This window comes from Salminus brasiliensis, chromosome 15 (assembly GCF_030463535.1).
Source record: "Salminus brasiliensis chromosome 15, fSalBra1.hap2, whole genome shotgun sequence".
Lineage (NCBI taxonomy): Eukaryota > Metazoa > Chordata > Actinopteri > Characiformes > Bryconidae > Salminus > Salminus brasiliensis.
The window spans coordinates 28,232,524-28,455,743 of NC_132892.1; the positions used below are offsets into that span (position 1 = coordinate 28,232,524).

At 42.3% G+C, this 223,220-nt stretch overlaps 3 protein-coding genes across 8 annotated transcripts; 1 reads left to right on the forward strand and 2 right to left on the reverse strand.

Annotated features, from left to right (window-relative positions):
- Nucleotides 1-1,612: 1,612 nt before the first annotated feature.
- ppp1r9alb (protein phosphatase 1 regulatory subunit 9A-like B) lies at nt 1,613-33,791 on the reverse strand. 5 transcript variants are annotated; one of them, XM_072657066.1, is made up of 21 exons: nt 33,595-33,791; nt 29,474-31,631; nt 22,283-22,415; nt 21,297-21,417; nt 20,563-20,667; nt 19,344-19,620; nt 18,475-18,627; nt 17,571-17,624; nt 17,218-17,447; nt 16,066-16,162; nt 14,376-14,511; nt 13,011-13,079; nt 12,922-12,950; nt 11,896-12,232; nt 11,494-11,551; nt 11,252-11,323; nt 10,252-10,465; nt 9,051-9,095; nt 8,035-8,151; nt 4,511-4,699; nt 1,613-3,747 (listed from the first exon to the last, which is right to left on the reverse strand). In XM_072657066.1, exons 2-21 carry the CDS (start codon nt 31,439-31,441, stop codon nt 3,589-3,591), a joined length of 4,563 nt encoding a protein of 1,520 aa, XP_072513167.1. In that variant the 5' UTR covers nt 31,442-31,631; nt 33,595-33,791; the 3' UTR covers nt 1,613-3,588. The 5 variants fall into 5 exon arrangements, with proteins under 5 accessions (XP_072513167.1, XP_072513164.1, XP_072513165.1 ...); XM_072657063.1 differs by having other exon boundaries at nt 12,922-13,079; nt 33,595-33,790; XM_072657064.1 differs by lacking the exon at nt 33,595-33,791 and adding an exon at nt 33,552-33,588 and having other exon boundaries at nt 12,922-13,079.
- Nucleotides 33,792-46,818: 13,027 nt separating this feature from the next.
- On the forward strand, nt 46,819-57,272 carry eef1a1b (eukaryotic translation elongation factor 1 alpha 1b). 2 transcript variants are annotated; one of them, XM_072656719.1, is made up of 8 exons: nt 46,819-46,917; nt 50,781-50,962; nt 51,734-51,913; nt 52,682-52,978; nt 53,570-53,720; nt 54,085-54,341; nt 54,522-54,756; nt 56,390-57,272. In XM_072656719.1, the coding sequence occupies exons 2-8, from the start codon at nt 50,819-50,821 to the stop codon at nt 56,512-56,514; spliced, it is 1,389 nt and encodes a 462-aa protein (XP_072512820.1). In that variant the 5' UTR covers nt 46,819-46,917; nt 50,781-50,818; the 3' UTR covers nt 56,515-57,272. The 2 variants fall into 2 exon arrangements, with proteins under 2 accessions (XP_072512820.1, XP_072512821.1); XM_072656720.1 differs by lacking the exon at nt 46,819-46,917 and adding an exon at nt 49,047-49,691.
- Nucleotides 57,273-58,868: 1,596 nt separating this feature from the next.
- Nucleotides 58,869-211,431, reverse strand: kcnq5b (potassium voltage-gated channel, KQT-like subfamily, member 5b). The gene is made up of 15 exons (XM_072656718.1): nt 210,752-211,431; nt 101,816-101,906; nt 96,104-96,230; nt 90,216-90,391; nt 88,314-88,439; nt 87,422-87,532; nt 86,223-86,318; nt 84,146-84,240; nt 81,039-81,065; nt 74,575-74,795; nt 65,310-65,418; nt 64,203-64,334; nt 61,843-61,969; nt 60,801-61,746; nt 58,869-58,967 (listed from the first exon to the last, which is right to left on the reverse strand). Exons 1-15 carry the CDS (start codon nt 211,075-211,077, stop codon nt 58,924-58,926), a joined length of 2,754 nt encoding a protein of 917 aa, XP_072512819.1. The 5' UTR covers nt 211,078-211,431; the 3' UTR covers nt 58,869-58,923.
- Between the last annotated feature and the right edge of the window lie 11,789 nt (nt 211,432-223,220).

Consider the following 223,220-nt stretch of genomic DNA (forward strand, 5'->3'; position numbering starts at 1 on the left):
GGAATCTACTCATATTTTTTTAGGTGGCTCAAAACATTGTAGGTTTGAATCTCAGCTTTGCTGCATTTGCAAAATAGAACATGGAAGCAATATGGTGCTTCTGTAGGCCTTATTTTAAAACCACAAAACAACCAAATCAGTTGAGTTGAGTAACCAAATCCAACATCTTCCAAACATCACACGCCAACTTCATGTTAATGTAAAATATCAGCGTGTAGTTGTGAAATGTGATGATCAAAACCCAGCGTCTGCTACCAGAGAAGCGTGATGTTAATCCAATGTTGGTTTTTGACGGATATGTGACTTAGATTTTCAACTAAAATTTTACGTCCGTCTAATGTTGGAGCTTGAGGTCAACCCAATGTTGGTATTTGGAAGATATGTAACTTTGATTTCCAACTAAAATTCAACATCTGGAAAACATTAGGTTTTGACATCACCTGTTTTCAACTAAAATTGAACGTTGTTATGTTTTTACTATATCCTTTCTTGAGTGTCTTGAATTTGTCATAGATATGTCAAGATATTTTAGGTGGCTCAAAACATCCTGGGTTTGAATCCCAGCTTTGCCGTATTTGCAAAATATGAACATGGAAGCAATATGGTGCTTCTGTAGGCCTTATTTTAAAACCGCAGACTTATCAAATACAGCGTTTGATTTGCTCACAGGGTGACAAAGTGAACACTGCACAGCTTTACATCCATCATCGTCAAACTGCTCTGATAGGCGCTGATCGAGCAACTGCTGCTGGAAGGCCAGGACGCTGAGTTAAAGTTGTTCATGGTTTTGGAGCTGTAGCCCCTCGCTAAGCTAGCCTTACTGACTAGCTGCTGAGCTCCAGACACACCACACTATACCAATCACTCTAGTCCTTGGGTGAGACTCCTAATGTTGTAGTCGGGGTTCACCCACCCCTTAAACAAGAAGGATGTTATTAGCAGATGATGCCATAAATGTGGATAAAGGCTGGAGAAATGTGAGCATGGATGGAATATGGTGCTTGGACCCCTTAAGATTACCACTAGATGTAGTTGGTAGTTGCATCACCACTGCCTTACAGATGCTGTACTGGCGTTTGATTTCTCTGCCCGGTCAAACACACCACACTACACCAATCACTCTAGTCATTGGGTGAGAAAGGGGCAGTGGTGGCAAAGGGGCAGCGGTTAGAGCACCCAGATATCGATAACAGGGTTGTGGGTTCGATTCCTGGGCTTGGCCCAGCTGCCACTGTTGGGCCCTTGAGCAAGGCCCTTTACCCTCTCTGCTCCCCGGGCGCTGGAGTTGGCTGCCCACCGGTCTGGGTGTGTGTGTACTCACTGCCCCTAGTTCACTAGTGTGTGTGAGTGTGTGTTCACTACCACAGATGGGTTAAATGCGGAGGACACATTTCGCTGTGCAGTGTACACTGTACAGTGACAAATACCTGCACCTTTAATGTTCTAGATATAGGAGGTGAAATTCTAAGGCGCTCTGACAAATGCCATGATGCCATGAAAATTGGTGGATGGCTGCTGAAAATACATAAAAATAAAAAATAAAGTAAAAATACAAATTTTCTACATATGAAAAAAGACAAAAAAGGCAGGGTTTGGTTTGTTAGACATTTTTATTCACATTTCTTACAGTCAAAGATCTCATTCATAAACACCAGTGATGAATTTCAATTATTGGCCTTTTCCAGCTTATAAAAAGTGTGGCAGAGTAATAATCAGACAGATGAAAGATTACAGTCCAGCATGTATTTGCTATAAAAGAAAAAAAAAGCCACCACGTTTTACTGTGTTCAGACTGCAGTCATAGTAATTCTATTTAAAATGACCCTTTTCTTACAACTGCGTTCTCAAAATGGTCCTATTTCCCTTTATCTGACATTTTCCAGCAGAACAGCAACACCACACAATGACCACACACTGGCCAACCATGAATGGAAGGACAATGTTACTGATTAGCATTGCCCGTAGCATCTTCTCTGATTAAACAACATAAACAAACGGAAGAAAACGTGTTAGGCAGTTCATGTAAAATACTATTTATTTATTTATTACACACTTAAAACTGACACCGGCTGCCGCTCACGGCAATAAAAGACATCAACGACCTCTCTTTCCCACCACAATTACATATACAGCGCTCGTTTATGAAAATATGTACACCTGGCAATAAAAAAATATTTAAAAAGTACAGTAGCGGAGGTGAAGCACACACTTATAAGTGCACACTTCATTCGTGCTTGCTTGGAAAATGCTAGCTTGTGCTTTATAGCGCATTCTCTCAGTACGGATAAAAGTGATCGTTGTGGTCAGCAGGAGCGTCTAGGCTAAAGTGCAGAGCGTGCACTAGCAGCGAGGTCAGGGCATGCTAACAAATGGATGAAAGTTAGTCAAGAGCTTGACCAAACATGCTAACATGGCCAACATTGAATGGAAGGAAAGCTAGCAGTTACCAGTTAGCATTGCTGCATTTGCCTTATGCTAAATAGTGGCTGCTATTCACTTTCATTCAGAGTCTGCAAAATTAATAGCTAGCTTTCTGACTGTGCTAAAAGTTTTCCTTTGGGACAGGGATGGAATGGAATTGGCAGTACATCCCCGAACAATCTGGGATTAGCTATTCCATGTTTATAGTTATAACTGGGAAATACAGATCCCAGATCAGCATTTTAACCCCAAAACAAATCCTAAACATCAGCTCTAATGAAAGATGAATGGACACATGTAGTGCTATATTGGTCAGTACACGTACACTGCTGCCCTCTAGTGTATAGAAATGGTAAGTGCTACTGGTAAGTCTGGTCTTAGCATTTTCATTGGGAAGAAGGTGGGGGGGGGGTCTCAAAAATCTAATAATCGGCTCGGTAATACATTAAGCTAGTCTTTTCATTGTAAAAATCAGTAGAATTGAATTTTCCAAACTCCACCCACTCAACGATCATGCTCTTTTGTAGCAACTGTTGCTAGACTGGACTAGTTTAGCACAAATCTCATTCAACCAAATGAGAAATGGTACAAACAAATGACCTTTGTGTGTGTTAGGCCTCCAGTAAAGTGAGCAAGCATTAGCATGTGGCTAATTTAGCATGTGGCCTAGTTTTAACGTTATATCTCAACACAGTCCAGCATGCTAGCCTAGCATTATTAACCGGAATCTCTGCAGCGCGTCAGTTTCTCATTAGGTTCAATGGGATTACTGCCAACGTCATGCAAGCCTGACCACCTAGCTACAGCAGCTTCGGAGGAACACATTTCTGTGAGCTGAGCACGGACAGGTCAATCAAACCAGACCCGAACCTTGAGTTCAGAGGCGCAAAACAAACACCCTAGAGTATAAAAAAAAAAAAAAAAAATACTACAAGCAAGCTCATTAAAACTGAAGAGAACGTGCCAGAAGAATCCATCTGAAGTGACTTCAAGGCAACGGTCAGTGTTTTTATTATGAAGTCCAGCTTAGCTGTTTTCACTCGTCCCGTCAACTCCGCAGATCTACGACCCATACGGATTCACTAACGACGGGGAATCTGCCCATCCTGCTGGAAAGATCCGTGTTGTTTCTGAGAATGCTGCGAGGTGTCCGTTGCCATGGCAACTTCAGCAGGCCGATTCAGGTTTGGCTGGCCTCCCGCCGCTCCGCTCCACCTCCTTCTCTTTCTTCGCTCGCTGCTTCTCCAGCTTCTCCTGTGCCTTCTTCATGTCTCGCAACTTCCTCTTTATAGTGGCACGGTCTCGGTGGCTTGAGACCCCCAGCTCCTAGTGAAGTGAAGTGATACACATGTAACTGCAATTAAAGCAACAGTCTGCAGGAAACAAAACCCCCTCACTGACCCCAAATGTAGCTGACCACCTGGTGTCTGAGGCCCGTTTCTTTAGTTGGACACTATTAACACGGGGGTAACGGTGCCCAAAAGTCACAGCTTAGCATGGCATGTTGCTAACAGGGGTCCCAAACTTTTTCATGGCCCACCCATACTTTTTTAAATTATATAATAAATGATAATAATAAAATAATAACCCTTTGTTCTGTATTCAGCACTAATCTGCAGAAGAACCCATTAATACAGTCCAGTAACATTTAGACGTAACAACACTCTCTCTACCACTGGACAATCATAATACTGTGAAGCTATAGAGAACCTGAGCTGGTCAGATGATTATTACGGTCAGTACTGGTTTCACTGGTGTCTTACTGGTTAATTACCAGTCACTGCAGACAAAAGGGAATTGATTGTGACCGCAGTTGAGAAGCAGGGAGTTCCCAGTGCAGCAAAGTTGTTTATCTGCTCCAGAGAGTCCTATTCTATTCTACTGGCACTACTTTTTGACAGGGACTAGACAAGCTGTGTGTGTGTGTGTGTGTGTGTGTGTGTGTGTGTGTGTGTGTGTGTGTGTGTATTTGCACGTGTCAGCAATAGGTGTAACTTAAAGCAGATGAATACCATGTATTAGAAGGGGTGTCCACAAACATTTGGACATACCGTGCCTTTACGAGGATGGACAAACTGATTTCAGTTACCTTGAGTTTACTACTGTCCAACTCCATAAGCCGCTTGCCATCCACGCCCTTTGCAGTGAACTCTGCTATGTATTGGTCCATGTTCATGCCCATCAACCAGTGACACACTTGTACGTTGGTCCACTCTGGAAGGGGGCGGTTTTGCCAGACATGTTGCTTCAAGACGGGAGCAGGTTCATCATCCAGCGTCTGAATAAGAACACAGCCATGAGGGCACCGTCACACACAGCAGGACACTCTGTATTACTATGGTATAGCTGTTAGTTGCTTAGCTGTTGCTAGGTGGTTGCTAATGTGTTGCTAGGCAGTTGCTAAGATGTTGCTATTGCATAGCTGTCGGTTGCTAAGGTGTTGCAATGGCATAGCTGTTGGTTACTAAGCCATTGCTAGGTGCTTGCTAAGTTGTTGCTATGGCATATCTGTTGCTTGCTAAGCCATTGCTAGGTGGTTGCTAAGTTGTTGCAATGGCATAGCTGTTGGTTGCTAAGCTTTTGCTAGGAGGTCACTAAGTTGTTGCTATGACATAGCTGTTGCTTGCTAAGCCATTGCTAGGCGCTTGCAAAGTTGTTGCTATGGCATAGCTGTTGGTTGCTAAGCTTTTGCTAGGTGGTCACTAAGGCGTTGCTATGGCACAGCTGTTGGTTGCCAAGTCATTGCTAGGTGGTCGCTAAGGTGTTGCTATGGCTTAGCTGTTGCTATGGCTTAGCTGTTGGTTGCTAAGCCATTGCTAGGTGGTCGCTAAGGTGTTGCAATGGCATAGCTGTTGGTTGCTAAGGTGTTGCTAGGTGCTTGCTAAGGTGCTTGCTAACAACTTAGCAAGCACCTAGCAACACCTTAGCTCATTGCTAAGATGTTGCAATGGCATAGCTGTTGGTTGCTAAGGTGTTGCTAGGTGCTTGCTAAGGTGCTTGCTAACAACTTAGCAATGAGCTAAGGTGTTGCTAGGTGCTTGCTAAGATGTTGCAATGGCATAGCTGTTGGTTGCTAAGGTGTTGCTAGGTGCTTGCTAAGGTGCTTGCTAACAACATAGCAATGAGCTAAGGTGTTGCTAGGTGCTTGCTAAGATGTTGCAATGGCATAGCTGTTGGTTGCTAAGGTGTTGCTAGGTTGTTGCTAAGTTGTGGCAATAGCATAGCTGTTGGTTGCTAAGGTGTTGCTATGACATGACACATTTTAAACTCAGGGTTTTAGTCTGCTTTAAGAAACAGCTCCCTCACACCCTCCAAAGCTCAACAACACTCACCTCTAATAACCCAGAGAGCGTGAATTATTAACCCCTGTTCAGGAGGAATAACCCGAGTCCTGCTAATAAACAAACCATAGAGGAGTAACTTTAAACCCAAGACCCTAAATCACAATCTCTGAACCTGAGACCAAGATATCTATGAACCCCAACCCTGAAGTCTGAGTGAGGAACCCTAGACTATGAATGCCACACCCTATATCGGAATCCCCAAACTCCAGACTAAGACACCAGATGATACGCCCTGACCAAGACCCCTAAAACCTGTGTCAAACCCCTAACCCTACATCATTTACAGCCTCCAAACCCCACATTAAAACCAGAGGTCTAATATGAATACTGCATCGTCAGTGCCAGGCTGACCTTTGCTGAACCTTCTCCAAAAGTCGACGCAATCCAGGTGTAATCAGCTTATCCTAAACATGAAGTAAACTGATAAACAGAGAGAGTAGAAGTTCTTATTGGAATCTTATTCAGGAGTCAGTTTTAAGAAGCGAGCAGCAGCAGATGTGTGGAGACGAGTCTGCAGACGAGCTTCAGTAAAAGCGTCTGAAAACAGAGACCTTCCAGTTCAGCTAAAAATCAGCTTCAGAAATGCTGAAATCATGTCACTGCAGTTCCACAAAAAACAGCTACTAGGACAGAGAAGAGTATATTCAGAAACCAGGCCAGAGAGAGAGAGAGAGAGAGAGAGAGAGAGAGAGAGCGAGAGAGCGAGAGAGCGAGAGAGCGAGTGAGAGAAAGGAGGTAGCTTTTACACACACTATCAGCATTTTGAATAACAGGTCAAAGGTGGTGGATGAATGGTGAAACGATCACTAACGTAAAGCTATTCGGCTTCAGATCACTCTGTAGATCCATCAGTGTGCAGAACCCTTTTAACCAGACATTCAAGCATCCAAATGGTTCTTGTCGTGCTCATGGTTCTATATAGAACCATTGCTTTTACTACAAAACTAAAATACACACTATACAAACCTGATCTCAGCAGTGTATAACCACTCACACACCCACACACACACAAACATGTAACCATTTAAGCTGTTTCTAACATGCTCTACAAGGCAGATTCTCAACCCCGTCAGGTGATCAGCACTGCAGAGCGCTGAGAGTCTGGATCCACACACTGCTCAAACACTCAGAATCACTCGGCATAATGATGACTTTCTAAACACGTCGCAAGACAATGCAGATTTAGACATTACAAAACAGATCTCAGCTGAATTCAGTATTTCTAATTAACATATTTCTAATATGTTAATAAGTTAAGTTATTCTACAGTTTGAATTATTGTGAACTTTCATACTTGAATAACTTCACATTTATCTGTAAATATTCAAGTTCTTTGAGATTGGTAAGAAAATCATCTTTTTTTATTTTATTATAATTTTTTTTTTAATTTAGTTTTATGTAGTGAAAAAATTTACTCAGCTGACATAATTTTGCTCGTTTCATGAAATAATTAAATAATGAAAAAAAAGTTTATTCAAGAAACATTCTAGAAATAAGAGAATTTATTTTTTTTCTAGAAACAACGCAGAGAATTTCGTTTTTTTGCAGAAAAAGCAAACTTTCTTTTTTTTCTAGAAACATAGAATTTACCTTTTTTTCTGAATACAACAGAGAATTTATTTTTAGATTGCTTTTTTCTAATATCATTTTTGTTGGAAAGTGAATTTTGCTTTTTTTTTTTAAATAAAATGTTTAAAGAAAAAAAAAAAAAAACGATTTAGCCTTTTTTTTTTTTGCAAAAGTAACAGTTGCTGCTTTGCTTTTGTAAAAGTAACAGTTGCTATTGCTGCTTTGCTTTTTTCCCTCTTAAAGCAAAGGGTTTTTTTTTTTTTTTTAAGAAAGAGTTTTTTTTTCTATGAATGACACTGATGAAGTGTTTTTTTTTTTTCTTTTTAAGTGATTTTTTAGTAATAATAACTTACCAGAAGAGAAGCAACCTCTTCATTACAAATGCTATTTAGGATCATATTAACTGCAAAGAAGCACATTTTAATATTTTTCTTTTGTAAAGTGAGAGTGTAGAGTTTTCTACATGTATTATATACAAAAATTCTATTTTTATAATCTTTTTGTAAAGTAGAATGTTTTCTACATGTATCCACAATCACACGGGTCAGTTATTCTGAACTTCTGAACAGTGGTGTGTGCTGTATTTACTGGGGCTGGACGGCAGTGAGGACCAGGTGGAGAGTCTTTTTTTGCAGGACATGCATTTCCACTACTGACTAAAGGTCATGCGGCAGAGACTGTGACCACTCCGGTCACTCACCTCGCAGGAGGAGAAGGTGAGGTTGAGGGAGCGCCCTCGAGCACGAGGGTCACTCAGTAAAGCTGCCAGCGCAGAGCGAGGGCTGCTGGCCGTCGACTCGTCGGTCGCAGATAAACTCTGCAGCGGGCCGAACAAACACGTACACACACACACACACACACACACACACACACACACACACATAATTTCCAGATGGGTTTATGCAAGCATTTGAATAAAGAAAAAGGTAAAAGGCTGTTGTAGTCCTAAATATCAGGAGCATGTATTTATTTATTTCCTAATTGTTTCCTAAATTGTCTAGTTCCACCCACCTAGCGTGGTCACCGCCCATACCTCTAAATCGGGAGGGTTACAGGTACAGCTAGTCTGTGCTATTGCCAAAACCTAAAAAGAGGCAGTGCATCACACTTGGAGGTGACCACCAACACTGCCAGTTAAGCTGTTAAGCTAACAGACATCCGCTAACAGACACCCACACTGGCTAGCATCCTGCTATACAATGGGAGGAGAAGGAGGCTCATCCTACCCACCCAGAGAGAGAGAGCGAGGGGCCAATTAACTTCTCTGGGGCTCAAGACCACAAGGGTTGAACTCACAAAGCTGATGATGGGTCCAGCGCTTTGACAGTTGAGCCACCCGGAAGCCCTATTAGCAGCATCCCAACAGCCTATGAAGTTACTAATCAGTGTTACGCAGTGTTATTAAACTCATAAGAAACACTACGGTTACAGATGAAGTAGACACATGCGCATGACAACAAATGGTAATGCTAACTGCATAATGCTAACTGGCCTCTGCTTTACTTGCCTGTACTAGCGTTCCTCTTTAGAAGTTGATGACGCTAGAGCTAGGACTGCAATGCTCACACAAAGTTGACCCCACGGTTCGTCAGCTATAGACTCTAAATGTACCACCTAGTAGAGTTTCCAGCGACTGGTGAATGGGACGGGTGTGTTAGTGAGCTACCGTCTACTGAAGGTAAAAATTCTACATCAACAGCAAATTCCATACTGTACCAAATCTAAGGAATGTGAGAGGCGAGAGGACCAGGACAGGTTGATCTGTTCCAAAGAAAAGTTCATGAGAGAAAGACACACACAGGAAGTGGTCTTGAATGGTGTCTTTTTTTTACACACACACACACACACACACACACACACACACACACACACACACACACACACACACACACACACACACACATACACATACACATACACATACACATACACATACACATACACATACACATACACATACACACACATACACATACACATACACATACACATACACATACACATACACACATACACATACACACATACACACATACACACATACACACATACACACATACATATATGACCAGTTTGCTTGATCCCCAGTTAAGCTACCAAAGAGACAGAGTTTAAGGGTGTGGTCACGCTTGTCTAGTCTACTCCCAGGACGGATTCTGGGCTTGTATGTGGGGAATGTGTTTTTTTTTATATAGGAGAAAGTCTTTGAACTCTGCATCCCACAATTCCACAGTTTCTTTTGACATCAAAGGGGTGGGATTGCTCCTAGCTTTAGTACAGCTTCATCATGGTTATGAACAGTGCTGAACTTTAAAAGGTGGGTGTTGGCAGGGCTGGGTTCGGCTGATGCGGCCTGGGGCTTGTGGGTTGAGGCTTGGGCCCTGGGTCCTAAAGGTGAAACCTAAGGCAAACCCTGGTGGGCTATAGCGTGGGGCGGGAAGGGAGTTGGAGGTTGTTCTGGAGAGCTACGCTAACCCTAGAGCTGACCAGGCCAGCTAGGAGAGTAAGGGGGGGGGGGGGGGGGGTGTCCCACGTGAACAAGGGATAGATGGAATTTATAGGATGTTAGATTAGGGGAGGAGGGGCTTCAGGCATGTTCCTCCTCCCAAAATGTAGGTCTGCATTACCAAAAACACGTAGTTACAGTAGTAGGGTACAGCGTAGGGTATAACTGGCCTTCAGGCTTTCTGACATTGGGCAACAAGCTGGAATGGACAAAAGGCTAAGAGTACAATGACCAAGTAAACATAAAGATGACGGGGGGGTCATAACGGGGTCATGGTGTAGTTTTCAGATTCTCTACAACGGGTCTTTCTTAAATGAGCCCCTAAGTTGTCCAGCATTTTAGAAGTACAGACTATAAGCCTTAATACAGTAAATCCTCAGTTAGGCATATAGCATATCTCTCTTTTCTCACCTTAATTCTTCGTTCCTGACGATCCTCTGGGTGTCCCTCTGAAGGAGTTTGAGGCAGGCTGTAGCTGGACACAGACTGCTCTTTGTCTCGCTCCCTCTCTCTTTCTCTCTCTCGGTCTCCAAACCAGGAGAAAGGCATGCAGGACGGGATGGAGGACACGGAGTCTGAGGGAGAGACGTTTCTGCTTGACTCGTCCACCAGATCCACAGAACCCCTGCGGTTCCAGAAAAGCAGTGTAGACTTCAATCATAGACATTATTACTTTACCTAGAAATGCTAGTGTTGGGGGGTAGGGGGTTATCATGAGGAATATTAGCATTATGGGGCTAAAAGTACAATGCATGTCCAAACGTTTGTGGACACTCTGTTATCAGTGAATGTAGCTGGATTAAGGTGCACCCACTGCTAAAACAGGGGTTCATATACAGACACATCTTGTATAACTTGCACAGAAAAAGTACTGCTAATTAAATGACATGCTATGGAGCAGCCTCACATGATCTTAAGGTCACCACGCCCAATGGCAAGCGTCATATGTCCTTTGGAGTGGTGGAGCTCCATCCGGTCCCTCTGGGACAAGCTATTCATTAATGAATGGTGGTTGGTGTGGCACAACAGATAACACCACTACCTGCCAGTGAGCTATCATACCATGTGTGAGACTGGGGTTCGATTCCCAGTCTGAATGACCCGTGTGCTGCACTACAGCAATAAGAGTCCTTGGGCAAGACTCCTAACACTACACTAGCTCTCCTCTGTAATATGAGTAACCTTGTAAGTCGCTCTGGATAAGAGCGTCAGCTAAATGCCATATATGTGTGCATGTTTTCAAAACTGTGTCAGCAATGGGTGCAACTTAAAGTAGTTAATTCAGTACATTGAAGTACATTTATTAGAAGGGGTGTCCACAAACATTTGGACATACTGTGTAGCATGTTCTACACACTATGTAATTGCCAAATTAAAGTGTTAAAAATGCGTTAAGAAGCTGCTTAATTACCTGCTCCCTAATGAGCTCTGTAGAGTGTCTTTCTCTTGTTTTCGGCCTTTCCCACCTGATCTCCGAAGACCTCTACACAACAGCAGCAGCAGCAAAGAGAGGGTTCAAATAAATAGCATATAAATGAGATACAGGGAGTGTGTATGTGTGTATATATATATATATATATATATATATATATATATATATATATATATATATATATATATATATATAGGCATACAGGAACAGTCAGGTCTTACCCAAAATCTGGAAATCTTCTTTTAGACCTTCTTGTTGTTGAACTGTCGCTCTCCTCATCTGTGAGAAATGGTTTGTATGTACGGTTAGTGGTTTCAATTAATGATTTATTCACTATTCATTAATGAATGGTGGTTGGTGTGGCACAACAGATAACACCACTACCTGCCAGTGAGCTCCCATACCATGTTGGAGACTGGGGTTCGATTCCCAATCTGAATAACCTGTGTGCTGCGCTACACCAATAAGAGTCCTTGGGCAAGACTCCTAACACTACACTAGCGCTCCTCTGTAATATGAGTAACCTTGTAAGTCGCTCTGGATAAGAGCGTCAGCTAAATGCCATATATGTGAATGGAAATGAATTAGTGAATTAACGAGTTAACAATAAATCAATCCCACACCTTTGCTCTTCCTGCTCTGGCTGCTCTCCTTCTTTTTGTACCTCCTGTTGCGGAGATTGTGCAGCAGGCTGGAGGAGGACTGGCTGGAGGTGGGAGAGTGAGGTGTGGAGGAGTCTTTAGGAGGAGAGAGGCTGGATCTGGTGCTGCCTCCGCCTTGAGGGGTGTGGCTCTGTAGGGAGGGAGAACTGGACATATCTCCTCCTTTCCCTTCTCCTCCTCCTTCACCAGACCTCAGTTGGCCCTCAGACTGTAGGGAAGGGACTGGTATGGAGAGGCTCTCTAGGTAGGAGTGTCTTCGGTTAGTTTCAGTACTGTTATCGCTAATACCTTCTTGGTCCTGTGAATGAATGAAAGAGTGAGGGAATGGACAGAAGAGGTTATTTCAATTCATAATGACAGAAACTGGATAGATTAGATTGGATATGTTCCGGAGACAGACATAAAACAGGACAGACAGGACAGAAAGAGATGAGACAGGACAGGAAAAGGACAGGACAGGAAAAGTGACAGAACAGAGATGTCAGAAAGAAACATAGATGAGACAGAAAAGACAGACGAACAGAACAAAGAGACATAGACCGGACAGAAAGAGAGAAGATAGACAGACAATAGACAAACAGAACAGAAAAAGACAGGGCAGACAGAAGACGGAAAGAGACGAGAAAGGACAGAACAGAGAGACAGGACAGAAAGATGTACAGATAAATAGGCATGACAGAAAGAGACAAGACAGAAACTGGATAGATTAGATAGGATATGTTCGGGAGACAGACAGATGGACAGACAGGACAGAAAGATGAGACAGGATCAAAAGAGACAGGACAGGACAGAGATGACAGAAAGAAAAAGGACAGACAAAGATGAGACGGAAAAGAAAGACGAACAGAACAAAGAGACAGAGGGCGGAAAGAGACGAGAAGGGACAGAACAGAGAGACAGGACAGAAAGAGACAAGACAGGATGGACAGACAGAGACAAACAGAGACAAGACAGGACAGACATGAGTGGACAGACGAACAGACAGACCTGTGGTCGAATGGAAGACTGTGTGCTCTTGGCTGACTCTCGGAGTTTGTTTCGAGACGGCCTCTTGCGCTGGACTCCCTGAGTCAGCCTGGCTTTGGCTCTGTACGCACTGCAGTCTAGACGATCCGTCTGTGGCACCGCCTCACCCAAATCTGCGTCTGAGAAGTGACACGCTAGAGTTATTCCAACAGTGAACGAGTCATTATGTCCAGCACTATCAGAGCAGCTGGTGGATCACAGAGGCTTCTTAATAATGTAAAGGATCAAGACTGAGAGGGGCAGGATCACTTGGCCATGCTGGGAAAAAAATCCAAAAGATCAGCAGCCAGCGGCAATTCCCAACTCTGGCCATGAAGGATCCCTTTGCCCTGCTCCAAACACACCCGATCCAGCTAAAAGGCTTAATTAGCAAACCCTTCCTCATTTAAATAGTGTTTTAGAGCAGGGGCTGGGATCCACTGAGGTAGAGCATCACCAAATCCTGCCAATACATCTGAATTTCAGCAGTTCTGCAAAGGATAGTGGGCTCGAATTCCTCCACAGCAAAGGGAAAGGCTGATTAACTTGGTAGCAGTTATTGCAGATAAAGATCACGCAACAAACATTCGGACATTCGAAGGGGGAAATAGCTTTAACAGCAGTGATTTGCATGTTGAATAACTTCAAGCAGGTGTCCCAATACTTTTGTCAATATAGAGTATTTCGAATAAAGCATTTATTGTTTTTCTGAAATCAAGGGAATGAAAAAAAGTTTCTCCTGCTTTTGTTGGAGTAACATTCTCTACTGTCCAGAGAAGAAGGCTTTCTACTAGGTTTTGGAGGAGCATTGCTGTGAGGATTTGATTGCATTTAGCAACCAGAGCATTATAGAGGTCAAAATGTTGGATGATCACCACCCCACCACCTCATCCTAAAATTATTAGATGGAGCACCAACCATCATTCCAGAGAACATACATCCACTGCTTCACAGCTCAATGCTGGGGGGCTTTATATACCCCTTTAGCCCACGCCTGGCATTAGGCAGCATGGTGCCAATAGGTTTGTGTTGATCTGCTCCAGATTCTCCCATTCTATTGGCAGTACTTCTCTACAGGGACTAGACAAGCTGATGCACATCTGCATCCGCAATGGGTGCAACTTAAAGTAGCTAAATGCATTCATTAAAAGGGGTGTCCACAAACATTTGGACCAATAGCGTGTGTCCAAGGTTACACGTTTGTCTGAAGATGCAATAAATCATGCTAATATCACTATGGTCATCAACCGGGGTCAGCTTTAACCCAATTAAGTAATTATGTGGGTCAGTGCAGGGCATAGGTGTGCTGACGGGTCAACGAAGGATTGGATCAGATCAGATCATTGTAATATCGTCACTGTCGCAAAAAAGTAGCATCTCCAAAATGTTGCAGGGTTGACAGTCAATGACAGCGGAAATATATAAGGTAATGGTACCGTAGAGGTGGTCATCTGAAGTCTGTCCGTTTCTGTCGGAGGATCCTGACGTGGGGCTGCTGTGCTGGCTCTCTCCTGCAGGGCTGCACGAATCCTCGGGATGGTCGGAACTCGCTCGACCCTCCAAAACTGCGATCTGATAAGCCATGAACAGACAAACATTCAGACGAGAAAGACTCCGAACGAGCGACTGCTGTTGAAAGGACAGGAAGCCGAATTTAAAGTTTCACCCTGTGGTTTTGGATCTGTAGGCCTCTCGCTAAGCTAGCTTTGCCCTAACTAGCTCACCTAACTACAGCTCCACCGAGTATCAGACAGCCCAGAGCAGCTGCTGTTGACTAAGTGTCTGAGAGAGTGAAGTCTAGCGACTGACGTTGGGAGGAACAGAAAGGTGAAACGAGAGTTCTGCTGTGTTTGGACTCGTGGCCGGCTATCTAGACTTAAATAAGTTTTAAATAAACACCACAACACAGGCCGTGTTCCAGCTACCCGAGGCTCAGATCACACAGGTTTAGAGGATAAAGCCTCAAATCTGAGAGTCCAGTGAAAGGTCTTAGGAGTTTGTGCCCGTTTTCAGGCGCCCTCCATGACCTCACCAATGAGGGAGCTCTCACAGCGCCCCCACCCTGCAGCTTTTTTTAAATGCACATTTGGGGATAGGCTTATTTAGCTGTGTACGGTGTTCTGATTTGACATCAGAATTTTGAAATATCGTCAACATTTTTACATTCCGTGGTCTATGGTTTTACCAGAGGCTTGGGTGGTATAACGGTAATACCGTAAGCGGTAATTCTTCTTGGATGGCGGCTCACCACCTCAAACTTAACCCCAGCAAGACGAGGCTGGCCTACAAAGCCAAGAACGAACCAGCCCCTCCATACTTGATGGCAATGGTCAAAAGCCGATCCGCACCAAGAGCCCTTCCAGCTTCAAATACGGCTCGGCTCGACCCGCCATCCCTTAAGATCCACGGAAGACAAGCGTCCAGGCTCTTTTCTGTCCTGCACCAAAGTGGTGGAACGAACTTCCCCTGGGTGTCCGAACAGCAGAGTCCAACGCTCACTGTCTTCAAACCCAGACTGAAGACCCTCCTCTTCTGAGAATACTTGGACGTATAGTAGAGTGGTCACCTTACTGACTTGTGTTTAGTAGAGTCTAAACTTAGAGGTATTCTGAATTATTAGTCTATTCAAACTAGCTCAGGTTTTTCTTGGGTAAACAGCAAAGCACTTTTGTAAGTCGCTCTGGATAAGATGTAAATGTAAACAGAGATATTTAAAAATGCTGACGATCTTTCAAAATTACGACATATCAGGTTACTGTTTTGTGTCCATCTTGTGAATGTAATAGAAGTGAATGTAAAAAGATTCAATCCCAAGTCATTTTAGGGCGTTTCTCTATTGGTCCATTCATCATGACATATTGATATAACTTAAGAACAGATTCACATTTGGTTGAAAAATGGCCAAAATAAAGCTAAAATGTTTCTAATATGTGCAAAGGAGCAGCCTAGTCTAAGCCTGTGTCTAAGCCTAGTGTAATTACCCCCAACATTAAATAAATAAATAAAAGCCAAATGGTTATTCTCATATTGAGAATCCTAAACTGCCTCTAAAATGACTCCTTATCATGCCTGACCTTATCCCCGGGACTTCAGTTTCCCATTTCCACCCTGTAATCCCAGATTTACCTGCTCATGTAGCTTCCTCACACTCCTCCTGTAATCTCTCTCCCTCTCCTCCAGCCGTCTCTTTAAATCCTCCTCCCTCTTCACAAACTCGGCCTCCCTGCAAACGGAAGGGGTAAAACACACACAGCCTCAAATCCACCACTCAATTCCATGCATTATTCAAAGAGCTTCCGCTCTTTTTCGGATTTCCGTTCCCCGCAGGCCTCTTCGGATCAAACAGGGAATGAAGTAAAACAAGAACAAACATGCACTGGACGTCCAGCAGTAGACAGACACCTGCTCGACCAGCGTTTCTTCTGAAATCAGGGGGATTAATAAAAAGTTGGTCCCCCCCCCTTCTTTTTTTTTTTTTTGTCTGAACAACCTCTACTAGCTTCACACTAGATGTTGGAACATCGCCGATTTGATGATATTCAAACTAAAAAAGCAGTAGTGAAGGTTTTTTTTTTGCTGAAGCTTGATGAAAAGATCTGGATCACAAATGTCACTCAATCCAGTCCCATCGGGACTGAGCTGGAGCTCCATCCCTCCAGAGAACACAGAGAACCTACTCATCCAGAGTTTCCTAGGAAATCAAGTGTATTAAGAGAGAGAAGTTTGCATCCCCACCCCTTACTGCAGTAGCAGCCTCTGTCCAAGTCTTTCCAGAAGATGTTGGAACATTGCTATGAGGATCGAACTGCATGCAGCCACATAAGCATTTATTAGGGCAAGTGCTGATGCTGGTTTCGGCAATAGGGCTGGCACTGCCAGCTCCTCCAGTGATCCACTCCACAGCCCAATGCTGGTGGGCTTCACAACCCTCTAGCTGATGTTTGGCATTCGGCAGGATGACCTTAGGCTCAACTGCAGCTGCTCCAGTGCGTCCCATTGTATTGGCAATACTCTACCGATACATGCAGAGTGTCCAGATACTTTTGGACATATGAATTCAAATTTCCAATTTTATAGTGCAACAACATGCCCTTCCTCCAGAGAACACATCCCTCTAGCTGATCTTTGGCTTTGGGCACGGTGACCTTAGGCTCAAGTGCAGCTGTTCCAGATATGCACTTCCAACTAGCTGCAGAAATAGGTGTCCAGATACTTTTGGACATATATAAGCAGACTCTTAGAATATTATAGAAGATCCTGAAGCCCACAGTGGCCTACCTGAGCTTGTGTTCTTGCAGTAAGGTGTTGGTTTTGTCGTATTTGAGCTGCAGGATCTCGTGCTGGCCCTGGGCTTCGTTGAGCCGCTGGTTGATGGCCTTACAGAGCGTCTGGGCGTCCAGCCAATATTTCTCCAGCTTCTCCACCCTCTCTCTGCTCTCGTCCACGCTCTTCTCCAGTGCTGCTCCTCGAGCCTCCCAGGCCAAGCGGTCTGCCTCACACACCCGCAGCTTGGGAATCAAACACACTGAGGCATTACTTTGGGCTCACACACATACACAGGCACAGTGAGACAGTGTGCGGAGGTGTGTGGAGGTGTGTGGAGGTGAAGGGCAGGAGAATTTGGGGCCTACCTTTTCCTTCATCAGCTTCAGTTCGGCTATAGTTGCACTGTGCTTCATTTGTAGCTGTAGGACACCAAAGCAAACGCCATTGTTTATAGAGAACAGTCATGTGTACCAGTGTACTGGAATACTGACATACCATAATATTACCTTTCAGTTTGGTGGTTTATGTGATCAATAACAGGCAATATATTCATGATAAATGGATAGATCAATAAATCCTGAGCAGTGGTAGTTCAGTGGTTAGAGCTCCGGGCTATTGATGACAGGGTTGTGGGTTCAATACCCGGGCTCAGCAAGCTGCCACTGTTGGGCCTTTGAGCTAGGCCCTTAATCCTTCCTGCTCCCCGGGCGCTAGAGTTGGATGTGTTTGTGTGTTCTTCGCTGTACGTAGTACGTAGTAATGGCAAGTCTACTTCAAATCTATGCTAGTTCAGAGCCCCCTAGTGGTCAGAACCCAGGTAACTTATGTTTATATAATACCCATAAAAAGTAGTATCCCTACACAAGTGCCTTGTTTTCGCGCTGTGTAAGGTTCCTAATTCATGCTATATTTGACCAGAGCTACACTACATGTCAAAATGTTTGCGGACACAAACACACAGCTTATATAGTCCCTGCATAGCAGCACTGCCAACACAAATACAGGACTCTCTGGAGCAGATAAACATGAACCTATTGTCCCCCAGCATTGAGCTGTGGAGCAGTGGAACTACTGTGTTCTCTGGAATGATGGTTGGTGCTCCATCCAATACTTTATGGGAGGAGCTGGGGATGATGAGGTGGGCTGGTTATCATCCAACTTCCTAACCTCACTCAAATTCTCACAGCAAAGCTTCTCCAAAATCTAGTAGAAAGCTTACTTATCTAGACTGTCCCAATACTTCTGGTTTCACCACGTTTGGAGCGATACCTCTTTGAATCTCTGGTCCAGCTCGCTGTTATTCAGGTCCTCCGGGAGAACGACGCCTTGACTTTTTAGGTGCTCAAAGACTTCCTGGGTCAGGTCAAAATTCAAGTCCTCATCCTTCATCTGCTCCTGCTCTGCTGTTCGAGTCGTTCCATCCTGCATTCCAGCAACAGAGAGGCAGCTCAGGACAAATCAGAAGCTTATCTACAGATCAGACCTGACTGACTAATTCATCATTGAACACACTCACTATAGCAATCCATAATTCACAACCTCCTGAACCTCTCAAACTAACTCCACTTCTCTTTTCCAGCAACAGTCCTCATATTTCATTTCTCGCTGACTTTCCTTACACTCTTCCCTGCTTCCAGCTCTCTGGGGCTCGGTCAGAAGCAGGGGGGGAACCTGAGCTGGGAGACGACCAGAAGACCATGAAGACATAACTACGCTGGAGGTGGACCATGCATGACCATAGATAGAACAGAATGCATGTTCTCCACACTAATGCACTGCAAAAACGACTGGAGACGACTTCTTTGAGTGACCCCACTGAAGAACCATTTTTGGATCCATAAAGAGCCATTTTTTTTGGTAAAATGTGTGTGAAGAACCTTTTAAAGCTTAAAATTCAACCTATTCAAAGGTTCTTCACGCTCACATCTCTTATACAAAATCTTTATTAACCCGAAAGTGGTTCTTGCATGGCATCACCCATTGAACCCTTTTGTGGCACCTCGATTGTCAGCTGCACTCTGATTGGCTATCGGCACTTCAGTGTGGTGTACACTGAACACCGGATTTCATCAGTCTGACAGAAAAAACCCCAACATATTTTGGTTCCAAACAAAGTCACTCCACCTAATCTGTCTCACCTCCTGCCAAGGGCTCTTCTTGTCCTCTTCTCCAGCCAGCGGCTCGTGGTCCTCCTCCTGCTCCAGACCTTCTCCGTGTGCATTCTGTGGCGTCTGCTCCTCAGCCTGAGCTTCCTGGGGCTGGAGGCTCTTCTCTTCATGCTCATCTTCCTGATTTTGAGGTATGTCGTCGTCACGGTGGGCCTGTTTTTCAGGGCTGCTGTCCTGCTCCAAAGTCTCGCTGATCAGTCGAGCCACTTCACTCTCCACCCCTGGCTTCTCCCGGCCGATCAGGAACCTGCACTCACACATACATCACGAGTGAGGAATTCAAAACAAGTGGTTTTTGAAGCTTAGTTTTCATGTATGGGTTCAAATATAGTTGGGTATTACTGTTCAGTCCTTGAGCAAGACCCTTCACCCTCTCTGGCTGCCCACCTCTGCGGGCACGTGTTCTCACTGTGTGTTAACTGCACAGATGGGATAAAAGTGGAAGCCAAATTCCATCTGTGTCCGTCAAACATGGTAAATGTGGTTGTCTGGTCTTGTCTTGTTGTTAGATTTGACCAAATAGTACTTCTGCTTCTTATACTAGAATATCCGTGGCTCTGATTCTGATATTTTTTGGCCATTTTGGGACCCAAACATGCACAGAGTGTTGGCCTTTAACATGCTTTAGCTCATTAATGCATCGATTCTGATAGGCTTCAATAGAGGACACACATAACAGTGTCACCCACCATTAAAACTTTATGAATAGGGCTTCATTATCTCGTATGGCACGTATACATTGCATGGGGTTGCATGGTTTCATGGACCTTCTTTATGAATATTAAGTTACACAACATCAGGAAACAGCCCTCGTCCACATGCTCCGCCAGTCAATTCATATCCTGAAGGGCTTTCTCTTCTCTTTATCTAACAGTACTGTGAAAATCAGACACTGCTCTAGTGAATCATTAACTGATCCTCAAGCAGCAGGGTGCAATATCTTTGAGCAAACACAAGCACACCCTATGATCTATGACCACTAGGACCGGACACTACAGTTAACCGCATAGGCTATGATAGAGCGCTGTTGCTTAACAGTGGACTGGACTGTTTGAAATGCTTCAGTTCATTACAATAAAGAAACCTCACCCACCCAGAATTCCATGTGGGTAAATGACTGACAGATTGGACATGTCTGACCCAGGCTGATTATGTGAGTGTTTGTTTGTGCATGTGTGTGTTTGCCTACTTCACAAGTCCTCTGGTGTTCTTCAGTACAGTAGCAGCGAACACCTGAGTGACTCCAACCAGACTGACTCCATCCACTTCCACGATCTGATCGTTTACTTTGATGCTGGGGAAGATACAAATAAAAACACAAGCAAAAACTTTCATTATTAATATTAGATTATTTAACCTGCTTGTAACGTGGCTCACTTTTCACTTCTAATATCTCTTTCTGTGGAATTTGGACCTAGACAGAACACATTCTGTGCCCAGACAACCGACCCAACACGCTGAATGCTGAATAACGTAAGTAGGTCAGGATTAAAGGAGTAGCTCACTCCAAAATAGTCAGCATTTAATGAAAGCTGGTCTATTGAAAGAGGCCTACTTTACATGTCTTTGATTTGATTAAAAGTCAAACTCAGTCAAGCAAAATAAACAGGAACAGACGGGTTTTGACTCTGGCATTCTTCAATGCCTTTTGTTTGATTTAACTTTGCCATCATAACGTCACGATCACACACAAAACTTGTACCTACATTTTTACTTTTTTTCTATTTTGATATAACGTGAATCTGGCAGTTATTCTTTACACTGTATCCATTGTGCATTTCATAATGAATGGACCAACAGAAATGGTGTAATTTTTTTTACCTTCTCATAAAGCCGCCGTTTTGGAGACACAAGGTTTTTACGTGACAGCAATGATAAGTGCCTTTAGCATTACTAAGTGCGGTAAGGTTTAAATGACCGTACCGGCCGTCGCGCTGGGCTGCTCCTTTTTCCGTGATGGTTTTGACAAAGATGCCAAGTTTTTCCAAGCCTTGGTCAGCCCCAACGCCCATTCCTATTATACTGATCCCCAGACCATCCTCTCCTGTCCGCAAAACAATAGACATACAAAAACGTAAATACACAAATACATGCTGGAACACTAAGGAAAACATACAGGAATTAAACAGTACATACAGTAAATCCACTGCAAATCCATGATTCATTCACCCATCTATCCATGCACTCATATTACCCATTCACCCATTCTTTCATCCATCCATGCACTCATATTACCCATTCACCCATTCATTCATCCATCCACACACTCATATTACACATTCATTCATCCATGCTTTAATTTATTTGCCCATCCTTCTACCCATCCATCCATCCATCCATCCATCTACTCATTCATGTATTAATTTATCCATCTACCCACTCATTCATTCATTCACATATTCATGCACTCCATTCATTTCTCCATAAATTCATCCACCCACTCACTTTTCTATTCACCCAGTTATGCATACACTCACACATTCACAGAACTGCCCACACATCAATCAATCCATCCATCCATCCATCAATCATTTATTAATTTACATACTTACCATTAATTCCTTCATGTACCTATTAATAAATGTATCCATTCATTCACTCACCAGTCAATAAATCCACCAAACATTAATTCAGGCACTCATTCATTTATTTAGCCCCTCCTTCACCTTATCCATTATAAATCTATTCATCCATTCATCCTTCCATCTAACTGGTATCTTAAGCCAGTCTCTTACAGGCCATCCAGACTAAGATAGAAATGCTGCTTACACCCTGCCTAAAGCCACAGTGGCACTTTATAACACTTCACTCTGAATGAAGAGGCCAAACTAACATGCAGCAACCAACCTTGCCCCATCAAACACCAGTAACACATCATCTCAACCAGCCTTTAATCATTTAAACATTACCTTTCTGAATTTCCACAGGGAAGACGTTCATCTTCTCCACCCTCTTCTCCAGCTCATACTCAGCCGAGGCAGACACCGGGTCCACCTCCTCATTCCTGCGATCGTACTCACTGTTAGAGTATGTACAGAACACCTGCAGACAGAACACACACACATACACACACATACACATACACACAGTTTTACTTTTGGTTTGACTCTTTGGGCAAGTGTGATAGCTGGGGATTAGTACTTGGTTTGGCGCTCTGGGCTAGTGTGATAGCTGGGGATAAGTGCACTGGTTTGGCGCTTTGGGCTAGTGTGATAGCTGGGGATTAGTACTTGGTTTGGGCGCTTTGGGCAAGTGTGATAGCTGGGGATAAGTGCATTGGTTTGGCGCCTTGGGCAAGTGTGATGGCTGGGGATTAGTACTTGGTTTGGGCGCTTTGGGCAAGTGTGATAGCTGGGGATAAGTGCATTGGTTTGGCGCCTTGGGCAAGTGTGATGGCTGGGGATTAGTACTTGGTTTGGCGCTTTGGGCAAGTGTAATAGCTGGGGATTAGTACATTAGATTAGTGCAATGACTTGTGACTATAGCTTGGAGCTAGTGTGTTACCTTTTGGTGTGGGATTAGAGCGCTAGCTTTGGGTTAGTGCTAGGTTGTGGATAATCATAGATTGAGGATAGCGTGTTAGCTTTCAGCTTAGGGCTAGCATGTTAGTTTGGGGCTCAGTCCTAGTGTTCTGGCTTTCAGCTTGGGGTTAGGGTCTTAGCTTGGTTTACAGGATATTATCTTTGGAGCTTGGGGCTTTTGTTAGGATGTGGGGGAAGTGTTAGGTCAGAGCTAGTATGTTAGCTGTCCATTTACTAGGAGTTACTGTGTTAGCTTGCGACTTGAGGGTAGTGTGTTAGCTGGGGACAACTGCATTAACCTAGGGCTAGCTTAAAGCTAGTGTGTTAGATAGTATGTTAGCTTAGGGCTTGGGGCAAGTGTGATAGCTGGGGATTAGTGTGTTAGTTTGGCATTCGGAGCAAGTGTGATCGATGGGGATTAGTGCATTAGCTTGGCGCTTGGGGCAAGTATGTTAGCTGGGGATTAGTGCGTTAGCTTGGCACTTGGGGCTATCTTGGAGCTAGTGTGTTATCGTTTGGTGTGGGGATATCTAGTGTTAGGTCGGGGCCAGTGTGTTAGCTTTCATCTTAGGGCTAACAGGTCATGGTGTTCTGGCTTTCAGCTTGGGTTTACTGCATTAGCTGGGGATATTGCCACAGTCCTAAAACTTAGGACTACTTGAAGTTCCCTAGCTACAACATCATAATCACGGTGGACCACGGTGTGTCCCCAGTGTCCTTTTTTTTGGACATTTTATATGGCGTTATGCTATTTAGAGAACAGATCTAAAGATTGGAATACAGCTATGCACTGGTTGAAGCTTGTTTAGTAGACTAAAGCTGTGTGTGTGTGTGTGTGTGTGTGTGTGTGTGTGTGTGTGTGTGTGTGTTTCCCTCAAGCAGGCAGGAGTCTTGGCCTGCACACATTAGCAGAAATAAACAAAAGAAACACACTGGCGGGAAATCTGTCAGTCTGACAAAACCACACCACTCTAAAGTGGCACGACCAGGCCGCTGCCATCTTTCTGCCTCGCTCTCCCTCAGTCTCTCTTTCTCACCCTCTCTCAGGGTCACTCCTGTTGTCATGGAGGAACCACACACCTTCGAACAATGTCTTTTTCCCCTTCAGCACTCAAACCTAAGCACAGAGACGTTCCTCTACATCTCTCTCTCGTTCTCCTTGGGGAATCCAAAGGACAGTTTATTCCTGGACACTAGCAGGATATTTCAAGCTCTACACTCTTTAACAAAACAAAGGAAGAACCATGTCTGTAACAGATGTGGGAGTGTGAAGACCCCTTTATGAAGGCCTAAAGGGGTCTTTAGCCGTTTAAAGCTTTTGCACAGCCACATATCTCCATTACAAACGTGGCTCATCATGGAAAGTCATGGAAGCAGAAGTGGTTCTTCTATGGAATCAAGGTGTATTAGCTGGGATATTGCCAAAGTCCTAAAACTAAGACTACTTGAACTCCTCCAGCCACAAGAACCATGTCTGTAATGGAGATGTGGGAGTGTGAAGAACGGCCTTTTGGAAAGGCCTAAAGGGGTCTTTAGCAGTGGTCATGGTCAGACATTTCTACACGGCTTATCATGGAAAAATCATGGGCCTAGATGTGGTTCTTGGGAAAGGTCTGGAAATATTGCCACAGTCCTACAACTTGAAGTCCAAAAGTACTCCAGCCACAACATCCGAAAGTTGTTCTTGGAACCATAGAACCCTGGTTCTTCTATGGAACCATTTGCAGCACCTTTATCGAACCGTGTGGGACTGTTAACCTCTTAACTCTGAGCGAGTAGCTAGAAGACTTAGCTAGAAGCACAAAACACTACAAGAATTAGCATGCTAATCATGCTAATCAGGTCACGCTAGACTCTGCGTAGATGCTTTTTTCTCTGAAGGAGCTGCAGGCTCTTAAACGTTCGGAGACGGCTTGCTAACAAGCATAGCAAACGCTGAGGTGGAGCTAGTCAAGGGTGTAATCCCTCGTACACACACACACACACACACACACACACACACACACACACACACACACAAACATACTAGCTCGGAAGGCAAGCAGCTTTAGCGTTAGCCTCCCCTACTTTTTTGTGGAAGACACGGTGTGAGGGAAAGTTTAGCCGGCTAATATTTTTATGCAAGTGTAGCGACCGTACCAAAAGAGCAAAAAGACTTGGAGAGTGAATGCTGGGGTCAGTGAGGCTAATAAACATCAGGTGTTTAGTGTATATAAACAGCAGGCATGAGGACACCAGACGAACAGGTTTAGTAGGACCAATTTAAAGACGTTCATCACAAGATTGCTGTTAGCTTGGTCAGCCATGACAATCGGTTCAACAGAACAAACTCAGGCAAGCTCTACGACACCGGCTGTACCAATCCCCTCGAAAATATCTAATATATATTTCTATTTCGTTCAATCGTGAATGCGCAATTAATCACATGGACAATTTCACACCATGGTTCACACAGTCAGGAGAGATGGCGTGTCAGGGGGATAGGATCTGTTGCTAATATTTGTTAGCAAGCTAACACGTGCTAGCTCAAGGAACTAGCTTGATAGCAGATAGCAGATAGCAAGCAAACAACAATATTATATTGGTGAACTTGCTGATATGTGATTCACATTTAATAAATAAAGTTAAATAGCGACGCTTTATCCAGATAAAAACGTCTCAGTAATGATCAGTAAATTATTTTCCATAACTTTGAATCTGGCATATAAGTATGACAGCCGCATAAAGATGGGCAATTAATCACGGGCGCGATTGGAACCAATTGAACAGTCAGGGGGTAGGATGTGTCTGGGGGGAGAGGATGCGTCACGTCACCGGAAATCCTAATTCAGCATCTGGAGATGAACAGGAAGAGCAAGGCCTGGAAAACAAATGTGATGGATGTTCCAGAAGAGCTACAGAAATCGCAAGGCCAGAGCGACAGTGGCAAGGAAAAATCCCTCAGATCGCGAGGAAAAGGAACCGAGACTCAAAAAGGTCTCTGGTCTGGTTTTGAGCCACCACTAAAAGAACATGCTTTACACGTGCATTTTTGGACAAGCTGAAAGATACTATATAAGGACAAGTAAAGAATCATGTGGACTGGGGCCGTAAAGTAGTATTAGAGCTACGTAATGTTATGCAGTTCTGGTGATCACCGTCCAGCCCACTTTACCAAAGTTACATAGTGCAGTTAGCAGCGCTACGAGCCTAGCGTAGCAACAATAGACACTACTCTTCCTATTACAAGTCGGTGGAGCATTACAATGAGTGTTGCTTTAAGTGCTTTGAACGTTTAGTGGCTACCACCACTGTGGACAGCTTTGATATTTTTGAAATATTTATGAAATTATCTTTTAAAAACACTCAGATTGGGGGATTAACAATAGCAGGACCACTGTGACACACACACCCACACACCCCTGCTACTTAGACTTGAGCAATACTGTCGCCTGGAATTCACGGCTAGACTTGGGCATTAAAAATGCCAAACTGTTGACACACTTAATACACTCACATGCTTACTACAGTGGATTTGCACAGTCCATTCTATTCTATCAGTCTAACAGGAGACAGACTGACCAACATTCAGGCCCTCTGTGTCCCTAGCCACACACACACACACACACACACACACACACACACACACACACACACACACACACACACACACACACACACACACACACACACACACACACACACACACACACACCGAGCCGGACAGAGCGGCTTTTCTTCCCCAAACAGGATCTGTCCCTTTCAAGTATTCCACTTTCTAGGAGGCCAGGATTCAGTCATGTGACCTTGGGCACAATACACTTCCTGTGTGATGCCAGAGATCAGAGAGCTGGAAAGCTGGACGGCTGCGTAAATGTACAAAGACGTACAATAAATGGACAAAAGTATTGGGACACCTGATCATTCATTTTGTCTCATGAAATCAAGCATATTCAAAAGTAGTAACTCTCTCTACTGTCCAGCGAAAGGCTTTCTACTAGATTTTGAATGTTGGGTTGATCACCAGTCCACCTCATTCCCAACTCCCCAACTCATCCTAAAAGTACCGGATTGAGCACCATCCATCATTCCAGAGGACGCAGCTCAATGCCTCTAGCCCACTCCTGGTGCTAGGCACGGTGCCAATAGGCTCATGTTTAGTTGCTCCAGGGAGTCTTATTGTATTGGCAATACTTCTGTACAGGGACTAGAGAGGCTCTGTGTGTGTGTGCACGCGCATTTGCACACGTGTGTCAGCAATGGGTGCAACTTAAAGTAGCTTAATGCATTCATTAGAAGGGTGTCCACAAATATATGGACATATAGTGTACATGCAAACACACTGAGGCCTAAACATCATTGTAATGTCTATGCGAACAGCTGGCGTGTATTGTCTACTGTGCTACCATGTTATGTGCTATGCTTAGACCAGTACTATCTCAATAGCCAATAGCTTTCCACCACAGTGTTAAGGGTTTTGTGAGGAAAGGAGATTCTACATTTAACAGCAGCAAACAATCAGACATTAAATACAGGCAATAGACTCTTCTCAATTCTCAGTTCTCGAACCATAGAACAAGGAATTCAGAAGGTCCACAACCGTGGAAAACATATTTATCAGGTTAATATCTCCCCTAATGATCCAATAAGCCTCTAACACAAGGGCATTAACGGAGACGGCATTACCGCCGAGTCAGGGCTACACAGAGTGCATGTAAGGTAACACAGAACTTGTAACCCCACGGTCGAGACGTTGGTGGACATTATACTTACACACTGATGCTAGGCCGGTTTTGCTATTTGGGACACTCTCATGACAAATGACAACATGACAAATACTGGGAACAGGATTGGGCCATTTGGGTGGGTGAAAATCCTAATACTTCACCACATCAAAAATACATAGCACAAGCTGAACCAGGAAAAAACAAACAAACAAACCAAAATTAATAAATTATATATATATATATATATATATATATATATATATATATATATATATATATATATATATATATATATATATATATAAATAAATAATCACTGTACTTTATTTAATTCAATTAAACAGGACTACAATTGTCATCATCATCTAAAAATGAAACAATATCTACAATCCACCAATATAACCATATTAGCACCACTAACTATTAGCATTAGCACCCCTGAAGGCGTCACAAAGACGTTAGCAGCAGATTCTCTAAACACTGTGACAGTTGTGAGGTGGGGCCTCCATGAATCCCATCAATGAGCCATAGGTGCCCATGACCCCGTTGCCCTTCCCTGGAGCACTTTTGATAGGTACTAACCACTGCATACCAGGAACAACCCTTGATGTTTGGGAGATGTTCTGACCCAGTCGGCTAGTCATCACAGTTTGGTTCTTGTCAAAGTGGCACAGATTCTTACGCTTGGCCATTTTCCTTCTTTTAACACCTTCATAAACTGACTGTTCACTCACTGCCTAATATGTACATCCCACCCCCTGACAGATGAAGCCACTGTAGATGAAGATCTGCTAGTTTTGCTAATATTATGGCTGATCAGTGTATGGCTGATGTGAAGAGCTACCACTGATCTACTAGATCTTTCTGTATGATGATAAAGACACCATTAGGCTCACATAGCATTTCAGTGTAGAAGTAGCTATGGTTCTGCTGTCTGATTTATAGCACCAGAAGATCTTGATGTTCTCCAGAGAATAGCATTAATAGGAGGGAGGCTAGATCAGTATGCCTGCCCAGACACCTTTAAAGAGTCTAGGTCCTCGGTGAGCCACACCTTGGCCTACATCTGACTAGAGCCTGACCTTTCCATGACATCAAACAGAACAGCAGGACCCTGATGGGACAATTTGTTACCAGTTGTGAAAGAGCAAGCAGGAGATTCCAACTCGAGCCACCTAACAACAGGTCGAAGAAGCTGTGTACACGCTAAAGAGCTGGGTACATGGAAATAAACCATCGCCCGAGGCTCTTTTTCTCCTCCCCGCCCTCCCTCTTTCTTTTTCTGTCCACATGATGGCTGTCAGAAGCAGAAAAAGGAAATTACATGCCTGAATTGATGCAAGCTCAGACAGGACTTTGGGTGCTTGCTCAATGATCTAGTATCAGATATTCTTACTCAAACAGCACCTTTGAATGCAAAATGAAGAATAGCAAGACTAGCCTCAAGTCCAGAGGGAGTACTGGACCATTGTCTACACCTATTTTATTGCTGCCACTGCACAACAGCTAAAAGCTACCTTAAATCTACCTTACAAACATTAGGGAAAACATGCAGGAAGTGAATATACTTATCCCGAAATTGGGCAGCAGAATACTTAAAGGCAAATTTCCCAACAATTGAGGGCTTCTGGGCCAACTAGTTCAGACAGGCAGCTCAGGTGACGGTGCAGATAGATCCAGCTTTGGATCAACGCTAGTAGGTTAACACCATGTGGTTCAAAACCCTCAAAATCCTAATTCTTTCCCCTTTTTCAAAACAGCAGTGAAATATATGGTATTCCAGCTCACGCATAACTGTTAACACCTCAAACAGAAGAAGGAAGAGAGTCTATTTGCACATGGGCAACGCAAAAAGAAGCAAAATTCACCATACCTTAATAGGAGCAGTGGAGAACCTGACTTTCCTCCTTGGGCTGGTGCCTTCCTCATCAGAGAGGCCTGGAAGCTCCTCATATTCCTGCAACTGGCCCTCTTCTTGGCCAGGGTGCTCTTCCTTGTGCTGGTATTCTAGATCCGGCTTACTCTCGCGGTCATCCACAAAAGCCGCATTCTCGATCCCACAAATCAAAGACCTCTTTGCGGCCAAGTCCCGACTGGCTTGCTGCTGGCTCTCTTCCGTGGCCATCTCTTCAATGTCTTGGTCATCCTCCTCATCCTCTAAAGCTTCCATAGCCTCCTCCACGAGCTCATCCTCCTGCTCTTCCTCATCATCTTTTTTCCTCGGGTCTTCCTCCATGGTGCTCTCCCCCACTTCCCTCACTTTCTGGTCACAAGCTTTCATCTCAGCCTGCCGGCTTGGTTCCTCCTGCACTTGCTCTTCCCTTTCTTCTACTACTACTACTTTCACCTTTTCGTCTTCCTCCTTTTCCTCCTCCTCCTCCTCCTCCTCCTCCTCTCCCTCCGCCTTCTGCATACTTTCCCCCTCAGCTGACTTTTCTTTGCTTTCCTGATCCTCAACCCCTACGTCTTGATTGGGTTCAGCCCCCTGCATCTTTTCCTCCTCCCTTAGCCGAAAGCTCCTCCCTGATTTCCTCTCCTGGAATGTGTCTTGGACTTCCCTTCCCTCAATCAGCTCCCTTTCTGAAAGGCGATTTGAGAAGTGGTGCTCGTTCTTGACCTCCTCAAAAACCTCATCCTCGATGCGGTCCTCCTCATTCGCCTCGCTCTCCGATGACTCGTTCTGGACCACCACCAGCTCAGCTCTGACCGTGGCCAGACCAGGAGCTCCAACTTTGCCTTCCTGTTCTCTGGGGGTACTGGATTCCGAAGACCCCTTGGTTCCATCCCTCGCTGGACTGCCAGAAGCACTGCCTTGAGACAAACGATGAGTCTTCTCACTTTTGAAAAGAATAGTTGGTTCTGTTGCGAGAATGGACACTGACTCTTCATCAGCATGGTCTGCATGGCCCACGCAAACTCCGTTCACAGGAACGACTGGGTGTTGGGAGTCACTGTGTGAAGATAAGCTGCTCAACTGATGTGGTGAACATGCGTCTGCCTGGCCTGAAGGGCTTTCGGGCCACAGCGAGTATGACGTAGGGGAACCGGCACTATCTGGGGATGAAGGTAGTTCGGAATGCTCGCTTGCTGGGGAGGACGGTGGCTGGGAGTGGCTGCTTGGACTTTGCGAACGTGTTGAGACGGACGGGCCGGACAGAGACTCGCTGTCGCTGTCCAACATGAAGCTTTCCAGCCTCCTGGATATGGGCCCTGCATTCTTCATCATGAGCCCAGGCTTACGAAGTGGTGTCTCACTCTCGCTCCTCCACCTTTCCCTGTCTTCCTTGGGACGTTCTATCTTCTGAGCTCGGTCTTTTGTCTCGGTCAGCTTCCTCACACACCTCCCTTCGTCCGAAACACTGCACACAGAAGCCCGGCTGATGGTTCTAAGTTGCGCAGGAGGTCTCTCTGTTGGGGACAGGTCTTTAAGACCACTCTCAAACAGCTTCCTGGTCACGGAGAACTTCTCAGCCAATGCTACCTTGTCAAATGAAATGTCCTCCGCCTTTCTCGCCGTGTCGGAGCTGGCCGATTCCATGCTGGAGACGCTGCTCATGCTGGACCTGTACAAGGTGGGGCCTCGCTGGAATTTGGCCGGTGCTGGTTTGGCGACGGCCGATCCCTCCTGCGGCTGTTGCCCATCCATTTGAAGGAAGATGTTCTTGATCTTGTTCACCCGGTTCCCTGATGGCCTCCCTCGTGTCTCACCGCCTCCATTGGAATAGGAGACAGATGGGCCCTCGAAGGAGCATTTGATGGAGTGAAAGTCTGATTTGTATGCATTTCTGTGAGGCGAGGCACTTCGCAGCACCCGGTCACTTTTAGGTTCACTTTTGATCATTTTCAGAGGGTAAATGAACTTGCAGAAATGGCCCGAGAGATTAAGAAGAAAAAGAGTTTAGCTAAAAATCACCCCAGAGTTTCCATGTGCCCTTCCCTGCTGTGTACAATACAGCCCTGAATCAAGCTGGTTTGTTTCCTAGCTGCAGGTGGTTCTCGGAGAATGCCACATCGCACTGAACTGGGTTTACCTAAAGAGAAGAAAAACAGCCGTGTATTATTACAGAGATAGCTTGACGCACTTAATCAGTTTGGTCTCACCTAACCTGTTTAAAGCTTTGCCTCATTACCTCTTTCATTTTCTAAATCCTATATCCAACAGATGTATCAGGGCACTCAAATGTCCAACAATTAACATCTTCTAATCCTGATGAAGATGTTGAAAAAAATTTTTTAAATAATAATCATAAGGATTAAACTCACATGACCACAGGCTTCCTAATGAGAAACAATGGTTACCATCAAAAATGACCAGTTTTCTATAGGACACTTTCCCCATTAGAAATACATCAAGAGGGTATAGAGCTATGGTTTTCAACCTGTGGGCCACACAGGGTTGCAAAGGTGGTAATAATAATAATAATTATTATTATTATACACAGACACTTAAAGAAATTAAAACAGTGTATTATTATTTTGGTAGATTTTTCTTACTATATTTATTAAAGAAATTATATGTAAAATGTCTCCTATTTGAAAAAAAAAAACATTATTAATTTTGCTAATTATTTTCTCCATTAATCCACTGATTGCTTGGTTTTCAAACCTCTGGGAGTTTTTAAAACTGGTGGGATTTTCAGTTTAATTAGATAATTTCCCCCAATACCAGTATTAAGCTATTTTCAGACCTTTTTATACCTCTGCAACCTTGGGCCACAGACGCTTTCCTGGTTGGTTGCGAAGGACGCAAGTGGGTCAAACCCAAAGCTCGGTTCCTGTGATCTGGAATCTGTCAACCCATTACAGCAGAACCCATCAGGAAAGGACAAATCCCCATCAGTGAGCATTTCACACAGTTTCTAAACCATTCGGAAACCAACAGAAATCTGTATTGGGTTCTAGGTTTTTTTTTCGGCAGGGGTGAGCCACCGGTCAGACCATTTAGGACCATTTGCATTGTGATATTAACTGACTATCAAATGTGGCTCAATCAATACTGCAACTTGTCAACTTTCAGATACTTCCAGACACTTCCAGACACTATCAGAGCTAGGACTAGGCCACATACGCTGTAGCTGGCCAAAATTTGAAAGTTCTCTATAGACTGAAGAACAGACGCTATTATCTCTATTTGCTATAGTATCATTCAGTATCATCAAGCATTGTGGTTCTTGGTATCAGTATCACAATTGTAGTTCTAGTATTGTAACAACCCTAACGTTGACCCATCGTATATGGCTGGCCAAGGTACAGGTCATTATATAGGTGTATAGCGACCTATATCTTGCTATAGCGATCACAGGCATAGACAGAGGTTCATTTAAGCCCAGTCTACTAGACATAGCAGTGCTGGACTCTGTCTTCAGATCCTGCTGTTCTGATTGGATAAACAAGTCAACTTTTCTTTTACTCAGATTTTATGCACATGATGGGGTGTTATTATAAATAGTGATACCTGATCTTATTGCCAGCTTCTTGCCAATCAATACACAGTCATGTCTATCTATCTATCTATCTATCTATATATCTATACAAACAAATACCATTACCAACCATTACACAGCACCAGGGACCAAAAGCATCCTTTAATGGTTTCAATGGTCAAACAGCTGCAGTACAACCCAGTCTAACAGTGAAGGTAGCAGGCTAGTAAAGTTTCTGTTGTACTAAGCAATGGCTCAGTACCTGCCTATTTATGGGTATCTGTCTTTCATGGGTATCCATTACACACCGTTTCCAAACCACCAGCAACCAGCAAAGGATCCCTTAATGGTCTCTATGGTCAAGCAACCATAGTAGTCGTGTAGTATGACCCAAGGTAGCAGCCTGGGAAAGTTTCTGCATTAGACCCACACCGACTGGGGTGAACTAGGACGCTGCCTCCGAGCTGTCCTCCCTCCAGTCTTTCAGCTCCAACGAGGTTGGACTACAAATCGGAGCTGGGAACTTACTTTGCAGCACTGACAGCAGCTCAGCCAGCAGATCCTAACTCACCGTCTCCGCGCAGCACAGCACCAGAACCAGGATCAGGACCAGAACCAGGACCAGAACCAGGACTGCCTACATTATCCACGTCCAAAACCAGCCGAGCACAAACTTGTCCCACCCTTCCCAGCCGTTGCCCTCACTTACTCTCTCTCTCTCTCTCTCTCTCGCTTACTCGCTCTCTCTCTCTCTCACTCCCTCTCTCACTCACTCACTCAAACCAACCTTATCCTCAGCTGCGCGCTCACGACCTCGTGCGCGTGCGCGTTAGGGAGCCTGCGCTGGAGCTCTTGGGAAAGCCGTGGGAAAAAAATTGCCTGTCCTGGACGCTGGAGTCCCTTCCACATATTTGAGGAATCGGGTCTCCAGTGAGAATCCAAAGCCTGGCGAGTGTAGCAGTGAGAAGAATGAGGTCCATCATTAGCTGTGTTTATTAATGCAAACTTTAATATTTCATACCAATAATGTCCCTGCTGAGAAAAATCCAGCCCAGGACCAGCTGCTTTCCGATTGGTCTAAGCTGGTCTTTCGTGGTCAAGGTGGTTGAAAAGCTGGTCATCCAGATGGATGCTTACACTATGCTGGTAGGTTAGCTGGTCAACCAGTTCTGTGATCCTAGTCAAGCTGGTCGACCAGTCTGGTCTTGCAGGTCAAGCGGGTCAACCAGTTCTGTGATCCTAGTCAAGCTGGTCGACCAGGCTGGTCTTGCTGGTCAACCAGTCTGGTCTTGCTGGTCAAGCGGGTCAACCAGTTCTGTGATCCTAGTCAAGCTGGTCGACCAGGCTGGTCTTGCTGGTCAACCAGTCTGGTCTTGCTGGTCAAGCGGGTCAACCAGCTCTGTGATCTTAGTCAAGCTCGTCGACCAGTCTGGTCTTGCTTGTCTACCAGTCGGGTGGTGCAGGTCAAGCGGGTCAACCAGCTCTGTGATCCTAGTCAAGCTGGTCGACCAGTCTGGTCTTGCTGGTCTACCAGTCAGGTGGTGCTGGTCAAGTGGGTCAACCAGCTCTGTGAAATTGCTGATCCCTGAGCCAATAAAATAGCCCTATAATGGACTGCCTTACCTGAGCCCTGGTTGATATTATGAGTACTGTCAAAACGTTCCAGACGATTGCCAAAGACCTTTCGGATGATTTAGCAGACTCTGGTGTGGTGGTGCACTTTTCTACTGTGCAGCGACACCGGCACAAATATTGCCTTCATGGACAAGTCATCAGAAGAACCAGCTTTCCAGGGTCCTCAACCAGCTTTCCAGTGTCCTCAATCAGCTCAATCAGCTTCCCAGTGTCCTCAAACAGTTTTCCAGTGTATTCAATCAGCTTTCCAGGCTCCTCAACCAGCTTTCCAGTGTCCTTAACCAGCTTTCCAGTGTCCTCAACCAGCTTTCCAGTGTCCTTAACCAGCTTTCCAGTGTCCTCAATCAGCTTTCCAGGCTCCTCAATCAGCTTTCCATTGTCCTCAACCAGCTTTCCAGTGTCCTTAACCAGCTTTCCAGTGTCCTCAACCAGCTTTCCAGGCTCCTCAACCAGCTTTTCAGTGTCCTCAATCAGCTTTCCAGGGTCCTCAACCAGCTTTCCAGTGTCCTCAACCAGCTTTCCAGTGACCTCAACCAGTTTTCCAGTGTCCTCAACCAGCTTTCTAGTGTCCTCAATCAGCTTTCCAGTGTCCTCAATCAGCTTTCCAGTGTCCTCAACTAGCTTTCCAGGAACCTCAAGTTCAAGTAGAACTTTTTTTTTAAATCTTCCAGCCTTCACTGTGAAGCCCACTCCTGCTTCTACTGAATCCTGGAAGCACACTGCATCAGAACGTTGGAACCACAAAGCAGTGTCCATGTGGAGGCCCCACATGGACACTGCTTTGTGGTTCCAACGTTCTGATGCAGTGTGCTTACAGGATTCAGTAGAAGCAGTGTGTTTGCAACTGTAGGGTGTTTGCTTTTGTTTATAAGGCAGACTGTGTCTCTGGGTGATCTATTTATACATCTATGAAGCCAGTCGACTGTCCAGTGGCACAAGATGCCCACTTTTGAGAACCGTAGTGTCTGAGGAGATCTGTGGATGGCTTGGAAAGCAATTAAAGCTGGTTGGTTATCTGGAAAACGATTAAGGCCCTAATTTAACGCCTGAAAATTGGCACTGCCAGGTGAAACAAGTCCAGAGTCTCAGCTTGCTTCCACTCGTCCAAAGCAGAACTGACATTCGGGAGCTTTTGTCTTTCCCACACACACATACACACACATTTAGGTCACCATCTGAGAGCCTCTGATGAGAGTAGAGCAGAGGGGAGGAGGCAAGAGGAGGAGAGGAACTTAGAGAAGACGTGTGTGTGTGTGTGTGTGTGTAAATATAGAAAAGAAGACAAGAAAATATCAGTTATTTAAATATATATATATAGATACACTATCTGGACAAAAGTATTGGGACACCTGCTCATTGATTGTTTCTTCTGAAATCAAGAGTTGAAATTCATGAGTTTCTCATGCTTTTGTTGGAGTAACTGTCTCTACTGTCCAAGGAAGAAGGATTTCTACTAGAATTTGGAGGAGCATTGCTGTGAGGATTTGATTGCATTTAGCGGCAAGAAAGTTAGTGAGGTCAGGATGTTGGATGATCATCACCCCACCACGTCCCCAACTCCCCAAATATCCCAAACGTCCCCAATCCCAAGTATCCAGAGAACACAGATCCACTATGCAATTAGTAGAACATGTGCTTATTTATCTAACATTGCTAACAAACACCAGGCTTAGATTGTCACCAATCTCATCTCATCTCTAAATACAATCCCAAAAACATGTCTCGAAACAGTCAAACCTCATCCAGATCTTCATTTGTTTTCCCCAGAAGAATAAGGTCTATTCATGCCATTATCCTACATTCACTTTTTGTGATTGGTGACAGTCCAAGTCCAGTGTTTGTTAGCAACATTAGCCTAGCATCTCTTGTTCTTAACTAAAGAAACACACTTCAAATATCCAGCATGTCTTGGCTGATCGACAGCTTCTGCTATTAGTGGTAAATTATATAAATTTGATTGTGCTCTGAACTATTCCTTTAAAGTAGCTTATAGACTTTACACTATTCGTCCAAATATTTGTGGACACCCTTTCTAATAAATGCAATCAGCTGCTTTTAAGTTGCACCCACTGCTGACACAGATGTGCAGCAAATGCACACTCACACACAGCTTGTCTTGTCTAGTCCCTGTATAGAAGTACAGCCAATAGAATAGGACTACCTAGAGCAGATAAGCATGAACCTATTGGCACCATGCTGCCTAATGTCAGATGTGGGCTAGAAAGGGTATAAAGCCCCCCAGCATTGAGCTGTGGAGCAGTGGAAGAACTGTGTTCTCTGGAAAGACGATGATGATGATGATGATGGTGCTCCATCCAATACTTTTGGGATGAGTTGATAAGTTGGGGATAAGGTAAGGTGGTGATCATCCAACATCCTGACCTCACTAACACTCTTGTCAGTGATGGCAATCCAATCCTCACAGCAATGCTCCTCCAAAATCTAGCAGAAAGCCTTCTTCCCTGGACAGTAGAGACAGTTACTCCAACATAAGCAGGATAAACTATTTTTAAAGCCTTGATTTTTTTGATGGCCCAATATTTTTGTCCATTTAGTGTATGTATAGTATATAGCCAAGAAATCTGTAGCTGTGAAACAGGCTCATGGCTTGTAGAACACCTTGTGTATATACTGTATGCATGTGTGTGTGAGAGAGAGACAGAGACAGATGGCATCTTACAGCCTCTACATATTGAGAGTAGATTATCTCTGCTGATCCCCTGTACACTGTGTCAGTCAGCTGCAGCAGACATTTACAATTACAACTATCAGTATAAAGCATATATATGAGCACATGAGTACGAGGAGTCTTTTATGGTAATCTGAAAGCAGTTTTCCAGTTCCCGGTGCATTATTGAACCGGTAACCAGTTCTAAGGTCGATGTAAACACACAACACATATTCACATTCTGGGAATGAAGATCAGCTTAAGCTAACATCCACTAACTGCTTAACTGCATGGGTCTGTTAAGTCCATACATGGAACAATGAGGTGCAAAAACACCTGCTTTGAATTTGCATTGCAATCTGATGGCACACACACCCTTCCATTTGCATTCATATAGTCTCTAAATACAGGTCAAACCAGGTGTGGTCATAATACACTGATATGACTGTGTATATAAGCTCCCCGGACACAAACTAGTCACCCTGCATGCTTAAGGTGGCAGGGGACGGCATACCATGGACATATGGAGCAGAGTGGCATGCCAGAGGCCTTTGCTCACTTCTGTAGACTGGGATTTCTGCCACAGCTGGTAGACCCGTATGACCGTATGCTTCCATACACCCGGTTCTAAGTATTTTCCCAGTCTGTATATGAAGATCAGCATAAGCTGATATGCAGTAACTGCTTAACTGAATGAGAGTGCAAACCTGTATGTTGTTCCTATTTGAAAATGCCAGCTGCCCTTTACATTGTGTAAAACATGGTCAATAGAAGCGTCCAAAACGGCAACTTTACAGGCAAAGAAAACTTCTTAGCTTTTAATGGAAGTCAATGTAAAAAGCTATTAATCCAGGCCATTTTAGAGCATTTAAAGAGCCCTTCCAGCTTCAAGTACGGCTTGGCTCGACCCGCCATCCCTCAAAATCCACGGAAGACAAGCATCCAGCCTTTTTTCTGTCCTGCACCGAAGTGGTGGAACGAACTTCCCTTGGGTGTCCAAACGGCAGAGTCGCTTGCTGTCTTCAAACACGGACTGAAGACCCTACTCTTCAGAGAGTACTTGGACGAATAGTAGAGTGGTCTCCTTATTGTCTTGTGTTTAGTAGAGTCTAAACTTAGAGTATCTTTGAATTATTAGTCTGTTCAAACCAGCTGAGGTCCACACTGATATACAGTATATTTAGTCTTAACCGCACTGTTGACTGCACTACTTTCATTGTAGTTAAGACAATGGTTTTGTTACATAAAACTAGATGAACATTGCAAGTCGAGCTCAGGTAAAAAAAATATAAAAATACATTTTATTATTAAATTATAATAAAAAACTGTCCATCATAACTTTATGAAGGTAACTGCAGCATAGACTTTTAAAATAAAGATGATACAAAGGGTTCTTTGAGGGATTCAATAGAAGAAACCCCTTTTGGTTCCCTATAGGAACATTTTCATGAAATTTTTACTTACTCTAATGGATCTTCGCACTCGATAAAAATTGGACCAACCAACTTAAATGATGGAGTGTCTGATTACAGAGCATTATATATATCACTTAGTTTAATTAAACGTTTTCCTAACTCACATCTTTAACTTCTGCATCTCAGTTTATTCCACAATACATACTGAGTTGAGCGTCAAAATCATTAGTAAATGTGCAGCTGAAACTGATTAAATGCTGTGTAAGATGTTTAGTCTGTGGCTCCGCCCCCTCAATCTGTTCACTGTTTATTCCCATCTACAGGTTAGAACTACCCCTATCACATGACTTCCCCAGACTGGGAGGCTTTTATCAGTGGAGCTCTGAGACCTTGCTGAGATTTCAACATATGACCTCCTCACACTTGATAAGCAGCAGTTAGACTGTAGGGCCGGTCTAGAGCTGTGAAATCTTCACACTCCCACAATGGTTCCTTATGGAATCAAAAGTGGTTCTTCTGAAGAACCCTCTGTAGCACTTTTATTTTGAAGATTGCAATTAGAAGAGCCCACATAAAAGAACCAGTTTCTGAACCTTAAAGAACCATTTAGATGCAATGCTTCCTTTAAAAAGTTCATCTGGTAGTAGATAGAACCACATGTTTGATATGATTTGCTGAAGAACTCTTGAGGAACCTTTATCTTTATGAGTGCAGTCAATCTGCTGCAGGTCGCCTCTGCCCTTTTCCACTGACCTACAATCAACCACATCATCCACTTCTCAACCATTCTAACACAAACAGCCAAACACTGACCTCAGATCAGGATTTAAGAAAGGTGCTAACATCAGATAGATGTGTGCTGTTGGTGCTAATACCTTAGGTCTTAGATCCTATGTTTACCATTGGCTCCAGTATCACCAGGGTGCCTAAACTGTTCATAGGAACACAAAGTAGGCTTTCCAAAAAAGCAGTCACTTTTGGGTTACGTAAGCGCGAGACACATTCCACATTAAAAATAGAACCACAGCAGAAAATCAAAGCACATTAGAGAAGCCGCAGCAAAAGAAGGTACGCAAATGCGCCTCTTACCATGCCTCAGAACTGTCTGCTGGGAGGAAGGTAAGGCTTATGAGTGTTAGCCTGCGCTGAGGTTGCCTAAGTTCACTGTATTGCTACCACTAAATCCTATTGCAGTGAGTAACGGCGTCTCCCTCGTTATTCACTGGTGGGAAAGCTATGGTATGGTAATACATTACTGACGTCCTTTCTTCTTGGCCTGGGTTTGTTTCATGGCCTGAATTTGGTGCTGTTTTCCCCAGGTGGCCTCCGGACCTAGATTTATAAAAATATCCCCCAATCAAAGAGGCAGCGAGAGAGAGAGAGAGAGAGAGAGAGAGAGAGAGAGAGAGAGAGCATATATTTAGTAGCAGCTGATCTTTTCATACTGATAAAGTGCTATAAGGTTTTACATTAAGGTGTCTAATTAAGTACTAATATCATTTTGGCGCCCGAATACCTTTGCAGTTTCTCACTTTTCAGCCTACTTTTAATATAGCAGTTGTCCTTTACATTCTGTCTAAATTTCAAGATGAATGGTCCAATAGAAAAGCTCCAAAATGACTAAAAATGTAAAGTTGGACCAACTTAAATGATATAGTGTCTAATTTCAGAGCATTTTCACATCTTTAACTTCTGCATCTCAGTTTATTCCACAATACATACTGAGTTGAGCCTCAAAATCATTAGTAAAGGTGCAGCTGAAACAATTTAAATACTGTGTAAGATGTTTGGTCTTTGGCTCCGCCCCTCAATCTGTTTATTCATTGTTTATTCTAATCTACAGGTTAGAACTACCCCTATCACATGACATCCCCAGACTGGGAGGCTTTTAACAGTGGAGCTCTGAGACCTTGCTAAGATTTCAACATATGACCTCCTCACACTTGATGAGCAGCAGTTAGACTGTAGGGCCGGTCTAGAGCTGTGAAATTACACTCCAAAAAAACACAGTTCTGAGTGAATTTACCTTCCTGTTCTTTCTTGGACACAGAAATGTAGAGGGTTTTATGGGTGGAGGGGGGGGGCAACTGTCTAACTGCCTACTTGTAAAGAGATCATCAACACCACAGCCCTCCATGGTCAGGTATCTGAGAATAGGAAGTCTGTTCATCATGTAATAGGGGTAGTTCTAACATGCATATGGGAATAAGCAGTAAACAGATTGAGGGGGAGGAGCCACAGACTAAACATCTTACACAGTATTTAAGTATTTAAGTGAGTTAGGAGAAGTTTAGACTGAACTAAGTTGAGTTCACTTAAAAAACACTCTGTAATCAGATACTGTAGCATTAAGTTAAGACCTCACTTTACATGTTCCTGCCATGTTCTTGATACAACATTCATTCTCAGTGTCCAGGAAACTGATCAACTCTGCAGGCCTCACTAAACCAGGGTCCCGTAGTCTGATCATGAGGTCTGTGGACCAAACTCACACCCAGGCAATCCCTCATGAATGTCTTTACATAGCAGCATTCCTTGACAAGTGGTTGCTGTTGAAAGCCAGCAAGCCGCAGGCCTCTGATGGAACTGGTGGAACTGCTTTTAATGACAGTTAACCCAAAAAAATGAGGAAAGACTGAGAAACAACAGAAATGCTCATGTGAGAATCCTCAAAGTCCTTATTCAGTGAACTCATTACAGGCCTCTAACTAAGTTTAGTCCGATGCCACAGAATGTGTTCTGTTTATAGAGATAGGATTGTATACAGATATAGTTAAAGTGACCTGAAAATGATCTGGATTCCATGTACTTGTCATTCCTTTGTTCACAATCAAATTTGGACTTTTGTTAAAAGTCATTCGACATGTGACTTTTATTATATCATTTGAAATTAAATGACTAAATGACAACTGTTAGACTGCTGTAGTCAGACCTCGGTTGTCATGTTGTCATTTTGTAGTCCAGCTGTATGTTTTTCTGTATGTCAGAGATGAATGGGATTCCAGGAAACTGCTGCGTGATACAATACAATTTTGATTAGATTATTTATCATTTGCCGTGGCAAAACTGTGAGCCTTTTGTTTCCAACCAAAACTTATTAAAACACAAGAGGCACAGCAGTTAAGTGAAATTTAGCCAGTGCATTTAACCTATCCATGGCAGTAACACACACACATACACACACACAGTAATGTACAGGGGCAGCTGTGGCCTACACGTTAAAGAAGACAGGCTTGGGACCTGAAGGTTGCTGGTTCTATCCTCTAAACCAGCAGGGATTGGAGGGTTGAGGAGAGGCATTTTAGGCTTGAAGCTTACCATTTCAAGTGGGGTTTATTTGGGGGTTAGAGAACAGGGGCTTGGAACCAGAAGATAGTGCTAGTGCTAGTTCAGTCCCATAGACCAGAAGACATTGTGGTTTTTGGGGGTTAGGAAAAAGAGAGCTTGGGACAAAGATGGTTGCTGGTTCAATCCCTAAACCAGCAGGAATTGTGGTTATTGGGGGTTGGGAAAAGGGAGCTTGGGACAATAAGGTGGCTGGTTCAGTCCCATAAAACAGCAGAATTTGGGGTTGTTGGGGGTTAGGGAAAAGGAGCTCGGGACAAGAAGGTTGCTGGTTCAATCCCTAAACCAGCAGGAATTGTGGTTATTGGGGGTTAGGGAAAGGAAGCTTGGGACAATAAGGTGGCTGGTTCAGTCCTATAAAACAGCAGAATTTGGGGTTGTTGGGGGTTAGGGAAAAGGAGCTTGGGACAAGAAGGTTGCTGGTTCAATTCCACAAACCAACAGGATTGGGGTTATTAGGTATTTTAGGCTAGAAGATTACCAATTTAATCCCTTGATCAGCAGGGATTGGGGTTTATTTGGGGGTTAGAGAACATAGGTTTGGGACCAGAAGGTCGCCGGTTAAATCTCCTGGAGCAACAGGGATTAAGGGGTAATGAAGTGGGGTTTGGAACCAGAAGGTTGCTGGTTCAGTAGCTTGGACTCCTTAGAGAAGAGAGCGCATCCCCTAAACCAGCAGGATTGGGGTTAGTGGAGGGATGAGAAGAGAAACATTAGACCAGAAGGTTGCCAATTCAGTTCAGTTCTTTGGACCACCAGAAATTGTGGGCTCCTTCCCTGCCCCAAACTCCCGTTTTTCCTGTCTGCCAGTCCATCAAACCAGCAACCTTCTGGTCCCATGCCTACTTCTCTACCCTTCCTACAACAGCTGCAGTTGTTAAATACAAAATCAATTCCAGTTTGTAAAAATGGCAGACATTTACAGACACTGAAGATCCTCTCTGAAGGCCTAGAAGGCCCTGAGGGTTCCCCTCTGATCATTTCTAAACTGGGACACTCTGGCAAAAGCCTCAATCCCCAGTTAAAATCCACTACATCCAGAACAGGTGGCCGATTTGAAACGTGTCCTTAGCTTCACAGCAGAATCGCACAGAATCCTGATGTCACCATTGAACTCTGCGGCTGGATTTGTGGAGACTACGACTTTTTAAGTGCGGTGGGAAGTTCTCCTGGCAGGGTGTTCTCAGACAGATGGTGATCTATTTTCTCCCCGTATTCACCCGTTTCCCACGCGCTTTGGGTCACAGTGATACAGATTTAATCACGAGGACCTCCTTTAATGCAAAGTGTGGATAACAAAGAGCCTCCCACAGCCAGACTAATTTAGGATCTTGTGTAAACAGCTTCCATATTGATCTGTGAAGAGCTGCATTGCCTCTAATGTTCATGTTCTGGCTAAACTGAAGCAAGAACCACAGATTGGACTTGTATAAATGGGCTCATTCTAAAGGTTTGGATGGGAATCCTATTAAATTTCCACACAGTTCTGTCCACAAATGTTCAATAATCTATGGATGAGATACACTTATTAGGCAAAAATATTGGGACACCTACACATTATACTTACAGAAGCTTTTCTGACATCCCATAGGCATTAATATGGAGTTGGTCTCCCTTTGCTTTTTGGAGGTTTGGAGCTCTGCAGTTATTTAGTCAGCAGGGCATTAGAGGCTTTTCTGCTCTATGCTCTGAGCTCAGCACTCGGCCCTTTATGTGGTCTAACACCATCGGTGGCTGAGCTGCTCTCTGTGGTTCCTAAATGCCATTGTTCAATAATACCACTCACAGCTGATGGAGGAAGATCTAGGTGGGAGGAAATTTCACCAGCTGACTTGTTGTTGTTGAAGCGGTGTCTCCTATGCATGGCTCAAGGGGCTCAATTTTGTGGCAATGGGACTGAACGAAACACCTGAATTCAATGATTAAGAGATGTGTCCCAATACTTTTGTTCACATAACAGCATGAGCTGTGTCTAAACATGTTGACACAAGATTGGCACTGGAATGTAAAGGTGTTTGTGAACCTTCGCTTGGACACGCTCACATTGCTCCATGCTCTTCCTCTCCACTGATTTCTCCCCTTCTGTCTTCTGGACTTGGGCTACTTAAAAGGCCTGGTCACCCACCACCTCAGCTCGCACAGCAGCGCCTGAACAAGTGCTAGTTTTCCATCTCGGAGAGTCTACTTGACTCTGTAAGGACTTGCTGGCTGGTACCGTAGAATTCCTTTAGCCAGCCGTGTTTCTGTTTATCGTCTCAGGCCGTCTGAGTCACTTCGGAGATATTCAGCAAAGCTCTGCAGAAGCATTGAGCTACAGTACTGTGCAGACCTTTGAGGCACCTAATCACGTGATTTACAAGCATTTCTCTCAGTAATACGAGTGTTTTACTGTAGAAACTGCAGATCCCATCAGAACAGATAAAGCAGGTGAACATAAATCCAGTAAAATAAACAAGGGCTTCTCCTTCTGAAGAAAGTAGTGAGATCTTGTCAGTGAGCTAGTCTGAAGAACAGAGCTCGGTTCCTCCAGGTTTCTCCTGGACTCCCCCCCCCCCACCCCCCAAGTCCAGCCAGCACAGCGTGGAGGATGTGTTCAACTCCATCAGCAGCAGAAGCAGCTCACCTGATTTACCATCATTAAGCCCTGATTTACCACCAAACCAGGTGTTGATCTGAGGAGAACTCTAAATAACACTAGACTCCATGAGGAGAACTTTGGAGATGTTCTAAGGATGAACACAGTGATGGAGAACCACGGCCGTCTGCAGTGTTTTACTGAGGAAAAAAACATGTACTGCCCAGAATAGAGTGGACCAATAGAAACTGACCAATAGAAACTGACCAATAGAAAAGGTTTTCCCTCCTCTGCCCAGATGGGTCGCATATTTAACCCCTCCAGATCCCAGGCCAACATGGAACCCAGTTGGGCTACCCATGCAGGCCCCACCTGGGAGTTTTGTGTTTCCTCCTATCTCCCAAAAACACACATGGTGGGTAAACCTGGTCATGCTAAACTGATCCCTAGGTGTGAGAGTAAATAGGTGTGTAAGGTACCCTGAGACTGACTGGTCCTCTGTCATTATTTACCTTATGCCCAATGATTCCAGGGAGGCTCTGAACCCACAACATATAATTGTCTTCATATGCAGCTCCAGAACATAACAGAGGAACCGCTGGGTGAACATGATTGACCGCAGATGAGTGTACTTAAATTGACCTTCTAGATGACCTAGTTCGTCTCACTTTTACTTCTTGACCAGTTAAATTTTTTATTTCAATGTATTTCACTTCTATTTGCATGCATAAATTGTTCTAATTGTTCTTATTAGTGTGGTGTTTATTGTCATTTTTATTTTATATATATATTATTTATTATTAATTTTTATTATTGGTACTTTTTTAATAGTTGCTTTAAAATTATTATTATTTTTATGTTAAGAAATGCTTCAGTGTTTTTATCTTATTTCAATATAATACTTTTTTTATGGTTATATTATTGTGTATATGTATTATTTAATGTTTAAGTTTAATTGGTTTAATTTAAATAATATTTTTATGTAAATATATTGGTGTTTTTATAATATTTCAACATTATTATAATTTTTAATGCTTGTATTATTTTGTATATGTTTTTTTAATAGTTGCTTTATTTATACTTTTTATGTTAAGAAATGCTTCAGCGTTTTTATCTTATTTCAATATTATAATTTTTTAATGGTTATATTATTGTGTATATGTATTATTTTGTGCAATAGTTGCTTATGTAAAAATATTTTTATTTAAAATCCTGTGTTTTTTATATTATGTATTTTATATAACATTATTTATTATTTTTATGCTTGTATTATTGTGTATATATATTTTTTAAATAGTTGCTTTAAAATTATTATTATTTTTATGTTAAGAAATGCTTAAGTGTTTTTTATCTTATTTCAATATTATAATTATTTCATGGTTATATTATTGTGTATATGTATTATTTTAAGTAATAGTTGCTTTTAAATTCTTTATATTTTTATGTAAAAAATGGTCCTGTGTTTTTTTTATATTATTTCAACATTATTTATTATTTTTTATTCTTGTATTATTGTGTATATGTTTTTTAATAGTTGCTTTAAAATTATTATTATTTTCATGTTAAGAAATGGTTCCGTGTTTTTATCTTATTTTAATATTATAATTTTATTGGATTTATTTATACCAATGTTATGGTTGTATTATTGTGTATATGTATTATTTTATTTAATAGTTGCTTTAAAATTTGTATTATTTTTATGTAAAAAAAATTGTCCTGTGTTTTTTTATAGTTATTTTTTTATGTTAAAAATGGTTTGGTGTGTTTTACTCAGCTATATCAAAAAATAGGATCCTTCATCTATATATTAGAGTCTAAATAAAGGTAAAATAATAATTTAAAAAATGATGTAGATGTAATTTAAGTGAGGAGGGGGGCAGCTTTTCCCTAAGGCCCCACTACCACACTAAACAGCATGCTAGAAGTAGTGCACTAGCGCTAGACGCTTTATTTAGGGTATAAAAGCGTGGGGTTTGGGACACAGCCCTCGATTATGCGGATAGAAAGTTCAGGGCTGAAGGGTGAAGCCTGCAGGAGGGCAGACAGAGCTCAAGGAGAGGGGCTTGGCGGAAAGACAGAATGGGGGCCTGGCTGTTATGTAACACCGCCACCTGCTGGAGCTCTCGGGTACAGCAGATACTGTCGCTCGGCGCCGATTGGCTGCTCTGGCGACATCAGCGGCATCCAAGCCAACAGTATCCGAGACAACTGCACCGCGCTCCGGCTGCCACAGGCCTCCCAGCGCCGCTCCTCAAGGTTAGACACTAGCCAGATTAAAAAGAAGCGTTAATGGCCGTCGTCTTTATGCGCCAGTGTTGTGATTCTCTCCGGGTGTGTGTGTGTGTGTGTGTGTTTATGGGGGTAACGGATGCTGTGTGATGATGCTTTGACGCTGGTTGTAATTTTTAAGATATATTAATATAATAAAGAGAACATGGCGCCACAGGCGGGGGTTGACTGACCGCTCTGCTCCGCGTCGTTATTTCGGCTGGTGTTTGTGAGCGAGCCGCGCGCTGCGGTTTTCATGCCCTCCGTCACGCGATGCGCTTCATGCGTGAGCGAGCCGCGCGTTGCATAAGCGCGCAGCCTGGAGCCTGAAGGACGCGGGTTGTCATGGGTGACGGCGCGCGGGTCCAGCCCAGCGGGTTTGGGTTTTAGGGTCAAAAATGGCTGAAAATGAGGCGTTAGACGATTTATCAGACCGGGGTTTGCCGCAGAGGGCAGGGGGCCGGCGCGGCTGTGTTTTGATGCCCAGACTACGCTGTTTACTGTTTTACTGAGCGACTGAGTGAGATGAGGTTCAGTGCCTGAGCACGACGGTTGGCTGACGGTTGTTCGACGGTTGGCTGACGGTTGGCTGACGGTTGGTCAGTGGGTTGTTGATGGTTGGCTGACGGTTGTTCGACGGTTGGCTGATGGTTGGTCGATCCACACCACGCACATGAAATGACACATACAAGTACATACGGTTGGTCAGCGGTTGGTTGATGGTTGACGGATGGTTGTTCGACGGTTGATTAGCAGTAAGCTGACGGTTGGTTAGCAGTTGTTCAACGGTTGGCAGGTGGTGGTTCGACGGTTGGCTGGTGGTGGTTCGACGGTTGGCAGGTGGTGGTTCGACGGTTGGCTGGTGGTGGTTCGACGGTTGGCAGGTGGTGGTTCGACGGTTGGCTGGTGGTGGTTCGACGGTTGGCTGGTGGTGGTTCGACGGTTGGCTGGTGGTGGTTCGACGGTTGGCTGGTGGTGGTTCGACGGTTGGCTGGCAGTTGGTCAGTGGTTGTTCGGTGGTTGGCTGGTGGTGGTTTGACGGTTGGCTGGCGGTTGGTCAGTGGTTGGCTGACAGTTCGCCAGTTGGCTGGCGTTTGGTCAGCGGTTGGCTGACGGTTGGTCAGCGGTTGGCTGACAGTCGACAGTTGGCTGACAGTTGTTCGACAGTTGGCTGACGGTTGGTCAGCGGTTGGCTGGCGGTTGTTCGACAGTTGGCTGACGGTTGGTCAGCGGTTGGCTGACAGTCGACAGTTGGCTCACAGTTGTTCGACAGTTGGCTGACGGTTGGTCAGCGGTCGGCTGGCGGTTGTTCGACAGTTGGCTGACGGTTGGTCAGCGGTTGGCTGACAGTCGACAGTTGGCTCACAGTTGTTCGACAGTTGGCTGACGGTTGGTCAGCGGTTGGCTGGTGGTGGTTCGACGGTTGGCAGGTGGTGGTTCGACGGTTGGCTGGTGGTGGTTCGACGGTTGGCTGGTGGTGGTTCGACGGTTGGCTGGCAGTTGGTCAGTGGTTGTTCGGTGGTTGGCTGGTGGTGGTTTGACGGTTGGCTGGCGGTTGGTCAGTGGTTGGCTGACAGTTCGCCAGTTGGCTGGCGTTTGGTCAGCGGTTGGCTGACGGTTGGTCAGCGGTTGGCTGACAGTCGACAGTTGGCTGACAGTTGTTCGACAGTTGGCTGACGGTTGGTCAGCGGTTGGCTGGCGGTTGTTCGACAGTTGGCTGACGGTTGGTCAGCGGTTGGCTGACAGTCGACAGTTGGCTCACAGTTGTTCGACAGTTGGCTGGCGGTTGGTCAGCGGTTGGCTGACGGTTGGTCAGCGGTTGGCTGACAGTCGACAGTTGGCTGACAGTTGTTCGACAGTTGGCTGACGGTTGGTCAGCGGTTGGCTGGCGGTTGTTCGACAGTTGGCTGACGGTTGGTCAGCGGTTGGCTGACAGTCGACAGTTGGCTCACAGTTGTTCGACAGTTGGCTGACGGTTGGTCAGCGGTTGGCTGGCGGTTGTTCGACAGTTGGCTGACGGTTGGTCAGCGGTTGGCTGACAGTCGACAGTTGGCTCACAGTTGTTCGACAGTTGGCTGGCGGTTGGTCAGCGGTTGGCTGACGGTTGGTCAGCGGTTGGCTGGCAGTCGACAGTTGGCTCACAGTTGTTCGACAGTTGGCTGACGGTTGGTCAGCGGTTGGCTGGTGGTTGTTTGACAGTTGATGACAGTCAATGATTCACTGCCGGTTGTTTGGTTAGTTGGTTGTTGTTTGACTGTTGGTTGGCGGTCAGTCGACGGTTCATTGCCAGTTGTTTGGTTGGTTGACTGTTGCTTGAAAGTTGTTTGACTGTTGTTTGACGTTGGTTGGCGGTTTACTGATGTTTTTTTGGTTGGTTGACTGTTGTTTGACGGTTGGTTGGCGGTTCACTGATGTTTTTTTTGGTTGGTTGACTGTTGTTTGACGGTTGGTTGGCGGTTCACTGATGTTTTTTTGGTTGGTTGACTGTTGTTTGACGTTTTTTTGACAGTTGGGTAACGGTTGGCCACTGGTTGTTCAGTTGGTCCACTGTTGCTTGACAGTTGTTTGACGGTCCGTCGACGGTTCACTGCCAGTTGTTTGGTTCGTTGACTGTTGTTTGACAGTTGGTTGACGGTTGGCCACTGGTTGTTGGTAGACTGTAGTTTGACAGTTCTGTGGTTATTCAGTGGTTGGTTGCTGTTTCAGTGGTTGGCTGACGTTGGTCTGCAGTCGTTTGACACTTGTTCTGATTTTGGTTGACGGTGAGTCAACAGTTTTTCAATATTGTCCCCAATATTGGTCACTTCTGTGTAGTGCACATTTCCGCTATAGATGCGCAAGATTACAGCGTTGTTGGCGATGTTTAAATATTGTTTTCAGATGTATATCTTTTTATAGTTGCTTTAAAGTTTGGTGTTTTTGCTCAGCTATATTAAAACATTAGGATCCTTCCTCTATATATTCTTTACTTTATACGTTTCTAGAGTCATATTTTTGGAATGCCTACCCTACCCTAAATAGAAAAATACAATCATCAAAAGAAGGCCCCATCCATCAGTGTAGGAACCATGCTGAAGTAGAAAAAAGTTTATAAATTGCTTTAAATGATCTAAATATTTCATAATATATTTATTTATCATTTTAATTAATATTTCTTAACAGTTCTTAATGGATTTTAAGCCAGCTTAAGTATTTTTGCCAACTTAGCATATATATATATATATATATATATATATATATATATATATATGTGTGTGTGTGTGTGTGTGTATACTGTATATATACCCTTATATATATATATATATATATATATATATATATATATATATATATATATATGTGAAGTAAAGTACTATATATATAGATATATATATATATATATATATATATATATATATATATATATATATAGATATATATATATATATATAGTAAAAGTAAAATATATGTATTTGGTATATTTTGAAATGTGTTTTAATTATCATTAAAAATACCATAGAAAAATGGTAATTAAAATGGTTAATTAACATGATATAAATATACAGGTTCACACCAATACAACTGCTGTCTTTAATTCACTTGGTTTTGGGTGTAAATTGTATGACATTCATGTGCATCTATTTCACACATTTATATATTTTTTTAGTTCACCTGTCCTAGGGAAATCGTAGCCTATATTAAAAAATATTATAATGGTAAAATATAACTATATAACTCTGCTGTATGTAAGAATTAGCCTCCCAAGATATTGCCTGGCCTTTAACAACACACTCCTTTTCTTTATTCGCCAGCGTCCAGCACCTGAATAAGTGATGTGTGTAGTTAATTATTCAGTTTGTTCCCCGCTGTAGGTTTCATTACCCTGCTGTAATCCAGGAAACCCAAAGCCATGGGAAAGGAGAAACTGCATATCAACATAGTGGTCATTGGCCACGTGGACTCCGGGAAGTCCACCACCACTGGTCACCTCATCTACAAGTGTGGTGGAATCGACAAGAGGACCATCGAGAAGTTTGAGAAGGAGGCTGCTGAGGTGAGATAGTTGAGAACAGAATAATGGCAGTAAGCCAACAGTACACGAAAAGGTCAGCAGTTAAGATAATAGAAATGTTCTTCCTGGTGCTGTTTTCACCTCATATTCAGATTATGATGTTATGGCAGGTAGACAAATAATTAATTGACGGTAAAAACAGAAACATATATATTTTTATGAATGTTTTCAGAGAATTGCCCACAAAGTCAATGTACAAATCTTCACACTTATATGTTATTGAATTAATATTTGAAAATGGTCAAATGAAGGGCAGCTCAAATATTTGTATATATATACAATTTTAATGATAAAATATTATGTTAATATTACTTATATGTTATAATTATTTAATGAATAATTACATATAATATGTGTATTACATACATATTATATAAATACAAGTTATATAATACAATATTAAATATTAATACTCTACATAGAATTGAGAATTTCCCCACTGTGGGACTAATAAAGAATTATCTTATCTTATATATATAAGAAATCCCCATTCCTTAAATAATAAACATTAAATATTTTGCTATTTCCAAAAAAAAAGTTGTCATCTAGCTCTTATGCTAAAACTGCTAGCATCCATTCAGTTTATTCCATTCCTATGGCCACATTAACTCTGAAAGTAAGGATAATATAATATAACTGACTTTTACTGAAAAGCTAACATAGCTAACAATGGCTGAACACTGTACAGGTTATTATCCTTCCATTGCTTCACAACCTCAACTTAAGCTCATTAACTTTATTTATTTACCTCAGATGGGAAAAGGGTCCTTTAAGTACGCATGGGTTCTGGATAAGCTGAAAGCTGAGCGAGAGAGGGGCATCACCATCGACATCTCCCTCTGGAAGTTCGAGACCAGCAAGTACTACGTCACCATCATTGACGCACCTGGACACAGAGACTTCATCAAGAACATGATCACTGGCACCTCCCAGGTCCATGAGGTCTTATTACATCATTCTGAGCATATCATGCCATGTGACTTCCTTCCATTCTGTGATAATTATGACAATCAGTGTGATACACTATATGGACAAAAGTATTGGGACACCTGCTCATTCAGTGTTTCTTCCAAAATTAAGGGCATTAGAAAGGGTTTGTTCTACTTTTGTTGGAGTAACTGTCTGAGGAGCACTGCTGGAAGGATTTGATGGTATTAAGTGACAAAAGCAGAGTTAATGAGGTCAGGATGTTGGGTAAACACCACTCCACCTCTTCCAAATGGAGCACCATCCATCATAGAGAACACCGTTCCACTGCTCCACAGCTCTAGCCCATGTCTGGCATTAAACAGCATGGTGCCAGTAGGTTCATGTTTATCTGCTCCAGAGAGTCCTATTCTATTGGCACTCGACAGGCTGTGTGTGTGCATTTGCATCTGCATCTGTGTCAGCAATGGGTGCAACTTAAAGGAGCTGAATGCATTAGTTACAAGGGATGTCCACAAACATTTGGACAGATAGTGTACATGCATATACTGATGTCCTGAAAGAGCCGGAATAAGCAGCTGATTTCATTCATGATCGTTGGGACTGTTGTTTTTGATGCTAATATTTAGCTGTTATGCTAATAGCATGATTTTTCCTGTTCTCTGTGTTAGCACAGCTAAACTGCACCATGCTAATCATGGCACCCAAGTTCTATCACCTTCCTTCAGTGCACATTTACTCACACAGCTTCTCCCGTTGTTTCTGTGAGCTCAGGCAGACTGTGCCGTGCTAATCGTGGCTGCAGGCGTCGGTGAGTTCGAGGCTGGAATCTCAAAGAACGGCCAGACTCGGGAACACGCACTGCTGGCTTACACCTTAGGTGTCAAGCAGCTGATCGTGGGCGTCAACAAGATGGACTCCACGGAACCCAACTACAGCCAGAAGCGCTACGAGGAGATTGTGAAGGAAGTCAGCACCTACATTAAGAAGATCGGCTACAACCCCGAGACCGTGGCCTTCGTGCCCATCTCAGGCTGGAACGGGGATAACATGCTAGAGGCTAGCCCAAACGTGGGTGTAGTGCTCATCTTCATAATCCTGATCATGTGAATTATAAGAGGATGTAAATGATTGATTCTTCAACTGTGATCTATTGCTATTAGATATGCCAATCAGCCATAACATTAGTACCACCATTAGTTCTAATATTGAGTAGGTCCCCCTTCTGCCGCCACAACAAATCTGACTTCTCAGGCCTCTGAAGGTGTCCTGTGGTATCTTCCACCAAGATGTTAGCAGCAGATCCTTTCAGTTGTCCTGTAAGTTGTGAGGTGGGGTCTCCAAGGATCACACCAATAAGTCTCAGGTACCCGTGACCCTGGAACACATTTGGTAGGTACTGATAACTGCTGCATACCAGAAAAACCCACTACAAGTACTGCATGATGTTTCTGGAGATGTTCTGGCCCAGTCGTCTAGCCATCACAGTTTGGTTCTTGTCAAATTTGCCAAATATTCTTATGCTTGCCCATTTTTCCTGCTTATTCAATTGACTTGTCTAGTGCTAATGTGGCTGATTGATACTCTGTGAAATGTCTTCAGCGCTTGATAGCTGATCTTTTGTGGGCCATAAGGACATACATGCGTTTTGATTTCCCACAGATGACCTGGTTTAAGGGCTGGAAGATAAATCGTAAGGATGGAAGTGTCTCCGGGACCACTCTGTTGGAAGCTCTCGATGCCATTCAGCCTCCAACTCGACCCACTGACAAACCACTCCGCCTACCACTGCAGGATGTTTACAAGATCGGAGGTGAGGAGATGGACAGACAGACAGATAGGCAGCAGATTGCAGAGTTGATCACTGTGAGGAACTTCAGGGGCATCAGTCAGAAGGAACTGCTAGTGCTATATCAAGTGATGACATTTTAGCAGTTTGTTCTGTTTATATAAAAAAATACAAGGTGAAAAAAACAAAAGTATTGGGATACCTGCTCATTTATTTGTTCTTCTGAAATCAATGGTAATAAAAACAGAGTTGATCTTGCTTTTGCTGGAGTCCCTACTGTCCAAAGACTTTCTAGGCTGTCTACTAGATTCTGATCCAGGATGTTGGGATCGTCACCACCTCACCTACTCTCAGCAAACCTCAAAGCATTTTATTCTCTCGTACTCAGGTATCGGAACAGTCCCAGTTGGCCGTGTTGAGACTGGCATTCTTAAACCTGGCCTGGTTGTGACTTTCGCCCCTGTCAACGTGACCACTGAGGTGAAATCGGTGGAGATGCATCACGAGGCCCTGTCCGAGGCGTTGCCCGGCGACAACGTGGGATTCAACGTGAAAAATGTCTCCGTTAAGGATATCCGCCGTGGAAACGTTGCAGGAGACAGCAAGAATGACCCCCCTCAGGAGGCTGCAAACTTCACTGCACAGGTGAGGAGCATGTTCAGTATTTGAAGATTGGAATCAGGGCTGTTGCTCTCAGTTAGATCAGGATCGAGAAAATCGATGTGTTATTTTGAGGATTAATCGAATCACACGTCCTGGAGATATCTTGAATTAAAGCCAACAGTCCATCTTCTTCTGTCCAAATGTTTATGCATCTGCGTGCAGGTCATCATCCTGAACCACCCTGGCCAGATCAGTGCTGGCTATGCTCCTGTGCTGGACTGCCACACAGCCCACATCGCCTGCAAGTTCGCCGAGCTGAAGGAGAAGATTGACCGCCGCTCTGGGAAGAAGCTAGAGGACAACCCTAAATCCCTGAAGTCTGGTGATGCTGCCATTGTGGACATGATCCCAGGCAAGCCCATGTGTGTGGAGAGCTTCTCTGAGTACCCTCCTCTCGGTAAGTACCATGTCTTCTGGGGGGTGGTCTTTTTTTTTTTTTACATGATCTTTAAAAAAAATATTTTATTAAACAGAATTTAACAGTCTGTCTTTGTAATTTATGTAAATCAGCTTTGTTCGTATTGGCTGGCCTGCACTGAACCTCATTCAAACGGCAGTCCAGGCTGGGATACTTCATAAAGCTTCTGTGAGAATCGGTGGAGATAATCTGCTGTAGATGGAATAGATATAGAGTATATGTAAATTAGTTTATTTTTGTGACATCACAAAGGTTTTCCACACGTGGAAAATTCAGGAAAATTCAGTTTTTCATATTATGGGATGTTTAAAGAAGTAGGCCTTGTTTGCCGAAACATTTACGTTAAATTTGGTTCATTTGATTCCTCACTGACTCCGAATGCAGTCGATTTGGCTAAGAAGTATTTAGGAGTCTCAAGTGTTCTTTAATTTACAACCACATATGCTAGGCTAATGTTGCTAACAAACACTGGACTGCACTCTGTAATTACACACCCAAAGTTAGTGTCAGATATCGGTAGATTGGTAGAGTGTTAGTGTCAGATATCGGTAGATTGGTAGAGTGTTAGTGTCAGATATCGGTAGACTGGTAGAGTGTTAGTGTCAGATATCGGTAGACTGGTAGAGTGTTAGTGTCAGATATCGGTAGACTGGTAGAGTGTTAGCATCAGATATCGGTAGACTGGTAGAGTGTTAGCGTCAGATATCGGTAGATTGGTAGAGTGTTAGTGTCAGATATCGGTAGACTGGTAGAGTGTTAGTGTCAGATATCGGTAGACTGGTAGAGTGTTAGTGTCAGATATCGGTAGACTGGTAGAGTGTTAGCATCAGATATCGGTAGACTGGTAGAGTGTTAGCGTCAGATATCGGTAGATTGGTAGAGTGTTAGCATCAGATATCGGTAGACTGGTAGAGTGTTAGTGTCAGATATCGGTAGATTGGTAGAGTGTTAGCATCAGATATCGGTAGATTGGTAGAGTGTTAGCTTAGCAGATATTGGTAGACTGGTAGAGTGTTAGCATCAGATATCGGTAGATTGGTAGAGTGTTAGCTTAGCAGATATTGGTAGACTGGTAGAGTGTTCTTAATACAATCCTGATATATTGCGCTGTTTAGGAAAAGCCTTGTATCTCCACAATGTCACATTGGCAGAAGGAAAGAATGTTTATCCAGTTTTCCTCCCCAATTTTAGATAGCCAATTAGTCAATCCACCGTTAGTACTCTCCCCCTGTTACATGCTCCTTACAATAGAAGGGTGAGGACTGATACATGCCTTCTCCGACACAGTGCCTATCCGACGTCACTGGGCAATCAGCACACTTGGCTAGCAAATGCCCGTGCTGGCCAGGAATGTGGGGAGAGAGAGAGAGAGAGAGAGAAAGAGAGAGAGAGACATCTACCCACCCTGAGAGTACAAGGCCAATTGTGCTCTCTTAGGCTCTGGCTGCTGATGGCAGGCAGCATGACCTGGAATTCAAAACAGCGATCCTTCATTAATAATAACGACTGCCCTCATCATTGATCAGTTATTGCTATTTGTATTAGTAATGCTACATTATGTATGACTGAAAAATGTCATCTGAAATGCTGTTGGTCCTCTTGTTCCTCTAAGGGCGCTTTGCGGTGCGCGACATGCGTCAGACGGTGGCGGTGGGCGTCATTAAAGGCGTGGAGAAAAAGACGCCCACCTCGGGAAAGATCACCAAGTCCGCCCAGAAGGCCCAGAAGAACAAATGAATGTTGTGCAGGGCTGCGACCTCTCAAGCCAGCCACAGCAGAATCCACGTCGTCCATCTGCTCCTTAGCTCCGTAGTCAAAGCCTGGCTAATTATCACAATGCACCGCAAGAGTAGACGGAGGAAAAACAAAAAAAAAAGCCCAATACACTTCTGCTCTGACAATGAAGATACTAACTAATATACTGTACCATTGTATTTATGTCTGACCATTTGTAGTTTCCAGTTCTTACAGTCTTACTTCTTGTTGTTATTGTATCTGTGTGTGTGTGTGTGCGTGTGTGTGTATTCTTTACCGAATGGATATCAGCACCTTACACTAGCGTTTAGAGGTAGGGGAAGAAACCAGAGCCTTTTCTTCCCGTCTTCTCTGCTTAATGTGCAATAGTCTGAGCCTCTCCCAGAGTCCAATCCGCCATGTAGCCATCACTGCTAACGTAACTTAGCTTGCAACAGCGAACCAGACCTCTCTGCTTGTTGTCGTAGATGTGAGTTTTTTACGTTGGTCTGTATTGAACTGACGTGTCGTGGCGTAGCTTTCAGAACCACTGAACTTTGGTGTCCTCTTCTGGCTGCATGCATGAAGCTAAGCTAACTAGCGCACTTTACCGAGACTCAGTACCTGTCCCCTCTTAGCACTTTCTGTGAGCATGAGCTAAATACTTTGCACTCGCACTCATGTACCTTAACATATGCACATAATGCTCATGTAACATGTGGCTTCCGAACGAACAATAAAGACGATCTTATCTCTCTCTCTTTTTTGCTTCCTTTTGGCTGTTTTTTTTCACATGGGCGATACAGTAAAAGATATTGTATATATATTGTATATAATATTTTATCACAGTATTTAAATACATTTTTCTTCACAATACGTGATATTTGTTTTGTATTTAATTGCACTACAACTGCAAATCTACCAGTAGTGCTATTCAAAGACTATCCTATACGTAATACAGTGATTTCAAAAATGTAAATATTCAAAATCTGATGAACTTCGGCCAATTAAACAGGACCTACACGCCTTTATTATGAGATGTGCAGTGGACAAGACCAGAAAAACACATTCACAAACAGTGCTGGACACTAATGATCAAACACACACAGTGACCATGACCACACATCTGCCCAAAGCAGAGAGGGTGAGGAGCCTTGCTCAAGGGCCGAGCTTTCCAAGCCTGGGTATTGAACCCACAACCCCATCAAGAATAGCCCAGTGCGCTAACCACTGCCCCAAGAAACAGTCTACACTCTAGTCTAGACTATGGAGATGCAGGGGATTGAACCCTGGACCTCATACAGGCCAAGCATTCTCTCTTCCACTGAGCTACATCCCAACTCTAAGCACACGAATTTCGTGCATCACGCTGACAGGATTTGTCGCACTTGGATAAAATAGTCATGTTGGCCACAAACAGCTTAGCTTTTTTGTCAGTGTTTAATATAAATTGGCCAAATTATCTACAACTAAGCTACAGAAATTAGCATTATAGCATTTGCTGTAGGTTTTATGACTGGGTTTCACATTCATGGCCTAACCCAGCCGCCATGTTCACCACTGTGTTGATGTATTGCGTTGGTGTAGACACATTTTTTAGTGTAGCATCTTGCTAATCGGCAACTAGCAACACTTTTATTTAGTGTTAGCAACATTAGCGCTTCTTAGCGAAGCTCTGGAATACTGGCAAGCCCATTGGCACCAGTGTTGGATAATGGGTTTGCTCCAGGCTGTGGGTTAGGGTTAAGAAAACTTGGACCCCCACCTAAAGAAGGTTTACCTGGATAAGAGACCTTGAAATATACAGTAAACCAGACTAATACGCAGTTCTACTCAGTTTTTAATCGAGTAAGGCTCAGATTACACTATATGTCCAAATGTTTGTGGACACCCCTTCGGCTACTTTAAGTTGCACCAGTTGCCGACACAGCTTGTCTAGTCCCTGTAGAGAAGTACGGCCAATAGAATAGGACTCTCTGGAGCAGAGATAAACACATGAACCTATTGACACCATGCTGCCGAATCTCAGGTGTGGGCTAGCGGGCTAGGGTGTATAGCCCCCCAGCCTTTTGAGCTGTGGAGCAGTGGAACTAACTGTGTTCTTTGGGATGATGGATGGTGCTCCATCCAGTACTTTCGGGATGAGTTAGAAAGTTGGGGATGATAAGGTGAGGTGGTGATCATCCAACATCCCGACCTCGTAGAGACAGTTATTCCAACAAAAGCAGGATAAACGTTGAATGTGCAGGTGTCGTGTAGGCTTGTCTTGGGTCTTGGGTGAAGAAAAAACTTGGAACTCCACCTTAGAAAGACCTGACTGGAGGAGAGAGCTTGAAATAAAGCCAACCAGACAAAAATGCAGTTCTATGCTCTACTCAGTATTTAATTGGCTTTATCAAAACTGTACAATGTTCAGCAGCAAAGGCGTCCATCAACGTGTCCGGCACTTGTTGTATCTGAAGAAAAATGAACAATGATGATGCAATGTAACAGCTGGAAGTGTATAAAAAAAAACACAACAACATTTCTCTTGGTTCTTCAGTTGACAAAAGTCATGGGTCTTATTACAGACAGCTGAACTCCTGAACACCATAAAATGCGAAGCATTGCGAATTCTATTATTCAGCCAACGAGTGGCTGTAATCGTTATTGGACCATGATCCTCTTTGTATCTCTCCCTTTTTTTCATCCACCCTCTCCTAGTGACTTCCTTTTGTTACCGTTCCTTCATCTGAAACAGTAGATCTACCTCTTTTCCAAATCTATATTATATATAATACTTCAAGCATCCTTCCTCCTTTAACACTGGTTTGTCTGGGGGTCAGGACACTGGTGTGCTAATACAGTCATTAAATGATGTACTGGTTTGTGTTAAAAACATGCAATGCTCATGCAGATCTGTTCTCACCTCCTTTTCTCCTGTTTCTTAATGAGCTTGAGCTTTCCTTTCTTTCCCTATTCACCTACCAGTGCTACCAGTGCGGTTCAGCTGGAGAAAGAACGATGCATGCAGTGATGTGTCCTCCTGTATGGTCGTCTGTATGAAATGCTTTCTTTTCTTTCCGTTAAATTAGTCACTACTAAACAGTTATAAAATGATTAAAAAATAATAATTAAAAACTAAAACTACATACCCCCCCACCCCAACCCATCCCGCTAACCCACCCTCTTTCAGCCCCCGTGACCCTTTTTCCAAAATAAAACACTTCGAAGTAAGACAGAGCTTTTTAGATCAAGCTTTGCGTCATTCAATAAAAGGAGTAGTTCAACCCAACGTGCCAACATGGCAGCGAATGAATGCTGGTAACCGCCAATTACTGCGATGCCACACTGAAGAAAGGTACTGATTAGGAAAGGTACTAGATTAAGTGGTGTATCATCATTTCCACATGGAATCATCAAATCCAGCAGATAATATCAACCCAGTCACTGCTACAGAAGCTAGTCATTAAAGTGTGTTGACGCAGAGATGCTGGCTGAACATTTTAGGCCTTGTTTGGAACTAATAAAAAATTTTATTTAATAAATTATTTTTATTTATTTATTTATTTATATTTATTTATTTATTAAGTTGGCCGATGTCCCAAACAAGGATTATGCCTAGCCCTGGACTTTGCAGAATTTTGAATGGAGATTCTCTATTTAAACAAAATTCTAAAAAGAAAATATTGGAAAACGGTCCAGCTAGAACTGTTGTCTGCTGGTATCTGGGTATATAAAGCCAACTGAGACAAGACATATTATTAATATTTAGACATAAATTAATATTTACTTATTTATTTATTTAAATTATATTTATTTTATTATTATTTATTTATTTTTTATTATTTTTTTAAAAGAAAATGTGTGTTTTGGGAAACCCCAGGTTTTGATTTAAATGGATAAAAAATGGCACTGTACGCTTTCTGGACGTTCTAGATACTTGACTACACTGACTGTAAAAATTAGCAGAGTCTAGCCAGAGCCAGGACTCTTCGCTGATGAAAGAGACACTGTAAATCTGCTGCCTACAGGGTCAAAAATATATTACTATCTGTTACAAACATGGCCTGTCTTTTACAAGCTTTAGTCATTTTCATGTGGGAATGATGTAAAAATCTCAATCCAGTAAGTTCAGTACACCGCTGTTTTTTTTTTTAGTGTAGCATAGTGCTAATCGCCAGCTAGTCACATTCATTCACTCTGAGCAACATTAGCACTTCTGACCAAACTATTCACTTAAGAGTCAAGAGACAAGAGTTCATCAAGTCGTTTTAGTCAAACATGTGGCATACTGAAAGGCTCTGTACCACCAGTGTTGGGCAGGTTCAGGGTTTCTCCGGCTGTTGTGGTCCTCAGAAGCTCAGAGGAGAACATAACGTCGGCTGCAGGCTGGGAAAGGAAACCGAAGCCAGAGCGAGTCTGAACTGAGTTCTCCAGGTCACTGTCGGCGATGAAAAGGTCAGCTTCGCCCCAGCCGCCTCCAGAGTCCTGGCTGCTGCTGGCCGAAATACTCCCGCGCCCATCCACTTCTGGAGCCTCCATGAGGTCCTGGACAGAAAGGGACTTCTCCAGTTCTTGGCCCCCGTTGCCTGTAGACAGTGCAGCCAGTGGATACATCTCCATCTCCAGACTCATGTGTCTCCTCCAAGAACCATCCTCCTTGACACTGGGCCTGCTCTTCTGCTGAGGTCCAGCTAAATATGAAGGAGGGTAATCATTAGGTGGGCTGGACTGAGGTGGGCTCGAGCTGTTGTTGTTCCGGCCTGACTGGGGAGCCAGTAGGGGCAGCTGAAGTCTGGTAGATGCTGTAGACAGTGGTGGTGGAGGGAGGAGGCCAATGTTGGAAAAATGCATCCCGCTGGAGTGGATGTTATTAGGTGTGAGGATTGGAGGTGAGCTGCCCCCAACAGGCAGACCCTCTGGGGTGGGAGTTGTCAGTGGCTGGAGTGGGGATGGGCTAAACGGCGGAGCTGAGGTCGGGTTGGATACACCAGGAGGAGATCCAGACGAGTTGTTGAGGTTGAGATTGAGCTCGTTGGGGGCCAAGATGAGGTGGAGGCCCCGGTGAAGATTGGAGCTGCTTGAGCGACTGAACTGCGAGTCCTTGCTGAAGGCTGAGTTCTGGTAGTCTGATGTCTGCTCCAGCTCGAACAGTGGCAGCGAGGAAAGATTGATGGCTGAGGGGGAACCCTTCCGCAGGACCTGCCGGTAGATGTCCAGCAAGGAGTCCAGCTTGGATTCAATAGACTGGACCTAGACAGGGGACATGAACAGGATGAACTTGCACAGCTTGTGTATAGGCAAAACTAGGACTGATGACAACTCCAATGCGTGACAGTACACACTCACCTGCCTCTCAACTTTACACACCCTACCCAGCATGCTAACATCTTCCAGCAAATCTCCTTCAGACAGAATCTTCTCCCTCAGCTTCTTATCCACAGGAACTTGACCCTTCCCCAGGATCTGATCCACCCTGAGACAGAAACGGTACTCAAATTACAGGAGGTAATGACAATGACCCATGCAAGCAAATCAATATGTTGAAGGATCAGTGAAAGTTAGCCATTTCGCAACCTTCAGTCATAACCACAAGGTGGCACTGGCCCCTTGGCTGTTAATGTCCTTCACCAGTTGAATCCAAAGGATTTCACACAGGAGATATGCAGTATATATAACATCCAGTACTGTAGGAAAAATATGGTTATATATTATAACACTTATTTGGGTGGCATACTTTAGATGTCATGTAGATACTTTTTTACATTTATATTTAACTGACACTAAATGCTGACCTAAGCCTAACTTAACCTAAATGTAACCCTTAACCTGGTCCTAATCCCAACCCAAACATGGTTAAGTTTTACCAGATTTGTTTAAACGTCTGAGATCATTTACAGGGAGCTAAAGTGTACTATGCAAATTAAGTGGGACCAAAATAATGCATTGTTAATATTATTATTCAGCAATTATACAAATAATACAAACTGACCAAACTATTTTGAAGTTATATAACCAACAAAACACCAACAATGTCTTTTTCAGAGGTTCCTCCACACCAAAAACATTGCTCATCCACATACTTTTCTCAAAGCCTGAGCACTGAGTACAGTGTATTATCCATCAGAACAGTAAGTGACAAGGAGAAACACTGCCTCCAGCCATCTGCACATGACATGACGACACAACATTGGACTCTACTGAGGATAAACACTGAAAAATCAAAATGTTAATGTCCCCAGTCATGTGCATGTAAAAAGCATGTGTATAAATTTACCGTACAGATGAATACAGTTCAGCTTATCTGTTCTAGTCAGCCATCATGTAAAATATGGATGAACAACTAGTTTTCACATGGGGAGATAACTGTAGCTGACCACCCAAAAGAGAGCTGATTGGCTGTGTGAATAAAATGCTGCAAGCAGTACAGTAGATTCTGATTGGTTGTGTTGTTGTGTGTAACATAAGACTTAGGATTGGCTACATGCCTGAAATAGGAGGCATGAACACTGAACTGGGAGATGTTATTGTGGAGTAGTTCTGGTATTATGGTGTTTTTAAACGCTGGGCTGAAGGATTCTGCCTAATGTCCCTGGCTGGTCGAAGTGGTGACCACATCATCCACAGACCAGTTGGTCCAACATGCAAACTTCAGGGGTCCAACAGAGGGGTCATGATGTTCATCAGCTGTGTTAGTACCAATAGTCTCAATAGATTTCATGGCCACAGAGGTCAGAGCAATGTGTCGGTAGTGATGTTTGCTTTTTTATGGGTACTTCACACAGCTCCAGTGTTTTGTTGAAGGTCTACTGGAAGAAAGGTGCAAGCTGGTCAGTGCAGACGTTTGTTCAGACAGGAGGATGAAGCACCATCTGAGCCTGGTATCTTTCTCACTTTCTGTCACTTTCCGACAGAGTTGACGCACATCCTGTTCACAGATCTTGAGGGCAGGGTAGGTTGCAGTTGGCTGGGTGTCGGTCAGAGTTGGGGCTGAGGTGCTAAGGTTTGGGCAATGCTGGGCATGTGAAACCCATTGTATGGGGAGAGAAACAATAGGGACAAAAGTATTGGGACACCTGCTTAGTTATTGTTTCTTTAAGGGTATTAAAATGAGTGTATCCTGCTTTTGTTGGAGTAACTGTCTCAGGGAAGGCATAGCTCAACACTGGAGCATTTATATGTTCCGCGTCTGGCATTAGGCATTGTCCACATCTTTACAGTACTGACCATAAGGCTTGGCTTTTGCCAGAAGGTTGGTAGGTTGAAGATGAATAAGGCAGTGATTAGAGAGCTTGATAGAGATAAAGGCCAGGGAATTGGAGAGCGGTGTCTGGGATGGACTAGCAGAGTCAGGTCTCAGAGAAGCACATTTGTCCTGTTTAGTAGTGGCACTTCGTCCATTTTTGTTTCCGTGTGAGTGGAGGTTTGCCATGTGGATGCCGGACATCCAAGCATCCATCCATCCATTAATCTTCTTATCCGCTTCTTCCTGGTCAGGGTCGCAGCAGGTCCGGAACCCACACGGAATCATTGGGCACGAGGCAGAAACACCCACTGGACAGTGCGCCAGTCCATCACAGGGTATGGATGCTGGACAGCGGAATTTTACTTTTGGCAAATATTTATGCCTTTAATGTCTATCAGCTTATGTCTAATAACCCATATGTGTGTAATAGGTGGATCCATGTTGCTGCTAAACCTATCAGTACCTGGTCTGTAGGCTCTTAATCCGACAGAGCATGTCCAAATGTCCGGCTGAATACTGCTCGATCACGTCTTTCACGTCATACGGACGCAGCGTCTCCTTGAACTTCTTCTTTGCCACGTGGAACTTCATGATTCTGCAATATGAAGCATGTGGCATGCAAATCAGTAAAGACGCTAGGATTGTAAATCAATGATGAACGTATGAAAATGTCCATGAAGCCTAGGCTTTTTCAGATTAGAAGAACCAGAGAAAGATGTTGCTAAGCTGCAGTAGGACTTAAGATGAAACATGAGGCTGAAAAGGTGGTAGAGAAAGGGACATCATGCTATGCTTTCATATTTGGTCAGTAGGGGGCAGTAAAGATCAATCAATTACCTCAAAGAAGAAGAAACAAAAGGAGCTGAGGAAAATTGGAAACTGCTATAAAACTTTTTGGAACTTGTTCATTTAAAGTCGAGTCAAACTGTAAATCACGGTTATGGTAATCCAACCACTGCAAGTCTGCGACCCTGGGAAAACTATATGGACAAAAGTATTGGGACACCTGCTTGTGAGTTTATCCTGCTTTTGTTGGAGTAACTGTCTCCACTGTCCAGGAAAGAAGGCCTTCTACCAGATTTTGGAGGAACATTGCTGTGAGATTTTGATTGCATCCAGAGACAAGAGCTTTAGTGAGGTCAGAATGTTGAATGATCACCACCTCATGACATCCTCAACTACCCAACTCATCCCAAAAGTACTGGATGGAGCACCATCCATCATTCCAGAGAGCACAGTTCCTCCACTGCTCCACAGCTCAATGCTGGGGGGCTTTGCACCCCTGTAGCCCACATCTGGCATTAGACAGCATGGTGTCTATAGGGTCCTGCTGTTCTATTGGCAGACAAGCTGTGTCTGTCTGTCCATTTGCAATGGGTGCAACCCAAAGTAGCTGAATGCATTCATTACAAGGGGTGTCCATGCAAAATATGTCTAAAAAGTACATAGAACTAAAGGCCTCAATATAATAGTAGCTTTGCGATATGACCAGCCTTTAGCAGCCATTCTAGGGATTAAATCAAAAGCCTGGGAGTTAATGAATGGTGTAAGAGGCTGAAGTGTTGTTTACCTTACTGCTCGGATGACTGTCTTTACTGCTGGCAACAGATCCTCAGCAGAAATCTCACAGTGACAGCCTTTGTCATCGAACCCCTCCTCTGCTCCCATATTAGACTCACCTACACACACACACACACACATACACACACATCAGATTGTGGAGTCAGACATGATTAACCTTTCAATATTTCGCTCATAACAGTGAGGTTTCTTTACAGTCAAAAGCTGTCTGTCTTTTAAAAGAGTGACAGAAAAGCTGGAAAGACCAAAGAACTGGTGGTGTATTCCCGCAGGTGCAGACACCCCCCTCCATCAGTGAACATCCAGGGTATGAACATCGAGAGTGTGGACTCTTATAAATACCTGGGTGTTCATCTGAACAACAAACTGGACTGGTCAGTCAACACTGCTGCACTCTACAAGAAAGGCCAGAGCAGACTCTACCTGCTGAGGAGATTGAGGTCCTTTGGAGTGCAGGGAGCGCTCCTGAGGACGTTCTTCGACACAGTGGTCGCATCTGCCATCTTTTATGGAGTGGTCTGCTGGGGCAGTAGCATCTCGACGGCAGATAAGAAGAGACTGGACAAACTCATAAAGAGAATCGGCTCTGTCCTGGGGTGCTTCTTAGACCCAGTGCAGGTGGTGGGAGACAGGAGGATGACAGCCAAGCTGGCATCCATGCTGGAGAACAGCTCCCACCCCATGCATGAGACTCTGGCAGCACTGGGCAGCTCCTTTAGCGACAGGCTGCTTCACCCCAAGTGTGTGAAGGAGCGGTATCGCAGGTCCTTCCTTCCTGCTGCCGTCAGACTGCACAACCAGCACTGCTCCCAGCGGACCACATACACACACACTTAACTACACACACATGTTCATGTTCAGGGAATACTATGTGCAATACCCCCCCCCCCCCCCCCCCCATGTGCAATTAAGAGTCTTTTGCTGTAAAAAGTATTGTTATTGCTCTTTTAATTCTTATTTATTTTGTGTATATAGTGTAAATTATTTATCCAAATTTTTTTCTTGCTATCCCTTTCTGCTGTTACACTGGGAATTTCCCCACTGCGGGACTAATAAAGGACTATCTTATCTTATCTTATCTTAAAAGGAAAATTAAACTGAGAAAATCAGATAAAAGTAACGGAGGAGACACATGATGTCTGATGATACGAACTGCAATGAAAAAGCTGTTAAACAATTGAGAAACACAGATTTAAGAAGTTACAGAAGTTAAATGGTAAGTCTATGTTAAGCCTAAATGCTAATGTTGCTGTCAGGAAATGGAGCAGAATAGCCACCCATGACGTACAGTCACTCTCTACTACTAACGTCTGACCAAAAAAGCTAATATTGCTATCATTCAGCAAAAACTAATAAGCACTCTCTGCAGCTCCAAGGTAGAAGAGAAGGTAACAGGCCTTGCTCAAGGGCCCAACAGTGGCAGCACAGCAAACCTGGGTATCGAACCCACAACCCTGTCATCAACAGCTCGGTGATCTAACCACTGAGCCAGTACTCAGCTATCATAAACCAAAGCGAATACGTCTTATGAATTTCTATTAAGGTCTGAGCAAATTGACTAAGGTTGCTGTCTGTGAACAGTAGGGGTGTACGAAAATATCGATATATTGAGGTATTACGATATTATGTCTCAATTCTCAAAAACAAAGTATTGATTATTAATGAATAGTTTAGATATAAAGACTGGTGGCAGACAGTGGTTCATTTAGTGCTGTGTTTAAACCCACACACAACCACAAAATATAAAAACTCCCTATTTTCAGATCCAGTCCGGAGGTATTATCCCTGCTTCGTTAACATCATGACAGTGATTATCCAAAAACAATCATCATTTCATCATCATCACCAAACCAACCACATCAAAATGTCAAATGTCTATTAGAACACAAAGAACCACACGTGAGCTATGCTTAACACATCTACTACAAAAGTCCATTCTGATGAACTAAATACAATCTTAAAAGGTACCCCAGTGCACCATGGGACCACTACTGTGCCATAATACAGTTTTACAGTTTATGTCAGTTAAAGTCATCTACATGTAAACTTTGACCTTAAGAAGTTTCCCACCTCTCAACCTCTCCATTTGAGCAAGTAGCTGAAGTCGGAGCTGGATCTGAAAATATAAAAACTCCCTACAGAAGTGGACTAGATTTGATTGGCAGATAAAACTCGGGAATAGACTGATTGGACAGGTAGAGGAATAAAATGCCCAAAAAATTGTGCGAATAAATTAAAAAATGCCCGAAAACGGGTGGGAAAATGGAAATGCCCGAAAATGGGTGGGAAAAAAATGCCATCAAAATAGAAAACGAAACATTCGGGCAGTCTAGCACTCAAACTTACTTCTCCGTCATGATGTCAGTCCTAAATGATTGTCTGGCAGTATTGCATCCACCCAATCAGACATTAAACTCATTCTCTGCTACAGGGGCTACGCATGATTTTAAAGTGCTGTACTTTGCTTTGATTGGATAAAAACTCTGAACGTTTCTTTTAATCTTAATTTTATACTTATGATGGTGTGTTGTTTTTTTACTATGACAGGTTTGCTAAAATTTCAACAATTCATAACCTTGCTTACAGTATCACAAGATATTGCAATATATTAAATCATAACCCTGGTATCATGATACGCATCAGTTCACCACATTCTCACCAATACACAGCCCTAGCGAATAGCCACTCACATGGTTTAGTCATCAGACATTTACATTTAAGGCATTTAGCAGTGTTGTCTACCTTACTGCTCGGATAACTGTCTTTACTGCTGGCAACAGATCCTCAGCAGAAATCTCAATTTTTCTTTTGTAATAAATCTACTTTATTACCACAGATTTTTACGTCAGGGCCGCACTACAGTGATGCGGGGGGATAGTAAGGCCAATTGCACTCTCTCGAGGCCCCGGCTGGCAATGGCTAGCAGTGTGATCGGGATACGAACCAGCGTTGTGACAGTGCCTTAGTCCGCTGGACCACCCGGGGCCCCAGTGACAGCCTTGGTCATTGAAACCCTCCTCTGCTATGTGTCAGTTCGCCACTTTCTTGCCAATACACAACCCTAGCGAATAGCCACTCATATTGTTTAGCAAACAATGTTGCTAATAGGACATTTACATTAAAGGGATTTAGCAGACGCTCTTATCCAGAAAATAGCATTAGCCTAGCTAGTTTGTAAAGCTTAGATACTACTAAACACAAAATTCAGCATGGAAACCACAATACTCAATACTACACTTCACCCAAGTGCTCTTGGAGAGTAAAGAGTTCATTTGAAGACAGCGACTTGAAGACTCTGCCGTTCAGACACCTAGAGGAAGCTTGTTCCACCACTTCGGTGCCAGGACAGAAAAAAGTCTGGATGCTTGTCTTCCATGTTTTTTAAAGTCAAGTCAAGTCAAATTTCTTTGTATAGCTTTTTACAACGGTTGTCGTCACAAAGCAGCTTTACATAATTAGTAATTAGTAAAAAACAGAAACAAAAAAGAAATAACGTAAGAAGACATGAAGGATCCAAGACCCCCAGTGAGCAGCCAACGGCGACAGTGGCAAGGAAAAACTCCCTCAGAGCTGGAGGAAGAAACCTTGGGAGGAACCAAGACTCACAAGGGGGACTCGACCCGTCCTCCTCTGATTAGAACTATTTATTAATTATTAATAAAAATTACCAAACCAGATACAGCAGATAGTTAATAGTGGTGATGTTAATAGTGGCAGATAGTTCATTTAGAGAGTCCATTTAGGTTTTAACATGGTCATTAGTAGTAGTAGTGGTAGGAGGGTGTGCCGCTGGTCTGGTATAGGTGGTGTTGGTGGGTCTGACGCAGATGGAGGGGACCTCAGTGGGCAATCTTCCAGGAGGTCGGGCTGGGTGGCCATTTACTCAGCTTTTTTAAAGCTGTTAAAAAAAGCACAAGAGAAATGCATGTAGGTGACGGTGTCGGTGCTCATGTGAGCTTGCTGATTTTGAAAGTGCTAACGGTTCACCTTCATCAGCTTTGGGTTACGAGGACAAACCGGGGCACTGTAACACTGCCAGCAGGTGAAGCAACCAGTCAAACACTTTTCCTCCTTACCTAAAGTTCATCTCTTCATCAGATTAGAGCCAGATTTCATAGTAGGTCATGAGAGGACGGCGGAGGATTGTGTGTGAAATCCACAATATCAAGACTTAGCCATCACGACAAAATACTATTAAAAAAAAACAGGCTGGACTGTGGATTTAGAAATCAATAGTAATCATAAGTCCCAGAGAGGCTAGAGGTACACAGCTTAAACGGTACTGCTCGGAAGACCGCAGACCACAGGAACCAATTTCTTGTTTCATAAGCCTTAGTGCAAGTGCTCAACAAGTTCAAGCCTGGAGTTTCTTCTGGTCAAGCTGCACTGGAGCAGTAATTGACCCATCTATGCTCCATTCACAAATACAATGCCGGCGATGCCAAATGCTCCCATTATATCCAATAAAGCTGTTTATACCAGCCACCAGTTTGGGAGGGACTTGTGATGTACTGTTTTGGACCAAGGAATCTTAAGTCTTGGCCTGTAGCTGGTCTGCTCCCGGTCTTAACTTGGTAGGACGGCCTCCTCTGGCCATGTTGGCAGGTGTTTTAAATGTTCTCCACTTGTAAATGATGTAGTGGACAGTGAAACGGCTAATTTCTGATTGTTGTGAGATCTTTTTAACCCCCTTCCCTCCCCAGACTCATCTGCATCTACAGCCTTCTTTCTGAAGGCCTCAGAGTAGGAATAGGCGGTATCCACTGTATGCATGCCATTATATATAGTCAAATAACTCCCACTTATGAGTGATGAGACGATAATGACGCCTTTCTGTGTTAAGGGGTTAGCTAGCTCGGCTACAGCTCCATCGAGTATCTGCCAGCTCAGTGCAGCTGCTGTTGACTAAGTGCTGAGCTACCCACACAAGTGTTGACCATAAGAACTGGTTTCTGAGAGAGCAAAGTCGAGGGACTGGTGTTGGGAGGAAATGAGAGACCGGTTCTGCTGTGTTTGGACTCGTAACCGGCTATACAGGCTACAAATAGGTTAGCTAGCAGGCTAAACTCCAGCTAACTGAAGATTAAATCACACAGGTTTAGAGGATAAAGCTTCATATCTGAGAGCATGAAGTCAAGTGAATGGTCTTCGGAGTGTTTCCACTGTTTCCAGGCTCATTTAATAGTCATCCTGGTTTGCTAGCTCTGTCTTTTAGTCAACTCAGCACCATCCCTCCAATCTTAAGGTTTTCAAGGGGTGTCCTAATCTTTTACACTGTAGCTAGAACACTTTCCTCATTTGGAGCTGAAGTCTCAAGGTGATGTTTCCAATGCTGACCCCCTAAAAGATTTCTAACGTGCTGCAAAACATTTCAACATGGGCAACAGGGCAGCAGTTTTGCCAACATTCTGTAAACTAGGTCCAAAGGAAGCACTTTAGGGCAGAGCATGGAGAAATCTACTCATTCCACAGAAATGTGAGAAGAATCCCTGGGCCTGTATTACTCTGAGAAGAGCAACACAACATAGACAGAAACACACAGAGACGGGGGAATGTGACCCTTCTTCATTAAGACCATTGTTTTGTCTCGTTGGCTGCCGGCTAGCCCTAGGCAGGGTTGGGTATGGTGGGATTGGGAATTTGTTGGAAACAGAGGGCTGGGGCTTGGAAATAGGTTACAGACAGGGTGTAGGTTTGTGTAAGAGTGAATACATGCGTATGTGTGTGTATATATAGTGTGTGTATATGTATATATATGTTTTTGTACATTTTCTGGACAAGAACTGGTCTCAACTTTGTAGGAAAACCAGACCTATAAGGAAAACCAGTGTCAGCAAACACAAAATGTCTACTAAGGTAAAAACAGAGTTAGGTTGATATATAGGTTATATATATATAATTTTATATACACACATATATACTATATATCGTCGCTGTCCAACGAAAGCCATGCATCTCCAAAACAGTAACTTTACAGGAGAAGGAAAGAACCTTCTTAACTGTCAATGGAAGTCAATGTAGAAAATTTTATTCCAACTCAATTTGGAGCATTTATTTATTGGTCCATCCATCCAGAAATACTGACACAGTGTACAGAGCAGAACAGGGTTCAAAGAATGGAGAGAACTAAAAACGGCCAAAAATGGAGATACATGCTTTTCATTGGACAGCAGTGATATACTGATTCTACTTAAATATCATCACTGTCACCTTCTGTACTGTAAAGTCAGTGTTAAAAGATGGTATTTCATTTTATTAATTTTGGAGCATTTCTGTTGGTCCAACCATGAAATGTTGACACAATAAAAAGAACATGCATGGCAGCGGCAATATAATAGATATGGGCCATTCGTATTATCCCATGTCCTGACACCTAAAAACCAGTATGTGTGTGTATGTCGGACAAAACTACTTTATTACCAGAGACACCAGAGAGTGTCAACCCACACAGTGATGACCCTACAGGGCACAAATACACTGTGACTCTTCACAACAGCGAGAGGAGTGGGATAATAAACAAGCTGACATCAAGAGGTCATTTAGAAGGGCAAGGCCACACCAGTTTCATCACCATGGGCCACGAAATGCTTCTGATTTAGTCATTTGTATTTTTCAGAATCATTATTAGCACTATTTACATTATTTTTTGGTATTTGGTTATGAAACGTATGTTATAAACAGTATTTTCTTTTAATAACTTATTGAAAATCATAAAATTGCCGAACTGTTCCCCTGTTTTTTCAATGTGGGACTGCCAATTAACCCCTTCAAAAGCCTAGTGGGTCAAAAGTGCTATTACAAACATCTGTTGCCAAAGAATAAGTTGAAGAATTAACCCAGCTGTTTGTAGCAATGCTGTCAACACTAGGAGGGTAAGGACTTAACACATGTCTCCTCCGATACACACAAAGCCAGCCGACACGCGAGGAGGAGGAAAGTGCTGGGTCCCCATCTCCACCACACCAGCTAACAGATGCCTGTGTCAGCCAACATCCCTTTAAGAGTGATGAGGGGAGAGAGCGCCATCTCACCACCCGGAGAGAGCAGGGCTGACTGTGCTCTCTCTGACTCCGGCTGCTGATGGCAAAGCGGCATGGGTCGGGATAGTGGTAGCAAATTAAACCTCTGAGCCACTCGGAGCCCCAAGAAGCTACTTCTAACAGTATTATTCACTCCCAACTGTTGTGGACCTGCTGGTGACCTGACAAATGATGGTTCTCTATGGTGCCGGTACAGCAACTACCTTGCCGACCAGACAATCGTGTCCCATAAAGTGAACTCTGAACTTTTTGACAAAGTAAGACTAACGTCTCATTTCTGACGTGTGGTACAGTTTATATATTAAAATTGTTTCGTGTCCAGAGTGCAAAGTTTTGGTGCTTCTGAGGCAACAATCCCTAACAATTAGCCAATATTGTGAGAATTACAAGCGAATGCACATCTGTACTGCTTGTCTATACAATCACCCAACATAATAAACACCAAGAATAATTGCATAATTGGCCATAATTGCGATTGGAAAAATAAACGTTTCATCTTTGCCCTGAAAATATGAACAATTACTAGCCAGTTGTGCTGCCTTGCCAGAACAATCAACAAGCTTGACCCAAATATGACTGATGATATTTGTTATATTTAAAATTACATTTGATTAAATATCTTCATATGTCAACTACAGTATATTAACCCTCTGTAGTTTTGAAGGCCAACAGCCACCTACTTGGTACCTCTAGGCCGGCTAGTTGAGAACCATTTCCGAAGGTTAGCTTTTTCCGTTGTTATTAGCTCTGATGACAGACCTCGAATGGAAGTGTGTGACTACAGACCCTCAGCAGCACACCATTGGAAACCAATCAGGACCACATGACCCTAAGTACACACAGCTAGCATCAAAAACCATCATCAGCATCATCTATTACTGAATGTCTGGTGTTCTATTACAGATGCTGCCATATGGTTTTCCAGAGCAATGGTCTGTCTACTTATATAGAGGCCATTCACACTATTATGCAGGTAATCCACAGTGATGATGGCCCAAAGAGCTGCTTATGAAGATGCAATCTGGAAATCTGCTAGCATACAATGTGGACTACTTGCAGATTTAACCACACAGGGAGCTGAAAGTGAGCATTATCTCTTCACAATGACTAGTCATTGAGTGAATCCCTCTCTTATGACTGTAGACCGGGGCAGATGGACCGGCAGCAGTTATGCAGGGTTGACTTTAATAAAACCTGCACTTAAAGCAATGGTTCGGTGAAAAATCCAATTGACGCAATTTTCCACTCATCTCAGAAGCTGCCGTGCTATGTTGGCCTCACAGCTCTAGCTAAGAACTAAAGAAGCAAAATCTGGACACCAAACCTGTCTTGGGTGCTTGGTCACATCAGAGGTAAGTAGACAGATGCACTGCAACTCTGATCCGAGGGCTGCTGGTTCACTTGCCATCAGCAGCCGGAGTCTGAGAGAGCACAACTGGCCTTGCTCTTACAGGGGTAAGTTGGTGGCACTTCCTTCCCACATCACTTTTAATGTGATGTTGGTCAGCATCACTGGCCAACGTAGCTGGGGAGCTGTGCTTTCCTTAGAGTGCTGGCTGCCTAGCAATGCTGCATCAGCGGTGGTTCGGAAAAAAGAGGTGGTGGCTGGCTTCAAATGTGCTAGTCTTTGCTCTGCTAGTGTTGGGGGCATTGCTAGTGATAGGCAGAGTTCATATAAATGGGGATTGGGTAATTGGCCTTCCAAATTGGTCAGAAAATAGGCTAGTATTTCCACAAATTTGACAATTTTGCAGGTGGCAGGTTTTCTGAAACCATGCCAAACATCAAGTGCCTTCATACCTGCAACTGATTTAGTAATATTTCTTAAATGAAGCACACAGGTTTGTAGTTTAGCACTGGAGCTACGAGGCTAGTGTAGCTATCAGGTTATGGAATTTTATACCCCATTAGTTAGCATCATGCAAACTGCATGTCCCACATCGGCACACAGTTGCTATGGTAATCTCTCATGGACTTGTTTACAAAGTATATGGTCGCTGACACTGGGTGGAAAACTGTTATCTATGGACATGGACCCAAATATGTTACACCACTAAAAACAGTGGAAGCCTGAATCTCCAAGCCTGATTAGCCTTGTAGCTCCAGTGCACTGCAAATGGCTTGGCTGAATCACTACATTCCTTTACAAGACCTCGAAGAAAAGCAAGTGGGTGTGGTCACAAATATTCAACAGTGAATCAGGAGATGGCTCACCGTCGGTGGTGGAGCGGGATTGGCTCTTGAGGCGGAGGGATGGTCTGAAGCGGGTGCGGTCGTTGAAGCTCCAGCTCTTTTGGACCTTGGCTGGACTGGAGCCTTCAGTGTTGATCTCGGCACCTGGAGAGCGGCGGTCAGTCACTGACGTCTGTCTGCTCTTAATGCTCTGACCCCGTGGACTGGCCATCCTCACCCGGTCCTTGAAACTCAGCTTTTGACTGAGAGACAAGAGAGAGAGAGAGAGAAAGTGAGAGCGATTGGACTGATGGGAATGTACTTTGACTGGAGAACGGCTAGTTTAGCATATCTGTCACTACTATATGTCCAAATGTTTGTGGACACCCCTTCTTATTAATGTGCTCAGCTACTTTAAGTTGCACCCGTTGCTGACACACACACAAAGCTTGTCTAGTCCCTGTAGAAAAGCACTGCCAATAGAACAGGACCCTCTGGAGCAGATCAACATGAACCTATTGGTTCCATGCTGCCTAATGCCAGGTGTGGGGTATAGGGGTGTGAAGCCCCCCAGCATGGAGCTGTGGAGCAGTGGAATAACTGTGTTCTCTGGAATGATGGCTGGTGCTCCATCCAGTACTTTTGGGATGAGCTGCGGAGTTGGGGATGAGGTGGGGTGATAATCATCCAACTTAATGACCTCTCCAAAGCTTTTGTCGCTGAATGCAAACCATTTCTCACAGCAATGCTCCAACATCTAGTAGAAAGCAGGATACACTCCATGATTTCAGGAGAAACAATGACCTAGCAGGTGTCCCAATACTTTAGTTCAGGGAAATCTCCATTTCTAAAAAAAATCCGGGTACATGTGGACATAGCCTCAATCAACCAGTTAACGAAATTCAACTGGCAAATGGGGACAATTTCACCAGCCACACCCAGGCATGCTTACTGCCAGACCTGCTGAATCTAAACATCACTTAAACAGAACTTATACGTCTACGATAATATCAGATATTATCGAGTATGTCACTCACTTTGCGAGACCCTGTGAGACCCTGTAGCCTGATAGGATTGACTACTGCGCATGTGCCCACATTCACCGCAATGCAAGCTAGTGCTCTGCCTAGGAATGACTGGAGTTAAAAATGAGAGAACAAACTGAGCTAGGAGACAAAACACAAGCACCAACATCCTGCCAGTCTGCGGAGTTAGATTTAGCTGCTAGAACTGACTCGTCCTCATGAGCTTGGAGGTGGTTTTGCTTTGAAAACAGAAAGGTTTCTCACAAAACTGAAATCGGTTGCAAGTGAAGACAGCAGCTTGACAACGAACTTATTTCACCATCCACAAACTAACCTTCTTGCTGAATATGACGATTATGAAAAACGTCGGAAGTCCGCTGCGCACTACAAGCTGAAACCAGCCAAGGACTTGTTGGACCGTAATCTGTGACCATTGATTTTTTTTCTTAACACATGTCTCCTCCGATACACACAAAGCCAGCCGACACGCAAAAAGGAGGAAAAGGGCTGGGTCCCCATCTCCACCACACCAGCTAACAGATGCCTGTGTCAGCCAACATCCCTTTAAGAGTGATGAGGGGAGAGAGCGCCATCTCGCCACCTGGAGAAAGCAGGGCCGACTGTGCTCTCTCTGACTCCGGCTGCTGATGGCAAAGCTGCATGGGTCGGGATTTGAACTCGCCACCCCCCAGGTCATAGTGATAGTGAACCTGCTGGTGAGTCCAGCCAAGGACTTGTTGGACCATAATCTGTGACCATCAAATTCAGTGAGCTCAGCAGGTAGTTTCGGAGATTTCTACTTGTGTGCAGTCACATATTCTGACAGAGAGACATTATCATGTGCCACATTATCAAAATGTGCCCCCGCCAGACAGTGTGACCCCTGTATTCTTCTATAAGAAACAGTGCAGTCGTGTAACTTACAGTTTAAGTGAAACAGATCTTGAATTTGTTCAGATGTTTAAACATACATAAAGTAAAATGATAAAACTTAAAACCTGAAAATGACAATAAATAACCTGAAATATGAAAACAATGTAACATAGAGTACATTTTAAATTAGAATTTCATGTGGAAAAATGATAATTGTGCACTGTTGAACAGTGCAAATGAACACTTGCACTGTTGTTTTTGTATTAACTTCACCTGAATGCTTCAGTTTTAAGTATATATAAGCTAGCATGATGCCAGACTTTTACAAACACATTTAGATGAAAAGTATGGTCTAATTATTAGAAAAATATAGAGAAATATAATTTTGGTATAATATAATATTGAAATATTGAGATATCATTTTTAGTCAATATCGCACACCCCTACTACCTTCTAAATAAATTAAAATACACAAATCAAACACATAAATACAAGTCATTGAAATCTACCAGTCTGGAAAGGGTTACATTGTTAAGGCTCTGGGACTCCAGCAAACCACAGTAAGAGCAATTATCACCAAATGCAGCAAACTTGGAACCATGGTGAAGCTTCCCAGGAGAGTGGCTGAGCTACCAAAATTTCTAATCTGACTCGAATCCCAGACCTTAAACGAGCACTTCATGCTCAAAAACCCTCCAATGTAGGCGAATTTAAACAAATCCAGCAAAGAAGAGTGAGCCACAATCCCTTCACAGCAATGCCAAAGACTCGTCGCCAACGTTTGATGGCATGCCAAGGGTGGCACAACAAGTTACTAGGTTTAGGGGGGCAATTACTTTTTTACACATGGCTTTGAATAATGTGGAGTCATATTTCTGCTGTGTTTTCTATTTAAACTTTGCTGAAACGCTTCACCTAACACCTCACCTCACTTACCTTATCAGGGCAAATTCACTCAGGTTTGGAATTCCATAATTATGTTTGTATTGAAAATATGAGCTGATTGTTTTATGAAGATACAGCTGAATAAAAGTCAATAAAATAGTTTTGAGCACATTCTGCAGACATGCCGAGCAAACTGCAGATGCACACACACACACACACATCTTCCATTGTCATATGCCTCAAGGAGGACCATCAGACACCATCTTGCCTCAGAGCGTGAGCATATGCTGCATTCATACGGGGTCAAAATGGAATTATCCCGAAAATGAGATTCAGACGGGGATGTTTCAGCTGAATGACCTCCATTTCAGCAAATTGAACCTGGCAATGATGTGGTAATATTGTTGGAACTGTAATGACTGCCTGTTATCTACACTGTTATCTTCCTCGTGAAACAGCCCTGCCTCGAATACGGCTTGAGAACTCCTGGGTGATATGAAGGTTTTTAAAGCAAACAGTACTCCATTACTTGGAGATGCCAGTTAACATTAGCATTATGCAAAAGACCATGCTTAGCAGTTCACATAAGCTTCCGTCTACTGTTAATCAGCCCTGACGTTCTCCTCATAGGCCGAGGAGATGAACATGCCAAAAAAAAAGTTCTAAGGCCACATATATATCTCTAGCGGACATAAACGAAATGAATGGACCAATAGAAATGCCTCGATAGAGTGGGACCCTCTGAAGCAGATAAACATGAACCTGTTGGCACTGAAGAGCAAAGTGCAGAAAAGTCTCCAACAGTCTCCAAATAACTGCAGAGCTCCAGACCTGCTGCTGTTAGAGCTGCAAAGGGAAGCTGCAACTCTACATTAATGCAGATGGGTTCAGAATAGGATGTCATAAAGGTGTCCTGTAGGTGTAATGTGTAGGTGTCCCAATACTTTTGTCCGTATATCGTATCTCAGGCAAATTCAAAGTCCAAACCTCTGCCAGAAAATAAAATCTTGGATTTTTTAACTGTGGCTGGATCGCTGCCAGTCTTTTCACTCCACTTTACATATCTTCATTAACCAACTGACTTTGGTTAATGTCAAGTCACAAACCTTTAGGAGACTCACTTGGACTCGTGGAGTTGACAGCTCCTGGATTCTAGGATTTTTAAGTTCATGCCAGATCAGAAATAAGCTTCTCAAAGTAAAGCTTCTGGTCTAAAGTCTGAACATCTGAGGTCTGAAGTCTGTACCTCCTTAGACCTAGTTTCCTGTGGAACCAATGCTTTCAACTATGGCCTTCAAGCTTTACTTGGAGTGACGAGGAACATGCAGAAACGCAGACGGTCACCATTAATGTGGGAATCCATGGAAATTTGACTTCCAACTTTAACCCACCCATGTAGTGAACAGACACATACACACTAGTGAGCAAACACACACAGTAGACAATGAGCACACATGCCCCGAGAGGTGGGCAGCCTCGGCTGTGGCGCCTAGAGAATAGAGAAGGTTGAGGGCCCAGCAATGGCAGCTTGATGAACATGGCTTTGAAAAACCCTATCGTCATCAATAACCCAGCGCTCCACTGACCCACCACTGCCCCGTATGCCAAGGTAGTTAGCCCGTTATCTCCAACCATGGTACCACATCACCTCAGCTGCTTTTCAGATGAAGAAGGTGAAGGCCAACTGAATTTGTGAGCACCGGCCATTTAGAAAGCTCCCAGCGCTTCAGTGATTCATTGGCTGCTCTCTCGTCTCAACAGCACCTCACATAACTATGCTAATTCCACGAGCGCTGTACGGTTACGGCCCTGATGAACAGTGAGTCACCGCGGGAACAAATGGCGACTCGTCAGGTGCAATAAAGGCTTCAGAAGCCACATTACCTTGATGAAGGACCCTCGACCTCAACACCTCGTCTGCATCTTTGATAAGGCCATTCACACAATGAGCCAACAGAGATAAATAGGTGGATCGGGTCCTTTCACGCCTGCGAACAGTCCTCCCCGGATAATTTCCCCAAATTACTTTGTTTGTTTGGCTCGGCTACTAGCTATTTTCCAATTGGCCAAAAGCTATTACTTTCTCTCATGTTCTATTAAGAACCACACGCTTGATGATGAAGGGAAATCAGGCAGCTGCCTCTGGGAGATGAATTTCAGATGTTTTCTAGTAGCATCTATTAGCGTAATAACAGTTGTGTAACAGTGCGCCAGTGTCACTCTCAGGTTCGGCATCCCTTGTTTTCTCCCTCTGACTAAAAGCAGCATCTCCATGGGAGCGGACAGTATTTCAGCAGAAGCGAGGCGGAGGCGCCAAACGCTGCGTATTAAAATCCGGCAATTATTTTTCCATCACACGCACAGGTGCAGTCCGTCTAATCCTGCCACACACATCTGTGTCCAGAGAACAGAATATGAATTCCAAATTATGCAAGAAATATATTCTCTATAAAAGACTATCCCACCACCTAGTGGTGACGTGGTGCATTGCGTTTTACCACAGAATAGGCAGAGCACATTTTTTACATTTACATTTACAGCATCTGGCAGATGCTCCTTTCCAGAACAACAAGTGTTACCCTGTGGGTGTGTTCGGGGTCACTTGCGTTGTCGTGTTGGTCCAAGAAATTAGATTAGTTATGAGCCTCTCTTCCATGTTTTCACACTGAACAGGAAAAAAATGCAGGTAGGAGCAACAGGTTCACAGAAGCAGAAGCTGGGGACCTCGGACCCCTTGTGTCTCTGATTGGTTTTTAGGGACATCTTCAGACACAGTTTACCTGGACACGTTCCCCAGTAAAATGTTGCTGTGCCCCCATACAATCACACCAGTTTTATCCTGGAGTGGAAATTCACTACTGGCACTACATTTCCCACTACAGTCTTTCCCAAAGCTCTCAGCCAGTATGAGTCTGTATACATAGTTTGGATATTTAAAAAATGCATGAGACAAGGTTATAATAGCTCATAGCTGTATTTCTTTTGGGTTATAGCCACTTATAACATTATAACTGACCAAACATACATATTAGACCACTGAAGCAAAGGGTTGGTTATCTAGCTAACATGAACCGATGATGCAAAGACAGAACTACGGTTTCACATGTAGTTTAATGCCGCAAATGAAATATCTCATGCATGTGTGACAGTACTATTACTTATATAAAATAATAATACTAAAATACTAATATATTACTAATACATAATATAATACAAAATAATAATAACATATTAACATAATAATAATTCCAGAGAACACCGTTCTACTGCTCCACAGCTCAAAGCTGGGGGGCTTTATTCCCTTCTAGCCAACACGCCTGCCATTAGGTATGGTCTGTGACATGTAATATTACTAACATAATAATAACAATAATAACTAGTAATATAATTACAAACTTTTTAATTGACTTATTATGATTGATAATAGCAATAATAATAATTAGTAATATTACTAAGCAAGCAAATTACAAATAGTCTTGAAACGCCCCTGATTGGTCCTGAAGCATTTGTTGGAGCCAATCGCTGGAGAACTTCAAAGCATCACAAGTCATTTGCATAAAGGTGAGAAAATCTCAACCTGATCTCAAACAAAAGTCTTAATGTCAACCTGGTCGCTTGTCGCTCAGGTACAGTCTCCTTGGGGAATCGAACCCCAGTCTGCCACACAGAGGGCAACTGATTTACCCGCTATTCAAATGAATAGAAATAAACGTAGCTACTAACCTTGTGGACGTCTCAGCTTGGTCCTTCCTTTAGGAGAGGCATGAAGAGAAAAGGACACGAGTATTAGATGCTGAATACATTAAACACGAACATGACGGATCAAGACAAGGCAACCATCTGTTAGCAAGACATGCACATTAGCCAATAAGATGCATAACGTACTGGACTGCAAGCAAAGACATAATACAGGCCTAACAATGGGACATACACCATGTGGACAAAAGTATTGGGACACCTGCTCATTCGTTTTTTTTTTTTTTCAAAAATCAAGGGTATTAAAAAAGAACTCAAAAGTTACTTTTCTTGCTTCTCCTGTTGTCATTACAGAGATACAGGTTTTTTGTATGACACCTGCCATATATGTTTTTTTTAACTCTCTCTATAGCGAGGGAATTCTCCAGGACAGCTGACAGTGGGCTATTATCGGAAATCAGAGCCGGGACAATACTGGACCTTGGCACAGCTTTGAAATGACCAGATTTCTATCAGGCAAGTATAAAAAGAGAGAATTTGTCTTTTACTACTATAGAAAGGAAGAAATCAAAGCTAAGGTCTAAAAATAAAGAGCAGCAGGTGTGAGAGTGTGAAATGGAGAGATAGAGAGAGCTGGAGAGTGACTGGCAGATAAAGACATAAAGACAAAGAGAAATGCAGGGAGAGCAAAAGAATGGGGGTCCCCATACACAGATTAACCCTTCAGTTATCTTTAAATCAGGCTAAAGCAAAGGATTTCTGGCTTTTATAGATCATCAGAATCAGAATCTCTGTATTTCTTAATTTTACTTGGAGATTTTACTTGTGTGGCACAAGCATGACATGTGAACCCAAGGGAGAAAAGTACACTAAATAATAATTGTAATTCTGTGCTTGTACAGGTATGAATATTACATATCCATATGTAACCTGAGTAGACTTCTAATATTCTATTCTATTACATACAGAAAGGTACAGATGATATAAACATTTACAGAAACATCTTTACTGAACATCTGTACAGCTGAGTGTGGAAGTGTAGATTAAAGAGCGCAAGTGGCTGAATGTACATGGATAATTAGTTCCCTGGACAGTGACGTCTGTCCATTGAGGTAAGGAGATTTTCTAAGGGAAACTACAGCTCTGGAATATTCATTTAAAGAGCCTCAATCATAAATAGCTGCATTTTTCAACATAATAATAATACAATTGGATCAGGTAATTAAAAGTTGGCAAAGGTTTACTCAGTTACACTTAAAGGCTGTGGTCAAAATGAAATGCCTACTCCCTTGGTTAAAATACAAATGTATTCGGACACTTCCTCATCATCAACATGCATCAGCACCGGCCGCATAAACAAACACATGAGTGTCTGCGCTGTGTTTACAGCTGAATTCTGAATGAACTGATAAATATGACTGTCATGTTGCTGAGCAACCTAAACCTAATGTTAACAAACGTCTGTTGCTTGTCCACATTCAACTCATGTAGTGAGCTACACTATGCACTAAAAATGACCAGTGCATTGTGGGAGATTGTAGTGTGCTTATAATCACACTTAAATTCCACTTTACAATTCAGACACTCTGTCAAAGATGGCCGACATTGTCAATAGTGCCCTAACGTGAACAGGCTCCATATCAGTTACACTCATACAAGTCATACCTGGTAGCTACTCATCTAAAACAGCCCATTTTAAACCCACTGTTTCTGTGATTTCATTACCTATGCATTTATATACATACATCCATCTCGAGCTTCAATCTACCTATTTATGCTGAATTTATATGGAGTGTTTTTAGGCAAAATATAGAAAAAGCCAATCAGAACAGAGGGCATTTACATATATAATATGTCTTAAAGGCACAGTCACAAAAAAGGAAAAGGGATTAAAACAAATTAACATTTAAAAACAATTCAATTTCTACATTATTACAATAATTTGTTTAAATCTATGAGGATAAAATGGGCATGTATAACAAATATTATGGCTCGCTTTGGTTCATAAACCAACGCAAATAGCATAAGTGGACTCCAGGGGACAAGCTAAAATATGAGACAAAGGTATAATATGGGCCCTTTAGGCAATGTCGAGGCAAAAAGAAGTGTCTATTTGTCATCTGTAAAAGAGTTAAAATGCGTCGGGGGACTGGAATAGGGGAAAGCTGTATACGAAATCTGAATAGGAACAACACAGAGTGGAGCAGCTAGAAGTAGCCGCATAAACAAACACATGAGTGTCTGCGCTGTGTTTACAGCTGAATTCTGAATGAACTGATAAATATGACTGTCATGTTGCTGAGCAACCTAAACCTAATGTTAACAAACGTCTGTTGCTTGTCCACATTCAACTCATGTAGTGAGCTACACTATGCACTAAAAATGACCAGTGCATTGTGGGAGATTGTAGTGTGCTTATAATCACACTTAAATTCCACTTTACAATTCAGACACTCTGTCAAAGATGGCCGACATTGTCAATAGTGCCCTAACGTGAACAGGCTCCATATCAGTTACACTCATACAAGTCATACCTGGTAGCTACTCATCTAAAACAGCCCATTTTAAACCCACTGTTTCTGTGATTTCATTACCTATGCATTTATATACATACATCCATCTCGAGCTTCAATCTACCTATTTATGCTGAATTTATATGGAGTGTTTTTAGGCAAAATATAGAAAAAGCCAATCAGAACAGAGGGCATTTACATATATAATATGTCTTAAAGGCACAGTCACAAAAAAGGAAAAGGGATTAAAACAAATTAACATTTAAAAACAATTCAATTTCTACATTATTACAATAATTTGTTTAAATCTATGAGGATAAAATGGGCATGTATAACAAATATTATGGCTCGCTTTGGTTCATAAACCAACGCAAATAGCATAAGTGGACTCCAGGGGACAAGCTAAAATATGAGACAAAGGTATAATATGGGCCCTTTAGGCAATGTCGAGGCAAAAAGAAGTGTCTATTTGTCATCTGTAAAAGAGTTAAAATGCGTCGGGGGACTGGAATAGGGGAAAGCTGTATACGAAATCTGAATAGGAACAACACAGAGTGGAGCAGCTAGAAGTAGCAGTAGTAGTAATAGTAGTAGAGCAGCTGCCAGAGAATTTATACCTACTTTGTTGGACTGCAGGTATGCAACGCCTTCAAATGAGGCTTCCAGGTAGCAATGGAAACCGAGTTTTCATCAGCCGCATAGCTACGCCAAACACACTGCATGCCAAAAAAACACACACACACAGGGACAAGAGACGGAAAGAGGGACGAAAGGGGGGCGGGAGTAAAACAGAATAAGGACGAGGTCAAAGTAATGGGTAAGGTAGGGGAAAATAAACAAACAAATAAAAAACATAAACAAAAAGAAACAAAACAAATGCAGATTAGTGGAAAACATGGTTAGATGTCCGTACATCTCAGCAGGCCTCTATACATGCCTTGACACAGGTAGAACCTTTTCATAGAGCTGCCAGGTGGCCTCGAGGTCAGGGCGGCTACTGTCGGTGGAGTAATAACGCCACGCTGCCTGATATAAGAGCATTGGGAGCGTGGAGACTTGGGTGAATATCATACATACACACACACACACACACACACACTTATACACACACACACTTATACACACACACAAACACTGCAAAAAGATGTAATGTATTGAATTTACTTGATTTAAATGTGTCCAGAGTGGGTGTGTTCAATTCCATCAGCAGCTCACCTGATTTACCATCATTAAGCACTGATTTACCAAACCAGGTGCTGGATGATCACTATCATACTAGACTCCATGAGGAGAGATGTTTTAATGAAGACTTTGTTGATGCTAATTTTAGTGTTTTACTAAGTAATGAAGTGTTTATTTAATTAATGATAATATATTAATATTAAATATATTAATGTGTATATATATATATATATATATATATATATATATATATATATATATATATATATATATATATATAATAAATGATGTGCTTTAGTATCCCATTTCTTAATTGCGTGTCTAAAGCCCCTGACTGACTAGCCAACTGTTGGCCATTGGAATGGCGTTAGGCAAAGGGTGGGTGTTAGTGGCTCACTGTTGCCCATCGTCTGTGCATTGCGTCCCTCACCGTCGTTCGTTTGGCTGACTGAACATGTTGAATTGGCGTCAGCAGTCAGCCATGTGTGAAACCAACCACACATTTTAATTCAGGGTTTAACGTACAGGCATTTTATAATCATACACACCAAGAACCAAGCTAATGTGGCTGACTTTCACTTTCACAATTTGAACAAGACAAGATACCAGCTAACAGGATCACTCCACAAACGGCAGTGACTAGCTGTAGGGAGGCTCCTTAAATGCTCCCAGTCCCAGGTGCAACACATGAACACGCAATGAACACAAATGAGCCGGAAGTCCTTATTTGGGCCTGTGGGCGGCGACACAGGATCGCCCCAGGGGAGGGTGCGATAATGAGGGCCTGACAACAACTACATAATCTTTACTTTTTACATTTTACTTTACAGTACTAGAGAATGTTATTACGTATGTACCTCTGGCCATTACTGTGTTGACATCTGAATCCAGTAAACTAAGCACATCACCTTTTTCAGTGCACAACAACCTTCATACATACACAGACATGTTCCTGACACACATTTACACTCTCCACATGCTCCAAACACACACACGTCTTATACGCTCAACAATTTTATGCAGAAGTATATGCACCCCGGTCAAATGAAGTGTTGTTGATTTTCGTGAAGTGTTAATAAATTCTCATCCTCTACAGAAACACACTTCTGGACAGTTACTGTTTATTTACCGAATTTAACATATTGCAAAAAAATACATGAAATGTAGTGTGTGCAAAAGTAATGGCACATTAAATATGTGCTGTATGTTGTCTGTAAAGGATTTGTTTACTTATTCTCACTTGGAAAATCATAAAATGTCATTTGAACAGAGGAGGACAAACATTTGCATGAGAGCATATACCCTGGTATGAACCCTGGTATAATATCATCTCCTATTAAGCTAGAGCTACTATAACTATGTAAATAATATTTTATGTATATAATCCAATAAAATTGAAATGAAAAAAGTCATATCATTTGGCATGATGTCACTGTCTCCACTTATACACTGCTTACATTTCTCTGTATTTACATTATTAAGGGGTCATGGCCTCCTGTAGGGCAGGTAATATTACCTGTATAAGGCAGGCTGCAGGATTCCTCCTCTTCTCAAAGTGCTTCTGCCTGTGCTGCTCCTGAACCTTCAGAGCAAAGCCTGAACCCAAAATACCCTGCAAAGACAAGAGGGAGCGGAGATCAGCTTCTGTAGGTCAGTAGGGAGGTCAAGGTTTCCGAATAGGCAGATGAGAATCAGATACTTAGAGACTGCCAGGCTAGTTTGAGCATTTCTGCAGAGAATGGTCAGACTGGCTGGAGCTCACAGAAAGGCTACAGTAACTCAAATAACCCCTTTGTACAATTGTACTGTACAATTGGAGAGCAGAAAATCATCTCAGAATGCACAACACCACCTCCAACCTCGAGATGGATGGGCTTCAACAACAGATGGGTCAACAGGCTCCACTTCTTTCAGCCAAGAACAGAAAGCTGAGGCCGCAGTGGCTCAGTACAGGCTCACCAGAACTGGACAGGAGAAGACTAAAGAAGTAGACTGGTCTGATGTTCCAAGGATGGTAAGGCTAAAGTTTGGCTCCAACAGCATGAATCCATGGACCCATCCTGCCTTGTGTCGACAGTCCAGGCTGGTGGAGGTGGTGGAATGGTGTGGGGGAATGTGTTCTTGGCACACTTTAGGCCTGTTAACGCCAATCAATCATTGAATCATTGAATCTCACAGACCATTTCAGTGCTGTTGCTGATCATGTGACCACATCTCTTCATGACCACAATTTACCTGATAATCTTCTAAAGGCTACTTCCAGCATGATGCAGCATGCCACAAAACAGAAAACTGGTTTCATGAATCCCAAAACATCTCAATCCCAAAAACGTCTTTGAAAAGTGGAAGAACAAGAGCTCTGCAGCATGAAAGAGGCTCCGAACAATCTGCAGCAATCACCAGAACCTCAAAGGAACTTTTTCAACATCTTTTGGAATCCATGCCATGAAAAACTGGGGCTGTTTTGAGAGAAAAAGGAGGCCCAACCAGTTTCAGGGTAGTGAACACTTATGGGAAGCCAAAGAAAACAAGATGAAATGCATGAAATCCCTGATGAACACATGTAAAGCAACATATTTGAATAGTAAAAACTTAAAAATATAGGTCAACTCGATGTTATTTTCAGCACCCAAATATTGGGATCAGTCACACATCAGTCAAGCTCTAGTACTGAGTAACCCCTGACCCCAAGGCAGACGGTGTTGTGGTACTCACCGCAGGCAGAGCAAAGAAGGAGATGCCGAGGAGAGCGAAGCCGGCAGACAGCATACGTCCAGTCCATGTCTTAGGAGTCTTATCTCCATAGCCTATAGTGGTCAGAGTAATCTGTGCGACAACAGAGGAGAGAGGTGTAGGTGTAGGGGACAGATGTGTAGGGGTAGGTTGTCAAGCAGGCATTCAAAAGTAGTGATCGCATCACATATATATATATATATATATATATAATTCTGCCTAAAATAACTAGTTTTGGGTCCTATTTATGACATAATTATATATTATAAATATATATATATATAGCTATATAATATATAATATTCAATCGTTAAGATGAAAAACTATAAATATATATACATATATATATATATTAAAATAAATAAATAAATAATTCTGCCTAAAATAACTAGTTTCTACAGATCCCATCTGTCTTTGTATATTCTGTATTTTGTGTATAATTTTTATATAACTTTATTTTAATATGTTTAGTATGTATATAGTTTTGTCCTCCTGTAGAGCATCAACCTGAGCCTCACCACAAGCATTTCAATGCATAAATGTCCTGACATGTTGTGCAAATGACAAATAAACCTGAAACTTAAACTTGAAACTAGTTTTGGGTTATAGTTATGACATATTTATATATATATATATATATATATATATATATATATATATATATATATATATAATTTTTAGACTGTCTCATCTCCAGTTACTTGTCTGTCACTCTGTCTTGTATAAAGGTGTGTTAAAAAGGTGATGTGTTAAAAATTAGTTTATGGGGTTTCCTTATGATACTGACCAGTCTGTCAGTTCTCACTTCTATGCAGTATATGACCTGTACTACTCTAAATAAAGACTGTGGATGGGGAGAATGATGGAAACTCACCGTGCCCCACCAGAGTGCATCAGCGTAGGTGGAAAACTCTTTATTGAACTCCTTCTCCACAAGGTAGACCAGGAAGGAGGAGAAGATGAGCACCAGAAAGCCAATGTACCAAGCAGTCACCAGCTCCTACACAACACAAGATCAGAGATTTGAGTCAACCTGAAATCAGAGCATAGCACTGAGCACGATTCATCATGTCAAAACATTTCAAAGACAAAATTTTAGTTTTCTTGACCTAAACCTTCCTCTACACTCTTAGAAATAAGGGTGCAACTAAGAATTATCTGAGTGATGTCATAGAAGATGTTACATTGGTAAAGAACCTTTACATTGAATTCATTAAACCTTTAACCTCTTAAACTCCATGAAACCAATGGTGGTCCTGCCCCCCCCACCCCATTATGTTATACCTTAGGAACAACTCAGCCAGTGTGCACTGCTCTGCATGTGGCTACACATTAGCAATCCTTAGGTTTGATAAAAGTCACAGAGCAAAAAAGGGGTTAAAAGGTTCTTCACAAATACAATATATGGACAAAAGTATTGGGACACCTGCCCATTCATTGTTTCTTCCCAAAATCAAGGGCATTAAAAAGAACTGATCCTGCTTTTCTTCATCCATCTCTACTGTGCAGGGAGGATAGCCTTGTACTAGATTTTGGAAGAGCATTGCTGTAAGGATTTGATTGTATTCAGCAGCAAGAGCAGCGTTAGTGATCACCACCCCACCCGAGAAACAAAATTGGCTATTTTTGGCTAGGTTTTTTTCATCAGAAGGGTTTTTCTACACTAGCTGAAAGGATCCATTTTATATATTTTGTCTATTTTAGCCTTGTTTTAAAAGCCAAACCAGGAACAGGGGCTTCAAATTAGCTCTGACTAGAAGCTCTATATCTGCTGTACCTGGTGCATATCTGGTGTGACAATGATGAGCCATATTAAACCTGTCAAATAAATGAAAAGAAACAAAATAAACACAAAATGTTACTGTGCGTCTGCACTCTGCTGGGCACTATGCCACCAAAGGACAAGTCCCCTAATTCATCTGAAAAGCCAGACTGGCTGATACGACCAGTGAAGATTACACCTTAATCTGAAAACAGTGTGGACGTAAGCAATCCAACCCAGCTAATAACAGAGATTAGTGCATTGTCCTAGAATGGCATCGCACATGCCTGAGGACAAAAGAAAAGCCTTCGAAATGTGAGGTGAAATGAACTGCATCCACAACAGCTCAATGACTGACCTGACTGACCACTGACATTGGTACCTCTGGGCACCTCTGGTCAAAAATAAAATTACTGTGAATAGTTAGGTGAGTAAAGATGACCTGATTTCCATAAGGTATGAAGTTAAAGACTTTTAAACAGGATTCGTTTTTTAATATCACTAGAAATGCCACCAACAGTCTTCTGACACATGTGAAGCCGGCCAACCTTCTCTTTTTAAACTCCTGCTGATGTAGCATGGCTAGGTAGCCAGAACCCCAGCTCAGACACAACAGCTAACATATGCCAGTGCTGACCAGCATCACACTAGGAGTGATGTGGAGAGTAAGTGCCATCAAGGCCAGTTGTGCTCTATTCGACACCGGCTGCCGATGGCAAGCAGCATAACCCGGATTTCGGACCAGCGATCCTCGGATCATAGTGGCAGCTCATTAAACACTAGACTACTTTTTATATTTCCATCTTTTACACTTTCATGCACTGTAAGCCTTCTGTGCTGAACCGTGTCCAAGTGGAAACGCCACCAAACCAGTTGCCCCCCATGCTCAGAACCGTTTGGCCCTGCAGTGGAAAAGAGGCCTATATGTTCTTGTGATTTTACAAAGGCTAGGCTTTGGGTAAAAGTGGACCAAATCCCACTATCCCACATATAGAACCACATATCCCAGCTTACCTTGCTGTGTGCGTACACTACGGATCCCAGCAGCTTCCAGGTGCCTCCGCGGCGGTCCATGCGCACCATGCGCAGGATCTGCAGGAAGCGGAGGCTTCTTAGTGCTGAGGTGGCAAAGATGTTGCCTTGGCTTCCGGCCGAAACTACGGCGACCGACGCTATCAGCACTATGATGTCTGGTGGAGAGATGGACAGTAGGTGAGACAAGATGGAGAGAGGGGAGAAGAGCAGATGTTATAAAATTAGAAATGATGCAGCAACATGCCTCGACTCGTCTGAGAAGGCTTTACATTAGATGTTGGAACATGCTGTGAGGGTTTGACTGCAATCAGCCACAAGATGACTAGTTATAAGTTCTAGTGGTGATGTTGGATGATTAGGTCTGGAACTCCAGCTCACCTCAAAGGTACTGGATGGAACTCTATAGCTAGGGGCTTCATACCCTTCAAGCTGATGCTTGGCAATGCTTTTCTATGGGGATTCTACAAGCTGTGTGGCCACCTGAATACCTGTGTGAGCAACTGGTGCAGCTTCCTTCACCAACACAGGACATTACACACATTGTTGACTCCTGGAAGACAAGATTCCCCACTGACATTGTTATTGAAAGATGAGACTGAGAACATAGTAATGGGGATAATCAGGAAGGCAACATCTACAGAGAGAAAGAGAGGCCAAAGGAAGTTCACACGAAAACCACATCCACTAAAGAAGCTGCACCAAACCCTCAAAAAACACAAACGGCTCCAAGCCTCGAGCCGAGGAATAATATTAGCTTTCTCTCTGTTTCTCTGTTTTTCCCCCTCCTCACATTCCATCCATCTCAAACTCCTCAGGAGAACGTCCCGCTGCTCCGATACCCTCATGTTCCTTGCTGTTTCGTGTCGTAAGTGCTGAAACCAAAGTGTTAGCGGTGTGTTTTTGGATCTTCGGGGAGTCTGGAGGAACCTGCAGACTTAGCAGAGCGTTCTCATCCTCATGAATCATAAACTAGTCGACCAGCACAGCAGAACGTGAACGCAGGGGCTTTGTGAAAAATGCATGAAGCCTTCAATAAAATAAAGGCCTGTGGGCTTGCACTACACGTACCTGTCGATCCTGCCATGAGAAAGCAACGCGAAAAAGGACAGCGGTGGAAAATGCTGACTCTTAGCAACCATCCAAAATATTCAGAATATTCGGAAATAGGGGCAAATACACCGTACTGAAGGTCCTTCATATTAGGATCTATTATAATTTAGAACAAAGTACACTGCATGTCCAAATGTCTGTGGACACCCCTTCTAATGAACGCATTCAGATGTGCAAATGCACACATTCAGCTTGACAAGTCTATTCCATGTAGAGAAGCACTGCTAATAGAATAGGACTCTCTGGAGCAGATAAACATGAACCTATTGGCAACATGCCTCATGTCAGGTGTGGGCTAGAGGAGTATAAAGCCCCCCCAGCATTGAGCTGTGGAGCAGTGGAAGAACTGTGTTCTCTGGAACGATGGATGGTGCTCCATTCAATAGTTTTGTGTGGATGAGCTATGGAGTTGGGGATGGTGAAGTGGGGTGGTGATCATCCAACATTCCTGACCTCACTAACGCTCTTTTTGCTGAATGCAATCAAATCCTCACAAAAAGCAGGATAGACTCCCTTAATACCCTTGATTTTGTCCCAATACTTTTGACCATACTTTCAAATGGGTGTTTAGAAACTAGTCTTTTCTCCATGTAAGAGCTTAACACTACCGTCACCATGTTTGACTGTTGGTATGATGTTTTTATTGTTGGTAAGATGTTCCACTTTTGATGCACAGAACATTATTCAGAGGTCTTGAGGTTTCTCGTGGTTAACAGCGCTTTCCAGCTTGCAGATCCCCCTTGGATACCATTTTCTGCCAAGTCTCGTAGTAATGGTGAAATCATGAGCGCTAAGGTGAGTGATGCCTGCTGTTCTCTCGATGTTCTTCTAGGTTCCTTTTGTGACTTTCTGGGTCACCAAATGAGTCGTCGCTGTGCTCCAGAAGGAACGTTCTACCGCTGTTCCAATTTCTCTCCATCTGGACATGATGGCTCTTGTGGCGGTATGTTACAGTCGCGCGACCTTAGAAATGGCCATGTATCTCTTTTCAGAGGGGGCAACTACTTTTTCACAGGACTTCATGTCCTCTAGAGTACACTCTCTAGAATCAGTGTAGTAAGCTCATACTTTTGTTTTCAGGTTATAACAAAGTCTGATCCATCATGCTGGCGAAACACACACACATTCTCACACACACGCGCACACAGTCACTCTTATTAATGACATCCATTACTTTGACAATTTCCCATTCAAAACAATGAGGCCAGGAATAAGTGCTGACAAAATCCCCGCAGCCACAAAGGAACACACACAGACAAAACACACACACACACACAACAAAGACAAAACACACACACACATAGACAAAACACACACACACAGGGTGATACATTTCAACTCTAATGAGCTCTTCTCTTGTCTCACATGGTGGGAAAGGGAATAAAATCCTAAGGAGGTCAAGGCTCTGGACTGGTTGCCAGATTGTAGAAAATGACACCCGCAGGGAATGAAGCTGAGACTGTCTTGCTCCAAACCAACAAAGTCATCACAGTTACAATAAGGGCTATCACAGTTACCAATAAACCACCAATTATCTATAGGGCCATTGTTTATACTGGTCATTGATTAATATACTGATCACTTGAACAAGTCATTGAGTAATCTATAGTTTTAAAAATGGAAAAAATAAGGTTAATACTCAACTGTCTAAAGCACCTCCAATGAGGTAAGAGCTACCTGCTACCATGATGACATTTTAGGATTGCTGGAGACTGGATTTTTATATAAATTTTGGTTCTGCCAATTAACCAACCCGTTCATAGCTCCCCCTAGCACTAGCAATGCTCCCGACACTAGGAGGCGAAGGGCTTAACATGTCTTCTCCAATACATTCAATGCTGGCCACCGTCTCTATCCAAACTGCCACCAATGTGGCATCAATAGGCATCCAACATGCTTGGAGGAAAGCACCGGGTCCCCAGCTCAACCACACCGGCTAACCGGCGCTTGTGCTGGTCAACATTAATTGCCAATTGTGCTCTTTCGGACTTTGCCACTGATGGCAAAGCGGCATGGCTCTGGGCCTCGAACTCGCGACTCCCTGGTCATAGTGGTAGAGCATTAGACCACTAGAGCCACATTGTTGGAGAACTGCTGATTTCTAAGTGTTCTTCCCAGACTCATCTGCATCTACAACCTTCTTTCTGGAGGCCTCAGAGAGCTCTCAGGATCTGGTCAGGCGTATGTGTCTCTACAGTTGTGTTTGTTTAGTCCTATTACCTCCATATCTCAGTAATGTTCAAAGACAGGTGAAATATGTTAAAAGACAAAGGTTTGCATGGGGTGTCTGATTGTGTAATATGTATGTATGTGTGTGTGTGTGTGTGTGTCCATCAGAATCATATTTTAAAATAAGCACTATTATCAGGAACTGCAAACCAATCACCACTTGTTAGCTAAGGTCCTGTTTCATTTATGTTTTTATAATTGATTAATTAAGTTTAATTAAGTAATCATGAAAAGAAGCCAGCCCTCACCCTCCCAGAGCTGGTGCCATTGTGTGATTGAGCTTGTGTCTCAGATAGTGGGTGTGGAATGGTAATGATGAAAATGGAGAGAAGACTGTGTGTGTGTTGGGGTGGTGGGGGCAATGTAATTCATTGTGTGAGTCACTAGGCTGTTAATTATTTTATTATGTAACCCTCTCAGCACTTTAATAAAGCAAAACTGCAGGTAATCAGGATTTTATACATTACTGGACAAAATAACCTGATGATCATTGGCTTGTGTTGCGCTGGGGGTCTGCAGAACACATAAAGTAGAGACGAATCCTTTATGTTTGGCAGGAACAAAGTTCAACCCAGCTCGTAATTAGGTTTCTACCCAGTCTACAGCTTTCAAGTGGACCAGAGATGGGTTTTCCTGACCGCTTCTTGGATGAAAAGGACACGCACAAACCTACCTGTGTTAGATGTTGATGGGAGAATCTAGAATCCTCTCCTCATTTACTCCAGTTCATCTGATTTAACAACAGCGACAGTGCGTGTGTCAGTGTGGTCTGAAGGGGTGGTCTGGAAACCCCTTCTAATGAAGGCATTCAGCTACTTTTGAGTTGCACCCATTGCTGACACATATGTGCAACTCACAGTTTGTCTAGTCCCAGTAGAGAAGTACTGCCAGTAGAATAGGACTCTCTAGAGCAGATAAACATGAACCTGTTGGCACTATGCTGCCTAATGCCAGGCGTGGGCTAGAGAGGGGTGTAAAGCCCCCCAGCGTTGAGCTGTGGAGCAGTGGAAGAACTGTGTTCTCTGGAATGATGGTTGGTGCTCCATACAATACTTGTGGGACGAGTTGGGGATGATGAGGTGGGGCGGTGATCGTCCAACATCCGGACCAATCAAGAGATCAATCAAATCCTCACAGCAATGCTTCTCCAAAATCTAGTAGAAAACCGTCTTCCCTTCTACAGTAGAGACAGTTACTCCAACAAAAGCAGGATCAACTCTTTTGTAATAGAAGAAAATATAAATGAGCAGGTGTCCCAATACTTTTTAATTTTCATATAATGTACATTTGCGGCTACACTTTTCCTGCTTCCAACACATCAGCTTTAGACATGTAAACATCTTAAACCAAGTGGTTTGATAGTCAGAAACCATCCTGAATTACTTTAGGTAGCCGTTACATTGAGCACATTCTGTGGAGTCCCACAGGGTTCTGTTGTAGGGTTTAAGAAACTGGTACTGGAAACTGTGGCGGTACTGTAGCTCTGATATCCGGAAAGAGGTACAGGAACATCAGAGTAAGAAACTCTAGGTTCATGGTCTCACCAGCAGCACCAATCTCAACCTGAACACACACACACACACACACACACACACACACACACACACGCACACACTCTAGCTTAGGGGCTGGTTGCCCTTTGGCACTTTAACTGAAACTCCTTCTTTGTACATAAGCTGTGTACTGGTCTCTCCAGCTGAACACCAAGCTGCTATACATATTACTGCACTGTACGCCTTGTTTACATGTGTGATGCTGCTGCAATACCAGACGGGTTTAGCTCTTTGTACTTATTGTCCCCCCTGTCCCCCTCTGTCTCGCGTAATGTCCATGCACCCTAATGCATTGTATCATGTCCTACCTATCCTGCACCAGAGACTTATTTGAACAGTCTCAAACAAGTTAACCAGCATGCAGAAACCAACTGGTCAGCACATAAACTGGTATAAAAGGTTGCCACCAAACTAAATGTAAACAACAGCTGGATGTCATGACGCTGGCAGGTTGCCAGTCTGAAGCAGAGTTCTGGTGCCGGATCATTGCGAGTAAAGTAAGGAGCTTAGTGCCAGGCTGAGGATTAGACTGTGATGAAAAGAGGAAGCAGGGAAGGCACGAGTTGAAACATGACCACCACCAAACACACAAACATTTACACAGTCCGTATGCCTTACTGCCTCGCCGCTGTCACACAAAACCTGTATCTCCATTTTTGACATTTCCCACTTTTTGACATATAATGTGAATCTGGCAGCCGTTCTTCACATTGTTCCACTGATCCACAGCCCAAAATCAGGGGGCTTTAGGCCCTTCTAGCCCATGCCTGACATTAACGTTTATCTGCTTCAGAGAGTCCTATTCTAATGGCAGTTAATCAATGTTTTTAGCAACATGAACCTCATTTGGTTGTGGATAAGTGCGCTATGCTAGACCTTCGCTGGCTTTTAACAGAAGCAATCCACAAAGCTGGAAATAAGGAAATGAAGAAATGTTAGTGGCAGGAAAATAATGAACACCAAGCTTTAGCTCACCTATGATACAGAAGGGCTTTCGTGCGAAGCGCAGTCGTCCCTGCCATCCTCTGTATCTGCAGCAGCAGCCCGCGGACCAGATCCGGACTATAAACTCCAGCCCGAACACCACGATCATCACAAACTCCTGATGGAGGACACAAGAAACAGGTCAGGGTCAGAAAAATCAGCCATGTCACTCCACTGCTGCATTCTCTTCACTGGCTTCCTGTAGCTGCTGCCCTCATCAGATTCAAAACCCTGACACTGGCCTACAAAGCCAAGACTGGACCAGCCCCTCCGTACCTGATAGCAAAGGTCAAAAGCCGATCTGCACCAAGAGCCCTTCCAGCTTCAAGTACGGCTCGGCTCGACCCGCCATCCCTCAAAATCCACGGAAGACGAGTGTCCAGGCTTTTTTCTGTCTGGGCACCAAAGTGGTGGAACGAACTTCCCCTGGGTGTCCAAACAGCAGAGTCCAATGCTCGCTGTCTTCAAACCCAGACTGAAGACCCTCCTCTTCCAAGAACACTTGGGCGAATAACAGAGTGGTCTCCTTACTGACTTGTGTTTAGTAGAGTCTAAACTTAGAGGATCTTTAAATTATTAGTCTATTCAAACTAGCTGAGGTTTTTCTTGGGTAAATAGAGCATCTTCTAAATGCCTTAAATGTAAATGTAGTTCTGATGTTCACAGATTTTCCTCCTGCCTCACCAACATGAACCCTCTTACACCCGGCGGCTTCTATTACCTTCTATTACTTCAACTGCCGGAGAATAGCCCCACCAATTTACAGACAGACGTCCCTTTAGTTACTGAGTAATACACATTAGTGTGTAATAAGCCTGGGAGCGTTAAGGGGTTAACAAGCCTGTTTACCACCCTGTTATTTTACCTCACTTTTTTTTCCATTTAAGGATAGTCTGGTTTACACTAGATTAGTCAGGAGGTGATGAGCTGCTCTCCAGTATCAACAACACCATATTCAACACCGTAAAGTCGCTGACGTGTTTTACCGTGCCGCCAGCTTTGACTAGGGCTTTCACTTAGGGTTGGGCGGTACCCACTTCTCTCATGCGGTCATACCCCCTCAAAATATCACTGCGGTACACATATAGCTGCTACCTTTTTTAACTGCTCTACTTTTCCTATTTATGTCTTATTCAATATTGCTCTTTAGGTGTAACTGGGACCTTGAGATCACAATTTCACTCCACCCCACAGACCACATGTGATGCGAATGACAATAGTCCTGTATTCCTTATCCTGTAATACTGGGAATAAGGGGTAACGTAAGTTGCATCAGTAGAGCAGAAGGTTCTACGTTGACGTGGCTTCAGTAAAATCTCACCTTGCGTTATTTTAAAACCGCAAACTTCAGTGTTCTCACAGGCTCCCAGACTAAGTGAACACTGCGCAGTTTACGATCCATCATTTAATAAAAGTTAAACTGTCAGCCTGATGACAAAACCATTGAATGATAAGGTCATGAGACTGAAAGGTTTCCTAAAGCTACACTGTTTCGATACGTCTCACGTGTTTTTCCCGCATTTTGGTGCTCACTTAGGGAAGTCCCTAGGGTGCTGATCTGAGCTTATCACGTTTTGCCCCAAAATGCTTCTAAATGAGAGTCCGAAATACTGTATCGTGTTTTGTGACACAAGACAACACATGGCATCACACCACACCACACCCCAACTCTAAAAGAGATGCAAACAGATGAAACACAATTTCTTTATTGTTATTGCCGTATTATTTAGCAAATCATGGCATTTGTGAAGTGGCAGGATTTTGAAAAAGACCCAGATCTGCTGTTTGGGATCATTTCGGGATCATTTTGGGATCATCTGGGTGTTTCATTTCACCATCATGAAAACCCAATTCTTTCAGTTGTTTTTAAGCTTGTTGTTTCGATCACGTATCGGCCACCAGAGGTCACTGTGGCGCAATGATTTTTCCCGAACGATTTACTTTGATTTACTTAGTCTCACGTATGGCATCGCTAATAAATATCGTGAATCTCCTCAGGACTCCTCAGGCTCTCCTCAGGACTTTTACGTTGAAGTGTAGTTCATGTCATATTTCACAGACTTTTAGTTTGATGTTATTGTTTTGTGTTACGGATTTTAAGTTGATATCCATGTTCATGTTTCACGTCACAATTCAGTTGGTTTTACGTGTGTTTGATTTCTCTTCTTTGTTCTGTTGATTCGGTTCACCTGAGGCTGTGGTATTTAAGGAGCTAGCGCGAGAACACCCTTTTTTTGTTTACTCTGAGCCATCCGGGTGCGTTGGCGTCTGATTGTAGTTCACGGTCAAGTTTCAGGTTCGAGAAACCACAAAGACGTCAGAGCGACTTCCTCGTTCTTCTAGGTCAAGTTTATCGTACTGTTCATGGGCGTGCCACGGTTCAGGTCTGTTCTGGTTTCTACTTCTGGGTTCTGCAGCTGATCTCTCAGCTCCTGTCTCCCACGTCACGTAAATTCCGTATTGCTGACAAGCGCAGTTTAGTTGTCCCTCGTTTCCCCAGGCTCTGCCTGTTGGTGTTTGTTTTCGTTTTTGCCTCCCCTTCACGTCCCCCATTCAAGCCTAGCTCATGAAGTCCCAACAGCCTTAGGTGTGTTTGTTATTATGCCCATGTTCCTCTGTCATGTTTGTGTTTTGGTTATTCGTTTGGCCCCTGTACTTTGCTGCCTTTTCATTTACGTTAACCCCCTGGTTTTGTTAATAGATACTCTTGCATTGTACCGTCCCTGCGAGTGTTCATCCCTCCTTGTCAGACCTAGCCAGTCATGACAACCACCAAGCATTTTGAACTTCCGCTGCTAACGCCCACCCCCAACTTTCCCTAGTGGGAGGGGTTCATGTACATCTTGAGGGTGTAAATATAATCAGAGTCAGGACTGTGATGTAACAGTTTTGGGGTTTGGGAATTCTCCTGTTTTCCAGCTCTATTTTTGGTTCTGCGGGATCCTTCTTTCGAGGTCAGTCCCATATACCAAACTCTCATTAATCAACCATGCAAAGGAAAATACAGTCTGACATTCTAGGGTCTCTTTAAATCGTCAGGCAAAATTTCATTTCAGGGGAAATTGATGTCACTGGTGCTTCCAACACACTCACTCTGCTGAGATGACCGGAAAGCTTCTGTGAATGAAAACAGTTTGAACGCCTTTGTGTAAATAAGCCTCTCATGCTATTATGATATAAAGTCTTACTGTCTGTCAGGGAATGCAGGTGGGTCAGGGTTTCAGACGCTAATCTGATTACAGGGCCACCAGTAAGCTGTGATTTCATTAGCAGAGCTGTAGCGGCACTTAGAAGAACAAAAATCCACTTACAGCAACAGGATTCATTGTCTCATAATCCTGACCCCGGAGGTTCGCTGTTGTTGATCCGGTGCTAATTGATATGTTAACCCTAATAGCCAGCGCTGAGTAAGGCATGCTGTAATGCAATATTTATTATTTCTCATTCATTATACAGGCACGGTTTAGACAAAAGTATTGGGACACCAGCTCATTGATTGTTTCTTCTGAAATCAAGGGTATCAAAAAGAGCTTATCTTGTTTTTTTTACTTATCTTGCTTTCCTACTAGATTTTAGAAGAGCATTGCTGTGAGAATTTGATTGCATTCATTGACAAGAGTTAGCATCAGTAAGGCCAGGATGTTGGACGACCACCACCCCAACTCATCCCCAACTCCCCAAATCTAATTCCTAATGCTAAATTTGGAGTTTTCTGTTCCCCTTTGACAGGGGTGACCAAACATTTGCATGACACCGTATTCATAAAGATCAGTTAGGCTATGCTAACAGCGACACCAAAAACAATGCCAATAATGAACCACTTACTCTGCTGAAGCGCTACGACATAAAAACCATGCTAATGACTGTAATTTTCCATGTTGCAGCCAGGCACAGTCATGTTGTGCATCAACTGCGTTAGTAATCACATCATGCGGGTCAGTATGGCGACCGCAGGCAGGACATTATGCAGCGGGCCGCCAGAAACAGGCGACTCGAGCAACTGAATAGCCCTCAAAGAGAAAGAGCCTTTGATCCTCTGCTGCTTTTAGCAGCACCAGCTACCAGCTTTCATCATCGCTTTAATCAAATAAGTGCAGGTGGTGATGTCACTATGGCCCATCACTGGTTTCCAGGTTTCCTTTCGGAGCATAATGCAAAGATCATCTGGACCTGGTTGGATCACCTGGGATTGGAATGGACAGACAAGGTTTATTACATGATATGTTTGGTGTTTGAAGTTTCTTCTTCTGAAACTTCTTTAGGTTTGAACTATAGGTAAAGGGGCTCTTCAATAAAAGGATATTCATAGATATCGGAATCATATCGATATCTCCAATATGGCTACAAGTAGATGCAGTTATGGTCAGAACCATGGTCAAGAACATGACTGCACTGAACGGCCATATTGGGCTTTCAGTGAACTGTTCATGTTGTGGTGATGGATGGTCACTCATTTGGTAAAGGTGAACCAGGGGCAGTGTGCACACACCCCCAGAGCAGTGGGCAGCCAACTCCAGTACCCAGGGTGAAGGGCCTTGCTCAAGGGCCCAAGAGTGGCAGCTTGCCGAGCCCGGGTATAGAACCCACAACCCTGTCATCAACAGCCCAGAGCTCTAACCGCTGAGCCACCACTGCCCCTTATTTGTGGTATAAATTATACATACAAGGTCATAAATAGGCATACACCCACTTCGATTATTAATGTAATGGGTTAAAAAGCTCCTAAAGGCCTTTTAGTTTGCCAATGCCAAGACCTCTCAACTTCCAGTTAGTGATCATGCTTGGCTACAGCTGGTAGTTTCTCTGTGGATTGACCCATTGACAGTACAACAGGAAAGTCCAAGGGGCTCAGTGCAGATCTGAGAAGCATGATTGTAGATATACACAAGTCAGGAATGTCTTTTGGAGCCATTTCTAAACAACAAGGTTATTGGGAGCCACTTTGATGGTTCCGAGTTCCGGAAGAAGTCCTAAACAACCCAAGAACCCCCAAAGCACAGAGCTGAGACAGTAAAATTGTAAAATTGGCTCTTACGTCACCATGGACTGAGAGACTGCCGTCCAAGAAAGACCTACCATCTACCAGTTCTTCAGTATAACCTCCAACCATCAACTAGATACTTGGACACGGTTGGGTGGTCCAATAGGACAAAGTACCCATTTACCCCCATTATCATATTAAGCCTTCTGGTAGTCCTGACCTCTAAGTCCTGACCTCAGCCCTATCCAAATGTATGTGGACACCCCTTTTAATAATGCATTCAGCTACTTTAAGTTGCACCCATTGCTGACACAGATGTGCAAATACACACACACAGCTTGGCTAGCCCCTTGTCTAGAGAACTGCTGGCAAAAGAATAAGAATTTCCAGGAGCAGACACTGTGCCCTAATGCCCGGCGTGGGCATTGAGCTGTGGAGCAGTGGAACTACAGTCTCTGGAATGATGGTTGTGATCCAGTGATTTTGAGATACTTGTGTTTGGGAGTTGGGGGTGAGGTGGGGTGGTGATCATCATACAACATCCTGATCTCACAAAAACACTTGTCAAAAAAACAGTTACTCCAAAAAAAGCAAGACAAACTCTTTTTGAATATGCATGATTTCTGGAGAAACAGGTGAATGAATCAGCAGGTGTCCCAATACTTTTGTCTTTTTAGTGTAGCCTTAACCTTGCAATATTCCTCACTTTTAGCCAAGCTTACCAGTATGAAGAGGGCACGGGATGCCATGTCTGTGTGATATGGAATGGTGGAGAAGACGGAGAGCACCAAGCAACCGAACACCAGCACAAACCTGTTCGAAATACACAAAAGAAAAGATTTCAGTCAGGTTCCAGCTTGCAGCATTTTTGTCCTAAAATTACTGTCAATAAAACAAATGACCAAATCATGCCATTAATGCAAGAAAGAGCAATTCGAGAGAAAGTTAATTAGCTTCAGTCTAGTTTGAATCAAGGCCGCATTTCTGCCGCGAAATAAAATCAACGAATCAATCAATAGGACAAAACATCAAAACACAAAGTCACATAATGACTGTATTTAGCCCTTCCCCAATGAGTCCAGCTGATCCTTAACTGCCTGTAAGTGGCCCGAATTATTTCCCCATGCCTCACATTCCCGGCATCGCTAACATCACGCAAAATCTCTTCACAAACTCCGGGCCGCAAATTGTCCTTCGGATCAGGAGTAGAGCTCCGTCCAAGTGTTTCGACCTCTGAGCACCGCAAGCTTCATTTTCCTTCACATTAATATGAAATACGGCGTGGAGGAAACCGCTGTTCGCCTGAAATATGAGGTTCCAGATTTAAATTACTGACCCCTGCATGACGGCTGGAAGTGGGACATCTGTGAGTGATCAACTCTGGGCTTTACTTTACTTCGCTTTAACCAGACACTGAAGAAAGTGCTGCACTGAACTGGAAATAGTAAATCAATGCTATGTCTTCTATTAATTCACTTCTATTCTATGTTTCTGTTTAATTTTTTTAAACAAGGCAAGTTAACACATCTTTTTTTCAGTGTAAGTCAATAAATCAGTTTAATATATATATATATATATATATATATATATATATATATATATACTATAATATATAATATAATATAATATTATATATATATATATTTTTTTTTTGTCAAGTATTGAACTTGATTTCTGCTCTAAGCTTGTATTAAGTTCTGTTAATGATGCACAAAATCCAGCCAGTCAAACTAGGCCACATTCAATTTGTGTAAGTCTAGAGTTATTAGTCATGTGGGTATCACTTTACTCAATCCATTAGAGGTGCGTAGGTTCAACTAATATTCAGCTGAATATCTACTAAATGCTACAGAACTCTAAGTTAAAAGTTAATGGTCGTCTATCAAATATAACCCTACACCCTAACCTTTACCCTACCCTTGAATCAACCCTTAATCCTAAACCTAACCTAAACCTTTACATAAACCTTAAATCTAACCCTAAACCTAATGCTAAAAGCGTAAGGTTAAGAGAAAGGTTAAGGGTAGGGTTAAGGTTAAGGTCAGGGTTGGATGTAGGGTTAAATTCATTAGACAACCCTATTCAGTTCAGTTACATTTAAAGTGATACCACACTATTTTTGTTTTCAGTAAAAGAAATAATAATAGAAATACAACACTAAGAATAATATTTAACTTGTCATTAATAATAATAAATTGTAAATTCTAATAATAATTAAATAACATTACTTTATTGATGAATGTGTTTTTTTATGACAGAATTTCATGTTTTCAATGTTTTAGTCAGTTTTCTATTTCATGTAGTATTCCTATTTCTCACAGATCTATGAAATTATTAAAACAATTAGGCAATATTTGGGAATAACTGGCTTCTGGCTAAAATCTGTTTCAAAAGACCACCACTATTTCACCTTATATATTTTCTCCAAAACGTTTTAGACATTTATTTTTCTTTATTTATTTTTCATAGGGAAGTTTTGAGATAGATAATACCTAATACTTAAATATTAAAAAGAAAATATTGCATATTTACTCAGAAATCACAAAAAAACTAAAATATTGTGAGTCAAAAACATTTTTTCAGTCATTTTTTGTCGGTGGATCAATTATCCACAGAATCTCCAACAGAGGGATTCAACAACTAGGTGGGGATAGGCTACATTGTACAACATCATATGATGTGCAAGAGGATGGCCTATTGTGCAGATCTACTCATAGAAGACCTTTGTGTTTAATCGAATGAAGTGAGGCTTACTGTATTAGCCTAAAGGTTAAGTAATTGTGGTTTGAATTACATTAATCTGTAAAATGCTTGTGTAAAAAAAAAACAGCATATTTCTGAATATCCTATTGTAACTCCTAATTACGGTCAAAGGTCACATGGCAGCATGCTCTCAATGGAATCCACTCCCAATTGTAGCCAACAAAGACCTGCCTAGTTCACACAACCCTAAACAGGCCTATTTTTTTGTGATGCAGTGAAGCTGATTAGCCAGATGGCCTTCCCTATAAGGGTTCTAGAGTAGCAGGCTTTTCTTCCCTGTCCATACAGAGCTGGCCTTTAGCGTAATTGGAAAGAAAATTATGTCCAGTTTTGAGTTGGAGGTCAGGTGTTATTATGAAACACGCAGCAAAGTAACAGCAGATAAAGGTGGGTTGTAAATGAAGGACAGAAAATAAAGACAAATCTGGGATACGTTGTAATATGGTTAAGTATTCAGCAGTCAATGGGAAGTTCCTTCAGCACCCAAATGCACTCTAATAGAAGCCAACGGGAAACAGCTTCAACACCTCAGATAAAAAATGAAAGTCAATAGGCAGTTCCTTCAGCACCCAAACACATTCAGAATAGAAGTCAATGGGAAGTAGAATAGCGCAACAGATAACACCACTATCTGCCAGCTATTACACCATGTGGGGTTCGATTCCCGGTCTGACTGTGCTGCGCTACACCAATAAGAGTCTTTGGGTAAGACTCCTAACCCTACATTGTCCCACCTCTGTAATGTAAGTCGCTCTGGACAAGAGTGTCAGCTAAATGCCATGAATGTAAATGTAAGCTCATTTACAATGGAAGTCAAAGTGCAGTTTTTGCTTCATCACCCAAACACATTTATAATGGAAGCCAATGGGCAGTTAAGCATGGGGGTGGGAGTCTCATGGTTTGAGCTGCTTAACCTTTATTGGACAGTCTGTTATTACAGTATTGTACAGTATTACAGAAGTTGCTGATAATCAATAGCTACATAATAAGTCTGCTGTTCAGTGGTTAACAAGCCACACCGCTGCAAACCGCCCAAAAAATCTAGAGCCGAAAATGAAAGCCAGTGCCGGCAGAACTGAACTGCCGTCTAGAAGGTGAGCGCTTTGGAAGAGTGTTCGGCACATCCAGACGGAGTGTGTGTCTCTAGCCTACACACACTACGAGAGCACCTTTACCAGTGTCTTTGTTCTCCTGCCTCTTGTCAGCTCTATTACACCACTATTTCAGCGCAGTGCCTCAGGCTGCAAACACCTTTATCAGAGGAAAAAAATGAAAATATGGAGGCAAAAAAGGAGACGAGCATGGGAACAGGGCACCAGAGCAGCTCCATTCCTGTGTCATCCATCAGCTGTGGCTAATTACTCCATTATGGCCCACACTTCCTCTACACCCACTCACGCCCTGTCCTGGTGGGTGACACTTTAGTGGTTCATGAAGTGTCACAGCCTTTGACGCTGGAAGAACCTCTTAACCTTTAAAACGTGGCCCACATCATAAACAAATACAAGCACAGTCACATAAACACACACACACACACACACACAGTACGAGCAGTGAATTGAAGAGGCATTTTTTTACATTATCAAACTGATTTGTTGTGAGAATGCCAAGGACGAGTGACTAACACATACACTGTCTCTCTCTGTCCCTCTCCACTTCACTGTCTGCATATGTAAAGTACATATAGGCACACTATATGTCCAAATGTTTGTGGACACCCCTTCTAATGAGTGTATGCATGACTTGAAACACTGCTGACACGGAGTGTGCAAATACACACACAGCTTGACTAGTCACTGTAGAAAAGTACTGCCAACAGAATAGAACTCTCTGAAGCAGGTAAACCTGACCCTATTGGCACCATACTGCCTAATGCCATGTGTGGGCTAGTAGAGGAGTATAAAGCCCCCCAGCATTGAGCTGTGGAGCAGTGAAAGAACTGTGTTCTCTGGAATAATGGTGGTGCTCCATCCAATGCTGTTGAGATACTTGAGTTGGGGGGTTGGGGATGGTGAGGTGGGGTGGCAATCATCTAACATCCTGACCTTACTAAAGCTGTAGTCCCTGAATGCAATCAAATCCTCACTGCAATGCTTCTCCAAAATCTAGTAGAAAGCCTTTTCTCCTAGACAATAGAGACAGTTACTCCAATACAAGCAATGAAAGAGCTGGTGTCCAAATACTTTTGTCCATATAGTGTTTCCTTGTCAAAAACCTCAAAGGACCTCCAAGAAAGGTTTCCTTAAAGGGGAAACTGCAAGACCTCCCATGTTTCAAGAACATGAACTTGGGTCTTTACTATCAACACAGACGTATGGAAGTGTGACATGACAAACCCATTGTAAAGAGGATTACAACAATACAGGAACCTCAGCACCACTGTTAGTCTCAAAATGAGTAGTGGACCAGTAAAATGTATTCCAAGGTTGCAGCAAATAATATTATAAGGAGTCCCAAAAGATACCCAGGTTTTTACTGCATTGGGCAATGAGTCCACCATCAAACAATCACTAAACAAGAACCAAGAACGGTGCATTGCAGGATAGCCACTACTCTCCAAAATGTACACTGTTGCCCATGTGGAAGGAGTCAGACAGACACTTCTCAGAGTCTTCTCACACAGTAAAAACATTGTCCCAACTGGTGGTAAACATGGGGGTGGGAGTACCATGGTATTATGGTAGCCAGCTAATTCACCAAATTGTAGCTCCCCCTGTGCTCTTTTGTACTCCGGCTGCTGATGGCAAAGCGGCATGGCCCAGGATTCAAATTTGCGCCCCCTGAGCCATAGTAGCAGGGCATTAGACTGAGCTACTCAGAGCCCCCAGTTAAAGTAGTCTGAAGGTATAACTGCATAATAAGCCTGGAGGTTACGGTTTGAGCTAGTTTTCTGCATCTGGTTCAGGGCAGCTTACCAGTATTGATGAACCCTATGAATTCCATCTAATCTGCAGGTTGAACGTCAGGGTGTCTGTCTGTGAACTGAAGCTTAGTCGTAAGGGGGCCATGCAGCAAGACAACAACCCTAAGCATACCGGCCATTAAGTCTACAAAGAAATAGTTAAAGTTAAATACAATATAAAGTCCTAATCATAACAGAAATAACAGAAATCTTGTAGACCTAAAAAGAGCAGTCCTTGCAGCTTACATGTCAGACGTAGGTCACAGTAGCCAGACTTGCCTATGTTTCTGTATAGTGTGATGACCTAGCCTATTAATAGCCTAGCTGTACAGCACTGTGTGATGGTAATAGACCGTATATATATGGGGAGCGCTTCCACTGCCTATGTGTCATCAGCTCAAATGCTGTTAAGTATAGAGGCAGACAGAGTAATCAAGTGAGGAGAAATTGCTGCTATTTTCTCTTCATACACCGAAGCTCATCAGGGAGTCAGGCTGTGTGCTGTGTTCCAGCATTAGGCAGTGGCACATCCAATTCCACGTATTCCACAGCAGCAGCTATGTGTACAGCTACAGGTGACCTGTCCGTGGTCCTGAACCCAAAATAAGAATTCTACATGAATTCATTATGTTGCTGCTCACTGAGAATGCAGCATGCCTATTAAAGCATCCTAAAAAAACACTGGTGAATCAGTACAGTGGTCAGGCATTATTTTGACCAAAAGCTTTATGTCTGCTGGATTGATTCATCAAGACAACCACAGATCAGAGAACCACACTCATCTGACAGACTGATCAGACAAGATGCACTGCAAACATGTACATTCTTAAATGTAGTTTACATATCTAGTATAATTAGGCAGATGTTGTCAGAATCCTATAAATCGTATTTCTAGACTTGTTTAACTTGCTTTTGGACCAAAGGTCTACATGGCTAATCATAAGTAATGCAAAAATACTTTTAATAACTGCTCATCATGAAATGATTATCATTTGTCAATAAAATAGCCATTTGTCTAGTTAAACTAACATAAAAAAAATGGCAGTATCAAGGGTAGAGTAGAATGTCTACAGAATATCTGCACTCTAGAATGTCTATATTTTACAGTAGAGTATCTATATTGTACAGTAGAATGTCCACATAATTTCTGCATTTATAATGTCTATATTTTACAGTAAAATGTCTACAGAATATCTGCACTCTAGAATGTCTATATTTTACTGTAGAATATCTATATATTTACAATAGTATTCCACAGAATTTCTGCATTTTAGAATGTCTATATTTTACAGTAGAATTTCCATATTTCACAGTACAATGTATATAAAATGTCTGCATTCTGGAATGTTAACAGTTTACACTAGAATATCTATATTTTACAGTAAAATGTCTGTATTTTATAGTAGAATGTGTATAGAATGTCTGTATTCTATAATGTCTATATTTCACATTAGAATGTCTGTATTTTACAGTAGAATGTCTATAGCATATCAGCATTCTATAATGTCTATATTTCACATTAGAATGTCTGTATTTTACAGTAGAATGTCTATAGAATATCTGCATTCTAGAATGTCTGTATTTTATAGTAGAATGTATACTGAATGTCTGCATTCTAGAATGTCTATATTTTACAGTAGAATGTCAGGAACTGAAGCTTAACTGTAAGTGGGTCATGCAGCAGGACAATGACTCCAAGCACACAAGAAAGTTCACAAAGAACTGGTAATGGCAAATACCTTAATCCAATAGAAATATTGTGGAAGGACCTATAAAGAGCAGTTTGAGCAAGGAAGCTCTCCAACATCACTGAGATGAAACACTTTTTAAATATACTATACATTTTTGCCAGTTTTCCATTGTTTCCGTTGCTTAAAACCATAAAAAAAAATATTTATTGAATTTATCAAATAGAAGAACTGGCCATGAACTGTGTCTGGGTTTTCTATGAAAACCAGATATCGGACATTATGGTAGGACTTTGGCCCTTTCTGTGTATTTCTGGTTCTATAAAGGTGGTTTACTCTACTGTGCTATGCTGTATATCCAAGCATAAAGCAATGCTAAGCTGAGGGAGTCGTGACGCAGCACTGACCAGAGGCTTGTAGGCAGAGTACATGTCATCTTTTAGCAATCCTCAACACCTCTGTGCACACAAGAGTGCAGGCCTAAACTCTAAACTCTGAGCAGCCATATATGAGCCTAAGGTCACTGTGCCTAAAACGTCAGCAGAGGGGTAACTCTCTGTTAAATGGGCACAGTCCTGACTTTTTACAATTTTACTTTATTAAAAATCTATTTATTAGGGTTAAGATGTTAGCAAAGTCATTAAAAGCGATTCTTGGGAACAACTGTTCTAGATAAACTTAGAGTCAGAACTGTTCAGTGGCGGTGAATAGAAACAGATGTCTTAACCATTTAAGGCCTTGTGATATATTGTATTCTGAAAGTTTTACCATATGATGTATATTTTAAAAGCCAATACAGTACAGTTCGGTACATGTAAGGTCACATATGACCTATAAAACATGCTTAGTGTCACGTTTGTGTGGCATGCAGGGATGAGGAGGACATAAGTGCAGGGTAATGTTTTTTAATACAGACAGCCAAGCATAAAACAAAAGCAGAAAATAACCAAAGAGAGATACTAGAACAAAAGATCTGAAACAAACTGGAGACCAAACATGAAAGCAGTGAGACCCACAAAAAAACATGCACTTACAAACACAATAACCAACAAGAACCACAGGAAATAAAGGTACTACATATACACCAGAACAAACAGGGAACAGCTGAAAAGAGTTTAAAAAAAGGGCAGGGCTACAATGGAGAACACATAGGGAGACAAATGACAAGGTGGGACAAAGTTGGCGACTAGGGAGGAGTGAAAGACAAAACACAAACAAACCTACTCCAAGAAGGTTCTGAGGACAGATGAATCCAAAAGCGTTATGTTTAGCGAAACATAAGAACCTCATCCCAACTGTTAAGCATGGTGGTGGCAGTATCAAAGTTTGAGGCTGCTTTGCTGCATCAGGTCCAAGATAATGTGCCATTATTGGTGGATCTATGAATTCTGGATTCTACAGTACAATGTCAGGAATGTCAGTATGCGGGTCATGCAGCAGGACAATGACTCTAGGCCCACACGTAAGTCCACAAATTACTGGTAATGGCATAGCCAAAGACCTTAACTTAAAAATGCTGTGGAAGGACCTGAAAAGAGTAGTTTGATTAAGATGTTTCACACCAAACCAGTCTGATAGACTTTCTTTACATCTTCAAACTACTCTTTTCAGGTCCTTCCACAGCATTTTTAAGGTAAGGCCTACTTCTAGAGTTGGAATTCTTTACATTGGGGATAAATTTAACTAGATTTCTGAACCTTTAAGTTCCTCTTATGGCTCATTGTCTGATGCATTGAATTATGACAGTTTTGACATACAAATTTGAAGCATACTTTTAAAAGCACAATCTAGACATTGAGGTACATGTAATGCAAACTAGCATCCAACTTTTTTCAAGATTACATATGAACAATTCAGAAGATACACGTAGGTTTACAAGTTTTGGATAGTAAATAGAAAGGATATATTTGCTGTGTTGCAGACAGTACAACCAAAAGAGAGAGAGTGAGTAAAGCACACCGGGATGCCAGCGGTTATTAAAACAAGAGCTACAACTGTTTGCAAATAAAACTCTCTCGGTTATCCTCACTGTTCAACATGAGGATTCATTTCCAAGCAACTACTTCAGCAAATAGAGCCAAGACCATTACACCATAATAAATCCATCAAAGGACCCAATGACACCTCGTAGTTATCCCCCCTCTACACCCAAACACAGTCATTCTTAATGTCTAACCCAGGAGTCGGCTGCCGGAATGACAGGAAGAGCCTTTTTGTCCCCTTTCAGATCAGATTATATTTCCGAGTTCCAGGATTCCAGCAGCTATGCGCAAGTCTCCTTGGCCAAAGAACGCTGCAGCTCCTTGCTCAACCTCTAGATGGAACCATGTGCTGGATCCACTCCGTCAGTCTAGCTTTTTATTTATTTTTAACGTGAGCAGATTAAAGACTTTTAACACCACTGGTCAGATACCCTTCTCCAGCTCAGTACAGTGAGTATCAGAACACAGCAGAGCTACCCACAGCGCTGTTCTTTATAGACATTACAGAAACCCTACAGAACATGATGTGTTACCATTGGTCGATTGGTCCATCTCTATTATTCTGATTGTTTGATATCAAAACAATGGAAAATAGCCAGGGGCCAGGCTCAGCTAAAACTTACAAGTATATTGTATATTATAAGTAAAATTATGATAATAATGGCAGACGTCTAAAGACTGGACCATTACAGGTCGTAATTGGTAAGTGGTGGGTGATCTTCACTTTGGCCACCTGTGTTGGAACGGCCATGCCCCCTGACTCTGTTGCCATACCAACAGATTTGCAGGCATGTAATTGGTGCTTTGCTCAGTGGCAGATGCCCACTGTGCTGTGGGTGATTTTTTTTCCTGCTGGGGAAGGCAATTCCCTCACCTTCCCCTTCCAGAACTGGAGTGTGAACCTCAAAATGTTCGGCCCCAAATATCACCCTTCTTCACTTTGATACTATATCAATTACACTGCATGAACTATTGACTTTTACACCACATACTAATAAGAAGTAACGGCCCTAAAAGTGGTTCTTTGAGGGATGCCATCAAAGGTTCTTCACAGGAATATGAAGATTCTCTTCTACAGCAACAAAGCTTTTGAAAGCTTTGATATGAAAGCAAATGAACTGAGAGAAAAACAAGTCGGGCCTAATTTCAGCCCTGAAGCTCCACCACCTGTGTTCCAACATCTGTCAAGTTAGGACGTACAACTTCGCACCCTCTGTCTCCCCGTCTCCTCCCATCTTCAGTTTTTTCGCACCTCGTGGTGGGGCTTTTGCTTCATGCACCTATCTAGAAGCCGCTACGACCTCCAGCCCAAAACGTCCTCTGTGTTCGCCTTAAGAATTGAGCTGTGGAGAAGTGGAACTGTGTTCTCTGGAATGATGGTGGTGGTTTACCCAGTACTTTTGGGATAGGTTGGGAAGATGGGGGTGAGGTCGGGTGGTAATCCAACATGCCACATCCTGACTTCTCTAACGTTGCTCTTGTCCCTGAATGCAATCAAATCCTCACAGCAATGCTCCTCCAAAATCTAGTGGAAAGCCTTCTTCCCTGGACAGTAGAGACAGTTACTCCAACAAAAGCAGGATCAACTCTTTTTAATGGCCTTGATATCAGAAGAAACAATGAATGAGCAGGTGTCCCAATACTTTAGTCCATAGAAATGTAAGCCTTTTAAATTGAGTACAGGCCACAAATTGTTCATAGCAGTTGCAGAAAGGGGGGAGGGTTCCTTTAAAAGCCCAAAACAAGTGCAGACCTACTGTACACGCTGGAGTCCAGGCGGTGCACGTGTGCCTCAGGGTTCTGGCAAAGCCCCCAGACAGCACTGACAGTAGTCCTCAGTGTGTGCGTGTGTGTATGTATGTGACTGTGCGGCTGCCAGAAACACTGCCACTGCTAACTTTCCGTTCTGCCACAGGCACTCTGAAGTGCTCTGCCAAGAGACATCTGGGCTTTCTGTGCCCACTGAGTTGTGAGGTGATGTGATTCTGTGATGACTTTCACTGGACTGAATTCAAATAAGAGGAAAAGCATGTCGGGCTAGTCTCGGGTGCTAATTCCACCTGGCTAACAGGCTGGACTCCCACCTGATTTGACGAACGCCAGGCTGCAAATGGAAGAGAAAGATGAATATGAGAGGGGGGGGTGGTAGATCAGCCTTAACATTAAGACTACCTGTCTAATATTGTGTAGACCCCCCCTCGCCCCATCAAAACAACTCTTACCCACCAAGCACAGCTTTCACAAGGCCTCTGGAGGCTTCCTGTGACATCTGGCACCAGTATTTCTGAGGTGGGACCTCTATGAGCCTCATGCGAACTCATGTCAAGACCTGCCTGTTGTTTTGGGGATGCTCTGACCCTGTCGTCAAGCATTTCTCTTACTACCAATGTTTGTGGACACCCCTTCTAATGAATGCACTCAGCTACTTGCACCCATTGCTGACACAGATGTGCAAATACACACACACACACACTCACACAGCTTCTATAGTCCTTATAGAGAAGTACTGCCAATAGAATAGGACTCTCTGGAGCAGATAAACATACCTATTAGCACCATGCTGCCTAATGCCAGGTGTGGGCTAAAGGGGTATAAAGCCCCCCAGCGTTGAGCTGTGGAACAGTAGAAGAACTGTGTTCTCTGGAATGATGGATGAAGGTGCTTCATCCAATACTTTTGGGATGAGTTGGGGAGTTGAGAATGATGATCATCCAACATCCTGACCTCACTAACGCCTCTCCTGTCACTGAATGCAATCAAATCCTCACAGCAATGCTCCTCCAAAATCAAGTAGAAAGCTTTTCTTCTCTGGACAGTAGAGACAGTTACTCCAACAAAAGCAGAGGAAACTCTTTAACACCCTTGGTTTCAGAAGACGCGATGACCAAGCGGGTGTCCCAATACTTTTGTCCATGCTGCATGAGTATGTCAAGTGGCAGGAGACAGCTTCTCGAATGGCAAAGATACAGAATTCTAGTTTGATTCAGACTTGACTGTAAAGTATTGCCATGCATGTCAAGTATGAGCACCTACCATTACCAGAGAAACACACACACACACACACACACACACACATACACACACAGACACCCACACAGAGCAGCAGAAGCACTAAGTGAGTGGTGTGGTAGATAATTATCTCTGTGTGTGCCACACTGTGTGGAGAGGGCTCGACCCAATTAAATAGTCACAGCCCGTTTAGCACCATGCCAACCCAGGATACACTCGCCCCCGGCCAGCGCTGAGCAAGCGGGTTGTGCATGTATGTGTGTGTGTGTGTTGTTCAAAAATAGTGCAGATGTGCTGATTCAGGTGTGTTTCGCTACAAAAGAAGTATAAAGTAAAAAGTATAAAGTATACAGCCCAATGGCCGGACTGACGAACTGATGAACTACCCAGTGATCCTATACGCCATATGCTAAGTCAAACGAACAGGAAGTGGTTGGCACCAATTAGCACAGTGTTGCAGCATTAGCTCCACTGTCGAGCTTGTTTCTTTAACTGACCCGAGAAAGTGACTGGCCTTGGCCTCGAAATCCTAAAAGAGGCCAGGACCAGAGTCAGGTACAGAAATGCTGCCATTGCTATTGTCAACTATAAAAATAAGAACAGTAGAGCTTGCTGTATTGTGATTATTGTCCACATCCCACTGCTGTATTAAAGGTTTCTATAGATACACACAATTTACTATATTATATATTCAGTGCATTGTGTGTTTTTTCTTTGCAGCAACGATTCCAATTAAGCCTGAGATTTCAAGATTCACTGAATCATTTCCAGAATGAATTGTAATCAAATCCAAAACTAAAATTCAAAACCAAACTGTGCTGTAAATTCAGATTTCATGATCAGCTGAATCATTTCTGAAATATGAAATAGCATTGTGGTGAAACCTAAGATCTGATGATGCACTGAATCTTTTCTGAATAGAATCCTAATCAAACTGAATCACTTTAAGGTGAAACATTAGGATTTCACAATTGACTCAATCATTTCTAAAACATATTAGTAAAATAAAATAATCAAATGAAAACACATTGTGGTGAAACCTAAGATTTGATGATGCAATGAATCGTTTCTGAACAGAATCCTAATCAAATTGAATCGCATTAAGCTGAAACCTTATGATTTCAGGATGAACTGAATCATTTCTGAACATACTCAAATTAAAACAAATTGTGGATGGTGTAACCTGAGATTTCACAATTGACTGAATTATTTCTGAATTAAATAAATAAATAAAATAAAATAATCAAATAAAATCACATTGTGGTGAGATCTAAGATTTGATGATGCACTGAATCTTTTCTGAATAGAATCCTAATCAAACTGAATTCGCATTAAGCTGAAACCTTACGATTTCATGATGAACTGAATCATTTCTGAACATACTCAAATTAAAACAAATTGTGGTGTAACCTGAGATTTCACAATTGACTGAATTATTTCTGAATTAAATAAATAAATAAAATAAAATAATCAAATAAAATCACATTGTGGTGAGACCTAAGATTTGATGATGCAATGAATCGTTTCTGAACAGAATCCTAATCAAATTGAATCGCATTAAGCTGAAACCTTATGATTTCAGGATGAACTAAATAATTTCTGAACATACTCAAATTAAAACAAACTGTGGATGGTGTAACCTGAGATTTCATGATTGACTGAATCATTTAAAAAAATACAAATAAAAAAATAAAATAATCAAATGAAATCGCATTGTAGTGAAACCTGAGATTTCACAATGCACTGGATCATCAAACAGAATCAAACTCAGGTGAAATGACACCTCATGACAGACTAAATCATTTTTAAAAGGAAATATAATCAAATGAAATCAAATTGTGGAAAAACTGAGATTTCGTGAAAGAGTCATTTCTGAAAAGAACTAGAATCAAATTGAATCGGCTTGGGCAGCACTTAAGATTTAATGATGCGCTGATTCATTTCTGAAAAGAGTCATCAGCGAATTGAATTGTTTTGTGGAATTTTGTGAAAATTTGAGACTTCAAGAGTCATTTCTAAAAAACAACTGAATCATTTTTAAAAGAGTTATGACCAACTCAAACTCATCTGTGGGGAAATATTTGAGAGATTATGTGATTCACTGAATAATTTCCTGAGGAATCACACAATCAAACTGAATCATTTTGAGGTCAGAGGTTTTACGTGCTTGGTGTTTATGCAACAATTTTCCAATTTCGTTTTTGTTCTTTTGCCTCTGTATTGTGTAAGTGGCCCAGTAAGCCCTCGCCCCCTCTCTCTCTCTTCCCCAAGTCCAATTCCCTTACGTGACAAACCATAATTAAAGAAAAGCAGATGGACGGCCTGCGTCACCCTCCTAATGATATTTCTCAGCAACTGAGAGAAATGGAGAAGAACGAAAGAGGGAAGGAACGAAGGAGAGCGATAGAGATAGAAAAACAGCTGGAGGTCTGCTGGCTTCCAGAAGCAAATCCAAAATAGTTTCAGTAAGCAAGAGTGCATGGCTTCTCAATACTGTCAGATTAAAGCGCAGGTGACTAGAGGGGAGGAAGACACAGCTATGGAAGAAGAAGAAGAAGGAGGAGAAGAAGAAGTTCTGGTGAGATGTATTTTGGGATGAAATCCGCAGCAGGCCCACCACATATCCACCGATTTCACATAGACACACACTAGGGGTGCACCATACAATCCAAATAACCAACTGTGATGATTATTGCTAGTGAGATTAGTGAGAAAAGCACTTGTCAAAGCTTGATTAGCATTATTTTGATCATGTGACTATCCTTGATTCATCAACATGTCCGCAGAAACCCATTCTGTTGAGTTGGCTCAGTTCCTGGACTTCTTGGCTGTTGCTCATGCCTCTCACTTCGGAGCTTCTGTGGTTTATTTTAGACCAAAAGATCCTGAAAAGAGATGGATACAGTCTAACAGCCTTCAGCTTCTTATCTGCTAGATGTTGCCTAATGTTCTACTGAAGTTCTCTAAGCATCTGTAGGTATCAGGTTCCAAATCTACTAACTGTTCTGTAGAAACGAAGCCAAAACTGTCCGCCATCTTGGCAAATTTACAACCAGAGTCTGCACAGTAGACCAGAGGCGGAGCCAGACTCGCCTAATCATTTGGTAGACCCGCCCACTTCTCCTAGTCCAAGCCCCAGATTCCCAAGACTGGCCAAGATTCCCAGTTTGTCCGGCAAGTGGACGCTTCAACAGTAAAAGCCCAGCTCATGTACTCCGGTCTTTTCCAGCCAAAGCTGTCAATCACTTGTGTAGCCCCGCCTTCTTACGATAGGGCAAGGTAAGGGTTAAAAATTGATTTCTGGGGGAAAACTTAAAATGGGCCAATATCAGCACAGGGAAAACTAACTGCTGGAATCTGGAGACATTGGAGATGGAAAGACAGTTTTGAGGAGGAAGATGAGATGGACAATGGGCTGTTCAGTCATTGAAACATATAGGAATGGGTGGAGCTACACATCATACTGCTCCCAGCCAGCAGAGGCGCTAGACTAGACTGTGGTTGCTTTACTGAGATTTGTTGAGAACGCTCTGGAAACCTGGCAGACCTGGAAGCCCCCATTAAGGAGCTGTTAGCATGCTAACGTTAGATAACATCAACCAAAAACACTGAAGGAAAAAAATATATCTGTTATCAGTGCTGTACACCCAGTCACAGCAAAACAGTGCACAACTGTCATGGCTGGACCTTCATGTGGAGCTTCACTAAGGTTGGAGCTAACCGAGCAACTTGCAGGCAGCTAACGTAGCTACCATAAACAGTAAAAATGCTAAAGTGAGCCCAATTATGCTCTGCCATCATATATTTACCTCAGTTTAGTACCACACACTGAGTGTTAGCATAAAACTATGACTATAACAGTAATGGATGGTAGCATATTACGTGTTCAGCTCAGAGGAGCTAACTTAGCAAACAGCACGCTAGCTAACTCGATTACCACAAACAATACAACACAAAAGTGAGCATTTAATTCTATCAGATAATTACATACTCGCTACAGTACAGTGTTGTAGTGTAAAACTACACACATGACAGCCGTGATTGGGGTAGTAGGTGAGTTGTTTTTCAGCCTTTTAGCTGAGAAGCTAATATAGCCTTTAGCAAGATGGCTAACTCGTCTACAGTTCAATCAGAGAAACATGAAAATGCAATCTTCTGACTGAATCTGTGTGCATTTCCCGTCTTTCAGACTCTGCTTTTTTATTTTGAGTTTATTTAGGGCCAGTGGAAGAAGGAAATATCATCCTGGGACACGGTTAGCATTAGCATGTCCTCAGTTATGGGTCTTCAGAGGTAGGCAGTCCCTTCAGAAAGCTGCGCAACCAGAGCAGGTTGACCCTGGCTCAAAGTTTTGCCCACAAAATATATCCGTGTCAGTTGACCAGCTTAGCTCTTGACCAGCATAGGGTATGTTTTTGTTTGCAGTCGATGGTTTAGATGGCCTACAAGCATGATCAACCAGTATAACCAGCAAGACTGTGCTGGTCAACCAGCATGTCCAGCATGACTACAATTAAATGCAGCACACACTATGCTGGTCAAAAGCTTGTTTACCAGACCAGCTTAGACCAATCGGAATCCAGCTCCCGGTAAAAGCTGGTCTTGAGCTGGGGTTTACGGCAGTCTTCAGCCTCCAGCCTTCATCCTTACATGAGTGTGAGGGGTCAGTGTAATGAGGAGAGTGTGTGAGAGTGTCTGGACACCTCATCACGCCCTGACCCGCTCTCATTAATACTGCTTTGCGGAGCGAGGAGCGATCGATTCGGCGTGGTTCAGGAGGATGGGGATAAACACCTCTGATGGATGGGCTGATCATAAATGGGGCGCCGAGCTACAGGGTCGGAACCTTCCGGACCTAGGAAGGAGGTGTGGACGGACGAGCGGTCAAAGGTTTGAAACCGCAGTGTGCTGCTGCCTTCGCGAGAAATCAGCGTTGGTTAGCCCTATTAAAAATCAGCCGTGGAAATGTCACCCTGTGTTTAGACGTTTAGATGTTTAGATCGCCGCTGCTTCTTGCTTCTTAGAGTTGGAGCCATGCAGTTGTTCCCTTATAAAACTAAAGACTCATTTATTTAATACTAATTTAAGGATTTATCAATAAACAATGATATTGACAGGTGGTTTCCTGAGGGTTCTATACAGAGCTTTGGATGCTTAAATTGAGAGAGTTGGATGCTTACATGGTTCTTTACTTGGCTAAAGTGTAAAGTGAACTCTTGTATAGCACTAAACAGGGTTCCAAGATAGTTACTAGTCAAGGAACCTTTATAGAACCTAGCACTATATAGAATATAAAATGTGGCTAAATACAAATCTATAGGGCCTAAAATCAAACCAGTTCCACTGATCCTGAGTGGCACAACCGTCTAAGCGCTGGCTCTATCATCTGGAAATCCCTAGTGATGCCACAGCCATCTTTGTCTGGAAGTCCAAGAGAGCATAACTGGCCTCACTCTCGTGGGATTGGGTAGGATCAGCATTGTGCTAATCAGTGTGGGCATCTCTTAGCTTATGCACCAGACTTGGCACTTAGCTCATTTCCCCATGTGCATTTAAGACAGTCACAGGAAGGGGGCGCTTTAGGCACTGATTATTGATGTCAAGCTCTAAAAACAGGTGGGAAAAAATATGATGTGTATCTGTGGCTAAACTAGCTGAGCGAAGACATTCCTAGCGAGTGGGCTACTGGTCCTTTTAACAGCTGTCACTCGATCTAAATCATTCTGGTCTAAATGTTTATAAGACTATGTGACATCCTGCTAACTATGCTAATGCTAACCAGCGTCTCTCTTCTTCTTCTACAGATAAATCAACCTTTAAAGCAGCAGTATGTGAGAATTGGTATTGAGAATTGGCACCTAGGCTCCCCCTACAACTGTACTGCTGCTGTTAATACAAATCACGCTTGTAGCGCCCCCTCATGGACAGCTGTATACGTGCATTTGTTGAAGCTGAGCATCTAGAGTATGTAGAGTAATACTACAGGATTTTACACTAATATGACTTGGGCTGTACAGCGCTACACAGCAGTTCTGGCAAGAGGTCTCCAGAACGGAGGCCGATTCCAGCAAAATTCCTTAGTGCAGTAGTAGCATTTCAGCCTGGAGTGGGAATGACAGAGATGCCATTGTCCCTATAACAGCCAGTGGAGCTTCAACATGGTTCTGAAGCTGATCATTTAAGGTAGAATTGCTACATACGTTTGCCACATCTTTAACATCCGCCAAACAGCACATCAGGCTGCAGATTTCTCAGGACAAAGCACAGCGGAAAAGTTGTGGAGGTAAATCACCAAGCCCACTCACTCCCTTTTTCCTGCTCTTTGCAACTAGTGTATAAGAAAATCCTATGTAATTATTTGCATTACAAGTTATACCTATGTCGCGCAGTCTTGAAGAAATGACTTCAGTCTACGTCATGGCGCTAGAAAATGCCCTGTACCTGGTTAGCCTGAAAACACTGTAATACCAGTATCCAGGCAACTGTGACGCATTGGACAGGGAGGAAGGGGAAGATAGTTAGTTATAAGGTGTAGAGTACGAGCGCCCGGGTGCAGAAAACACAACAACTAAAGCAGCGGGTTCGGCACAGAGACGTGCAGAGTGTGCGTCATACGAGCCTTCAGAGAGGAGAAAGGTCACGGTAAGACGTTCGAGGTTACCTGGGGGCTATGTGGACTTCTGCACTCGTCTGAGATGTGAACCTGTGAGTGTAGGGTTTTTTTTCAGCGTGCCTGAATAACTAAAAACGTCTTTTGTAAGATCATTCACACATATACTGTATGCTTTCTCTGTGTGTGTGTGTGTGTGTGTGTGGAAAGAGTCTCAAAGATTCCATTACACTATCATGCAGGACACTGTGTGTCAAAATAATGGACGTCACACTAATGTTAAACTTATGTTACAGGACCCTGATTCTACTATTAGACTAACATCACACTAACATTATACTAACATTATACTAACATTACACTAACATCACACTAACATTATACTAACATCACACTAACATCACACTAACATTATACTAACATCACACTAACATTATACTAAAATTATACTAACATTACACTAACATCACACTAACATTATACTAACATCACACTAACATCACACTAACATTATACTAACATCACACTAACATTATACTAACATCACACTAACGTCACACTAACACAAGACTAACATCACACTAACATTATACTAACATCACACTAACATCACACTAACATTATACTAACATCACACTAACATTACACTAACATCACACTAACATTACACTAACACCAGACTAACATCACACTAACACCAGACTAACATCACACTAACATTACACTAACATCACACTAACACCAGACTAATATCACAATAACATCACACTAACACCAGACTAACAACACACTAACATTATACTAACTTCACACTAACACCAGACTAACATCACAATAACATTACACTAACACCAGACTAACATCACACTAACATTATACTAATATCACACTAACATTACACTAACACCAGACTAACATCACACTAACATTATACTAACATTACACTAACACCAGACTAACATCACACTAACATTATACTAACACCAGACTAACATCACACTAACATTATACTAACATCACACTAACATTACACTAACACCAGACAAATTTTACTAACAATACACTAACATCACAGTAACATTTTACTAACAATACACTAACATCAGGCTAACACCAGGCTAACATCACACTAACATTATACTAACAACACACTAACACCAGACTAACATCACACTAACACCAGACTAACATCGCACTAACATTATACTAAAAATACACAAACATTATACTAACACCAGACTAACATCACGCTAACATTATACTAACATCACACTAACATTACACTAACATCACACTAACATTATACTAACAATACACTAACACCAGACTAACATCACACTAACACCAGACTAATATCACAATAACATCACACTAACACCAGACTAACATCACACTAACATTATACTAACAATACACTAACACCAGACTAACATCACACTAACATTATACTAACACCAGACTAACATCACACTAACATTATACTAACATCACACTAACATTACACTAACACCAGACTAACATCACACTAACATTATACTAACAATACACTAACACCAGACTAAAATTACACTAACATCACACTAGCATCACACTAACATCAGACTAACATTTCACTAATATTACCCTAACATTAAATTAACATTAGACTAACATCACATTAACATTACACTAATATTACACTACACAACACCACACCTGTGCACACCGCACAGTGCTAGCTAGCATGTAGCTACATTCAACTCGTTTCTTTGGACTTTTCTAAAGAACTATTGTAAGAAAGCTCTTGTGAGAACACGGGTGAATGAGGCCCAGGGCTGTAATTCAGAGCATCCTGTGACACTCGGTATTAAAATATACACTACAAAACATCATGCTGAGTAGGGAGCCTTTTTGTTTACCACAGGGTAAAACAGCTGTACTTTCTGAAAGTCCCATTCTTGTCCATCATGCAGACAATCCAGCTCAGACCCAGAGCTTCTAAGACGGCCAGCCTGCAGCATGACTGCTCTATGTCAGACTAATGTTAAATACATGCTACCTGCGGCTTCATGCAGCTCCGCCATCAATATAACATTCCTGTACTGCTACACTCTTCAAAACAGCACAGGGGAGAAGAAGCTCTCCGAAATAATCTCAAAGCATGGCATCTCTCCAGGAGGTGGGCTAGATAACATCTCCCAGTGTTTTAAGATTTCATTCTAATCAATTATTGAATTACAGAGCGAAGCCTGGATGCTCCTGGGTGGGATTCATTTCATGGAACATTTCATTTTACAGACGCTGATTTGTGCTTCAGTATTACAGAGGCCTACAATCTCTTGTTCAGCTCTAAAACCTGGAATTCTTTCAAGTGAAGAAATGAAAGGAGTCCTGTTTAAATCTCCTATCTCCTCTGTTCTTCTCCACGCTTGCTGCAGGTGAGTCTTTGGCATGAAATGGCTAATAGCCCATTCATCACTTCTTCACTCACTCACTCCCTCTTTCTCTCTCGCTTGCTCTCTCTCTAAATTTGGCTGATCATGAAGGATGGACCTGGAGGAACAAGCCTTAAACAAAAGGCCGCCTCAGCCTCAATTAATCACAGATGGAGGCAGAGAAATCAACTTTCAATTGAAAAAGATCCATGACTCTGCCTTATCTTCCTCCTGCTTGACTGATATTGAAGGATCTTTGGAGGATTTCTTAAGCCGTCATCATCTTTCTCCCTTTCTCGCGTTCTCTCTCAGTGGACCAAATCAGAACGGGTTTGTTTGGCGGTTGTTCTGGGTGACTTTTCATTTGGGAATATTAACCAAAGTGTAGCACAACACTGAGGTTGATGGTGAATCCTGTTGTCTTATGCCAAACAATGCCAAACACACTGCAGTATGTAATGGATTAGGTTTAGGCCTTTTCTCATTTTCCAGTCTTCCAGTAAACTAGGCCTGTAAACATGACCAGACCCAGCCAACATGCCCATGTAGGGTAGCCTGTATGGGTAGCCCAACTGGGAACCAGAAAGGTTTGTCCTTGGGTTTCATGTTGGCCAAAAGTATGGATACCCACCAGGGTCAGTGATGGGACCAGAAGGGGTTAAGCATGGCCCATTTGTGTTGTATACAGTACACAAGGGGCCTTAATGAAATCCATGTGAGATTAAGGTGTACTCTAACAAATAGGCTCATTTAGGAAGCCCACCTGGGTCCCAATGACAACATATGTACAAACCTACTCAGAGCCCATGCCCATCTAGAAGCCTTCTAGCCTAAATGCTGATTTAACTTGCTAAATATATTAAAGCTCATTATACATCAAAAGCCAAACACACACGGCTTGTCTAGGCCCCATAGAGAGGTACTGCCAATAGAATAGGACTCTCTGGAGCAGATCAACATGAACCTAATGCCAGGCGTGGGCTAGAGGGGTATTAAGCCCCCCAATATTGAGCTGTGGAGCAGCAGTGGAAGAACTGTGTTCTCTGAAATGAAGGTAGTGCTCTATCCAATACTTCGGGAGTTGGGGTGGTGACTTTGGGAGGTGGAGTGGGGATCATCTAACATCCTGACGTTACTAACACGCTTGTCGCTGAATGCAATCATATCCTTACAGCAAAGCTCCTCTAAAATCTAGTAGAAAGCCTTTATCTCTTTTAATGGCCTTGCTTTTGGAAGAAACTATAATAAGCAGGTGTCCCAATACTTTTGTCCGTGTAGTGTTAGTAATAAGTGATAAGTCCTGTGCTACACAGTTCTGTTACTCATAAGTGACAAAGCTATCATGCAGCAAGTGCTAGCAGAGGAGCTCCCCCAGCACCACTATTTCCAGTGGTTGTGCACACAGTGTTGGTAAATTTACAATCATCAGGAAAGCTTGCGTCAGCACACACTGCTGTCTTTCTCCGGACTGGGGGAAGACACACGGAAATAAGCTTACAGTAGACAACCGTGTCCACAGGGTCAAACATAGGTCATACATAGACATGTGTCAGAGACTACAAATCCAGTAGAGTGACATCCTCCAGCGACCTCCACGTCAGCCCAAATAGAAGAGTTCTGCTGTAGAAGCAAACTGTGGAGTGTACATGACCTTCAGCCATTGTAGAACATTACAGAGCTGCATGATACAGCAGGGGAAGGGTCCTTTAAGGGCTCTTAAAGAAAGGCTAAAGGTTTGCTGTATGTCAACAAATATTTGGGGTCAGGGAAAAGGGTTTAATTTGCATTAATGACTGTATTTATTTAAGCCTCTCCTTAGGTGGACTGAATGTGTTAAAGTAGGCTTAAGCCAAAAAGAACAAATTGCAAGAACGGCTACTGTAGCCACTATTCCCTAATCTCCCCCTTCCCATTTCAGCTCCTTGCTTAGTTGCTGGGAACTGATTACAAGTGTAGTTCCCTGAAGACTCTCCAAAGTTTATGTATTTATTGGCCTTGCGGATGAGCACTTCTGAAGGTCAGGATACTGTCTGGACACAAGGTGTGGGAACATGGATATTATGTATACTGCATTAGTCTGATCTTGCAAACAGTCCGTACAAACTGCTAGGTTACTATTATGTGAGATTTTATGCAAAGTCACATGAAGAACGCCATAAAAAATAAACTTTTAGTAGAAACAGTTACCGAAACCAATAAAGCAAAGATATTCAACTTTTCCTGAATAAATCCTAAAGACTTCCTTAGCAAAACTAAATGGAATTATTACATACCAACTGCTGAACCAATTCCTCTAATTTCCTTACATATCAAAACATCTTCAACTTTTCTGTGGAAATTCAATTCCAATTTTATTTTCAGTTTTTATTCAACTTCCTGAATAGTTTATCAACTTTCCACTAAACATTTTATCAAGTCCTTGCATATCACAAGCTGTTTTACTTTTCAGAGAAAGTTCCTACCAACCTCCCCAATAGGATTTCTATTAATTTAAGTGTTTTAATGTCTCCAAAATTCCCACCATTTTACATGCCAAAATCCATTTAATCTTTTCTGAATAATTACAACCGATTCCTTACATACCAAAAGTTCTTCAAACTGTCCAGGAAACTTCCAACCAATTCAGTACATATCAAAATGTCTTTCATCTTCCCAGGAAAATTCCCACCAATTCCTTACATATCAAAAGTTCTTTCATCTTTCCAGGACAATTCCAACCAATTCCTTACATACCAAAAGTTCTTTCATCTTTCCAGGAAAATTCCAACCAATTCCTTACATATCAAAAGTTTTTCTATTTTTCCAAGTAAATTACCAATTTATTACATACAAGGTTCTTCTGCCTTTTAAAAACATTACATCCAATTCATTACTAATCAAACGTTCTTCAGCCTTTCCAGGAAAATTGCAACCAATTTACTGCATATCAAAAGTTATCCAATGTCTTCAAGACCATTTCTACGAATTTATTACATTTAGTTTTCTAAGAAAAATTAAGATAAACATTTCTTATTAAATGTCTATTAATCCTGTGCACACCATAAGATTTGTACAGTTTTATTAAGATTTCTCACAAGTTCTTAAAAATTCCTGTCCATTTATTACATCAAAAGTCATTGAAGTTTTTCAAACAATTACCATAAATCATTATTTCCTAATGTTTTAACAGATGTGTATTATAGTGCTGCCATGCTGTAAAAAAAAAAAAGACCAGGGTAGCATGAGAAGAGCTTCATGAGAAACAAACAAATGATGCTTTTGGACAGGGAGTGTTTGTATTTATCCTCGTGGTCCTGTTCCAAGGACTGTTTACTATGGCTTTGTACGAATAAAATAGATTTAAGAAACGCTGCCCACACACGTACACTCTGAAGCTCCTGAGGCACTGTGAGGCAGAGGCAGTGTGCAGTAACAACTCTGTCTGCATGGCTAAGCAGGCCGGGATTTGTACAAGAGGTGTAGACACGCCAAGGTCTCGGTAAAGTATAAAGACACAGTGAGTCTGAAAGAATGAAAAATGAAAAAATTGACTGTAAAACATGAAGCAACCTGAGAACTTTGAGAAAGAACTTTGTACAAAGCCTCTAAAAGTTTGTGGGTGGGTGAATGTGTACCTGTCAGTTTGAACATTACATTGGCTAAGAGCAATCTGACAGAAATCACCATAATCACGTCAGCTTGTGCTATTCATTTTTTATACATGCAACTTCTTTTTGACATTTTCTTTTATTTTACTGACAGTCCAAGTAAAAACAGTCACTGCCATCGCCATCCCCGCTATAGAACGCCCTTCTGAATACATATTTATATGCATATAATGTACATATATGTAAATACAATTCTGCTGCTGAGGTATATATAGCATGTATAAAATGTCACAGGGGAACTCTTTAGCCCCTGAGCTAATTAAGCTAGCTGTAAAAGTGAAAGATGGATGGCCTTTGGCTTGGTGATGGATGACCACCTATGTATATAATTTCATAAAGGGGCTGTATCTATAATGCAGTAACATCGTCTCAATCTTGGCCAGACTTGGCCTGTTTTTAGCACACTGCGCCAGATCCTGACTCTGGACCACACTTTCACTGAAATCTGGGCAAAGGCTACAGATTAAAGCCACAAATACTTAATTCCAGTAACGACAAAATATTACTATCACTATCACTATCCCTTACAGAAGTGGGTTCGATTCCCGGGCTCGGCAAGCTGCCACTGTTGGGTTCTTGAGCAGCCAACTCCAGCACCCTCTCTGCTCCCCGGGCGCTGGAGTTGGCTGCCCACCGCTCTGGGTGTGTGTGTACTCACTGCCCCTAGTTCACTTGTGTGTGTTCACTACCACAGATGGGCTAAATGCAGATGATACATTCCCATACTCTACAGTACTTTCCCCACTGCCATATTCCATTCAGTTCTGTGATCTGCAGTTACACTTAGTTTAGTTACAACACTGATGGTACAGAGCTCTGTGAGTGTCTATGTGAAACAGAATACAGGGTCCATGGCCTCTCTCTCTTTCTCTCACACACACACATCTTTTTGTATGAGCCTTTAATTCACTGAGAGCACTGGCAGCGGGTTAGAGGGTCGATAGGCCTCCGGCACTTCTGATCGATGCTGAAACACATTGCACTGTGGCCGAGATGCTGCTCAGAACCTCAAGAGAACCATCTAATTGGAGCCTCTCCGAACGTATTCACAGATGACACATACAGGAACATCAGCCAATAAAGAATAAAGCCCTGCTGTTTAAGAAAAGGCATGAAGATTGGAATTTGAAGGCGTGAAAAGCTCTGAATGGCCTTCAGGTTCAATTTCACAATACTTTCTGAATACAGAATCAGTCCTCCTGACACTGTATACTGCATTCCTGCTAATGCTCTAGGTCTTACCAGCCTGATATGGCTTTTTTTTTGGTTTGGACGGTCATGTGTTTTTTTCACTTAACTACTGGATATCATGAATACAGAGCAAGAAAAAATACAATTCATGACTAAAAGCCCACTGCAGTGTATTAATATCCGGGTATACCAGTACAGATCACCAAACATGAGCTGCCTAAAGCAATGAGTCGGCTTGACTTCAGAGGACAACAAACCGCAAAGTCACACTGACAAGTTTCTAGCTCCCATCTTCTCTACGGTAGAGCCGGCAGAATTTACTTGACTACAGATGATTAATATCAGCATTTCAGTTCTTCTTCAGTGATAGCACGCTAGATCACTTGGCTAAGTGGGCCAAAGCGGCCAAAGATCGCATGATTACGTCAGTGTCAAGGGACACTGTAAGGCTCTGCCACTCAAATGAAGAAATCTAGTCTAGATTGTGGTCTAAAAGCAGAGGGCAGTCCAATTATACAACAGATGCTTTTGAGCCAAATGTGGCCCAAGTAGGGCACTTATGGGTCAGTTATGGCGCTGGCAAGTGTATTATGTGTCAAAACTGGTCCAGCGTTCAAAAACTGCAAGTGTAACTAGTATGTGACTTTGATTTGGATGAAAGATTGGCCCAGATACAGTTTTACAAGCCAATTTACCACCCTGTTATTTGTTAGACCGGACTTGTGTTCTTGGGATGAATGCTCTTTCTTGACAAGTAACCTTGCAAGAACACCAAGAAGGACCAAGGACATCAATTGAGCTGTGCTGTGTACTTGCTATTGTGCAATACAGTGAGCCCAGCTGTTACTCACTATTATTTATTAAATAATATATATGGTCGATAATAAAAATAATACATATGGTCGCCTTATTGTATTGTGTTTAGCAATGTCTAAGCTTGGAGGTATCTTTTGTATTAGTCTATTCTAACTAGCTGAGGTTTTCTTGGGTAAATAGCAAAGCACTTTGTAAGTTGCTCTGGATAAGAGCGTCTGCTAAATGCCGTAAATGTAAATGTAAATGTAAATTAAATAAACTACAATTACACAACTTTACTACCTGTTTCTCACCTCAGTCTTTGAAAGCAAGACCTGGTGCAGCGTTTCCTCTTCTTCTTCTTCAGCTTTTGGGCTAATGGAGGTTGGCAGGCCGACGTGAGGTGCATGACCGCACCTACTCAGCAGCACTGATTCTTAAAATAAGAGAACTTTAAAAATGATAATTTATTAAATATCAAAAATTGCGGGTCTGACCAACGTCTTCTGCCATCTTGACAGCTCTGAATTCTTAATGAATGCTGGCTATTTCTGTTTCTTCTTGTCTTTAAGGCAATGACTAGAGAACGGAAGAACACACAAGAACAAAAATAAAAAAACAACATGTTCATTTTTCTGTTTTGGTGGTTTCATAAAAAATGGGTGAGTTCATTATTTACTGACCTCTTTATGTCACCATGACGTCTCACAATAATCGCCTAAAAAAATTGCTATTATTATTGTTTTTTATGATTCCAGAGTCTTAACGGACAATGTTTCTGTCCTTCCTGGGTTCTCTCACTGTCCAGTCGACACATAGCGTGTGGTTAACTGCTACCAATGAGACTGTAGTAGAATCAGGCAAGGGTTTCGCTTTTAGCTTTTTCGAACTTCCACATTCTTCCAAAGTAACCTCGCATTAGCCTAGAAAGGCTGGCGTAAATATAATGACAGTCAAGACTGTGATGTAAGGCATCTTCTTTGTATGTATGTATGTATATATATATATATATATATATATATATATATATATATATATATGTGCATGTGTAAATTATATTTGTATATTATTTATCTATTTATGTATATATTAGTATATTAGGGGTATCTTGATAGAAATTGCTAAAGAATGTATATGTTGGTCATCTCTGTCTCGAATGAGTCATTCTCTGTATCTTGCCAACCCAATAAACAGAATTGTTAAAAATGTGATGTAACAGTTTTGGGGTTTTGTGACTGACTTGTTTTCCAGCTCTGTTCTGGTTCTGCTGGATGTTCTTTTGAAGGAGGAACAACAGTGTTCGAGGTTCATGGTTGGTCAACTCCATGGTCCAGGCCCATATGAACCTACCCTGTGAAATATTTGTACAGCATTTCTATTTTGGGCCAAAACTGGCCAAAACTGTGGCTGTGCTTTCCAACACCCAGAATCATACAAGTCATTGGCAGTATTCTATGATGGTATGCGGGCCGATTAAAGCACAAGAGCTGGGTCTTGACTAGTTTGCCAATTGGGAAGTTAAACTGCTGTATTCCCTTCTTCTGTACTGCATGGCACTGCATGATAGTGTCATTACCGTGACACAAAAAAACCATATATCTCTAAAATGCCAGCTCCCTATGCTCCCTAAACATCCTTTACCCTTTGAAACTGTGCTGCAAGTGAGTATGGTCCATTTCTGTTGGTGCATTCATCAAGACATATGAACAAATGGTGTTATGAAGTTTTCATTTGACAGTGCAGATACACACACTGTACAGTATCTGCAGTCTCTGCAGTCAGAACTCTCTCTATCTCATCCCACTCCTTTGACAATGCCCTATTATATCCGGCCCAGTCAATCTGGGTAACAGTGGAAAAATACCAGAAGAAAACTAATACTTGAACATTTATCTTTCACTGAGAAGTTGTGAGAAAACGGCCAAGTTATTAGGAAAGTTCTTCATGGAAAAAATGTCTACGTGTGGTCAAGGCAGCTTAAAGAAAATACACGGGGCCGTGCTTCTTATTTTGCTTTATCTAGCCAGTGAAAGACGAGGAGCTGAGAGAATGAACCACTGGTAGAACAGAAACAATAAAGTCATGGCTGATTAAGTCTGTGGAAGCACCAGTAGATCCTATGATGGTTGTTGTGCATACCATTCCACCAAAGATCATCATGGGGACGTTCTTGACGTGATGAAGCAGGGCGTATTGCATTACGGCTACCAAACCAAGTCAGGCTGTTGTATAATAAGGCCCAACTGAGACCAACAGGGCCTGACCCGTTTGTTCAAACCTTCTTCCAGAAACCTTCCAGACAACAAATCTCTCTCTTTGGGTGGGTAGTTCCAGTTTTTCAGAAGAACTTTGGAGCTCAGTTGAGGTAAATGAAATAGTTTTATCAACATATTTACTACATATTACAGCAGATCACAGAACGTTAAAATAACGTGCACTATTTAGACAAAAGTATTGGGACACCAGCTCAATCAACAAGAGCTGATCCTGCTTTTGTTGGAGTAACTGTCTCTACTGTCCAGGGAAAATGGCTTTCTACTAGATTCTGGAGGAGCATTGCTGTGAGGTATTGACTGCATTCAGCAACAGGAGCAGTGCTAGTGAGGTCAGGATGTTGAATTGTCACCACTCCACCTCATCCCCAATTGCCCAGCTCATTCCACAAGTATTGGACGGAGCACCAACCATCGTTCCTAAGTACACGGCTCCACTGCTCCACAGCTCAATGCTGGGGCCTTTACAGCCCTCTAGTCCACACCTCCCTTTCTGGCTCATCTATGTATGACGCCTTGAGAAGCTAGTGGCTGAAACTTTAGCATTAGCTTTGTCTAGAAAGTTCCACTAGCCTAATCATATTAATCTTAATAATTGGTTGATTATTCTTTTCCTGACAGCATCAAAAATGACAGCTCCTGAAGTTCCCTCTAGGCACAGATCCTGGATCGGCACGCCGCACCCAAATATTCTGAAGAAGTTAAAAAAAGCTAAGTGTGAGGTATCGATGCCTCAAAGCATCAAGGCTATTTGAGTGGAAAGAAGACGGACGATTGTGTATTTTGGGAGCGACAGATAGAGCTGGTAGGGCTGTTTGATGGACGAGTGTTGATCTTAGCGCTGCTGTTTGAGCTCAAATCCGGCAGCAGCACAGTGGAGGCAGCAGGCGTCCACAATTGTTTTTGGTAATGACCGGTGGAGCTGCGGAAAATGGCCAGACGTGGAGGAAAGAACTTCCAGCTAGAGAAACAAAACACAGCATGATGGGTTTCACACCCTGAAATGAAATTTTAGCGCTAATCGCAGCCCAATGATTCACTCTTGACAGCTGCGAGAGAGAATACTGCAGGATACTGACTGCCTGGGCTTCACAGACGGTTTCAAAACAGCATCCGCATCTACTGACGACAGTTGTCTTAAGCGCAGCAATGGCAGTGGCTTATTTCTCGCACTGCTTTGTGGCCCACATGAGGATTCAAGTGTTATTAGAGATGTCACTGCTGTTTTGTTATAGAAACAATTTACATTACATTGATATTGTAATTATATAATTATGTACATGGTTAGAGTCATAATAAATGATATGTACTTTCAATTATTTATTTATTGATTTGTTTTAGTTAATCGCCAGTTAATCACTCCATCATGGACCAGCATAACACCAAACACTGAACACTTCAAATTTTCTAATGTTATTACTAACTTCTATTACCAAAGAATACCCCCACCAGTTTCAGTTTCATCAGAAGTCCCTGTAGTGACTGAGTAATACACCTTAGTGTGTAATGAGCCTTTCTGTGTTAAGGGGTCAATGCCCAGTACTGGTCTTCAGCCAAAAATAAACCAGCATAATTGTTGGTGGTTTCATTTGAATTTAGTTGGATAATAATAATAAAAAAAATGAAATCTGCTGGAAAATGTCAGAACAGTATCTAATACCAACGTTAATTTGATGTACAATAGTGCTGAGCTCTGACGTTGATATTTTGTATTTCGTAGGTTTTAAGTTGTGCTGTTAAGTAGCCAAAATTCAACGTCTATTAATTAAGAACATGTAGTTATGAGCTATGGTGACCAAAACCCAACATCTGCTGAACTTTATAATGTGGTTTTTATCTAACGTTGTTAGATGTTGACAGAATGCTGGTTTTAAGTCACAATGTTAACCAAAATAACCAAAAATGCAACGTCTGTCTAACGTCAGGGCTGGATGACAACCCCCTGTTGGTTTTTGACAGGTATGTGGTTTTGATTCCCAACCGAAATGAAACATCTGTAAAACTTGGGCTTTTGACATCAAATTCCAACCATTACCACTAGCTCTTCTTCTGCTCACCAATGCAAACACAGCAGTCTGAAGTTGTACCTTCAACTAAATTTCTCAGCTTGGTTTAAAGAATACGAGGGAGACAAAAACGAATGCACAGTACCAGTCAAAAGCCGGTTGAATGTATGCTGATCATCATCCTACAAACATTTGATTCTGGGATTCCTGGGTGGCCATATTTTTTGTTAAAAAAAATGTGGAGGAACCTCTTAAAGTGTTTTGAGGAACCTTCAAGAAAAGTTTTTTTTTTTTTAAGAAAAAGGACCCTAAGAGATTCTGTATTTATTTATAGAGTATTTATTTATAGAGTTTTTAGTTTATAGAGTGTTTATTTATAGAGTATTTATTTTATAGAGCGTTTATTTATAGTATTTATTTTATAGAGCATTTATTTATAGAGTATTTATTTTATAGAGCATTTATTTTATAGTGTTTATTTATAGAGTATTTATTTTATAGAGTATTTATTCATAGAGTATTTATTTTATAGAGTATTTATTTTATAAAGTATTTATTTATAGAGTATTTATTTTATAGAGTGTTTATTTATAGAGTATTTATTTTATAGAATATTTATTTATAGAGTATTTATTTTATAGAGTATTTATTCTTACACAAACGGTTAAACTGTAACAACTGCAATTTCCCTCCTGGGATCAATAAAGTATTTCTGATTCTGACAATATTAATATTATAATGATGATTATAATGATGCTCACCTGTTACAGAAGCTCCCGTTCATGTTTTTCGTTTTTCTCTTTAACTTTAACAATATTTCATTCTGATTTCACTCTGATTCTGAATATTTAATTTAATAACTAATATTCCTGTGTTATGTTTCCAGTTTATATGAAATTTTACACTGTGGGTAGAAGGCCTAAGTAGATTTAGCAATGGCAAGAAAGCCGTGCATTAAAAAGTGTCTTTAAGTGGCAATGGTGAGGAGAAGCAGCTGAAGGAGTGAACAGAGAGGGATGGAAAGATGATATAAATCTTGAGGTGAAAATTTTGAAGCACGTAGGGACTTGGGCTAGAAGCCCACCGGCTGGAGTGAGAGAAAAAAGACATATATCTTCCATTAGTGGCTGTGTGACACAGACACACACACACACACACACACACACACAACTTACTTACTCACATCTTTAGTTAATTTACTAATCAGATCATAATGGGAAAAAGGCAGTCGTAACTCATTCACAGGGCTGCGTATCAGCACTGGAAAAAGAAGCAGAGCACTGCTGTTTGCCAGAAGAAACACATGAGCCTCCCAGGCGAGGGAACCGAGGCGATAACGTGTGAGAATAAACGTCTGAAGCTCCATCAGCGATAGTCCATGACTTCAGACTTCACTTTAATAAGCATGAGATCACTTCAACTGGCTGTCATACACATGACTGTATACTCAAAGGAATACTCAGACATTAGCAGCATTCGCTTTGCTGCTACCCTATTTGGACAAATGTATTGAGACACCCGCCCATTCATTCTTTCTTCTGAAATCAAGGCAATTAAAAAGAGCTGATCCTGCTTTTGTTGGAGTAACTGTCTCTACTGTCCAGGGAAGAAGGATTTCTGCTGGATTTTGGAGCAGCATTGCTGTGAGGATCTGCTTGCATTCAGTGACAAGGGCGTTAGTGTGGTCAGGATGATGGATGATCACCACCTTACCTTATCCCCAAACTCCCCAACTCAAGTATCCCAAAGGTTTGGTCCTGCCGGTTGCCCAGGGGGTAGGAACCGCCTCTGCCATCCACGTAACCCAGGATGGGCAGGTGTCAGATGTTACAGACCCGGGCCGACGACAGGGCCTTCGCCAAAGACTATCAAGGTGATTTATCTGGAGTCTTTCTGGTAGAACACAGTTCCTCCACTGCTCAATGCTGGGGGGCATTACACCCCTCTAGCCCACACCTGGGTAGATGGAGTTGAGTGTGTGTGTGTGTGCGTGTGGATACATCCTGATATAAGCAATGTGTGTGCTATGACTTCCAGCTCACATAGTGAGAGTGGGAGAGAGCTAGAAAGACCAACAGATCTGATATATATATATATATAGCAATACACTGATCAGCCAAAACATTAAAACCACTTGAAGGTATCCTGTGGTATCTGGCATCAAGACACTAGCAGCAGATCCTTTAAGTCCTGCAAGTTGTGAGGTGAGGTGAGGCCTCCATGACCATCAATGAGCCATCAATGGGTCCAAGTCTCGGTCACTGGTTCTTGGGGCTTGTTGCCCCTCCATAGAGCACTTTTGGTAGGTACTGACCGCCGCATACCACCAATACCCCACAAGACCTGGCTGATGTTTTGGAGATGCTCTGACCTAGTTGTCTAGAACTGACTGCTCACCTGCTGCCTAATATGTAGATCCCACCCCTTGACAGGTCCCATTGTGGTGGTGAGGTCAATGTTATTTGACCTCATCACCTGGCAGTGGTTTTAATGTTATGACCTGTATTTCGTTGTATGTTTCGTCAGAAATTCTAGAAATCTGTTCCACAACTGGTGTACATGAAGCCCGGAGCTCTGAAAAGCCTGAGCTACTGTGTAATGATGACTGGCTTCATAGCTGTAATCTCTCAGTTCATGACAGGTGACACATGCACACTCACCCACACACACATGGAACCCCCCACCAACATGTACACACACACACCTGTCCAGGCTACAGTGGATTGAGTCTTAGAGGAAATTTCTCTGCTTCTCTTGCGGAGGTGGAGAATGCGGTCATGAAGGCAAAAGCTGTGATCCGTCATGCTGTGAATATTAATAGGACACGTCTGACAGCAAAACTAATTCAAATGTATATGGCCTGAAGGGAGACCTGCTGAATAACTGAGCTGTGTGTGTGTGTGTGCATGCATGCATGCATGTGTGTGTATGTGCGTTAGGGCTGACAATGTATTGTGTGTTGCGCTGTGTGGAAACATGGTCAGTATGGTCAGTATTGGCCAACTGATTAGTCTACTAGCTTTTTTAATGGCAAGTCCAGTTCAGTCGTTGGAAGGGCAAGGGGAGGGGTTGCTTTTTAGCCACTCTAGGCTAAAGGCTAACACTAGCCGGCCTCGGCTAACTGCCAAACTGAAGCTGAATCCTCATCAGATGGGAAAGCACCAGCTTTTTTTTCTGGTACGACTTAAGAAAGCCAAATCTGGGGGAGCAAGTGGGGGCAAGGCTAAAAGCTAACCGGCTATACTAAGTTATAATATTTGGCTCCTGTGAACCATTGCAGTGCCATAAAGCAGCCAATAAAAGCAAAATAACAGGGTGGTAAATAGGCTCGTTAACAGACAAAAGTATTGGGACACCTGCTTGTTTATTGTTTGTTCTGCAATCAAGGGTATTAAAAGACTTGATTTCCACAGTCCAGGGAATAAGGATTTCTACTAGATTTTGGAGGAGCATTGCTGTGAGGATTTGATTGCATTCAGCGACAAGAGCACTAATTAGGACAGCACCACCCAACCTCATCCCCAATTCATCCCAAAAGTATTGGATGGAGCATCACCATCATTCCAGAGAACACAGTTCTTCCACTGCTTCACAGCTCCATGCTGGGGGGCTTTTTACCCCTCTAACCCACGCCTGGCATTAGGCAGCATGGTGCCAACAGGTTCAAGTTTATCTGCTCCAGAGAGTCCTATTGTTTTGCCAGTACAAGCTGTGTGTATGTGTCTAAATCATTAAATGCATTCATTAGATGGGGTGTCCGCAAACATTTGGACATACAGTGTATTTACTATGTCTACATCACAGAACAGCTTAAACTACTCAATAAATGCTTCTCTGGCAGCTTTAAGTACTGATGATATCCACGATATGCTCAGGAAAGCCCCAAATTGCAGTCAGATATAAAAAGCGGAGCCAGCCAGCGTTAGACGGAGGTTCTTAGGGGTTAAGTACAGTAACATGCTCAGTTTGCCAAGTCTTGCTCTTTATTCTCCACACTGAGTGCTTCTGATAGAGAAAAGGCTGAACCATCACTGCAGGCGGCCCTCATTGCTCTCCTTATGGCCTTCGCTTTTCACACCCAAACACAAAACAACTCAATTATTTTCTGTCCCGTCGACACTGCACTGAAGCTGCTCTCCAAGTTAAAAGCACACACACACACACACACACACACACACACACACACACACACACTCATTCCTGAGTTTGGCTGTTTTGATGAACTGATGTGAAATGGTAGGACTTGTTTACTTTTTGGTTCTAATGGGAAAATTGATGCTCAGATACAAATACCTATCTGCTCATCCACTATGTGTGTGTGTGTGTGTGTGTGTGTGTGTGTGTGTGTGGGTGTGGGTGTGTGTGCGCATGTTTTAGTTACCTGTTGAGCACCTAAGCATACTTAAGTCTTTGCCACCATTGAGAAACGATATATATATATATATATATATACGCACAAACGCACACACACACACACAAATATAGTCTGTCGGTACGTTGTTGCCAAAATGTACATGATAGGATGTTCCTATGGAATCCTAGGTGGTTGCTGTGGTGTTGTTTAGTGATTGCTATGATGTTGCTAGGAGGTTGCTCTCTATAGTGATGCCAGGTGGTTGCTATGGAATTGTTTAGTGGTTGCTATGGTGCTGCCAGAAGATTCCTATGGTATCCCATCCCATCCCAGGTGGTTGCTATGGTGTTGCAAACATGGTTCTAGGGAGTTGCTATGGTCCCATGTGGTGCTTTATTGTTGCCAAGTGTTTGCTAGGTGTTTACTATAGTGTTGTTAAGCAGTGGCTATGGCCTCCCAAGTGGTTGCTGTGGCATCAAGTGGTAGCTATGGTATTCCAGGCGGTGTTGTTTGGCAGTTGCTGTGATATCTCTTGTGGTTGCTATGGTGTCTCTAAGCTAAGTGGTCTCTATGCAGTTGCTATGAAATCACAGCTGGTTGCTATGGTGTTTCAGTTGTTTGATCAGGTGTCGCCACGTGGTTACTATGGTAGTGTTACTGGAGTATTTGTCATCATCTTTTGCCCCCCATTCCTTTGCCATATAATTACATAGTTATCCTTATCCTGGAAAATGGAGGTATTTTCAAGCAAACTGAGACCCCTACAGCAGTTTAGCTCCACCCATTCATGCTGGCAAAACAAAAGTGACAGCTGGAGCCTGCTGGTCTGCACAATGCAGGGCAGGCAACCATATATCACAACAACAACATCTTAGGAATGAAGAGATGATGATGTAATTATGTAATTATGACTGTTATTGATACATAAACCCACATAAACATCATCAGTGGAGCATAAAAATGTAAGATATGGGCCCTGAAAGAGCTGCAGTTCTTGTACAAAACCATCTGTCGAAACTGATTCAGATGAGCGTGTACTCGTCAGCTCGAGCAGAGCAGCACCATTCCTAAGCACCATGAAACTTTAACTCCTACCCTTTCTTCAGCTGTGCTGTTCTGACTGGACTCATCAAAGTGTCTGCGTAACTAGAACATCTAAGTTGTAAAGTCCTCATGTTTTTGAGAAATCACCTCAGTCCTTCCAGACAGGAATGCATTATTTACATGCATATAGAAGATTGAGACTGTTTTCACTGATGAGTAGAGGAATGTAGGGAACTGACTGGAACCACGGCTCAGGCCTGCCATGAACTAAACGCAGTGGAACACCAGCACCACTGTCTCCAGGCAAGAGAGTTTTACACTGCCATGCACTGAGAAGTCAACAGTGTGAAACTGTTTATGCTAGGTGGTTGCTATGGTGTTGCTTTGTGGTTGCCATGATATTCCAGGTGGTTTTTGTGATGTTGCTAGCTGGTTGCCACAGTGTTGCTAGAAGGTTGCTATGGTGTTGATACATGGTTGCAATTTTATTCCAGGTGGTTTCTGTGATGTGGCTAGCTGGTTGCTATGGTATCTCCGGTGGTTGGTATGGTGTTGTTAAGTGGTTGTTATCATATCCTATGTGATTCCCATGATGTAGCTAAATGGCTGCTATGGTATCCTAGGTGGTTGCTACAGTATTTCTCACTATTTGCTATGGTGTTGCTACATGGTTGCCATGGTATTCCAGGTAGTTTCTGTGGAGTTGTTAAGTGGTTGTTATCATATCCCATGTGATTCCCATGGTGTAGCTAAGTGGCTGCTATGGTATCCCAGGTGATTGCTATAGTGTTGCTTAATATTTGTTATGGTGTTGCTACATGGTTGGCATGGAATTCAAGGTGGTTTCTGTGGTGTGGCTAGCTGGCTGCTATGGTATCTCTGGTTGGTATGGTGTTGTTAAGTGGTTGTTATCATATCCTATGTGATTTCCAAGTGTAGCTAAATTGCTATTATGGTCTCCTAGGTGGTTGCTACAGTGTTGCTCACTATTTGCTATGGTGTTGCTACATGGTTGCAATGGTATTTTAGGTGGTTTCTGTGGTGTGGCTAACTGGTTGGCATAGCATCCAAGGTGTTGCTCTGTGGTTGGCATGGTATTCCGAGTGGTTTATATGGTGTTACAAAGTAAAGATGCAGGTTGCTACGATGTTGCTTAGTGGTTGCTAAGGTGCTTTGGCTTGCCATGAATCAGAGGCTTCTAGAACACCAGCATCACTGTTTACAGTCAAGTGAGTTTTGCATTAGGCTCGACTGAGAGGCAGCCGTCCAAGAACGACCTCTCCCCAAAAACACACCGTTTTCTGATACACTCGTACCAGCTCCACACACCACCAACCCACTGCCGTTTCAGTGTCAATCCCGTGCTGAGAGCGATCCACCACCCAAATAATATCTGTCAGTAAGTATAGCTCTAACGCTCAGAAACTGACCAATGATGAAACTGCTGCTCGTCAACAGTCCTATACTCTGCAGCTGTGAGTAAGGCAAGTGTTCCTAATAAAGTGGCCAGCTAACACTGCACCTGTAAATAATGAGGAGATGCAGAGGAGAGGTCTGCAGGCATTTCTGCTTGACGGAACAACAGGCAGCGAAAGCACTGGTATTATACCGGGCAAAGAAGTTTGGTTGCCATGGAGATTCATTTAGCTGCTAGAGGCCCTGACAACCTCTCTCTTTCTTTCTCTATATCTCAAACACACACACACACATACACACACACACATACACACATACACACACTGATTGCAAAAGAGACATTCCGGATTTGCAATTTTGTGCTTCTGCTGGAGTGTTATTCATTTACTTTAGTGCTGCTTTTGCTGCTAATAGACAGACAGAGCTGTACCTGCAGCTTACATTACTCTACACGAAGAAAGCCTTTCATGGCTGCTGAAACAACGTTAATTGCAGTGTCTGCCATCTACATTTGTTACAGTTACAGAGGGAATCAACCACACATCCACTCTTGCTTGAGGTGTATTTTGTCTATAACTACTGTATGGTGTGGCCTTATGGAGTCCTGACTTTCTCTTGATACAAAAACTCTTGTGATCACATGGTTGGGGGTTCAATACCCAGGTCTGATTTGCTAAGTTGCCACAGTTGGGCCCTTGTGCAAGGCCATTAACCCTTAGATTAATGATAAGGCACAGCACTGTTTTTAACACATGGTTGTAGGTTCAATACCCAGGTCTGATTTGCTAAGTTGCCACAGTTGGGCCCTTGTGCAAGGCCATTAACCCTTAGATTAATGATAAGGCACAGCACTGTTTTTTTATCACATGGTTGTAGGTTCAATACCCAGGTCTGATTTGCTAAGTTGCCACAGTTGGGCCCTTGTGCAAGGCCGTTAACCCTTAGATTAATGATAAGGCACAGCACTGTTTTTTTATCACATGGTTGTAGGTTCAATACCCAGGTCTGATTTGCTAAGTTGCCACAGTTGGGCCCTTGTGCAAGGCCATTAACCCTTAGATTAATGATAAGGCACAGCACTGTTTTTTTATCACATGGTTGTAGGTTCAATACCCAGGTCTGATTTGCTAAGTTGCCACAGTTGGGCCCTTGTGCAAGGCCATTAACCCTTAGATTAATGATAAGGCACAGCGCTGTTTTTTTATCACATGGTTGTAGGTTTAATACCCAGGTCTGATTTGCTAAGTTGCCACAGTTGGACCCTTGTGCAAGGCCCTAAACCCTTATGTTAATGATAAGGCACAACGCTGTTTTTTTATCACATGGTTGCAGGTTCAATACCCAGGCCAGATCAACTAAGTTGCCACTGCTGGGCCCTTGTGCAAGGTCATTAACCCCTAGATTAATGATAAGGCACAACACTGTTTTTTTGATTACAGGGTTGTGGGTTCGATACCCAGTTCTGGTCTGCTAAGCTGCCACAGTTAGGCCATTGTGCAAGGTCCCTAATCCTTATGTTAATGCTGGGGTACAACACTGGGTATGTGATCATATGGTTGTGGGTTGGATACCCAGTTTTGGTCTGCTAACCTATCACTGCTGAGTCTATATGCAAGGCCCCTAACCCCTTGGATTCGCCAGGTCTATAGCCAGGTCTGCAGTGACTTCTCTTCACAGGCTGGCGAAATCACCTCACTGAACCGCTGAACCTCGCTGAATGGTGTAGTGTGTGCTCGACATAACAGCACCACCTAAACAAGCGGATGAAAGTGAGAGGGACAAGATCTCTAAACTTAACCCTCCTCTTCACACACACACACACACACACACACACACACACTCAACCACTTTCACTTCCTCTTTTTCTCCACTTCTCACATTCTCCTCTTCTGACTTTTCTTCCCTGATAAACACACACACACACACACACACACACACTCTCACTCATGGGCTATCTCAATCTTTCTATCTATGTGTTCTACTGTCTATCTCTCTATGTCCCTATCTCTCTCTCTCTCTCTCTCTCTCTATATATATATATATATATATATATATATATATCTTTCTATATGTCTCTTTCTCTCTATGACTCTCTCTCTATCTCTCTCTGTCTATCTCTGTATGTCTCTCTCTCTCTCTGTCTCTCTCTTTCTCCTTGTCTTTAATTATATATCTACAGTATATCTTTTTTCTTGTCTCTCCCTGTCTGTCTCTGCTTCTCTCCATGTCCCCAACTGTCTCTCTCCCTGTCTCCTACTCCCCTCCTTGTCTCCCAGTGTCTCTCTCCCTCTCTGTTTTTCTTTTCTTTTTCTTGCTTTATCTTTCTCTTGCAATGTCTTTGTCTCTCTCTCTCTCTCTCTCTCTCTCTCTCTCTCTCTCTCTCTCTCTCTCTCTCATTCTTTTTCTCTCTCTTACTAAAAGTTTCTCTCACGCTCTCCCCTGAGTGACCACTGTAAGTGTGTGGTGAGTACAAAGCTTCCCTGAAACACCACCTGTTCAAACCCTCAAAGCTTCTATGGCATGAGCTGTGTGTGTGTGTGTGTGTGTGTGTGTGTGTGTGTGTGTGTGTGTGTGTGTGTGTGTTTGTGTGTGTGGTTGTTTGCATCACCTCTGTATTTCTAAAAAGAGCACACACACGTTTGTGCATGCCATTTCCTCGTGCATGTGAGATATGTTTATGACTTGAATGAATGAATCATTGAGTATCAAGTGATTTCCGTTTCTTGCTGTGGGAGAGTGTGTGAGTGTGTGAGTGTGTGTGCTATCTCTAATCCCCGGTGCTTGAGGGGTATTATGTGCTCAGGGTGGACAGGGTTCAAAAACGGATGCTCTTTGGCACCTGTTTAGCTCTGGCTGTGCTAATTCAGAGAGCCACAGAGAGTGCAAACGACAAGCCATGAGGGACATGCACCTCTGACCTACTTGACAATGGTCAATATATTAGAAACACCTCTATTTACCTATGCTCTTTGTCTACTTTATTAGAAACAGCTCAATATACTTTCAAAAACTGGCCACTTTATTAGAAACACCTCAATGTACTTCCACTCACTGGCCACTTTATTAGAAACACCTCCATGTACATCCATTCACTGGCCACTTTATTAGAAACAGCTCAATATACTTTCAAAAACTGGCCACTTTATTAGAAACACCTGCATGTACTTCCACTCACTGGCCACTTTATTAGAAACACCTCCATGTACTTCCACTCACTGGCCACTTTATTAGAAACACCTCCATGTACATCCATTCACTGGCCACTTTATTAGAAACACCTCAATGTACTTCCACTCACTGGCCACTTTATTAGAAACACCTCCATGTACTTCCACTCACAGGCCACTTTATTAGAAACACCTCCATGTACTTCCACTCACTGGCCACTTTATTAGAAACACCTCCATGTACTTCCACTCACTGGCCACTTTATTAAAAACACCATCAATGTACTTCCACTTACTGACCACTTTATTAGAAACACCTCCATGTACTTCCACTCACTGGCCACTTTATTAGAAACACCATCAATATACTTCCACTCACTGACCACTTTATTAGAAACACCTCAATGTACTTCCACTTACTGACCACTTTATTAGAAACACCTCCAGGTACTTCCACTCACTGGCCACTTTATTAGAAACACCTCCATGTACTTCCACTCACTGGCCACTTTATTAGAAACACCATCAATATACTTCCACTCACAGGCCACTTTATTAGAAACACCTCCATGTACTTCCATTCACTGACCACTTTATTAGAAACACCTCAATGTACTTCCACTTACTGACCACTTTATTAGAAACACCTCCATGTACTTCCATTCACTGACCACAGCTTTTCCTGTGCCGGAGTCTGCGGAAAGGGAGCTCACACTGAACTAGCTAACACATATCAATGCTAGGCTAAAAGCTAACGCTAGCCGATCGGCTGTTACCATCTGTTTTCTCCATCACCCCTCAAAAACAAACTGGAGCTAACCTGGTCAGAAGATAAATCAGAAGATAAAACACTGGCTTATTTTTTTTTTTAACTGGTGAGACTCGAGAAAAGCAACCCTGGGGAAGCGAGTGAGGACAAGGCTAAAAGCTAGCCAATGCTAGGCTATGCTAAATGGCTCCCAAAAGCTTGTATTGCCACAATCCAGTCAATAAAAGCAGAGGTCTTTTACTGACTGGTTCTTGGAGACCACCTGTTGCCCTGTTTACCACCCTGTTATTTTACCTTATTTTGAAATAATTTTTAGCTAACCATGGTCACACATTTAATATTTCACTTAATTTTTAAATATTATATAAAAAGTGCCTTGTTTGGTTCCTTTACAGATTAATGTCTTAGAACAGGTTTTATTTCATGGCATTTATAAAAAACAACATCCAAAGAAGTGATTAGATTTAGCATGATTAGCATGATTAGCATGATTAGCATGAGTGTGACTGTTTTGAGAGATCAGGCTGGGTGAGTTTATTCAGGAATAAGGACGCAAGTTCACAATGTATTGGCACTCCTTCATAACGGCAGCGGCTCAACAGAGGAAACCATTACGTTCACTGTCGGCACCGTACTTCACGCTCTGAGGAGAGCGTATTTAACCCATATCATCGAGGGCCGCTGCGCTCCCCTTTGCAACTCGCTGGCATTTCGCTCCTTAAATACCAGCCATCAATTCCTCCGCTGGTTCAGTCTGACGTCCAAACGTATTTCCGCCACAGCGGGAGCGAGGCAGGCAGTTCATTTTTACGACACTAACGTTGTTAGGCAGTTCACAGGAGGCTCCAGTAATTCAAAAGCAATTGCTGACTGTTAACAACAGCTAAGTGTGAGTTTGAGTACAGGAGAGTGTGTGGGAGGGAAACGTCCAAATGCTGGTTTTAATCGCTGTCGAATGAAAAGTCTTCTCATTTCAAACCCCTTGAAACCCTTATTTTTGAAACCACCAGCTGCCCATTACTGACAGTTTACCAGCTGCCCCTGTGTGGACACTTCATGGTGTACGGACCCTAACCGAAGCGGTCCAGTAGAAGGTCCATCGCAGATGTTTTTCTCTTTTGCTACACTCAACTGGTTCGTTGAGCCATGCCATAGAAGAACCACTTTTGGTGTTCCTGAAAGAACCTTTAAAAGGTCTAAAAACCTTGGGGTACCTTGGGTCACCACTCATGCTCCTTACATCCATACATCATGTGCCGGTGAGGAGGCAGCACACCCCCTTTATGGTGGTCTCCAAGAACCAGTCAGTAAAAGACCTCTGCTTTTATTGACTGGATTGTGGCAATACAAGCTTTCGGGAACCATTTAGCATAGCCTAGCATTGGCTAGCTTTTAGCCTTGTCCTCACTCGCTTCCCCAGGGTTGCTTTTCTCGAGTCTCACTGGTTTAAAAAAAATAAGCCAGTGTTTTATCTTCTGATTTATCCTCTGACCAGTTTAGCTCCAGTTTGTTTTTGAGGGGTGATGGAGAAAACAGATGGTAACAGCCGATCGGCTAGCGTTAGCTTTTAGCCTAGCATTGATATGTGTTAGCTAGTTCAGTGTGAGCTCCCTTTCCGCGGACTCCGTCACAGGAAAAGCTGTGGTCAGTGAATGGAAGTACATGGAGGTGTTTCTAATAAAGTGGCCAGTCAGTGGAAGTACATGGAGGTGTTTCTAATAAAGTGGTCAGTAAGTGGAAGTACATTGAGGTGTTTCTAATAAAGTGGCCTGTGAGTGGAAGTACATGGAGGTGTTTCTAATAAAGTGGTCAGTAAGTGGAAGTACATTGAGGTGTTTCTAATAAAGTGGCCAGTGAGTGGAAGTACATGGAGGTGTTTCTAACAAAGTGGCCAGTCAGTGGAAGTACATGGAGGTGTTTCTAATAAAGTGGCCTGTGAGTGGAAGTACATGGAGGTGTTTCTAACAAAGTGGCCAGTCAGTGGAAGTACATGGAGGTGTTTCTAATAAAGTGGCCAGTGAATGGATGTACATGGAGGTGTTTCTAATAAAGTGGTCAGTAAGTGGAAGTACATTGAGGTGTTTCTAATAAAGTGGCCAGTGAGTGGAAGTACATGGAGGTGTTTCTAACAAAGTGGCCTGTGAGTGGAAGTACCTGGAGGTGTTTCTAATAAAGTGGCCTGTGAGTGGAAGTACATTGAGGTGTTTCTAATAAAGTGGCCTGTGAGTGGAAGTACATGGAGGTGTTTCTAATAAAGTGGTCAGTAAGTGGAAGTACATTGAGGTGTTTCTAATAAAGTGGCCAGTGAGTGGAAGTACATGGAGGTGTTTCTAATAAAGTGGCCTGTGAGTGGAAGTACATGGAGGAGTTTCTAATAAAGTGGCCAGTGAGTGGAAGTACATTGAGGTGTTTCTAATAAAGTGGCCTGTGAGTGGAAGTACCTGGAGGTGTTTCTAATAAAGTGGTCAGTGAGTGGAAGTACATTGATGGTGTTTCTAATAAAGTGGCCAGTAAGTGGAAGTACATTGATTGTGTTTCTAATAAAGTGGCCAGTGAGTGGAAGTACATTGAGGTGTTTCTAATAAAGTGGCCAGTGAATGGACTTATATATATATACACACACACACACACATATATATATATATATATATATATATCCTATAACCCTATATATAACCTATATATATAGGTATACAAGAGAGTCCTATTGTATTGGCAGTGCTTGTCTCTAGGACTAGACAAGCTGTATGTGTGTGTGTGTGCATTTGCACATCTATGTCAGCAATGGGTGAGACTTAAAGTAGATGAATGCACTCATTAGAAGAGGTGTCCACAAAACATTTTTGGACATATAGTATGTAAGTAGGGTGAATTAGCCTAATATGGGACATTATTGCTTTGGGGGTGCTTCCTTTTTGAACCACACTCCACCCTATTCTAAAGGCTGGACATCATAGAGACGTCATGTGATAAAGCTAAAGTGTCTCACATTAGGGCAATTCACCCTTCCTTTTACGTTAAATGACTTTTCTGAGCCGATAAGGAGCATTTTGCTGCTCCTCAAGTTGTGCAACATAGCGACGGCATCTTGCCCTGACCATACAGACACCATACTGGCCAGTGGTTGACCTCAGTGTTTACATTAGAACTGAAGCTGTCATGGTTGTCTCCTTTCTCTGAAGGCTCTCAGACATTCAGTGTATAATGCTTATTCCAGCTCTGTAAGACTGCATGTGTGTGTGAGTGGCCCAAACCATGGCATATTTTCAGAGCAAGGGTCCATAATGACTTTGGAAAACAAACCCCCCCTCCCCCCTCCCCCTCTTCACCCCCCTTCACTTTTTCCATTAATAAAATTCCTCAACCAGGAATAAAGCAGGAGAGAAGAGGCAGGGACGTTTTTCCACGTCTGCAAAAGCGCTTTGCTCTTTTTCCTTCATGGTTTTAGCCCTGGTGTGATTGGCAGAGCTATTAGGAGCCATGTGTTTGTGTGTTTCCTTTCTGCTTCCATTTCTTTGCACTTTTTTTTAATGAAAAGATATAAAAAGAAACATTAACCGCTGCAGTGAAGAAAAGCAAAGAGGCTCGGAGCAGCAGAAAGGGCCTTCAGGTTCACTCACTGTGACATCTGCCGGTTTATGGAAATTTCCAATGTAAGGAATAGCCTATATAGTTCAAGACCTCCCCTTTAATATGACATTTTATTATTTACATGAATAATAAACAGCGTCGGTTCATTTTAAAAACAATAAAAGTGGCGTGAGCTGGTGTGGAATGTCTTCCAACTTTCCACAACGTTCTAAAACTCTTAGATCTGCTACATCAATCAGCACAGCGTTTGCCATTCCCATGCTAACATCATTTCCATTCTGCCGTTTCCATAGCAACACCAGTAAAACAACTGTAGCCTCTGTACAGGTGAACAGAAGTCCATTGACCAACCCCTTAATAAAGGGGCCCTAGAATGGAAAACCATAGCTGAATAAAGGGAGTTCAGTACGTGGAACTGGCGAACTGTGAACCTTAAACACTGCTGTTCATCCTTCAAAAGGAAAATCCAGCAGAACTAAAACAGAGCTGTGGAAACGGGCCAATTCCGAAACCCCAAAACTGTTACATCACAGTCTTGACTTGTATTATACACCCCCAAAATGTACATAAGCCACCTCCCACTAGAGAAAGCTCTAGTCAAAGCTGGGGAAAATCTAGGGTGAATTCAGAAGAATATGGGGTTGCTGATACTGGAGAGCAGCTCATCACCTCCAGACTAGCTATGGGAATACGGGTTGCTATGGGGACCAGGCCTCGTGATCGTAGCTTTTCCTGTGCCGGTTTAAATTCGGTACAAGACGAAGCGAAAGCCAAGGGAAAGCAGACAGGGACCCATACTAGGCTAAGAGCTAACGCTAGATGCTAGCTTTTACCATCTCCTCTCTCCATCGTCCACTCCCTCGAAAATGAACTGGACTGCCTCAGCTGACCCAAACTGGAACTGAACACACTGGTGAGACTCTAGAAAACCAAACCCAGGCACGTGAGTCGAGTCGGGGCAAAGCTAAAAGCTAAGCTAACCGGCTACAATTTCTTCAGCTTGCTAACAGCACATATCGCACTGAGAGACACACAGAGAGGACTACTATGCTATAATATGTGGGTTCTGTGAGTAAACCAGCCAATAACAGCAGAGCGAGGCAAAATAACAGGGTGGTAAACAGTTACTATTTATACCCCAAACAACAGGTTAAATACTCAATACATTTATTCTGTGCTTCCTATAAAGTTTCACATTAATATCATCAACTTTATCATGGATATTTATGAGCCTCAATCACATTTCAAAACACATACAGTCGCTGGCCACTTTATTAGAAACACTTTACCGCTCTGCTAGATACAGTAAGTGCACAATTACACCCTGTAGCCCATATCTGTCATGCACAATTTGTCTGCCACCCACTACCCCATCATCATTGGTCAGTTTCTGGCCACAGGACTGCTGCTGACTGCTTCGCAACACAGCACTAGTGCACTAGCATGCCAGTGCTGCTGTGTCATCAGGCACGGTGGTGTTGCTGGGGGTTTCACCCAAAAATATCCACACTGAAAAAAAAAATTCTTGATGATGAAATTGTGTGAAATGTGATTTCATCAACACAGATTAATTATTCAAATGAGAATACATTTACAACATACAACAGTGGCTCTCCGGTCAGAACCTGACCATTGATGAAGGACTAAAGGATGGCTTAACTTAACTTGCCTGTAACTGGACACCATCAGGTCAGCACTACAGGCCGGGGGTTTAAATAAATGGGCAGTTCATGTAAGCTACGTTGCTTTAAACCCACTAAAAGCTGAACGAGGAAAAGAGAGAGAGGGCAAGAGTGGACGAGAGGCACGGTTTTGAGCTGTCTATTGCTCTTGAGAGTATTTTGAATGCTAACCCAGAATGATAGCTTTCCCAAACAATGCTAAAGGGGCTAACAACAAATAAAAGCCAATGCTAAGCTCCAGAGCCAGTGGCAAAGGCAGGATTTCTGAGTTAGCTAGATAACTTAAGCCCGGATCATCGGAGAACAAGCAAGGAACCTTCGAGGAACATTCCAGGAACCTTCCAGGAACAATCCTGTCTACTGAAGTATCATTCAGGGCTAACTTTAGCTTGTTGGCTTGCTTGCTTGTTAGCTAGCCAGCCACTGGGTTGTTGGCTAACTCTGCTAATGTCAGCCTCTTATTTGTAGCTAAGCTCAGTAACACCCAACCAACCACATGGCGTGCCACAGTAACCACTTGGCAACACACTAGCAACAACCTGAGATACCATAGCTACCAACTACCTGGGATAACATAGCAAATGCCTAGCAAAAACAGTTTTGCCCTAGTGACCACATAGCAACATTTTCAACCACCACGCTATACACAATACGCTAGCGACAACCTGAGACACCATAACAACTATTTGGGATAACTTAGCAAATGCCTAGCAACCACTTAGCAAGACCCTAGTGACCACTGTGCAGCTTCACAGCAACTACCAAGCAAAACCCTAGCAACCACATAGCAATACCATAGTATCTACCTAGTATCTGACCACATAGCAACATTTTTAACCACTACGCTATAAACAATATGCTAGCGACAATCTGAGACACCATAGCAACTACCTGGGATAGCATAGCAACCATCTAGCAACATCACCACTTTGAACACCTTAGTATCTACGTAGCAAAAACACTGTAGTGACCAGTCACAGCTTTTTGAATGAAGTGCAATACAGAGCAACCAATCACAACGGAGCTCATTTACATATATTCTTAAAGGCACAGTAATGAAAATGGCCAGTTTATTGGACAGTAGGTCCTGTACAATTATAGCGTGACCGGTTTCGGTGCATAAACCTGGACAAAATACAATAAGAGGAAATATATGGACCCCTTAAAGTCGACTGACTGAACAACAGCATTGTTTTGGCTGAGGATGTGTATGTGTGTGTGTGTGTGTGTGTGTGTGTGTGTGTGTGTGTGTGCATGATGAATTAAGACAATGATAATGAAAGTAGTGACAGATTTAATAAAACGCGAAGCCCTGCAGTCCTCATCCAAGACAATCTAGACTGAGCATCAGACGTTTTAATCAGACACTCGGGAATTAATCAACCTGTACAGCAATTCCTCACTCTGTCAGTCGTGAACCCTGACCCCCTCTTTATTAACGGTGATGCAACTGTGCTGGCTGTTGGTACTGCGCGTACGCAGATAACTGTGCTGGGGAGTGTGGGACAAAGCAGGCCTTCATTAACCTCCTTATGAAGTCACAACACCTCTCAGCATCTGCAGACACCTGCTCTTCCAGGGTTTCTTCTTCCAAAATCAAGGGTATTAATAGGCAGTGTGCTGCAGTAATAGCCTCAGCTCATCTGACGAGGCTTTACACTAGATGTTGAGGATCTGCACTGGGTAACCGTGTCAGATCAGACCTATTTTTAGAACTGCCTGGCAAAGACAGAACATCACATGAAACAACATGTAAAACACGACCCTGATTGGTCCAAGATGCACTTGCCCAATGCCCCAAGAAGTGTACTAGAGGGGTATAAAGCCCCCCAGCATTGAGCTGTAGAGCAGTGGAGGAACTGCGTTCTCAGGAATGATGGTGGTGCTCCATCCAGTACTTGAATTGGGGAGCTTGAGTGGGGGAAGGTTGACCTCACTAACGCTCTTTTCGCTGGATGCAATCAACTGCAATCCTCACAGCAATGCTGCTCCAAATAGAAAGCCTTTTTTCCTGGATAGTAGAGACAGTTACTCCACTAAAGCAGGATCAGCGCTTAATGAACTTTTAATACCTTTCATTTAATATGAAACGATGAATGAGCAGGTGTCCCAATACTTTTTGTCCATGACGCCACTAAGCGAATGGCTTGACATTAGCCAGGCTCTATGCAATTCAGTTGCACAGAAGGAGTTTAAGGTATCTTTAAGCACACTGGAGGGCTGGCAGTCGGAGATGATTGTGGCAGCGTGGGCTGGAAGCTCCGTGAGAATAGAAGGAGGGAGAGAGAGAGAGAGACCCGCGGGTTACACAACTGAGCAAATTACCAACAACTCACACAAATGCTGAGCCACCTCGAGGATGACATTTCGGTATCTGCTTTGTGCGGAGTTTTGAAAGGGCAGAGGAGGGAGAGGGAGAGAAAGAGAGATAGAGAGAGAGCAAAAGAGCAGGACAGAGCAACAGAATGAGAGATACATGCAGGAATGAAAGGGAATGAGTGAGAGAGAGAGGGGGGGGGGGGTAAAGGAAGCAACAGGCCGCTTTGGCTATTTGCGTCATTAAGGCATATTTAGTAGCTCCACGGGCAATAGGACAGTGAAGAGACACACAGCTCCCAGATCAGACCAGGATAGTAGAGGGTTTGTACTTCAGAGTGCACGTAGCATCCAGTAAACAATCGTGGGAAAATTAGGACATCAAAATTTGCAGATTTTTCCCTGTCAATTAAAAAAAAACCCAAATTATTACATTTTATTTCAGATTTTTACTCATTTTTGCTCCCCAATCTCTCTTCCCTTCCCCCATCACATGCAACGCTCCTGACACTAGTGATGGTGAGACCCCTCCGACACATGCCCAGCCAGCCACACGTCATGTGACGTCACCAGGCAACCAACGCATCTGGAGGAAAGCACCATACCCGGCCAGCAGATGCCAGTGACGGCCAGCCCCGCACTAAAGTGATGTGACCCTAGAGAGAGCAGGGCCAATTGTGCTCTCTTTCGGGGGCCTCGACTGCTATGAACGGGATTCGAACCAACAATCCTCTGATCATAGTGACAGCACCTTAGTACGCTGGACCACCCGGGACCCCACTGCTTTCCAACACACTCTGAGGAAAGCACCAGGTCCACCAGCTAACAGTCGCCTGTGCTGACCAACATGGCTTAAGAGTGATAAGGGGAGAGAGAGAGTGAGTGCCATCTACCCACAATTGTGCTCTCCCTGGCTCTGGCCGCTGATGGCAAAGCCGGCATGGCTTGAGATTCGAACTAGCCACCCTCCCAGGCCGTAGACTGCCGAGCCAATCAGAACATATTACGATCACACATCTGGAGATCTGACAGGACAGCTTCAGAGGTCATGTGGTGGAGGTCCTGCCCAGACAGTTCAGGGCTGTTTTGGCGGCACGAGGAGGACCTACGCAATCTTAGACAGCTGATGCGTCCTGTCTGGTGGGCATTTAGGGTGACGGATGCTTCGGTCAGTCTATTAGCACGTCACTTAGCCATTCACAATCCCAATCTACGGATCTGCTGTGGAAAAGGGAAGGAAGGAGCCAAGGAAATGAGGGTCATTAGAGAGCAATGATGCAGACAGGGAGGCCTTTCCTGTCAGGTGCTAGACGGGTATATATACGTTGCTGGTTGCTGCGTTCATCGCTGCTGTGGGGGTGCCAGGGGTGTAGTGGTAGAAGTGGTAAAAGAGGTGGGAAAAGTGGGAAAGGGCCTAAACTCCTGGTGAATGAGGTAGATTTGATGTGAAACAGAAGTATATCAAGAGAGAGCAGATATGCAGTGGAAAATCGAGTACAAATTCCCATATGGTCTATGAGCCCAATCACATGCACACACACACACACACACACACACATATAAACTAACGGAAGCTTGGAAGATGAAGAATTTCCGTCCTTCTCTCTGTCTGTTCGCCCAGCCAACAGTAGCACTGTAGGAGTGTAGTAACAGCTTCAAGACCGTCAGCAACTCGTCTCAGAGAGAGAGAGAGAGAGGGAGGAAGATGATAAAACACACTATAACTGTCCAGCAGAAGACCCATGTGGGTTGTCATGTGGAATTTTACACAGGCTCCAGAAGCACTCCCTGCTACTGGACTCCAATAACTGCCACATTCAGAACTACATAAAGTCTCCGTCTTAGATTATACACTGATTAGATATTTCTAGAGAATCTCCACCACATAAATATATAGAGACAAAAGTATTGGGACACCTGCTCATTAATTGCTTTTTTCTAAAATCAAGGGTATTAGGCAGGTTTACCCTGCTTTAGTTGGAGTAACCGTCTCTACAGTCCAGAGAAGAAGAATGCTTTCCACTAGATTTTGGAGGAGCACTACTGTGAGGATTTGACAGGATGTTGGAGTCAGGAGTCAGGTCAGGATGTTGGATTTTGGTTCACCACCGCACCTCATCATCCCCAACTCCTCAACTGTTCCCAAAAGTACTGGATGGAGCACCACCCATCATTCAAGAGAACACAGTTCTTCCACTGCTCCACAGCGCAATGCTGGGGGGCTATATACCTCTATAGCCCCTGTCGGGCATTAGGCATGGTGCCAAGAGGTTCATGCTTATCTGATCCAGAGAGTCCTATTGTTTTGGCAGTACCTTACGACAGAGACATGACAAATGTGTTTGTGTGTTGTCAGGAATGGGCTCAACTTGAAGGAGCAGGATTATATGAGGGCTTATAAAGGGCTGAGTGGGAGGAGACTGGGGAGGGGACCGTCTCTCAAAATGAAGTTATGGCATATCTGCACTATGTGTTAAAGATGAAGTGACTGGTTCAGAAGGGGGAAGGCTTTAAATGACCACTTGTGCATTAAAGTGGTCATTTAAAGTGGCAAAGATATACTGAAACACCCACCGGCTGAATGCTTATTAGAACCACCCAGGCCTTTTAACGCCTAAACCTTTCTTCTCTACGCATCACTCTCATATCCACTGACCCTCTTCTGAGTGTATGAGACATTCAGACAGAGCTGCATAGTAAAGTGAAAGCTTGGCCATCTATCATGCAGGAAGAGGATCGCAACAACTCTATTTTTGGTTTTCTGGTTTTCTGTCTGCGGTGCTCTCCTCAGTGTTCTCCATGCCGAGGAGGACGTGGAGTTTATGCAGAAGTTTCTTCAGCAAGATCTGACTGACAGCACCCATGTAAGGAGGAACAGTACAGATCACTGTGTTATCTATACAAAAGTAATAACAATAATAATAATAACAATAACAATAATAATAATAATAATGAAGATTTAACTACTACTATTACTACAACTCCAAAAAAGAAATAATAATAACAATGATGATGATTATAACGACAATAATAATATAACCACTACTACTACTACAAAACATTATAATAATGACGATGATGATGATGATGATGATAATAATAATATAACCGCTATTACTAAAAATATAAAAAAAGTATATATATAATACATATTTTATATATAATATAACATATATAAAAAATATATATCAACTACTACTACAACCACACCATTTTTTCAATAACAACAACAATAATATTAATAATAATAATAATGGTGATTATGATGACAATAACAATAATAATGATGCTGATGATGGTAATGATGATAATAATAATATGATATAATTGCCACTACTACTACAAAAATAAAATAATAATAATAAAATATAACTACTACCACTACAATGACTACTACTACTAATAATAATTATAATAAAAATTATGTAACCTCTACTACTACTACTACTAATAATATATATATATATATTAGAAGTAGTTTTTAGAAAGTTTTACAAAAGGACCAAAATAAAAAGTTTATTAAAACACTAGCTGCGACTGTTTTGACTGATTCCACGGCTGTGTTAAAAAAGAGCCCAAATTCCTGCACTTTGCTAAAGTGGCGATCTGTAAACAGCCGCTGTTTGTAACGGATTCGTGCCCACATCACAAACATGATCACTGTGCAATTAATAGAGCAGCTCTAATGGGCTTCATACCCAGTGTTCCACCTGCAGTCAGACTCAAGAGCCATTGCAAGAAAATCACTCAGCTTTTCGGGGGCAGGCTAGTGTGTGTGTGTATGAGTGTGTGTGAGAGTGTGAGTGTCTCATCTCTGGCAATTCTATTGCACAAGCTAATATTGCAGCTAATGAGAGCCATTACTGAGGCCGGAAATAGCTGAGAAGGCGGGAGACCTGTGTCCACAGCGCGACTGCAGCTAATATAAATATATGAAGTGTGCTCCGGTCACCTCACCTTCACTCATTACAGCACTTTCTGCACAGACAGAGAGAGAGAGACAGAGAGACAGAGACAGAGAGACAGAGATTCAATGTGCAAGTAAAGCCCCAAATTTTCACTAAGAGTGAGAGATCATAAGAGAAATAGGAAGAGACATATAGGGAAAGAGAGACTGTTGACTGTCGACTTTGGCTATGGAAAGCGAACATTTTGGATTGTTAAAAGTGGGTATTTTTATAGTCAGACATTAGTAACTATTGTTAAAAGTGGGTATTTTTACAGTTAGACATTAGTAACTATTGTTAAAAGTGGGTATTTTTACAGTTAGACATTAGTAACTATTGTTAAAAGTGGGTATTTTTACAGTTAGACAGTAACTATTGTTAAAAGTGGGTATTTTTACAGTTAGACAGTAACTATTGTTAAAAGTGGGTATTTTTACAGTTAGACATTAGCAACTATTGTTAAAAATGGCCATTTTTACAGTTAGACATTAGTAACTATTGTTAAAAGTGGGTATTTTTACAGTTAGACAGTAACTATTGTTAAAAGTGGGTATTTTTACAGTTAGACATTAGTAACTATTGTTAAAAGTGGGCATTTTTACAGTTAGACAGTAACTATTGTTAAAAGTGGGTATTTTTACAGTTAGACATTAGTAACTATTGTTAAAAGTGGGCATTTTTACAGTTAGACATTAGTAACTAGTGGGCATACTGTTGAGAGTGGGTTTTTTGCTATAGCTAAAAGTCAGCAAATACAATGAAAAATAAGCATTTAATCACTAAAAGTCAGCAAGTAATGTTAAAAACTAGCATTTATTTAATTACAATCAGCTAATATCAATAAAAGCATGCATCATCATCAAAGTCAGCCCAAATCATTAAAATTAAGCATTTGTTAAAAGTCAGTTTATATTGTTAAAAGTTAGCATTTATATAGTCAGAAACATAGTTTATAGGTAACAATAGGAAACAATATTGTTTCCTTTATTGTTTAAAGGAAACAATATTGTTTCCTATTGTTACCTATAAACTATTGCGTTTATAGGTAAAAGTGTTTTTATCTTATTTTTAGCAGCAAATATGATTTCAAATAAGGACTTATTGTTAAAACTGAACATCTTTTGTATTAAGTGAGCAAACAGAACTAAAACTAAGAACTGTACTGTTAAAAGCCAAAAATATAAAAGCACATTTCATTACAAGTAAGCATTTTATCATTAAAACCAGTAAGCATTTTTATTGTCAGCAAATATCATTAAAAGGAGCAATTGTCATGGTTAAAAGTCGGTGCATATTATTATTAGTATTGTGTCATTAAAAGTATTACATTGTTAAAATTATTTTAGTATTGTATCTTCACTGGGCAGTGGTGGCTCAGCAGTTAGAGAAGGATATCGATAACAGGGTTGTGGGTTCGATTCCCGGGCTCAGCAAGCTGCCACTGTTGGGCCCTTGAGCAAGGCCCTTTACCCTCTCTGCTCCCCGGGCGCTGGAGTTGGCTGCCCACCGCTCTGGGTGTGTGTGTGTGTGTGTGTACTCACTGCCCCTAACACATGTGTGTGTGTGAGTGTGTGTTCACTACCAGATGGGTTAAATGCGGAGGACACATTTCGCTGTACAGTGACAAATACGTGCACCTTTACCTTTTAAAAGCCTGCAAATATCATTAAATGTAAGCGTCTGTATCATTAAAAGTTAGTAAATACTGCATTATTAGCAAGTATCATTTAAAGTAAGCATATTACAGTAAAAGTCATATTGATGAAAAAGAAGTTGCTGGGAAATGAAAAAACGTAAAAAGCAACTGCCAGATTCACATTGTGTCAAAAAGTAAGAAACACAGCATTGGAGATATAAGGTTTTGCATGACAGCAACGGTACACAGATTTGTCCTGATTTGCACATTGCGGCGTTCTACAGCATCGGTACTGTAAAACCTGACACCCCACTAATGATTATATGGCGCCCTGCGCAGATCTAGTGGGAGACAGGTTCTTTCACAATCTGCTTGTAAAAGATTGGACGGCTTCTTTGCCCGGCTGAGGACGCAGCGGCTTTTCAGCCTTATTAAATAAATAAACCCTCAGCATGCCATTGCCACGGGACTGGGTGAATCAATGCTGTACAGAGAGAAAGAGCGTGGGAGCAATGCCTGGAGACAGACAGAAAGAGCAAGGAATGCATCCAGCCTGAATAACACCTTTGTGTGGTCAGGTCGGAGATGTCAGGTCGGAGATGTAAATAGGAGCCGGTTTTAGGCCGATTTTACCACACGGTCATCCGGTGTACCGCTATTATTACACCCCTTAAAAAACGCTGAATGTGACATTTACCTGCCGAACGCACTTATTTTACAAAGCCTAACAGCAAACACAGCCTGCAGGAGCACTTGTAGCCCAGATAGCAGCAAGTGCTGTTTGTTTCCCAGATCCCACGCCAACCCTTCACCAAACTGAACGACGGATTTGCACAAATTATTCAAATCTGAGGCGTGTTTCCCAAACGCGCTAACATTCAGAACTCCATAAGGTGGATGAAAGTCATATGAATGCCCTCCGGCTCAGTCGTGCACTGCTTGAATATCAATGCTAGCTGAGATTAGCATGAATGATAAATCATACATGTTGCTTGCCTTTATTTACTGTTTGTTTACTTTGTTTTGTGTATTTAATCATATTTAATTACATTTTAGTGTAATTTGAGTACAATTGTAGTGTGTAAACAGTTGTTTACTTCTGTAATGCTAAGCTAGTTAAGCCTAGCATAACATCTACTGGTTCATGCTCCATGTTATGACACTTTGAATGTTACACTGTGTTTAATAACAATAATTAATGAAATCAAATTTACTTCAATTAATCTGGGGTTTTGTCTAGGAGTGTTTTTAAACGCTCTGGTCCAGTTAGCCCATGGTGCTATGCTAGTTGAGATTAGCATAACATATTAGTATTCATAAAAAAATAAGATTACTTCTAAAATTTCACAAACGTGAATCAAATGAAATTTAACACATTTTTATTGACATTTTTTCCAACTTTCCGACAAAAATCTGAATCCAGGCTACTGGACACTTCAGAGCTAGCATAATTAGCAACTTGTGTATGGAGAGCAGATGTGGCTAATCCTTTAAAAACATCTATGGGCACCATATAGACGTTTAACCATCTTTAAAGTATAAAAAGTCAGTTAGCATGTTAGCATAGCTAGTAGCAGCGCTGAACTAAAATCATAATCTGCGATGATTTATCTTTTATTCTTTTTTACAGTGGGTTCAGACGTGGCACATCTGATTTGAGATCAGTTTTAAAGAGCAGCTCCCGCCACAGCACAGCTAAAACCTCCAAACTAGCCTAATTAGCTGCTTTGTTGTTTTTTATTTACTGTTTGTTTACTTTGTTTTGTGTATTTAAGCACATAATTTAGCTGAATTCAATTGAATTTGAGTACAATTGTAGTGTCAGTTGTTTACTTCTGTAATGCTAAGCTAGTTAAGCCTAGCATAACATCTACTGGTTCATGCTCCATGTTATGACACTTTGAATGTTACACTGTGTTTAATAACAATAATTAATGAAATCAAATTTACTTCAATTAATCTGGGGTTTTGTCTAGGAGTGTTTTTAAACGCTCTGGTCCTTTTAGCCCATGGTGCTATGCTAGTTGAGATTAGCATAACATATTAGTATTCATAAAAAAATAAGATTACTTCTAAAATTTCACAAACGTGAATCAAATGAAATGTAACACATTTTTATCCAACTTTCCAATAGCAACTTGTGTATGGAGAGCAGATGTGGCTAATCCTTTAAAAACATCTATGGGCACCATATAGACGTTTAACCATCTTTAAAGTATAAAAAGTCAGTTAGCATGTTAGCATAGCTAGCAGCAGCGCTGAACTAAATTCATAATCTGAGATAATTTATCTTTTATTCTTTTTTACAGTGGGTTCAGACGTGGCACATCTGATTTGAGATCAGTTTTAAAGAGCAGCTCCCGCCACAGCACAGCTAAAACCTCCAAACTAGCCTAATTAGCTGCTTAAAAAAAAACGTAAAAGGCTAGTTTTCATCGTTATTTTTCTCCACCCGTTGTTTTTTCTCTTTTTACAGTGGAAAACAAGTGCTACTGGGATCAGACGCGGTGTGTAAACTTTTATGGACACTTTTCAAAGTATCTGAGTCGGAAAGTTACAGCCTGTCAGAAACAATTTTCCATTTCGAATGGGGCAAGTGGGGGGCAAGTGGGGGCAAGTGTGCGAGAATGCGCGAGAATGTGCGTGAAAGTGTGTGAAAGTGCGAAGCAATGGTCAAAAAATGTCTGTGTTCATGCTTTTAGCTTGCTGCGAGACGCCACAATATGGGACAGAGAGAGAGAGAGGCAAGTCTGGCCCAGAGTAACACTTAGGGCACTTCACTAATTAGACACTGAACATTTTCAGTACGCCAATTAATACTGAATATGTCACATTAGCCATTCTCTAATTGTCTCAGACAACCGTTTTCGGACTAAACCCGCTAATACAGTAATCATGCCTCCTAGCTCTAGAGCGGACCCGAGCTATTTCAGAACTTTTTTAAATGAAGTCTTCTTTTATTTAAATGAAACATTTAAGCTGTAATTATTTCCGTTTCTTTTGCGGACAGTTGTATTGAGTCAGGGTCAGTCCTCCCTCCCTCCCTCCCTCCCTCCCTCCTCTTAACAGCCGTCGTACGTTTCTACATTTCACCCCGAACCCATCATTACCACTCGTCAGTGTCCGCTTGTCGGTTTTCGAACTTAAATGGCTCGTTTCCCTCAAAAGCTGTTTGTATCCGCTCTGGTGAAATGAGGGCAGAGTGGAGGAGACTGACAGGCCCAGCAGTGAAGGTGACTGGCTGGCAGCAAAATCAGCAGGTAGAGCGGGGTGAGAGAGAGCAGAGTGGCAGAAATAGCAGTTCAAACTCCAAAACCTTACATAATGAAAAAACAGCAGATCTGTGGATACATACAGCAGTATATCAGAATTATACTGAGCACACATATTTATTCTGCATCATAACAGAATATTTTGTTAATAATTTATACTTAAATATATATATTAAAAAAAAACTGTTTTACTTTTATATGTATATATCAATCTATTTATCAATCTATCCCAAAATATAAATATATATACATATATACACTCCGGTTTAAGGTACAGCATGGTGAAAACATCCAGCTTTCTTATTTATTACTTATTTTATTTTATTAAAGGGAGGCATTTTACATCTACTTGTTTTAACTACAGTAAATATTTAATTTTTTCCTTTAAGGGTGAATGTATAATAATAACAATAATAATAATACGAAGAAGAAGAAAAATAATTACAGCAAGAAAAAGAGAAGGACCTTTCTGAGACGGTTATCATACCGTTGCAACCTAATATACAGTATATATATAACCTAATAGTGATATATATCTTCTGTTATCTTATGAGCCGTGGCAATAAATTTATATCTAATCTATATTAATTTAATCTAATGTAATCTAATCTAGCTCCATGTTATCTACAGTATATATAGAGAAGTTTCCTTGTAAAACACCATGCCATTTTCATCCTTTTTTGATGTTTGGTTTTTCAGTGGGGAAATGTTATTTCGGTGCTGTAAAATGATCAGGACAGATTTTTATGGAAAATTTACTGGAGAAAACAGGAATCAGCAATCAGGAAAATTAGGTAATTTGGAAAGAATGTAAATTTCCATCATGACAAAAGAGGGGAAATGTGATATGCCTTGGGGTCCAAAATTTAATTCCTAGTAAAAAAAAGCCTAGATTTTGGATTCCTCTGTAATTTAATGCAATGTCATTTTTTTATGTGACAGTTGTGAGGAACACATATTAGAAAAGTAGAATGTAGTAGAACATATATATATGTAATATTATGTTAAATTGCAAATAAACAATGTGTGTGTTATTTGTTTATTCATCTGGGGTGCCAAAACATTACCATAAATGTATTTTGTAAAAAAAAAAAAAAGTGACATGGGAAGTTGTCCCTTTTGTAATAAAAAAAGAAAATATATAGTATGTTTCCTCTGAATTGACGAAGACAGAAAAGGACGGTGGGAGTGAGAGATGGAAATAGAGAGTGAGAGAGAGAGAGAGAGAGAGAGAGAGAGAGAGAGAGAGAGAGAGAGATGTACTTGAATGAAGAGAGCGGATATAGGCCTACCATATGTGACCTATCCCCAGTAGCACAGCTGATAGAGTTAATTTCCTGTGATAATCTGAATTAAACCCATCCGGGATGCGATAATCCTTTTAAAAGGTCACCCACACCACGCTCCCGCAGGAGCTTCACACACACCTCAATGACATCTGTTAAACTTCCCTATCATTGCTTAGTCTTAGGTCTCTTATGTATCCAGATATTTTTGACTGAAAAGGGAGATTTTTGAAAACGCACTTCCGGATGAAGGTTTCAAAGGTCATCATAACTTACACATGACAACTAAAGGCTTTCAGGGACAGTGGTGTCATCAAGGCTACATAAACACACCTTGTGGTAGATTTTATGTTTTATGTTAAGTTTGTGTGAGAGATCAGATTGACAGAAGCTGTCTGAGGCCCTATTTTGCGCTGTATTTAGATCTGTTTTGGCTGTTACGCTTGCTTGTTGAGGAATCCTACACCAAACTGGGCTTTAGTATGATACAAGCGGCCATAAACACAACATAGCCTTTATAGCTGATCTGAACTGTAAAGTCCTGAATTCTTTACCAATTCTGCAACAAAAAATAAATTACATTAAAATAAGAAAACCTGTTAAACAACCACAGGTTACAAGATTTTTCTAATGCAGGCTAGCTGAAGTACTTCTCCATCCAAAATGTGTTTACAATATCTACAACAAAACAATTTTAATATATTAAATTGTGTCCAATCATGTACAGGACCGTGGTTTGACTATCATATTTTTTTCCTGTGCAAAGATTAGCAAAGAAACTTTAGCAAATCTGCTAGCGAGACCAGCTAGTGTTTTGCTATCTTTGACAGCTTAAGGATTTACTCCAATCTGGAACAGTTGTTCTGAGGTGAAATTCCTTTCTTTTAGAGTCTAAAGACACAAATAAAGTCAATCTAGGACTGGTTTTGGCATTTCTATAATAAATTCAATATTCTTACATGCCCCGGATTAACATTCATAAACAAACGGATATATTAACACCCATGACTTATAGCTCATACATAAAATTTGTGTATGATAATTATTTTACTACATAATTAAAAGTTTGCACTTATCAGCAAAGAAACAGAATTTTAGAGATAAATATACAGATGTCTAATTTGAGTCCACGCTGCATTTTCTGTCCTCCTTTTCCCCCATTTTTATTAGTTACTGTTTTTCCACCTCAAAAAACAGTCATCAATCAGGCTTTAAATTGGCTTATTTTAACTCATAAACCCATAATCCTTCAGCTGGGCATTCTGACAGCGTTTCAAAATCCTAAATGAGCGCCAGCTTGTTTGAGGTACTGCGCACTTGTCCATACTCAGTTTTTTTAGAGAATCAGTAGCTTATTGGTTCCACCTCATTAAAATATAATTACACAGGCGGGCCGCTCTCGAAGAATTTGGATTGTTTTCAGCAAATTCTTGATTAAAGTCATGTTTGCTAATTTTCCTCAATACGAGCCGACGCATTTGGGTGTGAATCCGAAGAACTTGTTTACGCAGAAGTCTGATCATGGTTTGACTGCTTACAAACAGAGAGGCAGGATCCCCTCCCCCAACACACCCACACCATTGCTACACAGTACACTGTTTGTTGATGGTTACCTCTTCACTGGTCTTTACTGGCAGTTGACCAAATCAGACTGTAAACACACAGGTGTGCGGTATTTATGGCTGGACAGCTCACAGCCGGCCCGCAGGTGAGCATTATAGCTTATTTAATGCAGCGGTAAAAATAAACTAAATTCCAGCCAGACCCAGTAGGGGGCGTTAGTGCTTTCAGGAGTACAACAATATAAAAAAAAAAATCCTGCAGGTCAAGCTTTAGTCATGTTACTGCTTCAGTGAGCTGGAAAGTCAAGTAAAGTAACAAAGTACAAATACTTCGTTACTTTACTGAAGTAATTATTTATTTTTCAGCCGTCGTTTTACTTCTACTCCTTGTGTTTTCACTCAATTATCTGGACTTTCTACTCCTAACATTTTTAAAATAGCCTCATTACTGTCATGGCGTGCTAGGCCAGACACAGAGGGATGAACACTCGCAGAGATGGAGTCAAAGCAAGCAGATTTATGAACAAAATGAGACAAACAAAAGGGGGCAAGTGAGGCAAAAAAGCAGCAAACCATGAACAACAGTGATCAACAAAAACATGAGGGCGAACAAGAGGGCGAACCAAAAACGAACCTGGGAACTGGGGGTGGAGCTGGGGGACCAGCTACTGAGCAAGAACGGCTAGGCCGACCAAACCTGACCAAACCAAGCGTGCTGCCGTGAGCAAGGGTCGCCTAGCTGAGACGTGGGTTGCCAGTAAATTCTGGCCGTGAGCGAGCGAGCCTCGCTGATGACTTGATTGGCAGGGTGACCTGCTCCTGAACAGGAACTTCGAGCAGAAGCTGGCCTCAACACACTTCTATAGTACGGGGAACCTCTCATGAAATCTCGAGGTCCCAAACGAATGCCGGTGTCGAGGCTCCTAAAATACCCCCAATCCCAGGTGAAACTCATGAACATGAATCGAGACACTGAATCAAACACATAAACACAAACGAACATGAAGCATGAACCAATGATACACATGAAAAGAACCAAACACATGAACCAAACTAGGCAGAAGTCCTTACTTCTGACAGTTACTCCTATTTCATTTCCGCTTGTTTTCATTCCGGCTCAACTTAAAAAATCCAGATGAATCACGCCATTCAGAAAGTGTGACTTTGATCGTGATTGGATGAGAAGTATAAACATACACCATTCTGACTCCCTATTGGTTTAAAAGAGATCCTGACACCTGCACACTTCCCATCACTCTTCAGCGAGCTCACAGCAGACGTCTGTAGTCTAGTATGAAGACTGTGTCCGTGGCAGAGACTCAAGAGACCTGCAGTGAAACGTCCCGACTGAGCCCCACATTTACATTCCAATAAAGCTGACTGATCACACGCCTCTGAAGTTTGACTTTCTGCAGCATCACAAAACTTCTAGACAACGACTCCTCATATTTTCCTCCATGAAGCTCATGTTAATGCTCAGTAAAGCACAGAGATGCTCCTTTAATAGAGCTGATATTACTGAAATGCTTCATTTTCAATGGGCAGATCTGCAGCTGAAACAGGAGCCTAGTGCAGCCCAACATTACAGTCATTATGGGGGTGGGGGGTAGTGCACTATAGACCCCTGTGGTGCGGCCTAAGCTTTTGGCATTTGGCTTCAAGTCTTTTAAACCCTAGTATCTCCACTCACTTCTACCTGAGTAATGAATCAATACTTTTCACACACACTTTGGTCTTGCTCAAGAGCCCAACAGTGGCAGCTTAGCAGAGCAGGGTATTGAACCCACAACCTTGTGAACGATATCCTAGCACTCTAACCACTGAGACAGCACTGCCACCTTTTAGCTGCACCCTCTGAAAATGTAGACAATGCAGTGACGTTTCAGCTGGTGCAGAAAAAGCTAGGCCCTTTTCCCCTACGTCACGCACCGAAAGGTCAATAATTGCCATATTAGTCCAGAAACAGTGCTGTTATCTGCTGCACGCAGGACCCAGCGGCTGTATGACTTTTCTCAGCCGTGGCTTCAATATGCTTCAGAAATTCATTCATTCTCTGCAAGCGCTGCTGTGTCCAGAAACATCACCCTCCATTACCCCCCCAGACATTTCCCCAAAGGCGAGATCAAATGGAGAGGTCTGCCCTTTAGGCCGATCTAGGCTCAGTGTGTTGTGAGTTGTTTGTTAATAGGGAGTGCGGGAATGGCGCATTTAAGACTGTTCCCAGGACAGAATGCTGTGTGCATTGTGGGTAATAACAGGGGGGCTCTGTAATAAGCGCTAATGTAGATCCGTGACTAATGGGGTTTTAAAGTGAGCGAGAGAGATAGAGAGATGATCAGGTTGGCAGATAGTACTGCTACCAGTTACAATACACACATACCCACACAAAAACCAAAAACGTCAGCGAGATACACTCATACACTCACACATAAAGTATTGGGACACCTGCTTATTCATTCTTTCTTCTGAAATCAAGGCTATCAACAAATAGCTAGAATTTGGAGGGGCATTGCTGTGAGGATTTGATTGCATTTAGTGACAAAAGCATTAATGAAGTCAGGATGTTGGGATGACCACCAGCCTACCTCACCATCCCCAACTCTAAAACACGACAAGTATCCCAAAAGTATTGTATGGAGCACCATCATCATCATGCATGGTGCCAACTGGTTTGTGTTTATCTGCTCCAGAGAGTCCTATTCTATTGGCAGTACTTCTCTCTACAGGGACTCCACAGTCATGTGTGTGTGTGTGCATTTGCACATCTATGTCAGCAATAGGTGCAACTTAAAAGTAACATTTGGACATATAGTGCAGTTCTCGCATGTGTGCACACATACAAGTCACTAGCCGGGCTTCCATGACTCGCCTCTGAGCGGTGCTTCTAGCTTTAGCCTTTTTTAGCCTCGCTTCCTAAATGTCCCAAAGTGGGTGCTGTGTTTAGCCTTGAAAAGATTCCTCTAGTGGGCGGAGTTTATGCACATTTTATTGCCATAAATACAACGAGTCAAAACTGTGATGTAACAGTCTTGGGGATTTGGAATTAGCCCGTTTCCCACCTCTGTTTTACTCATGTGGGTTCTGCACGCAGGTTGCTGGATACAACAGTGTTTGAGGTTGTACTGAATTCTCATTATTCAACAACTCTGAAGGACAGCTGCTCTGCGATTGGGGAACGAATAAGAATGATTAAGGCTTCTCAGAGACTTTCTGAGGCCGTAAGACCTCTTAAGGCCCCAGCGCTTTTGGAAAGCTCAGTCATGTTCTGGAAGCAGCCAACATGGATGACTTTCATCTCTCCTCTCTCAGTGACGGTGTTGTGTTCGATCCTTCACCACTAAAGCTTTTCTTATGTTCTGCAGGCAAATCCGCCGGCTGCTGAATAGGCACGAAAAGCCAACTAGGCCTACACGGAGGTAGCAGAAACGCTGACTGGTGTCCACGCGCCCTAATCTGGTTAACCGCCTGCTCTCCGTTCGCCTGATATTTCCTTGCCTCTTCATATTTTTCCCCACCAGCAGCTGCGTCACGCCGCATTAAGCCGAGCACCTCGGTAAACACAATGTCTGCCTTCAGAAACGAAGAGTGGACATGTCAGCTTTTTACACGGCTAATGCGGTTTCAATGACTCCGGTGACATCCTCTGCTTTAGCGCAACAAAACATCAAGGAATAAAAAGCGCCTCTGGGAAAATGTAACGCGTTCAACGAGAATTTCTGCTGACAAAATATATATAGAGGTTTTGGGGGAATTATCCAAACACAGGCTTTCCCACGCATGCAGGCGGTTCTCTCAAGTACACTGATAGCCACCTGAGTATACAGCTCCTTTTTTCACAATATACAAGATTACGTAAAGGATTACGAATAAACAGGGGCACATACCCAGCAGCTACTGCATGTCATGTTTGACGTCAAAAAAGACGTTGGACAGACGCTGAATTTTGTTTGTCCCACATCCGTTAAAAATCAACATTGGGTTGAACTCAAGCTCCAATGTTACTTACATTGACCTACACTGCTAGAAGTATAAGTTCCTTGAGGAACTTTGGGAGGTTCTAGCGAAAGTTCTACCAGGGCGACTTTAATGCAGCATCACTGTCCTTTAGCCAATCACTAGCCACGCCCTCCCCACCGCCACCAGTTTGGTCCAGATGAATCTCTGAGGAGTCCCGATGGTGCAAGACCTGGGCTGACGATGGGGCTTACGCCCAAGACAATCAACAGTTCAAACTTGTTCCATATTAGTATTTGTCAAGATGAATTTTCTGATTTACTGTCCTCCTTTCTACAGAGTCTTCTCTTAGAACTGTACAGGAACCTCAAGGTGCTTTGAGGGACCTTGAAGAAAAAGAATCCTTAACGCATCCACCACAGTTTCAGACTGAAGAACCCCTAAAAGTTCCTCAAGGAACTTATACTTTTAACAAAGTAGAATGCTGACTCAGCTTAAACCCAACAACACACCAAAATCTAACAATGCTAGAATTTCATGCTATGTGGACATCATGGACATCATGAAGTTCAGCAGATGTTGGGTTTTGGTCACCATACCTTACAAGTAAATGGTATTCAACGTCCATAAGACATTGGCATGCAACGTTTGTTAGACAGTAGATTTTCGTTACTTAACATCCCAACTTAAAACCCATCAAATGTCAACGTCAGCTGTCGTCACTATTCAGCGTGAAATTGACGTTGGCATTGGACGTTCTCCTGACATTGTGGTCCTGCTGGAGTTTTCACCACTAGCTTTGTGCCTCCAATCACTTGATACCACAGCTAGCTTGTGCAATGTCGTTGGACAGCTGAACAGGCTTGGAGGAGAATGGGAACTGTTAACAAACACTCATATATGTGGTCCTAGATCAGATGCGTATCCGATGCCTGGGCATGCAACATGAATATCAGATTGGATTTCATGCGTCTGTTTGTCTGTATGCATTTGGTTGACCTAGCAACAGTTGCACATTTGCTAGCCATACACACATATATATATATATATATATATGTGGCCAATGATTGCAGACATATCCTCTGTCACAACGTCTCTGAAACTTTTCAACTGTTCAGTTAAAGGAAGAACTTCAGTGCATAATAATGTTGAAACAAACCAGAACTTTCTCATAAAAATTGACTTACTTACTTAGTGAGTCAGCATTGTGTCATGTGCTCACTGAAAGGGCACTTTTGGATAAATACTGCCTTTCTTTAAGGGAGTATTCATCCAAAAATGATGATCAGGACGGTGGGACTTCAAGAGATGTTCTGTGCTTCTGTTGTGCAAAAAGATCTTTCACACCACAATCTGAGGACAAGCATGACCAGACCTTTAGTGTTCACACTCTTCAAACCTCTTCTGTCTAACTGTGCAAGAAGCAGCTAAACACGAACATGAACATGTCGACATGCAGTTCTTATGGAGAAACCCGGACAAAGAAAAAGCCCTCTGGAGGAAGGTTTAACGCTCAGATGTGCAAGGGGTGCAGGTGAGGCATTCAACCCTAAGAACACTGAACCAACTGTTAAGCATGGTGGTGGTAGCATCATGCTGCAGGGCTGGACACATCATGCTGCACAATGTGGATGGGACAATGAAGAAGGAGGACCACCTTAGAGCTCTTCACCATAACCTAACATCAGCTAGATGGGTATAACTTGGAATCAACTGGGTGTTCCAACAGGAGAAATGGATAAGCTATAGGAGTGGCTTTCCCAAAATGTTGATCTCAGTGCCTGAAGCAGTTAATATAAAAAAAAACATATTTGTTACATGTATTCACTATATGTCCAACTGTTTGTGGACACCCCTTCTAACGAATGCATTCATTTACTTCAAGTTGCACCCATTGCTGACACAGATGTGCAAATGCACACAAACACACACAGCTTGTCTAGTTCCTGTAGAGAAGTGCTGCCAATAGAATAAGACTCTCTAGAGTTTAAAAACATGAACCTATTAGCACCATGCTACCTAATGCCAGGAGTGGGCTAGAGGGGTATAAAGGCCCCCCAGCATTGAGCTGTGGAGCAGTGGAGCTAACTGTGTTCTCTGGAATGATGAGTTGGGGAGTTGGGGATGATGAGGTAAGTTGGTGATCATTCAACATCCTGAACTCACTAAAGCTGTTGTTGCTAAATGCAATCAAATCCTCACAGCAATACTCCTCTAAAATCTAGTAGAAAGCCTTCTTTCCTGGACAGTAGAGACAGTTACTCCAACAAAAGCAGGATCAGCTCTTTTTAAAACCCTTGATTTCAGAAAAAGCAATGATTGAGCAGGCGTCCCAATACTTTTTTTTCCATTTAGTTATTACTTAGCATGTCATTTAGCAGCCAAACATTCTTGAATTTGGCTTTTCCTGATGTATATGTATAGGTTCTCTCTTACTATTTAATATATTGTACTTTTCAGGTTTATTTATCTATTTATTATATATTTAGTTCTGTTTTACACACTAAAATATGTAAATAAAATTTATTATATCTAATTGTTAGCCTATAAAGACAGGCCTACTGCTTCTTAAAGGTTCTAGTTAAAAAAGAAGTCAATTCTTTTTGCAGAAATAATGTATAACATATGAATAGAAATATTTTGTCGTTGTCCAATGAAAAAACATGTATCTCCAAAATGGTGATACATGGCAAAAAAGTCAACTTTGAATTGAAGTCAATGTGAAATAAAAATGTATTCCAAGTAATTTTGAGCATTTCTATTGGTCCGTCCATCCTGAATTATTTACAGAGTGTACAGAAGCAGCAACAGGGTTCAAACAATGGAGAAAACTAAAAGCAGAGATACATGGTTTTCATTGGACATATGTGAATAAATTAAAATATGGTGATGAACCGTGAAACTGCCAAAATAATAGAAAATACAGTGATGCATATTTTTGCTCATACCGCCCAGCCCTAGCCTCCAGCTCTGTGGCTCAGCAGTTAGCTCTCCTGGCTATTGATGACAGAGAAGTGGGTTCGATACCTTGAGCAAGGCCCTTTACCCTCTCAGCTCCCTGGGTGCTGAAGCAAAGGCTACACAACATCCTCCCCCCTGGGTCACTGTCCTGTCCAGAAACTGTCATAAGTGTTTTCTGCAATCTGTTAGGATCTAAAGGGTTAAACACAACAGCTGGATTTCGTCTTTCTCCGAGTTTGCTCCAGACACTGGCCTGATACTCCGTCGTTCTATTGTTCTTTCAAATTCTTCTCCCGAACTTTCTACGTCTTAGACTCTTTGGACTCCTCTGCTCTTTCATGTCTGATCCAGACCACGTCCCCCAAAGGCAACTCCATGAGTGCTGACTCAGCAGGGTTTGCTGCAGAGCGAGGGTCCATATCATCAAAAAAAACTACATTTCCCTTCTCTTCTTGATGTGAAGGAGCCTGAAACAGCAAGCACACATTAATAAAATGTGCTGTTTACTCACTCCAGTTATCTACAGTCTGATTGTGGAACCTGGATGGCTTGCATCACACGTGGTCCTATGATTGTTAATTCTAGAGGTAAAAGTTGTTGAATTTGTATGAAAGGTCAGTAAAGGTCAGGCTTTATGTCTGTAGGTGCAATTATAATCACCCCCGCAATCACCCGGAAGGATCTGACGTTTCTGATTGACCTTACTGTCTTTCTCCTCCTGCTGATGCTGCTGAAGTTCTACCACGCAAATGGTCGAGATGCTCAGCATTGGGCCCTTGGGCTTGTGTACAGCAGCTCCAGGCAATCCCATTCCACCCTGTGGGTTTGTGGCAAAGCAGCTGAATTGACTCGTTAGTAGAAGGAGTGTCTGGATACGTTTGGAGATCTTTCAAGAACCCTGATCTTTCACACTCATACATCTCTATGAAACATGGATCTTAGAGGAACCAAAAGTGCTTCTTCTACGGCATTGCTCAAAGAACCCCTTTTCTAACCTGTAGCACACCAACGCATCCACACCAGGCCTTCAAACGCCTTCAAAGCACCCAGGCAAAACAAATACATTTTCATAGCTGGTCACATGTGGATAATGAGTTTGGCCGGTCATAACAGAGTGAGATGTGTGTGTATGTGTGTGTGCTGCTGCCATTCTAATAGAATCCTGAGCTGCAAGGCTAATTTCATTGCTCTGAATGGACAGCAATCTAAAGAGCATCTGTGAACAACTGAAAGACAAATCAGGTTTGTGACAGTGGACGATTGTAGGGTAACCTTTTGGAAGTCTCTTGGAGGAGCTGTTTTGCTATACTATTCAAAAAAATCTATTCAATAACATACGATATGATACATAATTCAAAAGAAATGTTACATTCTACATCATCAGGTTGACTTATGAACTTAGACTCTTAAAAATAAAGGTGCTACACAGGCATCTTGAGCCTTAGAAGGACCAGAACGTTTGGCTCCAGTAGGAACCATACTTGTAAAATAGATTTGTGAGCATAAAAAAAACATTTCCGAAGGAAATTTCTTTAAGGAACCATCACTTGATGTAAAGGATCTTGATGTGAAGAAGTATCCCGCTCACATTCCTTCACATTGAATGTGTGGCTCCCTCAGAAACTCTCACAGTGCATCCAACAATAAGGGTAGCATAGAGCTTCTTTTATACAGTGATAGAATTGATTTGCTGGGTGAGGTGTTTTCAGCTGGTGTATACACTGATTAAAACAGTTTATTAAACAATATTCTGACCAGGGCATGAACTCCACAAGACCTCTGAAGGTGTCCTGTGATTTCTGGCTTAAAAAACACGGATTAGTCACGGATTTTTGTCCTTCCTTGTAAGCACTTTTGTAGGTGCTGACCACTGCATACCAGAAACATGACCCAGTCGTCTAGAACATCCCATCCAATGGCTCAGATTCTAACGCTTGCCCATCTTTCCTGCTTTTAACACTTTCATCACCTTAAAGAAATGACTGTTCACTTGCTGCCTAACATGTGGATTTCACCCCTAGAGAGGTGCCATTATTGTTATTCACATCACTTGTCAGCGGTTTTAATGTTATGGCTGATTGGATTATTTAGGCCTGTGATAACTAGCTTGGTGATGCATGTCTGATATGATATTGTCATTACTTTTGTAGACAGTTTTTTCCTTAGTTACATATTTAAGCAATTAAATTGAATTCTGGCCTATTAAATCTTGAATTTGGGTTCTTTAACATGTTGAATACTGGCCCTTTAATATGTTGAATTCAGGCTCACTGAAATGTTGAATTTAGTTTCTTTAAAATGTAGAATAGTGGCCTTTTAAAATGTTGAATCTGGGTCCTTTAAATTGTTTAATACTGTCCCTTTGACATTTTGAATACCGGTCCTTTAAAATGTTAAATACTGTTCCTTTAAAATGTTGAATACTGTCCCTTTAAAATGTTGAATACTGTTCCTTTAAAATGTTGAATACTGTCCCTTTAAAATGTTGAATACTGGTCCTTTAAATTGTTAAATACTGTCCCTTTAAAATGTTGAATCTGGGTCCTTTAAATTGTTTAATACTGTCCCTTTAACATGTTGAATACTGGTCCTTTAAAATGTTGAATACTGTTCCTTTAAAATGTTGAATACTGTCCCTTCAAAATTTAGAATACTGGCCCTTTAAAATGTTGAATACTGGTCCTTTAAAATGTCAAAATGGACCCATTACAACATGGAATTCGGGCCCAATCCAACACCAATCCAGTAAAAGAATTCTAGATTTCTATTCCTCTTCATTGCCCATTATTCCAGAACCAGGTGAAGCTTGTTATATGCTTATTACCTGGCTCAAGTTTGTTTACAGCCAGAGCAAAACACCCAGACGGACAGATCGGGGGTCCTTGAGGACGCTTCCATAACCAGGGTTTTCCAAACGTGGCGTTAACCAATAGCAAGAATTGCTCCAAACAAGCCTGAAATAAGAAACCGTTTGAGTCGAGCAAAACAAAACCACTTTACCCACCGGACCACACAGACGCACACACACCGCCGGACTGCGCTGGGCCAAAACTACATGACCACAGTGACTGATCGGAAACATGTTGACAAAGCACAGACTCAGCAAGGCCTGTGTGGACAGACCCCCAGCCAGTGTAACTGAATACGCCCCCCCAAAGAAGTGATTAAATCTTCAGCCGAGTTACTGATACACTGATTCAATACTTTCTAAAAGAGGCTCAACATTTTAAAGAGCCTGTATTCTATATTTGAAATGAGGTGTGTTCTGCTAAAAAGGGCCAGTATACAACATGTCAAAGAAACTGAATTGAACATTTGAATAGACCTGAATTCATCATATTTAAGGGCCAATATTTAACATTCTAAAGGACCTGAATTCAAGATTGAAGATTTTAATGGCCCAGAATTCCATGTTGTAATAGGTCCATTTTGCTACGGTTTGTGGAGCTTGGAGACGCAATTAAGCGAATATTTATTAGGAAAAAAAAAACAAAAAAAAACAAAGCAACCAAAGAAACACAAACTAGACAACAGAAACATTGAATTAACAGCCAAGCACACAAACCACGAACTGACAAGACCAGACCAGGAACTCTATACAAACTACCAGGCTACTTATACAAACAGACCAACAAACAACACCTGAGACTAACAAGAGGGCGGGTGGGACGCACAGGTAGGAGCACTAACAACAAGGCGGGGTTGGGCGGACCAGAAAAGGAAAACACAAGGGCAAGACAAAGACACCTGTCACACCTGTATTCGCCATACCAGTATTTTACATTTTAAAGGACCAGTATTCAACATTTTTAAAGGACCAGTATTCAACAATTTAAAGGGCCAGTATTCTACATTTTAAGGATCAGTTTTCAACATTTTAAAGGTCCAGTATTCAACATTTTAAGGATCAGTTTTCAACATTTTAAAGGTCCAGTATTCAACATTTTAAGGATCAGTTTTCAACATTTTAAAGGGCCAGTATTCAACATTTTAAAGGGCCAGTACTCAAAATTTTAAAGCAGCAATACGAGAAAACTTGGCCTTTTCATTTCATTGCTGTATTGTAATCACACACTACATTAAACTCTTACTTAAAAGACGAAGTGCCAGTGACGCTAAAGGCGCTAGTGTTCCTTGACAAAAGTAAAGTATACAGCTAAAACATAGCTGGAATTAGCTGGTCGATCCGTAGTGTGTTTACGACATAATGAGAATCTACTCCCCTTCTGCTCGGGCTTGCAGGACAACCGGAGTGTCCAAAAGTATCTTAATAACTTCTGAACACCCTGAACACCACGAATAGAGAATCCCATTGCATTCCTCCAATTGTCATTACTGTCAGGAGTTCATGATTGCTCACACACCAGTTTGTGACACTGCATTTAACCTCTGTCCTCTTCAAGTACTGCTGTTCATTTGCTCTCCCAGTGTGTCCTCAAACAAACACTCAGTCGGAACTGAGTAACTTCCCTAAGAGACAGCCTGTCCGTTTGACAGAGCTTAGCATGAAAGAAACTGAACACGGTCACGCTAATTAAACCCCTCCGACTGAACTGACTTGGGAGAAAGAGAGGAAAAGAGAGAGAGAGAGAGAGAGAGAGAGAGGGGGGGGGGTGTTTATAAGAATATGAATGTATTGTAATTGCTGTATTGACGTCAGATCCTGAAAACTTAATGAACTCATTCACAGAGGAGCTGTTTTATCCCGGGCAGCCTGGAAAAGCTTTACACACCCTGCCACAAGCGAGGGTAGCATTCAATGAGTAATTATTACGTTCATCACGACTCATGAAGGTCATCCAGAAGTATTATCTTTGTTTTATTTCTGAATATCTGTGTTGATGGAAGCCACAGCCCTGGTTTACAGTCATACTGACCTGCTGTCTCTTCATATCTAATATCCTGTACACGTCACATAGACTAAGGGTGGCACCATACCACTTCTTCATGGCCAACACCAATACTGCGACCCTGACCATGGCAGCTTGTTTCTCTCTCTTAACTCTTAGAGCCCTTAGATCAATTTTGCGTGATTTTTTATTTTTTTAGCAATTTCAAAGACTTTATAAGAGATCGTCCTACATGCCATGTTATCGTCAGGAGATTAAGCCAAAGCTACTTGAATCTGAGATGTCTGTAGGGTTTCTGTAAGTTACACTGATCCTCAAGATCAGTCAACAAGCCAATGTCAAGAATGTCAAGAATCCCAGCATGTAGACCCAGACCATAGGCTTTTAGATTTTCAACATTAGTAATCAGTCAGTGAGATGTCCCGGGGGTCGCGTTTGAATCCCGAGCCATGCCATCAGCAGCCGGAGTCTGAGAGAGCACAACTGGCCGACACAGGCGTCTGTTAGCTGATGCGCTGCTGTCCTCCAAGTTTGGTGGCTGGCTTTACATGTATCAAAGGAGAGCACTGCAAGTGCTAGGGGGAGCTACGAACGGGTGGGTTAACTGGGAGGACCAAACTGGAAGTAAAAAGGGAACAAAAAATGTTGTTGGTCTGGATTTTTTTTCTGCTTTAACTTTTCATTTGGGATTTCATTGCATTAGTGAGGTCAGGATGTTGGATGATCATCACCTCACCATCCCCAACTCCCCAACTCACCCGAAAAGTACTGGATGGAGCACTATCCATCATTCCAGAGAATATAGTTAGCTCCACTGCTCCACAGCCCAATGCTGGGGGGCTTTACACCCCTCTAGCCCACACCTGGCATTAGGCAGCATGGAGCTAATAGGTTCATGTTAACTGCTCCAGAGAGTCCTATTCTATTGGCAGTACTTCTCTACTGGGACTAGACAAGCTGTGTGTGTTTGTGTGCATTTGCACATCTGTGTCAGCAATAGGTGCAGCTATGGGCGCATTCATTAGAAAGGGTGGAGCAAGATCAGTGCCGATCCAGGCGTATTTTAATGGATCGGGTATCGGCTACTTTAATCCTAGTCCTGTTTAATCCCAGTCATGTCCTGAGTCTTGTTTACATCTGTGGAGGAACCTCGTAAGGTGCTTTGAGAAATCTTTAAGGAACCTTTTTCTTCTAAAACCTTTTTATGAAGGTTCCTCATAGCATCTTAGAAGGTTCCTTAAGGATCTTATACTTTTTTCAGTGTGGTGCACTGTTCCACTGTGCAGCAACTCCTAGAAGAGTCATCAGATAAACACCTTTCCTGTATCCTAGCCAGCAAACTCAGTGTCAGGGGTTTTCTTTAGAGGATCATCCGACAAGCCTGGTGCATTTTGGGGAAAAAAGGCCTGAGGACTGATGATGTTGAAACCGAACTTTTTGGCCATAATGAGGAAAGGTAAGCTTGGAGGAAATGAGGTGCAGAATTTCATGAAAAGAAGACGTTTCCAACTGTGAATGGGACTTTACACTGAATGCATGACAGGCTGTAATCAGTAGACCCGTGTCTGAACATTCTGGGTTTTTTTTAGCGTCTCAAGCATTTCGCTGACTCGTGGTAAGGGTGATGGTGAGAGTGTCTCGGAACATCTGACGGATGCTGAATGAGGCGCTCTCGCAGGGTAGAGTGGACTTTATGTAAAGTGAATGAATATGCCTGACTAGGCCCAATAAAGGCTGTACACAGACGACTGCAACTGTAAGTGTGTAATTGTCTGTATGTATGTGTGTGTGTGAATGTGTGTGTTTGTGTGTAAGCATGTAATTTGGTGTGTGTGTGTGTGCGTGTGTGTGCATGTATGAATTTATCCTCTCGTGTGCACAAGACTAAAAACACATTAGTGAGTGTGAGATGCATTAAGGAGGAATTAGTGTGTGTGTGTGTATGTGTGTGTGTGTGTGTGTGTGTGTGTTAGGGTGAGGGGTTGTAGCAGAGGGTGTGAGAGATGGGCACAGATGTTAAGACTGCTCCAGGCTCTCTCTGTCTCTCTCTCTCTCTTTCTGCTTCAATTCTTCACTGTAAAACCATCTTGTGGTTCAGCATCTAAACCATACACTTTACCTCATACCTTGCTATACAGACAAAAGTATTGGGACGCCTGCTCGTTTATTGTTTCTTCTAAAAACAAGGGTATTAAAAAGAGCTGATCCTGCTTTTGTTGGAGTAACTGTCTCTACTGTCCAGGAAACACCCCACCTCACTATCCCTAACTCCCCAACTCATCCCTAAAGTATTGGATGGAGCACCATCCATCATTCCAGAGAACACAGTTAGTTCCACTGCTCCAAAGCGCAATGCTGGGGGGCTTTATACCCCTCTAGCCCTTTCCTGGCATTAGGCAGCATGCTGCCCTTAGGTTCATGTTTATCTGCTCCAGAGAGTCCTATTCTATTGGCAGCACTTCTCTACAGGGACTGACCAAGCCGTGTATGTGTGTGTGAGTGCATTTGCACATCTGTGTCAGCAGTAGGTGCAGCTATGGGCACATTCATTAGAAGGGGTGTCCACAAGGTGGAGCAGGATCAGGGCTGATACAGGTGTATTTTAATGGATCGGGTATGGGCTACTTTAGTCCCTGTCCAGTTCCGAGTCCTCTTTTAACCACAGTCTTCTGAGTGCCATTAACAGACAATATTGCCCAGCTGGGAGCTGACTGGTCAGCATTATGATGCTTAGCAATAAGAGACTGGGGGCTAAATAACCTCATCAGGACATCCCTAGTAGCCACAGTATTGCTATCCCTGGTTCTCTCACTTCTCTCTTAATCTCTTAATCTCTGCCTATCTCTCTCCCCAGAAGGGCACTGATGCCATGGGCACTGATGCCCCCCCCCCCCCCCATCCATGCACCCACTCACGCACATGCTCACACTGAATATTACTCCATTTCTCTACTATAAAGATCTCCCATCTATTATTTAAACAGTGCAACTCCACACACTCCCCCAAACAGCAGCCCATAATCTGCTATGTTGGCATAACTAGCCTCCTCTTCAGAGCATGACGCACCTCTATATTTCTCCTAAAACCCTCCAGCACTCTGTGCTTTTAGCCACACCTCCAGCAGCAATTGCACTGCAATTACCGTTCTCAACATCTTAATAGACAGACAGCAAACATCTAATTGCTACATGGTGGATACCCAAATCTGGTCAGGCTGTATGCTAATGCATGCAAATGGCAGCGGCATCCCTGTGACATGTTCTTAGCCGTATGGCAGTGTTCCTGGCTCTAATTTCTCCCTGAACGCTGCTGTGTGCTCTTAGCGGAGCATCTCTGCGCTGTCTGCAGCTGACAGCCGAAGCAAAGGCCTCCGTAATTACGCCTGTCAGATACACCTCCAGGCAGCCAATCAGAGACGGGGATTTGAGCTTCGTTTGCATGTGGGAACAATACAGAAACTCTGTCAGCATTACAGAGGCCTAGGCTGCACCTAATACTGTCCTATACACACACACACACACATGCGGTTACACAATCATATACATATCCAAACATTCAAAGACATACATACACCGTGTGTCCAAATGTTTGTGGACAACCCTTCTAATGGATGTATTCAGCTACTTTAAGGTGCACCCATTGCTGATACAGATGTGCAGATGCACACACACACACACAGTTTGGCTAGTCCCTGTAGAGAAGTACTGCTAATAGAATAGGACTCTCTGGAGCTGATCAACATATACCAGGTGTGGGCTAGAGGGGTATAAAGCCCCCCAGCATTGAGCTGTGGAGCAGTGGAACTAACTGTGCTCTCTGGAATGATGATGGTGTTGATGGTGATCCATCCAGTACTTTTGGGATGAGTCGGGGAGTTGAGGATGATGAGATGGGGAGGTGTTCATCCAACATCCTGACCTCACTAAAGCACTTGTCGCTAATGCAATCAGACCCTCACAGCAATGCTCCTTCAAAATGTAGTAGTAACCCTTCTTCCCTGGAGAGTAGAGACAGTTACTCCAACAAAAGCAGGATCAACTTTTTAAATACTTTTTTAATTTCAGAAACAATGAGTGAGCAGGTGTCCCAATACTTTTGGATTCCATGTATATGTACAAACATACCTAGGTTTATACATATTTTATTTTTAAAACATTGAAATCTGAGAACATGGGACCCCTAACAACCATTCCAGACCTGGTGGACCACCAAAACTGCCCCCATCAGACAGCTGGGGCAACGTCTCAAGCTCTGATCCTTGGGAAAGTAGAGGCAAATCAAGATCCACTCTTGCTTCAGATCTGAGAACCTCCCCAGATGTCTGTCTTAAACTGCTAAACCTGCTGATGTTCTCAGAACAATGCACTGGCCACCCAGAGTCCAGAGTCCAGACATTAACCTCTCTCAATGTGTTTGGAAGGACTTGGATGCTGAGAAGCCGAAAAGCAACTACAATATCTCCCTGCAGGGTTCTGTCCATCCTTCCATTGTGTGAAGACCCCTCACGAATACTGGTCTAAATGTGTGGATGTGGAGCTGAGCTAGAAGCTTTTAATGATAAGAAGAACATCAGATCACAATTAACTGACCAACCCAGAGTCCAGACCTCAACATTATTGGATATGTTTGGATTGAGAGAAGCTAAAAATGCATATACTATACTCACTCGCTCGGTTTCTCTCTCACACACACACATTCTCACTAAAACACACACACACACACACCAGCCTGGCCTGTTAATAGGTTCTAGTTCAGAAAATTTGAGTTAGATGCCATTCAGCATTCAGGGAAGATCTCTGTCCTTGTTGGCCTCTCAGGCTTTATTATTCTGCTAAGTGCTCAGTATCATTCTGATAAGCTTTGTTTAGCATTTCTCTCTCTCTCTCTCTCTCTCTCTCTCTCTCTCTCTCTCTCTCGCTATCTCTCGCTCTCCCTCCATTAAAGCCCCTCTTTACCACTCCACTTTAAATCTCGTCTCGTTCTTCTCGCCTGGCTTTAATATACTGAAAAGGTTTGACTGACATTTTCCATATTTTTTCTACACCTCCCACTCCAGTCTTTTCTCCTACATAATAACCAATAACACACACACACACACACACACATACAGACACACACACAATGCAGCTGATAGGGTGGGATTAGAATAGCCCCAGAGAAGAGGGGTTGACAGTGGGGGCTGACTACGGTCAGATAGCTGCTTGAGATGTGAGTCAGCTCTAGAGGACTACACGGGTGGAAATGTAGAGGGTGGGACAAAGGTGGGCATTGTAAAATCAGCAGAATCGAGTCACAAAAAGACAGAACAGCCTTCAATCTGACAAAATGATGAAATAGCAGAATGAACTACAGCAAAAATACACCCTCCAAATGTGCACTAAACCCCGCCCACTAGAGAAAGCCCTAGTCAAAGCTGGGGAAGCGCTAAAATGCGGCGGCAACTTCAGGAGAATATGGTGTTGTTGATACTGGATAGCAGCTCATCGCCTCCGGACTAGGCTAAAAGCTAACCAACCCTAGCTTTAACCATCCACTCTCTGCACTGGACTATCTCAGCTGAACCATACTGGAGCTTCTGAACACACATCAGAAGGGAAAGCCCTGGCTCTTTTTTTTTAATAATAGGACTCAAGAAAGCCAAACCTGGGGAAGCGAGTGGGGGCAAGGCTAAAAGCTATCCAGCAACAATGTCTTCAGCATGCTAACAGTAGAGGTAACAGTGTTATAACTATGCTACAGTATATGTGGATTTCCCAAAAGCCCTCTGTAAACGTTTCATTATGAGGCAACGTAACAGGGTGGTAAACAGGCTTGTAAAACCATATTTTAGCATTTTAGGCCCCAAAGAAAGTCCCACATTCACTAAGTATACACCAATAATAACTTAAAATACTCAATAAATGCATCATACGGCACCGTCAAGACTGCTCTAAATTACTGTATCATCTGGAACGTCACTTGTGTCCTCTCTGTCAATAAGAAAACAAGGAGATGCTGTGTGTTATATCTCCTAATGATAGGGATGTAGATAATTACACCACATTGCTGCTTTGCCCTTTGCCAGCTTGACTCATCCACAGTGGCTTGAGCACCTCAATGGTCTAATTGACCTTATACCTGCTTGCATGGCGTCATACATGGTATGGCTACCCTACTCTCCCTACGGCATACGAATGATTAATAAAATTAGTCATTCTACAAAACGAAAAATTAAAAACATTTAAGCAACAGCTCAACATAAATTACATGTTTTAAAAAAGCATATTTTCAAACTTCCTGCATAAAATCCATTAATATCCTTTTTATTTAGACATGGGAGCCAAAACAAAATGTGACGGGGTGGTAAATTTCATCTTAAAATGGTTGCAGTTCTTTATGTGGTCAAATTCCCGACCTTTCACATGTGTCAATCAAGCTGAAATCTCATTTTCTTTGCAATAATTGGGTAAATTAGGCTTGGGCGGTGTAACGGTACTGCTGTATACCGCGGTATTTAAAAACAATTTAACGGTATCTCTGTTCTGTGTGTACCCAGTACACGGCCAAACAAGCTCATTTCCCTCCTGTACATTTAAGAGAGACACTTTGGGGGGCCGTGTGATGTCATTTAAAGCAACAGTACAGTGCATATCTATGAGCATTCATTATATTTATAGACTAAACAAGTCGCTGCGTTACAGGGTGGTAGTCGCTGCGTTACAGGGTGGCAGGTCCAACTGAGGGACACAAATCATACATTATTTTACAAAGAAATGAGCTGATATTTAGGGTGGATCTACCCGGCGAGTGCATCAGTCATCCAATCCACCATTCCTTCACTCATTTACTCATTCGCTTAGTAAACAAAGAGGCCAAACAGCTGATTGTCTTATCATTCCCACAGAAGGTCGGCGCATCTCCACTACTCTAATCCATGTATTTATTTTGCACAAGAACAGTTTGTCCATCCAGCAGGAGCATACACACACACACACACAGAGAGTCAGGGGGTCAGTCCTCTCAGCAGCTCATTAAAGCCGGGATACACACACAGGAAGTCTCCCTCTTCAGCTTTTTCCCAAAACAGCAGGCAACCTTGTGGAATAAAAGCCACTTCCAGAGAACACACAGACACCTGTACACACACACACACGCACACACACACAAGTTAGCCCAGACTTTATCCACCACATGCTCAAAAGTTTGTGGACACAACTTTTAATGAATGCATTCAGCTACCCATTACTGACAACACAGACACACACACAGCTTGACTCGCCCCTGTAGAAGTACTGCCAATATAATAGGACTCTCTGGAGAAGATAAGCATGAACCTATTGGCACCATGCTGCGTAATGTCAGGCGTGGGCTAAAGGGGCATAAAGCCCCCCAGCACTGAGCTGTGGAGCAGTGGAAGAACTGTGCTCTCTAAAAGGATGATGTCTGATGCTTCATACAATACTTGTTAAGGATGAGTGATCATCCAACATCCTGACCTCTCTAACGCCTCTCTTCATGCAATCAAATCCTCACAACAATGTGATTCCAAAATCCAGTAGAAAGCCTCCTTCCCCGTACAGTAGAGAAAGTTACTCAAACAAAAGCAGTATGAGCTGAGTTTTTTTAAACCACTATCATTTCAGTAGAAACTGAGAAACTATCAGGTGTCCCAATACTTTTGTCTATATACTGTATCTACCATACTGGACAGAGAGGGAGAGATAAATAAGAGGTAGTACAGCTATGCTGAACCGAGAGGAGGCGGGACATTCCCCTGCAGCTGCTGTTTGTGGCCTCCGGTCATTTGGTCATGTGACTGTGACTGCATGGGCGGCCTGAAGCAGATGATGAGGTCAGAACTATTTTTGATCTCTGCCAGTCCAATACCACCTCCCTTTGCTCGCTCAGCCCCTCTCAGCTCTGTCCCTCTCTATCTCTCTGTTTGTGTTGTTACTAGGGGGGTAATGACTCCCTTGAAAAGAACTCTCTTCTGGGGGTCTCTCATTTACCATCTTTCATGGAAACCTCTATCAGAGGTCAGAACTACACATCTGGGTGCATCCTATTAGAGTGAAAAGGGGCAGGGAGGGAGTGGCTTATACAACAGACACACCCACACACAAATACCTGGGCTTTTTCTTCTCTGAGAAGCTTACACATTCTAGAGGTTGATATTCTTGGGGTTCTGTGGCTTTTAAAGATGTATATATGGTTCTATTAGAGAACCTCTGATACATTAAGTACATTAAAAATATATAAAATGCTGAAATTTGAGTCTCCCTCTATCTCTCTCTATCTCTCTCTCCTCCTTCTCTGGAAATGTGTGTCCTGCTCTCTACAATTAGGCCGTTAATGAATGCTCCTCGTTAGCAGTGGCTATAGAATCGCCATGGTGATCACAAATCCCCATTGCAGCTTCATGGATGGACTTTCTAAGTGTGTATGTGTGTGTGTGTGTGTGTGTGTGTGTGTGTGGTTGTGTGATCATAAACTGCAAAACTGCAAAACCCCCACTAGAGCTAGCAATGCTCCCGGCACCAGGAGAGAGCAGGGCCAATTGTGCTCTCTCAGAGTCCGGCTGCTGATGGCAAAGTGGCGTGGCTTGAGATTCAAACTCCCGACCCCTGGCAGCAGTGGCAGCGCATTAGACCGCTGACCGCAATTATTTGTTATGCCAATTCAACGTCTGCTAATTTTTTTGTACTGTTAAAAGTCTGTGAGCTGTCAAATGAGGGGTCAGTTAATGGGGACATGCCAAATTCTGATATTTGCAGGCAACAATCAGCTTGATTTATTTATTTATTTATTTTTATTAACCGTATGGCTGAGAATTGTCCTGATGACACACACAGCATGTGCGCACACAGTTATACAAAAGTGTGTGTACAACCAGAGGCCAGTGCACAGGCAGCCTATTCATCACCCCTATATTTACCCGTACCACATCACCTCCTTACAGCTGCTTTTAACCTCATCCAAACACTACCCTCAACTCATCATATGACCATTGCTACTGTGTGAGTGTGTGTGTGTGGGTGGGTGGGTGTGTGTGCATGTGGCTTGAGGGTCTGCTGGGCAGTGTGACAGATGCCACTCAGTTGGAGGTCCCTGAAAACCATGCACAGCTGAAATATGTACAGTATGCTGCAACACATGCGTCCCAACCTATACACACACACACACACGCACATGCTGTGTTCACTGCAATGATAAAATTACCTCATTATAAACAAACAAGACACGAGACACCCTCCCTAAATTCACATGAATGCTAAGCCTGCTAACAGCACAGCATGTAAAAACTTCAAACGGCTAAATTTAGTGTGGGTTTAAATGTTCTTCTCCCAATTTGATGATCAGTTAGATCATATTTGACAATCCTTTCATATCATTTCTCTGTGGAATCGAAATCAAACCTCTACACAACGAACAAGGGAGCTGATCATCTAATTAGTCTCGAAAAGTCCCAATCAGCACATTTCAGAAATAACCAACTTTTGAGGGGCTTCCAATCCAGGTATTTGGCTGTAGCACCATCTTTGACTCTGCCTGGCCATATTTAGAAGGCTGTTGCTGTATTAATTAAAAATGAACTTATTTTTGTCTCCAGTTTCTTAATATTACACCAATTCTAAATATATCAGTAATCAGTAAGAGGACAAGAGATCAACAACATAAAAAACGAAGACCCCCAGTGAGCAGAAAAGCTCCCTCAGAGCTGGAGGAAGAAACCTTTGGAGGAACCGAGACTCACAAGGTGGGATCCATCTATCCTCCTCTGCTTGATTCATAAAAGTCACTGCTCAAGTGTGCAACATAATCTAAATATCATAATATAATAATCATAATAATGCTAATCTAGTATAACATAATATAATCATAGTAGTAATGTGAATAATGATGGTTATGGGTGGTCATTAGGCAGGCAGCAGTGGCAGGAGGGTGGGCAGCTAGTCTGACACGGGTGTTAAGGGAGCCTGGAAGTCAGTCTGGTGAGTTGCAGCTGGACTGACGCAGGTAAAGGGGATCTCTGGGGGTCAGTCTTCTAACAGGCCAGTCCGGGTAAGTGGGCAGCCATTTACTCTGAGAAGGTAAGGTAAAGGGGAAATAAAGAGGGTTAGCTAGCAAACTGTATCTGCTGTATATATATATATATATATATGCTCAGCGATTTCCTGTATTGATAAATTGGTCGGGGTATTGCAAATTCAAGCTTTCTCCCCTCTGCAGTGCAATATTAGCTGTGCAAGCCAGCACAGGCGTCTGTTAGCTGATAGAACAGAACCGGAACCCCTCGACTGTCCAAAGCCTTTTTTGTTTGCAGTAGTTAAAAAAAAAAAATACAGCAGGTGGCTTCCCATTACTTAGCTAGCCTTCCCTCTCCCAGTTTGGTACCATTGCGTGATAACTGGAGACATAGCTAGCATCTGGATTTCAGCACAAACAAATTGAGGGGGAAGCTGAGGTCAATTTTTACAAATTATATATGTATTTATGCTCCATTTTACCCTCAATTGACAGCCACTAGAACAGTAAACTGAGAAAGAGACAAAGAAATACATTTTTATTCAGTAGGTTTCAAATTGCCCCCAGCTGTCAGTTCTTCATGATTACATCCTGTTTGCAGCTGTTTGAGAGCGAGAGAGAGAGAGAGAGAGAGAGAGAGAGAGAGAGAGAGAGAGAGAGAGAGAGCGAGAGACTTTGCTTTTCAAGGTCATCTGTCTATTCACTCAGCCACAAAACAGTGCCAAAATATAATGAGTATTTTAGAGAGGCAATCTCTACCCATCTACATAGGAGTTAACCTGTAGGATTTTTTGCGGTTTTGGTGATTCAAGGCCATTTACGCCTGAGAGACAGACAATCAAGTCTAATATGGGCTTTCCCACAAAATATGACCAGTTACCATTAATGATACTTTACCACTCAGATTTCTAATTACTGTAATGTACTGTACTGTAATCTAATTACTTACATTTACCCCATTTCCTGCCCAATTAGAAAGGCCAAACTCCCCCTATCATTAGCAATGCCCCCAACTCTAGGACGGTGAAGACCAGCTCATGTCTCCTCCGACACATGTGAAGCGGCACATGTGAAGCGGCCTCTGCTGGCAAGCAGCATGACCCGGGACTTAACCCAGTGACCCTTAGATCATAGTGGCAGCGCCACAGTCCACTGGACCACTCTGAGGCCTTTTGGAAGTCGTCTTGAGGGGCTCCTCGAGTGGCCCAGCTGTCTAACTGTTGACCCTATCACAGGAAGACTGAAGGTTTAATCCCTGATGATGCCACAGCCATTCATGGCATGGAGTGCTGCATAGTAAAATATGCCTCTCACTCTCTCTGGGTGGGTAGGGTGGCCCACTATTACCTCCCATTACTCAGCAGAATGCTAGCCAGCGCAGGTGTCCGATAGCTGATGTAGCAAATCTTGCAGTTAGTGTTCTCCTCCGAGTGTGCTCAGCTGTACAATGATGTTGCAATGAGGATGTATATTTTAGAAGCTGTGAATTTAGAGTTACAGTTATAACCAACAGTTGATTCCATTAGACTGAGGTGATCCATAAGAGACCACTAAGAGACCATCATTTTTTTTCTGTCTATGGCAGCCGTTTTATTCCAGGCATTTTGTCAAACAAAGCTGAGTTAGCTGAATTTGCAGACTATGAATTGCATAATATCACCCAACAGCAATGTAAAAGACTAGTGAAGAGGCAGCTAAGTCATGAGAGCTGTGATTGGCAGTTAAGATTATTTCACCTTGAACGCTCTCTTATTATTATATTTTGTTATTATAACTTCTTTGCATTATAAGTATTATAAATAAATGCTTTAATAAATATTTAAAGTAATAAATGCTTTAAATAGCAATATTTGTATTTAAAATTTAGGGGAAATGTTGTACATGGTTTATGAAATACAATGCAAATGCTAATTTCTCTAAACACATTGCCGCTAAATAGTAAAATCAGAGAATCTGATCATGTAGGGTGGTCTCTTCATTTGTTCCAGAACTGAATATGTAAATAGTGTGGCTTCATAGAAGACCCCTTCACAAAGGGTGAAACTATATCCTATATCTACACTATACCCATTAAAAACCTCTCCTTGGACAAAGACATATTTACCACGGTTTGCAAGCTTGCTTTCGGTCGGTCGGTGTCCTTAAAGGTGGGTGTAGGCCGTATACCTGTGTGCACGCACCACTACACTAGCGGTTCAAAAGCACAAAGATTGACTTTCACTGTCTATGCAAGCATGTGCCAATCACCCCTCTTCCCAAAGACATTACATTTTCATATTCATGAGAGAAAGTGTCACTCTATCTTTCCTACAGAGAGGTTAACAGGATTAATCTTCTCTAAGAAAGAAGTGAACTGAAAAGGACAGAGGCCTCTACAGGCTCGGGTTTCTGTTTGGCGTGAAACGTAAGAGGTACAGGATTACCCGCTATTGCTGACGCAATTTTCTGAGAGTCCCTATTTCTCCTCTTACTGAAATGCGTTTCTTACCTCTCAAACGTACCTAAGTGCGCTCAAACGCACTTAAACACTCCCAAAATCAAGGGTGTAGACTAGGTGGAACGCAGGTGCACCCACTAGACAAAACACTAGTGTGCTAGCCCTGACCCGAACAGCACTTTAAAGGCTTTGAATGCTTGGTGGTGTTTCACACTTAGAATTAGAAAATTAGAATCATTTACCGTAATTACCTGTGTCTGTTTAAAAATCGCAGTTTGAAACATATCCAATTTGGCAGTAATTACGTATTAGTAGTGGCTGACATGTGGTAGCGCGAATGAACCGAAATTAGCTGTGCAAAATAATCGAACAATAAACATATTAAACATTTTTTTGTCCAAACAAAAAATTATCCATTGCCAGATTCAGTCTCTAGGGGTCAGTCTCTTCCGTTTTAGTGCCACAAAATAAAAAATGACGTGATACATCAACAACGTCAATGCAGAAAGCTGCACCGCTTATCCAGTAATGAAGTAGCTTAAGGAGTAAGGAGGTTCAGGTGATGTCATACCAACACAAGCCATGATTTAATTGAGAGCCTGTGAGACTGTGTTGGAGGATGGAGAACGTGTGGAAAGCAGTTAATTCAGATCGTTTTAAGGAAAACGAGGCCAGAGAAGGAACCTTCACAATACTCACAGTCACTCTAAGGGTGCTTTATTCATTTTGACTGCCAGTGACTCACTATGGCACGCCTCAGGGTCATATAAGATTGGTACAGTAGTGTTAGTAGTGGATAGCAGTTAATAATAGGTCTAATGTCCACAAGGCTCCATCTTCCACATGTTTCCTGATCTCCAGTGCTAATTATATCCAGGCAGCAAAACATTAGCCATTATTACAGGAGCCTTCTGGCCTTAATCTTTGGGTCTGTTGCTGATTAGGAGCAAACACACCAGCATGGCCATGGTGTAACACCGGACAGAAGCTAATTAACGTCCACTCAGGCCCAAGCCAGGAGCCCACCTCAACGGCAGGCCAAGGCAAATGGCTTTGATTAACAAAAACAAGAAAATCTGCCCAAGAAGTGGGACAATGAGGGATTTTTCCTCCTCCCTGGGTGCCAACAGGGTTTGAGGATTTGCGTGAAGCCTTGCATACGCGGTCAAGATCAGTGAACGGTTTCCAGCGCTTGAGGCTTTTCGCGCGCATGTGAGAGAGTACAAGCGCTAGCCTATATTGTTATTAGTGCCGAGCATTCAAGCATTCGCCACAAGAGCTCTGGACATGCTGCAATTAATCCGAAGAGATGGGCCAGTTATTCATATTTCATACTCCAAAAATAAACTACTGTCCAACAGTGGAGTCAGACACAAAAACAGTAAAGAACGGCGGCAGCTGCGGCAGCAGCAGCAAAACGCTGTCCTCAGAACATGCTACAGAAGGTGATGACTCCAGGTTTCTCAGTGGTAACCACCCGCAGGACCTGAAAGTGGCAGTGACACACAGCAGGGAAGTCCCATGACCTGTTTCAGACAGACACAGCAATTCTGAAAGATAGCTTACGGTCATAGATTAGACAAAGTTAAAATTTACATAGTGAAGCAAGACAACGGCCTGGGGACAGGCTGAGGAGTCCTGGCTGGGAAGCTGAGAAGAATCCAAGTGACACAGAAACCAAACATAGGGGCGGAACTGGAACTTTATACAAACTTATTGAGAACCAAAAGTAAAGAGACGGAACTGAAAGGGATAGGCTACACTGGCTGCACTCACTTCACGTCTATTTATGTCTTCTCCTTGTGTTGTTCTCCCCTCAGCTGGCAGTAGAACCTCTATTTTTTAAATGCACCCTGGCTCCCCCCCTAACAATGGACATGAAATGTTAAAAATAGCCTATTTTAGTCCCACAACAAGGGGTAAAGGCTACAGCCAGCAATACTAATGCTAACTGCTGACCGTAATAACTGGGTGAAAAAGACTGGGTATCTCACAGTTGCCATTGTACACCAAAAAATGAAGGATCCTACACCCAAACTTCCACACACCCCCAAAAAAACATGCACCTTTCGTTACCTAGGTGGCACAGATTCGCGCCACCATCAAAGCTGACCCAAAACCAATGAAAGTTGAAAAACACCTTAAGGGTGATGATGTGTACCGATGAGTGCCGATGGGTCGGAAGTGAGTAGCACAGCACATATTGGAGGCTACCCTACATACAAGGCCACCTTAAAATAAAATCAGTAACCACATTTTCATTGGTTATTGATGGGACCAGTTCAGATTGAGCGGCTGACCAGTATAAACTACTAGATTACGCTCAGAGCCAGGAGGCCAAACATTGGAGTCTATATATATATATATATATATATATATATATATATATATATATATATAAAACAGCCTCAGCAGATCCCATGCAATTAGGTTCTCATCAGTAACCCAGTTCTTTCAGATCGCATGCGAGCGAGGCGGAGGACACGATGGCCAACGCAGAGGCTGTCGAGAAGGTTCAGCCGAACACCGTCTGAAAGCTTGAGGATAATTCACGCTGATCTAAGAACAGCAGGGCTGGGGTCAGCTCAGGCTCAGAGAAGGCCAATAACAGGTCAACGCCAAGGGGGTGGGGCACGGAGAGGTGAGGGAGATGATGGGCTGTAGAGATGGTGGGCATGAAGTTGGGCAGGGAAGAAAATTCCTATGCCTATGTGAATAATAATAAAGATTAATCATAACTGATCACAGAATATTGTTGAATTTAACATCAATATAAATACAATAATCTATACAGAAATTTCTGAGAGTTTTGAGGTGGTCTTAATATCACCAGGGTTGTTGTAGGACAGTAAAGATTTCAGAACACTTTCTGAATACACTCACATGCAAGCAGTTCATATTACACACACACACACACACACACAAACACACACACAAACACCAGATGTACCAGACATGCCTATAATTCAACATTTCCTTATATGTCATCCCTGAAAATATATAAATACAGGGCACGTGTACAAACAAACCTTGGACAATGTCAGGCCCACCCGAAATCACTGGGCGCAAAGCGGGCATATCACCCCCAATACGGCATCGGTCCATCACAGGGTGTATAGATACACTGATATGTATATCATCAATTCAATTTCTGCTTTATTTTGACGCTATAATGTCAGTATTTACGGCAGTTTGTGTTAGATACGAGAGTCACCGGCGACTCACGAGCAGCTGGAGAACCACCCATGCATACAAGGTTTAAGCAAACATGCCAAAGCAGCAGAGGCTAATAACCCCGCCCCCTAAATATGAGCTACAGTTCATTCTTAAATATCATTAAAAACAGTTTTCCTCTCCAATAAATCCAATAAAGATTTGTGGAGTTTCCAGCGCTCTAGAAAAGCCAAGAGCAATGAGTGTCATTCATAAGCCCTCCCCAGAGACCGGAATAATGGCGACTGTTTTAACTCTGGTTTTGAGTAAATACACAGAGCGGGCTGGCATGGAGAACACTCAAGCTAGTTTTGCTACCCATGGGATATGACTTTTTAATACCGCATGGAAAGAATTCTAATGAATTAGCGCTAATTTGAGAGTAATGTAGACTATCAGGTTCGAGGGAAAAGCGCAGGCAGACATGCTAACACTGCTTATGATGAATGGAATGGAAGCTAGCAGCCACCGTATAGCATGGCCTTACTGATATAGCAGGAACATGTTATCCCTGGTATACAAAGGCTACCCTTCAGGGCTCATTCACCCTTATTTCAACGGCTTTAAGAAAGTGGTGGGGAAATCGCCCAATCTAGGCTGTTTCCGCTTTTTAAAAAGTTGAAACTGTGTCTGACTGAAGGTTCTCGTCCACGTTTGAGGAATTCTGACCAGACAAAACAACCAAATTCACCATTTGTGACATTGATGGAACTTGGCTTCCACCTTTAACCCATCCGTGCAGGGAATACACACAGTGGACAGTGAGCACACATGTCCGGAGTGGTGGGCAGCCATTGCTGAGTAGAGAGGGTGAAGAGCCTTGCTCAAGGGCCCAACAGTGGCAGCTTGCCAAGCCCAGGTTTGAACCCACAACCCTGTCAGCAATAGCCCGGAGCTCGAAACGCTGAGCCACCACTGCCCCACGGTGCCATTTTTTGGCTGGACTTTTTGGCTTCCCCATTATATTAATTGATACACTATTTGGACAAAAGTATTGGGACACCCGCTCATTCACAGTTTCTCCTGAAATCAAGATGGTAAAGAAGAGTTTATGCTCCTTTTGTTGGAGTAACTGTCTCTACTGTTCAGGAAAGAAGGCTTTCTGGTAGATTTTGGAGGAGCATTGCTGTGAGGATTTGATTGCATTCAGCGATAAGAACGTTAGTTAGGTCAGGACGTTGGATGATCACTACCCCACCTCATCATCCCCAACTCATCCCAAAAGTCATATACGTATATGGACGTATTCTGGACTAAACATGAGCCTGTTGGCACCATGTCTAATGCCAGGTGTGGGCTAGAGGGGTATAAAGCCCCCCAGACATTGAGCTGTGGAGCAGTGGAAGAACTATGTTCTCTGAAATGATGGTGGTGCTCCAGCCCATACTTTTGGGATACGTTGGGAGTTGGGCAGTTGGGGACGAGGTGGGGTGGTCACTAACACCTCTCTTGTTTCTCATAGCAATAGCTCTAAAAAGCAGAGATAGTAGAGACAGTTACTCCAACACAAGCAGGATACGCTCCTTTTTAATGGCCTTGATTTCAGAAGAAACAATGAATGGGCAGGTGTCCCAATACTTTTGTACAAATCCATGTGGACCGTATGACATTTTTGGTGTAAAATGATCATGTTTTAAAAGCAGCGGCACGGCATCATCTTCAGCAACGCTTACACTGGGAAACGCAATCATGTCCCGAGAGTTGCTCTGTTTTTTTAAAGCATAGCAGTAATATGATACATGCACACACTCACACTCAACCCCCCCCCCCCCCCCCCCCCCACACACACACACACACACACACACACACTTGCTGTTTACGTTGACACTATGCCATTCAATCGCACAGCTGTTGCGTGGGGTTCCCCGGTTTAGGCTTCTGTTCATGACTCAGAAGTACTGCTCTCTCTCTCTCCCTCTCTCTCTCTCTCTCTGTGCAGGGCTGCCTAGATCAAACTGGATCGCTGGATCATTTCGTTTTATTTTATTCAATTTTCCTTTTTATTCCCAAACAAACACAGAGCAAGGATCAAAAGAATAGTTTGGTCAAAAATCAAACAAACATGTTTTATCAATAACCTGGATGCCATCAATCAGCCAAGACATGCTTGCTTGGTATCTGACTGATGTGCTGAAAATTTATGGAAAAAACGGCCCATATCTTTCACTTAGCTTAATTCTTTACTATGAAATAAAACGACAAAATTACATAATGTAATAATCAAAAATAATAATAATAATAATAATATAGAAAATTATATATATATATATATATATATATATATATATATATATATATATATATATATATATATACATAAAAACATCTAAATAAAGGGCATTGCACCTCCACTCACATCCTGGACATTTATTTGACCCAACACTGTTCTCTGAGGACGAGATCTTTTGCATTAGAAGCTGTGGAGGAACCTCATAAGATGCTTTGAGAAACCTTTAAGGAACCCATTTTCTCCAAGCACCTGAAGAGGTTCCTCCACAGTGTCAAACTGAAGAACCTCCAAAAGTTCCTCAAGGATCTTATTCTTTTAACAGTGCTAAGAGAAACCTCAGTCCACAAAGCTTCTCTTTCACTGACTCCCTACCGGACTTCTCCATTCCACCTTAAGTAGCGCAGCAGCTCCACAGGATAAACGTCAGTGCATTACAACTATAGGCCCTTTTCACAAGAACCGGAAACACACAGACTCCGGCTGAAGGAATTTCCGCGATCGGGACGTCTGCATTTAGCTCAGACACACCGACATTCCCATCACTGTGTGCAGGGTTGTTTGAGATCACTCAACACCTGGGGAAGCGGCCTGCTAACAGCAGCACACAACGCTTCCCTCTATAGTGCTTTTGATTGGGAACATGGAAACTGTTCCACTAAAAGCAGTTGGGAAAAGCACCCGCTTTAAAGTACGAGCTACTGAGCCACTGAGCCACTGAGCAGGAACACTGTAGCCGTCAATGGTTACTGCTGATTACACTCTGAAGTGCACTGCGGGTGGATGAGAGCTGTGTCTGAAATTGCTGTCTATTACAGAAATGGTTCACTGTACGGTATCACATACAGCCCAATTCTCAGCTATACATACTGTAGCTATTCAATCAGCATTCTCCAATCCGGTCATATAGCGCCATCTACACATCCCCTCTTATTGATCACACAAACCCGTGTTTCTCTGCTCATCGTCAGCCGGGAAAGTATGCAAGCTGGAGTAAGGCTGATTTGAGATTAAGCGCTTGTGCTCTCAGTAAAAACTCCTGTTCTTGGTTCTTGGCCACTGCGATTGTTGTTTTACCTCAGGCAGAAAATGCACAGAACAGTGTTAATTACAAGGAAAAAGGGAGTGGCCAGATGAGGGCACTGTGGAGTCTAGAAGAAAGGAAATTCCCAACCCTGCTGACTATGTACAGGCTTCAGTGAGTGCATGAGCTAAACATAAGATGCAAAATTATCTGCAGTAATTAGAATAATATTAATGATGTTTTTCCGTTTACCTGGAAAACTATATTGCCCATGATAACAATATATCCCTGAATCTCTGTTTTTAAAACAAAAATATCAAACATGAAAAAACATCAAAAAAGTCCATCAGACAAATCTGAAGTATTGAATCGTGAATCCTGAAAAGGTATCATATTGGCCAATATCAATATCTGTGTTATTAACAATAACATTATATCGTGCATCACTGTTATTAAAAACATCAGATCAGATCAGTGTCGGTATTGGCCGATATATCAGTAATGATAATGGCATACTGTGCATCCAAGTTTTTTAAAAACGAAAACATGGGATTGGGATCAGTACTGGCCAATAACAGTATCAGTAATGATAATAAGGTAACAATAATGGTGATGATTGATAATTATAATTATGCATCCCTGTTTTTAAAAACAAACATCAGACTATCAATAATGATTTATCGTGTATCAATATTAGTAATATTAAAAATGATCAGTAACAATGTACCATCCTTACCAGTTTGAAATAAAAACGCATCGGATTGGTATCAGTATTGGTCGATATCAACATGAGTAATGATATTGACCGATAAGCATATCAGTAATGATAACCGTAAGGATAAAAGTGATGATCAGTAATGATATATCGTGCATTCCTATATTTAAAAGCAAAACTATCATATTGGTATAAAAAATTGGCCGATAACAATATCCATAATGATCATGATAACGATCAGTAAATATATATCATGCAACCGTGTTTTTAACAACATTGGACTGGTATCAGTATTGGCCGATATTAACATCAGTAACTATAACAGTCACGTAATATTACAGTCATTAGTAATATTAATAATGATCAATAGCAAGCCTTCATTAATAATGACAAATATCATCCTTACTGGTTTAAAATAGAAAAGCCTCAGACCGGTATTAGAATTGGCTAATATTAATATCAGTGGTAATAATGGTATTGATAGATAATGATATATCGTGCATCCCTGGTTTTAAAAACAAAAACACTGGATTGGTATCGGTAGTGGACAATAATCAAGACTTTAATAACCATGGTCATAATATTCAAATATAGCCTTTTTTAAAATATATAAAAATAATCAGACTGGTCTCAGTATTGGCTGATATATCAGTAATGATAATGGTCATGATAAGTAACAATATATTGGATTGGCATCAATCCTAATATCAGAAAGAAAACTGTGGTGTCTTTCCATGTCTAGTTAGAGGCTCATTTGCATGTCCCAGCCTACTATGACTACTGCAGTGACAACCTCATGGTCTACTGCCATGCAAGAGTTCCTTCAAGTTCTCTCTGCTCACACACACACACACACACACACACACGGAGTATACAGCAATACCAGTCAGTGATTTAGGGGAACCGTTCCATAATTTCAAGAGTACAAATAAAACCTGTGTTTACTTTGGCCCACACCAGTATTAGTCTGCTGGACCAAGCTTAGGCCTGTTCTTTCTCACTGGTTCCTGAATATCTGTGTGTGTGTGTGTGTGTGTGTGTGTGTGTGTGTGTGTGTGTGTGTGTGCATGTGTTCTTTCTCACTGGTTATTAGAGACAGATGAGGCCAAAGGAGGTTCAAGCTGGACCTGAGAACCAGTCTAGGAATAAGGGCCAGCATTCATGAAGAATCTGAGTGCGGGAAGGCTGCTCCCAGGGCAGCTCCTAGTGGCTAAGATACAGTATGAACAGGGTTGAAGCTGATCCTGGAGCAGAACTGTTACATGCCTTGCAAACACTGGTCCAGGAATGGCCTGCTCTCACGTTAGCCCAAGCTTAAATATGAGCTGACCTATGACCTCAGTGTTCATGCCTTGAAATAAATCTTGCTAGGAACAGAGAGTGTAGCAGTGAGTATAGTAGATCACGATAGATACAAACCACAGTAGATTGGTCAGATGGTTCGGATGGTTCTTTAAGCAAATTCAATACAACAACCACTTTTGGTTCCACTGTAATAAACATCTTTGACTGTAAAGAACCTTTGAGTTGGTTAAGAACCTTTACGAAGCTTTACAGGTCCCTGGATGGACGGTTGAGAGGGTGGGTGGATGGGTGGGTTGCTGGATGGGTGAGTGGGTGGGTGAGTGTGTGGGTAAGTGAGTGGGTGGGTGAGTGAGTGAGTGGGTGAGTGGGTGGGTGAGTGAGTGAGTGAGTGGGTGGGTGAGTGAGTGAGTGAGTGAGTGAGTGAGTGGGTGGGTGAGTGAGTAAATGAGTGGGTGGGTGGGTGAGTGAGTGGGTGGGTGTGAGTGAGTGAGTGAGTGGGTGAGTAAATGAGTAGGTGGGTGAGTGAGTGAGTGGTCGGGTGGGTGAGTGAGTGGGTGGGTGAGTGGTTGGGTGTGTGGGTGGGTGGATGGATGGATGGATGTGCGTATGGATGGGTGAGTGGGTGGGTAGGTGAGTGAGTGGGTGAGTGAGTGAGTGGGTGGGGGGATGGGTGAGTGATTGAGTGGGTGGGGGGATGGGTGAGTGAGTGGGTGAGTGAGTGAGTGAGTGGGTGAGTGGGTGGGTGAGTGAGTGAGTGAGTGGGTGGGTGAGTGAGTGAGTGAGTGAGTGAGTGAGTGAGTGGGTGGGTGAGTGAGTGAGTGAGTGGGTGGGTGTGAGTGAGTGAGTGAGTGGGTGAGTAAATGAGTAGGTGGGTGAGTGAGTGAGTGGGTGGGTGAGTGAGTGAGTGGTCGGGTGGGTGAGTGAGTGGGTGGGTGAGTGGTTGGGTGTGTGGGTGGGTGGATGGATGGATGGATGTGCGTATGGATGGGTGAGTGGGTGGGTAGGTGAGTGAGTGGGTGAGTGAGTGAGTGGGTGGGGGGATGGGTGAGTGATTGAGTGGGTGGGGGGATGGGTGAGTGAGTGGGTGAGTGAGTGAGTGAATGAGTGAGTGGGTGGGTGGGTGGACGAGTGAGTGAGTGGGTGGGTATGTGGATGGACTGGTGAGTGGGAGTATGGATGGATAAATGGGTGAGTGGGATGATGAATGGATGGGTCGGTGGGTGGTTTAGTGGGTGGATGGATAGGTGAATGCATGAATGGGTGAGTGGGTTTGTGGACAGATGTATGGGTGAATGGATGCATGGGCAGATGGATGGGTGGGTGGGTTGGTGGACAGATGGATAGGTGGATGGATGTCTAGGTGTGTTGGTGGTTGGATAGATGAATGGGTGGATAGGTGGGTGAATGGATGAATGAATTCCATCCATTAACTTGGGGGATTTTGGATGCGGTGTGGTGGTGATTATCCAGTGTCATGACCTTAACTGATGCTCTTATCGCTGAATGCAATCAAATTCTTACAGCAATGTTCTTCCCTGGACAGTAAGGACAATTACTCCAACAAAAGATACTATAAAGAGACTATCTAGTTGTGATTGTTGGTAGTGGGGATCATGGCAGAAGCCTGAGGAAGGTGTGGAATAGAAAAGCAGCTACAGTTTGGCTCTTCTGATTGAACACTGGCGTTGAATCAGGTGTTTCTGAGTAGAAAAATCACCAAACTGGACAAGCCGAGCTGGACCGTGACCCTCCAGGGCAGAGACTGAATACTTTGAAGGCGGAAAAGCCTAAACAAAAGCTGTCCTTTAGAATCCCCAACCCGGGCACACATTTTGTTCAGGGCTTTCACAACTGACTCATAATAGTGGGAGGCGAAGGAGACATTGGTTAAGCTGAGACAAAATACTCCGGCTACACCACAGAGCAAAACAGCCTTCACTTAAACCACATAATGTCCTGCAATAAAGATTTATTTATTCAAGCGCGCTGACTTTTCTCCACCAGGGCTAGAATTAGCGGTAGTAGCATCCATTGACTCAGCATGGATACCGCGCTAGCTTGGTTGTTTTGTGAGGCATTAGCGGCTATGTCAAGCTGGGTGGTGACGATATGAGGCCGACCAAAGCCAGTAAAAGGTTCTTTCATTTAGAGACACACTGTGTATACACACGCGCACGGAAGTGCTTGTATTCAGTGGTCCGTAAAAGTGAAAATGAGCCTGTGGAGCTACAGGCTTCGCAGTTGGCTTTAGCATGACGTGGCTTGAGAAAGCTACAAAGATGGGGCTAAAAGCCAAAAAGTCTTCTCCTAATGCATACACTATATGTCCAAATGTTTATGGACACCCCTTCTAATGAATGCAATCTTAAAGCTGCTTAAGGTTGCACCTATTGCTGACACAGATGTGAGATCTGTGACACAGACACTCTGGAGCAGATAAATATGAACCTAATGCCAGGCGTGGGCTAGACGGGTATAAAGCCCCCCAGCATTGAGTTGCAGAGCAGTTGAAGAACTCTAAAATTCTCTAAAATTATGGTTGGTGCTCCATCCAATACTTTTGGGAAGAGTTGGGAAGTTGGATGATCCCCACCCCACCTCATCCCCAACATTCTGACCTCACTAACAATCTTGTCGCTGAATGCAATCAAATTCTCACAGCAGTGCTGCTCCAAAGTCTAGTAGAAAGCCTTCTACTCTGGACACTGGGAACAACTACGCCAACGAAAGCAGGATATACTCTTTTTAATACCCATGATTTCAGAAAAAAACAGTGAACTAGGAGGTGTCCCAATACTTTTGTCCATTCAGTGTAGTTTTGCCCACACAGCTTACACTCGAGACAGCAGGTTCCAAACACAAAAACTTACAAAGAACAAGATCCATTTGAGCCATTTTAATAGCCTCCAGGTCATTCTTCTCACCAGCACAGAGATATAATAGTCATTGTAGCCCATTAGCATCGTCAGACATTATCATAATACTGACTAACAGGTACGTTTTCCTTGGTGGTTGTCAGCAATGTGGACATGGATTCCCCTTAAGACACAAATTGGTGCCATTATGAATCTTGTTTACTGGCTTTGAAACCACACACTGTAAGAGGAAGTTGGTGTAATACTCCATCGCAGCCTATTCTCACAAGAACCATCTGCCTTTTGATGGGGAAACATCCGTCTGTTTTGAGGAAGAATAACCAGACAACAGAAAAACATGTGTACCATATCCATTACCAGAAGGGAAATTGTGCCATACTATCACTAGGCTAGTATTTGTGCCATATTCTCATATCGCTGTGAGACCATGTACCTTCGAGATATTAGCCTCTGCACATAATCCCGCAGCCATCGCAATATAGGCATGCATAGTGGTCACACTGCTGGACGTGAAATGTCACGTAAGGCAAATCTAGGGTGTGTTTATACTGGTCGGCTTTGGTTCTATTTAAACGAACCCTTGTGAATGCTCTACAAGAGGCCTCACCTATCATTGTTACTGCGGAGTAAGCATCGCTACCGTGGCACTAACATTGGTAACATTGGTAGCACTTGCTATTGCAGCATTAGTCCCAGACCATGTAGTAAATGTGTGAATGTTCTGTTAGTACGGTTCATTAGACTAAGTGTGAACGCTGCCTTTTATACTGTTAAAGGCCTCAAGCCTTAAGATATAAACCACATATTTACGAGTTTTAGATGTGAAGGGCCCAGGACCTCATGAACATGGCCTGGGACTAATGTTGCAATAGCGAGTGCTACCAATGTTACCAATGTTAGTGCCACGGTAGTGATGCTGGGTGAGGCGGGAGGCTGGGGAAGTAGTGATGCTAATGTCGTGGTAGCAATGCTGGGCATGGTAGCTATGCTAACTCCGCAGTAGCAATGATAAGCGAGGCCTCTTGTAGGCCGGGCTGCTATTGAGTCTGGTAAAACCTTAACGTGGTCCATTCGTCATAAAAAATTGAGGTTTCTGGATGCTGATAAGCTGGTCTTAAGCAATGGTAGCTGATCACCAGCAATAGCTGCGTTTTGATAACTGGTATATTAAGCTAGCATGGAACCAGTATGAATCAGCAGAACCCAGTTTAGACCAGTATAGAACACTTAGCATAGCATAGTATAGAGCACTGAGCATTATTTAAATTAATGAATGATGGATTGATAAATTATAGACAGATACGCAGATTGATACAATACATGTCCAAATCTTCATGGACACCCTCACCCCACCTAAATACGTATTCAGCCATTTTAAGTGAGTGGCAAAAATGTGCAAATGCAAGACACAGCTTGTCTAGCCCCTGTAGAGAAGCACTGCCAATTGAATAGGACTCTCCGGAGCAGATAAACATGAACCTATTGGCAACATGCCTCATGTCAGGCGTGGGCTAGAGGGCTATGTAGCTCCCAGCATTGAGCTGTGAGCAGTGGAAGAACTATATTCTCTGGAATGATGGTTGGTGCTCCATCCAGTGCTTTTGAGATGAGTTGGAGAGTTGGGGATGAGGTGGGTTGGTGATCATCCATCATCCCCAACTCACTAATGCTGCTCTTGTCACGGAATCCAATCAAATCCTCACAGCAATGCTCCAAAACCTAGCAGAAAGCAAAATCTGTGGACAGTAGAGACAGTTACTCCAACAAAAGCAGGATCAGCTCTTTTTAAAGCCCTTGAGTTCAGAAGAAACAGTGAACGAGCAGGTGTCTCAATACTTGTAGATAGGTAAGATGGCTGGATAGATAGATATCTTCATTCGTTCTCAATAGCGCTGGCAAGTTTAAGTGAAAACAAGTGCCTTCTCTTCCTTCCTGCTTTGTGGTCTGGCGTATGGCGGTTAGCTAATCTAACACGTGGTTTGATCTACCTCTGTTTTGCAACAGCTGCAGAGCCAAAATTAAGAGAAATGAGGAGCAGGGCTTGCCTTTCAACACTGTACCCAATCGACCTGCTGCTAAAAGGTCATGGCAGGTGGCTGTGCTGAATCACGGTAAATTTCTGTGATGTAAGGGACAGCCCGTAGGTACAAAAAAAAAAAAGTACTGAAAGAGAAACCTGGCAGCTCATTTGAACCCAACTTATCTCACATCTTCTCAGAAGATGTCCCTTCTGAGAAATGTAGCGCAAACATGTTGTTATGTGGTAATTCTGTGTGTTACACAGATGGCTTCTTGCTGGCAGTAGGGCTTGCGTGGGGTGAGGTGTGTGTGTATATAAGTGTGTGTATGAATTCACATGTCTGTTTAGCTTCGTCTGTTCTATTGATCATGATGAACTTTGATGACCAAAAGATTCAACGTTTGTCTTCTTCTCTTGAGAAGATCGTCCCAGTCACGCAAACTCCTTGTGTCTGGATTTCTTGCAGTTGTTCTTCAGGATTTTAGGACACATCTCGAGGTCTGATCTGGCCATGTTGGCAGTTGTTTCAAAGGTTTTTCACTTGTAAGAGATGTAGCAGACAGTGGAGTGACTGACTGCTGATTCGGATTGTTCTGAGATCTTTTTAAAAAACTCTTCCCAGACTCCTCTGCTTATACAACTTTCTATCTGACAGCCTCAGAGAGCTCTTTGGATCTGGCCATGGTGATCTGATCTTCACCACTCACTTCAACAACCAATCAAGAGCAAACCTAGCTAAATGTCTGAGGTTTAAATAAGACAGGCTCCTCCAGAATCCATCTGCATCTGATTTTGATTTTACACATGAAGTAGTAATAAATGTGGGGGTTTGACACATTTGACTTCTGCCTCGCAGCATAACAGAGAATAAGACATAGCCACCCAGACATGCTATGGCTAATGCAGTGGCTTCTGTGTATATACACAGAAGAGTGTTATCTGTGTGTTATCTATTTCAGTGCTGAAAAGAGCAGTGATTGGTAACTCTGCAATCAGTCTGCAGAAATGGCCCTTCAGGCCAAAAGGCTGCTTATGATGTGTCTCCACGATTTAAGGTTTAGCCCTGAAACCACGATTTAAGGTTTCACTTAGGTCTGAGAAGAAGCTAACGCTGTGGCCTTCACATCCACGCCTGAATTTACTGCCACAGTTCGTTGATCCTGCTCTGGCACAGCCAGTTCACTCTCCAGCGGTTTATCAAGGCCTTCATCAGTTGAATCGGCCTTGTCCTCACCCTCTACGATAAGACTCGTACAACAACAGCCTACTGCAGTCAGAACTAACCTGCTGGTGCCCTCAAAAGCTGGGGGAACGAAGCTGCTTTCGAAAAGACAAACCGGTGACAAAAGGCCTGTTTAACACGTAGTAATACTTCCGAAGTACTTTAGTACCACAGAGCATTGAACAATTCCATGTCATTGAGAGCATCGAACAATTCCTAGTATTGAATCGGTGCATCCCTAGTTTTAATTATGTCGAAATATTCTGTTTTCCTTCAGTCCAGCAGTCAACCCCGTAACACTGCAGTATCTCCCCCTGTAAAAAAGCAAAGGTTTCAACTTTTTGACATCATTTTGAGGAAATGACATCATCAAAGTCTTTTTAAGTTAAGGTTACGATTAAAGCTAAGATAATCGATTCTCTTCTCTAGATTTTAAAACATTTGTACTGTCAAATCAAGCTTGTCCAGCTACATTTTTACTACTTAAAATCTCAGTTAACGAATTTTGAGCAAAAAAATAATTGGCATAGTGCCAAGTATAGAACACCATTCCACACAACAGCGTTTGCTACCACAGAATGGCATTAGCCATTTAAGCACAAAATCTTCAACCTCGTCTCATTTTTTCAACGTGACGGGGTTGAATGGTTGTTACGGAATTGAATAAACTGTCACTTTTTTGTCCTGACAGAGAGCACCCAGAAGAATGACACCTGGAGAATTCAATCCAGAAGAACAGGATGTTTAGGGGTCACTGGTCTGCTGCACTGAAATACCTGCGTTACAGCAGTTGTACATTATTCAAACCTCCTGCAGGAACAGAGGTTCTATTTCTCTGCTATAGCTACTGGCTGACATGTATCTGCATAAATCCCCATCCTGGATACCCCCAGTATTCCATGCACCATACTGGTGCATCCCTACATACTGGTCTCAAATCGAATCTATAACATAAAAAGACATGAAAAATCTAAGACCCCCATTATACCAGCCTGTCTCTCTGTCTCTCTCTTTTGCCAAGGCACTGGGTATCGCTCTCGCCCACAGGAGCTGTCACTCTCCTCAGAAGGCCGCTGCAGAACGGCATTGTGAGAGAAGCGTGCAGAAGACAGGTGGGGATGAAGGCCGTCCTGAGAATATTCTAGCTGCAGGGGGCTAGAGCTACATTTAATAATTGAGTGGCAATTAGACAGATACGAAGGGTGGTGTGTGCTACATATCTGGAGGAGTGTGTGCGGACGTGGACAGAATACCGGCTGCATGCTATAGCTGCGTGCTATTCTCTGAACTAAGAATACTTTGGCTCAACACCTCCATTCATCAAAACACCCACAGAACCTCTCTTTTAGAGCTGTGATCGGTCGGGACGCTCACAGCACACAGCACTAAAACACTGTTATTGGTTTGACGGCTCATTTGCGTCTTGTAGTCATCTGTGATACACTGTATGTCCAAATGTTTGTGGACACCCCTTCTAATGAATGAATTCTGCTGCTTTAAGTTGCACCCATTGCTGGCACAGATGTGCAAATGCACACATTCACACACAGCTTGTCTAGTCCCTGTAGAGAAGCACTGCCAAAAGAATAGGACTCTCTATGAGCAGATACACATAAACCTGTTGGCACAGTGCTGCCTAATGCCATGGCGTGGGGTAGAGGGGTATGAAGTTCCCCCAGCATTGAGCTGTGGAGCAGTGGAATGATGACTGGTGCTCTATCCAGTACGTATGGGATAAAAAAAACCCTTCAGGCGATGTGATCAAATGGTGTAAAAGAACCCAATGGAGTGTTGAGGTTTTTAATATGGCGGTGAGAACGTCCTCCTTCTCAATCATCTCCTTCGCTGTATGTCACTGCCTCCTTTCCTTGCACCTATGGCCCCACGTTGGTAGCCCTCCTTCCTCTTTTTCTCACTCCTCCTTTCCTTCCTCTCGCTCCTTCCCTCTGTCTCTGTCTCTCTCTCTCTCCAGCATAGCTGGGCGGATAAGAGAGCGTTAATCCTGAGGTGTACTCAAAGGCTGCACTGTGTACAGCACAGCGCCTTGAAAACGGGTGAGAGAGGAGGGGCACCTCACTATACAAAGCCTGCTTCAGTACGAGCGCGCATACACACAAACACACACACACACACACACACACACACACTGTGCTAAGACATCAAAAATGGAATACGTCTGCTGTAAATGGGTTCAGTCTGGCTTAGTGCAGCATCCCATAGTTGCTATACAGTCTTACAGCCGACCTGCAGTAAGCTGTGGAGCAGAGCCCCCCACTGCATCTTTTCTCTTTAAACTTCTGTCAAAGGAAAACACTCTGACATTTTTCCCTTTCAAACAGAAGCAGCAGCCCTCAGTAAATGTGCACACAGCTGAGTTCCATGCGAGATGAAAGAAGCCAATAGTACCAAATGCCCTTTGAAGCAGACCGTTTGCTCAGAAACCAAAAAAGTTACATTGACAAACTAACTGCTCGATTTTTGCAGATGGAACACCTCTGAGCTGATGTAACACACCTTATCTGCAGGATGTGAGCGTGTTTCTGAACGTGGACTGGGGCTTTCAAGGTAAATATGAACTTTTATAATTATTAAAAACACATTTCAGCAGCAGAACGAACTGGGCTTCAAATATTGACTTCAAATGCGTTATCCTACAGAAATACAAATCTCAAGGTATGACACTGCTGAGAATGGTATAGTACAGGAATTCGGAGTTGATAATATTATGGTCATTATGATATTGTTAAATATTTTACAATATGACACTGCTGACAATGTTGCAGTATGACGCTGTTAAGAATGCTGCTGTATGACAGTCTGATAAATGTTACAGTATGATACTTCTGTGAATTTAACAGTATGGCACTTGCAGATGTTACATTATGACAGTTGTGAATGTTACAGTATGACAATTGTAAATGTAACTGTGACTTAAGGATGTTACAATATGACACTGTTGTGAATGTAACACTGTGCCATCTTGAGGATGGTACAGTATGACACTGTTGTGAATGTCAGTGTGGCACTTGAGGATGTTACAGTATGACACTGTTGTGAATGTAACAGTATGGCACTTGAGGATGTTACAGCATGACACTGTTATGAACATAACAGTATAGCACTTGATGATGTTACAGTATGACAATTGTAAATGTAACTGTGGCTCTTGAGGATGTTACAGTGTGACTTTTGTAAATGTAAAAGTGACACTTGACGATGTTACAGTATGACACTGTTACAAATATAAAAGTATGCCACTTGAGGATGTTGCAGTATGACATTATTGTGAATGTGACAGTAGGGCACTTGAGGATGTTACAGTATGACACTGTTACAAATATAAAAGTATGGCACTTGAGGATGTTGCAGTATGACATTATTGTAAATGTGACAGTAGGGCACTTGAGGATGGTACAGTATGACACTGCTGAATATTTTACAATATGACACTTGTGAGAATGTTAAAGTATGACAGCCTTATAAATGTTACAATAAGACTGCTAAGAATGTTAAAGTATGACAGCCTTATAAATGTTACAATATGACACTGTTGTGAATGTAACAGTATGCCACTTGATGTTACAGTATGATGCTGTTGAAACTGGTACAATATGACACTGTAGAGGATGCTGCAGTATGACAGTCATGTTACAGCGTGACACTGAATGTTACAGTAGTTCACTGTAAAGGATGCTATAGTATGACAAAGTTACAAATGTTATAGTATGGCACTGCTGAAGGTGTTACGGTATGATACTGTTAAGCATGGTACATTATAACACTTAAAAATGATGCAGTACATGGTTGTGGATGTTACAGTATGATGTTACAGTGCGGCAATGCCTTGAATGTGCTCTGAATTACTATACTATTTAATAGACCCTAAGCATTCTCAAAGGGTATGGCAATCCTGCTTCTCTAACAAAAGGTCTGGCAAAAAAACCTTATGTCATCAAACGGCTTGTGGTTTATTTTTAAGCTGTTGGCAATCCTGCTGTGCAACAACAAACACTAATCATTCAGAGAAAATAAGCACTAAGCTCTAGGACACACAGTAATGACAGTACAGACACTTCTATGACCTCAGGGGTGGTTTGCAGAAAACAGTTTCAGACATCATTCAGACTGTTTAATCTGACTGTGTTGGGGAAACAAGTGTTTCGTGATGGGAAATTTTCATCAGAACTGAGTTTTTGCAAAGCAACTGACAAAACCTGATGGTGAGATTGCATAAGCATGCATGTGTATCTCAACTCAGTCAGTTTCTGTAACACCCCCCCGTCAAACATCAGACAAAAAACGCCAACACAGCCTTCATTTAAACACACTGCTTTGTATTATGGTGTGCTATATATTAACACCCTTTAAGGACCACAGTGAATAAGCCAACCCTGTCCAATGGTCTTGCACTCTGCCCTCTTGGTCATTCCATTACACAGTGTGGCAGCAGAGGTCATCTAAACGCATTCATCATTATTAGAGAGCTGACTTTATTTATCTTATCGTCTATGAGTCACTGCAAAGGGGGCTTTTGAAAGGCACAATTACCACCAAGCAAGTGGAAATAAATGGGTTCTGCTCAGATTAAAAGCTCCTTGGTTTTCCAGGCATGGCAGGAGGCACTACACATTCCCATTAGAATCACATTCTGTGCTTAGAAACATCACCTACGTCTAGGTCTCTTTTTTAATGTAATGTACATTTAATGTTTTCAGAATGATGTTTCAATGTAATGGTTTCAGACTGAAACGTTTTAATGTAATGGTTTCAGAATAATGTTTTAATGTAATGGTTTCAGACTGAAACGTTTTAATGTAATGATTTCAGAATAATGTTTTAATGTAATGGTTTCAGAATGAAACGTTTTAATGTTATGGTTTCAAAATTATGTTTTAATGTCATGTTTCAGAATGATGTTTTAAAGTAATGGTTTCAGAATGATGTTTTAATGTTATGGTTTCAGAATGATGTTTTAATGTAATGGTTTCAGAATGTTTTTTTAATGTAATGGTTTCAGAATGAAACATTTTAATGTAATGGTTTCAGAATAATGTTTTAATGTTATGGTTTCAGAATGATTTTTTAAAGCAATGGTTTCAAAATGATGTTTTAATGTAATGGTTTCAGAATGAAACGTTTTAATGTAATGGTTTCAGAATGAAACATTTTAATGTTATGGTTTTAAAATGATGTTTTAATGTCATGGTTTCAGAATGATGTTTTCAAGTAATGGTTTCAGAATGATGTTTTAATGTAATGGTTTCAGAATGATGTTTTAATGTAGTGGTTTCAGAATTAAACGTTTTAATGTAGTGGTTTCAGAATTAAATGTTTTAATGTAGTGGTTGAAGAATAAAGCATTTTAATGTAATGGTTTCAGAATGATGTTTTAATGTTATGGATTTAGAATGAAACATTTTAATGTAATGGTTTCAGAATGATGTTTTAATGTAATGGTTTCAGAATGATGTTTTAATGTATTGGTTTCAGAATGAAACGTTTTAATGTAATGGTTTCAGAATGAAACATTTTAATGTAACAGTTTCAGAATTATGTTATAATGTTGTGGTTTCAGAATGATGTTTTAATGTAGTGGTTTCAGGATGATGTTTTAATGTAGTGGTTTCAGAATTAAACGTATTAATGTAATGGTTTTAAATGCAATCATTACAGAAGGACATATTTTAATGCAATAATTATAGAATTATGTCATATTTAGAGATTGCTTGGATTTGATACTGGGCTCACTGCAGTCTGTGTACATAAACTGAATGGAATTTTGAATTTCAGGAATATTGACAAAAGTTTTAAAGAACAGATATCTGCATGTTCTCGGATAATATTTCAACACTAGATTCAGTACCACGAATGACAGTGGTACTGTGCTAGCTCTGGTTTTAATGTAGTGGTTTCACACAAAAGAATGACATGCAGAGGCAATGGATTCTGTATGACAGTAACTGTTGGGTATGTAATTGGTTCAGAGTATCTTGTTTCAGTGTAACACATTTAGAATTACATGCTTTCAATGTAATGATTTCAGAAGGACGTGTAAATATATTTGAATGCAATGATTACAGAATAATGTCCTATATACAGATGGCACTACAGTCTCTGGATTGACATCAGCTGGATGAATCCAACCCAATCCTGTAGCAAATCTGCCCTGGAACTGCCACACATTCACACAGCGTGATGTGATGTTAGTGTGGTGGGTTTTGTTTTGTTTTTTTTCTGTGGGACAGTCAGGGGCTTTAGACGATTTTTGCAGCACATGCAGTTGTGATGATTCTGGTGTGACTACAACTGTTGTATGTGACATACAACAGTATGTCATTAGAATCACATTCTGTGCTTAGAAACATCACCTACATCTAGGTCTTTTTTAATGTAATGTACATTTAATGTTTTCAGAAGGATGTTTTAATGTAATGGTTTCAGACTGAAACGTTTTAATGTTATGGTTTCAGAATGATGTTTTAATGTTATGTTTCAGAATGATTTTTTTAATGTAATGGTTTCAGAATGATGTTTTAATGTTATGGTTTCAGAATGATTTTGTAATGTAATGTTTTCAGAATGATGTTTTAATGTAATGTTTTAGAATTATGTTTTAATGTAATGGTTTCAGAATGATGTTTTAATGTAATGTTTCAGAATGAAACGTTTTAATGTAATGGTTTCAGAATGATGTTCTAATGTTATGGTTTCAGAATGAGACGTTTTAATGTTATGGTTTCAGAATGAAACTTTTTAATGTAATGGTTTTAGAATGATGTTTTAATGTAATGTTTTCAGAATGAAACATTTTAATGTAATGGTTTCAGAATGATGTTTTAATGTTATGGTTTCAGAATGATTTTATAATGTAATGTTTTCAGAATGATGTTTTAATGTAATGTTTTAGAATTATGTTTTAATGTTATGTTTTCAGAATGATGTTCTAATGTAATGGTTTCAGAATGATGTTTTAATGTTATGGTTTCAGAATGAGACGTTTTAATGTTATGGTTTCAGAATGAAACATTTTAATGTTATGGTTTCAGAATGATGTTTTAATGTTATGGTTTCAGAATGATGTTTTATTGTAATGGTTTTAGAATGAAACGTTTTAAAGTCATGGTTTTACAATGATGTTTTAGTGTAATGGTTTCAGAATGTTTTTTTAATGTTATGGTTTCAGAATGATGTTTTAATGTTATGGTTTCAGAATGAAACATTTTAATGTTATGTTTTCAGAATGATGTTTTAATGTTATGGTTTCAGAATGAAACATTTTAATGTTATGTTTTCAGAATGAGACGTTTTAATGTTATGGTTTCAGAATGAAACGTTTTAATGTAATGGTTTTAGAATGATGTTTTAATGTTATGGTTTCAGAATGATTTTATAATGTAATGTTTTCAGAATGATGTTTTAATGTAATGTTTTAGAATTATGTTTTAATGTTATGTTTTCAGAATGATGTTCTAATGTAATGGTTTCAGAATAATGTTTTAATGTTATGGTTTCAGAATGAGACGTTTTAATGTTATGGTTTCAGAATGAAACATTTTAATGTTATGGTTTCAGAATGATGTTTTAATGTTATGGTTTCAGAATGATGTTTTATTGTAATGGTTTTAGAATGAAACGTTTTAAAGTCATGGTTTTACAATGATGTTTTAGTGTAATGGTTTCAGAATGATGTTTTAATGTTATGGTTTCAGAATGATGTTTTAATGTTATGGTTTCAGAATGAAACATTTTAATGTTATGTTTTCAGAATGATGTTTTAATGTTATGGTTTCAGAATGAAACATTTTAATGTTATGTTTTCAGAATGAGACGTTTTAATGTTATGGTTTCAGAATGAAACGTTTTAATGTAATGGTTTTAGAATGATGTTTTAATGTTATGGTTTCAGAATGATTTTATAATGTAATGTTTTCAGAATGATGTTTTAATGTAATGTTTTAGAATTATGTTTTAATGTTATGTTTTCAGAATGATGTTCTAATGTAATGGTTTCAGAATGATGTTTTAATGTTATGGTTTCAGAATGAGACGTTTTAATGTTATGGTTTCAGAATGAAACATTTTAATGTTATGGTTTCAGAATGATGTTTTAATGTTATGGTTTCAGAATGATGTTTTATTGTAATGGTTTTAGAATGAAACATTTTAAAGTCATGGTTTTACAATGATGTTTTAGTGTAATGGTTTCAGAATGATGTTTTAATGTTATGGTTTCAGAATGATGTTTTAATGTAATGTTTCAGAATTAAACGTTTTAATGTTATGTTTTCAGAATGATGTTTTAATGTTATGGTTTCAGAATGATGTTTTAATGTTATGGTTTCAGAATGAGACGTTTTAATGTTGTGGTTTCAGAATGAAACGTTTTAATGTAATGCTTTTAGAATGATGTTTTAATGTAATGTTTTCAGAATGAAACATTTTAATGTTATGGTTTCAGAATGATGTTTTAATGTTATGGTTTCAGAATGATGTTTTATTGTAATGGTTTTAGAATGAAATGTTTTAAAGTCATGGTTTTACAATGATGTTTTAGTGTAATGGTTTCAGAATGATGTTTTAATGTTATGGTTTCAGAATGATGTTTTAATGTAATGTTTCAGAATTAAACGTTTTAATGTTATGTTTTCAGAATGATGTTTTAATGTTATGGTTTCAGAATGATGTTTTAATGTTATGGTTTCAGAATGAGACGTTTTAATGTTATGGTTTCAGAATGAAACGTTTTAATGTAATGGTTTTAGAATGATGTTTTAATGTAATGTTTTCAGAATGAAACATTTTAATGTTATGGTTTCAGAATGATGTTTTAATGTTATGGTTTCAGAATGATGTTTTATTGTAATGGTTTTAGAATGAAATGTTTTAAAGTCATGGTTTTACAATGATGTTTTAGTGTAATGGTTTCAGAATGATGTTTTAATGTTATGGTTTCAGAATGATGTTTTAATGTTATGGTTTCAGAATGAAACATTTTAATGTAATGGTTTTAGAATATTTTAATGAAATGGTATGTCATTGTTTCAGAATGTGTTCAAATGTAAAGGATTGAGATTGACATGCATGCTTTTAGTGTCATAATTTCCCAACAATGTGTAAATAATATAATTATTGCATAATGACGTGTACATGCATTCATTACAGAATGACTTGTCACTTGCACAGATTTCAGAATGACGTTCCTCTTTAGAGATGGCACGGGTCTGGCTGTGTGCCAGCTCCAGTTTTGACATGCTGATTTCAGAATGACCCGTAAGTGTAATGATTTCAGTAGCCTATATGACACGTGTTGATCTCATAAATTCAGCATTCAGTGTGAGTTCCCTTGATTTCCCAACCACACGTGCTCATTCTCAAGCAAACCAACTCGTAGCAACAGGTAGACTATAAGGAGCTCAACTCCGCAACAACTGCAGCAGCAGCAGCAGCAGCAGCAGCAGCAGCAGCAGCTCACCCAGCTGAACGTGTCGATCAGACCGAGCAGGAACCTCAACAACAGCAGCACTTACACGAAAGCGTGGTAGATGAAAGCCCACGAGCGCGGTCTCTCCAGCAGGTTGTAGAGGCAGTTCTGTACGCGCCGGTAGCGCGCGTTCCTGCGGCCGCCGTGCGCGCCGTACAGCAGCGGCTTGCCGAGCAGGCTGAGGCGCGCGCCACGCTTCCCGCGCTGGCCCCCCTCGGCGGCCGAGCCCGAGCCCGAGCGCGAGGAAGCGGAGGCGCACGGGGGACGCGCAGCCTCGGCGGCGTCCAGACTGTCCTTGGCTCCATGGGCCGGTGAGGCGCTCAGCCACGGCGCGGGACCGCCGCCTTCGACGCCGCTGTGGTTCCGCGGCATGGCATCAGCCGGGCGTCATGGCATCATCCTCGTAAAGGCGCGTGGCGTCGGAAAGCAGCGGTCAACGGCGAGCGAGTTCGGCGCGTGAAGAGAGTGAGAACATGGGGTGGGTGGGTGGCTGGGTGGGGGGGTCGACGTCCTTTCACGCTTCTGCTATCCTCTTATGTTTGGCCACGCTGTGAGAAAGTCATTCCCGTGCGTTTGAAACGGACTGCTCAGGACTCGCGCCTTGTGGTCTGCGCCTCTTCGTTTCCCACCTGTTTTGAGACAAAGACACGCCCCCTGACATACGATTGGCTAGTAGTCCGTGTACTTAGTGGAGTCTGTGTAGTCCGTGGAGGCGGGGCCCTGCGTGCAACCCCAAGCCAATCGTGGGGGGCCGGAGCCTGGACGCGATTGGTCAATGACTGCAAAGGAGGCGGGGCTTGTCGGAATATGGGTGTGTGTGAGGGGGGGGCTGGGGGGGCCGGGGGGGGGGCAACGCTTTTTCCAGTGTTGATCAAGCCCAGCGTGCTTCTGCAGTCGAGTTGCGTTATGACGCTGCGCACAGGAAACCAAGCCTATCACAATCTGCAGAACACAAGAACAGCGCGAGCTAACTTCTCACATGCGCGCGCACTCTCTCTCTCTCACACACACACACACACACACACACACACATCGGTTTCGTGTGATTGTACTGCAGTGAGTGCCTCTGGTTTTAGCGTGTGTGGTTGATTCTTTAGTGAGTGGGACTTTTATGTATTTTATGTATTAATTTTATGTTTTATGTATACTTTGCATCAAATATCAAGTGCATTAATTATTCATATATATTAATCATTAAAATGTAGCAACGCTTTGGCCATTAAAATGTCTAAATGTTAAAAACTGATCAATTTATTTAAAATAATATTATATATAAAAAAAACTTCCAACTATCCAACATTTGCATATTTTGAACATAATATTACCTTTCCCATTTTTTTGTCATTACTGCAACAGCCTATGATTTCTGTGAAATTGATTTCAGTTTATCTCGTAACCATGGAAACGAAGACTAACAGGAGCAAATGTCAGCTATGTAATATTTTGATGTCTGGAAAAAAAAAGTCATTTAATCGTGTATTCCTCCTGATTTACTCAGCGTCATTACCGTTTTTACCGTCACAGCAATAATTTGTAAAAAAATTTATAAAATCCTGTCATTATTTATATGTATTTTTGTAAGTGCATCATAGCTTTAGGGAATCCATGAGATCCAAGGGCATCTTTCCTGAAAACAGTGCGAAATATCATTACCGCAACACATCATTACCAATAGTAAACTATTATTAGTTTAATTACACTAACCTGGAACCATGATCTCCTTATTGACTTGCTTAGTCTATTCAAACTAGCTGAGGTTATTCTTGAGTAAACAGTGAAGCGGTTTTGTAAGTTGTTCTGGATAAGAGCGTCTGCTGAATGCTGTAAATGTAAACCGATTGTGATGGTAATGACACATTTTCTGTGGATTTCTGGGATAAGTAGAAATAGATATGACACATAACCCGAATTTTTGTGGGAAGAACCACATCTCGTGGCCTGATCTTGGGCTGAACTTTTAATAAAATGTAAAGAAATTGAAAGAAAGCTTTAAATTGTGTCAAAAAGTAAAAAAATGTTTTGTTGTTTTTATATAATACAAATTTTCAGAAGGGATTCGCTTGTGGTGTAGGAGGGTCTCCAACGATAAAGCCCTGCTGTAATTTGCAGGAGAGTTTATTGACCATATGACCACAAAAAAAGTAGAAAAATGAGCCGCTGAACGTGGATCTGTATACAAAGTACTGTAATACAAACAATAAATGCCATCAGGCTCCTGCAACTTATCCAGAATGCAGCGGCACGGGTCGTCTTCAACATTCCTAAATTCAGCCATGTCACTCCACTGCTGCGTTCTCTTCACTGGCTTCCTGTAGCTGCTGATTCAAAACCCTGACTCTGGCCTACAAAGCCAAGACTGGACCAGCCCCTCCGTACTTGATGGCAATGGTCAAAAGCCGATCTGCACCAAGAGCCCTTCCAGCTTCAAGTACGGCTCGGCTCGACCCGCCATCCCTCAAAATCCACGGAAGACGAGTGTCCAGGCTTTTTACTGTCCAAAGTTTTACTGCACCAAAGTGGTGGAACAAGCTTCCCCTGGGTGTCCTAACGGCAGAGTCGCTCGCTGTCTTCAAACCCAGACTGAAGACCCTCCTCTTCTGAGAGTACTTGGGCGAACAGCAGAGTGGTCTCCTTACTGACTTGTGTTTAGTAGAGTCTAAACTTAGAGTATCTTTAAATTATTAGTCTATTCAAACTAGCTGAGGTTTTCTTGGGTCGCTCTGGAGAAGACCGTCTGCTAAATGCCTTAAATGTAAATGTAAATGCAGATGTAGTGTAGATCAGCAGTTCGGTCTTAAAAGATTACCAGTTGTTTGGGGGAGCCCTGATATAAGGGCCCCTTATGTTGCTTATTAGGCCATGCTGGAACTACATTATTGTGCTGTGTTATATATAATCGTGTGAATGTTTAATAGGACACTTCTTTTAAATGCTCAGGAGTGTTAGCCTACCTGTAGGATGGATGTACCAAACGCATTCTCTATTCATAATTGCCTTCGCTGACTGAGAGTGTGATGTGTATAAAGAATCTGGTAGCCAAACGAAGCACTTATGTTCAGAGTGGAGTCTGGAATTTCCATATGTAAAAACACGTGTATTTGAATGCACCAGTCTAACTCAGAGTGGAAATCTCACCCCTCCGAAATCCAGTTCCCACAGTTGTCACTGCAGTCGTTTGTTCCACTTCAATGTAAAACCCTTTGAAGTGGACCCCTGATTCACTCTGCACTTTATTGCTATACCGTCTTGCAAGCTACACACTGACACCCCTCTTACTCTACACTGCTCACGGTTTAACTAAAGTACCTGGCCTCTGTACACCACCACAACAGATTCCAAAGCAATTGAATACAGCAATGAAGATTTCAGCTAGAATTCAACAGCGTTCGACTGAATCTGAACAGAAAGTGGAGCTCTACACACTTCAGAACTCATCCTGCTACTTCCACCAGCAGTCACATCAACAATAAACCCCAGTGACTCAGACTCATTGCCAGCCATACATGCATTAACAGTGCCTCCACCATGTTTGACAGATTATGTGGTTCTGCTTCAGATCATGAACACTTCCTTTTCTTCTCCGTACTCACCATCTTGCATCTTGTAGTAACCCTCTGTATTTACTTCCATTAATGAGTCTCTTGATTGTAGACTTTGATAATGACTTACTTGCCTATTTGAGAGTATTTCTGACTTGTGAAGTTTTTTTTGTGTGCAATAGTGTGAAGCTAGCGTGTACTTGGGTTATAAAGTAAATAACTCTACTGCTAAGTCTACTGTGCACTTGCCTCGCTGACGTCTCTTCTTGGATGGCGGCTCACCACCTCAAACTTAACCCCAGCAAGACGGAGCTGCTGTACATCCCGGGAACTGCTGGACCTAAAAACGATCTTGCCATCACCTTTGAGAACTCACTGGTCACTTCTTCTGCAGAAGCTCGAAGCCTTGGTGTAGTCATGGATGATCAGTTATCGTTCTCAAGTCATGTCGCAAACGTAACTTGGTCCTGCAGATTTCTCCTGTACAACATCTGGAGAATTTGACCCTTCCTCTCTAGAGAGTCGCCCAGGTGCTCGTTCAGTCTCTCATCACTTCAAGACTTGATTACTGCAGCTCTCTTCTGGCTGGTCTCCCTCTGTGTACCATCAAGCTTCTGCAACTTATGCAGAATGCAGCGGCACGGGTCGTCTTCAATGTCCCTAAATTCAGCCATGTCACTCCACTGCTGTGTTCTCTTCACTGGCTTCCTGTAGCTGCTGATTCAAAACCCTGACGCTGGCCTACAAAGGCAAGGCTGAACCAGCCAGCCCCTCCGTACTTGATGGCAATGGTCAAAAGCCAATCCGCACCAAGAGCCCTTCCAGCTTCAAGTACAGCTCGGCTCGACCCGCCATCCCTCAAAATCCACGGAAGACGAGCGTCCAGGCTTTTTTCTGTCCTGCACCAAAGTGGTGGAATGAGCTTCTCCTGGGTGTCCAAACGGCCGAGTCGCTCGCTGTCTTCAAACCCAGGCTGAAGACCCTCCTCTTCAGAGAGTACTTGGGCGAACAGCAGAGTGGTTTCCTCATTGACTGGTGTTTAGTAGAGTCTAAACGTGGAGTATCTTTAAATTATTAGTCTATTCAAACGAGTTTTTTTTTGAGTAAATAGCAAAGCACTTTTGTAAGGCGCTCTGGATAAGAGCGTCTGCTAAATGCCCTTAAATGTAAATGTAAATGTGTACTTGAGTTATTATATAAGTTATTAACTCTACTGCTAAGCTAGTGTGTACTAGGGTTAAGGCCATATTCAATAGACAACCATTTACATTCTACTTGGAGTTCAGTTCCATTTAATAGACATGTACGGTGAGTTGTGAGTTGGTTTCAGACAGGTGCAGACTTTCAGTTAGGTTCCTCGGATAAGTATCTGTCTCGCAACGGGGACTGAGAACAGGAAATGAGACCGTATGCAGTTTTGTCTTATCTTGTTCAAAGGTAAGAATACACTTCCTCTCAGATCATCTCATCTAGGTCTGGAATAATCATCTGCCTTATAGTGAGCTATATTTCAAACCTAGCTTTAAATACACTGCACAATACTCGCGGTTTAAGTGGTCCCACATTCATTATGACCTTCCACAGAGGTCCAATTTTAAGGGTCAGCTTCTCAAGCATTGATGAAGCCTGGTTTTAGACTTAACTGTAATGCCAGTGGTGTTTCACCATTAAAGATCACATTTTGTCCATATTCAGGCTCCACCTGGGTCTTAAGATCACATGTGGAGCAAGTAGGTCCATGTTTTTTCATGAAGGGCTCCAACTCCCAGTCTTACTGGACCATCAGCCCAAAGCAAACTCTTACACAAGCGATGATTCACTGAATTCAGAGCATAAGTGCTGATGTAGGATTCAGGCTGGGTCTTTTAGAGGAAAGTAAACTGTGCAGAACATCAGCAAAATTGCCTTCAGTTATTTTTCATTGTTAATTAAACTTCTCAGAAGTAAAGTGCTAACTTAGGGTCAGCTATTGCTTTTCACACATACATGAGTTCACTAATGGACAAGAGGAACTGAAACTGGATAAAAAACATGCACTTTAGTGTCAGGCCTAAACTGGAAACGCAACCTTGTGAATTCATTTAAACTTGTGTGAACTCCTGTTCTTGGGTTCTAAAATAACTAGAACTAGTGCATGGCTAGCATGTCTTCGTATATTTGGGTTCAGTAGTGACTCGATCTAGTGTGTAGCTAGTGCGTACTTGGGTTTTTAATGATCTAAAACTAGTGTGTACTTGCGTACGGTACTTGGGATGTAACTAGAACTAGTGAATAGCTAGTGTGTACTTGGGTACTTATAACTATAACTAGTACGCACTTTTGTACTGTACTTGGGTTTTAACTATACATAGTGCACCCTTGTGTACTGTACTTGGGTTATAACTATGCCTAGTGCGCTCTTGTGTACTGTACTTAAGTTATAACGAGAACTAGTGCGCACTTGTGTACTGTACTTGGGTTATAACGAGAACTAGTGTGCACTTGTGTACTGTACTTGGGTTATAACTATGCCTAGTGCGCTCTTGTGTACTGTACTTGGGTTTTAACTATACCTAGTGTGCACTTGTGTACTGTACTTGGGCTATAACTACACCTAGTGCGCTCTTGTGTACTGTACTTGAGTTAAAACTAGAACTAGTGCACACTTGTGTACTGTACTTGGGTTTTAACTATACCTAGTGCGCACTTGTGTACTGTACTTGGGTTTTAACTATACCTAGTGCGCTCTTGTGTACTGTACTTGGGTTTTAACTACACCTAGTGCGCTCTTGTGTACTGTACTTGGGCTATAACTACACCTAGTGCGCTCTTGTGTACTGTACTTGGGTTATAACTAGAACTAGTGCACACTTGTGTACTGTACTTGGGTTATAACTACAACTAGTGTGTACTTGTGTACTGTACTTGGGTTTTAACTATACCTAGTGCGCTCTTGTGTACTGTACTTGGGCTATAACTACACCTAGTGCGCTCTTGTGTACTGTACTTGGGTTATAACTAGAACTAGTGCACACTTGTGTACTGTACTTGGGTTTTAACTACACCTAGTGCGCTCTTGTGTACTGTACTTGGGCTATAACTACACCTAGTGCGCTCTTGTGTACTGTACTTGGGTTATAACTAGAACTAGTGCACACTTTTGTACTGTACTTGGGTTATAACTATGCCTAGTGCGCTCTTGTGTACTGTACTTGGGTTATAACTAGAACTAGTGCGCACTTTTGTACTGTACTTGGGTTATAACTATGCCTAGTGCGCTCTTGTGTACTGTACTTGGGTTATAACTATGCCTAGTGCGCTCTTGTGTACTGTACTTGGGTTATAACTATGCCTAGTGCGCTCTTGTGTACTGTACTTGGGTTATAACTATGCCTAGTGCGCTCTTGTGTACTGTACTTGGGTTAAAACTAGAACTAGTGTATAGCTAGTGTGTTTCTGTATATGTGTGTTATGAAGTTAGCAGACCTCGTAGACAGCTAGTGTGTACTTGTGTATTGGAACTAGAACTAATGCATATCTAGCGTGTCCTTCAGCGTAACATCTGTGTGATGAGCTGAGGTTAGGCTGTAGGTGTGCTGTCCTACTCTGTGCCTAATGGAAATCTATAGAAACTTTTATTTCTTGTTTATTTTTTATTTCGCTTCTTAATTCTTAACTCCAGCGTCCTTTTCCTTCCTTTAATTTCCTTCATCATTCCTATATCCGTTCTGCTCATTTCCTGTTCATTAATACCTCATTTCCTAAATACAGCCCCCCAGATGTGGCCGCGGCCCCAGCCTCAGTCTGGTGGTCCGGTGACTCCGCGGAGTGTGAAGTAATAGAGCACTAATTGGTCACATTAGGAGCAAAATTAGTCCCAGGATTACATTGGTGCTTGCTCATCAAATGCTAAAAATAGCCCACGCAGACTCTACGCTTCACCATCTGCCTCTTTTAGAGTTGGCGTAATGAGACTTGCCCCAACGTAGAACGAGCGTTTATGGGTGAATTGCCCGGAGAATGACCCAGAAAAAACGACAAATGGAGACGGTGCAAAGACCAGCAGGCCGCAGCCATGCTGGGTTATTAACAGTAGGAGACAAGGGAGGTATCTGCTTAATTACAGTGGCTAAAGCCTCCTGGGGAGTGTGTGTGTTGGGGTTTGTCGGGGTGAGGGGGGGGGGGGGGGTAGTGTTGTGTTACAGCACACTGCTGTTCATAAAACAACTTTCTCGAGTAAAAGTGTAAAGTGGTCTTACTTCAGGGAAACAGTGACCCTTCAGCAGACCCTTAAAATTGGGGTTCTTTAAGGGTTCTTTGGTTCTTCAGTAAGCTCAGCTGCAAGGTTGAACTTACTAAAGCTGAGTATAGCACCAGACCTGCACCAGTGCAGGATGAAAACAGGCCTGGGGTAATGTGGTGGGGGTAGCGGGTAGCGGGTAGTGGGACGCCGCAGTAAATAGTGCCAGTACTGCTCTTTACTTGAAAAGGCCCACACACACACACACACACACTCACAGGATACAGATTTGTGGGACTAGCACTAGGACTCTCAATCCAAAGTACACCAAGTCGGGACTGATGTAGATGGTCGAGCTGACTTGGCAAGTTTGCCTCGCCAGTACAAACTCCCGAAACTTTCAATTGGAACAGCAGCGTGGTGCGGATTGCATTCTGGGATACTTGTCCACACAAATCAGGTCCCGATGCATCCTCGAGAACACGGTCGGAACAAGAACCCATCCAGGCGTTCGGACTGTACTGGGCTAGATGGGTTTGGGCTGCAACTGATGACGTTTCACAAGAACCACAGGAACAGAGGGAAGTGCAGACAGGGACGCAGACTGAGAATCGGCCCCAGTCTTCTCTGACTGATGAAATTCAGGTGATTGGATGTCTAGGAGAAGGTGGGGCGATCCTTTTGAAAAACGGTGGGCAGTAAATGTTTTGGATAACATAGAAATGTGTGTTTGACTGAAGATGAATTGAGCTAATCAGCCTGAAAAAAGTAATCTTTACCTTCGATAACATGAGCAGTCGGATTAATCAGGTTAGCTATATTAATCCCATTGAAGCCACATGTCCATAAAGCGATCAGGCCGCCACCATATCCTGTGGAAAAGGAACTGAAGCTGAACTCAGCTACTCACTCCACAGCTTCCTGTTTGAACTGCCCCGTTCCACCTTAAATGGTGCAGCTGTTGTTAATGTGATGCTGGAGGCGCCAGAATGCTGCTCCAGTACCATTTAAGGTGGACTGGGAAAATTAGAACAAGAATTTTAAAAGTTTGTCTTTGTCGTTGGAGCTGCCGTGAAAATATGACTGCAAGGCCACCAAATATAAAGATTTCCTGTGCTGTGGCAGAACACTTCCAACATGGCCCTGGACAGTCTGACAGTCTGGTGGTCTGGCGGTCTGACGGTGGAGGCTACAGCTGCAACCAAAAATGGGACTTTTGAAAATATGTAAATGTTTTATTGGTATTGTTGTCAGTTGTCTTATTTTGAGAGTAATTATGAGAATGTGGATAATATTACTCATATAAATTCATGAATGCAAGGTTGAAAGCAACCAGATTTAGACGTAAGGCCTTGAAAATGATGAAATCAAGAAAAACATTACCAATATCAAATGCTGTTAAGACTCCAGTAACCTTCATTTATCTTCTAGATATTTTATTTCATCTGTAAATAATGGTCTTTTAGTAATTCTTTGTCTTTGGAAACAGCTGCTGGAGTTTGAATGGCCCAGTGCAGCGAGGATTCAGCGCTGTGGGAGTCTGCTGCTACTCTGCTGTACAGCCTGGCAGACGCCTGCCCTCTGCTGGTGGAACGAGTCATTACAGCGCAGTTCTCATGCAGTTCTGCCAGCTGTAGACAACGACCGACTGAACAGTATTCAACAGCCTCTACTAGTGTGTAACACCAGTATGTTTACAGAGAGAGAGAGAGAGAGAAAGAGAGAGAGAGAGATGCAATAATCCTAAATAAAATAAAAAAAATAAGACTTTCTGGTCTATTTTTGCAGACGGACCATTAAGACGAGCCCAACTGAACAAAAACGGGTCGTCCTTCAGGCCTCAAATCCAGCTTACAGCAAGGGGGTCACAGGCAAGGGCAACAAGCACTTTTGACAGATTGGTTTCAGATGGCGTGTCTTAATCTCAGCTTCCTTTTTCCTAAAAATAAATAAATCCTGCTGCTGTAATTTTGACTCTTTCCAATGTTGAAGTTCAGAAAAAGTGATTAAAAAAGGGCAGACGAGCACCGCAGAAACACAGCGTTTCTGAGCTGTCCGTATTTGCTTGCAAAGTAATTAAATAAAAGTTTAATGTAGTAAGTAAACACTGCAAACGTCCCGATATATCCCATCCATACAGCTCATATATGGCAACTAAGCTGAAAAAGGCCTGTTTTGAAACCAGCGTTGCTGTGAGGTCATAAAAAAACCACGACATTTACATATTGGGGGGATTTTTTTTTTAACTGTGAGGGCAGCCGAGGCCTAAAGGTTAGAGAAGCTCAGACTCTGAATCAGACTGGCATCTGTTCAATGCACTGAACTGGCAGAAAGATGGGATGGGCCTTCTTTCTTCTCCCTTTACCACATATCCCGTCATATCCGGCACTGAATAGCACCGTTATCAAACTTCCCCCTGCACCTTACTGGGCTTCAGCACAGCCAACAGGACAGGGCAGGGCAGTGAACATGTCTGGAAGTCTCTCCAACACGGACAAAAGCCTGGTTTGTCTTGGCTGAAGTTCAAAACATTGCCCGTCTGTCGTAGCATGCTGTTAACCTCTGCATGGAGCTCAGCAGTGAACGCAGTCAGTTCAGTGTGGAAAGCAGCGGCGTATCGGAGTCAGATCCTCTAGGAACATCTGCTAACATCTCTGACTGGTCAGACTAAAGACCAGCACTGACCTTCATTCTGGAGGAGAGAGACTCAATCTGGCAGATTTAGCTCCTCCCACTCAGTCCATGTAAACATTAGCAACCATATCAACATTAGCGTGCACCCTGAACACCACACTAAACTATTTCTACACTAAACTCCTCACCAAGACCTGGCACTAAGGGCTCTGACCCGGCACTGAGAGCTCTGACCCGGCACTGAGGGCTCTGACCCCGCGCTGAGGGCTCTGACCCGACACTGAAGGCTCTGACCCGACACTGAAGGCTCTGACCCGGCGCTGAGGGCTCTGACCCCGCGCTGAGGGCTCTGACCCGGCGCTGAGGGCTCTGACCCGACGCTGAGGGCTCTGACCCGGCGCTGAAGGCTCTGACCCGACGCTGAAGGCTCTGACCCGGCGCTGAGGGCTCTGACCCGGCGCTGAGGGCTCTGTTTCTCAAGGTTTTTAAACAGACCTGGCTGAATTAACGTTGATTTCGAGTTTTAATACAAACATTTGATTCGAACATGACTTGGTGTCTTTCCGCCTTCGAATCCTGCCTGAGTAGGCAGCATTTATTACATATCAGACACAGCCATTATGGACACATATCAGTCCACATGTATCTGAGATATTTTCAAAATCGGCTCTCCTGCCTACACACAGAACCCTGTCTTTGAAACCCTGGTTTCAGTGTCCTCGTGTGGACGGGGAAAGCAGAGCTTTATGAAAATGCTCATGTTCCAACACATGCACAATCTCTGGCTGAACCTCAAATACCACCTTCCTCCCTATATAGTGAACTAGATAAGTCATAAAACTACAGCGTGCACACGCAGATAGCACTAGATCTCAGATTTCCACTTATGAATAAATGTAAACACAGTTCTTTTAGAAATATTTAAAGCTCGGTTTAGATTTAGAATCAGGATTGTCGTGACTTCCATAGCTCACTGATTTGGGATTAAGCCTCTGTTTGCTTCCTTCTTTGCGGTGTTTTGGTGATTTTATAATGTATTATCGCCCCGTACAGGGCTAACCTGCTCAGGCAAGCATTTTCATCTCTGTGTGGATGAAAATATTTACAAAAACAGAAAGGAAAATCTCAGTTTTTAAAAACAATATTTAAAGGAACAGCAACAAAAACAGCCAATTGGAGGTTGAAGGACTGAAGTTTGAAAAAATGGCCTGTAAAAAAGAATGATGACCGTTTTCCCTCCATAAAACCACATAAGTAAAGTAAAGTAAACCTCAATCAATCAATAATAATAATAATAATAATAATAATAATAATAATATTCCCAAATATACTGATGTCAGCAGTAAGGAATGTAGGATAACAGTTAGGAAAATTTCTTCCACACACTTTTTTTTATTTGGAAATAATAAAAATGAACTCTTTTTTAATATAAAACATACACATCATTTGAGCCACATCTTTATACAAACAAAAAATGTTGCAAGTGAATACTTTTATATAATCCTAGTTTTTAATCTCGACTCATTTCAGTGGAACACATACTGCAAGTTGTAAACAATCAGCTTTTTTGTATTTTCTTGCAATTCTCTACCCAGTAATACTGATAAAGGTGAATGAAAACCAGCCTGACATGAAAAGAAAAGAATATCAGTTATTTTTCCTTTTTTAATTTTACCCACCCACCCACCCCCCCACGCCGATCGTCTATGTTTAGCCGAAGCAAAACACTTGGGTTCAAAGCACAAAGAGATGACCGCATTCTGGACGCTATAGGCCGTTTCTGAGGTGAGATGCTATTGGAGAGGGTCCTGGTCGAGAAGTCGTGACTTGGCCCCGTGACGTAAGAAAGGTTTCCGCTCAGCGGTCCCTCGGTTTTTGGGATGTGCTCTCCCAAAACAACAGAAATCCTTGGCCCCGGTTGCAAATATGGCTTAACCGTGTTGGTTATCTCATATTTACATTATATGTGCACATTATTGTATTTCACACACGGATGCAGTTTGATAACTATAGATATAGACTATAGATCATATCTGTTATATATCTCTTTTGTTTTCATTCTGTAGAGATTTATGGGATTTATACACATTTTATTAGCTAATCTCTGTTTCCTGGAAGTAAGG

Coding starts and splice junctions, on each gene's coding strand:
- ppp1r9alb (XM_072657063.1), bottom strand. CDS start 31,441: ATGATCAAAAGTGAACCTAAAAGTGACCGGGTGCTGCGAAGTGCCTCG. Junction 14,512..16,065: donor TGAGGAAGCTACATGAGCAG/GTAAATCTGGGA, acceptor ATGGCTTATCAG/ATCGCAGTTTTGGAGGGTCG. Junction 8,152..9,050: donor TCTCACATTCCTTAGATTTG/GTACAGTATGGA, acceptor GGCCCGCTGCAG/AGTTTATCTGCGACCGACGA.
- eef1a1b (XM_072656719.1), top strand. CDS start 50,819: ATGGGAAAGGAGAAACTGCATATCAACATAGTGGTCATTGGCCACGTG. Junction 51,914..52,681: donor TGATCACTGGCACCTCCCAG/GTCCATGAGGTC, acceptor CTGTGAGCTCAG/GCAGACTGTGCCGTGCTAAT. Junction 54,757..56,389: donor CTCTGAGTACCCTCCTCTCG/GTAAGTACCATG, acceptor TGTTCCTCTAAG/GGCGCTTTGCGGTGCGCGAC.
- kcnq5b (XM_072656718.1), bottom strand. CDS start 211,077: ATGCCGCGGAACCACAGCGGCGTCGAAGGCGGCGGTCCCGCGCCGTGG. Junction 84,241..86,222: donor CTGCAGCCTGCCTTATACAG/GTAATATTACCT, acceptor TTTGGCATGCAG/TGTGTTTGGCGTAGCTATGC. Junction 61,970..64,202: donor ATTAAGAGCCTACAGACCAG/GTACTGATAGGT, acceptor TTTCTGTCTCAG/GGTGGATCAGATCCTGGGGA.